The following is a 235036-nucleotide window of genomic DNA, read 5'->3' as shown; positions in this document are numbered from 1 at the left end:
AGCCCGGGATCCGGCTGGGTGGTTTCCCGGTGAGGATCCGGAGCCGTCCGCTCCAGCTTCCTTAGATCTGTGCAAAGCTGGTCGGGAGTTAGCTCCGTTCTGCAGGAGCCCAAATAAACGGGGTTTTGTGTGCAGATAGTCGGCCAGGGACACATAAGAACATTTCGGAGGGTCTTGCACCTGGCTCCGCGCACCCCCAAACTACACCCGGGCATTTCCCCGGCCATGCACTTTTTTTTTTTTTTTTAAATAAACTGAGCACTAAATATAGCTCCTTAGATGATGTGCTCTACAGGCTTTCTTGAGCACCTAATTTACACATAGAATGATTTAGGGAATAAAGCGCACTAGAATTTTAGATCCAAAAAGACAAATGCCATTATTTCGACCTTCTTAATTGAGTAAGATTGGAGGGGAGAGGCGGGCGGGGGAATCCAAGGAATCGGGAGTTACAACAAAGCATAAGGCATGACACAGATTACTAGAATTAGAAAATAACCGCCTTGTTCCCGGTTTTTCTAGTGGATTGGGACATTACTGCAATAACTTTATGACAGGCTGCATTTATAGCAGAGAACACTTTCTAAAATTGTTCAGGACAATAATTGGGCCTTCATTTCATATGGGGTAAGGGAAGAGCTTCAGGAAAATGATTTACCTTCATTGGACTAAAAATTGGAAGCGAACGATGTGAAAATAGTTAAATCAACAAATATGTACTCAATATTCACTATATTCAAAAGATTGTCCTTGTCCCAGGGGACAGAAATGCAAAAAAAAAGTGAGTACGTTAAAATAGTGTTTCTTTTAACAGTCTAAGAAGTCAAATCAGTATTGAGATAGTTCAAAGGAAGTTTTGTTTTTTTTTTTTAAGCTGGGTATTTCTAAAGGCAATCAAATGATAGTATCTTTGAATAGAGGTCATGTTCACGGTATTATTGGGCTCAAAAATTACATGTCAACTAGATTGTGTATATCTTGAGTAACAGGAATTCAGATTTTACCCTGAAGGAATTGTGGTGCTGTGAAATTACTTGAGGATACGTTTTCTTCTGTGACATAATTATCACTTAATAAAACAAAGTATTCATATGGTTACCAAATATTTATTGCACACGTTTGGTGATGGGTATTGGAGATACAGCCATAAACAAAGTTCCTGCCCTGGTGGAATTTGTAGAGGATGGTACAGGCATTGAGCTTCATAATTATGCAAGTCATAACTCAGAGGCATTTTTACGTATATTATTGTTCATCAAACAGTCCTAGGAGATAGATAGTTTCCAATTCTCCAGGTTGATTCTTTTTTCTCATAGTCAGTCCTGCAGTCCACCAAATTTGTAGACCTTAAATAAATATTTTGGTCCATCAAGTCATCATAGAAACATAATTTTCTCATTTCTTTTATATTCAGCTTTTGATACTTTAAAAATAGCAGAAACCTGGGGGATAGGAAATTATTAATAACATACGTTTGGTTTTAAAAATGTAGAAAAGCCCAAAGAAGAAAAGCACAGTCTTTTATATGTATGAGATGACCCTACACACTTTTTTACCCCATTTAACCAAATATTGAGCACATTGTTTGTTTATACTGAACATTACCCTAAATATTTTAATATTTATAGCATATGAATGCTGGTTTTCCAGAAACCATAGAATATCAAAGCTCCTTAATATGAAATTGATATACTGAATCATTTGTCAAATCATTTTCCGTATTACTTATTCATCAAAAACCTGAAGAAATGCACATAATCTTTTTGATCAAGGATATATTATTATTAAGAGGGTACATTAAAGGCATTCGGATTTCTAAGAAAAAATTTAATAATGGCCAAGAGACTTATAGAACCAGCAAGAACAAGGAGAAGGGAAGGGCACTGTTCTTGCTGACATAATTATTACCTGTCTAGAAGCACATAAATGTGTCCAGGTAAGCAGTATTACAGTGATTTCATGAGATAAACTTGTCTCCATAACACCAGTTTTTATTCAGTCGCTCTCTCATTCAAGAAACATGTGTGCAGCACCTAATATACAGCTGACATTATGATAAATGCTAGCGATACAGCCAAGGAGGAGTTACAAGCACATCCTTTTCTATCTCTCTTCCCTGTTCTGTTTTTCTCCATGGTGCTTTCCCCATCTAGCAACACGAATTTTGATTCTTTTGGTTTTTGTTGTCTTATCTCCCTCGGTAGAATGCAAACTGCACGAGGTCAGGAACTTTTGCTGTTTCATTCACCTCTGTGTCCCCAGAAATGATGACATGGCCTGCCTGGCACATGTAGGTTTCCACCACATACTTGTTTGAGTGCATACATTTAATTCTCACATTTTGCATAGTGGGTTTTATATTCATTTTCCAAGGTAGGTAAAAACCTCAACTCAGTGAGGTTAAATAATATATCCAAATTCTCATACTAATAAAGTGTGGCCAATATGGGAAGACAGACCTGCCCAGCTCCAAAGGCAGGGTTCTTTCCCCACTACCTCTCATAGAATAGAGAACTAATTTAGAAGCTTGTACCATTTACTTCTTAAAATTTACATGCTGAGGGCAACTGTCCTCCACAAAGAGCAGGGGTAGGTAGCAAGAACTAAAGATTCTTAGAACCAGGGCAGGATACAAGAGTGGTCAGAACTGGTCCACGGCAGTAGGGGAATAAAAAATGACTCCTAATGTATACAAATATCCATAGCACCTTTTTTCACAATAGCTCCAAACTACAGACAACCATAAGATCCATCACCTGGTAAAAAGATAAACAAATGGTGGTACAACCACGTAATGAAATACTGCTTAGCAATAAAAAATAAAAACAGAACAAAACAGATAAGTCTCCAACGGTATGCTGAAAGACACCTGACTCAAAAGACTAATCATTTAATGATTTCATTTATATAAAGCTCTAAAAAGTTCAAATTTAGCATATCATGACAGAAAGCAGTTGCTTAGGCCTGGGGTGGGGGGAATTTACCAGGATAAGTATAAGGGGTGTTGGAAATCCACTATATCTTGACCATTGTGGAAGTTAAACAAGGGTATCCATTTGTCAAAACTTACCAAAACATATACTTAAAACAGGTATGTGTCAATGTATGAGAATTATACTTCAATAAAGTTGATTTTTAAAACAAGGACTCTGGGACACCTCGGTGGCTCAGCGGTTGAGTATCTGCCTTTGGCTCAAGGGTCCCAGGATCGAGTCCCACATCGGGCTTCCTGCATGGAGCCTGCTTCTCCCTCTGTCGGTGTCTCTGCCTCTCTCTCCATGTGTCTCTCATGAATAAATAAAATCTCAAAAAATAAAATAAAACAAAGACTCTGATGAAAGTTGACTCAGAAAGGAGCATTGAGTCCAAAATGTAGACAGAAAAATTAAAAATCAATCTGTCTTAGTGAGGATGCAGATAATCCATATATGTATCCAAAAGCCCAAAATAATGATAGCTTAAAAACAAAAGGGTTAATTATCTTTCTTGTAACATATTTTGTTGATTCTGAAACACATTTTATTTTTTTACAATTTAACATTTCTGAAATCAAAATGACTTCAGTACTGATGCAGTAAGAAATCATTGCATCAGTTTGATTGACAATGGGCTTTAAATAATACAAAGAATAATAATGCACCTTAAGAGTTAATGGAATATGGTTAAAAAAATTAAAGTTAGATTGCCCCAAACAGATATAACAGCTCCACAAGATCATGAAGGATCTTGTGCTTTCTATTATTCTCTTCTGCCATTCTCAGCCCCCATGTCCATTCTCAGAGCAACCTTATAGTCCCAGATGGCTGCTGGAACTCCAGCCACTGTATCCACATCCCAAGCAGCAGATAGGAAAAGGACACAAGACCTTTAAGTCTCTCCTCCTTTCCTGAAGTCCCTGTCTACAATTCTACAACTTGTTCCTATGAATATACCTAGTTGCAAGAGAGACTAGCAAAGACAACTGAAGTTGATCACGTTGTCACCTCCAATAATACAGGGATATTTAGGAATAATATCAGATCACTTAGAAAGAAAGGGAGAATAGATGTCCATTAGGCAATGGTTTCCACCAGTTCCCAAAGCAAAATGCCTGCAATCAGAGCTGCTAAATGTAGCACACTGGTGGTGATGGGGTGGGGGTGGGGGGTGGGGGAGAGAGGACAGGGTGTCAAAAATCAGCTAAAAGAGATTTTTTTTAAAACTACATTTCCTTCTCAACCTCTGGGACTGTATCTAGGGGTGTTGAAAATGATGAACACATTGATGCAAATGTAAGAATTAAGTGAAATGGATAAAAGTGGTGTTTTCAGAACACTAAGCTCATAAGTCTTTACTAAAGAAGTGTATCCAGAAATATTGGTCAGAAATTACAACACTTGATAAACTATCCCAACATTCTGATACATTTCATATGAAATGTGAATATCATTGCACTTCTTGGGATCACTGGTGTTACATTTCTATTGTAATATCAGTTCTATTTCTTCAGTTAAGCATCATGTGTAAGAACATATGAAATTTATATTAGTCATGATGAGGTTAGGTTAGGAAGCAGTAACAACCCCCAAATCAATGATTTAAGATTTAAAAAAAAAAAAAAAAAGTTTATTTCTATCTCACACAGTCTGTTGCAAGTACAGGTAACTTTCCAGAGCACTTATCTTCCATGTTGTATCTATATTCCATGCTTTGATCTTATGTCACTTTGACAACACTTCTACAATTGCTGCCACAGGGTAATACACATACATCCCTTCCATCCATAATCCATTGTCAAGGATGAATCACACAGCTCTGCCCGACAGCAAAAGAATCAGGAAATATAAATTCTCATGTGCTCAGAGAGGAGATTTGTGCATGGATGAATATTAAAGCCCTATACTACCAAAGTCACATCAAAAATTTTTAAATGGCACCAGTAAATAAGACTATGTCTCATTTGAGATGTGTCACCCTTCAGGCATTGATCCTAACAACCAGGGTCTAGTTTCTAGTTGCTATAATCGGTATTTGTTAGTTCCCTATTTGGTTTCTATCCCACAATTTCGTTTTCTTAACATTTTCCTAATTTTCATGCTGATATCTATCTAGCCCTTCACCCACTTATCTGCTCTGAGTGAATCCACTGCTTCCTCCATGCCCCAAAGTAGGTCCAAATTGGCTTAGGCCAATTAATGTATTTAATTTACCCTGGCGTTGTCATTTGTTCAAAGGTGGCCATGTGACTAAAACTAGCTCCATGAGAGTGAATTTCATCTCTTAATACCAAAATGCTGGGCAAAAGTGCATTCTTTCACTCTAGACATGAATAAGAAAACCCGTTCCATGACCATTAGAGGCGCCAGTTTTAAAACTAGGCCTACACTATAAATGACAGAACACAGAGATTGGAAAGAAACTATTAAAGTGGGTCCTTAGTGACAAAACTAAGCTGTTTGGTCATCCAGTTTTGAGTCTGTGCTATCTCTGAGCTTTCCAGTTTAATGAGCCCTCCCTTCATTTTTTTAAAGTCAATTTGATTTGGGTTTTCTGTTTCTTGTAGCAGTGAACATTCTACCAACATTCTACCAATATAATTTTCAATGTAAAATGGAGCATAACCTCTCTTGGGATACTTTAAGATAAACTTCTGCTGAGTTTAGATTTAAGGAAAAGATTGAAGAAAATGTACAATTTTTACTAATAAAAATATATTAAGGATGGATTTTGTTAAACAGAAGGTAAAATTAGAAAAAAAAAACAAATAAATTTGGTAGTACTCTGAAACTAGAAAAATCTCACTAAAACAAACTAGAGATATTTGCAAAAATGGCTGAATTCAGCTCTAAGACAGAATTTGTACATGACAGATACAGGAAATTTTGTGGTTCCAGAGAGCAAGGCCACTATCAGAAATAACAGGGTCATATCAAAATATTTCAGCATTACATGATGTTTGGTATTTGTTTTAAAATAATCCTTGATGATCCTCAACTCTATGGTCAACTAAACTTTGACAAAGCAGGAAAGAATATCCAATGGAAAAAGACAGTGTCTTCAACAAATGGTGTTGGGAAAATTGGACAGCCACATGTACAAGAATGAAAATGGACCACTTTCTTAAACCATATACAAAGATAAACTCAAAATGGATGAGAAACCTAAATGTGAGACAGAAATCCATCAGAATTCAAGAAGAGAATACAGGCAGCAACTTCTTTGACCTTGGCCACAGCAACTCCTGGCAAGACATGTCTTTAACAGCAAGGGAAACAAAGGCAAAAAATGAGCTATTGGGATTTCGTCAAGATAAAAACCTTTTGCACAGTGAAGGAAACAGTTGACAAAACCCAAAGGCAAACTACAGAATGGGAGAAAATATTTGCAAATGTTTTATCAGATAAAGGGTTAATGTCCAAAATCTGTAAAGAAGCTTTCAAACTCAATAGCCAAAGAACAAATAATCCAATCAAGAAATAGGCAGAAGACATGAACAGACATTTCTCCAAAGAAGACACACAAATGGCAACAGACACATGAAAAAACGCTCAACGTCACTCGGCATCAGGGAAATACAAATCAAAACCACAATGAGATAATACGTCACACCAGTCAGAATGGCTAAAATTAATAAGTCAGGAAAGGACAAATGTTGGCGAGGATGCAGAGAAAGGGGAGCCCTCTTGCATTGCTGGTGGGGATGCAAGCTGGTGCAGCCACTCTGTAAAACAATGTAGAGGTTTCTCAAAAAGTTAAAAATAGAGCTACCCTATGACCCAGCAATTGCCCTACTGGGTATTTACCCCAAAGATAAAAATGTAGTGGTCTGAAGGAGCACCCCAATGTTTATAGCAACAATGTCTACAATAGCCAAACTATGGAAAGAGCCCAGATGTCTATCAACAGATGAATAAAGAATATAAAAAAAAATTTGCAATTTGCAAAGACATGGATGGAACTAGAGAGTATTATGCTAAGTGAAGTAAGTCAATCAGAGAAAGACAATTATCATAGGATTTCATTCATTTGTGGAACTTAAGAAACAAAACAAAGGAGCATAGAGAAGGGGAGGGAAAAATAAAACAAGATGAAATCAGACGGAAACAAATCATAAGAGATTCTTAACCATAGGAAACAAACTGAAAAATGCTTGGAGGGGAGGGTGTTAGGGGATGGGGTAACTGGGTGATAGGCATTAAGGAGGACACATGTTGTAATGAGCACCGGGTATTATATATAACTGATGAATCACTGAACTTTACCTCTGAAATTAATAATACACTATATGTTAATTAATTTAATTTAAATAAAATAACTTTTAAAAAATAAAACAAAATAATCCATGACATGGGATGCCTGGGTAGCTCAGTTCGTTGGATGGCCAACTCTTGATTTTGGCTCAGGTTATGATCTTAGGGTCCTGGGATAGAAATCTGTGTTGGGTGCTGTGCTCAGTGGGGAGTCTGCTGATATATTCTTTCTCTCCCCACCCCCCTCTGCCCCTCCCAACACTCATGCACAGTCTCTCTACATAAAATAATAAATATTTAAAAAATAATTTTAAAAATAATCCATGACAGGGGAAGGCATATAGTGTTAAAGATGACTAAAGATTAGTCATGAGTTGATAATTCTCAAACCTGAGTGATAATATACATGGTGGTTCATTATACTATTTTCTGTAGTTTTATGTTTGACATTTTTTATTTAAAAAAAGAAAAAATTGGAACAAACTTGTAGGAAATCTTACTGGCCTAACATGAAACAATTCACACATCAAAAAGAATAATGACTATAATTAACTAAAATACATCAATATTTCCCAAATCCATGAGTTCTTATCAATCAGACGTTCTTGGGGATCCCTGGGTGGCGCAGCGGTTTAGCGCCTCCCTTTGGCCCAGGGCGCGATCCTGGAGACCCGGGATCGAATCCCACGTCTGGCTCCCGGTGCATGGAGCCTGCTTCTCCCTCTGCCTGTGTCTCTGCCTCTCTCTCTCTCTCTCTGTGACTATCATAAAAAAAAAAAAAAAAAATCAGACGTTCTTAGGATACCCACTCATTACTCTAAAAACTGGTAAATGGAAAACAAAAATAAACAATTTACTTTGCATTTATTTGCAAATTCTATTTCAGGATGTGGCAGCCATGGAGGTGCAACTCATCTCCTTTCAAGAAAGAACTTCCCACTTTGCTGTAGGGAACACAGTTAACTTAGCCTCTAGCTATTAGCCCCTATAGGATCCACATTAGCTTTTGAGCTAAGGCCACCCTCATCCCAGGCAGTCCTTAGACAGTGACTGATCAGGGCAGAAGAACCAGGAGTTGACCATTTAAGACAAATGTGGGACTCTTCTAGTGGGAAGTCTTTACTCCAGAGTTCCTCACTGAACTCTGCAAGACTTTGTCAGATTTGCTTCATGGTCTAAGGCCTTGCCCAATGACATCCATTTGTCCAATGACTTCCTTCCATTTTCATCTATCACAGATGTTATTTCTCAAAACTTCAACTTCTATGTCTCTACTTCTGATTCCTAGAAGACACAAAGTACACACAAACTGACCAAAAAGTTGATGAAAGTTCTTTATGAAAGTTAATCCACGCAAAAGGAGTTAAAAATTACAAAATCATCCTTTACAACTCCAAATGAAATCATGAATTTTATAAATAATTATCAGTAGACAATTATTAGGTAAAATGTTGACAGGGAATTTTATGGAAGTATCAGACTAATAATATCTGAATCTACTGATCAATCTCAGTATTTCTAAAAGCGAGACAATTACATATTTTATGTTCCTAGCACAATGCAATGAAATATTCACAGCACCATTTACGTTTTCTGGGCCAAAGTATTGGGCCTGAATCTAATCAAATCTTTTGCTCTATCAGTTTACAGGAAACATGGGGAATAAAATAATAAATTAAAATCACCATGGAAGATCAATCAGGCATATCAATAATGGTGGATATTCCACAAAACAAATGACAAAGTTTTTTCTAACAAATCAATAGCATGGAGGAAAAAGAAATAATTCCCAACTCATTTTTCAAGATTAGCATTACTTTAATAACAAAGCAGGAAAAGAGAGTTCAAGAAGAAAAATTACATTTAAATGTTCCTTATGAAGATAGATGCAAAAATTCCCAGTAAATTATATTAATAGAATCAATATTTAAATATCATAACACAGAATGACCATATGGGGTTTATTGCAGAAATGCAAGGTTGGTTCAATTTTCAAAATACAATCAATGTAATCCACAATATTAATACTCTAAAGAAGAAAAATCATATGATTATATCCATTGACACTGAAAAGCATTTAACAGAATTCAACATCCATTAATGGTAAAAACTCTAATCAAATTAGGAACACAGTAGAACCACTTAAACCTGGTCAATGGCATCTACTAAAAATCTACTTAAAACCTGTATTTAATGTGAAAGTTATAATGCTTTCCCCCTAAGATCAGAAATAAACAAGAAGGTCCATTTTCACAATTCCTATGCTAATATTGTAGTGGAAGTCCTATAATAAGAAAAAAAGAAAATAAAGAATGAAATGGAGGGAGACAAAGAAAAGAAGGCAGAGAAAAAAAGAAGAAAGAAAGAAAAAATAATAAAAGACATACAGGTTAAAAAGAAATAAACTATCCCTATTCGTGGATGACATTATTGTCTATCTAGAAAAACCCAGGGAATCTAAAGGAAAAAAAAAAAAAAACCAAACAACAAAAAACCCCCAGAAAAGCCCCTAGAATTTATAGATAGGATGCAAGGTCAACAAACAAGAATCAATTATATTGGCAACAGAAACCTGTAAGCCAGAGTGCCTGGGTAGCTCAGTCATTTATGTACCAACTCTTGGTTTCAGCTCAGGTCATGATCTCAGGGTTGTAAGATTGAGCCCTGAGTCAGGCTCCATGCCTAGCTGAAGATCCTCCCTCTCCCTCTGCCGTTGTGCTCCCTCTCTCCTTAAAACAAAAACAAACCTATAAGTCATAACTAAACATCAATACAATTTACAGTAGCTATTCCCCTAAAAAAAAAAAGGAAAAAAGAAATTGTAAGCATAATGAACACATATAGAATTTCTATGCTGAAAACTACAAAATGCTGAAGAAATAAAGATCTAAATAAATTGAGTCATTCCCATTCACGAATTGGAAGATTAAACATAGTAAAAATGGCAAATTCCTTCAGAATGATTAACAGACTTACTGTAATTCCAATCAAAACCCTAGCAGGATATATTGTGAACATAAAGTTGAATCACAAAACCAAAACAATTTTGAAAAAGAAGAATAAAATTAGAGGAATCGCATTCTTATTCTAAGATCTTCCATAAAACCACTCCAAGACAAAGAAGGAGATGTATAGATCAATGAAACAGAACATAGTCCAGAAATAAACCCACACGAATATGGTCAATTGAATTTTCACAAAAGTTTAAAAGAAAGTCGATGAAAACAAGCATGCTCTTTTCAACAAGTGGCGCTAGCAGAATTATACATCAGTAAAAAAATATGCACCTTGACATAAATCTTTTTTTTTAATAAATTAATTTTTTATTGGTGTTCAATTTACCAACATACAGAATAACACCCAGTGCTCATCCCGTCAAGTGTCCCCCTCAGTGCCCGTCACCCATTCACCCCCACCCCCCGCCCTCCTCCCCTTCCTCCACCCCTAGTTGGTTTCCCAGAGTTAGGAGTCTTTATGTTCTGTCTCCCTTTCTGATATTTCCCACACATTTCTTCTCCCTTCCCTTATATTCCCTTTCACTATTATTTATATTCCCCAAATGAATGAGAACATACACTGTTTGTCCTTCTCCGATTGACTTACTGCACTCAGCATAATACCCTCCAGGTCCATCCACGTTGAAGCAAATGGTGGGTATTTGTCGTTTCTAATGGCTGAGGAATATTCCATTGTATACATAAACTTTATGTGCTATAAAAATTACTAAATGGAATATAGATCTAAATGGTTTTTTGTTTGTTTGTTTGTTTATGTAGAGCCCAATGTAGGCTAGAATTTACAATCCTGAGTTCAAGACCTGAGCTGAGATCAAGAGTTGGACCCTTAACTGAGTGAGCCACCTAGGAACCCCTAATTGAAAAATGTAAAATACAAAATACTTGGAAGAAAACATATGAGAAAAATTTAATGACTTGAGTTTGAGCAAAAAGTTCTTAGATATGATACAAATTCACAAGAAAACATTTATAAATTTGAATTCATCAAAGTTAAAATTTTTGTTCTATGAAACCCATCTCAGAACTAGCTACAGATAGGGAGAAAATATTTACAAGTCACATATATGACAAAAGACTTGTATCTATTGAGGAAGAGCCAGAGCCTGATGACTTTACATGTTGCCACATGGGCCATCTGGGCAAGGCTTGAATAGCAGCTGAATCTTGACAGAATGCCTTGTGGTCCCCCTGGAACATGAGAGCATGGGAGATCTGAGAGGTGCTGCTATAAGGCTACTTCTCTCTGGCTTCCCTATTAACCCTGGAGAGTGTCCTGAGATAGCACTCATAATTTCAGGGTTCTTATGGGTTATGTGGCTTTTCTGCCTTGCTAGCATTAAGGCACATGTACAGCTATAAAAGTGATGAGCAGCACCATGGAATGGAATCCTCAGCAATAGAGCATCCTATCATTCCTACTATAGTCATCTGGACTCTTATGGCTTCTTTTGTTTCAGTGTCATCCCACACAAAGGCCACAGAGAGCTGATACTTTTAAGCTACTTGTCTTTTCACTCAATGTAAATAGTAAACTGAGTCAAAAAAGGGCTCATGTTTCTTTACTAGCTGAATCTGGAAGACTGGCTTTGCCTTGTGCTTCACAGTATCAGAATATATAAAGAACTCTTAAAGCCTGATATTTAGAACAAGCAACCCAACTAAAAAATGGGCAAAATATCTGGATAGAAAATCCACCAAAGGGCAGCCCCGGTGGCTCAGTGGTTTAGCTTCTGCCTTCGGCCCAGGGCGTGATCCTGGAGTCCCAGGATCCGGTCCCGCATCAGGTTCCCTGAGTGGAGCCTGCTTCTCCTTCTGCCTGTATCTCTGCCTCTGTGTGTGTGTGTGTGTCTTTCATGAATAAATAAATAAAATCTTAAAAAAAAAAAAAGAAAGAAAATCCACCAAAGAAGATATGTGGAAGGTAAAATAAGCACATGAAAAGCTGTTCAATATCATTAGGCATTAGGGAAATGCAAATTAAAGCCACAATGCAATACCACTACATACATATTAGAACGACTAAAATTTAAAAAATACAGTACTAGAAAAGATGCAGAGCAATTGGAATGCTTGCATGGCTGGTGGAAAGCCAAATGATTCGAGGATTCTGGAAAAACAGTTTGGCATTTCTTAGAATGTTCAACATGCATTTATCTTTATGACCTAACAATTCATTTCCTGGGTATTTAATCTCAGCAACCAAAATGTCCCTACGCAGATGAATGAATGAACAAATGGCAGTATATCCATACCGTGACATACTATCTAGCACTGAAACAAGAAACACCCTATTCACACAACATGAATAAATCTTAAATGCACTTTGCTAAGAGAATGAAGCCATTCTCAAGGAGTTACATACTCTATAATGCCATAGGACAGTCTTGAAATGACAAATCTGTAATAACAGAGAACAGATCGTTGGTATTGGGGGTAGAGGTGCAGAGAGGGTGTGACTACAAAGGGAACAAGGTATTTTGGGGGGGTAATGGAACTGTTCTGTATCTTGATTGTGGTAGGGATTGCATGAATCTATTTACATGCTAAATTTAGAGAACCAAAAAAGGCAGTTTCACTATATCTCTCTCAAAAACAGGCAAGTTTGCTGTATGTTAATTTAAAAATAAAATTTAAAAAGAAAGAAAAAAGAAGGGAGAACAATGATAAAAGGCTTAAGAGACAACTAAAAAAAATTGCAATTTTTGGACTTTGTTTGGATTCTGATTTGAACAAGCCAACTACAAGAGGCATTCTTGATAGAACCAAGAAAACTTTAAGGTTTATTTGGAAGTATAAGTTAAATTTAAGCTTTTTAATTATGATGATGGCCTTGTAGTAATGTAGAAGAAATCTTCATCAGTTAGGTATGTATTCTGAAACACACATGTATGAGTGAAATAGGATTAAGTCTCGGATTTAGCTTTAAAAATAAGTTAGGAAAGAAGTGAGAGAGATACATCGACAAATGTTGAAGCTAGTGGTTCATTATATGATCTTTACTATTTTTGAGTATATTTGAAGTTTTCTGTAATTTTTCTTAAAAATGGAAAACAGGTTTCAAAAACTGAGAACTTCCTTTCCACATTTATTATAAGGCAGTAGACACTATAGGCCTACAGTTGGTTTCCATCTCAATGTCAAACCTTTCCAATGATTCCAAATAATAAATGCTGTGTATGCCAAAAATAATACTGACATATGGAAAAAAAAAACTAGTCTCCTAGAAATCTTACACCTTGAGCAATAAACTCCTAAAATTACTAGATTAGTAATGATTTGCAGTTAGATTTTAAAATAGCATATCAAAACAGCTTCTTTTATATATTACCATTTTCAATGACACTATCAAAGAAATAAAGGGTGAAGATTTTACAGCAATAATTGTGATTCTAAAAACCTCAGCTAAAAAACAAAATTACTCAGGCTTTTTGTTTCTCATTAATTATTTACACAGTGTGGCTCTCTTGCTGTGTTGGTCCAGTCTGTTCTTTTGAGTATTATTATTATTTATTGTTTTCTTGAGCACTTAGCACAGCATGATATACATGATGACAAATTCCCTCCCCAGGGGCAACAATCAAAGCCACACAAGCAAAACACAAAGATTAGCTATTTAAGAAATAAAATCCAAATTAAAGGTTAAGAAACACATTCTGAATTCTCTCTGTTTTCTTTTGCTTTTAGCTTTAAGCCCACGATACAACATATGCTTCTTTTAGGAGCCCAAAAGAAGAGTGACGTTGGCAAGACAAACCAAAAACAAAACCAACGGGTGTAGGAGATAGAAAACATCCTAGATATTATTCTAAGAAGACATCCTGTCTTAGAAACCCTTTCATTCTCTGAGATATCTAAATTACTAAAACCTACTCCTAGCTCCAGTGGACTGTAATAGCTTTGTGTGTGTATGATTTGGGTTTTCCCAACAGACTTCTCTGTTCTTTTTTTCTTTTTTTTTTTTATAATACCACTCTTGCTTCAGTTACTGACTCCCCCAGTCTGTGTATTCCTGATGAGACTGTCAATCATAATGCACCTTTCCCCTACCTAATAATGACATTGTGCTGAAGGCTATAGGCCTGGAAAAGCCCAAGGTCATTTTTACAGACTGTGCAATGAAATTTCTCTGCAGGTTCCATTAGGTCCATTTGCAAGAAAAAAAAAAAAAAGAAAGAAATAGTTATAGTTTAAGTGCTGGCAGTTCTAAGCCCCAAATCGAGCCTCTGAGACCCTAGTTCCTATAGTCCTTTAGGTCATTAGAGCTACTCCACAATCCTTTTATCTTTATTTATTTACTTTTGGGAAGGAGAGGTAGAAAGAGAATCTTAAGCAGGCTCCATGTTCAAAGCGGACATAGGGCTCCGTCTCATGACCTTGAGATCATGACCTGAGACAAAATCAAGAGTCAGGCACTTAACTGAGCCACCCAGCTGCTCCTTCACAATTCTTTTAAGCTAGCACATCCAAGTTTGGGGTTACAGTAGTATGAATTAGGTTTCTTTTGTCATTTGCACCCAAAAGAATCCTGAGAAGTTAAAAGAAGTTGCCCAAGATCCAAAGGCTCTTAAAAGGTAGAGTCATTATTCAAACCCAGGTCTCTCCACCTCCACATAGTAGACTTTTCCTACTATGCCAACTTACTTTTTATGTTACAGATGTTCCTAAAATCTAGTTTCCTTAAGATTGAGAAAGGAATGAAAAGGGGCTGAAAGGGAGTGGGTCAGTTTATCTAATCCTATATTGGTGTCTTGGTAATAGGCGGAAGGTAAAAACTACAAATACCATAATCTAATAAAATTTTATCTTAATCCATTTTGCACAGTATTTAATGCATATGAACAAGAACTCCAGGAAGCAATCATACAAACTTCTACCTACGAGCAAATCAAAGGTGTGGAATTCTAGGAAAGAATGGTATCGAAGTATTTTCTCTTCCCTCTACTCTACCCAGTTGTAATGGTTGCATTAAAAAATAATGTTTAATACCAACTGCACCAAATAAAAGCTTTAAGTTTTTGAAGTTTATAGAGAATACCTCTATTTGTTTCAAGTGTCTTTTTTTTCACTCTCTCACCAATCTATGCAAGGAAAAAAAAGTACTGAAATGATTCTAGCAGATTACAAATTAAATTAATGGCTTGTTCTTTGATAGCAATTACTTTTAAACATCAAATAAAATGTTTCCTCACTTTCTTATCCTATTTATTCACCTCTGAAAGATTTTATTTTTAAGTACTCTCCACACCCAACGTGGGCTTAAACTCACAACCTCAAAATCAAGAGTTGCATGTTCTACCAACTGAGCCAGCCAGGTGTCCCCTCACTTTTCTATTTTAAATGATTACTTTGTTAATTTTTTAAAAATTTATTCATGAGAGACACAGAGAGAGGCAGAGGCATAGGCAGAGGGAGAAGCAGGTTCCTTGCAGGAAACCCAATGTGGCAATCGATCCCAGGACCACAGAACCATAACCTTAGCCAGAGGCAGCCGCTACACCGCTGAGCCACCCAGACGTCCCACTTTTGTTAACTTTTAAAAGTACTCTGTTCCAAACTAAAAGTCACTGTTTTTAAATTTTTATTTATTTGAGAGAGACAGAGCGTAGGCAGGGTGAGTGGCAGCGGGAGAGGGTAAAGCAGACTCCCAAGAGCAGGGAGCCTGACACAGGGCTGGATCCCAGAACTCTGATCCTGGGACTCTGATTCCAGGACTCTGGGATCATGACCTGAGCCAAAGGCAGATGCTTAACCAACTGAGCTGCCCAAGTGCTCCTAAAAGTCACTGTTTTGAAACCTATGAAATATCCCATTATATTGAAACTAAAGGATGATAAATTATTTCATATTCTCCTATGAATGAAAGTGGCATGAAATCTGTTGCAAGCCCAGGTGTCAGTAGATGAGAGAAGCTACCACATTCTTTGGACAGATACTCAACTTGAGTCCCTGTGGTTCCAAGGCAGTAAGGCAGAAAGGCTTCCTGCTTCTACTAAGGCAGCTCTTCATGCATCAGTATTTCACAAAGACTGTGCAGAAGCTTTTGTTTGAAGAAATAATTCCACTGCCTAAAAATAGAGGCTTAGGATAGGGTGGTAGAAATCATTTGCATTGTATATTATATTTGTTTTTCCCTTTCAAAATCAATGTGCTGTAATTTTTATTAATGTTTTTATAGTATACCATTGATGTAGGTATCAAAACAGTGACTTTTTTTTTTTTTTTGGAACAGTGTACTTTTAAAAATTAACAAATACTTTGTGTCTTCTATAAGCCGAACTTAAAATATGAGGGCAAATGAAACAAAACTATTGCTGCCTCAATTTGAAAGAAATTATGCTTTTTTTTAGAGTTTTAGGGAAAACCAAATGGCAAGGTTCTAGAATCAGAACATTTTTGCCTTTTAGCTATGTAAAAACTTAAAAGTTAAACCTTGCACTGGAAAAATTTAGAATCTTTGAGTTCAAAGTTTCTCCTACCACTGTATTAATCTTGTCTTTGATTTCTCTTTCTATAGAGAGAGCATATAAAAACATGTTTAGCATTTCCTCCTATTCCAGGTTGCATTTTATCTTGAGTAGATTTAAAACCAGATTAGTTGTAATAGGATTCCAGGATGTGGGCAGATGTCTACTTGTCATGGACGATCTCTCTTGCAATCAGCTCCTTCATTATTTCGTTGGTACCACCATAGATTGGCTGAGCTCGGGCATCCACATAAGCTCTAAATAAATCAGAAGATGATTGAATGAGTAAATAAAAGATATTGGAAATTACAAATTTTGTCTTACCGGGTAACTATTAGTTACTTTTAAGTATTTATTTAATGAAATCTGAACATTTAAAGCTCTTTATAAATTACTTTTTTTCACTATAGTGTTCATTTTAGATTTATATAATTATAAAATTCTATTAAGATACTGATCATCTGTATAGCTTTGTCCTAGTTTGCTTAATGAGATTACATTTTTAAAAAGATTTTATTTATTTATTTGACAGAGAGAAAGAAAGAACAGGTGCACAGAACACAAGCAGGGGGAGTGGCGGGCAGAGGGAGAAGTAGAAGCTGGCTCCCCAGGAGCCTGACGAAGGACCCTGGGATCATGACCTGAGCCACAGGCAGATACCCAACAGACTGAGCCACCCAGGTGCCCCAAAATCACAATTTCAAAATAACATTTATTAGTATGTTTCATTTGATTTAATTTTGTTAAATTCAGCTCACATAATAGCATTCTTAAAAAGGCTATTTCAGGCTTAGAATGGACAGAAAGTCTTAATTTCTTGTTATTTTTAATGTATCCTTAAGAAAGTTGAAATCCACTGGTTTTATAGGAAACAAAAGAGAAAACAAAGTATCTATTTTCTAACATCCCTTTTGATTGCCACCACCATTGCTGTCCTCAGGAGTATAAATTGATGCTTTAAAAAAATATTACTTCCCACAAAGTTAACAAGTAACTTATTTTTTGGAAATCGTTAATAGTCATTCCAGTAATGTATGACATTAAAATACTGAGTGCCTGAGTCTACTGCCACAAAAAAAAAAAAAAAAAAGTTACCAGGAATTCTCATTTGGTAGCAATGATAGCAACCATGAAACTTTATAGTTGTTTTTACCTTTTCTCATCTCATTTTATCCTCTCAGCTCTGGCATCAGGAAGGATAAATATTATTATTGTTTTGTAGGTAAAGGAACTCAGGTGCAGAGCAGTTACCACATGTACTAATTAATGGTTGCTATTTAATGGTCACATAACAGATAATTAATTGGCAGGCTGGAATGAGAAAGTAGGTATCTCACCACTTTAGCAAGTATCTTTTTTATTATATCACAATATTTTAATTGGTCTAGGCATGCAAGACTAGTTATTGAGCTTTGGACTTTACTAGTAGACAAATGCAAAGGCATTTTTTTCAAGCAGTTTTTTTTTTCTTTTTTTAAATTTCACATTTGAGAAAAATTAAATATGCCAGCTCTCTAGGAACATGATCAATTCTGGACTCTCCATATTTATCATGGGACTTTGCAAAAAGTAAGCACTTAGTAAATATTTATTGATTTAGGGTATTATAAAGGAATTTTTGAGTCTCAATATAACTTTTTGATGGAACTTGAAATATGAAGACATTTGCATTTTCAAATATATTTTTTCTTTTGAACAGAATCCATTGTTACCCACAAAATCTAACAAACACTTACATATAGACAATCTACCTGGCATTTCAGCCTACTTCAGCAATTTCAACACTTCTTTAGAAATTTTTGGACTGGGCTGGGTTTTTTTTTTTTTTTTCCTTCACATTAAAGAAGTTCCAATGGAGTAGGTAATGACAGAGATCAGTAGGCCTTTTATAAGTTACTAATTAAATTCAGTCACCAACTAAAATTAACAGAGAAAGGCAGCACAAGGAATGTTTAACCACATAGTTATGAAGCTCTGTATCTCAGGCTGTTCTTCCTAACATGGCAGAGAAGTCTTGAAATGGCAAAGCTTAATAAACCTCACTTCTCACAGGCAGCAAGCCTAATGAGTAAGACTGAACCAAATTCACATGCATAAGACCAATTATTTAAAAACAAATAAAAAACAAATAAAATGCAACTAAACAAAAAAGCAAACACAAAACAAATCCCCAAAACATACACAAATAATACAGCTTGATCTGAAGATATAAGAAACACAATTAGAATGATTTTCTTCCATAGAAAGTCTGCACTGCAACCACATACTGTCTAATGTGTCTAATCAGCCTTTTGATATTATCTACTATTCCCTCTCTTGCTAACCTATGAAAAGTTCTTTCCTCATGTCTTTGGAGAAGAGAAATAGCAGTCTAGTTTAAAAGTTCATGCAATCTTTGAACTAACAAACCAGCCAAGAAGGGGATTATTATTCCTAAAAGGAAATATAAGTCTCTCAAATTGAAACCAGGCATTTCAATAAGCCATCAAACTGCAATATTTGCTTGCTACTGACCTGAAGGAATGGCCTCTAAGAAAACAGAGAGCAAGACTCACTCTGCACTCTAATCTTGAGCCATGTGGATGGGTGATGCCTCTTCACCTCACAGGCCTTTCTTGGAACCTGAACTAGACCTACACAGACACTGAGCCACTGCATGTCTACATTTCCAGCAGCGGTTGTAATGGCACAGTCAAGTAGAAGAATATAGATATTCATTATGAGTTTACTTTCTTAGCATTGTGAATATTGTGAATAAGGTGGATTAATATTGTAAATAAAACATGAAAATGCACAGAAAAAATTCCAGTGATGATTTACTTTGTGCTAGTATAACTCAATGTTTATGTCTGATTTCATGACTATACAAAGATAAAAAAAATAAATCTGCTTTTGATTAAAGTTCATTTGAAGTAGATCTGAAAGGATATACCAAAATCCAAGTCCAAAGATTATCTCTCCCACAAAAAAAATATATATATTTATCATTTAGTTACTTCATGTCTACATTCCCAAACATGGGAAAAGCCCTAGTTGCTGCTGAGTTTTTATAAAAGGTTATAAATTACACACACTCTGTGATTAAAGCTTTCTGAACTGCCCCAATGGCTACAGAAAATTAGTAGATTATATCTATGCTGGAGCTTCTGTTCTTAATGTAACTTAACTAAAATGTTTAATTTTCCTCATTAGAGACCATAAGTAGTATATAAAATGTTTTCAATTATGTCTGCCAAAATGATAAATTTGAAAGTCAGTCTGAATACTAGTTTAATATTTTTTCCCTTCAGATAGTCTGTGTTTAGATTAAAATTAGAATAGAAAAAGTTTTTAGAAGCCCACAGCATTCACATTCTCAAATGCAGAACTCAACTGGACTTCTCTCCATATAGTAAAACTTCCTTGAGTAGGTTTTATAAACTGAAAATATTGCTAAATCAGAGGAAAAGTGTATTTTCTAGAGTAATGAGGAGAAATGCCGTCAGGAGATGACTAAGGCAAAAGACTATGGGAAGAGAGAAAGAAGAAATGGATGGAGGAAGAAATATGGAAGAGGACGCTGCCGACTGACAAACTAGTACTGCTCCAGATAACAAGAATATTCTTCAGTAAGAGGTGTGTGGGTGGCGCAGTGGATTGAGCAGCTGACTCTTGGTTTCAGCTTGGGTTGTGATCTCGGGGTCATGGGATCAGGCCCCACATCAGGCTCTGTGCTGGGCCCAGTCTGTTTGGGTTTCCTTCTCCCTCTCTCTCTGCCCCTTCCCCCTGTACAAGCTCTCTCTCTAAAATAAAAAATAAATCTTCAGAAAAATACTTATATGTAAGAGTAAAAAAAAAAGGCCTGTTTTATCTCTTTCGAAGGAAATAAAAATTCTCTTTAAAAAAATTAATACTTTGGACTGTTTTCAAGAGCAAAATGAATAATTAAATAGCTAAGATATGACAACCTTGATCCTTTTCATATTTAAATTTTTTCTGAAATGCCAATTTTTTAAAATTTTTACTTTTAAACAGTGATATTTTAGGGGTGCCTGGGTGGCTCAGTCAGTTGTGACTCACTCTTGGTTTCAGCTCAGGTCATGATTTCAGGTCCTGGAATTAAGCCCTGCATTGGGCTCCCTGCTCAGTGAGGAAACCTGCTTCTTCCTCTGCCTCTTCTGCATCTCCCCCCACCCCTCTACCCCCCACTGCTCCTGTTCTCTCTCAAATAAATATATAAAATCCTTTTTAAAAAATAAAAATAAAAAGTGATATTTTAAAAGAAGACATAGAAATGATGAACAGATATATGAAAAAATGCTCATTGTCATTCAGAAGAATGTGGAGAAACTGAAACTTCTCAACGCTATTGGGGGAAACATAAAATGGGGAAGCTACTATGGAAAACAGTATGGAGGTTCCTCAAAAAATTGGAAAGAATTACTCTATGATCTTAAAATCCCACTTCCAGGTATTTATTGCAAAGAATTGAAACCAGGATTTCCAAGCAATATTAGCACTTGCATGTTCACTGCAATATCATTCAAAATAGACAAGATATATGGAAATAACCTAGATGTCCATGCACAGATGAATGGATTAAGAAAATGGAATGGGATACTGTTCAACCTTAAAACAGAAGGAAATTCTGCAATGTGTGACAACTTGGATGGATTTGACCATTCTGCTAAATGAAATAAGCCAGTCACAGAAAGACAACTACTATATGATTCCACCCTACGTGAGGTATCTAAAATAGCCAAACTCATAGAACCAAAGAGAAATGGGAGTTGCCAGGAACAAAGGAAAGGGATAATGGGGAGTTATTACTTAATGGGCATAAAGTTTCAGTTAAGCAAGACGAACAGGCTTTAGAGATCTGCCGTACAATATTGTACCTATAGTTAACAATAGAGTATGGAACACTTAAAAACGTTTGAAGAGGGTAGATCTCATGTTAAATGTTCTTACTACAGGAAAATAAAATACTTAATAGTCAATGCAAACTAAAGGGAGAATAATAATCTATCTTCTACCCATTATATTCATACAAGGTTCAAAAAGCAAGACCATTCATTATTTAGGAGGATAAACTATCCTCAAATGTTTTTTCATTTGAGTATGAGTTGCTATTAACTAGGGAAAATAATCTGGCAAAGTATTAAAATGTAAAATATGCATACTTTTGAACCAGCAATACTACTTTTGGAACTCTGTCCTGTAGTAATAGAAAACACATGTATCTAAGACAAACATTTAAAAGGTGTTTTGTTGCAGTATTTATTGTCACAATAAAAGAGTCGAAATAACCTGTGTAATTATGGTTAACCAATAAAATACAATATCATTCAACTATAAAAAAAAGTGATATTAATCTTCCTGTATAGTCATTCTTATAAAGGCAAACTTTATTATATTGGTCTCTTCATTTTCTTTAAAAATGATAAAATCCTAGTTACAAGCTGATAACATGAAGCTGTTTCATCTGCTTGAACACTCTCTGTAGAGAGATGATAAATACAAAAATTTTGCATCTTTTTCCTCTACACGCAATGTACAGAGTACAGAAATTTTCCTTTTTCTCCACATCATCTGGAAGAATGTAACACAACAACCATACTCACTTTGCAATTGGGTACTCCCACATGTACCCCCAACCTCCATGGAGCTGGACACAGTCATAAGCAATGCGGTTTTGTAACTCAGATGTCCTAGATGACCAAAATAAAAAGCAAAAAGGAACATTTCAAATGGATTTTTATGAGGTGCTTCACAATCAGAAAACAGATTATTTCTATTTAAATACATAAATTTATCAAATAATTACAATTAGACATTAGCCAACCAAAGATTATCATAAGTTACATATGAAATTAATCTCTGGACCATTTTCACATAATGAATACTTTCTTCATCATTTAGTTCTGGCTGGGTTTTGTTAAGGCTAGAAATAAAATGTAGAAAACATAGACTATTAGGTTTTGGCTACTTCAGGCCTGAAAAGGACAAAGTAAAAATCTGAATTTGGTCTAATTTATTTAGATTCTTTGCATGATCTAAATTAACTATATAGTTAAACAGCCATCTATTTCCTTCTCTCTTATAATATCTCTTTTCCTCCAAAGATGTCACTTCTACCTGAAGCAATTCGGAATTTCAGTAACTGTGAAAAAAAAGCTTCTTTAGGGATTTTCAGAAATAAACTGAAAGTAAAAGTAAAAGCCTAAAAGGGTAGATAGACTACTATTATGGTACATACCATTATATAGGAAACTTGTTAAATATGATTTGGTTATTATTATTCTCAAAGTATATGAAATACTTGAGAAATATTCTTGACTGATCTTATCACAGTAATTTTAACTATCATTAAAATTAATAAGATAACTGGTAGAGATTTTATTCATCTTAATATAGAAACGTAAGTTCAAAATGCTTTTCAACATTACCCCCCCTTTTTTAAAGTAACCTCTGCCCACAATGTAGGTCTTGAACTCACGATCCTGAGATCAAGAGTCACATGCTCTACTGACTGAGCCCAATAGGTACCCCTGGATCTATTTTCCAATAGTGGGAAACAAAGCAAAAGTAAGCATATCCACATTTTCCTATTTTAAATATTTTTTAACTCAAGCCATAGGATAGGTGAGGATATTCCTAATAATCACAGTAACAATATAATGATTAACAGATAAGACTCAGGGGAGCAACAATATTTGGGATTCTATACATTTTTGTATTTGGCAAATATTTTAGTGAAATATTTACTGGGCTACAACTAGTTACTTTCTCTGCCTCAATGTGAAGTAACAATATGTCTATAAACAGTGTTTTCAAACAACAATAAGGTCAATAGCTATCTGAATATCTCTTCTTCTAAAAATATCTTACCTAAAAAATTTTTACGCCTTTTCCAACTAGTTAAAGAACTTGCTATAAAATAAATGTAAAATATCTCCCCCGAAGTAGAAGTTCCTAGCAATTCCACATCAATTTCAGCCTGCCAGTTTTATTATTTTGGAATCATTACATAAAGAACTATTCTGTATATTTCCCCATTCTATTTCTGATTGAACCAAACACAAGTTAATGAATAATGACAGGAATTTTTTCTAGGTTATTTTTGGGCTAATGAGATGTGAGAATGTTTGTTTTTAAAGCAAAGGAAACCAAACCCATTTCCAGAATCTGATTTAAACTGTGTTCTTACATCTTAAAATACACAAAAGCCTTATAGGAGTCTCTTTTCAATTAGCTCATCTTTAATACGAATGAAAAGTCTTTCAAGCTTAATAGGACATTTTCCCTTTCATTTAGTAGAACATGTGCAACTTTTGATTGGACATTCAATTTTTCAAATTTTTTTTTTTAGATTTGGATAACATTTTAGATAGAAAAATACAGTCCAATCTACTCACATCACAGATATCAAAATGCTGGCCCAGAGAGAATTAAATTTAATTACAGTTATTAATGAAAGAATTGGGATTCCATCTCAGGACTCCAAGTCTTACTGTTCTGTTTTGTCTTATTATAGCACCACTCATCAGATAATTTGATATTAAACCACTGCTTGAATGAACTCATCAGTCACCCTACTTCAGTATCTTAATATCTTATTTTCAATTGCAAGCTAAAAGTTAAATCAACTTGACTAATTTTTGGCAGATTATAAATAGGCTTAATGGGACCTTTCAGCATTTTTTTTAAAAAGTTGGTTCTTACTGTTAGTTTTCATTTTTACAGCCTTCTTCCTTTAAGACCCTCAAGGCGGAGTTTAAAGTTGGAAGAATTCCGTAATAGTCTGTGCAAACACCACATTTTAATTACTGAAGCACGCATACCAATATTTCACCATGGAGGCAGTGGTGGAGTCCAGACGTTTCTTTTCATGCAGCTGGAGACAGCTGTCTACAAAAGCTCTGGTCACACAAATCTGTGTTTTTAATTCAGCTAGCTTATGCTGCACTGTCTTGAGTTTAAAGGACATGAAAGGAAAAAGAGAGCACATTTTTAGTCACCTAGCATATCAGAAATTATATAACAGAAGATCTTTATAGCAAAACAAAAGTGGAATTACCAGATTTTTTTTCTTCCTTTTAAAGAGGTATATGTTAACTAAATAGCTTCAATTTAAAGCCCACCCTATTAATTGCTATGGAAATTTGTACTAAAAGATGAAAAAAGAGATAAATACATAAATAACATCTCATGTTTTAGATTAAAACATTTAGACCACGTAATGAAATTGCTTGAGAAACAGCACAGCTGGGGCACCTGGGTGGCTCAGCCAGTTAAGTGTCTCCTTCAGCTCAGATTATGATCTTGGGGTCCTGAGATCAAGTCCTGATCAAGTTCCCTGCTCAGCGAGGAGGAGTCGGCTTCCCCTTTACTCTCTCTCTCTCTCTCTGTCTCTCAAATAAATACATAAAATCTTTGAGGAAAAAAAGAAAGAAAAACAGCATGGCTTTAATAGGTGAGCACCATCTGGTGGTACAGTCCTTTAAGTACAGCTGTTGAAAACACCTATTTATCTCCAGAATCTAAATCCACGAATAAGTCTCCTTCCCCACCCCCCGCCCTTTTTTTTTTTTTTAATAATTTGTCTCTATTAATGAAATTAAATATACACATTTCTCTATTCTGCTTCTTTGTCTTGGAGTAAAATAACAAGCTGGAGACAGCATTAAAAATATTTATTAGATATTATTTTATGTTACAAAGTATTTTTAAAGATTTATTTATTTTTTAAATGTTTTATTTCATTTATTCATGAAAGACACAGAGAGAGAGGCAAAGACATAGGGAGAGGGAGAAGCAGGCTCCCCATGGGGAGCCCGATGGGGGACCTGATCCCAGTACCCCAGGGTCACGACCTGAGCCAAAGGCAGTTGCTTGTTCAACCACTGAGCCATGAAATCCCTATATTACAAAGTATTTAATCTAGATCTATAGAATGTAGTAGAATAACAGCATCAGAGCACTCAAGAGATCAAAGTCCAGTAACCTCCAACCTCTTTCATCTCTCTTTGCCCTCCCTCTTATTCCTCTCAATAGCTAGCCTCTACCTTGAACTGAATAATCTGGAATGGCCAATGTTAATATTTTATACTTTTTCCTGCTGGCCGTAGACAACCTATTACTAGCCTTCAAGATCAATCTCTATTCTTAAATGTTTTTTACTGTTTTCATTTTAATCAAAGTTCTTACATTCCAGATTTTTGGCTCTTAACCTGGAATTCCGAGTTTTTATCTGGTCTCTTTGGTACCAACTCTTGAACCTCCTTCAGGAAACTGGCTTGGATTTGATATACTAGTCTTCCAACTTTGGGTAACCCCCTGAAATACACCCCATTCTAGTTGGCCTCTTAGGTTCAAGGCCCAGTTATGGTCAACTGGCTGTCTTCCTTGTGGAAACATGCCAGATAAAGGCATGGAAGTTAGTGACAAAGATGGCACTGTTTAATTCAAACTAGAAATTAATGTCCTGCCTATACACTGGCGAGTTCAAAGCCATGAGTGAGTCCCCAAGAGGAACGCTCTAGGGACCAGATTCTCAAGAGGATGCTGGCCCTGCCATTCCTACTGGTATAGCTCAAATCACAAAATTTAACCTTTTAGCATCACTGTGGTGGGAACAGTTTGGGTACTTTCCATTTCTAGAAAAGAGAAGAAAAAGAATATAATAGGACCCAGGACCAGGCAAGACCTGAGTGCCAGGAGGAGTAGGAGCTCTGAAGGGACAGATTCCTCAGAGATGTATCAATATAACTACTATGCCAATGAAAAACCCAACTTACTGCCTTTCCCTTGGCTTTATTCCATCCTGTTCTAGAAACAAACAATATGACTGGTACCTGATGGTTCCCAAACCAAGCAGTAGGAAGGTTAGCACCACACTTTTTCCACCTCTGTATCCTGGCCTCTAATCCAGAACATGCTGGGTCACATCAAAACCTTCTTCCCCTCTCACTCTTTCCCTTATGTGATCTATCTCCCTTTCTAGTCATTTGTATTTAATTAAGCCAAATCTCTACCATCTCATCAGCACCAAGTTTCCCACTGCCACCCTACATATCCAAGATTACTCACAGAAAATTGAAAGATGGATGAAGAAATGAAAGAAAATGGGGAAATACTGTTTTATACACTGAAAACAGATGATTATATATTCATATTCCTCTAAGCTTATTTCTGGTTTAGTTCAATGACACTATAACACTTCATTTGGAAAATAAGGGAGAATCTGACAACTCTTTTTTTAAAAAATTATTTTCATTTGAGAGAGAGAGACAGAAAGAGAGAGAGCATGCAGTGGAGGGGTAGAGGGAGAGGGAGAGAATCCCAAGCAAACTCCTCACTGGGAGCAAAGTCCAATGCAGGGCTTGATCCCAAGACCCTGAGATCATGACCCAAGCTGAAATCAAGTGTCAGATACCCAACCAACTGGGCTACCCAGGCACCACGAGAATCTGACAATTCTTAAGATAATTTTGCCTTCTCCCCACTCTGATGGCACACTTGAGACCTTATACACTATTTACATTGTGAGAGAATCAAGATCTCTAAGCCCAATTCTCTCACATGACAGCTATTTCTCTAGGAATGCTGGGAAGTTCCAGAAGCTGAAGTTAAATTTTAGACCAGGATGGGCTCATTTAGAATTCTTGCTGAAATACATTTAGTGAGGTCTACAGGTTTAAAGAAATTAATGGCTCCAAGAATACATAATTTACTCTCTAGGGATAAAGAGATTAAATATTTACATATTCTTGGAATCACATTGGGTGCTACTATACAGATTATGTCTTGGCTCTTCACTGCAGATATTGCCTCATGCTTTCAGAAATTATTCTGTAATGGATGGTGGCGAATAATTGTACAACACATTATTAACAAAGTGCTTTTTGTGAATGATCAACACACTTATAGTAGTATTTTTAAAATATTCATTAATAGTCATTAATAGACAATATTGCAGATAGCATTTTTTTAAAAGATTTTATTTATTTATTAATGAAAGAGAGAGATAGAGAGCAGCAGAGACACAGACAGAGGGAGAAGCAGATTCCATGCAGGGAGCCAAAGTGGGACTCGATCCCGGGTCTCCAAGATCAGGCCCTGGGCTGAAGGCAGCACTAAACCACTGAGCCACCCGGGCTGCCCTGCAGATAGCATTTTAAAAATATCCTCAAAACTTACTGAGTGAATCAGATAGAGTATCTTTCAGAGTTCTGAATGACATAACTCTTTGAATCACATAATTATGGAATTGGAATATACTTTGGAGAGGTCATCTGGCCCATATTCCATTTAAACAACACCATTAATTATACTCTAATACTTTATGACTCAAATATGAAATATAATATCTTAGGTTTGCCATTTAATTTTATAGATAATTAACCCCACATTCAAGGTCTTAAGAACTGGGTAATTACTTTTTGTAGGGATGTAAAGAAGAAGTGCTATTTTTTCCCCTCTCCTATTCCTTTTTGTAATATTCTGTGCTCTTAGAATCAAGAGTGTACCCATAGGAAATAACTAAAAGCTTGTCTTATAAAAGAACATTGAATTTTTACTTCATTGCCCATGGGTGAAGGAAGTGAGGAAAGAAAAAAATCTATTGACTTTAAATTTCTGGGTAGTAAAACGAGTGTTATGAGTTAAGAGTATAGGTTCTGGAGTTACAATATCTGTGTTATCTTGGAAAATTGCTTAACCTCCTCATGCCTCAATCCCCTTATCTGTAAAATGAGGGTAAATATAATTCTTGTTATATAGAGAGTTGTGAAGAAAAAAAATGAGATGATTCATTTAGCACAGTGTCTGGCACAAGGAAACAATGCAATAAATGAGTCATTATCATTATTTAATATCTGAATTTTACCATTTTACTAACCTTTGGAAAAATCATAAGATTTTATATCAAATATAGAGAGTATGAATGAAAAGAGATGAAAACCCTATAATAATTACTACTTAAGTATGATTGGTCTCCCTCCAAAAAAGAGTAGGTTTTTTTTGTTTTGTTTTGTTTTGTTTTTTTTTTTGGTGAAATGCATCCAAGTGGTCAGAAAGGCCCCAAATATTCAAAATTCAAGGATGACAAAAAAGGAAGCAAACTGAATAAATGATCAGAAAATGGCATCTGGCTAAGTATGATATGACATTTAAATGTCCTCTATTTCATTTTAATAACTGGAACGATAGTATACCCAGCTCTAGAATAGGAGGTGTAAGCAGTGTATTGGTTGTTATTCTTCCTTGAATACATTCCTAGATCGAATATGAAAATATTATTCAAAGATACTTATTTCAATAAAACAGAAAGATTAGAAGAAATATCTCAGAAATCTGAAAATATACATATTTACTCGGAAAATCATAGTAGACAGGTATCAGGAATATACTAGTGGAAGCAATGCTACTGCCACCTAGTGAGATTTTGGTAAACTATCTTTGAAAGAAGGCCATACTTGCTTTGAAAAGGATTAAAACTGTCTCCTCTCTTTTTGCTATCAAAATATATGTATTTATTTAGTATACATATTAGTAAAAGAAAATATAGGTTTACAAGGATATAGAAAATATGCTTGACTCACTTTTTATTTTGTAATTTAAAAAAATTTATTTATTTATTTGAGAGAGAGAAAGAGCATATGCACCTCTTTGGGGTGGGGAGGGCCAGAGAGAGTCTTAAGGAGACTCTATGTTGAACATAGAGCCTGACGTGGGGCTTGATCTAATGACCCTGAGATCATGACCTGAGCCAAATCCAAGAGTCAGACACTTAACCAACTGTGCCACCCAGGTGCCCCAATGTTCACTTTTTTCATAATAGGGCTAAAGGCATGAAACTTGTGGTGGTTGGATTTCAGAAGCAAAAGCTATCACAGGAATACCTTGTTTTCTTGCTCTTTGCTTTATTGCACTTTGCAGATGTTGCATTTTTTTTTACATATTGAAGGTTTATGGTGACGCTGTATTGACCAAGTCTAGAGGTGCCATCTGTCCAACAGCATTTGCTCACTTTGTGTCTCTGTGTCATATTTTGGTAATTCTCTATTTCAAAATTTTTCAATATTATTATATTTGTTACGGTTATCAGCAAACTTTGATGTTATTATCCTTCTTGTTTTGAGCTACCACGAACCACACCCATGTAAGATGGTCAACTTAATCGATAAATGTGTCACTCCATTGACCAGTCATTCCCCCATATATCTCTCTCTCCTTGAGCCTCCTTATTCCCTAAGATGCAAAAATACTGTAATAAGACCAACTAATAACCCTACAATGGTCTCTAAATGTCCAAGTGAAAGGAGTCACATGCCTCTCATTTTAAATCAAAAGCTAGAAATGATTAAGCTTATTGAGGAAGGTATGTCAAAAGCCAAGATAGGCTGAAAGTTACAGTTCTTATGCCAGTTAGCCAAGCTAAGAATACAAAAGTAAAGTTCTTGAAGGAAATTAAAAGTGCTCCTCCAGGGAACATGTGAGTGATAAAAAAAAGTGAAACAGCCTTATTGCTGATACAGAAAAGTTTCAGTGGTTTGGATAGAAGATCAAACCAGCCACATTTCCTTATGACAAAACCAAATCCAGGGGAAGGCCCTAACTCTCCTTAATTCTATGAAAACTGAGAGCAGTGAGAAATTCAAAGAAGTATGAAGTTGGCAGAGGTTGCGTCATGAGGTTTAAGGAAAGAAGCCATCTCCATAACGTAAAGTTGCAAGGTGAAGCAGCAAGTGCTGATGCAGAAGCTGCAATAGGTTATCCAGAAATTCCAGCTAAGATAATGAACAAAGACTAATCACACTAACCAACAGATTTTCATAGTAGATGAGCCAGCCTTACATTGCAAGAAGATGCCTCTATGACCCTCACAGCTAGAAAGGAGAAGTCAATGCCTGGCTTCAAAGCTTTGAAGGACAGGTTGACTTACTTGCTGGGGGTTAATGCAGCTGGTAATTTTAAGTTGGAGCTAATGCTCACTGGACATTCTGAAAATCCTAGGGTCCTTGAATTGTGCTAAATCTACTCTGCCTATGTTCTAGAACTGGAACAACTAAGCCTGGATAACAGCACATCTGTTTAAAACATCAATGATTTATCAAATATGTTAAGCCCACTGCTGAAATCTAGCGCTCAGGAAAAAAAATCCCTTTCAAATATTACTGCTCGTTGACAATGTACCTGATCACCTGAGTTCTCACTGAGATGGACAATGAGAATAATGCTGTTTTCATGCCTGCTAACACATCTATTCTGCAGCCTGTGGATTAAGGAGTAATTTTGACTTTCAAGTTGTAAGATTTAAGAAACACATATCGTAAGGCTATAGCTGCCATAGATAGTGGAACATTCATGATTCATAGAAAAAGGTTTAAATATCAACATTAATGGGAGTTTTAGAAGAAGCTGATTCCAGCTCTCACAGATAACTTTGAGGGAGTCAAGACTTCAGTGGAGAAAGTAACTGAGGATGTGGTAGGAATAGAGAACTAGAATCAGAAGTAGACCCTGAAGATGGGATTAAATTGCTGCAATTTTATAATGAACTTTAACAGAGGAGGAGTTGCTTCTTACAGATGAACAAAAAAGTGGTTTTCTAGAGATGGAATCTACTGGCAAAGATTGTGGAAATGACAACAAAAGATTCAGAATATTACATAAACTTAGTTGATAAAGCAGCAGCAGGATTTGAGAGGATTGTTTCCAATTTTGAAAGAAGTTCTACAGTGGATAAAATTCTATCAAACAGCATTGCATGCTATAGAGAAATTGTTTGTTGAAGGAAGAGTCAACGGATGTGGCAAAGTTCATCGTTGTCTTAAAAAAAAAGGCACAGCCACCCAACCTTTAGCAACCACCACCCTGATCAGTCAGCAGCCATCAACACTGAGGCAAGACCATTCATCATCAAAAAGATTACCACTCCCTTAAGGCTAGATGATGGCTAGCATTTTTAGCAATACAGTATTTTTTAATAAAAGTATGCACACCTTTTAGGTTTTTTTAAAATTTATTTATTTGAGAGAGAGACAGTGTGCATGCCCAGGGGAAGGGGTAGAGGGAGAGGGAGAAAGAGTCTTAGGTAGACCCTACACTGAGTGCAGAGCCCCAGCAGGGCTCGATCTCATGACCCTGAGATCAGACCTGAGCAGAAACCAAGAGTCAGATGCTTAACTAACTGCACCACCCAGGTGTCCCTTATGTATGTATACTTTTTAGACATAATACTGTTGCACACTTAATAGACTACAGTATAGTGAAAACCTAACTTTTATATGCACTGGGAAAGCAAAAAATTCATTAGACTTGCTTTATTGCAATATTCTGGAACAGAATCAGCAATATCTTCTAAGTATGCCTATAATGCACTTTGGGTAAAGTTCAGAAAGTCACAGAATAATACCACTTCATATTGCTAGGAGCCTACAGTGTATTTTCAGAATCACACCTATCAAATGACATTTCAGCATACAACCTTTAGAAGGCAATCAATACATATTTGCTCAGTGAGACCAAAAGGAATAAATTATGTATATCACTATTTCTCAAAGGGAGAATATCAGCATTTTGAGTGAGACAATTGGTTGCTACACAAAACTATCTGTGAAGTATTGCACATTTAACAAACCTGGCTTCCAGAGCACTAAATACCAACTATACCCCCCTATTGGTATGTACCCCACTTCCTGACAATTCTAAATGCCTGAGGGGAAGAAGGCATTCACTGAGAATCACTGTGATGTATAAATTAATGATATGCAAATGAAAAGGAATATAAAATATAAAACCCTTACTCTAAAGGAAATCACAATTTAGGCAAGTCAAATCATGCCATTTAAAAAAAATATTTTCTAAAGTGTATGCCTCATTTTAGATTGAGATTCAGAACAACTACTTTTAGATCTGTATGCCAATAAGAAAGTTAGGATATAAAGAAGTTTTTTTTTCAGAATGGAAAAAGTTAACACTTTTTAACATACAGGTAGCACATAATTCTCAAAACGGCCTGGGATAGGTCCAGACCAGGAGCAAGAAGTGGATAAAAAAGTTCTCTTCACTGGAACAAAATGCAGGAAGACATTATGTAAAGGAAAAAATAGCAAACTTCAGGGAATGGTTACTTTGTCAGGCAATATTCTGAGCACTCTGAATGTATCATCTAATCCTTAGAGCAATTCTACAAGGTAGCTACAGATATTATTCACACCTTGCAAATGAGAAAATGCTTCTGAGTTAGTTCATACAACCTGACTAGAGCATGGAGATACAAGTAGCTGAGCTAGGGCTTAGCCATGCCTGAAGTTAATTTATGTAAGGCTGGTCCTAAAAAGCTACCAAAGTGTGTCATCTCTGCCATGTCCTTTATATAGGCCATCATCTAATAGGTCATTCCACTTCAGACTGTTCAAGAAGATTTCCAACTCCAGGTTTTTTGCTGGTAAAATGTTTAACCAATTTTATGACTGCTTTGTTTATAAACCGTTCATTTAAGAAGAAACTAGATTCTAATATTTGATTGGCATGGTTAGTGATTATGGCCACTATGTGCTGAGTTCTTTGGCAAATACCTTAAACTTCCTTGCAAAACGCAACCTTAAATGTGCTTGATCATCTACCTTCTATGTGCTTGATCCTGGATAGCTAAACTCTTCTAGTAAATCTAATATACAAAAAAAGCAGAAGATACTACTATAAACCAATGATCATAACCTCAGCTGAGTCCTCAATACTGCTAGCAGCCTTACTGTATTTTCCAAGTTGGTTCAGTCTCAGTTTGCAGGGGTATTTCAAATCTTCCTCTCCTTGGGCACCTCCGTGACCCTTTGACTCACCTGTTTTTCAAGCACTGAGTCTCCCTATATTATGTAAGGGAAATGGAAGCCTTCATAAAAGAGCTTTTGCAATTTTCTACCAACAGAGCTAAATATCTGACTGAACCCATACCCAACCTTTCCTCTTTTCTTCCTGTTACAATAGAGGAAACATCTCTGCTGTAAGGGTGGGAAGGCCTGTCTTACCTGCGCTTTGGTACCCACATCCTAACACTTTCTCAAATATCATATGTGCATAGTTGATTACCTTCTTCATATCTACAATCCTTCCCTCTTAACCAAATCCTTTCTCTGGGTATTAAAATATGGTTCCAGCATTCTCATCCAAATAATAATAACAAAAACTTAGTAATCTCCAAATATGCCATTTGACCCCAAATTCTGCCCCTGCCCTGCATCCTCTTCCTACCCCCTCGTAATCATCTTTCTCTTAACTATCATTCACAGCCAAACTCGGGGAAGAGTTGCCTGCTATTAGTATCTTTCCTTCCCCCCATTTCCATTTACTCCTCTCCCCACTCTGGTCTGGCACCACTCCACTCTAATCCATTAATGGCTCCCAAGAAATAACCTATCACTATGCCCAGTGGGCTCTCTTGACCTTCATTTTGGTTTCTCTCTAAGTGTCGCTGGCCCCACTCCTGCCTACTTGAAACCATTTTTCCTCTTGGCTTCTGTGACACTACTTGCTTGATTTGTTTTTTTCTTTCTAGCCATTCATTCTCTGTTATCTTTGTAGGTTCTTCCCCTCCTACTCCACTTTTAAATCCTGCATTTTTCTCAGGACTCTGTCATAGGATCTCTTCTTGTCTTACTCTCTACCTTTTCTCTTCAACAGTGTCACCCACTTTCATGGATCCTAATACTACCTCTATGACAATTACTCCATATTAATATTTAGGTTGATGCCACTTAATACTAAACTATGACAACAAGCTTACCTGCATATGTGCAACTTTTTTCCCAAAAACATTTCTCTCTTTAACGTAATTCCTGGTTTCTTCAAACATGAATTCACTGCCTGAAATTCCCAACTCAGCAATCAGTAGCCTTTCCTATAACCCAGAATTAGGTGTTAAGCATCATTCTAATTCCACAAGTGATTTTCACATGTCTTCAATGATAACAAATTTCATAAATAATCTTTATGAAACTCCTAAAAAATTAATTTATTTCTTAATTCTATAAGAAAATGCTCCTATAGAGATTTCTAAGAATATTTTGACATATCCATAACAATTCTCTAAAACACATCCTTTATTTTTATAAATGATTGTCTTTACTACATATAGACATATACATAATTTATTTAATCCTTTCTTCTCATCATTCATCTATGAGAAAAGAAATGTTCATTTCTATTTACTGATTTCTGCACAATACATATCCTAATAGGCCTGTGGAAATCAACACTTGAAAAGGTAAATTCTATTAGTGCAAAAGAACCCACAGTCAGTTTAAATTCATCTGCTGGTGATTTCTGTATTCTATTTCTGTGGCAGTGTTCCCAGCCTTGTCCCCAATTTCATGTTTAACCCAGGCTGTGGCAGTCACTGGGCAAGTGCACCTATCCTCATATTCTGGCATGTGAGGCTCAATGATTGTTCAGCTAGCACACTCCAAAAACAGAGATGTGAAGGCTGACCTCATGGTCTATGAACTCAACAACTTTCCCCTTTGATTCTCAGGTATAAAAAAGTCCTGCCAAATGTTTTGGCTGACAGTTCCTTATAAGGAGCTAAGAATTCTTGACTTGTAGTTAAGAAGCTAAAATCATCCTAAAAAGGTATTACAACCCTGACTCCCTAATTTCCCTACTCACTTATAAGCTTTGATTGGATATCCCTGAGTTTAGTTATTTACTTATCTAGCCTACAAACTCAGGTTTTGTTTTGTTTTACAATTTTAGTTATACTCAAATGATTGGCTATATCAGCAGTTTTATATACATGAATTTATATAGTTCTATGTTATTTTATTCCACTTCATTTGCTAATTAAAAGATGGAATCTTTAATAATTCTGACCTGTGGAAGCTCTTGCATGAGGTAATAGAAACCTCTATTCTCTTCTCCAAGTAGGGCACTAGCTGGCAACCGTACATCTTCAAAGAATAATTCTGAAGTATCCTAAGGGATCATACAATTAAATATAGAATTATTTCATTAAATCTCCCAAAAAACCAACAAGGCAATTATTATTTCCACTTAAGAAAACAAAAACAAGAACAAAACAAACTGGAAGCCAAGTCGGAGTGGTTAATGACTACAATGAGTAGGTGGTAAACCAGGGATTCAAACCCAGATTCATCTGGTTCCAAAAACTTGTGGCTTTCTTACTGCAATACACTGTCATTCTTTTCTTTTTTAAAGATATATATTTTTTATTAGAGACACACACACACACAGAAAGAGAGAGAGAGAGAGGCAGAGGGAGAAGCAGGCTCCATGCTGGGAGCCTGACATGGGACTTGATCCTGGGTCTCCAGGATCACACCGTGGGCTGAAGGCGGCGCTAAACCGCTGAGCCACCAGGGCTGCCCATACACTGTCATTCTAACTCCAATCTTGTTCAATCTTGTCCAGTACTGTATATACCTAGAGTTAAGGGTTTCTAATGCATATGAAGTAAAACATGTTTTTCTTTTTGGTAATGAAAAAACTACCAGATAATTATCAAGTAATAGAAAAATATTTTCTGCTCTTATTTCATAATTTTCTGCAACCAATTTCATAGAAAGTCTATTAGCATACAATTAATTGTCATTTCTGAAGCAGAAATTCAAAATACCCTAAAATACCTACTTCTGTTACTGAATGGAAAGAGATAAAGCTAGATAAATGGAACAAATATCTCTTACCATTTCTGAAAAGCATATTTTAGGAATCTGATGTAAGAAAGTATGACTTGATATACACATATCAAACCTATAGAACTGCATAATTCTATAAGGCATAATTTAGTAAACTCAATTATTTATAATTAATAATTTATATTGTGACTTACCTGGGCTTTTAGTCCCATTTTTTGTAGCTTTTTTCCCTTGATAAATCCTTTCATTCCATTTTCCACCAGAAAAAGGCTAATGCCATGGGCAAGAGAGCGAGCTTCACGATTTGTGACTGCCACTACAATCACAACGTCACATAGCCACCCATTGGTTATGAATACCTGTAAACCCCAAATATACTGTGATACTCCACAATAAATCAGGTCTATGCATAAGTCATGATTGGAGGAAAGTATACTCAAGAAGACTAAACCAGACAAGACATGCTTTATGCCTCTCTTTGTATTCTACTCAAGTCTCTGCAGTGTTAATAGCCTACATGAAGTTGTTAAAGAGTACAGGAAAAACAACACAATGCTTCAAAGAATGAACCCAGTACATTTTAATTCCACAATTAATACTATAAATAATAATGAACAAAGCTTATTATGTCCTTAATAATCTCAATATCTCTCCGTACAAGGAGCTGCTGCTCCTATTCATATACCTACCATCAGTGCCTAGAATAGGGTTTGGCATATAGAAGGCCATCCAGGATGTTTGTTGAATAAATGAGAAAAATCTATTCCTGAAAGAAAAATTCTATACATCATGGCAAACATAGTTTTTCTGTAATGTTGTTCCATTACACCACTTGCTCAAAAACCTTCCAGGTCTCCCAGTTTTATACTTTTCTAAGATAATAATGACCATCTGTGTAGGTGCCACAGCTGAATTGCCAAAATAGTGCTGTTTTGTTTGTTTTGAATCATGTGTCCAGGGATTAGTGCCTATATGCTCTAAATCCTTGGCCTCAGACATATGTAAACATAGGTCTTTTATTATTACAGATAAAAGACAAGGGAAGGAGGGAACTGTTCAGAGAGCAAAAACTGTTCACTTTAACACTGACTTCAATTTGTTTAAATCGAATGGAGTTCTCCAATGGCTTTTCTTGGACATAATTACAGGAAACGGTTAAAAGAATCTGAACTATTTCTGCAATAGTCTGACAGAGGTTGGTATTTGCAGCATGACCAATCTCACTTTTTTTAAATAAAATTATAACAGAATTTCCTTTGTAAGGGCTTTATCAATTTCTTTTCTAATCAACAGTCAAAAATTTTAATAGGGTTGGGATTATCCCAACTGTGGGCCATCATTTTTTATTTTTTGGTATTGAATGCTCTTAACATAAGCTCATTGTACATGTTACATAGATGGTATATTGTGATAAAGAAAAAGGAAAAAAAGTCCTCCATGAGTCATTCATATAGAGAGCATTACGAATTTCCTTTCTGGTCTTTTTTCTCTTAACACAGTTGAAATCTATATGCATTTTCATTTAAATGTTAATATGATCTCTTCAGTTAAAATAATTATTTTCTATACCACTAAAAACTTTATATTGATGCCTTGAGGGGTGCACATTAGGTCTTCTTACTGAGGTCCAATATTTACTTATTTCTTTACTTTTGCTTCCTTTCAATTTTTTGTTATGTCTAATAGAGATTTGGAAGCAGTCAGTGGTACTTTCCTGGGTGTTTCACACAGAAGACCTGCTTAGGAAGCTGGAGTCATAGGACAATGGGTTCTCATTTCACTTTTGACCAAATGGCCTAGTCTATGGCCCTCTGTGGTCAGAGGTAGAGAAAGTGATTATATACTGGAATCAGTACATATTTATTATTATCCTTAGGATGAATAATTTAGACTAAAATTTCTTAAAGTATGTTTGGAAAAACACCAGTGACTCAAGAAAATCTATGAAGAGGACTTCCTAGAGCATAAGACATACTGTATCCAACTTTTAGAACTTCACAATGTATATCGGCATATCAAAGAGTGAGAAGTTGCACACATTTTCCAAATTTATTTGACACCACAGATACTGTTTTTCAGTATAAGAACTAAGAAACTAGATTGTGAAATGGTCTTTAGAATTGGGCTGCACAAAATGTGCATCAGTGTCAGCCCACAAAATGCTAGAACATTTGCCCTATAGGTGAGGGGAACATGCAAAATGCAACATAGTAGAGACACAGATCTCATGTAATACAAATGTTGCAAAATTCTTATATAACAAAACAAGTAAGTAAACTCAATTCTTCCCATCAGTCTATAGATCTGAGGGAATCAATAATAAGTAGGCTCTGAGACACTGTTACTCATGGCATGACTCAGGAGACAAGGGCTGTGGAAGCCCCTCTTTACACACCTTGCTTCCATTGAGAATCCAGTCACTTCCATCCTTTTTGGCGTTTGTTTTTATTCCTTGCAAATCACTATAATTGAAGAAAAGTAAAGAATAATGAAAAGAAATTCATTGGTTGGTTAAAAACTGAATTATCAAAAAGTTCTTACATAAGTATGTCCATAATGTGATAATCCAAACTATTTATACCATGATAAGTACTTTCAGTACTAGAAATGTTTTCACAAATGCACTGAAAAATCATGTCTGATGTATCACATTCTCTAAACCATTTATACAAATGTATACGATTAAGATTACATAAACTAGCCAGCTTTTATAGAGCATAAAAATTCCAAGTAGCATCCAAGACCTCCAAATTAGGCTCAGATGACCTCTCAAAGTCCATTATATTTGAGATTATTTGTCACCTTGTATATAACTGCCTCCATTCACTTTGGTTCCCTCCTCTATCTCTATTGATCAAAACTTAGCCATTTAAAATCTCACTCCAAGATCAAGTCACAAGCTCTTCTGACTAAGCCAGACAGGTACCCCATGCTAGAAAAATAGTCAAATCTGTTAGCCAAATGGCCAGATTGGAAAGTATTACCCATACTCAGCTTCAGAGGCTATTTGTTTATTTATTTGCATTTTTATGTATTATTATCATTACTATTATTCTTAAGATTTTATTTTTTTAAAGTAATCTCTATACTCAATCAAAGGCTCGAACCCACCACCCCAGGATCAAGAATGGTGCATTCCACGGACATAGGCAGCCAGACGTCCCATGGGATGCTGTGCTTTATCCTGAGAACTTACTCATCTTCTAGTTACAAGTTTATACCCTTGTTCAACATCTCTGAAATTGTTAATCTATAATGGTGAGATAAAAGTTATTACATTTAGATTACAATTACGTGTTTTAATATTTGTTATTCAGAGGAAGGGAACTATGAGCGATGACCAAATATCATTAATAAACAATCTTCTTAATGTCCAAAAAAAAAAAAAAAAAAAAAAAGCTACATCTCAAATGCTTCCTCTAACCCTGCTGTAAAAGTGGAATAGCTTATTTTTCTAAATATAAAATAAACAAATATTCACAATTAAAATAGGAAAAATATAGACAATATTCCACACAAAGAAAAAAATATTGAAAACAATTTTACCTCCTGGAATAAACATGTCTAAAATACATCTTTCTAGCATTTTTCAATGGAAACAGATACACACATATATGTATTTTTATAAAACTGGAACCATACATATGATTTTGACCTCTAAACAATATCTAATGCTTTCCTATAAGGTTGCTTTTATCATCAGCATAGATTTATTATGATTTTTTTAAAACCATCTTTTTTTAAAATTTTTATTTATTTATTCATGAGAGACACACACAGAGAGAGAGACAGAGAGAGAGAGAGAGAGAGAGGCAGAGACACAGGCAGAGGGAGAAGCAGGCTCCATGCGGGGAGCCCAATGTAGGACTGGATTTCGGGTCTCTGGGATCAGGCCCTGGGCTAAAGGCGGCACTAAACCACTGAGCCACCCCGGCTGCCCTTAAAACCATCTCTTGTTAAACACTTAGGCAGTTTCCTATTTTTGTAAATATCCTACAAGTACCATCATGTATAAAGAGTCTGTGTCATTTATTGTTGTGAAATTTTTCTGATTCTCCTTCTTTCATATGGTCTTTATATTCTATATCCCATGGCACTTTGTTTACTGCTCTTTGTATCATGCTGATTAATGACCCCTGAAGATAATAGATCCTAATCCTTAGACCCTGTTAAGTGTTACTTTATGCAGAAAAAAGGGTCTTGCAGATGCGATTAATTTAAAGATCTTGAGATTGGGAGACTATTTTGGATTAGCTGATGGGTGGACCTTAAATGCAAATGTCCTTGTGAAAGACAGGCAGACGGAGATTACCCAGACAAAAGAGTAGGGGCAATGTGACCACAGAGGCAGGTTGGAATGGTAAGACCACAAGGCAAGGAATGGTGTCAGCCACCAGGAAATGGAAGACACAAGGAATGGGTTCTGCCTTAGAATGTCTGGAGGGAGTGCAGCCCTGCTGATAAGTTGATTTGGGCTGATTAATACTGATTTTGGACTTCTGGCCTTCAGAACTATGAGAGAATAAATTTCTGTCTTTTTTAAGCCAGCAAGTTTGTGGTAATTTGTTACAGAAACCATAGGAAAATAACATACTCTCTTAGAGCATTTACCTTGAATCTCAGTTTCCTTAAGTACATACAACTAACCACAGATGAGGGCAGAAAATTTAAATAAACAAAAATCAAACAAGCCTTTGTTTGCATGTGTAAACTGGGGATAAATTAGGATCTCTCATTTATTGTTTCCTCTATGTGAGAACTAACATGCCGTGGCCTGGGACAGAAACACAGTATCACGTAGCTAACACAACTGCAATCAGAATATTGGTCAGTCACCCAGTTGCCTTAGAAAAATGATCTTAAAAGCAAAGGAAGATTATATTCGTATTTCTTTTCGACCACGTTTTTAGGTGAAAGAAGTAAACAAAAACCTTTTATCTTTGGCAAAACTAAGTATCATTATTGGCCTGTAATTATAGGTTTATATTCAGTAAGCATAAATACAATTTAAGCATATTGCCAAGTGACACCATGGAATCTGAACCTTGAAAAATAAACAGCACCGTCAATAAAGAAAATTTAAAACATTAGGGCCTGATCTTTGCAGGAACAAGCCTTGGGTTTCCGATGACTGCCTCTGGCACATCATCTGGTTGCTCCTCTGCACTGCCTGTTTCCTGTTGTTGGTCTCCCTTCTGAAGTAACTTCTACCCCTACCTTCTACTTGAAATGACAAAAGATCATCAGTGACCTGCCTCAACCCTTTCCTCAGTCCTCAACATCTTTGTCACCTTGACGTTACTAACTTCTCACGCCAGTCCTGTCACCTTTTCAAACTCGCTTTCCCTGGTGCTTATGACAGAGCACTTGTCTAGATTTCCTTCAAACTGTATCCTGCCCTCTCTGTCGCTGCTCTGTCTTTGGTATAGTTCCAAAGGAAGCATAATGCCCAAGGTTTCCTCCTTGCTCTCCTTTTCATCCTTGAAGGTCTGGTACCACCATGTGGAAGCCCCTCTGTTCTTTCATAATTGTTCTGTCTCTATTTATTACATTCCAGCTTATTATTTTTTAAATGTAGTAATATAAGTGTTTTTTATTTTTTTAATTTTCTAATTTAAATTCCAATATAGTTAAACATACAGTGCTATATTAGTTTTAGGTGTACAATGTAAACATTCAACAATTCTACACATTACTCAGTGCTCACCATAAATGCACTCCTTAATCCCCATCACTTATTTCACCCATCTCCTCTCTGGTAACCCGCCTTGTTCTCTGTAGTTAAGAGTATGTTTCTTGGTTTGTCTTTTTTTCTTCATTCTTTTGTTTCTTAAATGCCACATATGAGTGAAATTATATAGTATTTGCCTTTAACTGACTTATTTTACTTAGCATTATACTCTCCAGCTCTATCCAGGTTGTTACAAATGGCAAGATTTCATTTTTATGGTTGAATAATATTCCATTATATGTGTACTTCTTTACCCATTCATCTATTGATGGACACTTGGGCTGCTTTCATAATTTGGCTATTGTAATTAATGCTGTACTAAACAGAGGTATATGCATTTCTTTGAATTAGTCTGTTTGTATTTTTCAGATAATTACCCAGTAGTGCAATTACTGGATAGTACTATTTTAAAAATTTTAAGGAATCTCTATTCTGTTTTCCACGGTGGCTGCACCAGTTTGCATTCTCACCAACAGGGCATGAGGGATCTTCTTTCTCCACATCCTTCAACACTTGTTTCTTGTGTTTTGATTTTAGCCATTCTGACAAGTGTGAGGTGTTATCTCAGTGTGGTTTTGATTTATATTTGATGATGACTGATGTTGAGCATCTTGTCTTATGTCTGTTGGCCATCTGTATGCCTTCTTTAAAAAAATGTCTGTTCATGTCTCCTTTTGCCCATCTTTTAACTGGATTATTTGGTTTTTGGATGTTGAATTATATAAGTTCTTTATATATTTTGGATACTAACTTTTTATTGGATATGTCATTTGCAAATATCTTCTCCCATTTAGTAGGTTGTCTTTTATTTTTGTTGATTGTTTCCTTTGCTGTTCAGAAGCTTTTAATTTTGAGGTAGTCCAAAGAGTTTATTTTTGCATTTATTTCCCATGCCTCAGGAGACATCTAGAAAAATGATGCTATGGCTGCCTGTGCTCTCTCCTAGGATTTTTACAGTGTCAGGTCTCACATTTAGGTCTTTAATACATTTTGAGTTTATTTTTATATATAGGGTAAAATGGTCCAGTTTTATTCTTTTGCATGTAGCTCCCCAGCTTCCCAACACCATTTGTTGAAGAGACTTTTCTCATTGCATATTCTTTCCTCCTTTGCCAAAGATTAATTGACCATATAATTGTGGGTTTATTTCTGGGATTTTTATTCTGTTCCATTGATCTATGTGTCTATTTTTATGCCAGTACCATACTGTTTGATTATTACAGCTTTGCAATATGGCTTGCAATATAACTGAAACATTCTCCAGAATAGATCGCATATTAGGCCATAAAACAAGTGTCAACAAATTCAAAAAGATCAAAGTCAGACCATGCATCTTTTTTGACCACATCACTATAAAACTGGAAATCAACCACAAGAAAAAAATCTAAAAAGAGGCAAATATATGGAGGTTAAATAACATGCTACTAACAATGAATGGATCAATCAAGAAATCAAGGAAGAATCCAAAAAATACATGGAAACAAATGAAAATGAATACCCAACACTCCAAAATTTTTGGAATGCAGTGAAAGTGGTTCTAAGAGGGAAGTTTATAGCAGTACATATGATCTACCTCAGGAAGCAAGAAAAATCTCAAATAAACAACCTAACCTTACAACTAAAGGAGGTAGAAAAAGAACAAACAAAACCCCAAATGCACAAAAGGAAGGAAATAATATAGCAGAAATAAATGATACAGAAACTAAAAAAACAAAACAACACAACAGGTAAATAAAACCAGGAGCTGATTCTTAGAAAAGAAAAAAAAATAAAACCTGATAAACCTCTAGTCAGACTCATCCAAAAAAAAAAAAAAAAAGAGAGAGAGAGAGAGAGAGAGAGAGACAAACCAAATAAACAAAATCACAAATGAAAAGTAACCCAACAGAAATACCATTATAAGAGAATATTATGAAAAATTATATACCAATAAATTAGATAATCTAGAAGAAATGGATAAATTCCTAGAAACACATAACCTACCAAAACTGAAGCAGGAAAATATAGAAAATTGAACAGACCAATTACCAGTAATGAAATTGAATCAATAATAATTTAAAAAAAAACTCCCAAGAAAAAACTTTAAGACCAGTCAGCTTCACAGACAAATTCTAACAAACATTTAAAAAAGAGTTAAAAACTATTCTACTTAAAGTATTCCAAAAAATGAAAGAGGAAGGAACACTTCCAAATTCATTCTATGAAGCCAGTATTACCTCAATACCAAAACTAGATAGATTCCCCACAAAAAAAGAGAAAGACCTACAGGCCAATATCTCTGATGGACATAGATGTAAAAATACTAGCAAAACAAATTCAACAGGGGCACCTGGGTGGCTCAGGTGGTTAAGTGTCTGCCTTTGGCTCAGGTCATGATCTCCAGGTCCTGAGATCTGGCTCCCTGTTCAGTGGGGGGGTCTGTTTCTCCTTCCCCCTCTCCCCCCTGTTCGTGTTCTCCCTCTCTCTCTCTCAAATGAATAAATAAAATATTAAAAAAAAAAACCAACAATACATTAAAACAATCATTCACCCTATGATCAAGTGGGATTTATTCTCAGGATGCAAGGGTGGTTCAATATTCACAAATCAAGCAATGTGATATGTCACATCAGTAAGAGAAAGGATAAAAACCATATGATCATTTCAATAGATGCAGAAAAACCTTTTGAAAAATTGCATACATTCATGATAAAAATTGTCAACAAAATAGGTCTAGAGGGATTACACCTCCACATAATAAAGGCCTTATATGAAAAACCTACAGTGAACCTTAAACTCAATGGGGGAAAACAGAGCTTTTCAAACCCTAGGTCAGGAAAAACACATGGTTGTCCACTATCACCACTTTTATTCAACATAGTACTCCAAGTCCTAGCCACAGCCATTAGACAACAAAAAGAAATAAAAGGCATCCAAATTGGCAAAGAGGATACTATGTATCTTTCAGAAAACCTGAAAGACTCCACCAAAAATCTATTCAAACTGATAAATGAATTTAGTAAAGTTCCAAGATACAAAATCAATGTACAGAAATCTGCTGCATTCCTATACACTAATAATGAAGCAGCAAAAAGTGAAATTAAGAAAATCCCATTTACAACTGCAGCAAGAATAATAAAGTATCTAGGAATAAACTTAACCAAAGAAGTGAAAGACCTCTCTGAAGAAAGAAATTCAAGACAACACAAAGGAAATGGAAAGATATTCCATGCTCATGGGCTGAAAGAACAAACACTGTAAAAATGTCTATACCCAAAGCAATCTACAGATTTAATGCAATCCCTATCAAAACACCAATAGCACAGCACCTGTGTGACTCAGTTGGTTAAGTGTCTGCCTTCAGCTGGGATCCTGGTATCCAGCCTGCTTCTCCTTCTCCCTCTGCCACCCACCAGCTTTTGTGCCTCTCTTTCTCTCTCTCAAATAAACAAAATCTTTAAAAAAAAAATACCAAAAGCATTTTTCACAGAACTAGAACAAAATCCTAAAATTTGTACAGAATCACAAAAGACCCTGAATAGCCAAAGCAATCTTGAAAAAGAAAAACAAACCTGGAAGTATCACAATTCCAGACATCAAGTTACATTACAAAGTTATCACATCTCAGTTTACATGTAACCATTTTTTATAAGCCTTCCCTAGTACTCATAACTAAATTCATTCCCTTTCCCACCAAACACACATGCACCATTAGTATGTATTTCTTCATAGTACTTATCATAATTTATAATTAAGGATACATTTATTTATGTGCTTTTTGTCATTCTCCTCAATAAGCACAAAGAACACTGTCTTTTGTTCAGCACGTGTAACTGGCAGTTGGTAAGTAACCTTCACATGACTGAATAAATAATCTTCTTCATTCCCCTTGCTCCAATTCTTGCCACCCAAGCCTTCAGAGTTCCAAATCCCTATTTCTAATAGCCTGCTAGACATTTCCCCGTGCATGTCTCATCACATCCAACATTCGTTATGCTCCAAATTCAAGTCATATCCCACCATTTTACTTGCATCATCCCATGCTAATATCTCAAAATGGCATATATTATGTTTTATTGTTATTTATATGTGATAAGGACTCATTTTCCTACTGGAGTTTGAAGTTACTCAAGATTGTAAATTATGCACAGCAAAGGATACAGTCAACAAAACTAAAAGACAACCTACAGAATGGGAGAAGATATTTGCAAATGACATATCAGATAAAGGGCTAGTTTCCAAAATCTATAAAGAACTTATTAAACTCAACACCAAAGAAACAAACAATCCAATCATGAAATGGGCAAAAGACATGAAGAGAAATCTCACAGAGGAAGACATGGACATGGCCAACACGCACATGAGAAAATGCTCCGCATCACTTGCCATCAGGGAAATACAAATCAAAACCACAATGAGATACCACCTCACACGAGTGAGAATGGGGAAAATTAACAAGGCAGGAAACAACAAATGTTGGAGAGGATGCGGAGAAAAGGGAACCCTCTTACACTGTTGGTGGGAATGTGAACTGGTGCAGCCACTCTGGAAAACTGTGTGGAGGTTCCTCAAAGAGTTAAAAATAGACCTGCCCTACGACCCAGCAATTGCACTGTTGGGGATTTACCCCAAAGATTCAGATGCAATGAAACGTCGGGACACCTGCACCCCGATGTTTCTATCAGCAACGGCCACAATAGACAAACTGTGGAAGGAACCTCGGTGTCCATCGAAAGGTGAATGGATAAAGAAGATGTGGTCTATGTATACAATGGAATATTACTCAGCCATTAGAAACGACAAATACCCACCATTTGCTTCAACATGGATGGAACTGGAGGGTATTATGCTGAGTGAAATAAGTCAATCGGAGAAGGACAAACAGTGTATGTTCTCATTCATTTGGGGAATATGAATAATAGTGAAAGGGAATATAAAGGAAGGGAAAAGAAATGTTGGGAAATATCAGGAAGGGAGACAGAACATAAAGACTCCTAACTCAGGGAAACGAACTAGGGGTGGTGGAAGGGGAGGAGGGCGGGGGGTGGAGGGGAATGGGTGAGGGCACTGAGGTGGACACTTGACGGGATGAGCACTGGGTGTTTTTCTGTATGTTGGTAAATTGAACACCAATAAAAATTAATTAAAAAAAAAAGATTGTAAATTATGCTTGTGTTCATCTTTTTTTTTTTTTAAGATTTTATTTATTTATTCATGAGAGACACAGATAGGGAAGCAGAGACATAGGCAGAGGGAGAAGCAGGCTCCCTGCGCGGAGCCCCATGTGGGACTCGATCCTGAGACTCCAGGATCATGTCCTGGGCCGAAGGCAGGCACTAAACGGCTGAGCCACCCAGGTGTCCCCCTGTGTTCATCTTTGTACCCCTCCTTGCATATTGTTCAAAGGTCTATGAAGTGAGTACTAAGAAAATAAATGCTGTTGGTTACTGCTTCCAAAAATTCAAAACCAAATGAATGTTGATTTACCTTCCAGCCCCAGGCTCTGTCATCGCTATGGCACCAATACATTTCCCACTGACCATCTGGGGGATGAAGTGCTTAATTTGTTCTTCTGAGCCATAGTTTGCAATATAGGGCATGACAATATCTGAATGAAGATTAAATCCTGGGCCTGAACAATTTGAATATGCTCTTAAAAAGAAAAAAAGAAGATAATTTAAAGCACAACATATTTTTTCTATTTTTTATTTCTTTGATTTTCAGTTAAACAACAATCCATTATTAAGTCTTAGCACATTGTGTGATAATAGCCTGTCTCCCCACAAATGTAGGAAGTTCTTGAAGATTTTCTCTCTTAATTTTTATTAATCTTTTAATTCCTGTCACTAGCGCAATTAATGGTACTCTAACAGAGCTCCATGAATACTTACCTAATAAATTAAAAGATAAAATATTTTAAAGTATTAATCACCTACAGTTGTCTTATTATAACATAGCAACTATTTTCATTTTGGCAAAGTACTTTTGCCATAAGAATATATTCTAATATAGTGGAATTTATACCTAACTATTTTTTAAAATTATGTGACATGAAAAAGTCCTTTTTTTATATATAGCTGTCACAACAAATATCTGAAATAGCTGTAAAATATTCCAAATGGTTTATGTAATACAATTTACTCATTCATCCTCACTACCAGTCATTTAGATTGCTTCTATATTTGGAGGATTATGATCTAACATGACAATGATTTTTGTACATAGATCCTCTTTTTTCTATCAAATTATTATCTCATAATAAATTCCCCAAAGTGGCATCCTAGATCAAAAAGCAGAAATATTTTCATTTTTTATATATGTCATTTTTAATCCCCAAAGTATTTATTGTCCTAATATATAATGCCATTAATAGTATGAGTATCTCATTTTCACTGCAACTGTGTCAGCAATGGGTATTATGATTTTTTCACTGATTTTTTCCAAATACTCAAAATGATACCTCCAGGTTAATTTAACTTGCATTTGATCAATAGTAAGGATGAACTTTTTTTCATCTAAAAGAACCTATTTGAATTTTGTTTTGATGAACCATTGGTTCAAATCTTTTGCCAGTTCACAAAATGAAATCTTTATTTCTTCTCATACATTAAGCTTTAAGTATATTTGATAGAAATATATTTCCAATGGTTTTTTCAATAGCTTTTTTTAAAAGAAGAAAAAAAACATGAAGCAACTAAAAATGACGAGATCTCTTTAATTTTCAACAGCACCTATTTTAATAATTTAAAAGGACATTTTCCTATCTTTCCACATTAAAAAAAATGTACAAGAGTTATAAGGGGTTTACTCATTCACATTTTACACTGAGTTTTCAATATTATTAAGATTAAAAAGCATAATTCATTGTCTTCTCAGAAAAGTGAGCAGCATGCTTACCAACCAAGATTCCACTTCAAATGTCTACATACTTACTGTTCTTCCCAAATAATAGCTGCCGAATACAAGTCCCCACCAATACCACCATGATGTTTTGCAATATTAACACCAAGCAGTCCTTCTTTTCCAGCTTTTTCCCAAATCTCCCTACTCACTTCACCAGCTTTCTCCCATCTGCAAACAGTAAACATTTTAAAATCAGAAAAACTTTTTTCATATTATTTGAATGGTCATAATTTGAATTTATGAAAGATACTGCATAGGAATGTTCCTTTAATTTAAGGTAATTATTGCTGACATGGGCCATAACTTAAAAAAATTTTTTTTTAAAGATTTTATTTATGTATTTGAGAGAGAGAGAAAGAGAGTATGTGCGAGGGAGAAGGAGATGCTTCTGGGACTCGGGGCTCCGTCCTGGGACTCTGGGATCATGGCCTGACCCAAACAAAGGCAGATGCTTAACCAAGCACCCCTTTCTATTTACATCTAACTCTTTTATCATTTGTCCTCCTTCTTCTTCTCTTCTTTATTTCTTCAACTTGCCACTTTTCTCCTCCCTTGACTATTTATTGGACCTGCAAATTACATCCACTAATATTCATGGGTACAGTTTCTCAGCTGGTACTCTTAGGATACAACTTTAAATGTGCCATATAGTCATGGGAGTTTCTCCAAACCTATCCTCTAAAGATAACTGCCACTGTATATTTCCTTAAAGTGCTAAACTTATAGGGATGAGCATGCATAAAAGGTGAGAAGAGCAGGCAATCTGAAGATTAAGTGGGAAAGAAGAACAGAAGCATCTTGCAGCTGAGCTGTCAAAGGAACTTCTGAAAAGATTAGATATTTGCATAAGATTGTGCAACCTCTGCTTTTCTTCTTTAAAAATGAGAATAGCATAAAATAAACAAATAAAAAAATAAAAATAAAAATGAGAGCAGCATAATGAGGAAAGAGATCAAGAATCTGAGAACTTTTGTTTTATTTTTTAAAGTGGTAGTTAGATATAGTTAGTAAATAAGTATATTATTGAAGATACGGATTAAAAGTAAACACAGATACCTCAAGAAATTTTAAAAGAAAGAGTTTAATTATCATGTATATTTTGATGTAATTATTGCCTAAAGTAGCTTTGGAAGTATTTTTATCATTAACCTAAAATTTGTCAACTTTTATTATTTTTACTTCTAATCTTCACCAACAATTTTTCTGGAGCAAAGTTTCAAATAAATAAAGCAATAAACAAAGAAAGATCCTCCTAGAGTGAACCTTTCTCTCTCTCCCTTTCTTTCTTAAAATTTTTATTCATTCAGGGAAAAAGAGAGCATGCACACGTGAGGCAGGGAGGGGCAAAGGAAGAGGGAGAGAGAATCTTAAGCAGGCTTCATCCTCAGCAGGCAGCCTGACATGGGGCTTGATCCAATGACTCTGAGATCATGACCTGAGCAGAAATCAGGAGTCTGAGGCTTAACTGACTGAGCTACCCAGGCACTCTCCTTTGGTTTTGTTTTTTTTTTTTTTTAATTTTTTTTCTCCTTTGGTTTTTTAAGAAATAGTTGCTTTTCACTAAAAACTAGTCATGGCATTAGTTTAGCTAATTTTGGTCATTTTTACTGAAAAAGCATTAATAAAATCTTAATGAAAGGTGTTTTTTTTTAAGATTTTATTTATTTACTCATGAGAGACAGAGAGAGAGAGAGAGAGAGAGAGGCAGAGACACAGGCAGAGGGAGAAGCAGGCTCCACGCAGGAAGCCTGATGTGGGACTCGATCCCAAGACTCCAGGATCACTCCCTAAGTCAAAGGCAGGAGTTTAACCGCTGAGCCACCCAAGCATCCCAATGAGAGGTATTTAAAAATTTTTTTAAAGGAGGGAGAGCAAACAAGCTGGAGGGGGGTGGGTATAAGAGAGAGAGAGGGAGAGAGAATCTTAAGCATGTTCCAAGCTCAGTGCAGAGCTCAATGGGGGCAGGGGGAGGTGCATGTGTGAGAGGGGCTTGATCCTGAGATCAAGACATGAGCAGTTATCAAGAGTGGGATGCTCAACCAAATGAGACACCTAGGTGACCCCAAAACATTTTAAAAATATTTTAATCGTAGTAAAGTATTAGCAATGAGTAAATTTTGGAAATACAGTAAAATCCTATTTTCATAGAAATGACAGTTTTTCGGGCAACAAAGTAGGTAATCAGTAATTAATCAGTTAATCAATAAATATCTCATCCAGTAGTAAAAATACTTTAAGGGGTATCCCTGGGTGGCTCAGCGGTTTGGCGCCTGCATTGGGCCCAGGGTGTGATCCTGGTGTCCCAGGATTGAGTCCCACCCACATCAGTCTCCCTACGTGGAGCCTGCTCCGCCTGTGTCTCTGCCTCTCTTTCTCAATCTATCATGAATAAATAAAATCTTAAAAAAAAAAAAATACTTTAAGGTGGCCAATTGCCAACCAAGATTTGCATTATGCTGTCCTGTTGAGCCTTTATGTATTTTAATTCACTCATGAAGTAGAAAAAAAAATGTGTAATTAATTACTTAACTATTTGTCACTTGACCAGAATATTCAAATTACTACTCGAGTTGCAAATCTTCAAATTTTCTTATTTTTCATTGTATATTTTAAAATTTATTTAAATAGCATTGTTTCCCTATGTGTATTACTTTAAAGGAAAATGTCCTACTTACTCTGCATGGTAAGGAACCACTTCTACTTGAAAAAACTTCCTTACACTTTCCCGGAAAATGTCATGTTCTGACGAAAAGATTCTTCTAATTCCTATATCTGTTAATTTTTTAGCAGATGGAGTCTCTAGACGTTCCTTCCCTCTGGAATGAGAACATCTGAAAAATATGCATATACATTAAGAAAATTAAGTGAGTTGTTACTCTTCATAATCCAAGTCAATGCCACTGAACAGGATGGAAGGTTAATTATATTGAACAACATGGAAAAACACTGATTTTTCCCCCCACCGACACACTACAGAGGTGGGTAGAGGGTCTGAAACCTGACCTGTTCAGATTTGAGCATTACCACTTTTGACAGGATCTGCCTCACCTGGATGAGATCAAGTAGTTTGTCCTTTTATCCAACTCACTCTTCACTTCCAAAGCCATAAAGAGGACATCATGCTTATGACTAACCACATGTCTGAGCTTAGGTAAAACAGTGTTGTCACATGATGTAAATTATATTATGTAAAATTCAAATACCACCATAGAATAATATTGATAAGTTTTCATGTCATGATGATGTTTAAGATTAATACTAACAATTTTTCCATAATCCAAATTAATATTTAATTTAGAATCATACAATTTGAAATGGCAGGTGTGTAAGAGAGAAACAATGAGGATGCTATTGACATATTAGAGGCAATCTGGGTGTAACTAAAAAAAACTGTGGATGAATCTCTATAAAGATTAGCACAGAATTAATTGTTCAAGATCTTCAGAAACTGACCCTTCCTTCTCCTTTTCCCCCCATATTAACCTAAGATTGCTCTGTAGTTCCTTTAGTTCAGTGATTTTCAGGTTTATTTCCCTCTTGGGGCACCGCTAAAAAGATTTTGAAAATCTGTGTACCACTTTGAATATTTTCAACCTCATATCTAAAAAACTTTATCATATATCCAAATATTGGCAAAGGTTGTTTTTCTGTTTTGCATGAAACTCCATTTGGGGTTTCTCTCTTCCTTAGATGGACTCTGCTTTTTTTTTTTTTTTTCTTTTCTCTTTCCTCTCCCCTTCCTCTTTTTCTTAGTGTTTTTGTTTAAAATATGGTTTTGTTTATTGGCAATGGGGTTGTGTCAACTTTTCTATCCCCCCCCATGAAATGAATTATTGTGTTTTAGTTTATGTATTTTTATTTGATGCTATGAACTGAATTATGTAACTCCCAAATTCATGTTGAAGCTCTAACTCCCATTGTGATTGTATTTGGAGATAGGGCCTGGAGGATGAAATTACTTAAATGAGGTCTTAGGGTGGGGTCCTAATGTAGGAAGATTTGTGGCCTTACAAAAGGGAGAGTTATCAATACTTTGATCTTGGATTATCCAGCCTTTAGAATTAGGAGAAATAAATTTCTGTTATTCAAGTCATCCAGTCTATGCTATTTTGTAATGACAGCATGGACTAAGAAGTGCATTTAACATGCATTTTTTGTCATTTTGTTTTTTAGGTTTATCTTTTATATGCAACTTTTAGTGGAGTTCATTAATATAATTTGAGATGCCTTTTAAATGGTAATCTTTGGCTATGAACATGTAATACTACAGTTTTTATACTTCCATCTGCCTTTTGCCTTCAGAATTAATACTCAGTCATTCAAATCATTGTTTTTAATAGCTTATTCATTCATTTGGTCAACATATACTTTCTGAGTGCCCATTATGTACCAGGCACTGTTCAGGTATCTTGAGCTATAGGAGTGCAAAAGTAAGATCCCTATCTTCAAGCTCACATTTCTAGAAGGGGATATTGAATAATGATAAATAATACAGTAAAGAAGCAAATTATAGAATAAAGGAGAAAGTGATAAATTCTATGGAAAAGAAAAGTGGAGCAAAGATCAGAATGTGTGGGACAAGGCAGGGGCAATGGCTGCAGTACAGAATAGTGCAATCAAGGTAGGTTAAGTTAGAAAAATGAGATTTGGGAAAATACCTCAAAGTGACAGCCAAGCAGATTTTTGGAGTAGAAGAATTGTAGGACAAGAAAACAATTAGAGCAAAGAGTGGCAGGCAGGATGATATCTGATGTGTTCTAGAAAGAGCAAGGAGGCCAAATGTGGATTGAATAAAAACGGGAGAAGATGAAGTCAGAGGTAACAGGACCAGGATGTGCAGGGGTCTTGCATACCACTATAATTTTACATCAAATAGACCAAAATTCACTTTATCGCTTAATTGAAATTGATGAAGTATAGGTGGAAGAAAGGCAAGCAAGGACAAGGAGGCCGCACCCTAAGAGGAAACCATAGAGGACTTTATACCACCCTGGAAAGAGCCATCCACCCTTTCCCAAATGACAAAAACTTGTTCGGATGACAAGTGTATGGAAGGTTAATCAGACCAAAACAGCCTGCCAACAAGCTCATACAACCCCCTAGACTTACGAACTCTCATGGCAACCCTCTAGGATCCCCTCCCTCTCTGGGAGCTTTGCACAATCACTCAATAAACTTTACTATCGCTCAATAAACTTTGCTGCCCACCACTCTCTGGCCTGGTCTACCTCTTCATTCTTTGAAGTGGGGTGACCAAGAACAGTGAACATTAAAGGAAAAGAAATCCTGTAACAATATGATTGGTTCCAATTTCCTGCTAGTAGAAATACAACTATAATGCACACATTTGTCCATTTAGGTTTTTCACACTTAGAATTTTTCCTTAGGAAAAAAAATGTGCTGAGACTAGGAAGCTGATGCTCTGAAACACTGAGTCGTTTGTCAACATAATTAGCAAGTAAGAGTGGGATTTATAGTCCAGTCTTCCTGTATCTTAACATTTTATAGTCCATATTACCTTAAGGAAACCTTTGGAATATTTCTAAGTAAAATACACCAAGACACTCGAAAGTGAAAGAGGTGACAGAAAGAATAAAGATTTTTCAGGTTAGTCAAAAGTGTTCAAGAGAGACTATGCAGAAAAAAATCAAAACACTTGGCGCCAAGTATGTTGGAGCATTCATTTCTTGAAAACGAAGAAAATTTTAATAAATAAATTGGCCATTTTTCTCCCTATAAAAACCAGGAAATCTAAACTGAACAAAAATCAACTTCTATTAATTTAATAGGCTAGGCTCTATTATTTAAAATACATCCACCAGCATCTTCAACAATGCTAGGGAATTGGTTACAAATACACAATCTCATACCTCACCCCAGATCTACTGAATCAGAATCTGTATTTTAACAAATTCCCTGAATGATTCATATGCACATTAAGAAGCCTGCTATAATAAGACTTCAGGCCCTGACCTATTCAGAGGGTCGCTCAGTTCCTCCTTTTTCCAAAATTCTCTTAGATTTTTTTCTATACTTCCAACCAAAATAACTTATCCCAATAGATGTAATGCAGAAACAGATATGAAAATTGAGATGTATTCTGCTAAGCCAGACATTAAAGGATCTGTAAAAATGTAAAAGTTGTCTCTTTTTTGAAAAATCTACTTTTCATAGAAATGTTATTTATGTTGACACGGTAATGGGTTTGCTACTGTTACTTTTACTTATTATTCAGCTATAATTGCCAAATAACATGTGTTTCAGATGTACATGGTTCAATATTTGTATATATTATGAAATAATCAACACGAGTCTAGTTAACATCCATCACCACACATAATTTTTTTGTTTTGACAATCCTTAAGGTCTGCTCTTTTACCAAATTTGAAATATACATACAGTATCAACTAAAGTCACCCCGCTGGGGGAGCCCTGGTGGCTCAGCCGTTTAGCGCTTCCTTCAGCCTGGGCGTGATCCTGGAGACCCAGGATCGAATCCCATGTCGGGCTCCCTGCATGGAGCCTGCTTCTCCCTCTGCCTGTGTGTGTGTCTCTCTCTCTCCGCCCCCACTCTGTGTTTCTCATGAATAAATAAATAAAGTCTTTAAAAAAAAAAAAAAGTCACCATGCTGTGTATTACACTCCCATGACTTACTTTAGAGCTGGAAGTTTGTACCTTTTGACTTTCTCCACCCATTCCTACACCCACGCCCCCCAACCAGAAATCTGTTCTCTGTATCTATGCGTTTGTTTTTAAGGTTCCATCTATAAATGAGATCATACATGTCTTACTTCTCTTACCATAATCTCTGTTGCTACTTTTAGTGAACTAAATATTCGTAAAATTTATTTTGTGGTTATCTCTTGATATCCATATGCATACAACCCTCATCAATCAATCAATCAATCAATCAATCAATCAAAAAATTAAAAAAAAACATTTTCTGGGGGGGGGGGGGTCCTCTAACTTAAAGGGAATAATGAAAGAGCCCTGATAAAAATTTGAGGATCACAGTGCTAGGAAGTTCTGGGGGGAAGAGCTCAGAAAAGTATGTGCACCCCCCCAAAGTCAAGGTGCACCCACTCCTCAGTCAAGTCTCCCCCACGGCCCTCAGGAGGAACAGATCTTTTCGGCTCCCGCAGCATCTCAGATTCCACCAGCGCTGTCACGAGCTACATGATGGTTCCGTCATCCTCCCCACACGTAGTGGGTGATCCTGAGGCCTCCAGCTCCTCCGATGAACGGACTTTAAGCTTTTATCTAAAGCTCCTGATCCTACCAACGCTACCTTCACAGGCACGGAGCCACTTAGAAACTATTTTCTCTTCCGAGTTTAATCAATTCAAAAGGATTTGTTAAATACATCTCGAGGCCCTTGTGTGATGGGGCGGGCTGCTTTCTGGGGGGCCCTCTCGGGGGGGGGGGGGCGCTGTGAGGCCGAGGCCGCCCCCGCTCCGGATCTCGCGGCCGCGCCCCCAGGAGGCCGCGTCCCAGGGCCCAGGAGAGCGCGCCCCGGAGCGCCCAGGACCTGACCCCGAGCCTTTGGCGAACCCCGCTTCGGGCTTTCCCGCGCCTGCGGGGGACCCCGCGAGGCCCCCATCCCCCCCCAGCGGGTCGGGTCCAGGCTCCGGGAGGCGCAGGGCCAGGCCCAGCCCCAGCCCGGGGCTCCCCGCTCCCCGCTCGGCCCGGCTCCGCCCAGGTGGCCGCCCCCGCGCTGCTGAGCTCCGCGGGCCAAGGGGCAGTGTCACCGCGCCCGGCCCCGGGGAGCAGGGTGGGGGGTCATCGCCCGCCGCGGCCCCGCAGCCCCCAGCAGGGTCGGGGTGTCACCGCCCCCCGCAGCCCCCAGCAGGGTCGGGGTGTCACCGCCCCCCGCAGCCCCCAGCAGGGTCGGGGTGTCACCGCCCCCCGCAGCCCCCCAGCAGGGTCGGGGTGTCACCGCCCCCCGCAGCCCCCCAGCAGGGTCGGGGTGTCACCGCCCCCCGCAGCCCCCCAGCAGGGTCGGGGTGTCACCCCCCGCGGCCCCGCAGCCCCCAGCAGGGTCCGGCGGCCCAGGGGAGCCCGCGGGCGCTCACCTGGCGGCGGGCGGCGAAGGCGGGGCGCAGGGGCCGAGGCCCCGGCAGAGCCCGGGGCGCACCCAGGCGCCGAGGGCCGGGCGCAGGCGGCGGAAGGCGCGCGCAGCCATGGCGGGGCCGGGCGGGCTGGGGCTCGGCGCCGAGCGGCCTACGGGGCGGGCGGGCGGGCGCGCTGGGGCCTGGGCCGCGTCCGGGCTCGGGTTTCGCGCGGCGGCCGCGGGCGCTCAGGGGCGGCTCTGCGCGGCGGGGCGGGGGCGGGGGCGGGGGCGGGGGCGGGAGCCCGAGGAGGCGGGAGCAGCCCCGGGACGAAGGTGCGCGCGCCCGGGAGGCCTCTTCAAAGGGGACCCCAGTGCCCCGCGGACAGTGCTCGGTGGGCGGGCGCGCAGGGGCCCAGGCGGACCTGCCTAAAGCCGGGCCTCGCTGCCTGGGGCTCGGGCCCCCACTTGGGGGCCGCGCCGGGGTATTTATTAGCTTTACTGGGCCAGACGCTTGGTTTCCTCAAGGCGGTAATCGGCCGGCCCGGTTGCCTCCCAGTGTGGGGCAATAAGAGACCTGCACAATCTTGCTGAGCCTCTGCAAAATGACCATAACTAAGTATCACCTCGGGGTGCACTGAGGACACCTGCAGCAGCAGTGACATTTGATGGTGAGGCCCAGTTAACACATCTCACAGGTGATTCCTTTTTTTTTTTTTTTTTTTTACAGGCTTCATTAATTCAGTTTACTCTCCTTGTATAAAAACACTGTGTTGGCAACAGCTGGAGCCTGGATCCTCTTCATGGAGACTCTGCTGTGGGTCTTTACTAGGTCAATGAACTGCTGATAGGGAAATGCAGCGAACAGGGTTTCTTCCTGGAGGCGTCTTGGTGAGATAGCTGCAGATCTCAGAGCCCGAATGACAGGTGGCCTTGGCCAAGTTGCCTGGGGTGGCAGTGCAGCCTTGGAGGCCTAGCGGTTGTCTGCATCAGTTATCCTCAGAAGCATCTTGGGCCCAGATAATGCTCTTGCTTCCGGGGGCAGGGATGGGGCATACCGGCGTTGACACAGTGGCCTGTTATCTTTCAGGGAGTGTGGAAGGTGCTGGTCTTGATCTCTTGGTAAGCTCATGCCCTTTGTCTATAGAGAGGTGAGCCAGGACCATGGCCCTGCATGTGGCAGAGGCTGCCTCCTGGGAGCACATTCAGAACCAACTTGGCTATTCTGGTTCTGGATGGTGACAGATGCCTTGGATTCAATCCACTGGGCAGTGCAGGTCTCCTTTTGGTTGGGACTAATCTTTATTTATTTATTTTTTTAATTTTTTTTTTATTATTTATTTATGATAGTCACAGAGAGAGAGAGAGAGAGAGGCAGAGACACAGGCAGAGGGAGAAGCAGGCTCCATGCACCAGGAGCCCGACGTGGGATTCGATCCTGGGTCTCCAGGATCGCGCCCTGGGCCAAAGGCAGGCGCCAAACCGCTGTGCCACCCAGGGATCCCTGGGACTAATCTTTAAAGAGAGATATCCAGAAAAAAAAAAAAAAAAAGTTGATGATCTCAGACTCCGTAATAGGCAGGGAGAAGAGATATAATTTCTCCAAGAACTTTATTCTTTTTTTTTTTTTTTTTAAGATTTTATTTATTTATTTGCGACAGAGAGAGAGAACCTGAGCAGAGGGAGAGGGGCAGAGGGAGAGGAAGAATGAGAAGCCGACTCCTCGCTAAGCAGGGAGCCCTATGAAAGGCTCTATCCCAGGACCCTGGGATCATGACCTGAGCTGAAGGCAGATGCTTCACCGTCTCAGCCATCCAGACACCCCAAGAACTTTATCTTCATGTCCTTGACCAGGAAGCCCAGTTAGTGATGAGCCTGGGCTTATCCTCAGCCTTGCCTTGGCAAGTTCTGCAGCCTCCAACCCACCTGGACTACATCTGAGAGTAGAGGAGGACGGCGTTGCTGAAGCCTGTGCAAGTGACTCTCTGTAAGTGTTCGCTGTTTTTATTCTCCTCTACTTACATACTCACGTTTTCAGGTGATGGGTGACTTTTAATAATGGCCTTTGATAATCAGTTTCACGAAAATTAGTTTTTTTTTTCTAATTCAAATAATTGGCTCTAATAGTGAAATTTCAGATCAAGAAGATTTGAAAAAGACAAAAATTCATTTACCTACCAAGAGGACATGGCAGTGCCAGGGCAGAACCGGGAGGGAGCTATCTGAAGCAAGCAGGCCGTTGTGACACTCCTCAAAGAGTGTGCCTGCCTATGTTTCTAGTCTCTGAGCAGGGCCAGAAGTGCCCGTGTAGATGACAAAGGTAGTATTTCCCAACTTTTAGAATTATTGCCAAAATCCCTCGGAAATACAATAATGTAAGAAACCCCAAGACTCTTAAGTTTAGAGGGAGTGATTAGGGATGTATGTAGAGATGGGTTTCATTATAAATATCCATTTTGCAGAAAGACATTTCATGAAATACAACACTTAAATGACACATAAGCCATTTTCAGATGTGAAGATACTAAACAATTGTTTTGGATACTTGCCATACCTCCTTGAATTGTAAGCTTTGATTGCCCCTTTGACATGTAATTCTGTTATTTTACACAGTTAGCTCTTTTCCTTGGTGAATTTGTTTTCTTTGTTTTATTTTTTCGGAATTAAGTTTCTTTGAGCACTTTGGGTCATCTAATTTTTCATCAAAATTGCTTTAGTTTTTTATTCAGAAAAAATGTAAAACTACAGAAAAGTCGCAAATATAGTATAGTTAACTCCCATATAGCCTTTACTTAGATTCTCCCATTGGGGACATTTTGCCCATTTGCCACATATGTGTATTTTTTGGGGGGGGTGATTTGAGGATAAATTGGATACATTATGCCCCTGCACTCCTAGTGTGTATTTCCTAAGAGCAAAGGGAGTTCTCATAATAATTATAGCACAGCTATCCAATGTAGAATTTTAATCCTGATACAATATTTTGTTTATTTATATTATTATTATTATTATTATTATTATTAGCTGAGAATTGGGAGAGCATTCTAATTATTATTATTTTTTAAAGTAAGCTCTACTCCCACTGTGAGACTTGAACTCACAATCCCAAGATCAAGTTACATGCTCTATCAACTGAGCCAGCCAGGTACCTCAAACCCTGATATAATATTCTTAAATAATCTACAATCCATATTCTAATTTCAACAAATGTCCTAATAATATCCTTTCATTACAATTAAATCTGATAAAAAATGGAGATCTGCCCTACAAATTGCCTGAGCAGACAAAACCAATTCCATCACAAACCTGAATGGGAAATAAAGGCAAAAGAAAAAAATTACAACCCTTTGACAAGTGTTTAAAACAGGTAGAGTGACCTTCCTCTGGGAGTTCAGCTGCTCTGATGTTAATACTTTGTTAAGGGTGTATTCACTTCTGCAGCCCATGTTTTGTTAAAGTTGGAATGATACAGAGATTAGTGTGGCCTCTATGCAAGGATGACACACAAGTTTGTGAAGTGTTTCATTAAAAACAAAAGCAAAAAAACAAATTTGCCAAGGACAAAAGGCAGTCTTAGCTTTACATTATTCCAACCCCCCTGGATCCTGTAAGTTTTCTTTTAGCATATTAAAAATTTCTTTGGAAACTTCCTTTACCTCTGGCACCCAAGATGCATATTAGCAATCATCCTTGAAGCATATGGCCCACTGATAGGGGTCTGAAGGGTCTCATGACTGAGAGTTTACTAAACAATGATAAATGACCTTTCCCTAATGATTACTGGCCTCCCAGAAATCTTGCTCCCTAAATTCCTTAGGGACTTACACTATCCCTAATTCCTTCTCAAAATGAGAGTGTATGATCAGTCACCTCTCATAACTCCAGTGCAGCTCTTTCGTTTTCTTTCTTTCCTTCTTTTCTTTCTTTTCTTTCTTTCTTTCTTTCTTTCTTTCTTTCTTTCTTTCTTTCTTTCTTTCTACCTTCCTTCCTTTCTTTTTCTTTCTTTTTTTTTTTTTTGCAGCTCTTTCTGCCCACAGGTTCTGTTCCCATGCTTTAATAAAACTACCTTTTGACACCAGACAAGAATTCTTTGTTAATCATCTGATCTGAACCCTAACATTTTGCATCACAATTTAGTTTATTTTGCAATACTAACTTGACCTGGGTCATTTTTAACTTATGCCTCCGGGAAATCATTGTCAAAACTTGAACTATTTCCCCAACATTGATATGAAGACCAATTCCCTCTCATTTAAGGAAATTCTAATAATATAATAATTAATTACTGTGGAGGATAGTCACTGTCTTTGTCACCACACAGTAGTCTCTTAATAACCTCCTTATCTGCTGGGGATATGTTCCAAGACCTGACTTCCCCCGCTACCCTCTCCATCCAATGGATGCCTGAAACCATGGAAGCACCAAACCCTGTATGATGAAGTTTTGGAATTATGGGTGAGGTCCGGAACCGACAACCAAGGAAGAATTCTTGAGATGCCTTTGGTGCAAAATCATGGTTTTGTTTGTTTTTTAAGATTTTATTTATTTATTCATGAGAGACACACAGAGAGAGAGAGAGAGAGAGAGAGAGAGGCAGAGACACAGGCAGAGGGAGGAGAAGCAGGCTCCATGCAAGGAGCCTGATGTGGGACTCTATCCCAGGAATTGGGATCAGGCCCTGAGCCAAAGGCAGACATTCAACTGCTGAGCCACTCAGGCGGTCCCAAAATCATGGTTTTATTAAAGCACGGGGACAGGACCCATGGGCAGGAAGAGTGGCTGTCCCAGGCCTGTGACCTGGGTGTTGGGAGGGGTTTGAGGATAGTGTACTCTCTAAGGAATTTTGGAGGCAAGGTTTCCAGGACCTTGAGGGGGCTAGCTATTGTTGGGAAAAGGTCACTTATTACCGTCTAATAAAATCTTAATCATGAGACCCCTCAGATGTATATCCGTGGGCCATATGCTTGGGGGATGATTGCCAACACTGGTCTTGGGGGTTTAGAGATAAAGGAAATTTCTAAAGGAATTTTTTTTTTTTCTAAAGGAATTTTTATATGTTATGTCAGGTTTAGTCAAAAGTACCCCCGGGGGGCATTGAGCCTGGTGGTGAGAAGAGAGAGGCTCCCCACCAGCGTGGGGCCTTGATCTCCTCCTGGGTTTCGGCACCAAATGTCAAGTTTAATCCCATCGGTAGTGAAATGGAAGAGAGTCAGGCAAAAGTTGGTTGAAACAGGCTTTCAATTGGACGGGCTCTCCTGCGAGATTCAGGGTCCGCAGGGGAGGGAGAGAGCAGGGAAATAGAGGGTGGGGGAAGTCACGTGCTGGGGAGGGCAAGCAGGCTTTTTAAGTGGGGAGGGGTAAGGGGTTGTGTCTCTGCAAGGGGTGATAGGTTTTAGGCTTGTTCCTGGTGAAATCAGCCTGGGGCAATAACTGCCCATGGCCTTATATGCGGTCTGGGTAAGCACGGTTCAGGTTTCCTGCATAGGTCCAGGCTCCCCCTGATGACAGGTCCTCGCGGTCTGCAGGTGATGGGAAAGTTCTGAGGTGGAGGCCACAGGTCTCCACAGGTCTGTTGCTATTTTGTTGGTGCCTCCCGATCTCCCTTGATCCCGCTGGCCCAACAAGTAAAAGTAGACTTACAGGATCCTGGGGGTTGGGCTAAGATTGCCTTTTGCCCTTAACAAAGTATTAACATCGAGGCAGTTTGAGTCCAAAGGGTAATGTCCCTTTGCCTCTTTCTAGGACTTGCCAGTGTGTTGCCCCAGGCTCGTGCTTCGTCCTCAGCTAGCCCTGTGTTCCCTCATCACTGTAAACACTATGTTTTTGTTTGCTTTGTTTTTTTGCTAGAAATACTGTTGTACCAAGAGTGCATGGGTGTAAGGGGTGTAAGAGTGCATGGGTGTAAGGGGGTGTAACCCTTCAGGGGCCCAAACAGACCAGGTTCAGCCACTTACTGCTGGCAAACTTCAAAGGCAGAGAAACCAGTGTTGGTGGAACAAAAAAGTAATTTATTTCAGTAAGGCCAATTCCAGGAACGCCACAGACTAACGTCTTAAAAATTGTCTCCAAAGTGCTGAAAATACTTTCCGAGTTTGTATTAGGAATGTATGGGGCAAATGTGGGTGGGTACTTGCAGGTAGCCAGTGTAAGTTAGAAAGTCAAAACAGAGGCAGTTGTAGTCCTCTTTCGCTATGATAAAGCTTAATTTATAAATTAGGCATAGTTACAGATTACAAACAATACCAGAGTAATTATAACAATATACTATAAAAAAGTAATGAGAATGTGATCTCTCAGAATGTTTTATTGTACTGTACTCACCTGGCTTGTGATAATGTGGGATGATAAATTCCTATGTAATGAGATGAGGTGAAGTCAATGACAGGAGGTACTGTGCTGTAGTTAGGCTGCTACTGACCTGACCATGTGTCAGAAGGAGGATCATCTGCTTCTAGACCTCAGGGATGACCGCAGGGAGCTGAAACTGTGGAAAGAGGAACTGGATGGGGGGGGGGGGGTGGCCTACTGTTCTAGTGATATACCCCTGGGCTCTTTCCACGTTGTGGTTTGAGTGCTTTCCATTTGTGAATTGTCTTTTTCCTGTGTGCAGAAGAAACTTTTACTACTTCTTCAGTGATTCACTGGTTTTGCTTTGGCTATTTCTGAACTTTTGACAAGTCCAATGCAGAATATTTCATTATCTTGTCCCTCTAATACCCTTTCACCTGGCACAGCTCCTTTTTCCAATAATTCAGGACATTGGTGTTTTTTGAAGATTAAAAACCAGGTATTTTTAGAAATAACTTAGTTTGATTCTTTTGAGGTTTCCTCATGGCAGAGTGGGATGTCCTTCTTAGTATATTGCATCAGAACATCCCTAATCCTGGTTTGTCCCGTTCTTGGTGAGGTTAACCTGAACCACCTTAATTTTAATACCTTAACTTGCTTAAGATGGTGTCCACCAGGTTTCTCAATTGTAAAGTTAAGATGTTTCGTAAAGTAAATACATTTAATTTTGTGAAATAAGAATGCAGAGGTAATTTAGTCAGACTGCCCAATGTTTCATGAACGCTTTGAGTCATTTATATCTCCCTGGCAGGAATAAGACACATTTTTACTTTAGAGCTCAGCTTGGCATGCTTTCATTAATTGAAATGTAAATTAGGGCCTGAGTAATCAGGGAATGTTCCAGTTAGTGGAGATGCCTTGAATTGAGAAGTCTGGGAGTGAAAAGAAGGGAAAGAAAGATCAGGGCACTAGAGGAGCTGGGAACAAAATTGGGAAGGCTTCTAGAAAGGAAGGACAGTAATGAAACTAGGCTTAAGTGGAGGATATATATTGAGAAGAAGTGGGAATTCCAGTTCAGCAGATAGGTAGTAGCTGGGAGGCATCCTGGGATAGAGGGCTGACTGTGTAGATTTAGGCATGAGACAACCTGGGTTTAATCCTAAATCTCTGTTCTTTGTCTGTCTGTTGTCATTGTGGACACAAAATGTTCTGGTGTAATGTAAAGGGCATTGCACAGAAGTTGGCTGCATTGTAACCATTCAGTTTTGTTACTGTTGTCCAGTTCAGTTCCTGTTGGCCAATATTTTTATTGTCACTAAGTATCACACCAAGGAATTTAGATTTAATGTGGCAGGAGATAGATACAAGGCCTGGGAGAGCAAAGTTTATTCATTCATTCTTTCTTTTATTCACTAAATACTTGTTGAATTCTTCCTAATGTTGAGGGTACAACATTGTACAAGATAAAATATCTGCTTTCAGAGATCTTCGATACAGTTATGAAACTGGTATAAGATGATTTAAAATACAAGAGGAGTATGAGGAATATAGGAGTAAGGTGATAGTCCAGAGTAGGGAGCTGACACTGTGGGTGGCCTACTTGTTTGCTTCTTTTTCCCCACTCTATTTTTATGGGATAGTGGAAAAATTGTGGGCATATAGCATTCCACAGATCAAGACCGAAGTTGGAAATCTCTCTCTGAGTTAATCTCTTCATGTCTCTGTTTCCTTATTTGTAAAGTGGAGATATTAATAGTGTCTACCTCACAGGGTTGTTGTGAGGCTAAGGCAAGGCAAAATATGGGAAGCATCCAATTGGCAGCAATAGAAACCCAGTTCATAGCAACATCATTGTTTTTACTTACCTTAACACTTAGGAGAGGCCACGTTCTTCCCAAGTTGCTAGGAAAACAAAACCCACAGAAAGTGACCCTTCCTACTAATTTGGTTAGCTGTCATTCATTTGGAAAGCTGTTCTTTCTAGTTTCCAGTATTTAGGCCAATATCTTTATTGGCCACTCTAGACAATGCTTGTCTTGTGGCCAGACTCCAGAGTGAGCAAGAGTGACCAGTGTTAGCTTGAAGTCTCTACTGTGTTCATTTCTTTTTTATTTTATTTTATTTTATTTTATTTTATTATTTTTTATTTTTTTTTGTTCATTTCTTTCAATAGCTTGTTCTTCCCCTTTTAGAGAAAGCAAGAGAGAGAAGAGCAGCCCCGCCCCCATTACTAATACCATTTGACAAAAATCCTTTATCCTATCTTATCCTTTATCCCAGAGTTTGTAATCAGCACTAGGAGTTTTAGAGCTAAGACAAATATAAGCTAAGGTGCAAAAGAGTTTCATTTGTCCAGATTCTAAAACTGAGCAATAATTCTGGCTCTATGTTCCAGTCTGGTATATACAACCACTCAGAATGTTAGGCTTTAAACTTTCTTCACCTTTAGAAGAAGAGTCTTCATATTTTAAAGGAGAACACAAGATTCCAGACCATGAAAGGATAGATGGATTGTCTAACACTCAGGAAGCTTTCAAATTCATTTAACCATTGCAATGAATACAGCAATGTCACAGGATCACATGTCAGATAGCAGTAAGTCCAGGAAGTGGAACAAAGAATAGGCCAAAGTTAAGAGATTATCTCATGATTAAGGCAGAAGTGAGGGGAAATGTGGTAAGGACAGAGCTCAGCTGGAATCTGACAAGTGTTGGGAATCCTCTCTGGCTTGAATATTCTGAAGACTCCTTTGTCCATGGGCTGATTGATACAGGTCGCCTCCTTGGTGGCATGGACTTAGTAGGTATAGCGTAAATTCTCTGAACCTCCATTTACTCACATGTAAATGAAGAATAACAGTACCCATATCATGGAGCTGCTGGGTGACTTTTCAGAAAACAAGGATGAAGTGGTTCGAACAATGACAATAAAAAAGAAAAAGAACAATGACAGGTTTATGATAAGCACTCAATAATTGGCAACTGTTGTCATCCTTAAGAAATCCATATTGTATAGTACAAAAAAACCAGAAACTCCTAAAAACATTTAAAAAAACCCCAATAGGGGCAGCCCCGGTGGCGCAGCAGTTTAGCGCTGCCTGAAGCCCGGGGCGTGATCCTGGAGACCCTGGATCGAGTCCCACATCAGGCTCCCTGCATGGAGCCTGCTTCTTCCTCTGCCTGTGTCTCTGCCTCTCTCTCTCTGTCTCTATGAATAAATAAATAAAAATATTTAAAAAAAACCCAATAACACAAAACTACATTTAAAAAAGAAGAAAAATTACCCCTAGTTGTCCAGTTGAAATATAAAAATCTTTAACCCTTTGGAGTACATGAAGGAAAAAAAGAGCTCCTGTCTTTAGCTCTCCCTCTCTTTTAGTGTTTATTTGATATTATGCAAAGATACACTATCTTGTATGTTTAAAAACTGGGTATGCAGTGTCTCTTAATTAGGAGGTAAGTGTTTGAGGAATAGGGACTACTTATGTTTCTGTCCTGATACCTATTATTATATATCAGGTCCACATGTTCCTCTTCTGGACTGAGGAAAATGTCAGCTTCTCTAACTTCAATCACTAGTGGTTTGTTTATAAATGCATACAAATGGAGTGATTAAGAGCATTTTATTATTTTATATTTGATCTGAAGAATATCTTGATGACACTTTAAGAAAACTGAATCTACCACACAGAACACTTGTATATTGTTTGCCTGAGGTTCATGCTGCAGTAACGGAAGGTATTTAATTGCATATACAGGTGTTTGCTGGATATATTCACTGTAAATTTTATTTAATCTGATTTTTTTGCTTGGGCTTTTTGGGGGGCTTTGATTTTATTTTTAAATATAAAATCTGGCTAACTGAATTTAAATAAAAATAAATAAATAGATAATCTAAAACAAAACTGATTCTGGAATTTAAAAAAAAAAAAGATGTATTTATTTGAGAAACAGCACACTTGCCTGAGTGGGGGGAAGGGCAGAGAGAGAGAATCTCAAGCAGACTCCCTGAGACGCCCCATATGGGGCTCCATCTCCAAACCCATGAGACCGTGACCTGAGCCAAAACCCAGAGCCAGGAGGTTAACTGACTGAGCCACCCAGGTGCCCTGGACTTTGTTTTCTAAATTTGTCTGAGATATATGTATTTTTTCTCGTACGGAGGGAAAAACTAGTTGGCTGTTTTATATTTTGGAACATTTTCTTCTAAAAAAAAAGTGATTTAAATATCTTCAGCCAATACAATTTTTACAGAAAATGTAATTGTCAGGATTAAGAATGGATTTGTTTAAACTTCAAGCTTGGAAATCTAAATTTTCCCCCTCTGGGCCACATCTATAATAGCCATATTAGTGGTACACATTGTAAACACTAAATCATTGCTCAATGTGAAAAAGATTATAAAATTTATATTCTAGAGCTGCTCTGTTCTTTATTTTATAGAGAGCTCATTAGAAGAGATGAGTATGTCGTCTGATTAAAAGAAAAACTGATCTAATCATATAAAGAAGGTTTATACATCTTTTAATGCATTACAGTCTTAGACTAAAGAAATCTAATGTGTAATGCCATTATATGAATCCTGGACAGTATCAGAAGGATGACTGTTAAACCACTTTGCTTTTGTAATATGGAGTTATTCTCTAGCATAGATGATTTTTATTCAGAGTAAGATAAGCTTTTATGGTACGATTTCTCTAAGAATATACGTCTTTTTTTTTTTTTTTTAAAGAATATATATCCTTTGTGAAAAACAGGAGTGGGGAAGGGTTAAGATGGCAGAGTGGTAGGGGAACCGGAGCTTACCTCATCCCTCGAATGCAGCTAGATCAACATCAAATCTGAATGCAGCTAGATCAACATCAAATCTGAATGCAGCTAGATCAACATCAAATCCGAATGCAGCTAGATCAACATCAAATCTGAATGCAGCTAGATCAACATCAAATCCGAATGCAGCTAGATCAACATCAAATCGTTTCAAACAACTAGGAAATTCAACTAAGGGTTAGGAAAACAGTCTGCACAATTGGAAGGAGATAACTTGGCAGATGCGAAGGTTCAGAGCTGTGAATTGGAGGAGAGGAAAGCCACAGTGCTATGAAAGGGAGAAGCCCTTTTTGCAGTCAAGTCTGGGAGAAAGAGAGAGCGTGCAGGAGAGAGAACAGTATGTAGAATTTGAACAATAGGCTGTGGTGAGGGGATCCACTGGTTTGCACTGGGAGACAGCACTCCCTTTCCTGGAGTTCACCTGGAAAAGTTTATTTTGCCTCTCCAAGGACGAAAGGGCTGTTGGGAGCCATTGAGTGGTCTTTCAACCGCAGGGGACAGAGACATGGACAGAGGGCAGGTAACCTGGTCAGAGCTTTTCCATGTGTGTCACAGTGGAATTCAGCCACCTTATGCACACCACATGACTGCGTTTCTGGGACAGAATGGTGCTGGGTGCTGGGGTGCGCTGTAAGGCTCTCCTCTGGGAAGAGAAGTGGGTCTGCACCTTGCCAGGCCCTCAAATTATGGAGTTTTGAATCCCATCCTCTGGCCAGAGATAAAACACAGGAGAACTGTGGTGCTGGGTATGCCACCAGCCAGGCACAGACAAGTTGAGGGCAGGGATCTGGTAAGAGCTTGGGACAGGAGAGGAGATTGTTTGCTTTTCTGTGAGGGCCTCCTGAACAGCAGCAGCTGTGAGTTCCTCTCCCTGGGGACAAGAGGGTGAGGTGACAGTATCTTCCACCTGCTGCCCACCAGCATGGTCGGACTTCAGAGAGAAACACAGCACTTAGAGTGGAGGCTGGAGTAATCATCTTCTTCTTCTTAAAGATTTTATTTATTAGACAGAGCATAAGCAGGGGAAGGGGCAGAAGGAGAGGGAGAAGCAGACTTCCTGCTAGGTAGTGAGCCCTATGTGGTGCTTCATCCCAGAATCCCAGGATCATGAGCTGAGGTGAAGGCAGATGCCCAACCGACTGAGCCACCCAGGTGCCCTAAGGTTGGAATTTTTTACAGCAAACTCAACCCCCCTGTGCTCAGCAGGGATACCTTTATGAGGGCAGGTCTGACTGAGTAAGTGCAGCAGGCCTTTCCCTCAGAAGACCAACACAGGACCCCCACATGTACCAGTTCTACAGATCATTGAGTGCTCTAAAGTGTAAGCATTCTATTGGAAATAAGCTTTATTTGTTTAAAATTTTTAATTTTTATATTTTTATTTTATCTTCTTTTTTTTCCCCTTTATCAGGCTTATAATTGGTTGGTTTGTTTCCTTTTATCATTTTTTTTGGATCAATCTTTTTTTTTTTCTTTTTTTCTTATTCTTTGGAATCAGGCTTATAGGTCTTTGTTTGCTTATTTTGTTCCTTTTCCTTGGATCAAGCCTTCTGCCTCCACCTTCCAGGCTTATCTTAACAAGCAAAGCACACCTACTTAAAAGTCCAAACAATCCCCACTGCAAGCAAGGAGGAACTCTGTAGAGGACTGAAGGAATGACCTATGGGAAAGAGGAGCCAAAAGACAAAGCAAAGTGCACACAGCATACACCAGAAACACTTCCTAAAATGCCAGGGCCTGGACAGTATATGACTCCTTCTTAATATATTATTACTCTCGGGAACAGAAAATATATTAAGCTTTCATAATACTCAAAGGACAGAAACCTAAACATAATGACAACATGGAGGAATTTTTTTTCCAAAAGAAGATCAAGAAGAAATCACAGCCAGGGATTTGCTCAAAACAGATATAAGCAATATATCTGAATAAAAAATTTAGAACAAAGTCATAAGAATACTGGCTAGTCTTGAAAGAAGCATAGAAGACACCAGAGAAACCCTGCTACAGAGATAAAAACTAGAAATAAAAAATGCTATAACTGAGAAGCAAAACTGATGGGATGTAGTAATCACAACAAAGATAGAAGCAGCAGAGGATCAAATAGGTGATACACAAGATAAAAATTATGGAAAATAATGAAGCTGAAAAGAAGAGGGAAAGAAAACTTTTGGATCATGAATACGGACTTAGGGAACTCAGTGATTCTATAAAGCCCAATAATGTCGGGATCCCTGAGTGGCGCAGCGGTTTGGCGCCTGCCTTTGGCCCAGGGCGCGATCCTGGAGACCTGGGATCGAATCCCACGTCAGGCTCCCGGTGCATGGAGCCTGCTTCTCCCTCTGCCTGTGTCTCTGCCTCTCTCTCTCCTTCTCTCTGTGTGTGTGACTATCATAAATAAATAAAAAAATTAAAAAAAAAAAAGCCCAATAATGTCCTTATCATAGGAGTCCCAGAAGAAGACCAAGAAAAAGGGGCAGAAGGTTTATTTCAGTAAATTATAGCTGAGAACTTCCCTAATCTGGAGGAGGAAACAGGCATTAAACTCTAAGAGGCACAGAGAACTCCACTCAAAATCAACAAAAATAGGTAAACACCAAGACATATCACAGTAAAACTTAAAAAATACAAAGATAAAAGAGAGAATTCTGAAAACAGCCAGAGACAAAAGGTCATTACCCTGTAAGGGTAGACACATAAGATCAGCAGCAGATCTGTCACAGAAACTTGGCTGGCCAGAGAGAAGTGGCATGATATATTTAACATCTTTATTGGAAAAAATCTGCAGCCAACATTACTTTATCCAGCAAGGCTGTCATTCAAAATAGAAGAAGAGATAAAGAGTTTCCAAGACAAGCAAAAACTAAAGGAGCTTGTGAACACTAAGCCAGCTCTGTAAGAAATACTAAAGCAGGAAAGACAGACCAAAAGCAACAAAGACTAGAAGGGAATAGATACAAAATCCACAGGAACAGACACTTTATAGGCTAAATTCATTGCTATGAATGTAAATGGACTGAATGCTCCAATCAAAAGACATAGGATATTAGAATGAATAATAAAAAAAAAAGACTCACTAATTTGCTGTTATATGATACTCATTTTAGACCCAATGATACATCAGATTGAAAGTGAAGGGATGAGGGGCTCCCTAATGGCTCAGGTGGCCAAGTGTCCAACACTTGGTTTTAGTCCAGGGCTTGAGATAGAGCCCTATGGTGGGCTCCTCACTGAGTATAGAGCCTGCTTCAGATTCTTTCTACTTCTGTCCTTCCCACTCCCTGCAGGCTCTCTCTCTCTCTCTCTAAAAAAAAAAAAAAAAAAAAAATCCTACTAACAAATGAATGGGTTAATCAGGAAATTAAATAAGGAATAAAAAATACATGGAAGCAAATGAAAATGAAAACATGACAGTCTAAATAAAACCTGTGAGATGCAGCAAAGACGGTCCTAAGAGGGAAGTATATAGCAATATAGATCTTCCTCAAGAAGCAAGAAAAGTCTTAAATATACAACTTAACCTTACACCTAAAGAAGCTGGAAAAAGAGCAGCAAATAAAGCCTAACACCAGCAGAAGAAGGTAAATAATAAAGATTAGAGGGTCAGCAGAAGGGAATTAACAAGTATTAGAGCAGAAATAAAAGATATTGAAATTAAAAAAAAAAAGGTAGAACGGATTAACAAAACTAGTCGCTTGAAGGCATTAATAAAGTTGATAAATCCCTAGCCAAACCTATCAAGAGGAAAAGAGAAAGGACCCAAATAAATAAAATCATGAATGAAGAGGAAAGATCACAACCAACCTTGCAGAAATACAAACAATTATAAAAGAATATTATGAGCAATTATATGCCAAGAAATTGGGCAACCTGGAAAAAAAAAAAAAACAGATAAAATCCTAGAAACAGTAATGCCTGGGTGGGTCAGTGGTTGAGTGTCTGCCTTTGGCTCAGGTTGTGATCCCTGGGGCCTGGGATCGACTCCTGCATTGGGCTCCCTGCAGGGAGTGTGCTTCTCCCTCTGCCTGTGTCTCTGCCTCTCTCTCTCTCTCTGTGTCTCTCGTGAATAAATAAATAAATCTTAAAAAAATTCTAGATACATATAAACTAACAAAACTGAAACAGGAAGAAATAGAAAACCTAACAGACCCATAACCAGCAAAGAAATTGAAGAAGTAATCAAAAATCTCCCAATGAGAGCCCAGGACCAGAACCCTTCGCAGGGGAATTCTACCAAACATTTAAAGAAGAATTAATACCTATTATTCTGAAGCTGTTCCAAAAAATAGAAATGGAAAGAAAACTTGCAAACTCATTCTATGAGGCCAGCATTATCTTGATCCCAAAACCAGATCAGGACCCCCCCTAAAAAGGAGAATTACAGACCAATATCTCTGGCGAACATGGATGCAAAAATTCTCAACAAGATTCTAGCTAATTGGATTCAACAATACATTAAAAGGATTATTCACCATGATCAAGTGGGACTTATTCATGGGCTTCAGGGGTGGTTCAATCTTTGCAAATCAATCAATGTGATATACAACCTATTAAAGAAAGGATAAGAACCATATGATCTTACCAGTAGATACAGAAAAAGCATTTAACAAAATACAGCATCCTTTCTTGATAAAAACCCTCAAGAAAGTTGGGATAGAAGGAACATACCTCAACATCATAAACGCCACATATGAAAAACCCACAGCTAATATCATCCTCAATGGGGAAAAACTGAGAGCTTTTCTCCTAAGGTCAGGAATATGACAGGGATGTCAACTTTCATCACTGTTGTTCAACATAGTACTGGAAGTCCTAGCCTCAGCAATTAGACATCAAGAAGAAATAAAAACCGTCCAAATTGGCAAGGAAGAAGTCAAAAATTCACTATTGGCAGATGACCTGATACTTTATATAGAAAACCTGCAAGAATCCACCAAAAAAATTGCTAGAACTGATACATGAACCCAGCAGAGTCACAGGATATAAAATCAATGTACAGAAATCTGTTGCATTTCTATACATCAATAATGAAGCAGCAGAAAGAGAAATCAAGTAATTGATCCCGTTTACAATTGCATCAAAAACCATAAGATACCTAGGAATAAACCTAACCAAAGAGGTAATCTGTACTCTGAAAACTATAGAACACTTCTGAAAAACTGAAAAAGACACAAAGAAATGGAAAAACATTCCACACGCATGGATTGGAAGAACAAATGTTTTTAAAATACCTATACTACCAAAGCAATCTACATATTCAATGCAGTCCTGATCAAAACAACACCAGCATTTCTCACAGAGCTGCAACAAACAATTCTAAAATTTGAATGGAACCAGAAAAGACCTGAATAGCCAAAGGGTTGTTGAGAAAGGAAAGCAAAGCTGGTGGCATCCCAGTTCCATACTCCAAGCTCTATTACAAAGTTGTAATCAACATGACAGCATGGTCCTGGCACAAAAACAGACACATAGACCAATGAAACAGAACAGAGAACCCAGAAAATGGACACACAGCTGTATGGCCAACTAATCTTTGATAAAGCAGGAGAGAATATCCAATGGGAAAAAGACAGTCTCTTCAACAAATGGTGTTGGGAAAGCCAGATAGTGATATGCAGAAGAAACAAACTGGACCACTTTCTTACACGATACACAAAATAAATTCAAAATGGTTCAAAGACCTAAATGTTAGACAAGAAGCCATCAAAATCCTAGAGGAGTAATCTGGTAGCAACCTCTTTGACCTTGGCAGGAACTTCTTACTAGACAGGGCTCTGGAGGCAAGGGAAACAAAAGCATAATGAACTATTGGGGATCTCATCAAGATAAAAATTTTCTGCATAGTGAAGGAAACAATGAGCAAAACTAAAAGTCATCCAATGGAATGGGAGAAGATATTTGCAAATGACATATCTGATAAAGGGCTAGTATCAGCCCTTATAGCTTTTCCTTACAGTATCGAAGAGAAAATAGGAGGTTAAAGAAATTATCAAACTTGGGCCCCTGGGTGGATCAGTCAGTTAAGCGTTCAGCTCTTGATTTCAGCTTGGGTCATGATTTCATGATCCTGGGATTGAGCCCTGCCTCAGTCTCAGTGAGAAGTCTGCTTGACGATTCTAATTTTTAACTGTGCTCTAAAAAAACTGGAAGATCTGCAATTGCATGAGCATTCTTGCATGGTCACAATGGGATAGCCCAGAGTGGAGGTGATCTCTTTGGATGGGGCATGATTTCTAGTTTGCCTTAATCCTGACCACATCTTCCCATATGATCCATTTTACATACAAAATTATTCTCTGTTTAATATATTAAAATATACAAATACACATGATATATATAATTCAACTGTATCCATTTTAACTCTAGTATAGTATTCGATTGTAGTACTATGAGTTTATATATTCTTACATTATTTTTTTACATTATCTATAGATGATCCTACACTAATGAATATTTGGATACTTCAATTTTTCCACTATTATAAAGAATTCTGCAATAAACATTCTTGTAGATGTCACGTTTTGGGCACATGTGATTTTTTTTCTAGGGGAGTGGATCTTAAATTTTAGTATTTAACAGAATCACATAGAGAGCTGGTTAAAACACTGTTGGTAGGCCCTGGCCCCAGCATGTTTTCCATTTCAGAAGGTCAGTGGTGGGAATGTAAAATTAGCAATTCTGGGGCACCTTGCTGGCTTGGTCGGTTGAACATGCAACTCTCAATCCCAAGACTGTGAGTTTCAGCCCCTCATTGGGCATGGAGCCTACATACAAAAAGTAATACGTAAATGAAATGAAATAAAATTAGCAATTCTAACAAGTTCCCACATGACACTGCTGCTGCTGGTTTAGGGACACACCTTGAGAACCACCCCACTAGGATGTACACTGAGGAGTGGAAACACTGGCTCACATTCAAGATAAATGCATCTTGAACTTGATCAAGTATTACCATATTGCACTTCCAAAAACAGTAAAAGAATTGATAATCCCACTATAAGAACTGATTATCTCACTATCAGTTTTAATAAATTCTCTGTTCAACATTTTGTATTGTCAATTTGCCAGATTTAAAATGATATCCCATTATATTATATTGTCATTTATATTTGTCAATTTGCTAGATTTAAAATGGTATCCCATTATATATTTGATTAGTTTTCTGATTACTGATCTGCTTGACATCTTTTCACATATTTACTGGTCATTTGGTTTTTCTCTCTCTTGCCTATTCATACCCATTGTTTATTTTGGGGAGGATTTTTGACCATTTTCTTAGCGATTTATAGAAGTATTTTTTATATTTTGGATATTAATCAAGTATGTCTGTAATCCACAGAATATTTCAATTTTAACAAATGTATTAATCTCTTCCTTTAAAATTTTCATAAGTGTTTTAAGTGAATCTACTTTGAGACCACAAAGATAACCTCCTATTTTCTCTTTGAAATGTTTTATAGCTTTTCCTTATATCTAAAACTGACTTTGAGATATGGTATAAGCTAAGAACTTATTTTATCTTTCCATATGGATAAGGAATGTCCCACCACAGTTTATAGAACAATTCACCTATTCACAATTTTTTTTTTCTTTCTTGTGATGAAACTTTTAAGATCTACTCTTTTAGCAATGACAGGTATTTCCTTTGCCTTTTCACTTAGTATGTAGCCCTTTGAGGATTCCACTTAAATGCAGGATCTAAGTTTCTACTTCCCTTCTACTTTTAGATAGATACTTAAATTCAAGCCTTTAATTATGAAGGTTAGGGAAACTCTCTTCCGGCCTCCAAAGGCAATACATTTTCAACTCCCACTTAACTATGCCATGGGCATAGTTGATGACTGGGCTCTCCTGGACTTTCTTGTAGTTTAACTATGAATTTAATTTACATTTTTGAAATATAATATATTGATATAGCATAAAAAATGTTAAATAAGCCATGAAAACTCTCTTACCCCAGTCCATCATCCGCCCAGTTCCCACCACTACCCTTCCCCACAAATAACCCCACAAATAACCACCACTGCTTCTTATATATCTTTCAAGATGTTCTTTGTACTTGTCAAATAAAGGTACCATACCATACACAATGTCCTTGCTTTTTTTTCTCACTTAACAACATATCTTGAGAGATCTTTTCACATTTATACATATAATGCTTCCTCATTTTTATACAGACATGTCATGTTGCATGACAGAGCATAATTCAGCTGATTAGTTTCCTACATTTGTAATATTTACATTTCCCCATATTATAAACTATGTTGCAAAGAATAATTTATATATAGATCATTTACCGCGTATAGCTCTAGGATAAATTCCCCAAAATTGCATTACAGGGTCAAAAGGTATAGACAGGCATTTGCAATTTTGACAGTTACTACTAACCTGTCTTCCTTACAAGTTGTAACGTTTGCATTTCCCACCAACAATGCACAATCCTCTTGGTGGTACTGTTGCTTACTTAGCACAAGTCCCTGGTAGAAAACTGGACAGGAACAATTAGCTCTGAGTTTGGGCTCCTACAGATGCTGATGCTCTATACCAGCTGGTGTACAGCCACTAAAAGTCCAGTTGACTTCTCCTTGTCCTAGGAGACTTCTCTGCTCACCTGTCTTCCAAGGCAACTGTCCCTGGGACAGGAAACAGCTGCAAGTGTCTCTGATGTATCCTCCAGCTCCTCTGTGGCTCACCACTTTCTCAAGTTCAGTTTACTCAGTCTTCTTTATGTCCAAGCTTCTTCAAAATACAAATTAGATTGCTTTTTGCTTGTTTAACCAGGTTTCCTCATTAGACATGAAACAAGGATCTTGCCCTCACATCCCTTATTTGAAGACTTTCTTGTTGTCTTCTCCTTTCTTTTTTTAGGTTTTATATATTTATTGGAGAGAGCTTGTGTGCTTGAGCGGGGGGTGGAGGAGCAGTGGAGGAGCAAGAGAATTTCAAGCAGACCCAGCACTTCAGAGTTCCAAGTGGAGCTCAATCCCATGACCCTGAGATCATGACCTAAGCAGAAATGAAGAGACAGGCACCTAACTGACTAAGCCACTCAGGCTCCTTTCTTGTCTTCTTTTTGAAATGAAATGAAATACGTCTAGTGCTTCCCAGTAATCATGATGCTGGTTTGGGGACTATGATAGGAATTTGAAGGAATATCCATCAATCCCTACTTTATTGAGAATTTTTTTATTCACCAATGTTTGTTCATTTTGTAAAAGACTTTTTGTATACATAGAGAAAGTAAAAAGAAAAATTTTGGAAAACCTTAAGCATTCTTACACCAGAGTGAGTCAAGACAGGGATGAGGCTCAGGACTTAATTATAAGGGTGTCAAAGCTACAGAGGAGATTACATCCTCAATCCTGGTAAATCTAATGATTCCCTGATTAGAAAGGCCTGAGACCCTGAAGCATGAGATAAGAACTTTGGTGTGATGCACTCAAAAATACTGAATCCCTTAGGGTGCCTTGGTGGCTCAGTCGGTTAAGCGTGTACCTTCAGCTCAGGTCATGATCCCAGGGTTCTGGGACTGAGCCTTATGTTGGGCTCCCTGCTCAATAGGGAGCCTGCTTCGCCCTCTGCCCCTCCTACCTGCTCATACTTTCTCTCTTTCTCAAATAAATAAAAATCTTTTTTAAAAATTCAAAAAATAATACTGAATCCCAGGGAGCCTGAGTAGCTCAGCTGGTTGAGTATTGCACTCTTGGTTTTTGCTCAGGTCATGGTTTCATGGGTTGTGGAAATGAGCCCTGTGTCAGGCTCTGTGGTTAGTGGAAGGGTCTGAAAGATTATCTCCCTCTGCCCCTCCCCCTTGCTCTCTCTCTCTCTCTCTCTTTCTCTCTCTATCTCCCTCAAAAAATGGACAAATCTTTAAAAAAACAAGAAACTGAATCACAAATTCTACCAAATCCTTTGGGCCCACAGAAGTGGCTCACTCTTTAGTTAGACTCTAATACTTAATGAAAAAGAGGTACTTAAGTAGGCCTGACTCATCAGCCTCCAGCTCATCTACTCTTTCTTTACCTTTTCTCCCTCCTTACTTCACCCTTTATGGCTTCCAGCCCTACATTAAATCAGTGCGGAGTTTACAACACAAAAGAATGATTTTCTTCCTGTGTGAAGAGAAGTTACTAATCCCAGTGACTATGTTTAAATAATGTCACAAGTTATTTAAGAGTAGAATGATTAATTGAACCAGTCTCACAGACTTAAAATCCACAGCAGAGAAAATCTTACTGGTTCAAGGCAGAAGTGACAAGAAATGCCAGATTTTTCTATAAACTAGTTCATGGCTATTTCATGATTCTAAAGTGACCATACTTCCAACCACTTAATGAGCCATATCGCCTATCAGTATTCAAGTGAAATGTTACTCTGCATCTAATCTGTTGATGCTGTGGTCTGAATGTTTGTGGCCTCCTAGCTCCATAGAATTCATATGTTGAAATCCCAACCCAACGTGACAGTATTAGGAGATGGGGCCTTTAGGTCATAAGGGTGGAACTCTCCTAAATGAGACTTGTGCCTTTATTAAGGAGGCTCCAGAGGATCTCTTGTCCCTTACGCCATGCCATGTAAGGATACAATGAGAAGTCTGTAACCTGGAGGAGAAACCTCACCTGACTGTACTGGCACTCCCATCTTGGCCTTCCAATCTCCAGAACCGTGAGGAAATAAATTTCTGCTGTTTATTACTACCTAGCCCATGGTATTTTGCTATGGCAGCCTGAACAGACTAAGACAGTTGGCAAACCCTGTCAATTCTATATCAAAAAAATACATATTGAGAATCCATTCATTTCCTTCCATCTCCACTACATCTGTTTCCAGTTGACCATCATCTCTCACCTAAAAGAACACAGTAACCTAGTAACTGGGATCCATAGAACCACTCACCAATCCCTTCACAAATGTAAATAATCATTCCACTCCCCTCCTTAAAATCCCTCCCTGGCCTCTTTTTGATGCTAAAATAAAATCTCAAATCCTAATCCTGGATTCCAATGTTCTTCATCACTTGGCCACAGATTCTTATGGCCATGTCTCACACCACCCTCCCACTCATTCATTACACTAGGTTCCAAACATGCCAAATCTTCCAGCTCTTCTCCCTCTGGAATTTGTACCTGTTCTTCTCTCTACCTGCAAGACAGAGATGACCCACAATGAAAAACATCTGCTATTCTATTTTGTGACTTCATATATTTTTTTTTACTTTAACCAAGAAATAGTGTATATATTGAGAATCCACTCTTCAAAACTAATGGGATAGGTAAGAAGGAAAAATGGAGGCAGGACAGGAGTAATGGAGACAGTACTGTATCCCAGCATGCTAATGAGCATGTATTTATTTAGCATCGATTGGCAAGGAGTAAGAAAATAAGCCCCTCCCCCCCCAGCCTCTTGATTTTCTGCATTTGAGAGAGACTTAAAAGCCATGAACAACACGGAATTTCTCTTCAGGCTAATGTGCTAGCCAATCCATGACTGTGCTCCCTCATTTATAAATTTACACATTTTAAAGTTATCATAATTAATGTCATTTTCCTGCTAAACTCAAGAATTAGGGACTCCTGTGTGCTCAGCGGTTGGGCACCTGTCTTGGCTCAGGTTGTGATCCAGGATCTGGGTTTGAGTCCCACACCAGGCTCCCTGTGAGGAGCCTACTTTGCCCTCTGCCTATGTCTATGCCTCTCTCAGTCTGTGTCTCTCGTGAATAAATAAATAAATCTTAAAATAAAAAAAGAACCTCAATAATTAGACCATTGGTAAAGAAAAATATTAGACCACTGATAGGTATAACCACAATTCTAGATGACGCAGGAAGCTGAATTAAGCATGAACAGGTTTATTCATAAGCATCGACCCACCTGGTATTATGTTTCAGGGAAATGCATTACTTAACCCTAATTATTGGGTCTTTATAATTCTGACAGCTTTCTTTTTATTTATTTATTTTTTATTGGTGTTCAATTTGCCAACATATAGAATAACACCCAGTGCTCATCCCATCAACTGCCCCCCTCAGTGCCCGTCACCCAGTCACCCCCACCCCCCCCCACCTCCCCTTCTACCCCCACTAGTTCGTTTCCCAGAGTTAGGAGTCTCTCATGTTCTGTCTCCCTTTCTGATATTTCCCCACTCATTTTTTCTCCTTTCCCCTTTATTCCCTTTCACTATTTTTTATTTTCCCCAAATGACTAACTTTGAACTAAAAAAGAAAAAAGAATATTGGTCCTTTGACATAGTGACTGGACCTAGTCTCAATTTGACAATTTTTAAAAGCTTTATTTGAGTAGATAAATCTGACAAAATTCCCTTAGCAATATCAAGACTATCTCTGCTAAAGCCTCATCTTAAACTGGGAAGTTTGCTTTTGTAGCACACACTTCTTAGGTGATAGGAATCTTAATATAAAATATTAAGTCAAATTAATCTGTCATTATAAACTAATATTATTGAGTGTCAGCTCATGGGCTGAAACCATGTGTAACATGAATTATATTTTTAATTCAAGAGCTTTATTTATTTATTTAAAGATTTTATTTGAGAGAGTGACTGAGCACAAGCAGTGGGAGGGGTAAAGGGCAAGGGACAAGCTGGTTCCCTGCTCAGTTGGCTCCCTGCTGAGCAGGGAGCCCTACATGGGGCTAGATCCCAGGCCCCTGGGATCATGACCTGAGCCAAAGGCAGACGCTTAACTGACTGAGCCACCCAGGCATCCCTCAGGTGCATATATTTTAATAAAATTGGCAGCCCTGCACTTAACCTCCATCTTCGGGGATTCCTTCAACTTCCCACGTCCCTTCTTAAATTTATTGTGATGCCCATTCATTTTTCCCTTCTACCTAAGAGAGGCATCTGTTCTTCTGTTCAAGAAATTATCACCCCTTTCTCAAGTTTTTACTTATCTGCTGACCCCCACTCCCTTTACTCTAGGCACACATACATATGTAAACATATACACATTTCCAACAGCAGAGTATAATGCCATTTTATTACCTGGCAAAGAACTGCAATGTCTTAAAGGAATAGAAAAGAGTTTCTCAATCTGTAACCACAGAAAATTTCTTCCATAGTTTTCATTAGAATTTTTATAGATTCATTTTCTTCATATATATGAATCTTTGATCTCTCTGAAATGTATTTTGGCATAATGATGCATTTTTTTCTCAGATGACTAAACATTTTCATAGTACCATTTTTCCAATAAACATCTTTTCTACCGATGCCACCTCTATCATTTGCATTTCCTTATATATTTGGCTATATTTCTAGACTTTCTGTTCCATTCATCTGCTTGTCCATTCATTTATTCATTCAACAGTACTTATTGGGATTCTTATGTGTACCAGGATTCTTAAGAGTACCAGGTACTCTTCCAGGTGCTCTAGACAAAAATGAATAAATCATGTGTCTTAACCCCGTGGAGCTTGTCTGCAGAGGTAAGCAATAAACCAGGTGCTGATAAGTACAATGGAGATTAAGTCCTGTGTCTGTTCATGAGGTAATTTCCTACTGTTTTAATTATTTTGAACTTTGATTTTGAAAAGGAGATTGGGGACCTTAAAGGGAAGACAGAGGAGAGAGAGATGGAGAATATGTTAAAGTAAAGTAAAGTAAAGAGAAACCATAGAAGAATTCATGGGCTCTTCTACTCTAGCAAATACTATCTGTAGAACCCTGGGCATGTTGCTTATCCCAGATCTCAGCTTTCTCAACTGTGAAATAGGAAGGCTGCAGAGGTTTGCTGGAGAAGCTAAATGAAATGTTTGTAAATCATCTGGGTCATAGTAACCACTATTATCCTTAAAACATTTTCTTCTTCACCCTCTCATTTTGGGGGTAGCCAAAGCCTCCTAACATTCAACTGTCTTTCAAAATGGAATTTTTAGAACCTGTGGCCTGGGTTGAGGCTGGGGCTTGGACTGTTGAGTGGATGAAGAAGACTTCATTACTGTGGGGAAAACTGTGAAAAAAAAGTTCACCCCTGACTGAAAATCCAAGCCCAGGCCTTCCTTGTTCCAGGGATGCTAGAGTTCCTACTGTTGAAGAAAGAAGGAAAGAAGATGTGAAGGACTTTGATACTAGCCAGTGGCACAGAGAAAGAAATATGGATAAAGAACATCTTCTAGGAGCTTGCTGCTGTGATTTAAGTGGTAAATCCTGGCATCCGAGGAGAAATCATTAGCGGTGCTCATGAGGAAAACCAGCCCCAAAGCTTGCATAAGCCACAGAAGATACCCTCTGCTTGTCAGCTAATGCAAGGTTTTGCCAGCTTCCTGAACTCTGACTAGTTGTTTGAGGTCTGTAGTTTGCTGTTGACTCAGTACAATCTGCAGATCAATGGTAAATATTGTGTTGGCTGCTAGGCCTAGCTGAAAGGGAGAAAACAGCAAGAAGAAATCCCAGGGATTTTTCTTTGATTATCTAGTGGGTAAACATGGTTTGTTTTTATTATCCAGAAAGAAAGAGACACTAAATAACATTTGCAGTGTGAATTTTTACCCAGCTACTTCTGGTGAAATAGAAGTCGTCTATTGTAGGATAGACGTGTTTGCAGGTAATGAAAATTCTAGCACATTACCTGACAGTCGGTCAAAAAAAATGATAAATGTTGTTCCAGTTTCTCAATTTAAAGGTATTTACCTTTGGGGATATTTAGCAAAGTGTCTTTATGATCTATAGAGTAAACCATAAATAGGAACGTAATTACATTTGAAGGTTCACTCAAATAAGATCTATCTATGTATCTCAACATCTATGTAAAGTACATAAGATATACATACCTTCATCCAAAGCTGTATAAAATTGGTTTAGAGGTCACCTTTCTCCTAGTGTACAATTGCAAAATTAGAGCTGTATTAAAAAAAATCCCTAGAGCTTTGTTTTTAAAAGATGTAGTTTATTAACTTATTTGAGAGAGAGAGAGATCGAGAGAGCAGCAGCAGTAGGAGAGGGAGAAGCAGGATCAATCCCAGGACCCTGGAAATCATGACCTGAGTCAAAGGCAGACCTTTAACCAACTGAGCCACCCAGACACCCCTAGTTCTTTCTTCTTTAATACCTTTGAGCTTTCTTCCTATTATGGAGGGCAATTTTCCTGGTCCCTGGGAGTTTTATAAGAACTTATTATTCCATTAAGGTCATACTCCATTCTTATGATCCTAGATTTTAGAATTTAAACAAGACTGCAGTCAAGGGATGAATTTAGTCATATATATTTTTTACCTGGTTCTTAAAAGCTAAAATAATTTGTACTACTGGTTGTACTAAACTTTGATCACAAATAATATATTTAAATTGCTGGCATGTAAAGTCCCTTTTAAAATTACAATAGCAGCAAATATTGGCTCACCATCTAAAATTAATATTATTGAGGGGTACTAAACATGGTCTCTTATGACTTTTAAACTAGAAACTAATTGCTTATACTTTATTTCAAAAGATATTTACTCAGTGCAACTACTGTTGCATAATAGACTTTAATCTGTTTAGCCACATACAACCCTTTTTGTCAGATTACAGTAACCATGTGTAAGTTTGAGGCTTGTAAACGTTGTCTATTTCCTCACACTTTGGTGACGGGTTATAATAAAAGCAAGTCTTAGACAAAATTTTAGCACTTATACAGACATTTATTAAACACGTATTTGTAAGCAAGCACAAAACAGTTCATACTACGAAATAAAAAACCTAGCTCTTTGCTAAGTGTGGGAAGCATTTCTGATATATTTCAGCCAATAAGGATCTTGAACACCACTAATTTTCCCAGTGATACCTAATTAATGATTATGATGATGATTATGATAATCATTAATTTTACCAATGAAAATATTTTTCTTATATTGACTTTGCTGATTAGTAATGGCAACTCAGTTTGATATCCCTTTGGTGAGACATGAAAGGCAGAAGTACTTTGATACAATTGGGGCACAGAAAGATTAAGTGATTCCCCTAAAGTCATGTAGCTAGCAAGTGGCCCAGCTTATCTGATTCTGCATCCCACAATGATGGGCCCATGTTCTTCCTCTTAATCTCTCTGAACTACCTGTATTGGTGAATTCTTTAGAAGCAAGTTGATCTGCTTTGAGTGTAGAACTAAAAAGAATAGGCTGAATTGTACCTGCAGAAGAGATAAAAGAAAATCTGGCACAAGAAACTGCTCAGGGTCTTAAGTATGGAATGTAGAAAGCTATCCTAACTCAGGACATCTGTTTTTGAAAAGGATATCAGACCACTGCTTATCTTGATAGGCATAGGGTAGAGATGTTCTGGTTAAAAAAAAAATCCTGAATAATAGGGATATTTATTATTATTTCTCATTTAAAGGGAATCAGAGGTTAACAAAATAAACATGACATGAACAGTGAATTGAATTGACTATTTTCTTATTGATATCCTGAAAACATCACACGATATTAGGCTCTTCAAGATATAATACTGGTGGAACATAATTGTTCTTGTTAATAGAAACAAAATACTAATTATTTTTCTAGAAACTCACCTTCTAAGATACCAGAATATATCTTTGGAATCAAAGTGATGAGTATGATGAAGAGTTGGCTATACAGACGTGAGATGAAATTTAGAGTACAACTTCTGAAAATTCTGGACTCAAAGAAAAATGTTTATACTTCAGACTCAGCTAGATGAACATCTGCATTTATCCTCCTTCCACTTTAGTTTTCTTTTTCTTTGCCAATCTATACACTATGTTTAAAACCAAATTTACCATTTCCTTCAGTCCCTTTGCCCTGCAACATTCCCAAGTCTGATGTGCCATGTTCTCTGGCCTACTTATGCTTGAATCCATGGGCCAGTTTCTCTCACTTCTAAATATAGTCATCAAATACTAATAATTTTACTTCTAACATTTTTTCAGACATTAATTTCTTTACATTCCTATTATCAAAACTCTGTATTAGTTTGTATTTTATTTCTACTGGAAACTTTATAATATCTGTAGTGGGTTGAATTGTAGTTTCCAAAAAGATATGTCCAAATTCTAACCCTTGGTACCTCTGAATGTGACCTTATTTGGAAAAAGAGTCTTTGCAGATAAGATTAAGAATTCTCAGATGACATCATTCTGGATTAAGTATATGGGCCCTGAATCTGATGAAAAGTGCCTAAATTAAAAACAATGAGATACCACTACATACGTATTAGAATGACTAAAATAGAAAACACTCATGTCATTAAATGATGAATGGGCTATGGAACAACAGGAACTTTAATTCATTGCTGGTGGGAATACAAAATAGTACAGCTACTTTGGAAGACAGTTTTGACAGTTTCTTACAAAATTTAACATATTCTAACCATGTAATCCAACAATTATGCTTCTTGGTATTTATCCTCAAAGGAGCTGAAAGTTTATGCCCACAAAAAAAAAAAAAAAAAAACCTGCAAATGAACGTCCTCAGTTTTACTTATAGTTTCTGAAGCTTGAGAGCAACCAAGATGTCCTTCAGTAGGTGAATAAATAAGTAAACCAGAGTACATGCAGACAATAGGATAGTATTTAGTGCTAAAAAGAAATGAGCTATAAAGCATGAAAAAAACATGGAGGATCCTTAAATGCATATTACTAAGTTAAATAAGCCAATATGCAAAGGCCATATACTGTACAATTCCAACTATATGACATTCTGGAAATAGAAATACTATGGAGGAAATAAAAGATCAGTGGTTGCCCAGGAGGGGGGCAGGGAAATAAAGGGTAAGTAGATGGAGTGCAGAAGATCCCTAGAGTACTGCAAATACTTTGTATGATACTACGATGATGGATATATGGCATTATACATGCAAACCCATAGAATATATAACATCAAGAATGAACCCTAATGTAAACCAATTTGGTTAATTATACCACATCAGTGTAGGTTTGTTAAATGTACCCACTTTGGTGTGGAATGTTGACACTAAGAGAGGCTAGGCATGTGGGGGGCGGCAGGGTATATATGGGAAGTCTCTGTCCCTTCCTCTCAATTTTGGTGTGAAACTACTCTAAAAAGACAAAGTTTTAGTGTGTCTACATAACTCAGTTGGTTAAGCATCTGCCTTCAGCTCAGGTCATGATCCCAGAGTCCTCATATCAAGCCCCGTGTGAGGCTCCTTGCTCAGTGGGGAGTCTGCTTCTCCTTCTCCCTCTGCCACTCACCCTTGCTCACTCTCTCTTTCTCATAAATAAATAAATAAGTAAATAAATAAATAAATAAAATCTTTAAAAAAATACATAACCTACAAAAGTAGAAACATTAGTTTCTGCCAGAAGACCTATCCACAGACACCTGGCAGGCCAGAAAGGACTGGCATGATATACTCAGGGTGCTAAATGAGAAAAAGATGCAGCCAAGAATACTTTTCCAGCTAGGATGTCAATCAGAATAGAAGGAGAGATAAAAAGCTTCCGGAACAAACAGAAACAAAGAATTTGTGATAATTAAATCAGCCCTACAAGAAATATTAAAAGGGATCCTTTAAGTGAAGAGAGAGCCCAAAAGTAACAGACCAGAAAGGAACAGAGACAATATACAGAAACAGTATATTGTATACCTTTACAGGTAATACAATGGCACTAAATTCATATCTTTCAGTAGTTACTCTGAATGTAAATGGGCTAAACGTCCCAATCAAAGGACACAAGGCATCAGATTGGATAAAAAAGCAAGACCCATTGATATGCTGTCTGCTAGAGACTCATCTTGGCCCCACAGACAAGTGGGACAGAAAGTGAGGGAGGTAGAAAACCATTTATCATGCTTATGGAAAGCTGTGGCAATCCTTCTATCAGACAACTTAGGTTTTAAACCAAAGGTTGTAATAAGAGATGAGGAAGGACGCAAATTCATAATTAAAGAGTCTATCCAACAGGAAGATCTAATGATTGTAAATATTTATGCCCCTAACATGGGAGCAGCCAATTATATAAACCAATTAATAACAAAATTAAACACATCAATAGTAATAAAATAACAGTAGGGGACATTAGCACCTCTCTCACTGCAATGGGCAGGTCAATAAGGAAACAAGGGCTTTGAATGACACACTAGCCCAGATGGACTTCAGAGATATATCCAGAGCATTCCATTGTAAAACAATAGAATACACATTCTCTAATGCAATTAACATTCTCCAGAAGAGACCACATCTACACTGGATCACAAATCAGGTCTCAATCAGTACCAAAATACTGGGATCATTCTCTGCATATTTTCAGACCACAATGCTTTGAAACTGGAATTCAATCAGAGGAAATTTAGAAAGAACTCAAATACATGGAGGCTAAAGAGCATCCTACTGGAAAATGAATGAGTCAAGCAGGAAATTAAAGAAGAATTTTTAAAAATTCATAGAAACAAGTTAAAATGAAAACACAACTTTTTAAAACCCTTAAAATGAAAACACAACTTTTTAAAACCCTTGGGATGCAGCAAAGTTAGTCCAAAGAGGGAAATATATAGCAACAAGCCTTTCTCAAGAAACGAGAAAGGTGTCAGATACACAACCTAACCTTACACCTAGAGGATCTGGAGAAAGAACAGCAAATAAAGCCTAGCAGAAGAAGGGAAAGAATTAATTAAGATTAGAACAGAAATCAGTGATAAAGAGATTAAAAAAAATTGTAGACCATCAACCAGATGAGGAGCTGGTTCTTTGAAAGAATTAATAAGATTGATAAGCCCCTGGCCAGACCCTGGCAGGGATGACCACCTTCACCACCATTGTTCAACATAATATTTGAAGTCTTAGCCTTAGCAATCAGACAACAAAAAGAAAGAAAAGGCATCTGAATGGGCAAAGAAGAAGTCAAACTCTCAGTCTTCTTTGATGATATGATTCTCTATGTGGAAAACCCAAATGATTTGACCTAAAAATGGCTAGAACTCATACAGGAATTCAGCAAAATGGCAGGATGTAAAATCAATGCACAGAAATTAGTTGCATTTCTGTACACTAAACATAAGACAGAAGAAAGAGGAATTAAGGAGTCAATCCCATTTAAAATTGTACCAACACCCATTAGATATGTAGGAATAAACCTAATCAAAGAGGCAAAGTCTCTGTACTCAGAAAATTATAGAACACTTATGAAAGAAATTGAGGAATACACAAAAAAATGGAAAACAAACATTCCATGCTCATGGATCGGAAGAACAAATATTGTTAAAATGTTTATGCTACCTAGAGGAATCTGTACATTCAATGCAATCCCTATCAAAATACCATCAACTTTTTTTTTTCACAGAGCTTTAACAAATCCTAAAGTTTGTATGGAACCAGAAAAGACTCTTAATAGCCAAAGAATGTTGAAAAAGGAAACCAAAGCTGGTAGCATCACAATGCCAGACTTCAAGATCTATTACAAAGCTATCATCATCAAGACAGTATGGTACTGGCACAAAAACAGACACATAGACTAATGGAACAGAATAAAGAACCCAGAAAATGGACCACAACTGTATGGCCAATTAATCTTTGACAAAGCAGAAGAGAATATTCAATGGAAAAAGTCTCTTCAACAAATGGTGCTGGGAAAATTGGACATCCACATGTAGAAGAATGAATCTGGACCATTTTCTTACAGGATACACAAAAATAAATCCAAAGTGGATGAAAGACCTATCTGTGAGACAGGAATCCATCAAAATCCTCAAGAAGACACAGGCAGCAATCTCTGTGGCCACAGCAAATTCTGGCTAGACACATCTCCAAAGGCAAGGGAAACAAAGGCAAAAATAAACTATTGGAATTTCATCAAGATAAAAAGCTTTTGCACAACAAAGGAAACAACAAAACCAAGACAACCAATAGAATGGGAAAAGATATTTGCAAATGTATTATCAGATAAAGGACTACTATCCAAAATCTACAAAAAACTTCTCAAACTCAACAACTAAAGAACAAATAATCCAATCAAGAAATAGGCAGAAGACTTGGACAGTTTTTCCAAAGAAGACATACAAATGGCAACAGGCACATGAAAAAATGTTCAACATCACTCAGCATCAGGGAAATACAAATCAAAACCAAAATGAGATACCACCTCACACCAGTCAGAATGGCTAAAATGAACAAGTCAGACTTGACAGATGTTGGTGAGGATGCAGAGGAAGGGGAACCCTCTCACACTGCTGTGGGAATGCAAGCTGGTTGGTGTAGCCACTCTGGAAAATATGGAGGTTCCTCAAAAAGTTGAAAATAGAGTTACCCTATGACCCAGCAATTGCTCTACTGGGTATTTACTGCAAAAATACAAATGTAGTGATCCAAAAGAGTGCCTGCACCCCAGTGTTTATAGCAGCAATGTCCACAATAGCCAAGCAGCAATGTCCGCAATAGCCAAACTATCAAAAGAGCCCAGATATCCGTCGAAAGATGAATGGATAAAGAAGATGTGGCATATGTATACAATGGAATACTACTCACCCATCAAAAAGAATGAAATCTTGTCATTTGCAATGATGTGGTTGGAACTACAGGGTATTATGCTAAGTGAAATAAGTCAATCAGAGAAAGATAATTATCATATGATCTCACTTATATGTTGAATTTAAGAAACAAAACAGAGGATCATAGGGGAAGAGAGGAAAAAAATAAAATAAGATGAAATCAGAGAGGAGACAAACCATAAGAGAGTCTTAATCATAGGAAAGAAACTGAGGGTTGCTGGAGGGAAGGGGAGTTGGGGGGTGGGATAACTGCGTGATGGACATTAAGGAGGGCATGTGATGTGATGAGCACCAGGTGTTATATAAGACTGATGAATCACTGACCTCTACCTCTGAAACTAATAATACATTATATATTAGTTAATTTATTTTTTTAAGTTTTTTTTAGTTAATTTAAATAAAAAAGTTTTAAAAAATTTGTTTCTTTTTATTATTTAATTTTAGGTAGGCTACGTGCCCAACACGGGGCTTGAACTCATGGGAGTAAACCAGTGAGGTGTCCCCCACCCATTTATATAAAGTTATTTTTTTAAGTGTCTCTATAAGAAAAAGAAAAGACATACAGAGCAAAAGGTCCTGTGAAGACAGAAGCAGGCATTGGAGTTTTGTAGCCCCGTGCCAAGGAATGCCACAAGCCACCAGAAACTGGAAGAGGCAAATATTGGGTTATTTCCAGAGCCTGTGGAGGAAACATTGCCCTGCTGAGACCTTGACCTTTAGACTGCTGGCCTTCAGAACTATAAGAGAAGAAATTTCTGTTGTTTTAAGTCACCCAATTTGTAGCAGTTTGTTACAGCAGCCTTAGGAACCTAATACCATATCTATTTTCATACACTCTGCTTTCTACCATAATATGTCAGCCAGAAGTAGCCATCTGTTAACTTTGCTAACCAGAATAAATCCACTGTTAATTGCATTCACGTTTTCCTTGCAATACCATCTCTCTACCCCTCTGCCCATGGGCTATTCATGAGTGTGGTAGATTGTTTGCATCAGTGGTCCAGTCCTTCATACTTCTTTGTATTACAACGTTTAGTATGTAACTTTGGGGTTTCTCCTATAAAGTTGACATTTATTTCCCCAACCTATGTGATTTTCTTTTGCCAATAGCATTATGTGAAAGTGAATCAAAGCTTCAAGAAGTCTTGCATGTTGCATGTTTCTGATTCCTCTTTTGCACTACTGCTGTGCCATGGAAGCCCTTGAACCAGAACCTTCCTACAGCCAACCCTTGTCAGACCCCAGGCATGTGAGCAATAATGCTTATCACGGTAGTGTTTGAAGCTCTGTAGTTGTTTGTTACACAGCATTAATGCTGCAATAAGCAATGGATATAATAGGGTTGTGGTGGGGTTCAGGGCAGGCTGCCCCAAAATATGCTTTGGCATATTGATTATTTTGAGTTAAAGTTACTTAAATGACTGATACCAGAAGGACACCTTGACTGTCCTTTGTACCCCTGAAAGCAGAAAATAACTTTCTCATGTGAAAGCTACCCTCCCTGCACCCGGAAGGTACTTTCTTCCCAGAAAGCATCCTTAATGTCAGAAATAGGAAATTCAGGTCTGAGAAGGTTGTATAAACAAGTCTTGTCACTGGTTCATTCATGTGCTTGTGATTCTTCACAAGGTTATTGTTTCTTTGTCTAAAAGGTATAAAAGCTGCCTGCTTTGGCTACTTATTTGAGTCTCATTTTTATGAGCTTTCATATGTATAAAATTAAATTTGTTTTTCTCCTGTTGGTCTGTCTTATTTCAGTTTAATTATTAGATCAGCCAAAGAACATAGAAAGGAAAAAAAGAACTTTTTCTCCTCAAGAGTTTCTATTCTCTTGCAGCCAAGAGCATGTAATCTGGACCCTGAGCACGGGGATTGTTTTGAGCTGCACATGTTAATCATGCTCTCTAAAAATAAACTTCTGAGTTGGGAAGAAGAATCTTGTTCTGTTGGACTTGGTGTCAATAGAAAGTAAGATTGCAGTTGCTGGGAAACATCATGTCTTGCAAATAAAACCATTATGGGGGAAAGCTGACTGATTCGTAGACAGACAGAGTCAGAGTCCTGTTGAGCCCCTCAATCCAACTATGTCTAACTTTTTAGCTATGAGAATCAGTAAATTTTCTTTTCTGATAATCTAACTTGAGTTGTGATTTTATCCCATCAAAAGAACTTAGAGTTTTCTCCAGATTGCACTGCAGTCCAGCTATACTTCCTAAAATAGTATTTTGATTGTGTCACTTTTAGAAAATTACTGCTCTTCATTTTCTTTCAGATTAGTTCATCAATCAAAGCCCTCCTGGCATCGGACTCTAACTTTTCCATTAGGTTGATTTCTTCTGACTCTTTTCTTTTTTATACTATGCAACCACTTGATGTCTTTTCCTATCATTCTGCTTTTGTTTCTATGGCTCCCTTTGCCTTGAAAGCCATCCTCTTCTGTGTTAGCCAAAGCCTAAACTACCATAATAAACAATCCCAACATTTCAAGAGCTCAATACAATAAAAATTTAATGTTTACTTATAGCACAATTCTTAGTGAAAACAGTAGGGAAGGAGGCAGTTGACTACATGTAGACATGTAGGTACCCAAATCTCTCCGGTTTATAAAACCAGTGTCTTTGATTTGTGACTTCTAGGGTTGTTGAGAAAAAAAAGAAGAAAAGGGGAACAGAAAATCTAAGTGGAGACTGACTTTAGGGGCTGAGCCTGAGAGTAGCCTACACTCCTTTGTCTCATGTCCCATTGGCCATAACTAATCACATGATCCCACATGGCCTCATTTGGACCCATCAACATTGAGAAGGCTGGAAAATTCTGTTTTTTCTTTGTGTTCAGATGGGGGGAAAAAAAAACGGATAGTGACCTTATAGCTCTGCTCTGTCATATCTGCCATCTCCATCTGGTAAAATCCTCCCAATAGAATATGATTTTCCATATTCTCTTTGATTTGTAGAGTGGATTTTTTGTGTTTACCTTAGTCTCCTTTTAGTTTCATTCCGTCAATCAGGAACATATATAAGCACACATTTATTGAATTCCATAGATATAAAGATGAATATGACCTGCTCCCTGCCCACAAGAGCTGTCTTGGGAGAGACACAGACGTAAACAATTGTAATCTCATGTAAAAGGTGCAGCTATAACCGTATTTACAGATTGTTGATGAATAATACAGGAAGTAGGTTTCTTGATGGTAAGGACTAGATATTATTTGTCTGTTTATTTCCACAAGTACAAAGAGTGTGTAGAGGGGAGTCTTGCACGTCCTAAACACTCAATGATTTCATTGAGTCCAAGTAAGGAAGTGAGCTAATAAAGGAAAATGAATGGATTCATAAGAACTGAGATACACGGAGGTGGAGTATAGAGGGACATATACAGATAAAGAGATATTTTTTGGTATTTAACTTTCATGATTAAACATCAACAAAATTTATAAAAAGATTAAATAGTTTTAGACATGTACAAAAGATAAAATGCAGTAAAGTCTTAAAGAAAACAGGTTTCCCCTACTATTCCAAAATAGCATATTCCTATGAATAGAAGCAGTAACTATTCATTTATATGCAAAATACTTCCCTAGCCCCCCAAATAACCTCTCTTAAGGCTTTTCTGATACCTTAGGACACATCTTGCTAAAGGATGCACAAAATAGATTGTGATAAAGCATAGATGCTCACGGACACAGTTCAAATCTACAGCTGCTTGATGGTGAGCTGCTGTGTAGTCCCTGCGGAAGGAGCTTGGGGGGCTCTCTAACTGTGTGGGGTGTGTGCCTGCTAAATCACAGCTTGCTGCAAAACAAACAATGCTATTTTCACTTTTCATCATAAAAGTGAAAACCCTTTTCAGATGTCTTTCAGTTAGTAAAAACAGGGATCCCTGGGTGGCGCAGCGGTTTGGCGCCTGCCTTTGGCCCAGGGCGCGATCCTGGAGACCCGGGATCGAATCCCACATCGGGCTCCCGGTGCATGGAGCCTGCTTCTCCCTCTGCCTGTGTCTCTGCCTCTCTCTCTCTCACTGTGTGCCTATCATAAATAAATAAAAATTAAAAAAAAAAACAGTTAGTAAAAACAAGTAGTAATGTAGGTCTTTTATAAAAGCCAAGGGGCCTAATGCAAACCCCAAAAGTGGGGGAAACCTGTATTGACAAAGTGCCTCCCTCTATGATCTGTGAAGAGGTAAATCTTCAAGGAGGTAAAAACCTCTTCGTAAAATAGTACTTTTTATGATTTTGACTACCTTCAATATACTCAGAATGTTTAATATCAGTTGGTAGGGGGTATAACAACTTAGGAGAGTCACAAATAATCACCAGGACAGAGGAGGGATGTGGTTTTTGCCTGGAAGTTCTATGTCCTTCATGACATTTTAAGAGAGAGTGCTGAGCTCTCATTTACCTACCAAAAGCTTTTATTCAAGTGTGAGTGAATATTGGAGGTACTTGAGGAATATTTTAAAAATAACCTGCTCCCATATAAGATTTCATGAATCAATCACTGGAAGGTAGAGCCCTGATTGAGAACCAGCGATTTACTGCACTCACCTCCCCAAATTTCTGTCTTCCTATATTAGTTTCCTTTTGCTGGTATAACAAATTATCACAAATTTATTGGCTTAAAACAAATGTATTACCTTATCCTTCTGGATCTCCGACAGATAAGTTTCACTGGACTAAAATCAAGGGCATTGGCAGGCATATGTTTCCCTTGGGGCCTCTAGAGAGGGATGTCTTTCCTTGCCTTCATTTCTTGGTTCCTGGCCTCTTCAACCACTCCACTCTGCTTCTGTCTTCACATCTACTAATAGTTGGGTCTTCCTCCCTCCTTGTAAGGAAGGACCTTTGTGATCACACTGGGTTCACCTGGAATCCAGAATCCACTATTCTTTTTTTAAAAGGTTTTATTTATTTATTCATGAGACGCACGCACACACACACACACAAACACACACACACACACACACACACACACACACAGAGGCAGAGACACAGGCGGAGACACAGGCAGAGGAGCAGGCTCCCTGAAGGGATCCTCCAGGATCAGGCCCTGGGCTGAAGGCAGCACTAAACTGCTGAGCCACCCAGGCTGCCCAGAATCCACTATTCTTAATCATTTCTACAGGGTCTCATTTCACCACATAAATTACCATATGCACAGGTTCTGTGGATTAGGACAGAGACATCTTTGGGAAGCCATTATTCAGCCTACTGCATTTCCTTCATATGTAATCTTTAAAATATGAGGATTAATTTACATTTGTAAAGAGTAAATGAGAAATGCATGTGAATAAAACATTTATCATAGGAGCTGATGCGTAATCAGTAGCAAAGAAATGTTAGCTATTATACTTTTAAAATATCTTTTTTAATAGAATTCTGATGAGAGCAGCACTGTCTTATTCACTGCCACATTTATCTTGTATATGGTAAGTGTTCAATGAATACTACGTGAATGAATAAATGCTGAATATCTGCAGTGGGTATATATCAGCTTTTCCTTATATTCAATTGTTTCCTTCTATCCCATAATCACATGAGATATGGATTATATATACAAGTGTTTCTGTTTCTCTGGAGAACCTGCTTAATATATACTGAAAATGTAAAATTCTGTTAGAATCCGGTGGTCCTTGCCTCATTTATTTTCAGTGGGAATTCAATGAGCTGGCCAGACTTGAAGTGTGCCCTCTTATTTCATACTCCTCACTTGTATGATCTTTCTTTTGACTTGAATCAAGAGTAATACAACAATTACAGTTGTAGAAAGTAAATAATGCAGATTTTGTTTCTCAATATGAAGCTAGAGAATTCTTGTTTTGAGAGCTGTCAGACGTGGATGGAGCTGGAGGGTATTATGCTGAGTGAAATAAGTCAATCGGAGAAGGACAAACATTATATGGTCTCATTCATTTGGGGAATATAAAAAAATAGTGAAAGGGAATAAAGGGGAAAGGAGAAAAAATGAGTGGGAAATATCAGAAAGGGAGACAGAACATGAGAGACTCCTAACTCTGGGAAACGAACTAGTGGGGGTAGAAGGGGAGGTGGGCGGGGGTGGAGGTGACTGGGTGACGGGCACTGAGGGGGGCACTTGATGGGATGAGCACTGAGTGTTATTCTATACGTTGGCAAATTGAACACCAATAAAAAATAAAAAAAATAAAAAGAAAGCTGTCAGAATGATAAAGATCCAATAATTAGGGTTAAGTAATGCATTTCCATGAAACATGGTTCTAGGTGGCTGGATGCTTATGAATAAACCTGTTCATGCTTAATTCAGCTTTCTGCTTCATCTAGAATTGTGGTTATACCTATCAGTGGTCTAATTTTTTTTCTTTACCAATGGTCTAATTATTGAGGTTCTTTTTTTCTTTTAAGATTTATTTATTTATTCACGAGAGACACAGACTGAGAGAGGCATAGACATAGGCAGAGGGCAAAGTAGTCTCCTCACAGGGAGCCTGATGTGGGACTTGAACCCAGATCCCGGGATCACAACCTGAGCCAAAGACAGGTGCCCAGCCGCTGAGCACCCAGGAGTCCCTAATTCTTGAGTTTAGCAAGAAGATGACATTAATTATGATAGCTTTAAAATGTGTAAATTTATAAATGAGGGAGCACAGTCATGGGTTGGCTAGCACATTAGCCTGAAGAGAAATTCTGTGTTGTTCATGGCTTTTAAGTCTCTCTCAAATGCAGAAAATCAAGAGGCTGGGGGGGTAGGGGCTTATTTTCTTACTCCTTGCCAATCGATGCTAAATAAATACATGCTCATTAGCATGCTGTGAAACAGTACTGTCTCCATTACTCCTGTCCTGCCTCCCATTTTTTCTTCTTACCTATCCCATTAGTTTTGAAGAGTGGATTCTCAATATATACACTATTTCTTGGTTAAAGTAAAAAAAAATATATGAAGTCACAAAATAGAATAGCAGATGTTTTTTCATTGTGGGTCATCTCTGTCCGGCAGGTAGAGAGAAGAACAGGTACAAATTCCAGAGGGAGAACAGCTTGAAGATTTGGCATGTTTGGAACCTAGTGTAATGAATGAGTGGGAGGGTGGTGTGAGATATGGCCTTAAGAATCTGTGGCCAAGTGATGAAGAACATTGGAATCCAGGATTAGGATTTGAGATTTTATTTTAGCATCAAAAAGAGGCCAGGGAGGGATTTTAAGGAGGGGAGTGGAATGATTATTTACATTTGTGAAGGGATTGGTGAGTGGTTCTATGGATCCCAGTTACTAGGTTACTGTGTTCTTTTAGGTGAGAGATGATGGTCAACTGGAAACAGATGTAGTGGAGATGGAAGGAAATGAATGGATTCTCAATATGTATTTTTTTGATATAGAATTGACAGGGTTTGCCAACTGTCTTAGTCTGTTCAGGCTGCCATAGCAAAATACCATGGGCTAGGTAGTAATAAACAGCAGAAATTTATTTCCTCACGGTTCTGGAGATTGGAAGGCCAAGATGGGAGTGCCAGTACAGTCAGGTGAGGTTTCTCTTCCAGGTTACAGACTTCTCATTGTATCCTTACATGGCATGGCGTAAGGGACAAGAGATCCTCTGGAGCCTCCTTAATAAAGGCACAAGTCTCATTTAGGAGAGTTCCACCCTTATGACCTAAAGGCCCTAATACTAATATGACCTAATACTGTCACGTTGGGTTGGGATTTCAACATATGAATTCTATGGAGCTAGGAGGCCACAAACATTCAGACCACAGCATCAACAGATTAGATGTAGAAGTAACATTTCACTTGAATACTGATAGGCGATATGGCTCATTAAGTGGTTGGAAGTATGGTCACTTTAGAATCATGAAATAGCCATGAACTAGTTTATAGAAAAATCTGGCATTTCTTGTCACTTCTGCCTTGAACCAGTAAGATTTTCTCTGCTGTGGATTTTAAGTCTGTAAGACTGGTTCAATTAATCATTCTACTCTTAAATAACTTGTGACATTATTTAAACATAGTCACTGGGATTAGTACCTTCTCTTCACACAGGAAGAAAATCATTCTTTTGTGTTGTAAACTCCGCACTGATTTAATGTAGGGCTGGAAGCCATAAAGGGTGAAGTAAGGAGGGAGAAAGGGTAAAGAAAGAGTAGATGAGCTGGAGGCTGATGAGTCAGGCCTACTTAAGTACCTCTTTTTCATTAAGTATTAGAGTCTAACTAAAGAGTGAGCCACTTCTGTGGGCCCAAAGGATTTGGTAGGATTTGTGATTCAGTTTCTTGTTTTTTTAAAGATTTGTCCATTTATATGAGGGGGAGAGAGAGAGAAAGAGAGAGAGAGAGAGAGAGAGAGAGAGAGAGCAAGGGGGAGGGGCAGAGGGAGATAATCTTTCAAACCCTTCCACTAACCACAGAGCCTGACACAGGGCTCATTTCCACAACCCATGAAACCATGACCTGAGCAAAAACCAAGAGTGCAATACTCAACCAGCTGAGCTACTCAGGCTCCCTGGGATTCAGTATTATTTTTTGAATTTTTAAAAAAGATTTTTATTTATTTATTTGAGAAAGCATGAGCAGGTAGGAGGGGCAGAGGGCAAAGCAGGCTCCCTACTGAGCAGGGAGCCCAACATAAGGCTCAATCCCAGAACCCTGGGATCATGACCTGAGCTGAAGGAAGACGCTTAACCGACTGAGCCACCAAGGCACCCTAAGGGATTCAGTATTTTTGAGTGCATCACACCAAAGTTCTTATCTCATGCTTCAGGGTCTCAGGCCTTTCTAATCAGGGAATCATTAGATTTACCAGGATTGAGGATGTAATCTCCTCTGTAGCTTTGACACCCTTATAATTAAGTCCTGAGCCTCATCCTTGTCTTGACTCACTCTGATGTAAGAATGCTTAAGGTTTTCCAAAATTTTTCTTTTTACTTTCTCTATGTATACAAAAAGTCTTTTACAAAATGAACAAACATTGGTGAATAAAAAAATTCTCAATAAAGTAGGGATTGATGGATATTCCTTCAAATTATAAACTATTCTATCATAGTCCCCAAACCAGCATCATGATTACTGGGAAGCACTAGACGTATTTCATTTCATTTCAAAAAGAAGACAAGAAAGGAGCCTGAGTGGCTTAGTCAGTTAGGTGCCTGTCTCTTCATTTCTGCTTAGGTCATGATCTCAGGGTCATGGGATTGAGCTCCACTTGGAACTCTGAAGTGCTGGGTCTGCTTGAAATTCTCTTGCTCATCCACTGCTCCTCCACCCCCTGCTCAAGCACACAAGCTCTCTCCAATAAATATATAAAATCTAAAAAAGAAGAAAAAAGAAGACAACAAGAAAGTCTTCAAATAAGGGATGTGAGGGCAAGATCCTTGTTTCATGTCTAATGAGGAAACCTGGTTAAACAAGCAAAAAGCAATCTAATTTGTATTTTGAAGAAGCTTGGACATAAAGAAGACTGAGTAAATTGAACTTGAGAAAGTGGTGAGCCACAGAGGAGCTGGAGGATACATCAGAGACAGGGACAGTTGCCTTGGAAGACAGGTGAGCAGAGAAGTCTCCTAGGACAAGGAGAAGTCAACTGGACTTTTAGTGGCTGTACACAAGCTGGTATAGAGCATCAGCATCTGTAGGAGCCCAAACTCAGAGCTAATTGCTCCTGTCCGGTTTTCCACCAGGGACTTGTGCCAAGTAAGCAACAGTACCACCAAGAGGATTGTGCATTGTTGGTGGGAAATGCAAACGTTACAACTTGTAAGGAAGACAGGTTAGTAGTAACTGTCAAAATTGCAAATGCCTGTCTATACCTTTTGACCCTGTAATGCAATTTTGGGGAATTTATCCTAGAGCTATACGCGGTAAATGATCTATATATAAATTATTCTTTGCAACATAGTTTATAATATGGGGAAATGTAAATATTACAAATGTAGGAAACTAATCAGCTGAATTACGTTCTGTCATGCAACATGACATGTCTGTATAAAAATGAGGAAGCATTATATGTATAAATGTGAAAAGATCTCTCAAGATATGTTGTTAAGTGAGAAAAAAAAAGCAAGGACATTGTGTATGGTATGGTACCTTTATTTGCACAAGTACAAAGAACATCTTGAAAGATATATAAGAAGCAGTGGTGGTTATTTGTGGGGTTATTTGTGGGGAAGGGTAGTGGTGGGAACTGGGTGGATGATGGACTGGGGTAAGAGAGTTTTCATGGCTTATTTAACATTTGTTATGCTATATCAATATATTATATTTCAAAAATTTAAATTAAATTCATAGTTAAACTACAAGAAAGTCCAGGAGAGCCCAGTCATCAACTATGCTCATGGCATAGTTAAGTGGGAGTTGAAAATGTATTGCCTTTGGAGGCCGGAAGAGAGTTTCCCTAACCTTCATAATTAAAGGCTTGAATTTAAGTATCTATCTAAAAGTAGAAGGGAAGTAGAAACTTAGATCCTGCATTTAAGTGGAATCCTCAAAGGGCTACATGCTAAGTGAAAAGGCAAAGGAAATACCTGTCATTGCTAAAAGAGTAGATCTCAAAAGTTTCATCACAAGAAAGAAAAAAAAATTGTGAATAGGTGAATTGTTCTATAAACTGTGGTGGGACATTCCTTATCCATATGGAAAGATAAAATAAGTTCTTAGCTTATACCATATCTCAAAGTCAGTTTTAGATATAAGGAAAAGCTATAAAACATTTCGAAGAGAAAATAGGAGGTTATCTTTGTGGTCTCAAAGTAGATTCACTTAAAACGCTTATGAAAATTTTAAAGGAAGAGATTAATACATTTGTTAAAATTGAAATATTCTGTGGATTACAGACATACTTGATTAATATCCAAAATATAAAAAATACTTCTATAAATCGCTAAGAAAATGGTCAAAAATCCTCCCCAAAATAAACAATGGGTATGAATAGGCAAGAGAGAGAAAAACCAAATGACCAGTAAATATGTGAAAAGATGATCAAGCAGATCAGTAATCAGAAAACCAATCAAATCTATAATGGGATACCATTTTAAATGTGGCAAATTGACAAATATAAATATGACAATACAAAATGTTGAACAGAGAATTTATTAAAACTGATAGTGAGATAATCAGTTCTTAGAGTGGGATTATCAATTCTTTTACTGTTTTTGGAAGTGCAATATGGTAATACTTGATCAAGTTCAAAATGCATTCATCTTGAATGTGAGCCAGTGTTTCCACTCCTCAGTGTACATCCTAGTGGGGTGGTTCTCAAGGTGTGTCCCTAAACCAGCAGCAGCAGTGTCATGTGGGAACTTGTTAGAATTGCTAATTTTATTTCATTTCATTTACGTATTACTTTTTGTATGTAGGCTCCATGCCCAATGAGGGGCTGAAACTCACAGTCTTGGGATTGAGAGTTGCATGTTCAACCGACCAAGCCAGCAAAGTGCCCCAGAATTGCTAATTTTACATTCCCACCACTGACCTTCTGAAATGGAAAACATGCTGGGGCCAGGGCCTACCAACAGTGTTTTAGAGGGCCAGCTCTCTATGTGATTCTGTTAAATACTAAAATTTAAGATCCACTCCCCTAGAAAAAAAATCACATGTGCCCAAAACGTGACATCTACAAGAATGTTTATTGCAGAATTCTTTATAATAGTGGAAAAATTGGAAGTATCCAAATATTCATTAGTGTAGGATCATCTATAGATAATGTAAAAAAATAATGTAAGAATATGTAAACTCATAGTACTACAATCGAATACTATACTAGAGTTAAAATGGATACAGTTGAATTATATATATCATGTGTATTTGTATATTTTAATGTATTAAACAGAGAATAATTTTTTATGTAAAATGGATCATATGGGAAGATGTGGTCAGGATTTAGGCAAACTTGAAATCATGCCCCATCCAAAGAGATCATCTCCACTCTGGGCTATCCCATTGTGACCATGCAAGAATGCTCATGCAATTGCAGATCTTCCAGTTTTTTAGAGCACAGTTAAAAGTTAGAATTTAATATAAAATACACAGATATTTAAGTACTTGTAAGTAATTAAAAAGAAATCCACTTTGCAGAGCTAGTAGTGGGACTGTAGATAGTTTCCATTAGCAAGTCATTAATTTGTTTATTCCTTTATAGTATAGGTAATGTCAACTCTAAGATATTAAAAAGTTTGGGATAATTCCATTTGATTTCAGATTTGTCTTGTCCTATAGATATATCTGAGTTCATTGGGTCACATTATAGCTATAGTGTTTTAAATGTGCTAATGAATGACATTCTCCAGCTTGTGTGCAGTTGACTACAATGTGTCTGGGCATTGGGTTTAAAGGGCAGAATGGTGGGGTGAAGAGTAGAAGGGTGTAGACAAGGGTTAGATACTATTTTCTTGTATTGCTTTATATGTCTATTCAAATGGTGCTAAGTAACTGCTTTATAAACATTAAATAATACATGTAACTGGATGATGATAAATTCTGGCTGCCATTTATTTATGAATCTTGGGTGGCTTAGAATAAGGCTTTGACTTTTCTTAAAGGTCTAGTTTTTCATGATGGAATGACTTTGGCTATTCTATCACAAGCACTCAGCTCCATTCCAGATTCATTAAAATTTGTTTAATTAATAAATGTGTGAACACATAAATAAAGGTGGAGACTCATATATAAGGTGGAGAGTGTAGTTTAAAGCCGTATGTTGCTGCAACAACTGTTGCAGAATTTACATTCTGCAATATATAATTCTTGTCTATCTGCACTAGATTAACATTTATGAAATGCATTTTAGAATAAAACCAGAAGATGGCAATAGAGTTACATAAATCTAAACAGTAGAGACATTTTATGTAGTTTTATATAGCCTTTGTCTTTCAATATGCTTGTATTGACTACTTCTCCAACCTTTGTCTCAAAATTCCTGCAAATAGCTTGTTATGCAAGTGGACTGAAATGCATTCTTTTTTAAAATAAGATTTTATTTATTTATTCATGAGAGAGAGAGAGAGAGCAGAGCTGGGAGCCTGATGTGGAACTTGAACCCAGGATCCCGGGATCATGACCTGAACTGAAGGCAGACCTTAACTGACTGAGCCACCCAGGTGCCCTGAAATGCATTCTTTAAAAAAAAAAAATCTAAAAAATAGAAAGAAAAAAGAAAGTCAGTGATAACAAAACCTTATGTAGTATCAGCATCTTCTTCTTCTTTGCAAAAGAATATCCAAGACTCTTTCTTAGGCAGGCAAGTTTTAATTTCAAAAAGTTTGTAAGAACACAAGAGTAGTGAAGACTATCTGGAGAAAGCACATTGGAAAGCAAATCAAGAGATTTGCATGTGATTGCTTTCACTTTATTTCCTGATGTGTAATATAACAATCATGATGTATTTGGGCTCGCCAAAAGATTTGAGTTCCATCCTGACTTTACCATCTATGGGCTCTGTGATTATGGGCAAGTTTTTCTTTCTGAAACTTAATTTTCTCTTCTGTAAAATAGAAGTAATAATAGCTATTATCTTGTGTGATGATATTTTAAGGATTAGATGAAATAACATTTAGCTCAGTGCCTGGCATGTGATAGGAAGCTAAAAAAATGTTAACTATTATTCTTCCCACCTAATTTGGGTGGAAGAAACTCGCTTTATGCAGTTGACCCTTGATCAACATAGGTTGGAACTACACAGGTCCACTTTATGTGGATTTTTTCCAATAAATACAGGACAGTATTGTAAGTGTATTTTCCTTATGATTTTCTTTTCTCTAGCTTACTTTATTATTTCTCTAGCTTACAGTAGATAATACACATAACATTTTATATTATTATTATTTTATATAAATATGTGTTAGTTAACTGTTTATGTTATTGGTAAGGTTTCCAGTCAATAGAAAGCTATTAGTAATTAAGTTTTGGGGGAGTCAAAAGTTATATGCAGATTTTTGCCAGCATGGGGGGCAGGGTCAGTGCCTCTAACCCTCACACTGTTCAAGGGTCAACTGCAGTTTTGAAAAAAATACTAGCCATTAGACTGTGCCAGACATTCTTTGTTGCTTATTAAGTATATAATTGAAAAAAAAAAAAGAAATAACAATTTCTAGGAACAGGTTGCATGTTTCTATTTATGGTGGACATTAACTACTCCCATTATGTCAGAACTAGGTAAAGTCTGGTGTTTTACTTAGAGTGTTTTCCTTTCTTTGCCAGATATAATATCCTTAACCCGGTGCATTCAATCTCCTCTAATCAGTTTGTCAAGTAAATGCAGGCTCATTTCCACTCATTGATGATGTGATTATAGCTTTATAGAGCAGGACTGTGTGAAGAGATCTTATTTGTGTTAGTGACGGTAGTAAAAATATCAATAAACTGTGATCTTCCCGTTGCTGGACCTGAGCTATCTGGTAGTCTATAGGAATATGTTAAGTTTTGCATTTTAATATGCATGAAATAATAAACTGCATTCAGACCAGCAGAGGGGCTCCAACCTCTGAAAGAGAGAGAGACAGAGAGAGAGAGACATACAGAGACAAATACCATTAAGGATGACTTGCCTTCACAACTGTCTATGCGTCTGTAGAGAGAAATCACCATTATTGATCATTTCTTTCATAACAGAGAGTCTGAACTGTAGAATGTCGAATTATCCCATTCACTGTCTTTATAGACATGTTACCTGTATTGTCTTTTTTTTTCTCTTTTTAAAATACAGACAATACCAATAATTGATGCTCAGTGCTTTCCATTTAAATACCAAAGTTCTACCAAGCCTTTGGTTTTCATCTTTGGCTGCACATTAGTGATACTTAAGAGTTTTAAAAATGCCAGTCTTATATCCAGATTTCTTAAATTAGAATTTCTGCAGGCAGGATAATAAATTATTTTTTTAAAAAGTGTTTCTAGGTGGGGGATCCCTGGGTGGCTCAGCAGTTTAGCGCCTGCCTTCGGCCGAGGCCTGATCCTGGAGTCCCGGGATCGAGTCCCACGTTGGGCTCCCTGTGTGGAGCCTGCTCCTCCCTCTGCCTGTGTCTGCCTCTCTCTCTCTCTCTCTCTCTCTCTGTCTCTCATGAATAAATAAATAAAAATCTTTAAAAGAAAAAAGTGTTTCTAGGTGATTCTGATATGTATTCAGGATTGAGAACGACTGAGCTAAGTGTTATGAGTATTAGTGTGACCAGCACTTCTAGCTTGGTCCTTTATTAACTCTCCTCCCATTTTCTCTAGCATTTGTGCAGATGGGTTCCATTCTCCACTTTCTCCCTTATACTTTGAGGCAGACCATCCTACTTAACCAGATCATGTTCATCTGTTGAGATTTCCTCAGTTTCCCTCCTGTATTCTCCATTGTACCTTTATTTCACAGATCCAGTTCTCTCCCCTTGTCTCAAAGGCAGACGTGTCCTTTTTTCCTCTCCTGAGACTTTCCCCTCCATTTCAAACTCTCCTACTTCCTTCAGAACTATGTTCCTTCAATGATCCTCTTGTATCTTGAATTTTCAGTTCAAGCCCTACAAACTTGAGTGTCCCCTAGGTGCCGGGAGCTAGAGCTGCAAAGGAAAATGAGATAATCGAGGAGTGCAGTCAAGAAGGAAAGACAAAAATACAGAATTATACTGTGGTGTGATTTGGACAACAAAGGAAATATGCAAAGAGCACAAATAGCTAAAAGGAAGGTGGCTGCCACTTTTTCTGTATGTAATTCCTTCTATGCTGGAAAAAGTCAGTTTTGCCTGATTCTAAATGACAATTACTTTTCCTTGATTTTTAAATTAATTGTCCTTTTCTTCCATGTCTTTTCTCTCATTGCCAAGTTTCTTAAAAGGGTAACCTACATTCTGTGTCTTTAGTTTCTTAACCTTCTTCTTCTAGCATCCATTTTTATTGCTAACGTGTTCTGGCTCACCAATAACCTGCTTTTCAATAAGCTGCGTTCTCAATAGTATCACACACATTGAAACTTTCATTTTGCTGACTTCTGTGACATTATGTTCCCTTCATTCTCCTCCTAACTTCTCTGAAAAGTCTTTGTCTATTTCTTAACCTTTTACCCATTAAATAGGTGCTCTTAAATCTTCTGATCTAAAACTTCTGTCTTGGGTGTCTGGATGCCTCAGTCAGTAGAATATACAACTTTTGATGTTGGAGTCATGAGTTTGAGCCCCAAGTTGGGTGTAGAGCTTATAAAAGAAAATCTTTTATTTTTTTAAGATTTTATTTATTTATTCATGAGACACAGAGAGAGATAGAGACACAGGCAGAGGGAGAAGCAGGCTCCATGCAGGGAGCCTGATGTGGGACTCGATCCCAGGACCCCGGGATCATGACCTGAGCCGAAGGCAGATGCTCAACCACTGAGCCACCCAGGCATCCCACAAAAAAGAAGAAATCTTCAAAAAAATAAATAAAAAATAAAACTTCATTCTTTTTTCTGTGCATTCTTTTCCTTTCTGTTCATTCTAATCATCAAATGATTACTCTTATCTAGAAAAACGATCTAAAATTTGGCTTTCTAGTCCAATAAAATGTTAACACATTGGAGGTGGGAACAGTGTCTTATTTCTTTCAATCTCTAGAGCAAAGTATATTTAAAAACATCTAATAAGTTTTAGATCAATTCAGCTTGACAAACTCCCAAGATTCAGTTCTAATTATTTGGTGGTTATTTCTACCTGCTCTCAAAAATTTATTTTGACCTACTTGGATCTTTTAATTTATTCTCCTAAATTAATCTGTTTACCTTTTGAACATATAGAGACTGAATGTTCACTAGGAACCGTATATACTAGCCACAAGGACTACATACATTGCTGAACAAAGATGATGTGCTCTCCTCTCTCATTAGGAGTACCGTCTAAGGGGGTTCCTGATTTATCATAATACTGTTAATCAGTTTTTAGATATCTAGGCCTAAGAGGTTAAAATAATGACTGATTTCTTCTCATGAATTTGATCCAGTCTTTAATTCTTTGCCTTTCCAATGGCTCTGTTATAAGAGGATCATTGTGATACTCTCTGAACTGCCTTTCAATGTCTTCTTGTTCTAAAAATATTCCTAGAACCCCACTCTGAGCACTTCATGTTTCTGTTTGAACACATTCAGTGGTTTTCATTTCACTTCTCTGCTCAAATACTTTCAATGGGTTCAGAACCCATGGGCCAATAGGCAGAGTCTTTTTCAGTTAGGCCCTGTCTCCCTCACCAGGTATTTCTTGTGCTGTTCCCTTTCAGTACCCAGTACACACCTGTTCCAGTCAGAAGTGGTTTCTTTGCTTCTCCCTGAGCATGTGTTTCACAATTTTCTTTGTTTGTTTGTTTGTTTTTTGTTTTGTTTTTACCTCTGGGCCCTTGCTCTTGCCTGTTCTGTGAGATGTGGCCTCCTCTCCTCTTCTTGTTTATTGGAACCCAAGCCACTCAGTTCAGCTCAAATACTTTCTTCTTTCTGATCCCCATTACCTCTTTACAACATAATCTCGTCCACTTGGAAATTGCTATAAGGGTTGCTGTTATCATGGTTTTTTTTTCTTTTCCTGGAACTTTGTGGTCACCCCCTATTGCATCCAAAATATAATATCTATTTTTCTGGTAGCAGTGAAAATATATAAGATCAACAGCTCCAATTCAAGTTTTTTTCTACAGGACATGTCCTTTTATTGCTCAAGCTCACTAAATTATTTCATATTATTAGGTATTTCTATACTTTTTAATAAGAGGAATAAAGTGAAGAACATACATTACTTGTGAATAAACTGATCACAATAACTCAATATATATGTTATTTTAATAACATGAATTTATAAAGTTAGAAAGAACTTTGAGCTTATAATGTTCCATGTTAGTAAGTTATTCATATTTTAGTTCACTTATTATTTCCATTAGAAATTAGTAGGTATTAAGAAGCCAGTATGTCCATTAAAGTGTTTAGGAATAAAGGAGTATGATATCTGCATTTTAGTCCCTTGTGTGTGTGCATGAGAATCATAAAGTAAATGTGGAAAAATGTTAATGATTACAAATACAGTGAAATATACATGAGAATTCTTTGTACTATTTTTGCAACTTTCTTGTAAGCTTGAAATTGTGTCATAATTAATTTTAAAATTAATCTGGGATATAAATATCTTTCTTCTGTAGTTCTTTGTGTTGAGGATAATGCCCAAATAAATTACCTTGATGTCAATAAATACAATTTTAAAATCTTATGATTTTTTTTTCTGAAAGATTTTATTTATTTGAGAGAGAAAGAGCATGTGTAAGGACTCGGATGGGAGTGGCAGAGGGAGAGGGAGAAGCAGACTCCTCGCTGAGCAGGGAGGCCCCATGCAGGACTGATCACAGGACCATGGGATCATGATCTGAGCCAAAGGCAGATGCTTAACTAACTGAGCTACCCGAGCACTCCAAAAATCCTATAACTTTTAACCCTTAAAATTTCTTTAAAATTTTTTTAAAACTCAAATTCTAATTCAAAAGAGCAATAAAACACATTTCTTTTATATTTAAAGATAACTTGAATAGTTATTCTATGTTTTATATCATAAATAAAGATTTTTCAGTAAATAGTGACCATCTACTTTGTGCTGGGCACTGTTCAAGGTGCTAAACACAATCTCTGCCTTTATGAAACTTAAATTCTGGGGGAGAAAAGTGCTGAAACAATAAATAAACACATGATGGTATATCTAAAGATGATAATATCTAAAGGGATAAATGAACCAAAACAAGAAGGATAGATGGTCAAGGTCAGTGATAGGGTTCATCTGAGCAGAGATACAGAGGAAGTAAGGTAGTGAGCCAAGAGAATAGCCAGTGAAGAGCTGTCCAGGTAGGGAAATATCAGATGTAAAGACCCTATGTGCTTACCACATTCAGGAACAGCATGGGGACTGGAATAGCAAGAAGAGAATGTGAAAAAAGGAAAATGATTAGGGATGAAGTGAGAGATGTAGTTAGACACAGATAATGTAAGGCTTTATGAGATATTGTAAGCTCATTGACTGTTATTCCAAGTTAGCTGGAAATGGATTGGACAGTTTTAAGCAGGAGATGAGATAATTTCACATATTTTTTAAAAGAATAATTGTGGCTGTATTGTGTAGAACAGATTGTAAGTTGGGTAAGAATGGAAGTCGGTAGATGAATTCAGAGGCTATTGCTATAATCCAGTTGAGTTATGGTAGCTTGGAAACCAGGGTGCTAGCACTAGAGGTAGCATGAGGAGAGGTCAGAATTTGAGTCTATTCTGAAGGTAGAGTTGACAAGATTTGTTAATAGACTGGATGCAGCATGTGAGAGGAAAAGACCAATCAAGGATGATTCCAAGGTTTTTTTTACCGAAATGGGGAAAACTGTGCAAGGGAGAGGCTTTGGAGCAGGAAATCAGAATTTTATTTTTGGATATGTCATGCTTGAGGTAACTGTGAAATAGCCACATGGAGAAGTTGACCAGAACTTAGATATATGAGCGTAAAGTTTAGGGAAAAGAACTGGCTTAGAGAATCAGTTTGGGAGTAATTAGCATATAGATGGTAGATAAAGTTATGGGACTGGATGTAATCCCCTAAGAAGTGAGTGAAGAAAAACCAATGACTGAGGTTATGAAAACATGTGAACATCCAGGAGATACTTTCAGAGAAGTTTTGGTGGGGTGGTGGAGTAAGAGCCTAGTGGGTTCAAAAGGGAGAGTTAAAGGTGAAAAATTAAAAACAGTGAGTGGAGACAATGCTTTATGAGTTTCTCTGCATAGGGCAGCAGAGAATGGAGGAAGACCTGTAGGGAAGAGTGGGATCATGAGGGTTTTTTTAAAACAATGGAGATATTACAAATATGTATATTGATAGAATGATCAAGTAGAGAGTGAATATTAATGCCGGTTGTGGAGGGATTGTAGAAGCTATGTCCTTGAGCCAAGAGGGAATGGAATCCACACACAAGTGAATAAGGGGGCCACAGCCATTTTTCCATGGTAACTGGAGAGAAGGCTGAGTGTATGGGCACAGAGGCATGTAGGCTGGTAGAAAGGTGGGGAGACCTTATGGAAGCTCTCTTCTGGTTTGGTCTGTCCCATCAGTGAACAGGCAGGAAGGGCATCCTCTGAGAGTGAGATGACTTAGGAAGTATTCCAGATTTGAGAGGAAAGGAAAAACCATGAAATAATCATCCAGAAGAGTGAGAAAGTAAATGTCTGAGGGAAATGTAATAGTTTTACTAAACCAAGGGCATGTGAGGTATGAATTTAATTGTCACCAGCACTGTTTTTTCCAGCCACTCTCAATTGTGTAAGGTGTCACAAAGTAGTAGGCTGAGTGATGTATGCTCTGTAAGTACTACAGACAACAAGAAGAATCAGGAAATTGAAGAGGTGCTCAGGGGTGTAATTATAATCATAAATCAGAGAGGGGCACCTGGGTGGCTCAGTTAGTTGAGTGTCTGACTCTTGATTTGGGCTTGGGTCATGATCTCAGGGTCCTGAGATTGAGCCCTATGTTGAGCTCTGTGCTCAGTTCAGACTTGAGGATTCTCTCTGGCCCTTTCCCTCATCCCCACCTGCCAATGCTCTTCTTGTGCATGTGCTCTCTTTGTCTAAAATAAGTAAATAAATCTTTTAAAAAAAAATCGTAGATCATGGAAGCTAAACTAGATAAAGTGTGAAGTGAGGAATGAAAGGGTGACAGACAATGGAAAAATCACATGGAGATATGATTTGTGGATTGTGGAGTTGTTGGCGTCAAGCTACCAAAGAGGGTAAGATAGAAAGTTAGGGAGTGCTAGGACTCCCTAGCTAGTGCTAGTCCTAGTGCTAGGACTCTCAAAGTTGGACTTTGAGATTTTGAAGGTTGTGCAGTGATTGGTAATGCCTGAGGGCGTGATCACATGAGTAGGTGACTGAGACAGGGTGAGAAGACAAGATCATTCACATGGAAAGGACCATGGTACTGTGAGGTCAAAATGTTAGAAGGATCATTTGAATGGATATTTGAATCCTCAGTACTTGTGAGAGGGAGTAACCTACAGCAAGGAGTAACCTACAGCAATGACATGGCTTGAAGCAAGAACTTAAAAGCTGGAGTGTTCTAGGGCGGAGGGAGAATGTACTGGAGTGGCTCACCTCGTCTCTAGACTGGTATATGTGATTCAACGTGGAAAGAACATAGGTACTACTTGCCAGGAAATAGAGTTCTCAGGGAAAGTCAAATTTTGGTTAGAGTAAGGAGATGAAGGGAACTTAAAGAGATTAAGGATATGCTTTCTTACTCCCTCTCTTTCTAAACTGTTCAGTGTATTTTCTTTTAAGAGATTAACAGTTGCTCATTCTACCACAGACTTTTTAAAGAACGTTGCTGTCCATCATTGCTGCATTAACCTCAGATGAAATGTTTATGAAATAATCTATAGTTTCCTTATGAAGCACAGATTCTTGGCAATAGAAAGTTTAGTTGACTACTCTAATGAATCGTAATGTATGACATTGAATCAATCTAGAAAGCTTATGAAAGAATAATATTTTTTTGCAGATCATCAGATGTTCTGAGCATAATTATATGGATAGATAAAGAACAATATTACTTAAAATAAGACAGGAATAATAGGGTCATGTCTGATAAATAGTTTCCTCATCTAAAAGGAAAGTTTTTTCCTACCAAATGAGGATAAATATTTATAATTACGTGGACTGACTTTCAGAGGAGACATCTGAAAAATGATGACTTCATTTGGATTTTAATCTCAATTTCATATACATAACAACTGGATGGACCTCAAGGAAATTATTTTGAGTGAAAAGAGCCGATCTTGTATGATTCCATTTTTAAGACATTCTTGAAATAACGCAATTATAGAGATTGAGGGTTGGAGATTTGGGGGGAAGAGTGAGTGGTTAAAAAGGAATAATAAGAGGAAGTTTTGTGGTTATGAAATAGTTTTATATTTTGATTATGGTGGTAGTTATATAAAGCTACACATGTGATAAAATTGCATAAAACCACACACATACTGGGACGCCTGAGTAGCTCAGCATTTGAGCATCTGCCTTTGGCCCAGGGTGTGATCCTGGTCCTGGGATCGAGTCATACATGGGGCTCCCTGCGAGGAGCCTACTTCTCCCTCTGCCTGTGTCTCTGCTTCTCTCTCTCTGTGCTCTCATGAATAAATAAATCTTAAAAAAACCCACACACACACATATATGCACATACACAAATGAGTACATGTGTAACTGGTGACATCTGAATAAGTTCTGTGAAACGTGCTAATGTCAATTTCCTGATTTTGTTATTGTATAGTAGGTATGCAAGATGTCAATATTGGAGGAGGAAGAATGAAGGGTTTATGGCATTTCCCTGTATATTTATTTGCAACTTCAGCTGAATCTACAAAAATAAAAAGTTTACAAAAGTCCTGCTAAGTCTCTGAAGAAACACACAAACAAATAAAAATATCATAGGCATCAATGGATGCATAACATAGAAATGAATAGTGGGTTATGGGAGAATAGTATTCAGTTGAAAAGTAACACATCATGATCTCAGGGTTGTGAGGTAGAGCCCCAAGTCCAGCTCCGTGTGAGGCTCTATCCTCAGCACCTTCTGCTGGAGATTCTCTCCCTCTTCCTCTGTCTTCCCCTCTGCTCCTCCCCTGCTCGCGTGCTCTCTCTCTAAAAAATAAGTAAATAAAATCTTAAAAAATAGATTTATTTATTCACTTTTGCTCTTGTATGTAAATCTTTTTGTATTTCTTATGTCTTAGCTCTGAATTTCCATAAGAGACAAGGCAAAATGAAAAGTGGGCTGCATCACTATCATCGCCTACTAAAAGGAAGCATTAACAATTCTTCTTATAGACACAGTATAGTTTATGAAACCCATTTCCAAGGAAAGTTTTGTCAAGAATGTAGAAAAAAAAGCCAGATAATGATAAGCTAATAGGACAAACCTGTGCGAAGTGTTAAAAATAATTTCCTAGTCTGTTAAATGTTGGAAAGTCAATTGGAGTATCAGTTAATTGTTCATGTTAAACGAGGTATGAAAATAGAAAAGAGCATATCCTTAATCTCTTTAAGTTCCCTTCATCTTCCTACTCTAACCAAAATTTGACTTTCCCTGAGAACTCTATTTCCTGGCAAGTAGTACCTATGTTCTTTCCACGCTGAATCACATATACCAGTCTAGAGATGAGGTGAGCCACTCCCGTACATTCTCCCTCCACCCTAGAACATTCCAGCTTTTAAGTTCTTGCTTCAAGCCATGTCATTGCTGTCTCTCCTTGCTGTAGGTTACTCCCTCTCACAAGTACTGAGGATTCAAATATCCATTCAAATGATCCTTCTAACATTTTGACCTCACAGTACCATGGTCCTTTCCATGTGAATGATCTTGTCCTCTCACCCTGTCTCAGTCACCTACTCACGTATCAGAGGACTGATACATATTATGGGCAGGACAACACAAACCCAAGATGAATGTGGGCCCTGGAAGTGTCGTTTATTATATCTGCAATATTTATTATTTATTCTTACTTTTTAAAAATAATTTTTATGCTTATTATTTTCTTTTTTTAAGATTTTTTTATTTATTCATGAGAGACACAGAGAGAGAGACAGAGACGCAGGCAATGGGAGGAGCAGACTCCATGCAGGGAGCCCGATATGGGACTTGATCCCAGGATTCTGGGATCACGCTCTGAGCCAAAGACAGAAGCTCAACTGCTGAACCACCCAGGCATCCCTATTTATTCTCACTTCAATTTATGGATCAAGGTATTATTCAAACTATGAAATATTTCATAAATGATTTCATGAAAAGATCCATCAAGCATTAAGACTATACATAGGACTATTAAATGACAGTAGGATTGTGGCTTCTATCTAAGGAATACTAACCTATGTCTGATATCTGGTAAATTAGATGAAAGGACTTTCCAGAAGCTCCTTTGCACAAGGACCCAAGAGCCTTTCTTGGATTAGTCATGGAAGAAAACTGGGAGTCATGCACAATGCATTTGATTAAGCAGGAAGGCCATGATTCTTGGTTCTGAGAAGGTGGAGGGAAGAGTGATTCTGAAATTGCCTGGTGTCTGTCATTTGGCTTGGTTCCTTGCCCCATCTCCACTATAAATAGATGCATGTGCCCTAAGCTGCTGCTAGCCCTTGTAGCACTGTTGTAAAAACTTGGAAAAGGAACCTCCTTTGGTCAGATGTAGCCCCAGGGGTACAAGGCTCATTGGCTCAGCAAGATAATGTAGCCTTTGTGGGAAGAAAAAGGCTCCTCATCCTCCAAGGAGAGGCAGCCCCTCACCAATAGCTTGGTCAGAAGTGTCTGCATTAATGTTCCCTACTGACTCTTTCATTTGGGCACGAAATATATACTCTTATACAGTTCCCCATACAGGCCCTATTTGGGGAGGTAAAAAATCATACCTTAATAAGAACTAAGCTCATTTACTATAAAATATTGACCATATCAGCAGCAATGTACAGGGACCCTTAAATAGAACTTAACATAAGGGGAGAGTGACATTGTCTCCTATTTTAAAAACTTTAAAAAGAAAACTTCATTGCTTTGACAATTTAAGAGACTTCAGTGACTCAGTGGAGGCAAGGGATAGTGGTGCCCAGCAGACATGGCCAAATGCAGCAGAGGCACAGTGGCAAATTGTAGATGTCCAACAGACATGCTGGTGCCTGATCGGTACCTGTGGAAAATAGCAAGTTACACAACAGATTTGGTAGTATTTAGCAGGTGCCACCAAGCTAAGGAGCCTGGTGGTTTGTGCTACTTGCTCAGTAAGGCAGTGGTGAAGCTCAGCAGGAGGGACTTGCATGCATATCTGTGAAAAAGACCTGGGAACTTCCAGAAGCACTTGCTGGGGGCAGAGTGAGGTAGTACCATGTAGGTACTGGAGTTGAGGAAGGAAATATTAGTGAAATCTGGGTTTTTGCTACCTCTGTATGCCCATCTGTTCCCACAATCTGGTGGGAAGCCTGGAGTAACTCAGGTTACACAAATAAAACATTAGAGATACATGCCTTAATGCAGCTCATCCTTAATATTTTGCTTGAGATCAGACATTAGAGGATTTTTAGAAAAAAATATGTGGCCCAGTTTCATTCCTACAGGAATATTATATTTTTCTTTTCTGGGAAAGAAATTTTGATAGGCTTGGTATTTTTGTACAAGCCACATCCAAATAATCCTATAATTAATTCTTAATATAAGAAGGAATGATCCTCCACACCCCATAAATAACTTTAATAAAAGCAAGCTAGCTGAACAGGTGCAAATTGACAAGGAGCTGATGGTGGGGGTAGGGGGAGATCATTGCATAAGTGATGCATGAATAATAGGCTTTAGAATTTAACTGACTGGTCAAATTCATCGAAGAGGAAAATGACTTTTTGGGAGGTGAGAAAATCACTTAGAAAAGTTATTTTGGTATTTGGTTTAGTAATTAAGTTTGCAGAGAGATGGCATGATGCAGTACAAAGGCGGTGGCAGAGCTACACAGCCATCATCGTCTTTTTCTGTAAAAGAGGTAGGATAACAAGGAATTAGAGGCCAAAAATAACCATGCTTTTGAGTGGGCTGGCGTTGATGCAGTGCAGGCGGGAGACAGCTTCATTCAGCCTCACTATTCTTGAATTTCTGTTGAATAGCTTCCCTCCTAGATCAAAGCCTCCATTTGTGATAGATTTTCCAGTCACCCTTATGCAATGAAAACACTTTCAGTCCATATATTAAAGCATTTCATAAAAGCATATATAATAATACTCTTCCCAAGAAAAATCCTACTAAATATAGTTTTTTTTTCCCATCTCATTATATAAAACAGGAGTGGTATAGTTAAATGAACAAGGAAATTGAAAGTTGTGAAAAATGATCCTCTCAATTGTTGACTTTGTCCCCTGTCTGATGGAATGTGCACTGGATGAGAGGAGTCTTCCTAACAGAGAGTGTCTCCAGTTATAAATTATTTAATGGTAGCCCTGTTCCGAAATAGCATTATTAAAAGAGAACCACCAATGCATTTGCTTTACATAATTAAAGCTTGCAAGGTGAGATAATAAGTGTCAGTAATTAAGTAAATTGGGACTTTTTCCTTGGAGGAGGAGAGCTTTTATCCTACTTTTTGAAACATGCTAATCCCACTTCCACTCTCCTCCACTTCAAAGGCTTGGGTCACTGCAATGACATTATCAGAGAGTTGCCTGCTGCTCTTTCTGCAAGCTCAGCTGGCTCTGTTGCTATATACCGCGCGGAGTCACTACATACCAACTTGAATTCTTCCTGTTTTCAGACAGGCCATTGTAATGCCTTTATAGGTATTTGTTAAGAGGCCAATTCTTAGATTTTCCTTTCCAAAATCATTTATCCTTGTCAGTAGAGTAACATGTATCTTCAGGGTGACAGACAACCAGGTGACTCCCTAAATGTGGGTAATTAAGGTAAAAGCCACAAGAGTTCATGCCCTAAAATATTTTATATTCATTTCCAAAGAGAGCTTTTGGAGAGAATTCATCACAAATATTTAAAGAAAAGTTCACCAGAGAAATTAGAGATGGTTGCAGTGATATATGTTGGTCTCTATTATGTTTATATGATATGATATTATGTACATATATAATATATATGTATTACCTGAAGCAAAACTTACAACATAGAGCCATAAGCTGCACATGGTCACCAGAATAACAGCTGACACTTACAGAGTAATCACTGTATATGCCAAATGTAGGTAAGATCATGGAATCCTCACCATTCCTGGGAAGGTAGTTTTATCCCTGTTTTTATAGAAAAGGAAACAGAAATTCGGCAAGATTAAATGGCTTGCCTAAAGTTTCGATCTAAATTTTTCTGACTTTTTAACCCATAGCCTTCTAACACAACAGCCTACCCAGAGAGCAAAACAAATGCAAATAACTTGCTTAGTGCTTTATAAAATGGTAAGCAAGCCATCATTTATTCAATAAATATTCAATTTATAATTGTATATTCTTTTTCACTCCAGAAAGGATGAGGAAGCTTATTAAAGCAAATATAGCAAACTGAACAGGCTATCGAAGAAAAAAAAACACACTAGGTACAGAGAAAATAAAACCAAAACAGGTGAATCAAAAGAGATAAAGTTATTATAAAGTGTGTACAAAAGCTGTATTTCAAGTGTGGACCCAAAAAGTCACATAGTAAAAGGAATGTTCCTTGCCTTTTAGTCACAGTATTTGCAGTATACTAGTTTGCAGTATTTCAACATGTTCTTTTACTTTATAGTCAAATATCTAGTCAACCAACACATGAGTATGGAACTGGGGCTGATTTGCTACTTTGGTGAGCTACCCATTTTTATCTTTGTTGATTTGTCTTAAATTTATGGAGCCTATGCTTTTTATCAATATCATAAACACATTCAGTTTTCAGTTTTGAACTCATTTCTATAGAATGTGTACAAAATACAATAAATATTGTAATATTTTCAGATAATTCCAGAAAGACAGAGGTGTAGGCAGCCCACTGCCGGTGCTACTGGCCAAGGGTAAACTGTTAGTTGGTAGGACATGACACAGAAAAACAGGTGGAAATAGACATTTGACTAGTGGCCCAAAACCAAACTAAACAAAACCCTCCTGTTAATTTAGCATATGAGAAGGGGTTAAAGAATGTCCCTAAAATAGTGTTTAAAGCAATAAGTTGTACAAAAGCCCAACCTCAAAGACTCATACACAGAAAGTCTCTTCATAGAGTCCTTCTGGCACAGTTGCTGAAAGTGGGTTGCAAATGTGTCCTATAGATTGTAGAAGAGAGAAAAAAAATCAGTTATAGGTTATACCAGTGTCATGAAATTAGAAAAAAAATCCATTGTCCAGGAATATATGGATCCTTAATCTCTCTCCCTTTAGAGAGTAAGAGGATGCCATGTTGGAAAGACATCTTCAATGGGTGTAATTGTTTCTTGCTCTCTAATAAAGTACAGAAATTCGTCAAATGACAAGATTGACTTCTAAGCCTACCTTAGAGTCTGGGAACAAGTGTGTATTGTAAGGTGTATTGAACACCTGTGTATCAGGTACAGATTTTTTATTTGTATTCAAGCTTAGCATAGTTCAAGAGAGAAATAACACACATGAGGAGGTGATGGTGCCACAATCAAGGAAAGATGGCATGGGGTTTTAATTTCAATCCTGATTACATATAGGTTATTATGAAGGGACTTCCAAGTGCCAGTTTGGTTTCTGAAGTAAGGGCACCCACAGTAAGAGAGTCCATTTTATTGTCATTATTGCTCTCTTGGGGGTCTTCAGATTTTCCATTATATTATTGTGACGCTTGTCAATTTTGATTTTTTTTTCAGTTGGGACAAGAAAAAATTAGAATTTTGGTAGTTTAGAGAACTTTAGCTAATACTCTTTTTACCTGGGTTTAGCAAACTCAGCAAATAATATGTGTTAAACTCATAGCCTACAGCCATGTGAATTTCAAGGGAAATTAAATCTGTTTCTGATTTAGTTATACATTACTCATTGAAATATTATTTGGTGGAAAAAGCTTGATGTCCAGAAACCTTATGAGCCATTTTATCATCTTTTTATTTGATCCAGGAAGTTGATTTTCATGGATAGTAAATAAAGTTTATATCTGGAAAGATGAAACCATGAAGTCTATCAATATGGTTATTATAGTTTATGCCACCAATCTTTACAAACAGATTGATATGGCTTAAAATAAAAGCACTTTCAAAAGGGCAGTTAAAAATAAAGGTAAAAGTTGAGATAAAAAGGTGTAAAGAAGAGAAAAATATAGTTTATATGGGGAGAATTATAAAATATATTGAGTTTTTTCTGAGCTTCCTGACCGCCAAGGCAAAAAGCAAAATCAAATGGATTTGCATAAAAGCAGTCTGACAAAAAAAAAAAAAAGCAGTCTGACACTTTACTTTCATCTTGTAAAGTGCACGCATGATGTTATGAGAGCAAAAAATAAGCAAAGAAACCAGCAAACCTTGATTAGCAATAGTTCTCAAAATAAGTGAAAAACTTCAGTCTTCTTGCAAAGTATTTCTTAACAGGAATACCTCCCTCCTTGTCTTTTGAAATCATGGGATAAAATTGCTGCTGTTGTTGTTGTTTTTTTTAATCATAAACAACTAAAAAATGAAAACTGCATAATTTAATAGTTACTTGGAAATTTTCATTAAATATTTAATTTTTATATAGGTACCCATTCCTTTTAAAACTTAAACTTCCTTGCAATCTTTTTTTTTTTTCTTGTTTTTTTTTCTTGCAATCTTTTTTGCCTTTTAAAAATGTTTTTGTTACTTGTCTTCCTTTGACATTAGTTCTACTACCATTATGTGATTTCAAAATTAAAAGAAACATTTATTTTGTTTTTAATTACTAAACACAAAAGCAATACACTCCTGCTATGAAAAGACAAGAATGCCTATGTAGAATGAAGATAACATGCAAACAAAGATCTCATTATTATACCTGTTTACATAACCATTTATAGCACCTTGATATCTTTCTTAACCTTTGAGTGTGCCTGTATATTTTGTAGTATAAAGTGTTACTGTGTTTTACTTGGTAAAACTTACAGAACTTGAATTTGAAATATTGAGACAAAAAACTGCAGAGATGCACTAATTTCACTGGATTAAATACTGGTAGATTTTATTTGGCATGTGATGTTCAGGAGCAACAGCACAAGGAATTTGATAAATTCTGAACTCATATATTGGCAAGGAAAAATGCAGAAGTAATTTGGATAACTTGTCAATGGAGAAGAAACCCTTTTTGAAATGAAAAACATGAAATCATTGGGTTAACCTACTCTGAGTTTTTCCTCAGCCCTCTCTGGTCTTCCCTGATCTTTGTGTCTCTAGCCTCCTCTTTTCTTTGTGTTCCCTTCCCTCTTCCCTACTTTAGATTTTTCTGTATCATTATAGCCTTCTAACTTCCTATATTATTTATTTATATATTTGATTATCTATTTTTTCCACCAACAGAATGTAAATCCATGAGGACTGCTGTATTTTTATGTTTTGTTCATGGATGTGCCTACATAGAACAAGGCCCAAATGAATAATTTTAAAATATGATCATTTCAGTATTGACCTCCTTATATTTGACATAATTGAAATGGACTGACTTGTTGAAGAAAACTCCCTACTCTCAGGAGCAGCAAATTCATGGCATTCATGCCGCTACTTACCCATCCTATTTTACAGCAGATTTCACAACAATTCTTTTGATGCTAATCAATCACAGCATTCTTTCCTATTGAACTTGGGCACAGCTACATAATCCTGGTTAAAAAAGTATCCCAGGCAAACATCACCAGTTGAAAAGAGTTTGAACCCATTTGCTATCTGGTTCTAGGAGGTGATTATTATACTTCAGGGTTATCTTAGCTATAATTGTAGGGATTTTTAATTACTAATACATTCTTGCGTTCGTCAATTTGTTAATACATTCACTGAACTTTTAGTGAATTGAGTACTCATTTACTTTTATAACTTACCTAAACATTCAGGATACAAATGTCAATAGGACATGATTTTTACCTTCAAGATTAAGGGAATGGAAGACATTAGAGATAGTTTCATTCGTCTATTTATTCATACATTAAAAATACTTTTTTAGTGCCAACCATGTGTCAGGCATTGTTCTACACTCTGGGGATAGAGATACGTTGTGATGCAAACAAATAATTATGCTATATTATATATATGATAATAGATACGAGGTGCTATAGGCTATATATTGGTGGGTGTTTGTGGGTGGGCAAAGTGAGAAAAGATTAATGGAAGAGGTGATAACTGATCAAAGTCTTAGATAATATAAAATAATTTTTCTAAATAGGAACTTTCGTAACAGTTTCAAGAGGTGATGATTATAATAACCACAATTTCATTTATTTAGTTTTTACAATAAATGGTTGTTAATGTCGGCACTCCATGTTGCCTCATTTAATTCATACTTCCTATATATTCTATTTTATGTATGATATAGTCAAACCCATCTAGGATGTGACAGAAAAGATTGAAACCTATGTCTGAACTCTTATTCACTATACCATTCCATATGATTGGGAGGAAGAGTAATTAAGAAGAAATACCAGGAGACAAAACTGGAAAAGTTCTTAAAAGTTCTTGTGTGTCGGGCAGCCCGGGTGGCTCAGCAGGTTTAGTGCCTGCCTTCAGCCCAGGGCATGATCCTGGAGACCCGGGACTGAGTCCCACGTCGGGCTCCCTGCATGGAGCCTGCTTCTTCCTCTGCCTGTGTCTCTGCCTCTCTCTCTCTCTCTCTCTCTGTGTCTCTCATGAGTAAATAAATAAAATCTTAAAAAAAAAAAGTTCTTGTGTGTCTTGATAATCTTGGAATTTTATCCTGTAGGCAATGGGGAGTTATTAAACATTTAACCCAATACTTCATATAAACCCAAGGGACAGTCTAAGGAAACCAAGAAGAAAAATACTCAAGTGCTTGCCACATGCCAAATAATTCACATTCTTAACTTATTTTAATTCACAAAACAATCCTCTTAAAAGGTATTTTGTGGAAGATAAACTTGAGACTTGCAAAGGTTAAGTAAATTGTCCCATGGTCACATAGTTACTTCTGCTATAGAAGTAATAGCCATAGGATTCAGACCAGAGCCTTGATTCTAAAGCATCTGCCCTTTAAGGCATGCTTGAATTCTTCCTAAGAACATCCAACTGTTATAGGTGGAAAAGTAAGCAAGAGTAGGTAAATGTTTGCTCTTTGGACATTTCTGCTGAATTATAGTTCAGATGAACCTCATCAATTGTCATCAAATGACTACCATTAAGTACACTTATACAAGCTATGGGTTAAGTCTTTAATATGTATTTTTTAACTATAAAAATATTTTCCCCCAATATATTTTACTTATCACTTTTAAATTCACTTTTTTGTTGTTGTACCACCAGGTGTTGTTGATTAACTATTATTACTGTTGTAACAGTGTTTGCCTACACAATGAATGTTATGAGATGAGTTGATTTTTTCTTTCACAGGTTGGAGGAAGACACTAGGAAAGGATAATCTATGTCTTTTTGAAGATAGAAAGAAAAGCCCAATTTATTTGTTGCTGGAATCTCTCTTTGCCACCCATGTGATTACTGACAAAGGAATTTAACTGTTGTTTTTTGGAAAGTTCAAAAGGAGTATTTCTAGTATTTTTGGGGGGTAGTTCTGAGCAGTTTCAAGGTCTGTCCCTGAAAAGTCTGAGCTTTGTGCCTTTTCAGCAAGTCCACCTCTATGTGCCCAGGGCTCACTCATCAAATGGTAAAATTGAGATCATTGCTTGAATTACTCCATCGTTTTCTTCTTCCTTAGTTTCAGTTTCCTTGTTAATTTAAGGGGGCATAACTCTAGTCTGGGCTCTAGATACTTGCTGTTTAATCTCCTCTTTTCGTTTTAGGATATAGATGTGGTCTGCTAAATAAATCTATAGATTAATGGTTTTCACTAGATTTAGAATTTAAAGGAAGATATTCTTTCTTCATTCTCTTAAGTTCCAGGTTATATTTACAAGTAGAGAAAAAGATATGTAAATATAGTTAGAAAAAGATATATTAAGAGTTCTTTTTGATATAATGTTTCTTGAGAAGTATTACCATGAAGTCTAAAAAATCTAAAAACAGTAAATTTTTATTTCCCTGATTTAATAATCATTGTTTATTCTATTCATAGAGGAGAATAAATTAAGTCTTTGTGTGTTAAGTTTCAAATATACTTTGGAGACCAAAATGTATAATATTACATTTTTTTCAGGAAGGTAACTTGAAGGTAGTTAAAAAAACCAACTTGAAAATATTTGCTTATGCAGCTAGGCTTTTGAAAGTTATTTTTAAAGACTGAGGAATTAAGCACCTGTCGTTTTTGCCAGCTGGTGTAGATGTTAAAAATTACTGTCACTCTTCCGCCCGCTACTCTATTTTGCACCTGCTACTACTTGAGTTATGGACATTTCACACGTGGTAATTTAATAAGGTTAAGTCCCAGGATAGTGTACAAGATGTTATTCCACTAGGAGTTAAAGCAGTTTTATAAGGTCTTGAGGGAAAAGCATTAAAGCTGAAGCTTGAGACTAAAAAGTTAGTACCTTGTAGATATCACATTTTTCTAATTGAAAAATGTTAAAGAAATGTAGATGATGGAAAATTTAGTTACACAATCTAAAACAAAAATGAGCCTTCTATGATTGGACTATTTATACCTGTCAACTTCTCTACATGGTGATATTTGTCATTTTTAAAAAACATTTTTTATTGCCTGATGTGACAACCAAATATAAATATATATTGAAACTTAATGCTGTTCAATACAGTATTCATGAGCCATGTACAGCTACTGAAATCATTTAAAAATTTAATTTCACAGTCACACTAGCCACATTTCAAGTGCTCAGTAGCCACATGTGGCTAGTGGTTACCAAATAGGACAATGTACATAAACATTTCTGGTTTTGCTGGAAGTTCTGTTGGACAGTGCCATGCGAAATTTCTAAATCCTGACCTTAGGCAAAGATGGCCTTATGGATCTTGAGGCCATGGTGAGTTTTCCTTAAAAGAGGGATTGTAATGTCTCAACATCATCTTGGTTACAAAGGCATAGGTCAAATTTGAAGCTGTTGGCTACTGGAATCTGAGCAATCTTCACTAAAGATGGAAGAAGCATGTTGGCCTGAAGCACCCAACATCAGGAAAAAGTCCCATCTTCCAAAAATATATAGGCAAGCAGGTCCTTTTCAGAGACTTTATATCCCTATTTATTACAGTTATCTTTTCAGAGAGTGGGAGAACTTTGTCACTTTATCTCTTCTGCATAGTTGACTATGCAAATTCTGTCTCTGTTCTAAAGAAGAAGGGATACATGATAGCATTATGAGATGGTAAAGGAAGTTTACACCAAACTTTCCTATCCATTGGTCTTACCATTTAGGACATGTATTAAGAGATTGAACTAAGATCCGGGGACATGCACATGCAAAGTAGAGAGGATTGTCACAGGAGGGGAGAATATTAATACACTGGATCTTGAGTTCCTGAGTAATAATCTTGTCTAGAGAAGTTTTTTAAAGTAACTGCTGAAAGGTCACATTCAATTTTATCCTTAAGGACATTTTATCCTTAAGGACACTGTGAGAAGAAACAATAGCTTAGTAGGCCTTTTTCTTATGAATAGGCCAGATTGTCACTAGAAGCGATAGGTGAAGCCATTACACGATGATTGACACAAAACTGAGAAAACCCACTTTAATCTTAAATTACCTGGATAGTTTATATTAAGACACCTCTGATCCTATCATCTGAATTTTCTCAGTTGTCTATTTCACTTTTCAGTAACATGATGGTGATGATGATTCAGTTTGTTATTGCTATGTTCTGCAGTGGTTTTTATCTTTAAAAGTTTACAATTCATCCATATTCTGTACAGTAACAAAATAATTGAAAATTTAAAAATTACTTTCTCTAAGCAAGAAGATAAAAACACAATGCAACTTGGACTTTCCAGACTGACCAAAATTATTTATTGATTTAGTATTTTAAGGATGTCCATTGACTCCTGGTGGAAAATGAAAAGTGGTGCTTGAATTTGAGGTTGTCGGTATTTTATCCTTTTTGTCTAGAGCAGGAGACACTTGATTTGTGTGGTATGAATACAATTCAGAGAGGAACATGAAGTATATAAAAATTCAGGGAGTCCTTCAGTCTAGAACGGTCCATGTTGTTTTACTGTCTGAATGATGGTAAGCAGGTCTGGACGGTGAGTCATGGGTGTTACTGCAATAACTTTCCAGCCAGTCTTCATAAATAATGCTTGATCTAGAAGGGAAACTGAGTTAAATATTCATTGCATTTTTTCAGAAAGAAAGATGGGGAGGAAATAACGTGAAGTGCAAAAGAAGAAAAAAGCACACAATGAACCAGCGCTTCAAAGGTAAGTCATTTATTTGTGATAACCTAGTTGCAAGTGCTTAAGTTTGAACTGTGATAACTGGGTTTTCTAGAGCAGTAATTGTTTAAAACTACATTAATTATTCAAAGAACTTAGGCTCACACTTTTATTAGTATGATGTTCCAGCCAAATTAATTAACTAGTCTTGGGCTTGTTGAATCTCCAATGCGTAATTACAGTAAAATCAAAGGTAGGGTTTTCAGCTGGAATCAAAGATCTCAGAAATTTTTGCTTCTACACTTACACAAAAACAGTCTATTTCCAAATAACCCATTTCAGGAGTTGAAATGGGTTGAAAGGAGTTGAAGTTTTCTGGTTAATATAAATAAATCTTAATTAAGAAATAATACTAATTATATGCACAGCACACAAAATGAAGTTGTTGAATTTTTTAAAGACACAATATCAAGAAACCCTTATATAATAAAGAGCAAATGGGTATTTACCTTGAGAGCTCCACTTAGTTGGACATGATATGCTTAACAAAAGCTGTGGACAGAATACAGACAGTTTAGAGTTAGAAGACTGTCAAGTGTAAGGAAAGAGAGGTTTAGCAAGTTAGTTCAATATTATTATTATTTTTTAACAATAACAGTAGCATTTATTTTTTTAAGCTTGGTGCAGTCCATTATTCTTCATCCTGGATTCATGGCCTTTCCCCTGACTTTGTAAATTTAATTTTTGAAATAAGTAGTATATCCACATGGTTAAAAGTTTTCCTTAGAATATGAACGAGCTTGTAAAAAATTGAAATGTTCTTCACCACTGTGTCCCACCTATCTAGTTTGTCTTTACCACAAAGTTGGGGGAACTATTATGCATGTATAATAAAATACAAATACCTGTTTCTAAAAGATTTTTACCCTAATGGTGGCATACTCTACAAACTCCTTTGCATTTGCTTTTTTCCACTGTAGAGAAGAAAATCCTTTTAATTTGGGGGGCACTGTAGGGAAATTCATTGTGTAGATATACCAGAATCTCTTTGATATATCCTACATTGTTGGACATTAAGTTGTTCAAATATTTACCAACAGTACAACAATGAATAACCACATATCACTCATTTCACTTGAGTGCAAGTATATCTAAAAACTACATCCCATGATGTAGATTTGCTAGAATTATTAGTACTATATCACCATATCAGGGTTTTAATGATTGACATTCCCAACAGGAATGTATTGACATTGGCTGTTTGTACACACTCTCTCAACCCAAAGTGTTATCAAACTTTCAATCTTTGAAAATTATCTTATTGAAAAATAGTATCTTGGGACACCTGGGTGGTTTAGTAATATTAGCCTTCGGCCCAGGTCATCATCCCAGGTTCCAGGATCTAGTCCTGCATCAGGGTCCCTGCATGGAGCCTGCTTCTCCTTCTGCCTATGTCTCTGCCTCTCTTTTTGTATCTCTTATGAATAAATAAATCTTAAAAAAAAGAAAAATGGTATCTCCATGTAATGTTAATCTGCATTTCTTTTATTATTAGTGAACCTTTGCATATTATATTATAGATATTTTTATTTCTTTTTCTGTGAATTGTTTATGTACTTGTTAATTTTTCTATCAGGATGTCTCTATTAATTTGAAATAGTGTTTTTTTTTAATTAGGAAGATGAGCTTTTGCTGATACTGATTACTTTTTTTTTATTGTTTTTGCTATTTGTCTTTTGACTTTGCTTCTGGTGAATTTTGCCATATGGAGTTAAAAAAATTATGTGGTTGAATTTATCAAGACTTGTAATGCCTTCTGGGTTTTTATCAATGTTAGAAATACCTTTTCACTCCAAAAGTTATACAATAATTTATCCACAGTTTTTATGCTTTCAGCTTTTACATTTAAATTTTTGAACCATTTGAAATTTATCCTGGTATGACATCCAGATCTGACTTTATTTTCTAGATGACTATTCACTCCTCCAAACAATATTTATTGAATGATTCTTCTTTTATGTAATCTTTTTATGGCAATAACCAAATGTAAAACTTTGTTTATAGGGGGAAAAAAGTGTAGTTTAATCAAGATTATCAGTGAAAATGTGTTTGGCTGACTTCTTTTCTTTTGTCCTCTCTTCTCCACTTCTTTCCTCTCCCTCCTTTCCTTCCTTCTTCCCTCTGCTTTTCTTACTTTTTCACAAATCATTAGACCTCAGAAGTCTACATTTACATCAAAGCTGTAAGCATAGCTTTATAGAAGAGTAGCCAGTTCGTCTTTTAGGGGGGATAAATGAGTTTCTCATTTTATTGCAAAATGTTAAATTTACAAATTATATCATGTAGTTTTATTTTGCACCTTTATTTTGTGGGATGTGCTGTTTTTCAGACCCTCTAGGTGAAGCTGCTGTAAATTGGTAGCAGGTCATAGATAGTCGCCATGAGATGACTTTGATTTAAGCAAGAACACTAGACAAGGAGAAGAACTAAATTTTAGCACCAGCCCTTCCATTAATGATGTGACCCTCACTCAGTAACTAGACCTCTTTAGCCCTCAGCTTCCTCATTTTCATAATTGCTTGTTGTAAAGGATTTTGAGATCTCTCCAACTTTAATATCCTATTAAGCTTATTCTGATACAAACCATGTCTATCTTACAGATATTTTATAAAGATCTAGCAAGAAAAAAATACATGTGAAAACAGATTTTAATCTGTATAACAATACATAGGAGTGTCAAAACCCACTGGAATAAAAATCTTATGTGTATAGTCAGATTCTTCTTAGAGTTACCGTGTAATTGATTGTAATAAAAAAACATGTAATTTCAATAAGAGAGGCAGAGACAAAGAGGTTATTTTAACCAACCCAATCAGTTGAGAGTTGCTATAACCACCGAGCACAAGAGATTGTACCTTCATAGTTGATGCAGCCATTGGAGTCTTCCTGACCTGCCATCAGGGCTTCCACTTCCTCCTCTTTCATTTTTTCACCTGATGAAACAAAACACTTTGCTCAGAAAGAAAGCCAGAAGATATTTTCTAAATTCCATCATAAGTGATCAGTTTTGGGCTCCTGGAGACTGTGATTAAGCTCTTGGAGGACAAGAATCAAGCCCATCCTGTTCCTCTGGCACTTAGTACATTGTTAATGAATTGTTTTTAAGTGAATGAATTAAATACGTATTATCCTGATCATCCAAACTCTATCCTATAAGAACTACAATGCTTTACTTATTCATTACTAACTTACCTTTTCCACAAAACAAACCCCACTGACACTGAAGCCAATAGAAATAGTCATTAATTTTTTACTATTCTTTTTCACCTTGTAGCTTTTCCCTTTAACTAATTTATTATGACTTGATTCCCCCAAGTCACGCTCTTTCCTATATATTCTGTGCTATTAAGTCCGCTGAAATAAATTTTTCTTACCCAATGTGGCTAAAACATGACGGAGTTCAGCACCCATGACTGTGCCGTTGCCTTCCTTGTCAAAGACACGCAGACCCTCAACAAAGTCTTCATAAGTGCCCTGGTCCTTGTTGTTGGAAATAGCTTGCATCATGGGCAGAAATTGTTCAAACTCAATTTTCTTGGCATTCATCTCTGGAAGAAATTGCAATTTGGAAAGTTATTAGCTACCATAAAATGTCATTCTGAATCACAAATTAAAGTTGAAAGTTCATTTCAGATGATCTAAAATATCTTCATACAGCTAAAATTTCTGTTGGTGAATTGCTGATGACAAAGAAATTGGTAATAGATAATAGCATGAGCTCTGGGGTCCTAGTGCTTAAGCTGTTATCTCTGATCCATCATTTATAGCTATGTAATCATGGGCAACTTTCTTAACCCTTTTGCACCTAAACTGTTTCATCTGTAAAATAGAGATTCCTCATAGTGTGTGAGTGCTAAATGAGACAATACATGCAAAATTTATTACAATAACCTGAATAACCTGAAACAAATGGAGTGCCAAGTAAGTGCTAGCTACTTTTTATTAGTATTATCAATTTAATATTTTCTATAAATACCAGAGAAGCAATGTAAAAATAAACTGATACAACACATCTATTATAGCATATAAATACAGTAAAACTTAGCTCAACTGTAACATGTAAATGCTTCCTTTGTCCTGAGCTTTTGTAGAATGTCAATGTCTTCAAATTTTAAGTGAATTTAAAAAGAAGACTATGGGGCACCTGGGTGGCTCAGTCAGTTAAGCGACTGCCTTTGGCTTAGGTCATGATTCTGGGGCCCTTGGATCAAGCCCCACATTGGGCTCCCTGCTCAGTAGGAAGTCTGCTTCTCCCTTTGCTCCCCCCTTTTGCTCATGTACTCTTACTTGTATTCTCTCTCTCTCTCTAGAATGAATGAATGAATAAATAAATAAATAAGTAAATAAATAAATAACTGACTATGAGGAGAGTGTGTATGTCAAATACCTTGTGATCTCCTGACTTTTTTGCAGTTTAGAGGTCTGGGGATGGTAAGATTTTCTCAGTATCTCCTAACAAGGTAAATTGTGCTCGCAATAAAAGTATCTAACAGACTATCCAGTTGGATGTGAATGGATTAAGTTATGTAACACTAAAATCAAAATTCCCTTTTACTAGATTTTCCTCATAGAATAAAAATGAAATAGTATTAAAAATATCAAGTTTGAATGCTGAATAAAATGAACATTTACTGAAATTCTTAAAAAGATGGGTGTTTAGTAAGTTAGAAAGTGGCATCAACAAAGTAAGATCTAGCTTATTGTTCTCTTACTTTTTCTCATGTTCTCAGCTACCTTTTGTGTGATTTACCTGGACATTTTTCTCTAAAGAAAATGATGTTTAAGAAAAATTCCAACAGACCGATTTAGAGGTAGGTTTGCTTGAAATCAAATCCCCTCCCACTCTGGTAACAAAGGAAGATGGTCTTTTCAGTTATCAAGGGTAAAATGAGAGGAGTTGCTTTTTGCTAGATTATTTGCTTTTTGCTTTCCCCTGGTTTTTTTTTTCCCTCATGGCAAAACTAAATAGGCCAAATATCTATTTGAAAAAATTTCAGGGGTATCCCTGGGTGGCTCAGCCGTTTAGCGCCTCCCTTTGGTCCAGGGTGTGATTCTAGAGTCCCAGGATCAAGTCCCGCATCAGGCGCCCTGCATGGAGCCTGCTTCTCCCTCTGCGTCTCTCTCTTTCTCTCTCTGTGTGTGTCTCTCATGAATACATACATAAAATATTAAGAAAAAGAAATAAAAAGCTTTGCATATACATTAGAAAATTTAAATTTTTTTTTCAGTTTTGTCTCATCTTTTTTGTTCAGGGTGGTATTATCCAAGAGACTATTTCACTTTGCCATGAACCATTGGGATCAAAAGGTTTTTTTCTTGTTCCAGACTAACTGGATTAGTGTATTGAGCAAACTTCTACAATGTTGCCACTTACATATCTCGCTGTCTTTTGTCCCAGGATTTACTTGGGGGGACTGAGTGTAGATTTTGGCTTAGATTTTTAAGTCTTCTTATAAGCCTTTGGAAATAGGAAATACTCTTATTATGATGCCATTCTGTCGATTCTTAATTAGGATAGCTGAGTTGCTTTTAAGATGGTCACAGAAGCAGGGTGTCAAAGGACAGAGCACTGAGCAAAGTCAGCAGGTATTTTCAACCTCCTGAAAGCCCTGAGATTTTAATTCCGCAGCTTCTGTCCATGTGCCATTGTAATCTACTGAGTTGTTTACAAAGTGTATTGTGTTTTAGCCATATTTAACGTTCTTGCAAAATGAGTTTTTGCCTTTCAAGGTTTGAAGAAAGTGTACAAATTTGGATATTATTTCATTCATTAACCTTTAAATTCTGAGCATTAGGTAGGATGATGATGATAATGATGTTAGCTTTAGATCTTATTTCATTAGCATGCAATTTTATCATGCTTGCAAATTCTCGAAGGAAGGTTAACTTATTTTATGAGGAAACAACTGGTTCTAGACAGCTAAGAAGCACACTTACCATCAAGGGCAAATTAAATTCTATTCTATGGACCTTATTTCTTAATAACTTCTCTTTTTCTTACATTCTCTCTCTCTCTCTCTCTCTCTCTCTCTCTTTCATGTGTGTGTGAGAGCTGGCTTCCCAGCTTCTTGGAGAAACTTGGTTACCTTCATTGCTGGGGTTTCCCAGCACCTTCTTGACCTCCGCATTGGTGGGATTTGTGCCCAGAGCCCGAAGGACATCGCCAACCTGGCTTAAGGTGATCTTACTGTCACCTGTTCTGTCAAACAGGAGAAATGCCTCCTTGAATTCTGCAAGAAGCAAGAAATATTAGAGTGCTTTTTTACTTCTTCAGATCTATAAATTACTCCTAACTTCATCAAGGATCCAGTTCACACTCTCCTCTGTTTTTCAACTTTTGTAACCACTAAGTTATCTTTGGACTCTCCTTTTTCCTAGCTCAAACAGCCATTGACAACCCTTTGCGACTTTTCTTTTTGGATCTACTCCAAGACAGCATTTCCAACTTCAAATCATATATTATTATTATTAATCAGATATGGAAATTGAAGCTTCTTGTCATATTTATTCATATTTCCTTCGTCTGCCTGGCAAGCAGACTAGGTTAAAAAATTCTGAGGTCTTGAGAAAGCTTAAGAACTCCTCATAATTAAGAAAGTTAATAAAATTTCAAGAAAACAATTTTTCCATCAGGATTGTGTTATATAAGGTTAACCCAGATTTCTCAAATTATTTAGAAAAACCTCCTCTTGGAGTACAAATTTCCTAGACTCTTCCTTGACTGGTTATTTTCAGGAGCAACTTCATTTTTCAGGAAAAAAAAATTAGAAAAGTGAAACAAATCTCTAAATTCTATGGTGTCATTTAACCACTTCAGTATATGACTTTAATAGGCTCCTCCTATAATCAGTCTGGAAGGAGAATATTTGTTTGCCTCTATCACTATGATAATCTCCTTAAACCTTACTCTTTCTCAGTTAATACATTTGACAACATGTTGCTATATTAGCTTTAGAATTTAAGTATACATTTTTATATATATACTTAAATTCATTTTTAATGTATACATTAGTTCATTACATTTTACATTACATTTACATGTAATTCAATACATTTTTTAATGTATACTTAAATTCACATGCAATTTTAAGGAAAAATACAGAGAGATCTCTTAATTAAATACTCTAGTTTCCCCCAGTAGTAACATTTTGCAAAGTTATAGTATACTATCACAACCAGGATGTTCATATTGATAGACATCAATTTTATTCAGATTTTTCTAGCTTTATTTGTACTTACATGTATGTACATATAAGTACATATTTTTCAAGTGTTGTCTCTTTTTATCACAATCACTCTATTGCTAACTTTCCCTAAACTTTGTCATTCTCTGTTGATGGGACTATTTTGGCCTTTCAGAAATTATGTTAACAAAGAATTAAGAAGTATATACCAAAAAGACAGAAAAGGGTACTACTATGAATTAAGGGACAGGAAACAACAATTTAATTGAAACTTCTAAACTTAACTAAAATAAATTTTCTGGAGAACCAAAAGTACTGACGGCAACTTGTTGGAATTAATCCCAGCAACACTCAAAAAACCATTTGTGAATGAACTGGTGAGCTGAAAGCAGTGTATTTAGGCCATTAGTAGCCTCAGATCAAAAGATGCCACCTAGATAGATTACTCAGCAAAATACCCCGTTTTATCATCCCTCCATCCCTTGATCTAAGGTTGCACCAGACATTATGTTTACAACCAACTTAGATCATGTCGCCATTGTTTGCTAAAATTTCCCCTTTAGATTCTATGCAATTTATCACTAACAAATCATTCCCCTAAACTAAAAAGCATGCTCTAGGCACGGTGGGGTCATTAGTCAAATATTATTTTTCATCTTTCTAAGGGACATGTGAAACTGAACTATTCTTGTTACTGGCTCCAGGCTTTCATGCAGATTGCTCAGAGGGCTCACTATTACTCTGGTCAGATGCTGATATAGAAATAGGATTTTATGGGCTGTAATAGAATCTCTCTGACATTAACCCTTTGTTGATTTAAACAAGAAAGATATTGCTCTTCCTACCTCAGATTTTTAAGATTTATTCTCTTGAAGAGTCTAGAATAATGGAATATTATTATTATAAACTACTACCTAGAGACTGGCCACCTGTTTTGTAAATAAAGTTTGATTGGAATACAGCCCATTCATTTATGTATTGTTTATGGTTATTTTTAAACCTCAGTGATGGAGGTGAGTTGTTTTCACAAAGACTCCCAATAAAGCCTAACATACTGACAGTTTGGCCCTTTAAGAAAAAAAATTGACAGCCCCTGGGCTAGACCAATACTGTTCTAGACCTTTTTATGACAATCAAAATGTTCTATATCTGGGCTTCCCCCAAAAAAGCCTGTGGCTCTTGAGCACTAAAATGTGACTAGTGCAACTGAGAAAATAGATTCTTAAATGTATTTATTTTTAATTAATTGAAATTTTAGTTTAAATAACCACATGTGGCCAAGTGACAACTCTACTGGACAGCACAGGACTTTAGAATGTGATAATTTTCCTTTTTATTTTTTTATTTTTTTTATTTTTATTTTTTATTTTTTTTTAATTTTATTTTTTTATAATTTTCCTTTTTAAAAAATTCCTTGCAACCTGTGATACATTCAAATAGAGCTGCCATGACCAAAACTCTTTAATCATTGAACAAGAAAGGAAACAAAGTTTTCATTCATTCCTGAAAGCATTGTGTTTCCATTTAAATTTTAAATGCTTACATTTGTTTTCCTGGCATAACAGAAAACCAGTCCACCACACCAATGTTTCCTGAACCTCTATATCTAAGACCTATTTCATTTATGTAGTTATAGGTTAATGGTCAACAGTAAATCCTTCTGTCCCTGCAAGGGTTTTTTTTAAGTCTTCTATTGCTCTGTCCCACCATAGTTTGGCAGTCAAAATGACACTGTAAATTAGATATTTGAGAGGACTAGTTTGCAGTTGCTGATAATATGGCAGTATCAGTAGTTAAAAATTCATTAAAAATCAAATAATTTCTAGTAGAATTACCACTGTTTTCAATTTAAAGAAAAAAATGGTCCTTTGTAGTATAATTTCAAATGCTCTTGAGTTCTGAGCCATCAAATCTTCTAATCTCTCAACATGAGGCCATCAGCCATGCTGTAGATACATGTGACTTTTTACTAAAGCAAATATCCTTTTTTTTCTTAATTGATGTCCAAATATGAAATATCCTAGACATTGAAATAGACTGAAAATGTGGAATTTTTTAGGTAGAAAAGCAAATATTTGCATAAGTTCTTATTAAACACCTATAATTATAATCACTTATATATTACATATCATAACATATATACATGCTAATTTTTGACCATATCCTAATTTATATGTTATCATTTAACTAAATTTTTTCTTCCCCTCCCTTCTATTGATGTATTTCTGTTTCAGTTTCTTTGAACTTGGGACACTTTCACTCCATAAAACATTCTCCCCTACACTTTGAGAGAAGTAACACATCCTGTGGAGTATGGGATCTCTTGGATCCAAAGGCCCAGAGGAGAAAAAAGTGGAAGTGTTAGGAAACTTACTCAAATTTTCTTGAATCTTAAGAGTTTAAAGTCTTCTAGTTAGTAACTGCTTTTATGAAAATTTCTCATTAGTTTAAGCTAATGCCAGATTTTGATCCTGTTACTTTGGGTCCTTGAGCAAGTCCTATCATCAATTTGAGAGCCTGTCTTCTACCTCTAAAGATGAACCAGGAGATGTTTAATGCTCCTTGCAGTTTTATGATAGACTACTCCTCTTTCTTTGTTTCTGAATTCACTTGTATTCTATATCCACTTCACCTACTTCTCTCAAGTCACTCTGATGCCCATTGAAATTATGTAGGTTTGGTAACTGGGCAGTTTCACAATCAATGCCATTTTCTAAATAGAACAATTCAGACCTGCCAAGTCTTTCTTTAGGGATTTGATGAACAGATTAGCAATTCAAAATCTACAACCTTTCTTGGGGTAATATATATGGTATTGGCTACTGTATCAAAATGGTATTACTTAGAAATCAGTGAATACAAGGACCTATTTTATGGTATCTGTCTTTTGTTTGCTTAAACCTTTGACAACTGATTATAGGCAAGGGGTTCAAGTTGAGAAAACTTATATTTAGAGTGATTGAGAGCATTTATATTTAGAGTGGAAACACCAATGAGGATAATTAGGAAGAGCTAATCTCATCCCAAAGGAGTCAATTTTCTCACATGCCATCTTTATGAGTGTGCACATATTAACAACTGTATCTTTCGAACTTACCATCCTGCTGTTCCTTAGAGAACTCGATCTGTTAGAAAGAAATTAACCACAAAGAATATTTTAAGCAAACAAAGATGCCCTGATTTTTTAAGTGTATCCAAGCTCATTCCCTGAATCATCATCAAAGTAAAGCTCCAAGAGTAAGCCGACTTTTCAGAGTTCAGGCATAGCTTGGACACTAACAGTTTGAGCCACGCAGTAACATGCCTTAGAGGTAAGAGAGATTTCAGAAACTAGGCAGTACTCTGCCTCCATGTGGAGTAGAGAAGCTCACTTCACTTACCAGCAATCTGCTCAGCGCTGAAGGACTGCAGTGGCAAGAGAGAGGGAGAAAGAAAGAAACAACTAGTACTCTTTCAAATGCATTGACAGAAGGATGAGTGCTCTCTGTTCTGAGATTTTTAGGAGGACATGTAGGTGTCATAGAGTAAGAAGGTTGCCTTAGGATACTTTCGAATCTAGGAAAAATAAGCTATTGCAAAAGATAGTTAGGGAACATCTCTCTGTTTCTCAGTCAATGAACCAATGATTTAACAAATGCTAAGTTAAATGACTTCCTGGAATTCTATAGTAATCTGTGATATATTTAAGATATGTCTAATACAGATACACTGCATTCAGAAATACAGATACACTGAATTAAAAAGATCTCCTTAAGTCTTTTTTCTACTTAACCGGTAGGTTTTTGCTCTATGTGTCATGTCAGAAGTAGTTTATTTAATTTTAGCCATCTTCATCAGACTGTTTTTAAAGGTATAATATTTTGCTATACTAGTAGTTTCCACCCCCACCCCACGGTTAGGTATAATAAATCTTATGTGATATAGCAAAAGTTAGTGAAGCATATAAAGTACTGCTTTGGGGAAAAAGATGTATTTTTTTTCAATTAGCATAATAGCTCAAATTAATCTCTTCTATCCTACCCCACCTCAACAAAAAGCAAAGGTAGATTCTGTAGACTTCTACTGAATATGTTCTCCCCTCAATTCTGTTCCTTGTCTGCCTTTCTACTCAATCAGGTCATATGCACGATTATATCCTCCTATAAAGGACAAACCGTTTTCTCCTAGGACCCACCATGGCAGAGGCTCTGGGCTGCGGAACAGTGGCAAAGCTGAAGAGTGAGTTGAGGGCCGCTCCAGTCCCTGAGTGGGGCCTCCTTTGCTGAGGCTGCCTTTTATTGTGGGGGGAAGCTGTGACCTCACAGCTAGCATCAGGTTTCAGAGAGAAGTGGCCACTCCCCTTAGAGAGTTCTTTAGCTTTCTTAGGGCAAAGGGAAGGAGGGCTCTGTACCCTGAGGGCTATTTTTAGGAAGCCAGAACCTATGAGTAGACAGCCATAATGAGACGAAGCCTGTCAGTACTTTTATGGTCTTTATCCCTGAGGTGTTCTCTTGGAGTCTCTTCCTTTAAGAAGCTTCTTACTTGCTCAGTGGCAGAGGAGCTTAGAATTTCTCTAACATTCAGGCTGACCCCTTCTCTTGATGAATTATGGACTTTGCAAACTTCGAGTCAGCAAGTTTTGGTATTTAATGGAAGTTTTTGGATGGACTGGTTTGAGGTTTCAAATGGCACTTGCTATAGAAGGAACATCCTCTGGAGCTCTGTCCCTTGTGGTCAGGTTCAGAAGACTTGAAGAGGCCATGAGTATTCTCCATGTTTCTTAGGGTTCACCCAAGTGACAATGCTGTCAGTTCTTGAAATATCTAACTAAAGACCACTCTTCTGCAAATTGTATTCTGAGACATACAGAGTTTATCTAAGCCAGGGATGATTTTGAGCTCATTAGTTTTCTTACATTAGGGGTGGATATTTTCTTCCATCCTCAGTCTCCAGAAAGACCCAAAGCAGGGACTATAGAATGCTAATTTATACTTTAGGATTTTAAAGATGTCTAAGGGATTGACTGGTAATGGATTTTCATGGGAGCTTACCTGAAAATGGGAGGTAACTCCCTTCCTAGAATGGTACTGTGAAAAGTGGTACTAGGAAGGAGTAGTCCTAGAATGCCCACGAATGTTCAGACAACATGTTGTTTTTTTTAAAGATTTTATTTATTTATTTATTTATTTATTTATTTATTTATTTATGAGAGACAGAGAGAGAGAGAGAGACACACACACACACAGACATAGGCAGAGAGAGAAGCAGGCTCCATGCAGGGAGCCTGACGTGGGACTCGATCCCGGGTCTCCAGGATCACACCCTGGACTGAAGGCGGCACTAAATCGCTGAGCCACTCAGGCTGCCCTTGACAATATGTTTATCAGTTTTCTACATACTTAAAGCAGTTTATAGGTATAAAGGATGTTGGAGATCAATTTTGATTTAAGTACTGTGTCAGCAATTGTTTTTAAAGGAATGATCACCAAAAGCACGAAGTTTCCCCCTGCTAGACAGATGAATACTTCGCAACTTTCCCTCAAGCCATTTAGGAAAAAATCAATATTTAAATGCACATCACTTTCTTTTTTCCATATCACTTTTTGTCCAAAGTTTGCAAGTAATGAAAAAGATCTCATAGGGCCAAAATGATGATTAAAAACATAATTTAAAAAATATTACTACCCAGGAAAATGTATTTTCATAAATAGATATTTTGAGAGTTTATGAGAAATGGAAGTTAGTAGAAAAATTTAAGTGCTTTAAATTATTAGGAAGAATGGAAGGGAAGGACAAAAGTGGAAATTTGTAACCTTTGATAACTGTGTAATTTAGAGTCTCATGATTTTTATTTAAATGCAAGTTAGTTAACATATATGCTAAAATTGCTTTCAGGTATAGAATCTAGTGATTCATCACTTACATATAATACTCATCACGAGAGCCCTCCTTAAGGCCCTTCACCCATTTAGCCCATCCCCTGCCCACCTCAACCATGGAGTCTCATGATTTTTGATGCCCAAATTAAAGCCATGAGAGCAGAACATGTTTCCGTATGTTCTCTTTAGTCTTGTAATTATATTTATGTATCGTGTCATTAAATTTGAATTGCTCTATGAGTAATATTGAGAGCTAGTATGTATCTTTAGTAGAATTAATAACTACAAATAATACAAAATAAATCCATCAAAATTGCCCTACATTATGCCCTATGTAATGCTCATTTTCTTTTCTTTCTTTTTTTTTGAATATAAAAATGTGTCCTTGAGTTTTTATAAAATATGGTGAATTTTTGTAAAATCTGTAAACTGGAAAGTCATTTTAAAAATTATATTTATGCTATAGATAAGCTATTGGATATTATGTAAAGGTTTTCTATTATTAAAACAGAAGTGGCAGGCAGTTGTCAAACTATTTCACTCTACTTCCTCTGTATATCTTTAGCACATAGAAGATCAGAATTTAGATTTTTTTGTACCTATTAAAAATCAAAGTAAACATGTAAGCGAGTTATTGACAACAATAAAAAAGGCTACAGTGTAGTCCAGTCTAGAGAATAAACTATAGTTTAAAAGTGAAAAGACCTGAATGCTGTGCTCATAGAATAAATGGGAAATGTTACTTTATCTCTGGTACACTAACAAATGATGAAAAGTTTCTCTTGCCTCTCTTCCTTGGTGTTGTAATGATGAAGTAATCAGCTCTTTAAACAAAGGCATGATATAAATACAAAATGTCAGCTGATTTAGGACTCAGTTTGCTGTATCATCATTTGGTTTGTTTTAAAAATTAGACTTAAGTCTCTTCTATCTGGAATGCTCTCCTCTCATCTTTGTTTCTTAGAAATTAACTACTCAAAGTCCTGATAAAATCTCCCCCTCTTGAAAGAAACTTTTCTCTCTACTTAGCTCCTTTCTTCCAACTGAAAGATGTTTAACCTTCCTGGTAGTAAGCTTCTGGAAAGCTCAGGCCATTACTGAAAGCCATTTACCTTTGTCCGTGATGCACACTGAACATAGGCCCACTCCAATTTCTTCCTGCTATATAGAGTGCTGTCCCTGCCTTCTTCTTTTTTTTTTTTTTTAAGATTTTATTTATTTATTCATAGAGACACACAGAGAGAGAGACACAGAGAGAGGCAGAGACACAGGCAGAGGGAGAAGCAGGCTCCACGCAGAGAGCCTGACGCGGGACTCGATCCATGGTCTCCAGGATCACGCCCTGGACTGCAGGCGGTGCTAAACTGCTGTGCCACCAGGGCTGCCCCCCCTGCCTTATTCTTATATTTTATTCCTCATAGCTCTAGAAAATATCTTGCCTATATTAGTTCAACAGATTTGCAAAAACTAACATCATTAGAACACATGTAGAGTAAATTTCTCCTTCAAATATGAGCTTCTCCTCTAGAATATTTTATTGCCCGAGGGAAGAGACTTCATCATCTCCTTTAAAGAGCTTACATTCTGCAGAAGGGGCATATGTTCTCCCTCAGTGCTACACATCCAGCACCTGGAACTGCAAAGCATATACTAGGCATGCTCATTGCTCATTTTGAATTATTGATATACGTGCCTTTATATTTCCAGAGCCTTTCCTTAGATTTTATATAAATGTTTATTTTTAAAAATGATTTTATTTATTTATTCATGAGAGATGCAGAGAGAGTGGTGGAGACATAGGTAGAGGGAGAAGCAGGCTCCCTGTGGGGAGCATGATGTGGGACAATGTGGGACTCAATCCTAGGACCCTGGGGTCATGACCTGAGCCAAAGGCAGACACTCAACCACTGAGCCACCTGGGCATCCCTATATAAATGTTTATGATCAGGAATTCTAATTTGCCAACGCTTGATTTTTTTAAAGATTTTATTTATTTATATGACACACAGAGAGAAAGGGTACACATAAGCAGAGGGAGCAACAGAGGTAGAGGGAGAAGCAGGCTCTCCTGTAAGTAGGGAGCCTGACATGGGGCTTGATCCCAGGACCCTGAGATCATGACCTGAGCTGAAAGCAGACACTTAACCAACTAAGCTACCCAGGGCCTTGATTTGCTTTTTTACAGGGCTTTTCCATCTTAACCTAATACCTCTGTTAGACTGTTAGTATAATAACTACATTCTACTTTTTTGTGACTCATGTGCTCTCTGGTATTGGATTTAGTAAGTAGCAGTTTACAAGTTACTTGTACTGAAAAAGGTTTTTTATTGCAATGTTTACAGATCTTTTCTCACTTTGAGGAGCATTTTTCTATTAGTAATCATGATGTTTGGTTAACTGATTAAAGACAAGATAAAGCTTCTGGTATATAGAAGGAATTAATTTATAGGGAAAATATGAGAACAAATTTAATCAAACAGGTCTTGAAATTGCTGTATGTTAAGCTTTAGTTTAACAAGAAGAGCTATAATTAAGGACTATCTGGGAGATCCATGACATTGAATACTGAGTGAAAATGCCCCAGGAAGGGACACAGACTATAGTCTTTAAACAATTTCATCTTCCCTGCAAGACGTAATGAGGCTAATTCCTGGTAAGGCTCAGTTAAAGAAGTTAATCTCACCAGGGCTGGGATTCAAGCAAGAAAACATTGCTGCATGTTCTCTAATTTAATGCCGGGCAGAGAGGCCTCTAAAGACTTAGGATGTATGCAAACCCTAAGGAAAACTTAGATGATTAATTTTCACTCTAATCACACAGAGTGACCAGGACTCACCATAAAAGGCCTGCAGAAATACTTGTTTTGAAAATAAAGAATTTTGTGCCTCAGAATAATTCGCTTCATTTAAAGGATATACCTATTTTTTCATAGCATTTTTTTTTATCTCAACAAAGATATACTTAGGCTGGTGACTATAATATGATATAAAGAGGAGACATTAAGAACAACGAGAATACAATACCAGCCCAGGCTGTCTAATATAAGAGAGATGGCTGTATTGGATGCATTGATCTGAGCAGAAGGGGAAATGAGTAATTCTGTGCTCAGAAAGTGTGGACTAGTCAAATAAAGCAAAGGCTGAATTATTAACATAACACAATTCACACTATAAGAATTAATGAGAAGCCTAACTGAATTTTAACAAAAATTTTAAGATGTGACCTTAGTTTATACTTTAGAATTTTTATTAGCTTTCCTTTGGTTAATAATTGATAGATTTGAGAGTTGTACCTTCTCTGTTTTATACATTTATTTGCATGTAGTTTATTAAAAACAAGTTGTGTTTTGTTTCTTCTTTCCTCTTTTTATTTTCATAATGGGGCATTAGAACATTTCTTGGTGTGTGTGTTTTAAAAAATTTAAAGTGTCTGCTTTTTCCTACTTATTTGGAATGAAATTTCCTCTTGTGACCACAGCAATATGTGAATATTGGCATTACCATTTTAGAGATTTCAGGTCTTTTCATATGCTGGAAAGAAAACTAGACAGGGATTGAAGTACATGGAATTTGTTCTGTTATAACAAAGTGTGTGTGTTTTGATTAAATAACTTCTCTTATCTGGGTCAAGGCTTCCTCAGATATGGAATATTATACTGTGTGATTCCTAGGGTTGCTATGGTTCTGCAATGTTGTGAGTTTTCCATGCTTTTGTTAATAGAATCTACCTCAACTCACTCTTTTTAAAAAGACTTTTTTTAAAAGAAGATTTTATTTATTTATTTGACAGAGAGAGAGAGAGAGAGCACAGCACAAGCAGGGCGAGTAGAAGGGGGAGAGGGAAAGAAAGAAGCTGACTCCCCATGAAGCAGGGAACCCAATGTGGGGCTCCTTCCCAGGACCCTGGGATCATGAGCTGAGCTGAAAGCAGACACTTAACCAACTGAGCCACCCAGGTGCCCCTCAAGTCACTTTTTTAATGGAAAAGGACATGGTACTTAACAACTCAATAAGTAACATTATTTTGAAGTAATTTAGATAAAGAGGAGTCAAAATATAATTTCATAACACTGTATTCAAGTGAATCAGGTGTTTTATGAACAAGAGACATTGTACCATTGGGCACTTACTAGGTACAAAGACTTTACTTGTCACAGTGGTAGGAAGAATATAAAGTTGAACAAGATATGGTCTTATCTTTAGGATATATCTTTTTTCTCTGGCTTCAGTTCACTACCATTAATTTTTGACCAGAATGGCAAGGATTTATCATCCATATGGTTTACATTTTAAACTAGTATAATTAAAGCCGTTGCTACTTGTATATTGCAATTTTTTTGCCCTCCAAATTCTGATTTGGAGTGAGAAACAAACTGTAGAAGTTGATGTAGAAACAAACTGTAGAAGATCTTATTTTCATACAAAAAGTATTTCAGTATGAGGAGAAGCAGAAGAAAGTGTAAGATCAGCAGACTAAATATAATCCCTTCCATAATTTCCATGAGTCAGATGGTGCTTAATGCTGGGTAATTATGGAAGGACTGCTAAAGACAACTTGCCAGGGGGTTCATTCGCAGCATTAAAATGTCAAGAGTCTAAATTTGGCACTGTCACTTTGTGGTCTCCTTGTCTTGCAAAGATTTCATTATCTTTAAAATCAAAAGGGCTATTCACTATTAACTGGTGAACATATCTATTCCTTTCCCAACTGCATTTTACTTTGCAAAGGCATTATCCAGTTACATATAATTCAAAATATAATTTTAGAGACTTACAGAATGCCCTTTAGTATTTTCCCACTCCATTCCACCTGTTCTCTTCTTGTACAGCATAGATGTTTGAGAGTGGAAACTTGATATCGATACCTAGTGGTAGTCTCAAATAATTTTTTATTTGCTCCTAAGGTAATATTCCCACTGCAAACAGACTGATATTGCCATTTGTTCTATTATAGTTACATTAAAAATTAATTCATATTATTGAAAGGCCAGGGTAAAAAAAAAAACCACATTTTTTTAAAAGTAGGCTACATACCCAGCATAGAGTCCAGTGCAGGGTTTGAGGTCAAGACCCTGAGATCAAGCCCTGAACTGAGATCAAGAGTTGGACGCTTAACTGACTGAGTCACCCAGGTGCCTCAAAAAAAGACACTCTTAAAATTACATAAAGAAAACTTAGAGACAACTTATAAATGTTTTCACCCATTCCTTTTAATCAGAAATGGACTTTTTCTAGTTCTTTTCCTCAAGCTAGTTAAGGTTAAGATTTAATCGTGATATATGTAGTATTATATTTCTACACATCACTTAAAAGAATATATGGTTGATATTTCTTTCCAGTTTCAAACATGCTATCTATTTGTTAACAAAATGAGATCTCATACCTTTGTTAGAATATTAGCCTAATGCCAAAATTTGGAGGTCAGTTTTGGTATATATGTATATTTCATTTAAAAAAACCAAAATTATTTTACTTTATTTTTAAGATTTTATTTATTTTTTTGAGAGAGAGAGCATGAAAGAGAGAGAGAGAGAGAGAGAGAGAGAGAGAGCAGGAGCAGAAGGAGAGAAGCAGACTCCCTGCTGAACAGGAGACTGATGCAGGGCTCAATCCCAGGAACCTGGGATTATGACCTGAGCCAAAGGCAGGCACCCAACCAACTGAGCCACCCATATGCCCCACCAAAATTATTTTAAAAATTCAATCCATTTCATTACTTTGAAGAGCATTTCAAAAATACTTTGGTACAGTTTATTTTCTTCAGCTGTATTGGGATATAATTGATGTAATGTAGTGTAAATTTAGGGTGTACAATGTGATTTGATATGTGATAATTTTGATATTATGAGGCTGTGATTGTATAGTGGTTAGTACTCTGTGATGTGATATTGTGAGATGATTACCACAATAAAGATATTTGATACATCCATCACATCACATTGTTTTTTAAAATTAAAAAAAGTGTGTGTGTGTGTGTGTGTGTATGTGTGTGTGTGGTGAGGACTTTTAAGATCTACACTCTTAGCAACTTAAAGTATACAATATGGTATCATTAACTATAGTCGCTATGCTGTACATTGGATTCCAGAACCTATTCATCTTATAACTGGAAGTTTGTACCCTCTGACCGTGTTCACTCATTTACCCCACCCCCAGCTCCATCATTGGCAGCTACTAATTTATTCTCATAACAACTTTAAAAAAAAAAATCCATGTTCCATTTACAACTCTTTGTAAGAGTTGTAACTCTTATATAAGTGACTAGGAATCTTTCTAGGTTCCTAATCTTCCCATCTTCCAACTGTACAAGAGAGCACTCAACCTATCAGCAACAGGTGCTAAGATAGAGGAAAGCTGTGGAGAACAGAAGTGTACTGCCAAGGTCGAAAGTCTAGGTGAGTTTGCTCTAACGTGGGCCTGTCACTCCCTCCTCTGGCTACACAGGATTGTGCAGGGCAATATGAGATCCACTCTGTCTCACACTGCTAAGAATTTAAAAAGTCTTTATGTACTTTTTTTTTTTTTTTTTTTTTTTTTTTTTTTTTTTTGAGGAGAGAGAGAGAAACGCAAGCAGGCTTCATGCCTAGTGTGGAGCCTGACATGGGGCTTAATCTCACAACCCTGAAATCATAACCTGAGTCGAAATCAAGAGTCAAGCACTCAAACAACTGAGCCACCCAAGTATCACTTCTTCACACATTCTTAACAGCAACTTACTCTTTATAAACAGGAGGCAGTCTAGGACATGATTACCACAGTTGGCTCTGGATTTGGCCTGGGAGGTTAAATCCTAGCTCCATCACCTACCAGTTATTTGATCATGGACATAGCACTGAATCTCATTAGGCTCAGTTTCTTTTCTTGCAAAATCAGGCTAAAAACAACCTCAATATAATGTTTTGAGGATTAAATAAGATAATAGGGCACAGAATTAATTCTCAATGAATATTTATTATTATATTACAAAGAACTTTATAATTTTCAAAGCCTTTCATGGGCCCTGACCTCATTTGATTTTCCCAAGAATTCTTCAAAGGGAGACTAGGTTTGTATTAGCCTTGTTAGAGCTGTGAAAAAAGAATTTGTAGATTAACGCAGACAATCCTATATCTGGACCGGATCAAGTCAGGTGTTGCAATTTATGTATAAATGTATACATAATATTTGCCACCACTGAATACCCATCAGTAAATAGATGAATTTATTGGGAATGCTGTATTTCCAAATTACTCATTAAATTGGCATTTTAAATCTCCCCAAGTGTATGGTAAATTGTTGAGATTTGTTATTGGATGAGTTCTGTCAATGCATTCTATACTTTTACCACTTTTTGCAATATCGCTTGTAGTATCTAGTCAGAGGTGACCTGATTGAATTACAGTGAATACGGTAAGAATCCAAACTTCAGCAGCACAAGGAAAGACATGATTCAAAGTCTCATTGCCACATAGCAATCCTGACTTATCAGCTAAGGCATGCATCATGCAAAAAAATTTACTTACACATTGAAGATCTTTTAAAATCTAGGCACATAGTCATCTCATTACTTATTTTCTTTCATTATTTCAACCCTTGGCTGAAGTGTTGGGCAGCAGGTGTTAATTCTTGTGTTTGCACCTGCAGCTATACTCATGGTGGGTTTTAATTCCTACACTTGAGATTCTTTCAGGCGGTGTTTTTAGTCTGGACATCATTGTTGGAAGTGTCAGCTCTCTGAAAGCAAACAGTGCTTAGGACCACCCAGGACAGTAACTTTAATGTTCAAATGTCAACAGTCTTTGGGTTTTTGAAAAGGATACTCAGAAAACCCGTTAGCATAGGATGTCAGGTAAGCATTCCCTTGATGAATATCAAAGGTTTAATGCAGAACAACTGAACAAATGTTCTAAATAATCAACAAACTAGGAAATCAGGTTGGAAAGCACACTATCATAAATTGATAAAGATTGAACAATCTTTAACAATATTAAAGATTGTTCAGAGTTTATGGGGAATTAAATATATGGCTATTAAACATGGTATATTATAAAGTGGAACATAGATATTAGCTGGGAATAGTAGTGAGGAATTAAATATTACTATTGCTATGCCTGTAGTCCTACACAGAGATAGTTACACTTACACTTTAACATTACTCAAAGTTTAAAGGACAGCCAAATTTCTAATCTTATATGATTTATGAAAGAAAGTTTAAAATCCAATTAAGTTTTGTTCTTTACCGAGTTTTCAGAAAGTTAATGAACACATAGAACAGCTCTATTAATTTCCTTAGAGTTCATTTTCTCTGCTTGAAAAAAGTTTATAACTTATATGAGGTAATATATCTAGAAACATCATTAAGTGATTAAAAGCATCATAATATGAAATGTTTTAATGTACATTTTAATTAGCCTTGTTACCTACTGGGATGAAATTAAATTTTATATAGTTCTCAAGTTGTACCACATTCCCTGGCTATACTACCTATAAATGTGCACTGATTTCATATTGATGAATGCAAATCATTGAAGGCATTTAAAATTCCTTTAAAAAATATGTTCGTTTTGATTCGGTTCCTTTCATTTTCTCCTTATTAGGAGTAGGCAGGCTCTCTGAATGAAAAATAAAGGTTAAATTCCTCCTACTTCTAGAGTCTTTTGATGGCTCCTTTTTGGTTTGCATACCTTATCAGGTTCCATCCCATCCCTTGTTCTGTAATGAACTGGTGAAGACATAGCATACCTCACCACTAGAGATGCTCTAAGGGTATTTTCTTCTTTTGTGTAGTTGTGCTAGCTACATTAGCCATGCTAGCATTAATTCAACATAAAGACAAAGGACAAACTAATTTTTCAAGATTTAAAAGAGTATGACTTTCCTGCTGACTGTGAGCAACTAATCAGTTTAATCTCTGGGTTTAAAAAAGTGGTATTTTGCCTTTTTTCAGAGACTTCTTACTGTCAAACTGAATATTTATTTATATATTTAGTTCATATTTCTTCAGGGGAGAAAAATTAATGCCTGTATTCCTTAGTAGGGTATTTTCTTTTTCTTCTTAAGAAGGCATATTCCCCCCCCTCCCAGATGTTTGTAATCCTAGGTGCAAAGAGGTAATATTGTCTTATAAGTCACAATAAATATAGAGAAATAGCTTTGACACTGATTCATATCTCTAATCTTAGGATACAGTGGAAAGTCAAATGATACAGATGATTGGAATTATTGTCGTGGCCATAATCATGTTCATTGTATAATGTAGTCAGTGTGCATCTATAAAGATACATTGACTAGAATTGCTGGAGATGAAAAATTTGGCTTCCTCTTAATGAATTATATGCAGTCCTTTAGGTAGAAAACCATTTATTAGAAGATCTGACATGCATTTCTCCTCCTAAGTAGATATTCATTAAGAATAGTTCCTAACCAACATTAGATTCTCTGACCAGCTTTTTCAAATATGACTTTAGGTACCTACAAATTCAATATAAAATATTTGATAATCCACTCCTGCTTTGGAACATAAATTTTATATTTAACTAGAATGTTATAAAAATTATGAATATATTTAATGTCATCACGTATATCTAAAGGTGATCCGATTCAATATTTATGTCAGGAGTATTTTTTTAAAAAATCCATGATTATACTAAAATACTCAATGAAATGTTTGTTTATAGGTCAGTTTTATCATTGCAAGTAAACAGTATTAATTTAGCAAAATTTACATTTATTATGTACAGAACTTTTGGCTTAAGAGACACGATCACCTAACAGGCCCTTTTGCTCATTAGTTTTCCATATAAAGCAGAGTTCATTAGATAAAGATTTTCAAACTGTCATTCAGAACAAGTCCCAGTTAAGGAGGAGAAGGTGCATGTTTGATGGATTACATCACTGAGAGGGGAACAGGCACATCCGCTGTGCCATTTTCCCAAAAGCAGATCATCTTTTGGCAGTTGAGAACTTTGATCACAGCAAAATGTTGACACAAAAATCAATCACATTCTCTTTAGTTAAAGATCAGTATACAAGAGCTCAAAGACATAAGCTAAAAGCCGTATAACCAAGTTTTATAGTATTTGGAGTGTTAGTTTCATTTAGAAGCAGTTTACAATTCTGAATTAAATACTGTATATAAATAAACAAGATGACAGTTATAGTCACTGAAACACTTGAGTGCATAATTGTCTGTACTGAGATCTAATTTAGTGTTGTATCAAATTTTATTAAGCAAAGCTGAAGGAATTATCTAGAATTGCAAAAATCTCTTTTTCAGATGAAATAAGGCAGCTGTCAAATAAATACAGCCAGGACAACTGGGTCATCAGCTGTTTTTAAACTTTTGGAAAAAAGTAGGGGCAAAAAATTTCTTCTAGGTGTAGCATCAAGGTAAGGGATCCAGTTTCTGCAGAGATTTTATTTAAAACAAAACAAAATGAAGCAAAACCAAAACAAAATAAGACATTGGCTTAACTATTGGCAAAACACCTTCGCACTTATATACTTTGCCCCCAAATTGCACTCTGACCCATTAGGGAAAAAAGAAAACCAGAGATCAAAAAATGGAACAAATGGAGGTTCTGCAATAATATCATATTCCTAGTAATTTTACTGAAACCATACGTTAGAGTTTATTTATTTTCTGATCAAGATTCTTTTCTCCCCCAAATCTACCAGTTCATGCAGGAACACTCTCTCTCTCAGTGAAAAAAAGATACCACTTTGCAAGTTCCTAGAGTTTCCTACTGTTGAAAGATGTTTCAGTGACCAAACAGTTCACCCCCTTAGTTACCTTAATGGCAGAGAGGTCAATTTTTTCTTCTTTGGGTTTGGCTGGGGCAGGGGCAGGTGCAGGTGCTGGGGCAGGGGCTGGGGCAGCGGCAGCAGCAGGTTTCTTCACATCCTTCTTTGGTGCCATTTTGCTTAAAACGATGGGTTAAAAAAAAAAGGTAAAGGAGCACCTCCAAAAGAACCTGTCAAAATGATTCTTGGAAGAGGAGTGGTGCTTCAGTTGACCCACAGCCCAGTGTTTTGAGGGTGGACCCAGAGTGTTACATGGTATAAGGGCATGCATATATATTTCACTTAGTGCCTAATAGAATCTTGACACATGCGGCTGGATTGGACAGTTCGCTAGTCAAGGGGGATGGCATTCAGGCTCAGACTATAAATGGAATCTAAAGGGTCAGGGCTTCATCAATTTTTTTTAAAACTCCTCTTGCCTTTTTTTTTTTCCCCACTTCCATACATAAAGGAGAAAGAAGTATGACAAAGCCAGCTTCAGATCCTTTGGTGACAGTAAAGTAGATTGACTGATACTTTTTCTTGATAGAATTACAGTTCTGCTGAAGTTGTAAATCTTTTTTTTTTTTTTTCATGCCTAAGAAACTTTACTGAAGGATTTGATTTCAACTTGGAATTTTGGCAGGGAGTGTCACCAACTTTCACTCATCTCCTTTGGTCATGCTCCTCCCCCCCTTGCCATAATTTGCAAGAAGTTGTTGGTCAGCAAAGAGGTCATGGTGTTTAAAAATAAAAAGCAGACGTATAAGGAAAGCTCATCTAATATTAAAGTGCTTTCCCTTCTAGGGAACACAAACTCTGCCTCTCTCCTCTTTCACTTTTTAATTATAATTATAATTATGCTAAAGAAAAATAATTCAAAACTACTTCCTATAACTTAATTTTCTTTCTATAATGAAAAATATTAAATGGGATGGAATGAACAGCAAGATTTACCTTCTTGCAAAACAGCTTTCCTAACAGTAAAATAACTGTCAATCAAAGTAGATACTTATCCATTTTACTTCCTAAATGGCATAAAGCCTAATTACCTATCTCTCGAATGCTTTTTTTTCCATACCAGGGAGGGAAGATATATTTTTTATCTAAGTGGCCGGAGAAATAAAGAGAGAAAAGGACTTTAATTATCAATATGATGTGAATTTTAGTGGGTAACTTGAAAAATTTTCCTTTTCTGTCTTTGGGTTTCTCAGTTTGCAGAGCTAGATTCTCATATTAAGAAGCATGATTAACCAATGTACCATCTTCACTTCTGTTCTTTTAACTTGTGAGGTATTTAATTAATGAGTACTTATTAATTTTAAAAAAGCCCAAATACAAAATAAATCAAAACAAAACTTCCCTGAAAATTCAGTAGCTAGCTTGGGTTTTTAAAAAGCACATTTATACATTAGATAATTAGACATATGAGTGTGTGTGTATGTATATAAATATATATGCATTTATATATGTAAGTACATATGGGTAAATGCACACATTTATATTCTAAGTGTTAAATATTGTTGTGTTTAAAGATATAGATTTATTATCCATCTTTTTGGTCTGATATAAAAGCATTCCCCAATTTGGGAAAGGTCGCTATTCCTGTCCATATATTACAACTAAGAGACATTTTGACTCTCATATTAGCAATAATTCCCACTTAAGTCACATCTGGCCTGTGGTATCCAGTCTCCTTATCACTTGGGGTGGGCTGCTCTACTGAATTATATTATCTACATAGGTTCAGAAGAAGTGTTTTTATTAGCTCTTTCCTTTGCTGCCCCACACCAAGGACTCAATCATTACCTACATTAGCTGTTGGTATTCATTTCTGACATAAAGGATGGTCAGGAGAGTCTGAACACATTTTACTTCGGTATATTGTGTGTCTTAAATATAAATACTTAGAATAGAGTTTTTAAAAGAATGTTGTGTTTTATAATAGAAACACTATTTTTTTAAAAATAGCAGAAATGTATCTACCAATTTGTTTTCCTTTAGGCTATCAAAGGATAACTTGGGTTTTTCTGCAATTACTGAGTGATGGATAAACTCTTACTTTAATTCACTGCCTATCTTAATACTTTGCTCCATGTGTAGAAATCCTTTAAAATCTATGACAGGCTTACATGTGAAAGGGTTTTTTGTCCTCTGAGAAAAAAAATTGAAATAAGAACACTTTATTTCATGTTAAGGAGGGAAATAGCTTGATCTCACTATATATCTAAATTCCTTTGTGTTACCAGTTACATATGTTGGATTTCTGAATTCTTAGAAGTAAATATGTTGGAATAGAACTTTGTACTTGAAGAGTAGAGCTCACAAGTGTACAGGTGCCATTTATATCATACCAAGGGTATACGATATGGACATGATATTACTATTAATATTAACCTCGATCATGTTGTTGAGGCAGTGTTTGTCAGGTTCCTCCTCAAAACCCAATACCTAATCTAATCATGAGAAGAATATCAATAAAGTCCAAACTGAGGAACATTCTACAAAATTTCTGACAAGTATTTTTAATAATTGTCAAGATTATGGAAACCAAGGAAAAACTGAGAAACGTTGACAGACTAGAGGGGCCTAAGGGACATGATGGGTGAATGTAATTCAGTGTCCTAGATGGAAGCCTGGAATAAAAAAAGAACATTAGGTAGAAACTAAGGAAATATGAATAAAGCATTGACTTTTCTTTTTGCTACTAATTGTGTATCAATATTGGTTCATTGTGACAAATGTACCATACTTCAGTAAGATGTTAATATTAAAAAAATTGGGTGTGGAGCGCATGGGAACTTTCCTCAACTTTTCTGTAAGTCTAGAACTATTCTAAAATTAAAAAAAAAAATAATGAAAAAAAAGTCTAAAAAATGTAAAAGCAATTCACCCTGAAACATCAAATAAAAGAGATGTAAAGTCTCCTTCCCATTTAGTCAATATTCCTTGTGTTTTAGTCAGGTATAATATAGAAGGAAAATCTAGATGTATTCACAGTTTACAACACTGAGGACTTTTAAAAAACCGTTAGTCCTACTCGACATAATGCATATGTTGCTTGGCTAGGTGTTACTTCTTATATAGAAATTATATGTGGAAAAGAAGAATCTAGAGGCTTTCTGCAACTATGATCCTGAGCAATTTAATATGGTAGTCAGAATCAAAGGGAAATTGCTGTCTTGACCCCTCCTTTTTATAGGACTTACTTATAGGGAGAAAGAAAGGGAACAGCTGAGGAATCATGCTCTCAGTGACAGCTGATGACCTCTGCACCCACATCTTATAAGTGTTCCTCATGCTTAACTGTACCATTTGCTGTATAAGATTTTTTAGGTGTTTACCAAAGTGCAGGGGAATAGCAGAGAAGGCACAAGTTTATTGCTAAAGGTGGCTTGTTATATTCTACCTTCTAATTTCTTTGTGTTTTTTTCTTTTAACCACATGGTAAAGATTTGTCACACGTTAGATCTGTTTCTTGTTTGATAGTGTAGGTTTGTGGGTTCTTTTGGCTAAGGTAAAATACTTGTTTTATGTTAACTATACTGTAATTAAAGTTAACTTAAATAATAAATAAATAAATAAATAAATAAATAAATAAATAAATAAATAACTTGTATTTTATTTGGAGAGGCTAGATCTGGTGAATGAGAACAACCAGTATTTTTCCTTCGTTTTACTGGTCCTTTCACAGTCTAACATGGTTAACCACTGACCAGGTAACCACAGGGCCTGATTTATTCCACACATATTGACAATCTATTATATTCTAGGTCCTGTTATGATAGGCTTTAGGATTATCAGATAAACAAAACAGATTGGGTTCCTGTTCTCTTGGAGATCAGGGGCCGTAAAAGACAACAATCAACTACATGAAATGTTTGCGAATTGTCACAAGGACAGACATACTCATTTTATTGCACACTTTGCTTTACTGTGCTTCATAGATATTGTGTGTGTGTTTTCTTTATACAAATTGAAGGTTTATGGTAATCCTGTGTCAAGCAAGTCTACTGGTGCCACGTTTTCCAACAGAATTTACTCACTGAATGTCTCTGTGTCATGTTTTCATGATTCTCATAATATTTTTAACGTTTTCATTATTATTATTTTATTTATTATGGTGATCTGTGTTCAGTGATTTTTTAGCAATACAGTATTTTCCAATTACTTTCCAACAAAGTATTTCTCAATTTTTAAAAACTTAATAGACTGCAGTAGAGCATAAAGATAACTTTCATATGCACCAGGAGACAAAAAAAAAAAAAAACCCATTTGACTCACTTTGTAGTGATGTTTGCTTTATTTTGGTGGTCTGGAACCAAACCAGCAACATCTCTGAGCTATGCCTTTAATACAAAGAAAATAAACACAGTGCTGTGAAAGTAATAACTTGAGGTAGAGTTTACTCACTTTATATAGGCATTTCAGAGGAGGTCCCATTTCAGCTTAGAAAGAGACTCTTTCCTGGTATTTGGCTTATCCTTTCAGATTTCCTGAGAACTTTACTTAGAGCGGAAGTAATGATGTTACATAATTTGCAATTGTATGTAATTTAAATGTTAACAAATGCATTCAAAATGTATAATGAAAGAAAAGTAAAATGTATATACCCTTCAAGTCAGCAATTCCAATTCTTCATAATTAGTAATATTTCTTCACCTTGGTTGCATATTAAAATTACTTGGGGAGATTTTATTAAATACTCATGCCTGGGCCCTACTCCCAGATTCTGGTATAACTTGTCTAGTGGAGGGAAGGGCTAGGGAGCATAGGTAGCAGTATTTTTGAAAGCTCTTCAGATGATTTTAATGTAAAGCCAGATTTGAGAAACACTAACCATAAATACTCACACCTATGAACCAGGAGTCTGAACAAGAATGGTACTACAGTGTTATTTCTCATAGGAAGATCACAACATGAATGCTTGTCAGTAAAAGTTGGTTAAATTGGACATGGTATGCATGTTTTTTTAATATACATATACATACATATACATATAATTCTATGGAATAATGAAGTAGCCGAATATATCCCAGTATGGAAAGATCTGTAAGACATGAAAATAGCAAGTTGCAGAATATTATGTATAGTTTGATCCACATGTTTAAATATACTCACAAAAATCCATGTAATTCTATACGCATATATGATGCATGTCTGTGTTGGCTACTCTTCAGATACTTGAGAAAGGAGTTATGGGAACTTCAGAAAGACCCAAGCAGAGTGTAGATTTAGGGTCAGTCGGGAAAGACTAGGAAGACTAACTCCTATTATTCCCTATTATTCCTTGGAACCATGAAGCATGATGTCAAGATTTAGGTTATGAATTTGAAAATGATGTCACTATGTTTCCGAAAATGTTCATGGCTAAGTGTGTTGCAGTGGAAAGGTGATATCTGAAAATGGCTTGGGATCTGGAAGGAGAAGGTACAGGGACTCACTTTCACAATCTTGCTCATTGTTATGCTCTTCCTTTAATAGTACTGTCCCTTCCTTTCCACTTTTTCTCAGTTATGCCCAATTTGTGGATTTCCAGGATACATACTTCACACACACACACACACACACACACACACACACACACACCCTACGAGGACTCACAGGCTCACTGACACACACACACCTTGCAGAGAAACACAGACTCAATGACACACATACACACACACACACCCGACAAAGACTCGCAGGCTCACTGACACACATGCAAGATTCACAGACTCGTTGGCATGTACCTGCATAGTGCACACACACACACACACACACACACATCTACATCTTTCTTTGACAACCAAATATAGCGCTGGAGAATTAGATTGTGATAACAGCTTCTTATTTATCAAAGGAGATGAGTTTTGAATGTGATTGTGATGTGAAAAATAGTAATCTATGTAGATTCACAGCATCTTTCCACAGCATTTGTCAATTTGATGAAAGAGAAAATTTTCTGTGCAGTTTCTGTGAGGAATGCAGTTAAACAACCATGCTGCTCAGGGATTAGTAGGAAGGAAAGTGAGAGCTTTGGGGAGATCACTGTGGGGGACAGAGGTGCTGATGGAGAACCAAGATCATAGGACAGATTTAGAAGCTTCCAGGAGTAAATAGAGAAATTGAGGACTTGGGCATTTTGAAGTACTATAGAGTAAGAGATGGCAGGAAATTGTGATAAAAGTCGTAGTGGACTAAATTCTTGGGGATTTCCTAAATGTTTTGGAGAGAGAGAGAGAGAGAGAGAGAGAGAGAGAGAGGTGAATAAAATGTAATCTGCTCTTTGTGCTGGATTTCTTTAATTTTGATAACACACAGGGTTGTGGCTGACACATATTCGATGCTCATGGTTTATGATGAATAGATAATTTTGGACAATAACATGTAATTATTTAAATGAAATGAGTTTTATCTGAAACCACAAGGAAAAGCAAAATGATTTAAATAAAAATATCAATTAGCAAGTGAATAACTGGCAACAACTTTTAGTAGAAGTTGTGGATTTTTATCTTAATATCAGGGCCATGAGCTGACTTGGAAATCCTATTTCTCAGGTATAGGATGTATCATTGCTGGACTCAGAGTCAGATCTTTCCATAAGCCATGGACAGAGTGTATGGACTGACTCTATGCTCCTATTTTGGTGATAATGCCGTATACAGAGCCTATTGTAATGTATCGCTATGTTTAGAGCAAGATGTTTTTGTTAAAGATGGATTACGTACTTTAGATATGGGATGGGTGAAAAAATATATAGGAATATATATGATTCTTGAAACAAATATATCAATGCAAATGTGTAGTAAAATTCCCAAGTGACTACTCATCAAATGCCAAGCATTTAGCAGATACTAACACCTACCTTGGGTAGAGCCCTGCATACAGATCAGGACTATAACTAAATTAGGTTAAAAAATATTTTTTTTAAAGAGATGGAGAGGGGTGCCTGGGTGACTCAGTGGCTTAAGCATCTAACCCTTGATTTCGGCTCAGGTCATGATCTCAGGGTTGTGAGATTGAGCCCCACATCAGGCTCACCCTGGGCATGAAAACTGCTTAAGATTCTCTCTCTCCCTCTCCCTCTGCTGTTCTCCCTTATACACTCTTGTGCACACTTGTACGCATTCTCTCTTTAAAAAAAGAGAGAGCGAGAGATGAAATAGCATCCCTGGCCTTAGTGAATTTTAATCAACAAGCAATTATTATCTAGCATGTTCTACACACTTTGCTGAGCATTGCAGATGCAGTTGTGAGCAAAAACTTGAGCTTATTGTCTGGAAAGGAAAAAACACTGGTAAAACATTGTCCAAATAAATCCAAATTATAGCTGAGATGAGTGTTTGAGAGAGTATATAAATATGGCTATGAAAACACAGAGTTGGAAAAAACTTGTAGGCATCAGCAAAGTCTTCCCTAAGGAAAGGGTGTTTGGTTGTGAATAGGAAGAGAGAGGTTAATAGTTGAGGGGGGAGGGGAGAGGATCCTAGGAAAGGGAACAGCAGTGCACAAGCCATCCTGATAGGGGTTACCATATACAATAAAAACAAATATTTATGTAAAAATATTAAATTAGAAGATACTTCAATGAGAATACAATTTAAAAGTAGATTGGAAGTGGCTGCATCAATTGTCTTTCCCAGCAAATCAAAAGGACATTTAAAATTTAAAAACTTGACTTCTTAGCTGAGTCTCTGTCTGCAAAATAACTTAGAAATCCCATCTGTCCAGCAGAGTTTAAGCAAATTCAAAAAAATCTTGAGAATACAATGTGCATAATAGACTTTGCCTGCCTGTCTTCTCATGAGGAAAGGGGAACACAGGTAATATTTCATTTCACAAGGAAGACTTTGAAAAAGAAGAGTATTGGGGGATCCCTGGGTGGCTCAGCGGTTTGGCGCCTGCCTTTGGCCCAGGGCGCGATCCTGGGGTCCCCGGATCGAGTCCCACGTCGGGCTCCCTGCATGGAGCCTGCTTCTCCCTCTGCCTGTGTCTCTGCCTCTCTCTCTCTCTATATATATGTCTATCATGAATAAATAAATAAATAAATCCTAAAAAATAAAAAAAAGAAGAGTATTGACCTCATGAGAACCAGAAAATCAGTGAGTGTTCCTCACCACCTACCAACCATTTTGCCCAAGTAACTGAATTTGTTGTGTGTGTTCCTTGCAGATATCATTTCTCAAAAGCATAGACACTTGTTTTGTGTTTCCTAAAATATTAGACTATGACAGGTGTTTAGTAAAATTTTGTTAATGAGAATAGAATTTGTTGTCATAAATCCCTTATACAGTCCTTTTTTTAAAAAAATATTTTTTATTTATTTTTTAAATTATTTATTTATTTATGATAGTCACAGAGAGAGAGAGAGGCAGAGACATAGGCAGAGGGAGAAGCAGGCTCCATGCACCGGGAGCCCGACGTGGGATTCGATCCCGGGTCTCCAGGATCGCGCCCTGGGCCAAAGGCAGGCGCCAAACCGCTGCGCCACCCAGGGATCCCCCCCTTATACAGTCCTAAAGAAAAGGGATTGTTGGCTACTTAAGTGGGTTACTACCGGTAAACAATGATTGAAAAATTTGAAGTTCTTCATATGAAATGTTTTTTTCTTTTGTGATAATCACTTTTCAGTATAATAATCAGTTTAAAAGTTTGTGTCAAATTCCTTTGATATATGTCTCTAGATAAAATAAGAATTAACTTGGATATGTGAAGAATTTGTGTGTGTGTGTGTGTGTGTGTTTATAGATGGCAAGGTGTTAATAATAGTTATTTTTGAGTGGTAGAATTATAAATGAATTTCTTTTTGCTTATTTATATTTCCTATTTTTCTTCTGTGATTGCAGTTTACTTACCTAATAAATAAGCAAAAAATAAAATAATTTTTTAAAAAATAATTTAAAAATACAGTATGCAGAGTTCATGTAAAAACCTACTTGTTAAGCTTGCACTTCAGGTTTAGTTTTTTTTTCCCCTCATCACACTTACACAGCTCAGTTCATGTCTGTGTGATAACTATGTGAAAACTTGCCAAAGACAGGCACTTGAAATAAGTGGGTTTTGTATAATTCTGTGCCAGAACAGCTACTTCTCTAGATTTTGGCCCTGAGTTGACATATCCACTATGCTCAATAATTTGCTTACCAAAGCTCTTCTATAACCTGCAATTTTTCTTGTCAGAGCTCTGTCTATGAATTACAATCCACATTTGGTGGATGCGCTCTATATAAAAAGTATATCTTCTTATTGACTTTTTCCATTTAACAAATCGAATAAAAAGTAGAATTCATGGTTCTGAATCTTTCAAGTCCTAAAAAAATAGCATTTAATAAACCACACACTATCCCAATCACAATTCGCCCTGTCAGGTATCAGAATGTCTTTGTGATTTATTCAAGTAATGATTACATTGTTCATAAAGCCTAATCTCAGAGCTAAAGCAAGTGGTGAATAGCTGAATTATTCTTCCTTTAGACTATTGACTAGGGAGATTTGGTGAACTTTTGACTAACTATGTGATCATTGACAATTAATTTAGCTTCGGAGAGGCTTAAACACAAAATGAGAACAGTAAATGGAGTAATATTTAACTTCTCTTTTTACTACAAAGTTCTATGGTTTTTGCTTTTTGAATAATATTAGTATTATTAACGGCCATCTCTTGAGGGTTAACATGTATTATCTCTAACTCTGAGGTAGGTATATAATTTCCATTTTACAGATTAAAAAAAAACCTCAGGAAGGTAAAGTAATATGCTAGTTACACGCAGTAAAAGTGTCAAAAAAACAGAAATAGGACCTGGTTTTGATGCATCTAGAGCCTAAACTCTTAACTATGGCTTTCTATTGCCCAAGCATAAGAAAATTACATATGAAAAACTAAATGTATTATGTCTCAGCTCTTCAGGTATGATTTAATTAAATCTTAGCTTGTAAAAAACGATACAGTTGAAGGTTATGTTTCAGAAAAAGAGAGGCTTTAAGATAGAAAAGGTGGCTAGCAGTGCCGATGGCAGAGACACCTTGGGAATCCAGGGAACCACAAAGTGGAGAAGCGCATACAATAGTGACAGGATCATACTCTTGGATTTATTATTCCAGAGAACAACTTACACATATGATCATTCACCAATGGAATCAGTACCTGTGGACTCGCAAGATGAACTCCTAATGACAGCTAACAAGTCTGGATTTGGTCTGATTCCCACCTGCATCCCCAGCCTCCCTACACTCCTCCTTTCCTTTTGCAGATCATGCTGGAGCCTCAGTGACTTTCCCTACACAGGGCCTATCATTGCTGTATCCTCTGCACAGAAACCTTTTTCATACACTGTTCCATGGCATCTCCTAAGATCATTTAGATTTCCATCCAAATGTAACCTCTTCAGAAAGACCTTCTTCAATCATGCAATTTCAAGTAGCCCCTATCCTGGTCATTCTTTCGGCCAGCGTTTGGCTTTAGTGTCCTCATAGCCTTTATAAGTTGTGTGTTTTTACTTTGTTTTTCAATACATTTAGGAAGTGAGCTCCATGAGACGAGGGACTCATCTGTCTGGTGCTATAATGAATCTCAAGCTTATTAATAGTAAGCTTAAAACAATTATCTAGTTATTGAATGGCTGAATGAACAAATGAAAGAATGTTATGGCTTTTGATGTTGGCCAATTATAATTAAATGACCCAAGACACTTTGGAACTTCAAAATTTGATTTTGGAGTATGGCAATGCGTAGGGAATTGACTGTTAGAACCCATTCTGAAAAGATGAATGCTTCGGTGTAATTTAGTCAGAGGAAGAAAAAGCACTGGCTTAAAAGCAATCTTAATTATGTGAAGTATCATAGTAAGAGAATAGTCATCAGCTATTCTTAATATGAGACTAATAGGGATGAGTGAAAGGATTTCTAGTTACAAATATATAACTTACCAACTGAACTGGAGATTATGAGCTACTCGAAAAGTATTCTGAAATGTTGTAAACTATTTCATCTTTAGAATAGATAGGTGTTTTTTTTTTTTTTTTGATAGGTGTTTAAGTGCAAGCTTGCTAAAGGACTAGAAGTGGATAATAAAGATAATTTTTAAAATATTTATACTCCTTTCATCACTAAGTTTTTACCCAGCATTATTTCTTTAACACTTAATAAATCCCATCCTTGTGTAAGTAGGAGACGGGTATTATTTTTCTCCTTCTGCTCTTAGAGTTACCTTGTTAGAGGTCACTCCACTTCCAGGGCGAGCCAGGGCCAGTGCTTAGGAATCCTGTCTTCTGAGAGAGAAGGTGAGCCATTTGGAAGTGGAGTCAGCGTGACTCTTTACATGGTTAGTTAGCATGCTGCTTCCCTTGTAGGGGCGGGGGTGTAGGGTTTCTCAAGGAAAGACATTTATAGTGATTAAAATTGCTCAGAGCTTACTTCATTGTGTAATTTTGATACTGTAGTATGTGATTCTGGCAAGAGAGGGGTATGAAAGGGACAGAAAATCCCAGAGGGTGGCACGGTAGGGCATACGGTATTGGTGTTACCTCAAGAAAAGGGGCTGTGGCAGGAAGAGAATGCTCTCGGATTGGTCAGACTTGTTCAGGAATGCTTCTAGGTCACTTCCTGAGAAGGAGGGCTGCGAGCACAGATGCCCAAGGGCAATGACTGTCCGTCCGGTAGCCCACTATCATTCCATGATATAGAGCAGAGCTCCAAGAACAAAGTGGCAGAAGAGGCTCTGAGAGTTGATATTTTCCTGGGAAAGAAAGTGCAAAGGATCTTCTAGGATAAAAGCATTGAGAACAATTTCAAACTGTGTACATACTTTAAAAAGATAGTAATCCCACTCCTAGGTGTACGCCCTACAAGAATATCTGTATATGCATAAGGATAAACCTCCTTAGTACTGTTATTCATAATAGCACAAAAGTGGAAACGACTCAGCTGTCCATCAGCAGTAGAGAGGATAACTGAAGTATGATATATTCAGGCGACAATATATCACACAGCAATAAGAATGGACAAGATACAGGTACATGCAACAAGATGGGATCAATCGCATGTGGTATTGAGTTATAGATCTCGGATCCAAAGACAGGATGTATATGATTCCATTCACATGAAGCTCAAAATCAAGTGAGACTAACTGATGGCATCACCCCTGAGAGGAGGGTGGGCTGGAGATGGAGGGTGAAGGGCCCAGTATTTACGTGAAGGTGTTCACTTTGTGATATTCCAGCAAGCTGCACACTTAAGTTTTTTGCACCTTTCCAATACAAGATTCAGTAAGATGTAATACTGCCCTCCAAAGTAGAATGAATGACATTAAATGGAATCAAAAGGTCAGAGGGGACGCGGTTTTAAGCTTGTTTGAGGCACCCCGGATAGCACGAGTGTAGCTGTCTCCAACTTTGAGGATGGGCAGCAACTGGAGGGACAAGAATAGCCCGGGGCTGACGCTGCATTTGCTTCTTCTAGTCCTGGTCAAGGTTTTCTAATTCAGGCGCAGGAGAGGATCTGTGTCTCCAGGAAGCCACACTGTGGCACGCTAGGCATTCTCTGGGGACCAGCAGTCTTGGTCAGTGCGTTTGGAGGAGTCCTAGGGGCAGGGACAGAACAGAGGACATGTCTGTCCTGCTGTAAATCAGCACCAGGACTTAGAAAATGCAAGACACCTGTTCCCCTGTAATCATATATCTCAACGTGAGATTTCTAGCTTTTGGATTGCCCTGTACATTCTTTTATATCAAATAATTGTGGGCTTTTCTGACATGGAGAGAGTTGGGACCATTACAGCTGGGAAGAAAGCACATGGAGTGGCAATAGCCCTTTTCTCAGCTTGTAATGAACTATTTGTAGTCAAGACCAACTACACGTATCGATTCTCATCAAGTGGGATTCTTTACAGAGTGAAAACACTGTCTGCCCGGGAGGCGGGCCCCATGGGACTGTTCCTGCCATTCTCTTTCAAATGCACAGATTAGACCTCTCATAAAATGCATCCTCTGACACATCCACACTGTATATATTGAAATCCCCTTGGTGCCTTTTCGACAGTTAGGAGTCTCGTAGCTTTGGCGGACCACAGCCTGTGTGCTGGCTGGCAAGGTGATTTTTTTCCTTCCCTGGAAACTGTAAAGGAAGAAGTCGATTGCTGTTTGTTGAAATAGGCTATATATTTCACAAGTTCCATCTCAATAATCTTCTGGAGGCAAGAATGAATTTGGGATTGGAAAGGGCATTACAACATGACTAAATAAATAGCATAAGGTCCCTCAACACCTGGCCAACCAGCAATGTTACAGTGTGATTTTGAGACTTTACATTCCGGTTTCTTTCCTCCGCAAACAGAGTCTGAAAGGTCTTACACAGAGACAGAATTTTAAGTCTGAACACCGAGGGAAACTCGGTCTTTAAACTCGAGAGCAGTCACACAATCCCTCTGAGAAGTGCCAGAAACGTTCCAGCTAAACTTTATTGTCTCGGATAATTGTTAAATCCAATATGCTTTAGGTGTTCCCTACGATTTAGCTTTTCGAGATGTATTCATATTCCTGTATGTTTACCCAGATTTAAGACTAGACTCTGCCACCATGGGTCCATAAAGAAACTATAGCGCTGTGCATCAATATTAGAAGTCTAGAATTCTAAGAGATCTTGGGAAAAAGAGAAAGACGTTTGGTTGAAGCTTCGAGGAGTGAGGAACCAGCAGGTTCTGAGTGCTCGAGTTTGATGTTTGGTTTAAACTCATTTCCTCTATCAAATTGTAAATGTTTCTTTCAGTGTGAAGAAGAACTATCTGAAGCAGGCCTTGTATGTGAGTCAAATTATTTTTATAGTCTCCTCACAATGATGTGTTTTTCCTAGAATTTTGAAAACACATGGATGACCTCCTACCTCAACTCATGGTACTCTCTTCCGCACACATTGGATTCTTGTCAGTCTGGCCTTCTTCAGTCCATTCATTGTATGGAAGTATCTTTGCACCTCAAGGCCTTTGGATGCACTATTTTCTCTCCCTGGATTGCCCTTGCCACCTTTCTTTCCATGATGGTTTTCTTTCTGTCCTTCAAAGCTTAGCTTAGATGTCATCTCCGTGAAGACGCCTTACGTCTCATACTATCCAAAGTAGATTCTACTTCTCCTATAACATATTGCAATAATTTATTTACTGGACTCATGGCATTTATAAGAATTTGAAGTATTCATTTACTTGATCCTTGTACCTTTTGCTTATTACACTGTAAATGCCATGAGGCAGCATTCATGGCTCTCTTGCTTGCTGTTGTAGTTATCTAACTTAACACAGCATCTGACATACAGTAGGCTCAGTAAGTATTTGTTGAATAAGTGAATTAATAAACTCTTTTATGGTGACATATTTTTCTTTTTACCATACTAGATTTTTCTTGAAGGTGGTATTTTAGAAGTCCCCCACCCCTACGGGGTCTTTATTTTTTTTTTTAATTTTATTTTTAATTTAATTTATTTTTTTAAAGATTTTAATTTATTTATTCATGAGAGACACACAGAGGCAGAGACATAGGCAGAAGGAGAAGCAGGCTCCCTGCAGGAACCCAAGGCGGGACTCAATTCCAGGACCCTGGGATCATGACCTGAGCTGAAGGCAGATGCTCAACCACTGAGCCACCGGGGTAACTCCCCCCCCCGCCCCCCGCCGGCCCATGCACCAGGTCTTTAAATAAATGATACAACAGAAGTATTGCTCTCTTGAGTCACCCCCACGCAGCCTTGGTTCAGCGTCGTAGCCGGGCGCAGCCCCTGCCCGCCGTGGTCTGTAGTGCATGCAGCTCTTCTCCTTTAAGATGCCTGAGGAAGTGCACTATGGAGAGGAGGAGGTGGAGACTTTTGCCTTCCAGGCAGAAATTGCCCAGCTCATGTCCCTCATCATCAATACCTTCTATTCTAACAAGGAAATTTTTCTTCGAGAGTTGATCAGTGATGCTTCTGATGCCTTGGACAAGATTCGCTATGAAAGCCTGACAGACCCTTCCAAGTTGGACAGTGGTAAAGAGCTGAAAATTGACATCATCCCTAACCCCCAGGAACGCACCCTGACTCTGGTGGACACAGGCATTGGTATGACCAAAGCTGATCTCATAAATAACTTGGGAACCATTGCCAAGTCTGGCACTAAAGCATTCATGGAGGCTGGTGCAGACATCTCCACGATTGGACAGTTTGGTGTTGGCTTTTATTCTGCTTATCTGGTGGCAGAGAAAGTGGTTGTTATCACAAAGCACAATGATGATGAGCAGTATGCGTGGGAGTCTTCTGCTGGGGGCTCTTTCACTGTACGTGCAGACCATGGTGAGCCCATTGGCCGGGGTACCAAAGTGATCCTCCATCTTAAAGAAGACCAAACAGAATATTTAGAGGAGAGACGTGTCAAAGAAGTGGTGAAGAAGCACTCCCAGTTCATAGGTTATCCCATCACTCTTTATTTGGAGAAGGAACAAGAGAAGGAAATTAGTGATGATGAGGCAGAGGAGGAGAAAGGGGAGAAAGAGGAAGAAGATAAAGATGATGAGGAGAAACCCAAGATGGAAGATGTGGGTTCAGATGAGGAGGATGATAGTGGGAAGGACAAGAAAAAAAAGACCAAGAAGATTAAGGAAAAATACATTGATCAAAAAGAACTGAACAAGACCAAGCCCATTTGGACCAGAAACCCTGATGACATCACCCAGGAGGAATATGGAGAGTTTTACAAGAGCCTTACTAATGACTGGGAAGATCACCTGGCAGTCAAGCACTTCTCTGTAGAAGGTCAGCTGGAATTTAGGGCATTGCTGTTCATCCCTCGTCGGGCTCCTTTTGACCTCTTTTAGAACAAGAAGAAAAAGAACAATATCAAACTGTATGTCTGCCGTGTGTTTATCATGGACAGCTGTGATGAATTGATACCAGAGTATCTCAACTTCATCCGTGGTGTGGTTGACTCCAAGGACCTGCCCTTGAACATCTCCCGAGAAATGCTCCAGCAGAGCAAAATCTTGAAGGTCATTCGCAAAAATATTGTGAAGAAGTGCCTTGAGCTCTTCTCTGAATTGGCAGAAGACAAGGAGAACTATAAGAAATTCTATGAGGCGTTCTCTAAAAACCTAAAGCTTGGAATCCATGAAGATTCCACTAACCGGTGCCGCCTTTCTGAGCTGCTGCATTACCACACTTCCCAATCTGGAGATGAGATGACTTCTCTTTCAGAGCATGTGTCCCTTATGAAGGAGACTCAGAAGTCCATCTATTACATCACTGGTGAGAGCAAAGAGCAAGTTGCCAACTCCGCTTTTGTGGAGCGAGTGCGGAAACGGGGCTTCGAGGTAGTGTATATGACAGAGCCTATCGACGAGTACTGCGTGCAACAGCTCAAGGAGTTTGATGGGAAGAGTCTGGTCTCAGTTACCAAGGAGGGCCTGGAGTTGCCTGAAGATGAAGAGGAGAAGAAGAAAATGGAGGAGAGCAAGGCCAAGTTCGAGAATCTCTGCAAACTCATGAAGGAAATCTTGGATAAGAAGGTTGAAAAGGTGACCATCTCCAACAGGCTGGTGTCTTCACCCTGCTGCATCGTGACTAGCACTTATGGCTGGACTGCCAACATGGAGCGGATCATGAAAGCCCAGGCACTCCGGGACAACTCTAAAATGGGCTATATGATGGCCAAAAAGCATCTGGAGATCAACCCTGACCACCCCATTGTGGAGACTCTGCGGCAGAAGGCAGAGGCAGACAAGAACGACAAGGCTGTCAAGGACCTGGTGGTGCTACTGTTTGAAACAGCTCTACTCTCCTCCGGCTTCTCACTGGAGGATCCCCAGACTCACTCCAACTGCATTTACCGCATGATCAAGCTAGGCCTGGGCATCGATGAAGATGAAGTGGCAGTGGAGGAACCCAGTGCTGCTGTTCCTGATGAGATCCCTCCACTTGAGGGTGATGAAGATGCCTCTCGCATGGAAGAAGTCGATTAATTTCTCCTTGCAGACCTGTGCCCTCTGTATAGTGTCCCCATGGCTCCCCAGCAGCCCTGAGTGGCCCCAGTTCACCTGGTTCCCTCTGCTGATGTCTAGTGGATTTTTTTTTCCCCTCCTGTCTTTGTTAGAGGCAGGATAGAAGGGCCTTAAGCCCTAGCCCTCATGACATTTGACAAGGGGTTTGGATGTGTATTGTGGTGTTTATTTTGTTCTGAGATTAAAGTATGCAAAATAAAGGAGATATAGTTTTATACAAAAAAAAACCACAACAACAACAGAAGTATTCATTACAGTTTTGGAGAAAGGAAGAAAGAGAGTTGCTCTTATTTCCTGTTTCTAACCCTGTATTTGTTATCTATTGCTGCATAACAAATCACCTGAAAACTTAACAGCCTAAAACAACAATAAGCATTTATTATTTCACACAGTTTCTAGGAGTCAGGAACTCAGGACCAGCTTAAATGTATGATTCTTGCTCAGGGACTGTCATCGGGTTGTAAAGATGTCAGTGAGAGTTGCAGTCACCTGTAGACCTGGCTGGAGCTGGAGGATCCATTTCCAATGTGCTCCACTCCCCTAGCTGGCTTGTAGGGGCTAGTTTTTGACAGGAGGGTTCAATTTCTTGCCAAATGTGAAATACTGACATAATTAATCCTCAATTTATTGACAGGAGGGCTCATAATTCATATTTTTTTCTGTATGACCACTTGAAGGTCTTCACAAAATGGCAGCTGTCTTCCTTTAGAGCAAGTGATCCAAGAGAACAAGCTCAAGCCGCAACATTTTAGAAGATCTACCTTTGAGAGTCATGAATTTTCATTCTCCATGTATATTTGTTTTTCATGTCAACGCATTCAGTGTGGGAGGGGACTTCATAAAGGTGTGAGTACCAGGAGGCAAGAATCATTGGGGGCCATTTAGAAGCTGGCTTTCACAAGCCTCTTCACAGTTGTGTCCTTTGGTTTCTGGGGTTTTTCATCTTGTTTCTTTTCCTTGGTCAGCCAATAGCCACATCAACCCTCTAATAAAGAGATAGCTCAGGATACAGAGACATTGTAATAGATATCAGCATGCAAGAAAACAATATTGTTTGTGCTTATCAATATCAATTTCTATATGCACAGAGATCTCCTTAGGCCCATCACTGTGCCTGCATAAGTAACAATATATAGAAGGCTCTTCACAAATACAATTTTTTTGTTTGAATAGAATGAAAAAGCAAACAAAAGGATTGATTTTTTTCCCCTCATGAACCTGAGGGCTGGTTTTGAGCTGTGACTTAGGTATACAATTGCCAGTCTTCAGAAATACACATCAATTTTAATCAAAAAGAATTAAACATGCTATTAACTTTTAACTTTCATTGTCTGAGTAGATGCCTATCAGACTCGAAACCCACTCAACACAAACCAGGCGATTTTTTCACTTTTACTCATGGGTAGTTTTATCCCTTTTTTTCCCCTGAGTTAAAAAAAAAAAAAAAAAAAAAAAAAAAGAAGTATTTGCATTTGGTGGAGTTCATTCCAATCATTAAATTTAATGCTGAATACACAGAATGGGTATTTCTAATCCTGTATCTACTTGCCTTAGTCATAATTCATCACCAAAAACTATTCTATAAATGTCATCCCTATGGACACAGCTACTTTAAATTTATATCCTACTTATTTGTAAAATGCTTTGGGGTTTTTAAAAATATCCACACTTGAACCTTTCCTTAAAGGTTCAGAGACTGTAGGATCCAAATTTAGCAGTGGAGCATCAAGTGATATTTTATATCATGAAAATAGCATTCAGGGGATCCCTGGGTGGCTCAGCGGTTTGGCACCTGCCTTTAGCCCAGGATGCGATCCTGGAGTCCCGGGATTGAGTCCTGCATCGGGCTCCCGGCATGGAGCCTGCTTCTCCCTCTGCCTGTGTCTCTGCCTCTCTCTCTCTCTCTCTCTCTCTCTCTCTCTCTCTTTCTCTATCATAAATAAATAAATAAAATCTTTTTAAAAAATAGCATTCATTGTGATTCTCATTTAAGTGATTTGGTATTTAGGCTTTGCTGAAGAGAATTTCCCATTTAATATCCCATTTATGGGATAACTACTTTGTAGATCAATTTACCAATATCTAGTGGAGTTGAAGTTGTATATATCCTGTGGCCCAGTAATTCCAGTCCTGGATGCATATATTAGGTATATTCAACTACATAGCACAAAAGTGTGCACGGAGCATTGGTATAGTGAAAAATTTGGAAAGTGGAAAAGGTAAAAACACAAATGGATGGCAACACAAACCATTAAAAGTGTGAAATACTGACATAGTTAATCCAATAGAATATTCCCTAGAAACAAAAATGAATAAAATAGTACATATATCGACATAGATGAATCTCACAAACATTACAGTGAAAGCTAAAAAGCAAATTGTAGAAGCTATACATAACATATTCCATTTGTATAGCTTAAAATGTGCAAATCAGAATTACATATTGTTTATGGCTTGAACAGAATAAAAGTATAATAGTAATGAAAGTGACAAACCCCAGATTTAAGATAGAAATTTTCTTTGTAAGAGGAGAGAGGATGAATTGAACCTGGAGTAGGTAAAGGGATATAATTATAGTTGTAATGTGTTATTTCTTGTGCTAGATGATGAATCTGTGAGTTTTATTATTTATACTTTGTAGAATATCTTATAATTAGAAATCCAAATGAAGTGCTGAAATCCCCTGACAACTATAAGCTTGGTTACTTGATGGTAAAAATCAAGATAGAGTTCTAACAACGCTCAACTTGTGTGGAAACAACATTTTATGTGATATTTTTTTACTGGAGTTTCTCTATCTTCTTCTATAGACCTCTGCTGCTTGCAACATTGACTTCACGTTTTACCCAGGTGATTATTTTGTATAAAATCAAATGTACTCCTCCTTCATTTTCATATCTAAAAGCAAGTTGGTTACATTAGGTCATTTTTGGCCTGATGTATTTAGCTGTAATGTTTGATTTAGGTATAAACATTTAGCTTTCAAAAATAAAGACCCTAAGAAATAAATATAGGTTCATTAAAGGAAGAAGTAGTCTTTCAAGGATTTCTAAACTGCTTCCCTCACATTTTCTAAATAATCTTTAAAATACGGCATTCGACAATTATTTGCTCTTCTGCTCTTTCAGTTTGCCTTTTTGGTGTTGCAAGAGAGTTCAGGAAAAGGAAGAGAGGAAGAGATGAAGGAAGGATGACACCGAGGGTGGCTAACTTCTTTCTGTACGTGATGTGGTTGCTATACTTTTATTCCTAGATAAGTGCTTAGGAGGTTTGCAGGTTAAATTTCTATAAATGCTTTGGAATTTCTCTCATACAGTCTTGGAGCATCAGTCTTCTCCCTTAGTTGGAGAAATACAGGTCTTGAAGCTTGGCACTTGCTAGCGTGGAGTGGCTGTGTAAGTTCCAATAATTATATCTAAATATCTGTGAAATTTAGAAAATGACACCTCCATATTCAGAGTGAAATTTCCAGCAGCCTAGCCTTCAGAAATAAGCAAACAAACAAACAAACAGAAACCTAGGAAATAAGAAAAAACAAATCCCAGATGCAAAGACAGAGTTGTCCCAAGTTTTATTAAAGCACTGGTTCTCAACCTGCATATTGGAATCACCTGGGAAGTTGTAAGCAAACAAACAAACAAACAAAAAACAAAACAGAACGCTGATGCCTGGTCTCCTTCCCAGAAATTCTGACTTATGTGACGTGGATGCAGCCCGAGTGTCAAGATTTTAAAGAAACTTCCAGGTGATTCTCGTGTACAGTGAAGTTGATGAACCACTGCATTAAATTATTTGATGTTCTTTTCTGTATCAGGGGAACTGGAAGTGTGATTCAAAATTTACTGAGTCTTGATTCACATATAGTCCTCACCGCTATTGAATCAGTTTATGCAGATTAAAGGTAACTGGTTAAAGTCTGATTTTATTCAAAGCCAGGCTGGATGCAGACAGTAATGAGAGCTGGCAGCTAGAGGAGGAGTAATGTCCATCCTTTCCTCTTGTGTGAGTAGAAGCAGAAGCCTGTTAACCGTGTTCCTGGATGTTAAGCATCTGAGAAATGGTGTCATGGGTACTGAGCAGTGCTTTGGACATAGTGAGCATTTAATACATATTCATGGGGGGGGGGAAAGGATGATTAAATGAATAAAAGAAGGAAATGTTGACGGAACACTCAGGAAAGATGTGTGCGTGGGAGAATGAAAACCACCCAGCAATCCTGCGACACTTCTGAAAGAAAGGGGGTGAAAGTTTCATATCTGTCTCCTGTTTATTCCCTGGGGCATTTTCTGCAGAAAGGAACTATAGCTCTGGAATGTTGACTCTCCCCTAATCCTAAACAGGAGTGGAGCTTGCTGCTCATCCCCGTCCTGGTTTGAGTTCACTCATCATTAGTTCCCTCCCAGGGAGCTAGAAAAGGAAAGCTCTTTCTTCACAGCTGTCCTAAGATCAAGAGGTTCCCAAAATAAAATTAAACGTGAACATTCAAGGACATTTCAAGATGAGCTATGCTCCCTTTTATTTTTTTTTACTTTCTCAGCAGTACCTTAAGTATCGAAAAGAACATTTGATGCATGTTAGTTCTGGGGCAATTTTTAATTTCCTAACCAGCTGGGGAGGCATGTTCCAGCTCCCACTCCCTGGGGCTTGCTGGGCCTCTGCCCTCTGCCCCGAACCGCTGTGAACACACAAGATGTGCCTTCACTTTGAGACAGTCGTTGGCGCCCTTACATCAATTCTGTTAACGGGGCTTCATCTCAGGATATTTACACCACTTCAGGTTGAATTAAGTTCTCCTTAACCTTCCCAGGGGAGCCAGGGAAATATTGAAGTGCTGGCCTCCTTCATCCCTTTGCTAAATCAATACTGCACTTGACCGCCTTCCACCTGACTCCTTCTGTGCAGTATTCAAGAATTTTTTTCCTGGCTAACATTGAAGAGGATAGAACCAAAAAATGAAGCACCCAAGTATGTCAGACTAACGAGGACAGGAAAATAAAAAGCGGGAAACAATTTTGTCTATTTTTGCCTTGTATGAGTCTTGGTGTCACGATACAAGGTTGCTGTTTCCTTTGGGTCTGATACAGAAAGAAGAAAGAAAGGCATCGGATGTGCTTGGTTTTTCGCTTTAAAAATAGAAGTACTGCCACTCATTTATTTTAGGAAAAGTCTTTTTTTTTATTCTAAACAAAAGTAAAATTTTTAGCATGAAAACAAATATGGGCAAAAGTTTCGATGACGTAACTTCTTGGGTTAATTTATTTAAAAAATATTTTTTTTCTGCTTAATAAGCTGACTGCTCATTGTAGAAACCTTTAAATACTGCAGAATTCCATAATTTAGGAAAGGTAAATTTTCCATAATTCTAATCCCAGCAATAATAGTTTGGCTATATTCTTAGAGGTTTTTTTTTTTTTTCTATCTGTAACCTAACAGATATAATAATTTGTCACTTTTAAAATAAAAACAAAATTGTATTTTACATATTGCTCTGCAACTTTATTTTTGTTCCGCATGCATACTCTTTATCTTTTCATCTACTCTAGAGTGTGTCGCATTGCTCATTCTGGATCACTTAATACAAAGAAATGTGTGTCAAATTTTCATGTCTCAGTTGGATTCAAAAACTTACCCTCAGGCAATTGCCTGAGAAAGGATTTCGTTATGTGATTGTTTATTTGCATTCATAGAAATAGTAGCCTAGCTCCATTTGGAAAGGTAACACGAGCATTCATTGATCACATACTATACGCTATGTGTAGGGGTGACATAAAAATGAATGGATTGTGGTTCAGCCCATGATCTAGTGTAGGTGGCAGACGGGGGAGTAAGAACAGTCTAAAGCCATAAAGTTTAATTTCCACAGTAGTGATCTAAGTTTGAACTAGCTTGGTAGAACAGAGGAGGGAGAGACTGAGTCTGACCCAGGAGAATGAGTGACACATTGAAAAGGAAGTGCATTTTGCGTTAGACCTCAAAGGTAGGGTTGGATTTTGACAAGTGGATAAAGAGAAATAGTTTGCACACAGCTCAGTTACAGAACATAATATGTGTTGTGATTGTTTGCTTATGTGGTTTGTAAATGCCCCCCCCCCCCCCAACACACACAAACAAAACAAAAAACCTGAGCTCTTTTGGAATAAGAGATCATTTCTTATTCATCTTAACAGTAAGCATTGAAGAACTGCTCGGTTGGTTTCTATAAGTTATTGAGTAACTACTGTGAGCCAGGTAGGTTCTCACACATGCTATTTCAGTTACTCTTGCAAGATGAATTTTATTATCCTCCTTTAAGAAATGAGGAGATGGAGCTGCCAGCAGTTATGCAGTTGGCTTGGAGTCGCATAGCTAGAGGGCTACAGTTCAAATTCAGGTCTGTTAGGAGGCCAAGTCCTGTTTTTTGCTGTTTTTTTTTTTCTCTGCTCTTATTTCCTAATAGAACTTGCCATGCTTAGAGTGAATCTCTGAGTTAGGAGAGTACCTTTCTGTTAGGATACCTTTATAGTAGAAAATTGCTTAGCTGAAATTCCACCTTACTTAAGAGGCCCATATTTTTATTGGCTGAATCTTGCAGCCTTACTTATGTACAGTTGGCCTTCTCCAGTTGGTCCAGCTGATTACCTTCTTTTCCTTCCCTCTTGCTTTTTCTTTCACACCTGCAAATGCAGCCTCTTACAGATTAGTTGTACCAACAAGTGCCATGACTCAATGCGCAGGGTTTTTTAGATTTAAAGGAAGGTGATAGAGACCCTCTCATGATGTGTATGCTTTTCATGCTGTCAGACCTCAATGTCTTTGGGAAAAGAGATGGCGACTCTGTTTCGCGTTGTTTTTAAAAACCTAAGCACATGTAACGTGAATGCCTTCTCAGGAAATTGTGGTTAACAGAAGACCCATCCTGAACTTTGAGTTACCTTGTGCTTAAAATAGCTACTGTGAGGCATGCCTAAAAGGGAAACCATTTGCTTGCTTCCTATACTCATAGTGAACGTTTTCAGTCTTCTTTTTTGGCCTATAAAATTATAAAGTATTTTGTGCATCTAAAAATATAGGGACTCATAATAGGCTATAGACTTCTTCATTTTGCTTTATGTATTCAGCATTATTTTTGAGATTTATTCACGTTAGTCCACGCTGCTATAATTTGTTCATTTTTCATGACTGTACAATTTGACTCTGCAAATACACCATAATTTATTTATCCATTCTCCTGTTGATACTGAAATGATTATTCCTGTATAGATGTCCTTATATACCTGTAAGAGTTTCTTTAAGGTATATAGAACAGACTGGCTAGTCCAGGGTATAGACATCTTCAACTTTGCCAGATACTGCTGGATTGAACTCCAAAGGTAGACCTCAGTTGTACATTCCTGTTGTGGATGAGAGTTCTTGTTGCAAATTCTCACTCCAAACTGAAAAAGTCAGTCTTTGAAAATATATGTCAATTTAAATGGGTATAAATTAATATATTCTAATTTTAATTAGCATTTTAATTTTTAATGAAGTTGAGCATTGCTAGTTAATATGCTTATTGGCCATTCAGATTTACCTTTTGTGAATTGTCTGTATGTAGCCTTTGCCCATTTTGTGCCTGGTTTTTTTGTCTTTTTCTAATTTTTTGTGGGAGCTCTTTATGTATTCTGAATATAAATAATTTTTACATGGCTTGTAAATGTCTTCCCCAAATCTGTGGTATATCTTTTCCTTCATGTGTTGTTGTATCTGAGTTTTTAATTTTAAAGTTGTCAAATTTATTTTTGCTTGGTTTGTACTTTTTGTTTAGGAATTATTTTTAAGAAATTTTCCCAAACCCAAGTTCTTTAAGATATCTTCCTGTCTTCTACATTTCTATTATTTTTGACTATGACATGATATGGGGATAATTTTTTACAAATTAATAATAAAATGCCTCAAGATTAGATATTGAACAGTGATTTTTTCCCCTCCTGATTTGTAATAACACTTCCAAGAAATGACATGTGTCCATATATCTGAGAATCTCCTTCTTGAGTTTCTGCTGTGCTCCTTTGATCTATTTCTGTGTCTCGACTAAAATCTCAAGGGCAAGTCACTATGGTTGTATAAAAACCATGCTATACAGAAGGATAATTTTTCCAGTGATGCCACTTTGGAGAAATATAAATATTCATAATATTTATAATATAACATAAATAAATAAAATAAATATTTATTTATATTTATAAATATATTTATAAAATATATAATTTTTATATAATATATAAAATATATAATTATTTATATTTATAAATATAAATAAATATAATATTCAAGTGTATTGATAGTTATTATTAAATTAAGATACATTTGGTAGAAAATGTATGACCCATAGAACAGACCAAACACCTCGGTATTCCCTCCAGTTTCCTCATTTATGTATTGTAAAGAGGAATTTAGACTCTTGGCTATAAGATCTCTTTCTCTAAATTCAAGCTTTGCAAAGAGTACATAGCATGCTTGAAGGTCACTGCTGATGAACAACTTGGAATCAGGCTATTAATATTCACGGAACATGCCTATGCTAAGTGACATGATTGTAAAATATTCTGGAAGCCAACCTTGTAGTACTTTCTGGTAGTGTTAAGTGTTTCCAATAAAACCCTATTAAAGATGGGAGATTAGTATCACTAGTAACAACTTTATATATTTCATCTGGCTATAATTTTATCAAGAATGAATCTAATGTTCATAAACCTTTCTGTCTTTGAGAATTGATCACATTTACTTGTTTAATTTCTTCCTTTTTTGCTAGTTACTTAGAAGCTTTACACCTATTTTGGATAAATTTAAGGATAGTTACAAATATATTTCACTAAGAATTTCAACAATTAAGCAGTTTCTACTGTCTTCCCCTTGAGAAAGCTGAACATTTAAGTATATAGTACATTTACCTTCTTCTCATTTCCTAGAATTTGTTGATGTAATCTGGAATTTTGGATTCAGATCATTATATTTTTCATTATGCATCTTATTAGAAAGCCATTTCTTAACATTGACGATAATTATTTGCATAATTCCCAAATTTATTTTAAATTTTATACGTTCTTCTTCCTTAAGTTTTTTATTCTGATTTGGATGGCTCACATCCTTGAATGAAAATTTAAAACAAGATTTCTAGCAATGTTACCTAACCATACAGCCTATGCACATGGGTTGTAGGAAATTTGTGAATCCCCTTTCGATGTAGACTCTATTGATACGGAGATTCGGACAAGATTGGGATTCTTCCCACAGTGATTTTCCCATCCCTTTCTCATCTCCACTTCATCTTCTGAATGAGAGGATTTTCCTGGGAATGCAGAGACAGATAATATATTTTGTGTTCTAGTTGGCTTCCCCTCTGCCTGTAATATACAGTGATTAGCCTTGCTTCCTTACTACATTTTTTTTTCTTAGCTGCTGTATTTCCTGAAGAATTTCCTCAAAATGTCATGGTTTTGGTGTGACTCAGTTTCCCTCAGAGGTAGTTAGGGTCATTCATCTACTCAGGAGATGCCTTAAGGCATTGTCAAACTGAATTGTGGGTGTTAGATTTGGATAGACCTAGCAGTAGTGCTTAATAAATATTTGTAGAATAAATAATGCATGAGTTTCAATTAAAGTAGAGGCAGAAAGCTATACTGTCCTGGGTTTTCCTACACTGAGAAAATGCTGGCTCATGAGAAATGCCTCAATTCATCTTTGCCACTTACTTCTCTTGATAGATTTCTGAGAAAAAATGATTAATATTTCCTAATTAATTTTACTATGATTCTATATCCAAAAGTTGCACTATTTTTTATTGAAATAAATTTTATTTAGTAAAATGTTACTAATCCATGTAGGTATCTTTTAATAAGAATCCATAGGCACGTGTAACTACTCAAATATTTAAAAAATACCCATAAAGTGCTTTTAGCTACTAAATTTAACAACAAACATTTGTGAAGTTCTCTTTGAAAGCATTAATATTTAATGTGTAGCATGGAATTTCTGGACATGCACATTCTCTTTCCAACTGGAGCTTTTGAGGCAGTGCAAAGCTCTCTTTCAAATATAGTGCCATTGCGCTTAATTGAAGGCTATTGGAGAATACAATGGGTCTTAAAGTGGTATTTGTATAATTAGTTCTAAATGCATCTTGTTGATTGTGTGAAAGATTCAAAGGGAAAAGAACAAGGCTTCAGCTATGGTATTAAAGTGAATGCCAGCAGAATATTTTTGAACTCTCTTTCTGAGCCTATTCTCTGTTCTCAGAGATTATGTGAACAATATTCTTTTCTCCTAAGCAGATCAGAATAAAATGAATGGAGGGACTAGTCCAAGAAAATGATTCTGGGGAATGCTCATAGTAATGACATCTGGAATCAGGAGGACTTTTCTACTAGAAATCTAGATGGCTCAAAAATACAGTGCTTTATCTCTTAAGTACACTTGAGTGTGGAGGCTATTAATGCATGATTAGAGGAATGTCTTCTGGAAGCTGCTATTACCTATCTAATCATTGTTTTAACAAATACAATGGTGATACAATCGTAGGATTTATACCATTTTGTACTTGCCCTGACAAGTATGAGTTTTATCAGCAGTTATACGAATTTATATTTTTTCTTTGTTCTTTGTCCTAACTCTTGCTCAAATTTTAAATGACAAGAATGATTAATCATTGACAGGAATGAGTGTCTAAAGTCTCTGTGGTGCAACACGAGGTTACAGGTGCAAACTCAGATTTGACAACCTCTGTGTGGTCATCCTTGTTAGAATTCTGAAGAATTCTCCAGACATATGTACAACTTTTTATTCTCTAGACATCTGACTCTGAACCCCTCCTGGCCATTTACCTTACTTTCCTTTCTCAGATCAATGTGAATTTTGTTGCATTGTTTTCCTCTTTTACCTTAAGGTTTAGATTTAATGCAGTTGAAAAAGACTTGCTCCTATTTCACTTTTGTGAAGATCTTAATGAGACTCCCAAGCTTAATTTTAATTTTTAGAGAAGGAGGTAAGGTAAAGTACAGAAAAAAAAAAACTAGAGAGGCATCCTTAATTCCCCAGAAAGAACTATCTTGACTCTCTGTTTCGCTTCATCTGGTTCTATTCAGATCTCATTTGACATCCAAAAGGGAGTGGGAAATACCTCTGTGTCCCATTTATCACACCAAACGATTGCAAGGGAGAAAGGGGAGAGTCGTAGAGAGAACACCATGTAAGGGAGAATTCTGAGAGGAACAGAGTTCTAGAAACTGTTTGCCCTCGTCCCTTCCCACTGTATCTTTCTTTATGACCTAGCATAAAAGTTCATATATATGTTTAAGACTCCATTTTGCGTGAGACTTGTCTGTCTGAGCTTCTGCTCCTGGGGAGAAATGTGGAGGACGGGAGAGATGGAGTTCAGTGTTGACCCTTTGAAAGTTAGTTTTACTGTTGTTTCAATGGTCCAGGCTGAGTAATTGAGTATGTAATGCAGAACACATATCAAGTATATCGTCTGTAATTTAATTGTAATGGACACCCAACAATGAGATTGTTCTTTCTTTCTTTTTCTTTTTTTTAAGTAGGCTCCACACCCAGTGTGGAACCCAGTGCACGGCTTAAACTAAGACCTGAGATGAGATGAGGTTAAGATGAACACTTAACCAACTGAACCATCCAGGAGCCTCTGTAATTTAATTCTAAATACTTTAAAACATCAGCAATATTATATATATGTATATGGTTTAATGCAGTATATACCCAAGGAGCAGGGGCACATCAATGGTTCTTTGGTGTTTGAAAACCCTCTTTTGGAGTCTGTACTCCAGAGACAATAAGTATTTCAAATGTTGCTCTCTCAACCTACATCAGGGAGTTCATTACCTAGCATGAGGGAAGTTAGAAATGCTTTTTTAATGGTTAATTGAATGGTGTTAAAGATACATGGATTGGCTATAAATATAGAACAGGCACTTCTACAGGATTGATAAGTATGGAGAAATCAAAAATAACCTTTGAAAAGTGTTCTAGTCCCAGGACTCATTTGTTTCTGATCCCTACAACTTAACCAGGAATTGAGTTGGCTTCCCTGGACCAGAAAGCTGATGATCCTGCCATTAATGCACCATCATATCTGCCTTGGGACACCATTTTGTGCAAAGTGCTCATTCCAGGGCCTGACGAACAATGAGCTGGACTTCACAGAGCTTCCCAGAACAGGCTGTATGCCTGGATAGATGCTTTTGTGACTGCAGGTCACGTGATGTTTGTACAAATGACAGAACTCTTGTCTTTAGATTTCCTTTTCTGGATGATATGCCAACATGGCAGCCAGATTACAAGGAGATATGGATTTTAATGTTGGAGGCTACTAGCATCTGCCAAAAGGATAGAATGACAGTGAGGATCAAATTGGCATCGGTCACTTTGCAATTCCAGGAAAGTATTGATAAAAATAAGGCCTAACAAACATTGACTCTTCTTGATGGGCTAGTTATATAGTTTATTTTCCAAACTGAGACACTTTTGATAGTGAAAAGGATGTGATTAATAATTAAGCCAGAAACCATAGGGATATATCAGGTCACTCCCAAGATGTGTGGCCATCCAAGTTCTTGAGACCCTGTACACCTGCCATTGTGCTAAGTCCTAAGGACGAAAAGTGAATATGTTTGCCTTTATAGGTGACAGGGCTTGGTGAGAGTCCTGGGTGAAGCAGACCAGCAGAGCATAATTCCACTGTGTTCCCCTCCAAAATTCCCATTTTCTCTACTAGATATTTTTATATCTAAATAGAAGAATGAGAAGCACTATTTTCCTGGGGCCTGCCCTATTTTCATCCCAATGGAGTCTTTATTAATCTTTGTCCCAATTCATTTAAAGATTTTTACCTCATTAATAAATGGCGACTAGATTTAGAATCTAGGATTCCTAAAACAAATCCATTTCTTCAGTAACTAAAAAATGAGAAGATAGTTTCTTAGTAAATAAAGTTATTTTTCTAATTTTCTTTTTTATTGAGATGCAACTTATATAAAGTAAAAAGTGAATTTTTATTACCACTTACATCAAGACATAGAAAACTCTCCGCATCTTGGAAGGTCACCTTATGCCTTCTTGGGACGCCATTTTGATGATTTTCAGGTGAAGTTAATATTCAAATTATCCTCTTTGTGGTCAAAATTATATTTGGTCTCAAACCCTTTGAATCCAAAGGCTCAGGAAACTGCTCTAGCAGCAGGGATTGATTGGCAATTTTTTTGCTAGGACTCCAAGGAAAGTAGGAAAGGAGTAGCAAGGTAAGGAAGGTAAGGAAGCAAAGTGCAAGAGAATAGGTTAAGCAAAGAAACACTCCCCAGCTTTTCTTCCTCCTCCCTCCTTCCAGAAGTGATAAACAACTGGTTGCATCTTTAACACCCTGCTGTAAAAAAAAAAAAAAAAAAAAAAAAAAAAAGGTATAATTTATTGAGTACTCACTAGGAACCTGGGAGCCATGTGTCATGCTAGATGCTTTTTGTACTTTATGTATGTTATCCTGTGGAACGCTCACAACCACTCTGTGCAGAGAAGAAGAGAACAAAAATGCAGAGAAGGCTCATGGCCTTCATTTTACCCTTAGGAGAATCTAAAGTCCCAGAGATGTTAAGGAATTGGCCCCAAGTCACACAACTTCTAAGCACAGGAGCCAGGATTCAAGTCTTTTCTGCTGTAATACCAGTTTCTGCCAGAAACATAAATGCTATTCCAATGCAAACGTTTCATCTATAAAATAAAAGATGGACTTATCATTGGTGAAATATCATGACTGGTGTGGATTTTCTCCAGACAACACTCATTTGAGGTTTACAGCTAGTTGGGCAGGTACGGAAAGGGGAGGATAAAGCTAATAGCATTTGGCACTGCCTTCTTTACTCCTTAATCATTTGCCTATATGTTGTTTATAGTTTTTGTTGGTAATATATGAACTAGCAAAGGAGCTGCTGTTTCATGTAACTATAGCTATGGGAGAAGAGTGCTAGTGATGCCAGAGCAATGCCATCGCGTAATGCCAAGTTATTGTTGTTATAGAATTTCTTTTGCTCTTAGGAATCCCAAGAGCTATCTACACAGAGAAGTACAAAGAGAGAGCTGAACCAATTAGCTGGAGATATAACTAAATATTTATGTGAACCATATGAAACTGCAGTTTTGTAGGTCAAAAAACAGTAGAATATCAGCAAGGTTATGATGCAACTATTACTGCAGTGGAAGAAAATTTGTGGTTTGAATACTAGCTCCCTTCAAAGATGAAATTAAGTACTATTCCTTAACTCTACACCTTAGGCTGTCTCAAGAAACAGAGTCTATTGGCCCCGTTTTTAATCCTCGTCTTGAGAAACACCCTTTTAACTCTAAAAAAAATCACCTCATGTACTCTCTTAGGAGGACTTCATTACTTAATTTTGAAGGGAGGTGATTTTAAGCATGTCAAGACAAGGAGACGGTCTCTGTGGTGTTGTGGAACAGCTGTACAACTGGAGTGCTGGACACCGGGTTTGCAGGATGGAGATGGCATGTGGTGCTTCTACTTGAGGAAACTTCCCTCAGTGATAAGGCAGTATGGGCTTCACCAGTGAGACAGTGCCAGGCCTCAAAATGGGAGCAAAGGGACTTGGGGACTAAAATAAAACTAAACCAAATGGTGGAAACATGCTCAACTCCTTAATTTATCTGATTAGAGCCAACAGGCGCCGCAGTGTAGAACATTTGCTCCCAAATGCCATTAAGGAGCAGTGAACTATTTCTAGGCTTGGCTCCAGATTGATGAGGGATGAACTAACAGTGGATTTGGTTTCAGCCTGGAGTCACTGAGAAATGGTGACAGACTGCAGTGACTGCAAAAGTCTGTAGGCATCAAGTGTTCCCAAGAACACATACTGCCTGGAAGAGATTTGCCCGCCCCTAAGAAATATTCCTCTGACCCCATCCCAGCCCAACCCCAACTCTTGCCTTATATTTCTCTGCTTTATTCTTTTAATACAGACACATGGTTGCTAGACGTAAGAGTCTTGAGCGGAGCTTGTTAATGTGTACGAGGCTGGCCTAATACAGTAGTTAAACATTGCCTACTAAAATTGCACTATGTTACTGTAGAAGTTACGAAACAAGGCAAAACTGTCTTTTGCTGTTCTGGGAAAAATAGTTACCAGTGAGAAAAAAAAAATAGAACACTTTGTTTTAGAGCAGTGTATAGAAATCCCACCAACGCTCCCCGGACCCACCCCCAAATCAGTAGGCCTATGCCTGTCCCTCTCCTCTCCCCCCACATCAATCTGCTGCTAGCTGTGTGTCCTTGAATTACTTAACCTCTTTGGGACTGACTGTTCACTCATTTAGAAAAGGTTTGAAGATCTCTTGGGGTTTTGAAAGTGCTAACAGGTAAACGCTACGAGTGTAAATGAAAAAGTAGCTTTAAAAAGATTAAAAGTGAGAGAACTATTACATAAAAATCTTCCCAACTCTGTTGTTAGGTGACTGATCAATATTATTAATTCTGTTTTACAGAAGTGGATATGATTTTTCTAATCATTTAACTGAAATGCTTATTGAGCTCCTGTGCTAAGTACAAAAGTGGATCCAGGTTTGTCGGTACTGAATCTTACATGATTTGGGAGAACCTTTTTACAAAAAGGCAATCACAAGTACAACCTCAGATGCAAAAGTGAGTATTTATTTGGAAAGAAAAGCAAACATAACAAGGTAACTGAGGCTTACTGATTTAAGTTCCTTTCTCTTGAACGGTCTTTAGCCAATTTATCAGAATTGCCTACTTAGAAATGTGTCTGATTGAAACCCAGCTTCATTTCCTCACCTAGATAGAATATTCTACAGCTCCCAGCAGCTTCTAGTGCTCAGTGGAGCCCATGCAAGTGAACATCCCCAAAGTATAAGCTTCAAGAAGCTTTAGGGTAAATCTGCTTCTAAGTTCCCTAGGTTCTTTAGGAAATCAAGACACATAAGGCAGGGTTCCCAGCCTCAAGAAAATTACCGTGGATCATTGCCCTTAGAACTCTCCCAAAAAAGAGCTGCCTGGTAGTGTTAATTTACTTGGAAAATTCCACAGGCCAGCAAAAGGATTCAAGCAATGACAGTTAACTTTATTTAAAATTTGATTTTGAAATAAATTTAGATTTCCAGAAAGATAACAAAAATAAAATGTAGAGTGGCCACATATCCCTCACCTATCTTCCCTTCATGTTAACACCTTACAATGTATAATTATTGACACCAGGACATTCTTATAATACTATTAATTAAATTATGGATTTCCTGTAGATTTGACCAGTTTTTCTCCACTGGCATATAATGTTTTAGGATCTACTTCGGGACACCACATTGTGCTGAGTTGTCCCGTCTCCTTAGTCCCTCTTACTTGTGACAATCCTTTAGTATCTTTCCTAACCTTGACACCTCTGAAGAGTCTGCTCAGGTACTTCGTAGGATGTTCCTCAATATGTTTAGTTGTCTGATGTTTTCTCGTGACTAGATTGAGGTTATGTACTTTTTGCAAGAGTACCACACAAGTGATGTGTTCCTGGGCCATGATCCAAACTATTATTTATTTTCTTGCTAATAATTGTTTCTTGCTAAATTGTTTTCTCGCTAATCGTTATCAGCTGTTAGGAGCTGCTTAGATTGTCTCTTGTGTCATTTCCACATTCACTCCTCCTTTTAGGAAGTATTTCTTTACTTCGTGGCACCAAAAGATGTTCCAGACTCATCTTAAAATTCCTCTTCTCCAGCCCTGGAATCAATCACTTCTGCAAGAAATCCAATATCAGGTCTTTTTGATTAGTGTGTTCTTCTCTTTGTCCTTAAAAGCTTGGGTCTTGGACAGGTTCTCTCCTAAAACAACTCAAATACGTGCATGGTCCATCACTAACTTCTACTTCACTAACCATCACTAACCATCTACTTCCCTTTTAAGTTGCACTTGTAAAGAGCCCAGCAGGTGAGTTCTGGCCACACAATCACAGGCCAGGTGCGCTACAAGGACTTCCAAGCAACTTTTTCAAGGCAGTCACTAAAGAAATAGGTCATCGTTGACATTTTCCTCTCCTCACCCACGTCCACCTGGCCCCCACCTGTCAATCATCACAAGGCTATCTCCTCTGTTCATCTTCACTGTCACCTCTTGGGTTCTGATCTTTCCCGGGCTTCCTGGGACATTGTACAGCCTGCGAACGGCCTTCCTGCCCTTTTCTTTCTTCCAGTTCATCTTCTATGGGAATAAGTAAGTAATCTTTCCATTTGCAAATCTAGCCTTGTGATTTACTCTGCTGACGATAGAAGAGATTGCTTTTTTCTCATATGTTTTGGTGGTTTTTTGGAACCTATCATTAGTGCTATGCCTCCCTAATGTGGACAGTAGTGATTCTCAAGCTTTATTGTAAATCAGAATTGGCTGGAGGGCTTGTTAAAACACAGATGAGTAGGTTCCACCCTCAGATTTCAGAGTCAGTAGGTCTGAGATGGGGTCTGAGAATGTACATTTCCAACAAGCTCCCAAGCGATGCTGATGATGCTGGTTCAGATAACACCAGGCAACAAGGTAAAGTCCAAACTGCTTAACAAGAAACCTAAGACCCTGTCAGTTATGTCCTTGTGCTTACCACCCACTCCTCTCCACCCTTTCCTCAAACATCCCTTCACTTTTCACAATTTTGTATGAACCCCGAATGTACTAATTAATCCCCGACTGGTCTTCCCATTCCTCCTCATCACCCACTTTTTTGTACATGTTGCAGGCAACTGTCCTGGCATCCCTTCTGCAGTCTTCATTTTCCTGCAGCCTCAGAAAGAATGTCTCTCTTCTGTGGTCCAGTACTACGTGGTAGCACTGACCATGAGAACTACAACTTGGTAGGGATTTCATTGTTTACTCATTTGATTCGCCCAGGAATTTATGAATCAAATTTTACTCATCTTTGGCTCCTCAGCACCCAGCCCCTAGGTCATTGGCATCAGATGGGCATTGGATAATTGTTGTTGAATGAAACATGACCTTTTCATGGAAGGCACTGTGCTCTTTACACTAAGGAAAGTAATAAAGAGTTTATGAGAATGCTTTAAGACTTATTACTGTTACATTACAGGAGAAAAGGATATTTTAAGTAAGAGAGTACAGTAAGATACAGAATTAGGCAAATGAGTTGGGGCTCTGATGAGTTCTTTAAACCAGGTAATTATAATCAGTGTCCTCTCAGAGGTCTGGGATGGGCCTATGTGGTCTGGAAACGTGGCCTGAAGTGAAGTAGAGATTTGGCAATTCTGTGACCGAGAAGGGTAGTTCAGCCCTCATATCTGTCAGGCTGTTAATTAGCTAACTAAGGAATTGCCAGTCCCCCTTTGTATTCCTTGCCAGCCGCGAGGGACCCCCCCCCCCCCCCGCCTTAGTCCTAATGGCATTGTAGGTATCTGCTTAACCATAAAACCAGAGTTGAACCGGAGCTGGAACCAGAGTTTCAGAACCAAGCAGCTGTGAAAATAGATTCAGTGATCTGCAAACATGGATGAAAAACAATCACATATTAATTTTGACCAGGTTTTAACTGAAATTAAACATTTCCCTCAGTTATTAATGTAGATAATGGACACAGTTGTGTTTGCACCACCTGAGACTTTATCATTGCTGGGATTCACTCATATTTTTATCACATGCTAGCAGTAATTTCTATCCCATTAGAAATTACCCCAAATTAATAATACATACATTTTATTAGATGTGCTAATAAAGAAGCACATGTACTCTATCATATTTAAAGCTACTTTGGCATCTAGATTTCAATACAGTTTATTCCCTTTGTGTTATTACACATTAAAACATTATTTACATACTGAAAACAAGAATTCTAGGTATTTTGTATGTTGAAAACACTCTTCTGAGAAGGGATCCATCACTTGCCCAGATTGTTAAAAGGGTCCATGACACCAGAAGGTTAAGCATCCTCATTGTAGAAGGGAACGTTTAATTTTGTTCACATTTATTTTGTAGCATAAATCTGGCAGGAGAATTTTTAAAAAGTAGTACAAAAAAATGCAAGTTCACTCTGGGCGCTCAAGTTTCCATTTAAAGAGTTCATAAAACGATAGAACAGTTGAGTTCTAGCAGGACATTTTCTCCTATTATTGTGTACAAACTGCAAGTGAAACATTCTTTGGTGTCTTGGGCTGCATGCTCACAGCGCAGTAATAGTTAAATTAATTTCTAGTGTGTCTCATTATAGATCTATGCAATGGTCTCTTTCAATTTTAAATTGAGCTTCAGGGAAGATTAAATACTTAGGTATTCCAGTTTGTATAAAATTTCTAGATCCATACAAATTAAACTTCCTCTGTCTAAATGACCCTAATCATTCTAATTTAACTAGATGGAGCCTATTTCCTTTTGACAGAGCTTGTCATGTTGAATCTTATCCATGGAGATGAACAGCGTGCCAAATGGGTAATAAGTATTCCAGATGTTGCCTTGCCACTTTCCAGCAAAGTTATTAATAAAAGTCAGTTGCTTCTTGTCTTTTTTTATCCTCTAATGTTGCTGAGAATATAAACTTCCTTTCTCCCCATTAAGATATGGTAATTTAAAAAGTACAGTAAATGGGCTGCCTCAGAGGAAAGTGATTTTATAAAAGTAGCTATCTGTCGTGAATTGTACCCCGGGGACTCGGGGTGGTGTGAGGCCTGCTGGGACTGTGGATGGGAGCAGTAAAGAGGATATGAAAAAAGACTGAGGTTGAGATCGCGTGTGTGTGTGTGTGTGTGTGTGTGTGTGTGTGTGTGTGTGTTGCTGGAGGGGACTGAGCTCCAAAGAGCCATTTCATTTACTTTTGCCTGGGAATAAGCCAATAAAAGGGAAGTAGCTACTCGGGTTAGCAAGGACCTGCCTTGGCTGGAGCCTGGCAGGATGCTAAAGGCCTCTCAATCCACCTCTATCCACATCTCCCTCCCTGCCTTAGCCCCGGGGCAGTGTGAGAACCTCAAATCTGTGACCTCTGAGGTGCGAATTCAGGAATCTGTCCTCAAGGCAATCAGAGGAAGGTGTGGTTACTGTAGAGAAGGGCGAGTCAGAGGCCAAAGGACACAGGGCTTGATTCTAGGACACTGTTAGGTAGATGCGTCCTTTACAGTTTATCAGAAAGATCTGACTTCTCCAAGGTATAAAGAAATTAGACATTCAGAGTTAGGAAAAGCCTAATGATACTAATAGTAATTATAATATTTCCAGTGTGATGGCTTCATCAGTCTCTTTAAACACTGCGGGTTTGGTGAATTTGAAGTGAATTTTCCTTCAATAAAACACACACACACACACACACACACACACAGCACCTTGGGCTCCCTTTTACTTTGCCTCTTGAACTTTTAAATGTAAAGCCTTGGAAAGGCCATGTTGTTTCTTAAGTATAAAAGAATCGTTTAATATTACTCTCTGGAAAGAAGTTCAAATAGTTTGTGCAATGCAATAGTTGGTCTTCAGAAAACAGGCTCGACCAGCATCATAATCCATGTTTGATAATGTCATGTATACAGCCTTGCACTCCTTTCATCTCTCACGATTTTGGCTTTAGTTAGCAATAACCTGATATCCAGTTAAAAATACTTGGAATTTTGAAGCAGAAGAACTTTACTACTAAGGCCACGTTTGTTTTTGAAGTCAATACTTGCAGAGTCTCCAATATGCTTGTGCTGTTGTAAGGAGTTTTTTTTTTTTTTTAAAGATTTTATTTATTTATTCATGAGCAACACAGAGAGAGAGAGAGAGAGACGCAGAGACACAGGCATAGGGAGAAGCAGGCTCCATGCGGGGAGCCTGATGTGGGACTCGATCCTAGGTCCCCAAGATCACACCCTGGGCTGCAGGCAGCACTAAACCGCTGCACCACCAGGGCTGCCCTGTAAGGAGTGTTTGATGTAGACGCCATCTCTTAAATGTCAACAGAGAAATGCCGCTCCGGCTGCAAGTATTTTCCCTCTCATCATCTCTATTAATTTTTCAAGTTCGTTAACAATTGAAATTATTAAACTGAGCTCTACTGACATCTGCTGGACAAAACCTGTTTTTCATTGTTATCAACTCGTTGCTATTGTTACCAATCAGTAACATTCAGGTTTACTAACTAGATGGTTACTATTTTTTTTTTTAAAGATTTTATTTATTTATTCATGAGAGACAGACAGAGAGAGAGAGAGAGAGAGAAGGAGAGACACAGGCAGAAGCAGGCTCCATGCAGGGATCCCGACGTGGGACTCGATCCCGGGTCTCCAGGATCACACCCTGGGCTGAAGGCAGCGCTAAACCCCTGAGCCCCCGCCCCCCCCCCCCCCACCCCCGGGCTGCCCTGGATGGTTACTATTAATTCAACCAACGGAGCAAAGCTGTAATTAACATATAAAATAGAAATAAGTGAAACATAAGATCATTAATCAGCTGTAATAAATCGAAGTAAAGGTCCACTTACTAAGTCCATTCTAAGGCCATTTCTTTAGCTGGACAAACCATATTTAAGTTGTGTTTATTTACTTATTTATTTATTTATTTATTTATTTATTTATTTATTTTATTATAAATTTATTTTTCAGTTGTGTTTAACACACATTTTCTCAGTGCTGTGTACGCAGCACGCTATATATACACGGTGAGTCCAGAACTTGAAAGAAGTGAGGGGAGGTCTGGTGAGGGAAGACATGTATCTAAACAGATTATTTCAGAAAATATTTTATCCACATGCCTCCTCTCTTAGCAACAAGATGATTGCACTGTACCTATTGTTCCCAGAACATCTTTATGGCAGTAATAAAACCAGAATAGCATCATTTTGTCCATTAGGCAATACATAGTGCCTTGGACCTAGGAATATTTCATGGGCCTACAAAAATGTGTGTGTGTGCTAAAATACAACATGAAAACAGCAGATTGAAAACTCGAAATTGTAAATTAAATGTCTATAAAACATGTAATGTTAACCTATTTTTACACTTAATGGTTCTCAAACTTGACTGTGATCAGAAATCCTGGGGGCTATTAAGTTAAGGCAGATGGCTGGGTCCCCTCACTAGAGGTCCTGACATAATAGGTCTTGGTTGGACCCTGGAATGTGCATTTCCAACAGGTTTCAGGTAACACTACTTAACCCTGCTTGTCCGGAGATTGCATTTTGAGAACCAACAATCTGAGAATGTTATTTACCTTTTTTGGCTTAACCATCCAGGTAACACCATTGACTGAATTAGGATATTCAACTGAAAGGGCAACTTGAAGGAGTGAGAGGTAAAAAGATGATAAATTTGGCCTTTTCAAGGAAACAGGAAAAGGCCATCAAAGCCTACAGAGACTCTTTTAATATATTTCAAAAAAAATTGAATGCAACTCAACTTTAATTGGGCAGGTGAGAACTTGTAAGACATAAACATTTTCTGTAGTAAGTGGTAGAAAATGCACTTGTGATGTGAGTTATCTGAACTTGGATCAGTGCCTAGCATAGAACGCCCAGGAAACCCCCAGAAAGTTTGTAAGAACAGGGGTATATGACCATGCTCACTCGCACCAGCTTTTCAGTTTAGGAGTTGAGAACTAATGTGTATTTCTGATTTCTAATGAAGTTTCCAAGCTTCCTGGATCAGCCCTCTTCTTGAAGTGTTCCTGGATAAATGGCCCTTGCGGCACTATAGACTCATATCATTTTATGAAATTCTCATTTAGGAAACATGGCAAATGACAGATGATGGCGAATAAAGGCAAATGATGCCTCTAGTGTACATTTACTACTCAGAACACGCTCAGGAAAAAAAAAAAACATGGAAACAGGAATGTGAAGATCTGCTTTTGAATTTCAAACACCTTCAGAAAGTTGGCTGGCTAATATATAGATTATATATTATAAATTATAAATTTATAAATTCTTATAAATATAAATTATTTAATAATTCTTATAAATCCTTGTAAATTCTCAACAAAGGGCAGAGGAGTCTCATTTTCCTCATTCAAGCCTTGATTCCAGATGATTGAAATTAATTCTTTAGTATAGATGTCTTCCATATGACTCTCATATTACCAGAAGGCTATGACTCTCTTTGGATTGAAAAGACACCACATCTTTGACCATTTTCCCAGTAAAATTATAAACACATATTTGGTCCAAGTCTGCTTCTTTCACTTGCTACAATAACCAGCACAGGAAATTAATCACCTCCAGACCTTATTGCCTGGACATTATGTGGAATCGTGTCACACAGGAAATCAGACTCCAGTCAGTCCAGTTCCTTCATGCTCTTGGACTAGTGCTTCTGCTCTTTGGCACACATTAATCAGTTCTTTCCACTCATCGGCCAACTCTTGAGCTTCCTTACTTCTTCTCTACTGAGTCAGGATTCCACGCTGGATGGTCTGGGTCCGTGGACGGCAAGCAGTATGATACTGTCTCAGAGCTTGTTAAAACTGTAGAACCTCAGGCCCCATCAGATGGGCATTTTGAAATCATTTTAAAAAGATCCCCAGGTGATCTACATGCATATGTGGTTAAAATGTCCTGACCTAGATTTTTTTTTTTTAAAAAACAAGTTTCCTTGACTCTCCTATATTTCTGTCTTCTCTCCAATACTCACTGAAAGCCAGTCTTGGTGAGATTGCTCATCATGTTGCAATTACTGCTTTATATTTATCTCCAGATTTAAATACTCTTGTGAGCGGTATCATCTTATCTTCCTAATCCTAGCTAGACGCTGTGCCTAGCATGTGCTATTAGTATAATTGAAGTTCTGCAGATTAATTGCTATAGAGGTCATGAAACTAGGTACTAAGGGACTCATGACTAATAGTAGGTTAATGAACTACCGTTTTGAAAACTTTTGCATTTTAACTGGATCCTGGAAGGAAAAGGATTTAACCTAAATCATCAATAAATGTGCTGGGAGTTTTTGAGAAGTCAGCCAACTGAATGAAAGTAATTTTGGGGGCAAGTGACTTTATGTGCTCCAATTTCCCTCCACTTCACCCATCATCTGGGTGATTCAAAGGAAAGAACTCTGAGTGCTTCTGGACTGGCTTTTAAGTGTCTTCCTCCCAGCGGGATTATAAAAACTCCAATATCTCCAGATATAGCCAGACACATGGTTCACACAGAAGACCGAGGCATTCTTGAAATTTGTGGAACAAGGAAGAGAAAGTTGGGGGTGAACAGGAATATTCAAATGCATTGCCTTGTAATTGCTTATCTCATCACTGGTCTTCCTCACCAGACTGAGTCACCGGAGTAGAGATGTCTAGCCTATGCACACAGAACACCCCTGCCAGGCACCTTGCAGGTAAACATACCCATTTAATGAATTTGGGGGATAAAACGGTGTTAAAGCATTGCTCGTGGGAGGTTTAAATGAAATGGCATGTTGGCAACGTATCAGCAGCACTGCCGTTTGGATTATACCAGCAAGGGGCTGCCCATGTTAATCCCTAAATGCTGAATCCTGAGAGATCAATATTAACCATCAACTTTCACAGAGAGCCGCATCAGTACTTTTGGGGCTACAGATGCCTTTCTTAATGTCCCAGCTCCATCAGAGAAAGAAATTAGACAACTGTGACACTACTTGATAAACTGATTTATCAGGAGTCCTGCCTTCCCCTGCATAATGACTGAGTGCCTCACAAATGCTTTCTCTAACACTTGTTTGTAGAGTGACATAACATTGGCTGCAGATTTAATGTCACCATGGCTGTCATTTGCATGTGCATCAGAAACGAACATGGTGTTGAAATGGGAAATTAAACTGGGGGACTATGAGCAGTGGTCCTGCTAAGATCCATCTCTCCATCCTCATTATTTCACCTGTTGGTTTATTGTTTGCTTTCTCCCATCACTCACGAAATTGTCAAGTCCCTGAGGATGCACAAGCCCAGGACTTCTGGAAAATAGTGTTTCAATAGTTTACATAATGGGACCAGTGAAGCCAGTATGTTCTCCATTGTGAAAAAGCCAATGTTCTCTTGCTTTGTTAATTGACCCTCAGCTTTAGAAGGAAAAGGGTGACTTCAGAGGGGAATGGAATAAGAAAGCAAATGATCAGGGGACTGACTTGTAGGTCTTTCTCAGTTTCAGTGATACTTATAGAGAATACATGAAATTTTTAATGACACTGAATCCATAGTGGGAACGATCTAGAGAAAAAGAAATGACATACAAAATATTCTTATTCTATTCAGAGGATAGGAGGAGGGAGGCAAAGTTCTTTTCTAATGCAAAGTTAGAAAAAAATAAATCAAACTACTGTGGGTAAGTCACAGAGATGAATTAGTTCCTCAAGTTTTGTTTGTTCATGAGCTTACCATTGTGGTGCAATTTAGTGTGCTTGTCATTGTTCTCCTCCCATTCGGAGGATGAGCCAGGAGTGGTAAATGGGAGAACAGTGTGGACTGGCCTTATGCAGCACAATGTCATCTTGTGGAGAGTTAGGGGTAATGCTCCTAATGCCCCACTCTGGAGTCACTGAGTGGCCTCTGTGAGGCACTGTCCTCTTCCTGCATCACTGCCTGCATCTCAAGATGTGATTATCACCATCTATCCTTTCATTTATTCATTCAAAGGAGTGAAATAAACATAAACCGTGCATTTATCCTTACTATTATGAGTCATTCAAACACTAGGGCAGGGGTATGAAGGACATTTTAATCATATGGACCAGAGGACAAAATCTAATTCAGGGATGAAAATGAGTATTTTAGAATTTGGCAAATCTCTGTTGTGCACACTACACACCTGTGGCATGAAAATAATGGTACAAAGTCCTGCCAGGTGATTCAACCTTTTCAACCTCTGAATATATATTTTCTAATTAGGCCTCATTTAATCTCTTCCTCTATTCAAAGTTCCTTTCAGAATTGGTCAGGAGGGAAATCAATTTCTAGAATGAGGCCTTTGGTTATTAACCACAGGGTGGATTCTCGTATGTATGAGATGGTTTAACACATTGCTCTGCTTGGATCCTAGTAGATTACTCCTAATTCCATAATAATCATATTTAAAAATATTTCCCTCTAAATCCATTTTCAAACATTACTGCAAATCTTGTTTGACAAAACAATGAACAAAAAGTCAGGAACAAACTGTAGGGAATGTGTGTATAGAGAAAAAGCCCTCATTTACCATATAAGGAAAAGATTTCTTAAGTTTAAACCAAAGCAAACGGAAAGCACATGACACATGTTAGTCCTAATAAAATTTTATTGAGAACCAGTATATGAAATTCTTTACAGAACACAGAAATACTTATGATCCCAACCTTTCCCAGAGAATGGCAATATATCATTAGGGTGGGTTCCCTGAATATCCCACACACTCTGCTTTATACCTATAGGAGAGAAACAGTTCTACAGCTCAGCAATAGACAAATGGGATGCTCTGACCTATTTAGAAGAAGCAGAAGTAGAATCGGGATTCAGTATGAGTAAGAAAGGACTGCAGATGAGTTCTAGTAGCCAAAGGAGTAGATGAATAAATGTTCACTCTTCACATTCTGTATTTCGAATCAGCTAGTAGAAGGCAGGGCACCATAAGATCAGATACAAATTAACCCAAGGACATGTCTCTCAATTAGTTCTGTAGGAAGTGGCAATAAGAAGACAGTGGTCTTGGATCCACTTTTACCTAAAACTCTTCCTACCATGAAGGCTTTTGATGACAAATAATCAGAACTGACATCAAAGATGAAAAGGAAACCAATGACTCTAAGGATGAAAGACCAACAACAACTCAGAGGAAGCCAAAGCCCAATGGGATACATGGAAATGGCTGCGATAACTAACGTTCACATATTTTACATGATGAAAAGTTAACCACTGTAATTTCTCCTTACCACAGGAACAGAAACACATGGTGGGATAAGTGAACACTGCTCAACACGCTTTGAAGGTTTTACTCCCTAGTCTTTGCATGGAGAGAGAAGAGGTACTGTGGATTTTTGGGGGAAGCAACTTTTGGGAAGGCATTTTTTAATCAAAAAAAGGTAAAAAAGAAGAAGAAATCTGAGAAATATCTGAGGGAAAATGATATAATAGAAATAGAACTACAGTGCTGCCTTTTCCTTTTAAAATGAAGAAGCTGGTATAAAAGTTTCTTAGTTTCCACTACGGTGTTAGGATACTGGTCTTCGTTTTACAGCTTTTGCTTGAGTTTAAAATCTTATCAAATTTTCTTACTTCTTAACCATAAATAAAACAACAGCATGAAGAGAAAATCCTGACAGTTAAACAAATTCTAAAAAGCTAAGGGAAAAAAAATGAAACTTGATTTGTGTTTGTACTGATGAATTCCTTAACGGATGACAGTAGTTAAAATGCAATCTAAATATTAACAAGAATCTTATTCAAAATGTTCTTCTCCCTGCCCTGAAGTTTTCCCAGGGTTAAATTAATCAAGGCGTTTGGAGATGAACTGTGATTAAGGTTCCTCTGGCTAAGAGAAAGTGTGTTTTGCTCTCTTTCCCTTGGTTAGTAATTACAGTAGCTGGAAGTACAGGCACAGTATAGTGAGATATCTAACTATGCTAAATGGGTTTTGTTCTTTCAAGCTGGACACCCAGCCAAAGGCAAATTAGCTTTACTATGAATCCCAACATTGCTCATCAGAAACGAGCAACTCATTTGCTAACCAGAAGCACTGGAGAAAGGCACAGCTAACCAGCAGCACTTCAGACCACAGAGGGGATAAGGTTTTCCCAAATAGCATGAGGAATAAGCTAATTCTAGGAACTAAGCAGTGGGCTATTTTTTTACTCCTTCTGTTAGTAGCCTTTAAAGGGTCAGACAATTTCCAATATAAGATATTTTGGTGCTGAATGTGAAGTAACAGAGGACTTCTAGCCATAGGAACCAACATATACCCACAGATTTGATTCAAAGTTAAAAATAGCATGCTTTTGTGATGGAGAAAGCCATGAAATAGGCACATTTAAAGTTTTTCGACCCTGTTTTTTTAAAGCTGCAAAATATTCTAAAATCACTTGAAACATACAGAAAAGATGAAATGAGCCTGGGAAAGGCAGCGAAGGAAGGAGGAGAAGGAAAAGCTGATGAGTTGGAAAATTTATACAGAATGTGAAGCACCAGAGGTCCTTCATCTACCAAATGAATACAGGACCTCAGGGGCTCAGAAATTGATGAATGTTAAGCTTAGGATACGCAAAGAGGATCAAGCTGTTCTAAACATTTTCATTGGATAATACCTCCTAAATAACAGTATTTTTATGAAAAGCTTAGTGTTTTTGTTCATGTTATTGGCTACATAGCACTCCTCGACCCTTTTTAAAGAGATGCAGCATACTGTACTATTTAGTGAAAAGACAAACATCCCGATAGATTGAAAGGAAGGAAAATATCTTATGGCTTGTAACAAACAGCGAGCGCTAAAGCATAGTCATTGCCAAGTAGAAGTAGAACACAAGTCAAAGTTTAGGAGGTCAGTTGGACAGGGTGGACTCAAATCCTGTCACAGCATATTCACATACAGAAAATTTGTTTCTTGATCTTATACTAATACCAAAGAACAAACACATTTAAATAAATAGTTCAAAAATACACTTGCTTATTTTAGAAAAGCAATAAGCTTTTTGTTAGCTTATCTTGAATTAACCTTCAAATCAGAAATTTCAAAATCACATTGCATTTTAGAACTTTTTGATAACAATGTTGATTTCTAGAGACTGGATGCTGTACTACCAAGCAGCAGCAAATCTGAAAGTATCTTTCTCTCTAGTAATACTGCAATGTGAATTTGAAAAATGATAGTTAGGTCCTTAAACCAGTTTGCAAATCTTGCAACTTCTGTCTCAGAAGCATATACTTAATATTTTTGTCCCCCTTCATAATCAACCACTTAAAGAAAAACAAAGTCATAAAACTATCTGCCCTAGTAGAGGAAAATACTATAAAGATAAAGGGTAATATCCACCAATAACCATATATTTATCTTTATCTACATTTAGTTTCCTTTAAACATGTTTTAGAACAGCAAAAGATGGTTATAAAGCTTTAAATAAGAGTAAGATTTCCTCCAAGTTCTGAAAATATATAGATACCTATGCCCTCAAAACACTGTACATATCACTCATCCTTCCTTTAGGAAGAAACTGAGGTTAAAGATAAAAGATTTCCTTGGGTATTTTTAAGTAAATGTAAATGACAAACAAAAGAAGCTAAAGACTCTATGTTTCCTTGAAAAGCAATGAAAGCACTTAGTCCAGTTTGATATACAGAAAGGGTCATGCAGTGAGTTGCAGGGGGTAGGCTTTCCTTTTATAGTTCAAATGCAGGGAACCTGGCTTTTGTGGGCACTAGGAGGTCAGCCAGGAAATAGATTGTTCCAGCCATTCCTGAAGGAAGAAAGAGGAAGAAGTTATCACACCAAATGACTCCGTTCTATGCAGTGGCTGCATTCTGTATCATCAACATTAAGACACTAATGGCAAGGGCTTCAATGAAATGGGCATCTGCCTGTAATTATAAATGTTGCAGGTCAGTACCAGAGGAGATCGCTAGTAAGGTACTCAGTCCCTTCATCCGGGTGGAAAACAGGAAGGAGTGTTGAGCCAGAGAAGTTCAAGGCACAGCCCTGCCATTTATCACAGGTCAGCTCCTTCACATGGCACCACGGGCCACTTACCTGTCTGAGCTTCAGTGTTCTCACTGTGACATGAGGAGAATATGCCTGTATGTTTTTGGAGATGATTTATGATGGCATCTGCAAAATGCCAAGCGTGTGCATGACTTTCTAGATGGCAGTCACCATTATGACTACTAGTCTTAGGTCTGAGAGAGTCCATGTACAATCTGATTTTTAATACTGAGTTTTCATATTAGGATGTAAGAAGTAGTTCAAGGAATGACTATAAAATTAATTTGCTGATAAAGCTCAAATTCAAATACATTAATCACCAAGCAGAGAAGGAGATGCTGACATTATAAAGCAACTAAGTAACGTGTGGAAAATACCTTCGAAGAGGGAGAAAGGGGTGTCCGGTGTTCTGCAACCGTGTTCTCCGTAATCTAAACACCACTCAGCAAACTGAAAATGAGACAAGGTTAAATTACTGTAGTGACTTCTTCAGGGGCCCCCAAAAGTTGATAAAGATTATCCATAAGAATTACTCTGAAAAGTCAAAAACTATCTTCAAGGCAGAAAAAACGGGTTGATACAGAGACAGGTGGTCTGAAAGAGCATATGAAGCATGGGAGGGAGGAATTTTATGAGCTATGAACCACTATCTCCGAGGTTATCAGAAAACTACTTTCTTCTCTCCCCCCATAAATGCTGTTAAGTAGAACTGGGTCCTTATATAAGAAAGTGAATTCAACTGAATGGCTTTTGAAGGTTTTTTTCCTTAAGTAACTGGGTTTGTTCTTCAGACTCATGGTTTAAAAGATAAATGAATTAAATCAGATTAACCAGAGCCCCTTCTACAATCTCCTGGAGGCAGGTGTTTTCCTTGTGACAGTTCTGGCACCTACCTTACAGGCCCGATACAGGTACTTCATGTCCTGTGTGAGGTTGTACAGTGTCAGGAAGGCGTAGGCATTCCCCGCAGTGCCATGGCACAGCCCGTACCCCTTCCTCAGCAATCCGTACCGCCAGATCACATCAGCACACTGATGGGCGTCATTGAGATAATGTTCTCCTCTGAATGCCTGTAGAGGCAAGGCAAAGTCTTACTAGAAGGGATAGAAAAGAAACTTCTATTGACATTCCTTCTTAATTGGAAAGGCGGAGGGGAGTGGGAGGTGAGATGGAGGTGGCTTGGCAAGAAAAAGGGTAAAAGGATTTAGAGCCAGAGAAACGTGTCTCATTGGTGGGGGACAAATTACAAAAGTTTACTAGTTTTGTTTTTGCTTTTAGATAACTGCACATGACCTTGCCTGTACACTCTGTGCTTACGGATGTGGGCGTTACTGGAGAAGGAGCATTATCTGACTTGTGACTTGCTATTATTATTAGTTACTTTCCAAAGGACCACATACTATCTTCTCTGGTTAACAAAATGCCTTTCACTATTAGGAGATTTCTTTGCACAATGGAGAAGAAACTGTTTAGAAAACTGATTACAAAAGACAGATTTGATTATAAAATGCTATACTTTGTCAGAAAAATAGAGATATACCTTTACAATCTTTTGTGGCATCCTATATATTGATCAAAGATTCAGGAAGTACTCTGAGTAGACATTTCTAATATCTCATTGCAAACTAAGTGTTCTTAAAAGTAGAATACGGCAGTTTAAAAAGCTTTTCCATGATATCTAACTTCCTGCAAGTAAAATTTGATACACTAAAAGCTTATTTAGGGTATGGGATGCCAATGCTTGTTTATAGTTCATAGATTTGTAATTTGTAGATGTGGCATCAATGGACACAGATATCTTGATTTACTTCTATTTTTTTTTTCTTTCAAATAAAGCTCTTTTTTTTTTTTTTTTTTTTTTTATTCTGGCCCTGCGATAGCATGCTTTATAGAAGTAGTATTTGTGTTTTTATTATAGTAAAATAAAGAAAATGTAAAAATTACAGTTCTAATCATTGGAAGTATACAATTGAAATGCAGTAATTACCTTCACAATGTTGTATAATCATTACCACTATTGCCAAAACTTTTCATCACCCTAAACATACTGTGTACCCATTAAGTAATAATGCACTCCCACCGCAGCACCAGTCCCTGGTAACTTCTATTCTACTTTCTTTCTGTATGACTTTGCCTATTCTAGATACCTCATATTAACCATCACATCATATAAAAGGAATCATGCAGTATTTGTACTTTAGTATCTGGCTTATTTCACTTACCATAATGTTTCCAAGGTTCATGCATATTGTAGTATGGATCAGAAGTTCATTCCTTCATATGGCTGAATAATATTCCATTGTGTGCATAAATACCACATTTTGTCTATCCATTCATCTGCTGATGGACACTTGAACTCTTTCTACCTTTTGGCTACTGTGAATAATGCTGCTGTGGAACATTTGTGTACAAGTATTGATATGAATCCTTGTGTTAGTTTTTTGGGTATATATGCCTAGGAGTTGAATTGCTGAATCATGTATTAATTCTATGTTTAATTTTTTGAGGAACTACCACAGTCTCTTCTGTGGCAGCTGTACCATTTTACAGCAATGCACAAGGAAGATTCTATCTTTTTTAAAGATATATTTATTTATTTGAGAGAGGGAGCATGTGGCAGGGAGGAGCAGAGGGAGAGGAAGAGAGAAACTTAAGCAGATTCTGCGCCGAGGGCGGAGACCAATGTGGGGTTCAATCTCATGACACCAAGATCACAACTTGAGCCTAAACCAAGTTAGACACTTAACTGACTGCACCACTCAGGTGCACCCCTTTTTTTTTCATAAAGAGAGGAAGAGAGGGCCAGGGGCAGAATGTTAAGCAGGCTGCATGCCCTGTGTGGAGCCCAATGCAGGGCTCAGTCTCATAACCCTGAAATCATGACCAGAGCCAAAATCCAGAGTTGGACATTTAACCAAATGAACCAACCAGGCACCAAAGAAAGATTCTATTTTTAATTGAACTTCTGGGATACTTATCTTGGTTCTGCCACTGATCCTATAACTTGGCTATTCTATCAATGAAGCAGTCTCCTTATCTATGAGATAGTGTCTGCTCTGATATAGATGGGTACTGTGAGAAGGAATTATAATTCATTTAGCAAAGTGATTATAGGTCCAACAAGTTATTTATCCATTGCTCCTTTAAAGATTATGCATGAAACAATAAGAAGTTATAGAATTTTATCTTACAGTTTCCAATTTATTTTGAAAATGAGAAAATTCACAGTACCTTATAGGCCTGAATGAGCATGTAGATCACTCCAGGTGAACCGTGACACCAATGGACTAGAAGATCTCGATTGTCATCCACACAAGGAGGATAATTGCCGGAAGGAAATTTCAGCTGGCAGACATAATCTACACTGGGCTTGACCAAATTATGTAACTTCACATGGCTCACTTGAAGACTGGGCTAAAAATAAGAAAGGGAATTATTAGTTCTGCTAAAGCAAACAGGTCTTCCTAAATCTCAGGGATAAGTGGCTAAGTGTGTGTGTGTGTGTCTGTGTGCTTAGTGAGGGAGACAGAGAGGGAGTAGGAAGGGCAGAAGGAGAGGGACAGAAAAAATCCTAAGCAAACTCCACACCCAGTGCGGAGCCCAAAGTGGGGCTTGACTCACAACCCTGAGATCATGACCTGAGCTGAAATCAGGAATTGGATGCTAACCAACTGAGCCACCCAGGTGCCCCTGGGATTAGTTTTAAACTAGAAAGAAAATATGACCAGAAAGAACTAGAAGTTATTAAGAGGTTTTGGATTCCATTCCAATTTTTTTTACCTATTAGAACCACCTAAAATTAGGCTACCAGTTACCTCTTGGGACTTTATGTACATACTATTTTTCAATATTTATTGTGTATACATACATATAAATATTTTCCTAAGTCAATGCATGAGCATAAGAGATGTTTCCTAAGGTTTTAATACCTTAAGCATACTTTATTTTTTTTAATTTTTATTTTCAGTAGGTTTCACACCTAGCATGGAGCCCAATGCAGGGCTTGAACTCATGATCAAAACCTGAGCTGAGATCAAGAGTCAGATGTTTAACCAACTGAGCCAGCAAGATACCCCCATATCTTAAAAGCCACAAAGAAGATGCATTAGACAACATAAGTGGAATTTTCATTATTGCATTTAGAGAAGCAGTAGATGTTTCCAATAGAAGAGGAAGCTAACAAGTCAGGAGACCTAGAATCTAGATCCTAAACTGCTGTGTGACTCTAGATTAAGTCTTTCTGCAGAGGATTTGGGACTAGTATTTATGTAGGATTATTATGATACAATGATGTACAAACTTGTAGGATGCACTAACATAAGGCATATGAGCCTCTTTTTTTTTTTTTTTAACGATTTGGCCTTCTCTCTCTCTCTTTTTTTTAAGATGTATTTATTTATTTTAGAGAGTGAGAGAGAGAGAGCACATGGGGGGAGGGCAGCAGGAGAGGGAAAGAGAGAATCTAAAGCAGACTCCCCACTGAGCACAGAACCTGACTTAGGTCTCAATCTCACGACCCTGAGATCATGACCTGAGTGGAAAGCAAGAGCCAGACATTCAACCAACTGAGCCACCCAGATGCCCCAAGCCTCCATTTTTGATATTATTTTTTAGTTTCTCTTTTTGGTCCTATTTTAAGTCATGCACTGAATTAGATGCATACATTAATTAAATGCACTGCTCACTTTTTCAAATAAGAAGTGACTGTCCTCTCCTCATCAGGCGAGGGTGGGCATGTGGGTAAGGGGATAGGCAGTTGTGTAAAAAAAAGCACAGGTACTGAATCTGCACTAAGTTCTTTAGGGGCATATATGGATTTTGCTTTATCAGAAGAATACTGTTCAAGCTCAGTTTAAAATGCCACAGTAGTAGGGGCACCTGGGTGGCTCAGTTAGTTAAGTGTCTGCCTTTGGCTCAGGTCATGATCCCAGGGTCCTGGTATCAAGCCCCGAGTTGGGCTCCTTGCTCAGTGGGGAGCCTGCTTCTCGCTCTCCCTTTATCTGCCCCTCCCCCTGCTTGTGTTCTTTCTCTCTGTCATATAAATAAATAAAATCTTAAAAATAAAATGCTACAATAGAATGAGTAGATTTTCCTCAAATTTGCAGGAATTATCCAAAATGACTACAAATAATATTTTGTCTTATGTTGATACATAAGTACGTACTGGAATGGACTTTTAGTATTAAAAGTTAAATCATTTCAATTAGATAATAATCTGCCAATGGAAAACTCAGAACACAGATTTCTAGGTTTTTCACTGCCACCAAAAGGAAGCAGATTGAAGTAAGATGACTCCTAATGATCTGCTTCAAAGAAAGGTCATGAGGCTGTCCAGTCACTGACATATATGATTCTAACTCACCTTGAAACTTCAGAATACATGAACTCTCCTTTCCTGAAAACTTAATATATATTTACTTCTGGAAATACAGAGCCAGTGGAGGTTTATACCAGAAAAATAAAAGAGTCTAAGTCTGAATTGTCAAAACCCCTCATTATAAAGCTCTTAATTGAGAAGTGCAGAACAAATATGAAAGTTGGTCTCTTACTGCCACTAACACTCAAAGTGTGACTTTGCATTCAAAAGCAATAATAACCTTGAGTTTTTCAGCTTCGTTGTCATTGTTTAGTTGTAGGGAGACACAAGGTCTGACATTGATTCTGCATTATTGCAGCCAGCTACTCAACCAGCTAATAGTATGTATATCCGAGCACTCATGTTGAACATATTAATGAAACACTTTTCTTTATGCTGCATTGTACTTTGGGAAGGTGAGGGGGGCACCTTTGCTGCCATTAAAAATCAATTTTCTTTTGCTATGAATTCTTATTCACAGTGCCAATTTCTCTTTAAAGAGAGCTAAATAAGCCCCCGGAAATGATGCTCTCAGGAGAAGTCTTCTTCTGACCTCCCCTTCCAGGTTATGCTTGCTACAGTAAATCCTATTTGTCCTTAGTCTGTTTGACTTTGGCTGATGTTTCCCCAATAGTATTAGGTCCAAAGAACTGCTGGGCATATAGCGCATTCAGGTATTTTTCAGGTAAGTTATACAAAATCCATTGAAAAGGCTCTATGGCTTTGCTCTCGAAGTGAGCCTTAGGCAACATATGCATTTGTTTTCTATTGATTTTGTTCTTACTTTTGGAATTTGTTTCAGTGGGTTGTATCTAATAATATGCAATAATATTAATTCAAGGCTTTTGCTGAAAGAGAAGAGCAGAGCAGAAGGCACTTCATATAGAAGTATAGGTCAAAACCCTTCAGTCTACAAAGTGGCACTAGGCATGCAAGTACGGTCACCTACAAATCAAACGCCATCCCACAGCACAATGCTTTTTATGTTTATACACTTTAAAATGCACTGTGGCAAACACTGTCCTTGTTTGTCAAGGCCAGGTGATTACAGGGAGAGTGATGCAGCGGTCGACAGAATGACAAAACGGAGGGGAGCCCCGGTCTTCTCACCCTGGCCAGGGCAATGAGCAAGCACATTTTTGAGTTTCACCAGCTTCACCTCTTACCTGCATCAGCAAATAATAAATTCCTGCCAGGCCGTGAGCAGCCCCCACGTAATATTCTTGGTACCATTCATACATCAGTGGAGTCTTTGCTGTGAAGTTTCTCTTTTGGGCTAGGTTTTCTCCAGAGGTTAAAACTGCTTCACAAATCTACAGGGAGAAAACAGATTGAAATAATGAGAGAATCAGAGAATCAGAATAAAAATCTTCCCGGCGGAGATAAGGAACTTTTCGCTAAGAGAGGTATGGAGAACATGGTGAATCAGACCCAGTCTTATGGCCATGGGCGGGCAGTTTAGTTCTGTGCTCAGAAAGCAGGGGGGACTGCATTCTGCCTAAAAGAGGGAGAGATGGCAATCCTTAACTCTCTTTACTGGAGCTTACAAGAATTCACTTGACCAGGAAAGCTTGAATTCCTTCAGGCACGAAAGGAGACGCCTGCACCTGGGAGGTGAAATCTGGCCCTCATCTTCTGAAGGGCCTCGACACTCCAACAGAGTGGGCTGGACTTCCCACTCTTAGAAATCTCTAAGTGTTTCCAAAAGCACTCAGCGTGACACTGTCAGCTCTCTGATCCCACCTGACCTTCAGAAGCCAACTGACACTTTCCTTCTACCTGGGGTATGCTAACTGGAGAAACAAAACCAAAGTTCACATAGATAACAACTGGGATCCTAACAAGACTCCAAAAAGCACAAAAATGTGGTACCTGCTGAATATGGCTTTGAGGAATCTTTTCCACTCCAAAGTTCTTATTCACAAAGAGAAGAGCATAGACGTAGCCCATTCGTCCATAGAGCATTTCATTTGGAGCATGGCGGTCAATTTTATTTAGGTGAATTAGTCTGGGAATAAAAATACATGCCGAAGATGACTTGAAAGGGATCGGGTAGTGGCATATACCTAAAGATGATACATTTAAAAAATACATACAAATATACATCTAAGTATTATAAATTACTGTTATAGTTATTTTATTTTTAAAAAGATTTTATTTCAAAGATTTTATTTCTTTATTTGAGAGAGAGACATAGTGAGAGAGAGTATCAGTAGGGGGTGGGCGCTGGGAACTTGGGGGGAGGGGCAGAGGGAGAGGGAGTCCTACAACCACGACCTGAGCCAAAGGCAGGTGCTTAACCAACTGAGCCACCCACATGCCCCACTAATATAGTTATTTTAAACATTTAAAATATATTAAAATTAATTTAATATATAAAAGGTAAATATTTTCACATATTTATATTATAAATTATATTATTATACATTAAGTGGGCTGAGCTGGATTACAAAGGGTAGTCAGGATTTAAAAATTAACCCTCAACTAAATTTTTCTTCAGTTCACGATGGAACTGACAAATTCAAAGAATTAGAGAATACGCATGTGAGGCAGAAGCTACCTGGAGCCTCCCGGGTTCCTCCTGGAGCCTCCCGGGTTCCTCCTGGAGCTATGCCCTGAAACCAGCAGCTGGGAAGGTTAAGAGAAGCTAAGGACTACTGCCCAGTATGGCATTTAGTCTGGAGAAAGGCCTCAGTCAGTGCTCAGAGGGTAACCTATTTCCATAAAATGAAAGCCTGCTGCACCCCCCCGTTACCTCCTCCTGTGGTTTGTTTCTTAACATGTCATCAGGTCAGGCTTACCTGAGGTGTCTGTATGGCAGCCTGATCTACCGTAATCGATAAAAATGCACAAACGTTAACAGTCAGCCTCCCTGTCTTCCCAGGCTCCCCCTTCCAGCCGTTCTTTTCAGAAATAGCCATGATTACCAAATTCTTAGATATTCCTAGAAGTACTTTATGCACATATAAGCAACTGTAAATATGCTTCTCCCTAAATGTTCTGTGGCTTGCTTTGACAATACATTTCCACATATATTCTCGATCAGTCTCATTCCTTATCATAGTTGCCTAATATTCCATGGAATGGCTATATTATAATATATTAACTCTCTGTTGATAGACTCAGTTCAGCTTCTCAGAAAAAGTTATTTTTGGTTTTGGCTTCAGGTAAGATGGAGTAGACACGCCCCACCCTGACTCTCCCAGTAGATGCAGCTCCAAGACCTGGAGAGAGGGCACAAAGCGGCATTTGAGGGCTCCAAACAGTAAACATTAGCAGGCAGAGTGGGGAAGACCAGAATTTGAAGTACCACCAAACCAATGGTGAGTCTGCCATATTTTCGTCTATGGTATTCCCCTGGCTTGAATTCAGGACAGCCTCAAACCTGGAAATTGGTAAAAAGAGCTGAAAGAGAGACTCCTGGAAGAAGCCCTTTAGTTCTGTCTCAAGAAAGAATGGGTAAGGGAACTCCTAGTATCAGAGAGAGTAGGTCAAGCCCCTCAGTTTTGTTTCCTTGCATTCGCTCTGTTTATCCACACCCGAGGCCACAAGCAGTCTTGTGGTGGCAGCAGAAATGAAGGCAGGAGTAGTCCACAGAAGCCAAGTCTCTGAGGGAAGGACCCTTCCTCATAGGTTGGAGGAGCTGTGGCCCCATGAGGGTGAGGTAAGCCCCCATCGCTTTACTAATCTTTCTCACCTCCCCATCATTTGGCCCCAGATACCGGCCCAGTCATGGGAATACTTGGTAGGGCAGGGTAACAGAAGCCCCAGATTTCTTTCCAGAGAACATGGGGAGTCCTAGGAAACCAGAAAGCAGGTGACAGTCACAGGAAATGAGCTTAGGAGAGCAACCATATTTGCAGTCTAAACTCAGAGAATGAATTTTCCTTCTTTTTGAGGGGCATAAGGGATGTGTGGAGGGTATAGGAAAGCAAATATCATAGGTAGGGAAAGTGTCTTTATTATTTGGATTTTATTACATGAAATTTTGAAAGCACATCTCAATATCTTTAAATTATCCTATATATTCAAAGTAACACCATTTAAGTCATTAAAACAATATAATTTTTGGTGGTGAAGATGGGTGGAAGGTTTGGGAGGTGCTACAGGTTCTACTACTGTTTGATAAATAAGATCTACTAAGATTGTCTGGGGACAATGTGGTTTTTCTCTGAGCCGTAAGAATAGGGCAGGAGACTACTCGTGTGTATGTGTGTACATCTTCCTAATCAATGTTTGTACACTTGGTTTATTTGGCAGAATTTGGTCCACTGCTTGTGCTTTCATTTTAACATACTTAGTTATGATTATAGCTGAGGGGGTATATAGCTCCTAATAGCTACAAAAAAAAAACAAAAAACAAAAAAAAAAAAACCAAAAACACACAACAACAAACCAAAAAACAAAAAACCCTAAAAAGTGCTGCTACCAGGCTATAACCACCAGATACAGCAAAGTGTGTCTGGGCTCCCAAGAGGGGGTACTTGTGAAAGAGCAGACAGTTGCCGTCTCCCAACCCTACCTTCCCCTTCCATAACCCTGTGGGGTAAGGGGAGAGAAACACAGTTTGAAATTAAAAAGCCATGTTTAAATAAATAAATAAATAGCCATGTTTTAATAACCAGAATGAGGTACTTTTCGTGACTGAGAGGGGCTAACAGTTATAAACAAACTGAAAAAAAGTTATAAAACTATCCACTCCTCATCAGGAAAGAAGGGTATGAAAAAGCATGGCGGGCTGCATAACTGACAAAGTTATGTTATAACTCAACAAATGAAGGCATCTCAATAAATTGGTTACACATGCATGGTTTTTCTTCTGTAAATATAGCCATTAAACTCATAGTGGAATAGTGGTTATCTTAGGATTAGGGACATGGTGGCCAAAGGTTACTTTCCATTTTCTTGTATACTTTGAAATTTTTCCCCCAATATCAACAGGGCTGTTTGGATGGTAGAATTATGGGCCATTTTGTTTTCTACTTCAATATCATACATGGACATACACACACACACACACTCCTAATATTTTTAAGAACTTAAAAACATTTATTAAGAGAAATTCTATTTTTTTCTCATGCCAAAACTGGAGGTTCAGTAATGTTGAAATCTTAAGAAAATAAAATCTTTTTACTAGATACAAATGCAACTGTTGTAGTAAACAGAAGGAACATCTCAGAGTTTTGATTTAAAAGTTTATTATCAAGTTTTAACAAAGTATGTCAAATTGTATAGAATTTAAATATAACTACTTTTGTAAGGGAAATTTAATTCAAAAGGAAAATTACTGTGAATTTTTTAAGCAAATAGCTCCGTGGGAATTATTTGGAACAATTATTGCATTAGTTCCAATGATGTTCTCACACCTAAATGTGTTTGAACACATTTCCTCTATTTGCCAACGTTAGGGATCACATTACCCCTAGGTGGCGATATATAATTAGCATTCCAATTATTTTGCAGCCAAACTCATTTGCATTTGGGATGTTTAAAGTTGATAGCAAAAACCTTTCAAATACCTGAAAGTGAAGTATTGCTTAGAGTATCCTGATAAAATTATATTTCATAATTTAGGGTAAGAAAGGAAGTATTCCTTTTTTTTTCTGGATTTGGCTTCAAGTCATTAAAACTCATGAGCTAGGTCTGATGATCAGTAAAGGTAGGACTTTTAACTACATGTTTTACATGCTATAGTCTCAAAGTGAAGAAATGATAGCATTTATAAATCATAAAGATTATTTTATGTGTTTTCAAAAACTCTCAAACCCAGAGGCACATCATTGCAGCTCCATTTGTTTTGCTATGTTGATATTAATAGCAACCAATCTTCAGAAGAGACACGTCACTGAAATGTCACTGAAGGGAGAATAGACAACATATAAAACGGGGGCAGTTCTGTTCCACTCCTAGCAATATTTCCCCAGGGTTTTACTGGGAAGAGTTTTGACCTTGTATCATCTAACTTTTTAACAAAAGAAATTCTTTTCTTACTCATCACACTACAAAAAAAAAGTATACACTTTCTGACCAGAAAGCCGAAATTGTTCATCCTTCTGAGTTCTGGCCCCAAAGCACTGGACCTGTCAGGTTAGTCACTTAATTGGGTACTGTAAATAGGCAACTCTCTCTCTTTGTGTAGTGGCACCAACTATCTGTGTGGAAGGAAGGTGAAAACGAACACGATACAAATCAAACAGCAGGAAAAATCAGTGCTGTTTATTCTCTTCCTTGCCACCTGCCCCAGCCAACTGTAGGACATTCTGCACATGAACAGATATACATATGAACACACACTCCTTTTGGGGGAGTCACAGACTCCTCCAAAAAAGCATAAGTGTTCTCTCCATGCTAAACACGATTTGGGGATTTTATATGTACCTTTGGAAGCCCTAAGATTCTCAGGGCCCCAAAGTTAAGAATCCCTGCCTTAGGGAAACATTGACTTCTTTGATCTCTAAAACTCAAAATTATGATTCTGAAAGGCTATTATATTAAGAAACCATAGGAAAGGTAATCCAAAAAATGACGGTAGTGGAGGACAACACAGATACCACATAGAGAACTTGAGTGTCTCTGGTATTGCCAAAGGGCTGTGTGATATGAGAAAGAAGGTTCAGTAAAAAATAAAACAAGTAGGTTTATTAAATACCTGATGACATCAAATTATTTCAATTGAATTACAGAGACTTACAGATTTTTTTTCCCTTAAAAGAGAGGAGATGTGAAAGCAATTACAAATAATTCCTTTTTTCTTCCTGTTCTTGCTATGAACTCTAAAAATCTGAAAAATCAAAACGGTGGCCATAAATGGCCTATTTTCCTATCATTATGCTCATTCTATATATTTTTTTAAAATTTTTATTTATTTATGATAGTCACACACAGAGAGAGAGAGAGAGAGAGAGGCAGAGACACAGGCAGAGGGAGAAGCAGGCTCCATGCACTGGGAGCCCGATGTGGGATTCGATCCCGGGTCTCCAGGATCACGCCCTGGGCCAAAGGCAGGCGCTAAACCGCTGCGCCACCCAGGAATCCCTCATTCTATATATTTAAACTTAAAAAATCTACTGGCTATATATAAAATATTGTTGAACCATTGTAAAAGTTTTTAAAATGATATAAATAACAAAGACATCTTTTTTTAAATCAAGGTATCAAAAAATTTTTTAGTTTACTTTTAAGAGTGTTAATAAACCAATATTAATATATAGTACTATTCCTCAAAGAGTGTTTGTTAAAACAGTACACCCTAAAATGTCATGAGGAAAAGGGTTGTCTACTTGACAAGTTTGGCAAATTCCACTCCCTAGTCTCTGGAGTTTCCTCCATGTAGCAAAAGTTACTCAAGACTCTACTCTGAGCAGCTGGTAGAGGTGTATATTTAACTTTGCTTAATTAGTGTTTCCCCAATCTGAATGCACAAATCTTGTTTTCATTTTTCACACAGCATACCATAACTACCTGGCTGTACGTAAACTGAGAAAGGCTGGCATTACATAAAAAATAACAGGACCCCTATGGCTTATTTTTATGATACTTAAGAGTGATTCTCTGAATGAGACTTCCTTCTCAGCATATGTGTGGCTAATGGCTTTAAACTAGCTGTGCAAAGAAACAGAAAGGTCGTGTCTGTGTTGCAAATTTAGATAGTATATGCATTTGTCAAAACTCAACAAATATATATAAAACTTGGGCAGCTCGTTGTGTGTTAACTATATGCCAAAAGAAGAAAACTAAATGGGTATTGAACGCTGGTAAATGATATATGTGCTTTAGTATTTAGAAGGAAGGATACTGATGCCTGCAATTCACTCTGAAGTGCATCCTCCACCCCTAAAAGGATTAATAGTGGATAGGGGAATGGACTGATGGATTAGATACGTGATAAAGCGAGTATAAAAAAATGTTAATGGTAGAATCTATGTAGTTAGATATACAGCTACTCACTGTTGTTTCAACATTTCTGTATGTTTGAAATTTTTCAATAAGATTTTGAGGAGAAAAAACTGTAGTTATTAGAATTTTAGGCCAAAAGCCTGTTAACGAAATACACTACTGCACAGTGTAAAATTAACCAAAGATCTTCTACAAATGAAATCAGTGATGTTGCTGGACCTAATTAAAAACATGGCTAAAGACCTTAACAGACACTTCACCAAAGAAGCAATGTTAATGGCAAGTAAGCATATAAAAAGATGCTCTGCATCATACGTTGTCAGGGAGTTGCAAATTAAAACATCGAGATACCACTACATATCTACTAGAATGGCCAAAATCTGGAACTCTGGCAAGGATGTAGCGCACCAGGGACTTTCATTCATCACTAGTAGGAATGCAAAATGGTACAGCCACTTTGGAAGATAGTTTGGAAATTCTTACAAAACTAAACACACCCTTACAATATGATCCAGCAACTGTGCTCCCTGATGTTTACCCAAAGGAGCTGTAAACTTATATCTGCACAAAACCCTGCACAATTGGATGTTTACATTAGCTTTATTCATAACTGCCAATACTTGAAAGCAACCAAGGTGCCCTTCAGTTAGGTGAATGGATAAACTGTGGTCCATCCAGACAATGGAATGTTATTCGGTGCTAAAAAGAACTGAGCTATGAAGCTTTTCAGGCCATGAAAAGATATGGAGGAACCTTAAATACATATTTTGAAGTGAAAGAAGCCAATTTGAGAAGACTACATATTGTAATGTTTCCAACTATGACATTCTGGAAAAGACAAAACTATGGAGACAGTAAAATGATCAGAAGTTGCTAGGAGCCAGAGAGCAGGAAGGGGGATTAGCAAGCATAGCACAGTGGATTTTCAGGAAGGGAAAGTACTCTACGTGATAATAGAATGATGGATCCATGCAGAATGCACACCACCAAGATGTAACGAATATAAACTATGGACTTTGGCTGGTAATGACATGTCCGGGTACATCCATCCATTGTACCAAGTGTACCACTCCAGTGGAGAATGTTGATACTGGGGGAGGCCATGTATATGATGGGGAACAGTAGGTATATGAGAAATCTCTGTACCTTCCTCTCACTTTCTCTGTGAACTGAAAATTGCTCTAAAAAGTAAAGTCTATTAAACAACACAACACAACCAAAAAGCTCTGCTGGAATTGCAACTCTCTGTGTGTTAACATGCTCAGTGGGAGCCTAACAGCACTACGTGCAGAGCTGCATGGCAGCCAGATTTCTTCATAGAAATCTCTGTGCTCCATAAAACCTAGTAAAATAATATTTGTAGTTTATAAGTACACAAGTTTAGTAATTCTTCATAATTCACAAGCTTCTAGTAGGCTTCCCTGATCTATATTAAAAAAAAAAAAATCTAGATTTGCATGCTTATTTGCTCCTAAGAAAAGCAATTCTGAATCAGTTTGTAGTTCAAGAGGAGGCCTCCCCCAGCCCACCAGAGGAGATGAACCATATTTTTCAAATTACTGATCTTGGATAGCACCCTGGATTTAATAATCACATGATTAGGCTTTTTTTTTTTTTTTTTTTTGTTATTAAACTGGTGTTTGATCTGGTGTGTGTCAGTGTCACTACATCTTACAATAAAATAGGGACTATAAGAGTTGTTCCTTAACTACATTGGAATGATGTGAGACGTGATCAAACGACAGTAATAAGATTTATTGCGGAGAGAAAAGTAACTTTACTAAAACGTTCTTTTGCTAATGCACACAGAATCAATATGTAAATACGTCTAGATAATAATCCTCAAAAAAAAAAATCCAAGATTACCGAGTGATGCAGTCTTCTGCTTGCTTCTCATTGTTCATCTTGTGATACACTACAGCGCCTATGGCCAGGGGGCCTGCATCCCCGCAGAGGAAGGTGATGGAACGCTTAGTCAAACTGTTCAGACTTTGCTTTACATAGCCATGTGCCATCTGTAGGTAAGCAGGGTCCCCAAACACATCATAGAGATGTAAGTAGAGCAGAGCGATACCTGAGAAGCAATAAGAAAATAATGTAAAGATAAGGAATGGCCTGTTGGCTGTATTATTTTGGTTTGTTGCCAACAGACAGACACTTCACCAAAAAGCAGTTGGACTGTTGACAAGCCATAACACATACGTAAATTATCCGAAAGTTCGGATGCCCTTAGTTCTAGACTCAGCTTCATTACCAAGCAGCTCTAAGAATCAGACACAGGCACTTGTTCTGTTTCTTCATCATGGCAACTGTAAATACAAGGCACTCTAAGACCCTCAAAGAATGCTAACTGAAGTTTATTATTAATCCTTGTCTCACTCAGACTGTGTGTTAATGTGTTATTCTTGATGATTAAATGACAGGTTATTGAAACTCCGGTTCCAAATAGTCACCTGTTTAACAAATAATCAATAAACAAGTAACATTTGTTCTTGTGAGCTAAAGAAATTCAAAGACTAGGGAGTGAAAAACTCAATTTTTCTTTATATAGAAGATAGTTTTTTTGAGTGAGAAGGTAGGTAGAGTAACCAAATTCCCTACTCCAGTATCATTCCAGGCCGGGATTATAAGAAAACTATTAAGTTATGTAAGATCTGAGAAAATAAAGTCAATTCCTCCTTAATTTTGTTTTCTCTGTGAAGGACTCAGCCACTTTAGGAATTATACTGTAAAAACTGCCAATGACTTTTGCTTTGGGCTGTACTCGATTTGCTTCTTACCCTGCTCTTGAAGCCTGCTATATATATAAAATTGAGGCGTTGTCTGAATGTCCTTATTCCAAATGCTTGTCACAGTAGATAGAGCTTCTGTCTGAAGCTGACTGGTCTCAGGGCAGACTCAAAGATGTGGAGTAGGGGACCTGCCTGCCTGCAGCATTTCTAGAAAGTCATCTCTCCCCTTAAAGTACATTTTCCAACTCATTTACCATTTTTTAGAAGATATAGAGCCTCTGTTTAAATCTAAATTAATAGAGCCCATCTCTTCATGGATTTCAGTGTAGTAAAAATGCAGTCTGCAAAATTACTTTTCACTGTACTGAGGACAATTTTAAATTTAGATAGTTTTCTCATTTTGCATGGGTAATCTCCAAAGCTTTGTGCTACAGACAATTCAATTTCACATGTATATTAAGGCCAAATTTTCATTTCCTGCCAAAGTTAATAACCTTGTCTGCTCTTTCAAAGTGGCTTGGTGTAGTAATTCCACAAGCTGATGATCAGACATACCAATGCTGAAGGTCTGTAGACATAAGTGTACAAAACCACGTATGTAAGGCGAAAAAAAAAATCTCCTTTTCACAAATGATCAGTGTCAAGAGCTTCTTCTACAATTAGGTTCTTAAATGGCTTCATCTCCATCCACACTAGGCATCTGCCGGCGATCCGTTTAAATTGTTACCCTTTCATTTTGGCCTCCTATTCCCCTTGCTGCCTGAACTCCCCTAATTAAGTTCTGTAAGCACCACAGCCAGATAATGACATGACTGAAGTCTGAGAAAATACAAAGTGATTAAATACAAGCCCAATGATTGTTTTCCTTTTCAGACCTTTGTCTCTCATTATAAACAATTCCTCTTGGCCTAAATCTTTAACAAACAAAACCCATTGAAGTTTGCAACTGTAAGGTCGGATGCATTTCTCAGACAAACAGGTAGTCATTTCTCCAGTCCACAGTATTTCATTCATTTGAAAACCTTTTTCGTTTTCATCAGCAGGATGATCTTTCTGGCTTCTGGGATTCTACAACCTCAGGTTCTGTTTCTCTCCTTTCTCTCATACTGGGCCTCCGTGTCCATATATTTTGAATAAGCAATCTGCTGCACCTTGCAGTTTGCAGCAACACCCCCCCCCCCCTTTAACAAAAACACCCATGAATGAAACGGTTTAAAGTAAGGAGTGCTGCTGCCAATTCGAGAAAGTTTCCTGGACAAGCCTACTAGAAAACAATCTAGGTCTAAGGTATAAGACAAAATGTAGAAGTCAAAGACATGTAATGCCCCAATATTCTGTACCCCAGATGCCCTAATCTAATAGACAAATGGAGGAACTGTGTATAGCTAAATGTCTTGAACTTGATCCTTATGATCTTCCAACAATATTCACACACATGACATCACCTTATCATAAATACCAAATGCTGAGAGGTAACTAGCAAGGTGGGAAATAAAGACACAGCCCTTAGGGCCCGGCAGAGAAAACTCACCCAGTCCCCTTACATATACAGTTATGCTTGTATCCATTCATAAACTCACCCCCAAGTAGGATTCCATTCTCCAAAGGACACTGAACATCTTGAGAAAGAACACCGTAACTGACTACTAGGATAACAACCATCAAAACTGCTCATGAGACTCAACACAGGATGATATATGGAATTTAATCTTTTTAATGTTTCCTTTCTCTTTTTGTCACAGGATATGTTATTTAATCAGAGTGTCTGGAGCTTAAATTTGAATAGTGGATAAAATTTCCTTCTATATTATTTGCAAAAGGTAGGATAAAGGAGATTTGCTTCCTTCTTCTCTTTCACCTTTTCTTCCAGAACAGAAAAGACTGAAGTGAGATTTAAATTTTGATTGCTTTTAATTGTAAAAATATGCTCCAAATCATTTTAGATTTTATTATAAGAAAAAAAGAAACCCACTCCCCTCCCTTTTAAATCTGGAGGGATTTTGACATTTTCATTGATGTAAAATTGATGTTAAATATTGTTTCTTAGATGGTCCACTCTACGATAACTATTGTTATTAAGCTATGAAAACTAATGCTTTTTTGGTCTGAATTTTATGGTCTTTTTAGATTTAGTCATATATATGACTTAAATTTATTGACATATTCTAAATGGGAAAATATTCCACATGAAGAGAGATACAATGAGAAAGGAATAAAGCAAAATCTAATCCATTATTTGCCCATTAATACCAAACTTATTAAAGATGACCAATAAAGCATTTGGGATAACTAATTCTGTTAGGTAATGAGTCCTCTCCTTCAGGAATTGGACGTTATTCCCACTCTGGTTGGTCATACTTCATTTCCTAAAGGGTATAGGAAAGTTGTAATAGGGATGCCACTTCTATTTTACATGAAATCCAGACAAATTTAATATCAGTAAAAAACCAATCAAGTACCTTTTAGAATTAGGCATGTGAAATCAGTAAGCGTTTTAGAAATGCCATGTTCATTCTTTATTCACAGCTCTGGAGACTGGCTTAGTGGAGAAAGAATTGACAGAGGTGGACAGAGTATCCCCTCCATCTCTGGGAAAAAAAACAATACAATCAAGGAGAAGGAAGTATGTATGGAATGTGGACCAAAAGGGGAAGGCTGAGAATGAGCCAGTGCATAGTACTCCCAGCAAGTGGAATTACCTTAAAAGTTCATGTGGATGGGAAGGCTAGGGGATGACATGGTTAATAGAGATAGACTCCTTGGGGGTTCAAATTATCAAAAAATCAGACACAGGTTTGATGCTAATCTATGGATGGTTTATATAAAGGAGTAGTATTTCCCTCTAAAACCATTTTTTTTTTTTTTAAAGTAGGCTCCACACCCAAGCATGGAGCCCAGTGTGGGACCTGAACACACAACCCTGAGACCGAGACCTGAACAGAAATCAAGAGTTGAACGCTTAACCAACTGAGCCAGGCATCCCAAAAAGGATTGTTCAAAGATAACCCTATGGGTCAATCCAGATGCGACTGAATATGCAGGACTTTATTAGGGAATTGGATCTTAGTCATGTACCACATGAAGAGTGCTACAGGGCATCACACCAGCTATTACATGCTTTGGCTTGGAAGCCATACATGCCACTTCCAACTGCAGCCCCTGGACTAGAAGAGGTCACCTCACCTAATTACACTGAAGTTGAGAGGTTTAACCCTCCTGGGAGTCCAGAAAGAGGGGGACACCAGATATAGGTGAGCACGAGACATATCTAACACAGGGCCTGGCAGTGGGGAAGAGGCAGAGACAATGAGCCAAATCTTTTACAGTTCAGGTTTGAGATGTTCATCAGACATCCAAGTGGAGAAGTCAAGTAGGCAGTTGGATGTGTCTTTTCTTAGGGAAGAGAGTCTGGACAAATGTCCTTAAAAGGTGTGGGGAATCACTGACTACTAGAACAGTCAGTGATTCTCTGATGCACTTCAGGAGCAAGTGGGCTAGAAGATTCATCAATCCAGTGTAGGTAGGGGTTGTTTTTAATAAAAACAAAAGCAAAATACTCTTCTTTTTGGTCTGAGGCTAGAAGAAACCCAGACATATATTACTTTGCTCTTACAACTCCTAGAGCTTGTTTGGTTGCTTACAACTGTGGTGTCCAATTTGAGAGCTTATAACCATAAGTGTCTAGAAAGTTAATTAAAAGTAACCAAAATTTAAAATTCAATTTCTCAGTCACACTAGCCATATTTCAAATGCTCAATAGCTACATGTGGCTAGTGGCTGCTGTAATGGACAACAAAATAACATTTCTATCACTGCAGAACATTCTAAGGACAGCACTGCTCTGAACACCAAAGATAGATGTCATTGTGCATAAGAAGTTCAGGAAGTCTGGCACTGCCCTCATATCCTAGAAATCAGTTTTTGGAATGTTGACAATTAACTTACTTGAAAGAAAAAAAATAATGACATAAGGACCGAAGAAACTTTGCTGTAATAGGAATCTGTCCTGGTTCTTAGTAATGGAAGCTCTGAACTAGATTTTTCTACTGTTTCCTTCTGTAGCTATTACTCTGGGGAGGGTAAACTGCTTAGGGATACTTCTAAATCTGCAATTTCCTTACTCAGCTACTTATTCCCAGTAGTACTATAAATATAGCCAGCTGTTGAGAAGTAATTAATACTAAGCCTTCAAATTTCTGAGGGATCATTAGTCCTATTCATCTTGACCAATCAAGACCTTCGTGCGTCTCAAATGTATGTGGACATGATAAAAATCTCCACAGATGTATGAACTCTCAAAAACACTTGTCTGTAATCCTGCATTTTAGAGATTATCTCTTAACATTATTCATTTATTTTATAACCAGTCTGCACTGATGTGAGAACCTTTGGCGTGGTACTTCCCCTCCGTAAGGTATATCCTTGTAGGTGAGGTCTTTTAAAGATTCTCTTCATGTACTCTGGTAGGAAAAGTCATGCTTAGATTCAAATACTGCTGAAGTCACTAGAGGGACCCAGCTAACACCCAAAGAACAGGTGTCAATAGTTTTGAGTGTTACTGAAACAGAAACTCCCTAGAAGGGTAATGGGTTAATCTGAGTTTCAAATAAACTGTTCCCTAATCAAAACTTTGAAAGCTCATCAATTACCATGGTTTTTTCCCTTTCAGCTTTATGAAAATGTGACAGTTTTCTCTCATTAACTCCATACAGGGTATGATCACCTGTCTTTCTACATCAGGTTGGTACTTTCTGATACTGTTTTGAACTGTTTCTAAGTTTTGTGAAGGTGTCTAAGTGCATTTTTATTTTTTCAACAAAATTACAGTTGTCTAGGGTTGCCTGCGTGGTTCAGACCACTAAGCATCTGACCCTTGATTTCGGCTCAGGTCACGGTATCCGGGGTAGTGAGATCAAGCCCTGCATCAGGCTTTGCGCTCAGTGGGGAGTCTGTTTGGAATTCTCTTTCTTTCCCTCTGCCCCTCCCCATCTCTTTCTCCCTTCCTACCTTATTAAAAAAAAAAAAAAAATTATGGTTGTCTTTAGGGCAGGATTTCCATTCCCAGTCACTGTCATTACTGTGTACAGTGCTCTCCACAGAGCCTGTATATCAACACTGCCTCGACCTAGTTTATCTGCTCAACTGTCAGCTTAAAGTCAAGCGTCACAAGCTGCTGTCCACTGAGAGCTGCTCTTCTCCAAATGTTTGAGTACAAGTAATATGGCAAAACCAGTTGTGACTGTGTACCACTAACTAAATAGTATTATCCCAAACAAAGTAGTAAAGAAATGAGGGCAAAGATGTGCACTCAGAAGATGTGGTTTTTCTCTTTTTGTATTTCTAGAGCTGATTGTCTAATAGGAAAATTCGATTTTTAAAAAAGGAGACCTCATACTTTCCTCTTCCTTCCCTCAGTGCCCTGCCTCCTATCAAAAGTGTCCCTAGTCTTTTATTCAGGCTGCCATTAACAGGTGATCAATCTTTCAACAGAGTAGTCATTAAGAGTGCAGGCTCAGGAATCAATGTCTGGGATTGAAGCTGCCAGTTACTCACTGTATTTTACCTCATTTACTAAACCTGTCTATGCCTAAGCATGTTTATCCATAAAATGGAAATAACAGTAGCTACTCCATTGTTACTGTGATTCATGCTGAACATTGCAAGTCTTTAGCACATAGTAACCACTCAATAAATGCCCAACCCCATTAGACTGCGAGCTTCAATGAGTGTTGAATCAGTCACTTTGTCTCATCTCTGATGCCTGATTGAAAAGGACAGAAAGTACAGAGGGAAGCAAACTCTTCTTCCCATGTTCCTGCCTCTCTCCACCCTTACTGGCTCCTCGGACTAGAAAAATGTTTCTTGTATTTGTGCCATCTGGCCCCTCTCTTGAGCTTTCTGGGAGTCTTATCTGTCTCCAGGCATTCCCTCTTCTCTCTCCTTTTTCTCATACAGTAATCCATATTTGGACTATCCAGATGCTTGGTTTGAGTTTAAGGAGGTAAATTCAAGTCAGGCAGCAAAAAAAACACCCCCTCTATATCCAGGGCTAAACAATAGGCTCTCTCTCCAGCTTTACAAAGTATAGAACAGATACTATGAGCTCTAATTTCTTAGTTCATTTCTCAATTGGACCAAAAGCCAAGGGAAAGAGATGTGATCGACTCTTCTACATCCTAAGAGATATGAAATAAGTCGAATTCCACTCTTTCCCCATTCCTAGTTTGGTTTAAGTTATTGTTTTTAGTTTGTATAGGTGGTAGCTTGAATAGTAATGGCAGGACACTCTCCATTTGTTTGTTCATTCATTCAATACATATTTATTAAGCACCAACCTTGGACCTGGCATTGTGTTAAATGCTTAAGTTACTGGAATAAAAATGACAAAACACTTCCCCAGTCTCCTCGCTGTTGTCTCTAAAAGGCAAGTTGCTTAGATAGGTCTTCTTTATTTCCCTCCTGTCATTTCTTCTAATCTATCAACATATTTTTCCTGCTTTCGGTGTTTCATCCAAGCACACTGGTAACATTTAAATCCTATAGCTGTTTCAAGCCTATATCTCAGCCACTTAAGATAACCTATGTACAATGACATCAGCACTGCAGAAAATGCAGTCTGAAAGGAAGCAAGTTGCAATGACACTCTGGCAGTTCTCTATCTAGTAGTCACTGCAAAGGGCTGTAATTAATCCAGCAGAGATCCACGCCCTTTATTCCTTCTGCTTGCCCAGACAGCTCTGGCTGGGAGGCATAGGTGCTTCTCATGAAGGTGAAGGACATCTGCGTAGATCTCACATTAGACACTGAAATGCTGGCTCTGACTGAAGAGCTATATAATAAAAAGATCAAATTGCAAAGAAAAGATACCTGGCCAGAGTGATTCCTTTCAAATAAGTCTGGTATCAGCAGAAACTAAGCCCCAAATGCTGAAGCTGGAGCTCAAAGGCTATACATTTGGCAGATCAGAGGAACAGCATCTTGAAACACTTTAATGACTTGCATTTAGAGCGCAAGTTAATATTACTCCAGGGATTATGCTGCATATCCTCTTATTTAAAATGTTATCTAATACTTGAAAAGAGGAAATATATGCTGATCTTAGCCTCATTAACTTTGTGAGTTGGTTATAGAAGATTGGGTTATGTCTTTTAGAACTAAAGCCCCTAAGAGTCCTGTGTGTATTTTTTTTTTTTTTTAAGCGCGAGCTGATCATCATTTCCCTTAGGAATCATCAGCGTTAAGAGTGGGAAAAAAAAATGAAATTAAATGAGGGCTGGCACTTTCTCTCATTCTCTCTTAAAGACACTGGTGAGATCAGCTATCCCTTGGGTTTACTTACCTCTTCTACTATGTTATCTGCAAGGGAAGTAATCTTTTCTCCTAAACGCTTATTTCTAACACAAGAATATTTCATCTGCTCATTTAATTCTCTATAATAACAATTCCTCACTAGTGTTCCATAATTTCTACTTTATAAGGCACTTTAGAATCTCTTCCTCCCTGAAACCTACACCTATCTGGAACAAAACTCAGAGCAGCCCAAACATAGATGCTGTTAGACCCTCTGGTGAGTCCCAAGAGATTCCTGGACACCACTTTGGACCCCTTGACAGCTGGCCATGGGATTCATCTTAAGGGCCCTGCATGCCTATTCTTTGTCTCTATTGTCTGCTGCTGTGTGCATAGGCATAAAGAACACTTCTTGATGCAGCATATAAAGAACCGGAATGTTTGCCTTGCTTCCCAAGCTGGGAGTGCATTCTGTAAAGAACTCTTAGGTAAATCTACCAGGAAAGGATTATGGCTAAGAACAAACAATTCAGTGCTTATTGCTGGCATATTTTATACAATAATATAATGATGCATTATAATTCAATGTACTAAATTTTATAAAGGACGACTCCAGTGAAAAGAACTATTTCAAGGGCAGCCCAAGTGGCCTAGCAGTTTAGCGCTGCCTTCAGCCCAGGGTGTGATCCTGGAGACCCAGGATCGAGTCCCGCATCAGGCTTTCTGCATGGAGCCTGCTTCTCCCTCTGCCTGTGTCTCTGCCTCTCTTTCTCTGTGCCTCTCGTGAATAAATAAAATCTTTAAAAAATTTTTTTTAAAAAAAGAACTATTTCAAATATCACTTATTAACAGCTATAAGAGCTACTGATTGTTTTCAGACTATGGGTGATACTTCATGTGAGAAGATCCTCAACGAGTCTTTTCAAATACAAGCAATTATGAGGAAATGCTTCTGTTTTGGCCCAGTTAATTTTCTATCCTGAAACCATATCCTAATTCAGGATTCAGAAGTACAGAAGCAACTTTGGTAGCAAAATGCTGGAGATAACATTGTTCTGGCTACAAATGCCCAAAAATCCTTCTAGGTTTACTTTATGTCCAGTCCTAAACAACTTCTTCCTGGAGACTATTTAATAGTAATGATTTCTGCCTAACTCATGTTTCCCTCCTTCTTTCTAAATTCCTTTCATGTTCTATCTACTCTAATTTTTTCCTAAAACACTTAAGACTGACTAGTCATTAGCCACTTCTAAAATGTTTGCACAGCATGAGTATCATCATGTTACCACTGCTCGAATTACTCCATCTTACAAATTATGTGTAGACCTTCTTCACTTACAAAATATATGGAGTGAACCCAAATATAGAAGTGGAGAGTAAATACACAGACAAGGGCACACACTGTCATGGGGTAAAGACCAGGTTTCTAAAGCCAGACTCACTGCGTTGAATCCTCACTGGCCATGTGACCTTGAATAGGTACTCAGCCTGGTTTTGCTTCAGTTTTCTCATCTGTGAAACAGGGATACATATAGTATCCATACCATAGAGTGGTTCTGAGGTTTAGGTTAGTCATTCAATGCAAAGCACTCAGAATGGTGCCTGGCATATGACATTAGTTACAGGCATATGTGCACACACACTCTGGCTCCTGTCATTCAAATGTCGATCCTAACAATATTTTATTAATAGCAATCACTTTTAATCTTTACTTTTGTCCTTTAACAGTAAAATGATCATGAAACTGCATATTGGGGCAGCCCCAGTGGCGCAGTGGTTTGGCGCCGCCTGCAGCCTGGGGTGTGATCCTGGAGACCTGGGATCAAGTCCCACATCAGGCTCCCTGCATGGAGCCTGCTTCTCCCTCTCCCTCTGCCTGTGTCTCTGCCTCTCTCTCTGTCTATGAATAAAATAAATAAAATCTTTAAAAAAAAAAAAAGGAAAAAAAGAAACTGCATATTGATGATCCTCATTCCCTTGGAAACTAAAATTTACTGAATATATTTATTATTAAATTACTGAATTCTTGTTTCTGAACATCAGTAATAATTTTTTTAACTCTCAACTACTGTCCGCAAAATTGATTATTCACAATACTTCATTTCTGGATAAGCATGAGACCCCAGAGCAATATACTGCCATAACTGCCTCATTGGCCAATATGAGACAGCTGCAAGGTTTGAAAATTTCTCCCTTCTTTTCTTTCCAAGGGTCAAGGCATTTTCTCTCTCTGTTATGAGTAAAAAAGGGTAAAAGTCAGGAATACAGGTTATAAAACTGCACTGTGGCAACCCATAGGAGTAAATATGTAGGCTTTAGTGAAAATGATGTCTGAATCCTATTAAAAGCCTATGTTAACTGTTCTCACCACTGTGTTATATCCTCTGCTCCCATTTTACAATAAAACCAAGATAATTTCAGTTGTCAAATAGTTTGTAAAGTGAATGTACTTTTTTTTTTTAATTTTTTTTTTGTGAATGTACTTTCTATAGCAATGATTCGCTTCTTCTTTTTATTTAAACCTGTACATATCACTCTTACCAATAAAGCATTATGCACACAGTGTTTTCTAAAACATCTAACATAGAGGTACAGAAATTCTACTAAGTACCTTGTCACTGTTAGTTTCAATTTTTTCTTAAAAAGACGTAAAATGGGAAAAAAAATGATGGAAGTCCAATTTTTCTGTTTTAAGTACATACGGAATATTAAAAACACACAGTAGTTCATCTCTTCACTAAAACTCACTTTCAAGATCAAGTGAGCAACTGAGGCAAATACAGTCATAGCATGAATGTGGTATTATGAAGCTGGGCAGCCTAGCTCTGTTGCTTTTTTTTACTGTCATGAAGCAGAAACACAATCACATGACTATGGGTTTACTATGGATTGATGCATGGTACAAACAAATTAAGGACTTTATAACCTGTGACAAGCAAACAAGAGTTTGAGGGGAAGTGGAAAGGAGAGGCAGAGAACTGTTTAGTCAAGCTGAGAAAATGTGAACATTTCATAGTATTAAAGTTTAGAACCAGTTGTAGTCCCTTTCTTGATATAAGTTACACTTAACTCTAGGAAAATTATTATGATTTGGCATTCCTACAATACGTCCTTCCGATGGCAGGCTTTATGAAAGACTAATACTTATTAAAAAAAATTAAAATGAGTAAATTTTGAAAAATTTGTATATTGAAACGAATTCCATATGTTAAGTCTCCCTAGAAACACAGAACGGGCAAAATATTACTTAAGAAATTTCAAAATATAGACAAAAACTCCTCCCAAATGGACAGACATTAGATATCTTTTTGCAGATGGAAAAAATGAAGGCTCATTGTCTAAAGGAGAATAAGAAAAATGATCTCTCTTCTTCTCATACAGGACTTATGGCAGAGATTGTTAGGTCTTATCCCCACATGCACTTAACTCCAGCTAACAGACTACATTTACTATTCCTCCTTGCTAACAGGTGTGACCATGTGACTATGTTCCAGCCAATGAGAAGCAAGCAAAATTGAAATGTTGAATGGGGCTTCCAAGAAGTCTTTTAAAAGGGGGAGAATGCATTCTTTTTTCCCCACCGCTTTTTCCTTTCTGCAGCCTGAGAAGTTGATGTAATCCGTGAATCTTCAGCAGCTATCTGGCCAAGAGGTAGGAGCCAGTGGCTGAGGGATGATGAGGTAGAAAGAAGGGAATCTGGGATCTTATTGACATCCTGAGGCCTTTATATCAACTTTGGACTGCACTGGCCTTCTTTTACATAAGAGAAAAAATAAACTTTTACTTAAGTCACTTTATTTTTTAATTTATTTTATTTTATTTTTTTTATTATTTAAGTCACTTTGATTTTGATTCTTTTGGGTATATGCAGCAGAATCTAATCCTATTCTAAATCCTAATTCTTTCTGAATGAGCATTAACTATCAGATCATACTTCTATTGGGGAATGAAACTTAACAAAATAGGTGGTAATTTAAAGTTCTACTTAATAATAATCTTGAAGTTTTCTCAAAGTACATAATGATAACTTTTAAAAGCTTTCATTGTAGACTGACAACAAATGCTCAGTAAGTACCAATGCTCTAGAAGGTGATCAAGTTTTAAACGTTTTCTACAATAGTGTTTCCCAAAGTAATTTGATTTTGGACATGTTAGCAACAAGAGCAAACAACAAATTAATATTTACAATTATATGACACTAAATTTGGTGACCAAAGTTAAATTTGGTGAACAAAATTAAAGAGAATCCTTATTTTCCAAAAGGTATCACTCCTTGGAAGACAATATGGGGAACACACGAAGCAACATACAAATCTACACATCATTATGTAAACACTGCTTAGACACACAACAGCAAATATTTTTGTGTCAAAATGTTTATGAATGCATTTTTTGGTGATAAAATTGCAATAATAAAGAGCTCATACTTAGTAAGATACAATAATGGGAAGAGAAGGCATCGACATGATTTTATGTGTTGAATTAGCTTTAGTTTGTTATGCAATTCGGTTTCATGCTATCTAGATTGACTGAACACTAGCAGGGAAGAAAAGCATTTTATTTACGGTAACACTGAAGGAGACAGTCTATTTTATGTGGGAATAATGGCTTTTTAACAGTGCTCAATTAAGAGACATTTAGGACCCCTGCCTCAAAAGCCATTAGCAAATTTATCTGGAAGATTTTATGCTATATCATAAAACGGCCTAAACTGCCTAGTATACCAATTTGCCTAAAGACTCTTGCCACATAAGCTGCTTTCAGGAGCCAGCAATAAGTATCATAAATACTTAAATATAAAAAGTTGAAGGATATTGGCATTCAAAGGAGATGACACTGTTAACTCATACTGCCAAAAATTTAAACACAATTGCATTTTGCTTTGGTGTGAAATTTTTCTATTTCCATTTCTATTTAACCTTTAGTTTTTCAAATAGCCCTGGCAGTAGAGGGCCTGATTGATGGTTTTTCTTAACATTGTCAACTATTAATTCAAAATCGAACTCAAGCTCCATCGTGAGGCCCAGAAATCTGTGTGTTGGTGACAAGCACCAATGCATTAAAGTCAAATTCAAATTCCTTAAGCTGAACACTGTTCCTCTTTATCTCCTTTTCAGTGTAACTGGAACACACGGAGTCTCTCAACTGTGCATCCTTGAGATTACAAAGCTATCTTTCGGTCTGTCTACATTAGCGAACTAACTGAAGTTCTTCAACATTCCCTCTTTGGGAATGTCTCTCACCTCTTTGACACCTATCTACTATTTCTTCTCAAACTTTCTTCAGCCTCTCAATGACTAGAAAACAGTAAATGCAAACCAACCAGCAATGACTATTCAGAAGGATAATTCACAGAATCTCCGGTTTACTCTATGTTGATGTATGGATATGTATTAGGTGAGAACTTCCTTTTTTTTTTTTAAAGAGACATCTGGGTGCATTTTATTTTCTGTGGATAAATTCTCCTTACTTCTGTTTCACACACTGTATTCTGGGACTCTTCCCAACTCTTCCCACTGTAATTCCATCTCCAAATTATGTAATGCTAAACAGCAATTTTTCTTTCTACAAGCAGCCATCCAAATTTGTGGCAGGTATGAATTCCATGAATATGCTTACCTTGCCCTAAATTCAGAGCACTGTTAAAAATCCAGATACTGAGGCCCCTAGCTAGGCTGAGAGCACAGCATTCTCCCAGAAGCAACAATTCATATACAGACACAGGAAGCATTTAAGGGTGTCCCATTCGGTCAGCTCAAAAGGTAACACTTTGGCTCTTGTCTACAATACTTATGCCAACTCAAGGTGAGCACTTCATACCTGCCCAGCCAGTGTAAACAGTGCTATCCCGAGGGTCTGCTGACTTTAGGCCCCTCTCCATTTGCTGAAGAAGCTCTCGAATCTTATTGTTTAAGCGTTGTGAGAACTCAGGAGTCAGCTGTAGATATTAAAGGGAAAACAAATATCAAAAAATATGGACCACTCAACTTGCTGGACTACAGGCTATCAAAAATAGGAGAGCACTTCCTTTCCACTTAAATCAATTCTTCTGCCTGGGGAAACTGGACAGATTAATAAAACCTAAAAGGGCTATGACATTTTCCTACTCAATGCAAGAAATGTTCTTTAACTTAAATGTTCTACATAAGATTTATAATTAAATACTAAAATAGACTGCTGATGAAAAGGTGGCATGCAATAATTCCCATCTAATAAGGAGCATCTCTTATTTAAATCGATATTTTTTATTATAATAAAAGTCATCTTAATAAATTCAGCACAAATCACAAGATGTTCGCTGTTTTCCAGCCATTCAAGAGGCAGCAATGAGAATTCCCTAAGGAAACACTCTCATTGCTTTAGTTATTTAAAAAAATGAGGGTCAACGTTCCTAAAAATCCATTTGCAAAACATGGATAAACAAATTTTAAAAATTGTACAAGTAGCAGAAGAAAGTCAAAATAAATTCATGGATATCAGGGGCCGTGGGCAGAGTGGAGAGAACATCAGACCTAGCATCAAGAAACCCAGGCCTGCACAATGCCTAGCCAAGTGAGGGGCTTCATCAATACTGCCCAATGAATGAAGCTGAGTGCTCTTAGCTCTCAGCACCTGCTATTAGCTGAGTGCTCTCGCTCTACTCATAACTTCTTTATGCTTCAGTTACCTTTATAAAGTCAGGATAATAACACCTGCCCCACCAACGTCAAAAGGTACTCTGAGGATCAAATGAGATCATTTACATCCGGAGACGTAACTGTTAGTACTGTTACAATTTTTAAGCAGTCCAGGGGTCTATAACAAGTAATAATTTGGATATGGATTAAAAAGCCTATGAAGGTTGGGGCTGTGACATCCATACGGAGGCCCACCAACGCACTGTTATGCATCCTAAAGGCTACTGAAAAATATTTTGCAAGTTCTGTATACCCTGAATCATGAAGTGTCTTAAAAGGTCACTTTAATGTATCCCTCAACAATTTTAGGAACCTGCTATAATTCCCAGACTTGGATTTTACAAAGCAGTAAAATTTCAAAACAGTGTTGGGGAATATTACATGGGCACAAACATTTTATTTTATTTCACCCTGCAAGGATTATAAAAACAAACCTAACTACTACCTGTTAACAAGGTTAAAAAAGGGTTAACATAATCTCATTTTTTAAAAAGGGCATCTTAAGCCTGAAAAAAGAAAGCAGGTTGTGTCAGAATTATTATAAAAGATATTAAATTTTACTTCTGAAGAGCATCTCTGATAAGGCAAATCAAACTATCAACCAAATCTGGACTGATTCTGAAGCACCACTATCATCCCTTATTTCACACTCTGAAGAAGAAACCAGACTGTCTGACGGACACACTCCCATTATTTAACAATTTCTGCCAAGAGGTGAAGGTTTCAATAAGTCTTGAAAATACATTTAGGAAGATAAAACGTACTTCAATATTAATATAAAAGGTCTATGAATCTCAACTAGATAGAAGAGTACATCTACATGAGAACATGTCTTCTTCTGTTCATATAGATCATGGATAATTTATCATCTTGCCGGGGCCTTACTCTGAGACCCAGAATGAGAACACCTCAGCCTCAGGAACAGAAGTTACTATTTATTACTATTTATTTGTCACATAATTGCATTTAATAAAGGTGACCTGCCTGAGAATACTGATTGCTTGTGGCAGACCACAAAATTATTCAAACTCTAGCAGTAATTTGCAGAGTCTCCAAAAGCCCCCCCTTTTTTTTTAATGATAGATGCCAGAAAACACTCCTTACTCAACGTCTGTGTTAACAAATTAAGGAGGACAGATCTCTAGGGTCTGAACCTTGATGTTCAACACTAAACAATTTTAGAACTGGTATGCTAGTTTCTTTCTGGAATTGGTCCAAAACCATGTGTCAGGTAATAAATTACTTTGTTATTTTTGGAACAGAGTTTAAATTCTTGAATATCTTTTTTTCTCCCTTGGAAATGGTTAAATTTGTAAAAGCATTTAATTTATAAACAGCCTGAATAGTGAGCTTATTTTATTGAAGGCATCTGTCATTAGGATAAACCCTCAGGCATGCTCTCTTTGCCAAGTTAGCATGAAACAGCAGGTCTCCCTCCAACAAGACCGGACAAAATACTTCAGCTTTAGGATCTGCAGAGCTGGACAGAACACAGGGCCAAATGGCCAAAAGGAAGCCATATGACATCAAGATCATTCTAAGAAGCTTTGCTTGGGTGGTTCAAGTTTGGTCTTTAAAAAAAAAAAAAAAAAAAATCAGGGGCACCTGGGTGTCTCAGTAAGTTAAGCATCCAGCTGTTTCCGCCAGGTCATGATCTTCTGGTTGTGGGACTGAGCCCTAAGTCTGTGCTCTGTGTGGAGTCTGCTTCAGATTCTCTCTCAAATAAATAAATAAATAAATAAAATCTCTAAAAAAAAAAAAAAAAAATCAGACTGACTATAGATTCACATACACTTTGGCACCCTTCTATCCTACAACTCTTCTCCATCTCTTTCATCCTCCTACTTGCATTACTGATGTAAAATGAATCCATTGTGACAAATGTTTCAAGGGAAGAACCAAAAGAGCCACACATCAAGTTAACTTGGCAGGTAGGAGAGCTCTGAGGCCATTTAGGGCTCACGAGAAATGCTTTTCGTATGGCGAGTCTAGTAGATATAAACTGGTAGAACTAAAAAAAATAAAATTGAAAAAAAAGGGGGGGGCACTTCAAAGAGATCACTCTTCTGACCTATCACACTCTAGAATTTCTCAGCAGGGTATTCTTAGAAAGAACTGCATCTCCTCTTGATCAGGTTCACTCAAAGATGCATGAGAAAACACAGGCCTGGGGGATGTTACAATCAGCTTCTCTATTGCTCAGTGCTTTACAAATAACATGATTAAAATAAAATAAAATAAAATAAAATAAAATAAAAATAAATGAATTAAAAATTAAAAAATTACAAAATAAATATAAAAAATTAAATAAAAATAAAATAAAAAATTGAAGTAAAATGAATAAAAAATAAATAAAACAAAAAATAAAACAAAAAATAAAATAAATAATTAAATTAAATTAAAAAATAAAATAAAAAAAATTTAAAAATTAAAATAAAATAAAAAATTAAATTGAATTAAAAATTAATAATAACGTAAATAATAAAATAAAAAATTAAATTAAAATAAAAAATAAAAAATAAATAAATTTAAAAATTTAAATAAAATAAAAAAATTAAATTGAATTAAAAAATTAAAATAAAAATAAAATAAAAAAAATAAAATAAAAAATAAATAAATTTAAAAATTTAAATAAAATAAAAAATTAAATTGAATTAAAAAATTAAAATAAATAAAAAATAAAATAAAAAATTAAATTAAAAAATAAAAATAAATAAATTTAAAAATCTAAATAAAATTAAAAAATTAAATTGAATTAAAAAATTAAAATAAAATAAAAAATAAAATAAAAAATAAATTAAATCAAATTAAAAAATAAAAAAAATTTAAAAATTTAAATAAAATAAAAAATTAAATTGAATTAAAAAATCAAAAAATAAAAATAATAAAATAAATAAAACAAAAAAATTAAAAAAGTAAAATAAAATAAAATAACAGTTACTGCCCCCGCCCCCCCAGCTGTGGGGACGTCCTGCAAACAGTGGCAACACTAGCGCGATTTTCAGGCCTGGGTCCCCACACTAACTCAGCACTTCGAGCTTAACGCTGCCTGTACCGCGCATCCCAGCGTCTTGCGGTCCTCCTTTACCTGCCCAGGTTCCTACACACCTAAGGCAGGAACATGGCACATGGGACATCCCACCGGGACTCCTCTCCTCTCTTTCAACTGATCAAAAAACACACACACACAATTGCATAGAAAGAAAAAAAAGACACATTCGCCAATTTTTAGGATCTAAACGATCAACGACGGAGCCCACGTCACTGAGGACGACGCTCGAGTTGCAGAGCCGGGGCCGCGGCCGACGGCGGCATCTCGCGATAACACGCGTCCTGCGGGGGACGCGCCCCCCTTCCTCCTCTCCACGCTGGGCCCCGGGGGCAGGGATGCGGGCGCGGGTATCCCACACTCACCCGCCCGGCACAATCAAAGTAGCTTTCGGCCAGGGATTTGTTAAAGTCGGCGTACGGGTTCGGGAAGGCCCTTTGAGCCATGACGCCGGAGGCGAGCCTGCAGAGCGGAGGGAAGGAAGCGGCGGGGCAGAGGCCGGGGCCTCGGCGGAGCAGCGCGCGGGCGGGGAGGCGCGGACCCAGGGCCCACGGCGGCGCGGCTGCCGGGAAGCTGCACCTCCGCGACCAGGCCGCCGGGGCCCAGCGCGCGCCGCGGCACAGGGAGCCCGTGCGGCGCCCCCGGCTCTGCTCCCCGGACGCGGAGCAACGAACCGCTCGCGCGCCCGGCCACGCCTCGGCCTCTCACGCAGCGACCTCGGGCGCGGCAGCCGCGACGCTTTCACCGCCCACTTCCTGCCAGCCGGACCAATCAGGAGCGTCCACACCCGGGAGCCCCGCCCCCTCCTCGTGTACAGTTTGTTAAAGAGACAGTAGCGTGAGGTCGAAAGGGCTGGCCCGGGTGCTTCCTCCCGGGGGCGGGGATGGGCGTCCCTGCCAAGTATTCCCGTGCCTTTCTTCTCTTTTAATTCTTTTTTTATTTTGTAAAAAAAGAAAAACTAATTCATGTGCAGACGATTCATTTTATTAAAAAAAAAAAAACTGATTCAAGTGCAGATGATTCATAAGAATTAGGAATTTATCTGGAGAGCAACAACAACAAAAAAGGCTGCTTTGGGGTCTGAAGATATGCCTATTTCTACTGCTCGGACTGAATAAAATCGGGGAGGATGATGTGTCTGCAGAGACCTTCCAGACTTTGGCTTTTGCTTCCGAAAAAGCAAAAGGGAAGAAAATAAAACACCGTTGCCACCATTAGCAGCTTGGAGGACAAAAAACAAAAACAAAAACAGTATATTGAAGAGCTGCATCCTGGGTCCCTTGGAGACAGTGATGACAATTCGCCCTCCAGGGCCCGGAGGCCGAGCTGTGAATGGCCAAGGGACCAGCTATCAAAGGGCAACCCAAACTTCAGGGAAAATGCATGAAAACACAAGACTCAAGAAGTCGGATCTGCTCCTTGGCCTCAGGTGGACCCTGATGCTGTGTCTACCTGAATCCTTGGCTACCTGAACACGGACCTGGAGTGACCAAGTCCAACAGAGCAGGATATCCGCAGCATTGAAGTTCAATGTTTAACAGTCTCCAGTATCTGAAAATCGGTCCTTTCCTTAACAATTAAATCCCACCAGGTACTTATTAATCCCAGTCTGTGGCTGAGAGAATCCTGGAATGCAGTTAAAAAAGAGTCACTGTCTCTACTCTTTTTCCTTCCTCTTGTTTCAGTGAAGGACTCGGGGCATCGAACATGGTTGGTTAAGCATCTGCCTTTGGCCTAGGTCATGACCTCAGGGTCCTGGGATGGAGGCCCAGGTAGGCCTTCCGGCTCAGCCGGACCCGCTTCCCCACTCCTGCTGTCTCTGTCACTATTTCTATCTCTCTCTCAAATAAATAAGTGAAATCTTAAAACAACAAAAACAACAACAAAAAAACCCCATTCGAGTGGTGAAGCTCAATCCCCACCTCCACCGCTACCTTGGCCTGAAATTGTCCCTTTGTGGCTGCCCTCTCACAGTCTACATCTGCCTCCCCCCCTTTGCTTTTTTTCTAAGCTATTGCCTTCTACGACATTTGTTAGCGCTTTCACCCAATTCATGAAGATTTAGTAGAGGCCCTCAGTGAATCTCCGATTGGTACTCTTCCCATTTTGATAGATGGATGTGTGGTAGAGCAACTCATAAGAAAGAAGAGGAAAAGGACTGAGAGGCATTTTATCAATTAATTTTCTTTAATTATTAATGGCTTACTATCAGTTTATCTCGTTCACAGTCTTTATGAGCAATTAGCATCAGTGCGGCATTTAAGTAGATTAATGACTACTAGAGGGAGAGAGGCAACCAAGACAGTAGATTGTGCTTGAGCAGAAATAAAAGACGAATGGAAGGGGGAGGATGGAAAGGGAGTAAGTAGAAGAGTAACATGGAAAGAAGAAAGGGGCATCTTGAAAGAAAGGAGCATTCTTTTTTTTTTTTTAATTTTTTAATGATAGTCACTCAGAGAGAGAGAGGCAGAGACAGAAGCAGGCTCCATGCACTGGGAGCCCGACGTGGGATTCGATCCCGAGTCTCCAGGATTCCACCCTGGGCCAAAGGCAGGTGCTAAGCCGCTGCGCCACCCAGGGATCCCGGAAAGGAGCATTCTTTGATCTTCGGTCAGCTTGCAGGGCAGCCTCCCAAGGATCTTAGAAGGTAAATGGAAAATGCAGTGAAAAAGTGTAAGGGTTTTCGCTCTCAGCACTATTGATAGTTGGAAAGGGATGTTTCTTTGCTGGGGGAGCCCATTCCGTCCATTAGAGTGTGTGTAGCAGCATCCCCGGCCCCTGCCCACTGGGTGCCAGTAGCACCCAACTCCCATGTGGTGATGACCAAAGATGTTTGCAGATGTTGCCAAATGCCAAATATCCCTTGGGGGGAGGAGGACGGCAACAAATTGCCCCTGGCTTGTGAACATTGAGATAGCGTGACCAACAACTTTTAGTAAGATTAGGCAACTGTCTAATTCATTCCAGTGTCCTCCTTGTTGAAGATTTGGCTTGCTCGAATAATGTGCAGAAAGAAATTCAGGAGGAACCTAGGGAAGGAGGCTTATGTTGTATGGGCGTCTGTATTTAAATCTCAGGTGCAGAAATGAACCAATTATACTCCCTGGTTTTTCGTATAACATTATCGGTGTATGCAAGACCTTAGTCTATTTTAATTTTTCTCTTAATGCCCAGTTCCCACCCAGTCTTCTCCTCCAGAAGGCAATCACCACAATATGTTTAATTTATAGATCTTTGGAAAATATATCATGAATACTTGTAGTAAGTGGAATAGTGCTACAAATACTCCACAGCTTGTGACCTAGATCTGTGTTGCTCTGCGTACAGTTGGTTGTTCTAGATAATGTGTAATATTTTCATAGTAGACCTCCATCTCATTTTACTTATCCTTCCCCCCGAGGATGGGCATTGTTTCTCACTTCCACATCACAAATAACCGGCCAGGTATAGCCAGGCACATGTTTTCAGAAGGATCTGGATGTGAGTATTCCTGAGATGAACACTGCAGGCCGCCCTCATCTGCCGTGTGGCTTTCCGCACTTTCAGTTCCCCCGTAGTCAGCCTTGCTCTGGACGCAGAGGGTCCTCCTTGTGAGGAATCATCAGAAGGTCATTAATAGCCTAACTCTACCTCACGATGTCTGCATCATTCTCACCTCATCTCACCACGTGGGCCTTTTGTCATCTCACATCATCACAAGAAGAGGGAGCATCAGTACAATATAATACAAGAAAATATTTTGACGTAGAGAAACCACATTCACATAACTTTGATTATTATATTTTTATAACTCCTCTATTATTAGTTACTGCTGTTAACCTCTTACTGTGCTTAAGTTATAAATGAAACTTGATCCTAGGTATATATGCCTAGGGAAAAAAATATGTAATATATGTAGGATTCGGAGCTACCTGGATCCCCACCAGGGATCTTGGAACGAATCTTCCACAGGTAAGGGTGGACTATTGTACACAAAAGTAGATTGCTGGATCAAAGGGCATCTTATCTTTGGTTTCCCTTGTCCCTTTAGAATACTTTCCAGAACTATTGGACTAGTTTATTTTCCCTCCAATAGTATCTAATCATTTCTGTCATTCCCATGTCCTCTCCAACCCTGGTTATTATCTAATGTTCTATTTTTCGCAGTTCTAATGGGCAACGTGGAAATATCATTGATGGTTAAACTTTCAGTATTTTTGTTGCTGAGGATGTTGAGCTTTGCTTGTTAGACATCTGGCCTTTCTCTGAGATTTACTGGCTCATATCCTTTGGCCATTTTTCTATCAGGTATTGCGTTATTTTCTTGTTGATTTGCAGGAGTTGTTTTTGTTTTTTGTCTGTGCGTGGGGGGAGCAAGTTATTATAGATATTAATCTTTTTCTGCTTTATATGTTGCAGAATCTCTTCTGGTCTGTTAGCTTATTCGAGGGTATCCTTCCTCGTACCGTAATTCTTCATTTTAATGCAGTTAAACTCATCCAACTTTGCCATTGTCATTTGAGGATTTAGCTTCATGTCCAAAAAGTCTTTATCTACTCCTAGGCTGCAAAGATGGCTTTCTGCATTTTATTTTATCATCTTTTTAAGTTTACATTTAGGTCTGTAGCCTCTTTGGAGTTTGAATATAGCATAAGGCATGGATCCAGACTTATTTTGGGGAGGGTACAGAATTGTTTTGAAGGTTCAGATATAGTCAAAGTATGAGCAAGTTCTCTCTTTGTTAGTCAGAAGAACCCATAGATCTGAAATACTAGAAATCATGTAGAACCCATTTCTTTTGTTTTGTTTCGTTTTGTTAGAGAAGCAACCCAAAGAATTTCTCCTTAGTTCTGCCTCAAAAGAAAAATACTTGACGTAGACATACTTGTATTAGTCTTCTAGGGCTGTCATAACAAAGGATCGCCAGATTGGGTGGCTTAAACGACAGAAGTTGATTGTCTCACAGTTCTGGAGGTTGGATATCTGAGATACAGGTGCTGGCAGGGTTGATTTCTTCTTCTTCTTTTTAGGTTTTATTTATTTTTTCATGAGAGACACAGAGAAAGAAGCAGAGACATATGCAGAGGGAGAAGCAAGCTCCTTGCAGGGAGCCCGACGTGGGACTCGATCCCCAGACCTCGGGATCATGCCCTGGGCCGAAGGCAAACACTCAACTGCTGAGCCATCCAGACTTATTAGGGTTGATTTCTTCTGAAGCCTGTCTCTTTAGCTTGCACATGGCTGTCTTCTCCCTGTGTCTTTGCGTGATCTCTGTGTGTCTGTTTCCTAATCTCTTCTTGTAAGGACACCAGTCATAATGGATTAGTACCCACCAGAATGACCTCATTTCACCTTAACTACATTCTTGAAGAACCCATATCTCCAAGTACAGCCACACGCTGAGGTACTGGCAGTTAGGCCTTCAACATATGCATGTATGTGAGGGGGGCACAGTTCTGCCCATAACAGTACTATTTTCATCTGTGGCTATGGTGGCTGAACACATTTCTGTTTCAAGTCCCATTCCATTTTTTAAAATAAATTTAGAATAATTTTTTTGGGGGAAAAATATTAGAGTTTTACTTCTTTCATTTTGTAAATGTACCTTGTGTAAACTCTCAGGAAATACTCATTGTATTATTGCTTTTAAAACAGAATACCTCTAGAAATCTGGTAAGGTCTATGTTAAACTGAGAAAATGGGTATGATCTGAGAGCCCTTTAGTTTTGTTCTGATATCTTAGTTTCAAAATGTTACAGTGTATACTAATTACAAAGAAGGTCAAAAGCATAATCAGTGAAATATGTTTATTTTTCTCTTCATTTCATCTTATTGTTTTTCCCTCCCTCAGTGTGTTATCCTTGTCTGTAAGATCCTCATTGGTCATGGCACATCTGTATTCCAGCTTGTGGGAAGGTCGGTTAAACACAGGGGTGCACTTGCCTTCAGCCCCAGGCCTGGGAGTGGAAACCATCACTTCTACATTATTCCACTGATGAGGATTTAGTCACTTTGGCACGCCTAGGTGTCCAGAAGGCTGTGAAATCAAGTCTTTTGCTGAGCTGCTGAGTGTCCAGCCACAAAGAAAGAAGGAGGACTGATTTTGGTGGCCAGTTGGTGGCTCCAGTGCATAATGGCAGTTGTAGTAACTGCTACTATGTGTCTGCTATCAAAGGGGCAACAGCTTATCTTTCTGTTGATGTTACCTTTCCCTCTGACCTCCTTCTGTTTCCTCCCACAATTTTCCTAGAGCTTTCTTGGCAACTAGGTCATTGAGAGAGAAGGTCTCTCTTTTTTCTATTATCTATAGTCTTTTTTTGATAGTCTGTTTTTTTCTATAGTCTCTCTCTTTTTACTCTTCTTTTTTTTAAGATTTTATTTATTTATTCATGAAAGACATAGAGAGAGGCAGAGACATAGGCAGAGGGAGAAGCAGGCCCCCCACTGCAGCAAGCCCGATGCAGAACTTGATCCCAGGACCCTGGAATCATGACCTGAGCCAAAGTGAGATGCTTAACCACTGAGCCACCCAGATGCCCCTCTGTCTCTTTTTTCTAGAAAATTCTCCCCCTTCACAAAGCAAAACATACACACAAAATTAGGCATATAGCTGTTACTTTTTTCCACTTTTCTCCTTAGTATTGCATGTGTTGTGGAGAGTACCCTATTTCCTTTCCAGCCCGAAGAAGCATAAAGCAAGAGTTATCTAAGCTTGAGTTTAAAAGCACCATGCTGTTGGTTTAACATCCAGCTGGGACTTTTTAATACTGAAGCAATTTTCTATTTCATTCATAGTGGAGAATTCATGGATTGACAGGAGCTATTGCCAGTGAAGGAAACAAGAGCATAAACACACACACACACACACACACACACACACCCTACACACTACGGTACACTTTTAATTTTCCAGAGATAGTATTTCCTATGGTGCTGGCAACATTTCCTCCCTCCCTTGTCAGGACCGTTATTAGTGTGCTGACAGATTCTTTTCTCTAAATGTACCTGCTGGGTGAGAGCCGCTTTCATGTGAAACACAGGTATGCTGGGGTTTTCTTAGGAGATTAAAGACTGTGAGCACAGAAAGTTGGTAAAAAGTGTACAGACATTTAAACTGTCTTTTCCTCTCTGTACTTAATGTTTCAGAAGG

General features: G+C 37.6%; 4 protein-coding genes, 1 long non-coding RNA gene and 1 other non-coding gene across 17 annotated transcripts; 3 read left to right on the top strand and 3 right to left on the bottom strand.

Moving 5' to 3' along the window:
• Positions 1–9026: 9026 nt before the first annotated feature.
• ACADL (acyl-CoA dehydrogenase long chain) lies at positions 9027–57239 on the bottom strand. Its single transcript, XM_072741952.1, has 11 exons — positions 57037–57239; positions 51639–51794; positions 48994–49131; positions 47548–47712; positions 38746–38812; positions 36545–36709; positions 35566–35667; positions 34481–34594; positions 24534–24661; positions 22314–22400; positions 9027–16967 (listed from the first exon to the last, which is right to left on the bottom strand). The coding sequence occupies exons 1-11, from the start codon at positions 57144–57146 to the stop codon at positions 16874–16876; spliced, it is 1326 nt and encodes a 441-aa protein (XP_072598053.1). The 5' UTR covers positions 57147–57239; the 3' UTR covers positions 9027–16873.
• Positions 57240–57320: 81 nt separating this feature from the next.
• LOC112922593 (uncharacterized) lies at positions 57321–225886 on the top strand. 7 transcript variants are annotated; one of them, XR_011997906.1, is made up of 7 exons: positions 57321–57709; positions 58649–58998; positions 124414–124486; positions 212634–212711; positions 213761–214142; positions 215604–215631; positions 221651–221973. It is a non-coding gene; the product is annotated as an uncharacterized lncRNA (long non-coding RNA). The 7 variants fall into 7 exon arrangements; XR_011997905.1 differs by lacking the exons at positions 215604–215631; positions 221651–221973 and adding an exon at positions 213418–213514 and having other exon boundaries at positions 213761–215519; XR_011997909.1 differs by lacking the exons at positions 212634–212711; positions 213761–214142; positions 215604–215631 and adding an exon at positions 223299–225886 and having other exon boundaries at positions 221651–221832.
• On the top strand, positions 60442–60543 carry LOC112922620 (U6 spliceosomal RNA). Its single transcript, XR_003235501.1, has one exon. It is a non-coding gene; the product is annotated as a U6 spliceosomal RNA (small nuclear RNA).
• MYL1 (myosin light chain 1) lies at positions 124054–148700 on the bottom strand. Of its 6 annotated transcripts, none has more exons than XM_072741954.1 (8): positions 135860–136011; positions 135066–135090; positions 134783–134810; positions 130588–130731; positions 127876–128049; positions 127357–127434; positions 124951–124993; positions 124054–124383 (listed from the first exon to the last, which is right to left on the bottom strand). In XM_072741954.1, exons 1-7 carry the CDS (start codon positions 135994–135996, stop codon positions 124965–124967), a joined length of 615 nt encoding a protein of 204 aa, XP_072598055.1. In that variant the 5' UTR covers positions 135997–136011; the 3' UTR covers positions 124054–124383; positions 124951–124964. The 6 variants fall into 6 exon arrangements, with proteins under 6 accessions (XP_072598055.1, XP_072598054.1, XP_072598057.1 ...); XM_072741953.1 differs by having other exon boundaries at positions 124054–124371; XM_072741956.1 differs by lacking the exons at positions 135066–135090; positions 135860–136011 and adding an exon at positions 148314–148700 and having other exon boundaries at positions 124054–124371.
• On the top strand, positions 163023–165406 carry LOC112922590 (heat shock protein HSP 90-beta-like). The gene is given in 1 exon segment (XM_072743020.1): positions 163023–165406. A coding segment is annotated over 1 exon segment (2187 nt). The 5' UTR covers positions 163023–163072; the 3' UTR covers positions 165260–165406.
• On the bottom strand, positions 191503–228635 carry LANCL1 (LanC like glutathione S-transferase 1). Its single transcript, XM_026002214.2, has 9 exons — positions 228273–228635; positions 224002–224119; positions 210026–210233; positions 202136–202271; positions 201430–201576; positions 198139–198321; positions 195801–195977; positions 195285–195357; positions 191503–194665 (listed from the first exon to the last, which is right to left on the bottom strand). The coding sequence occupies exons 1-9, from the start codon at positions 228351–228353 to the stop codon at positions 194589–194591; spliced, it is 1200 nt and encodes a 399-aa protein (XP_025857999.1). The 5' UTR covers positions 228354–228635; the 3' UTR covers positions 191503–194588.
• Between the last annotated feature and the right edge of the window lie 6401 nt (positions 228636–235036).

Source organism: Vulpes vulpes, chromosome 16, assembly GCF_048418805.1.
Source record: "Vulpes vulpes isolate BD-2025 chromosome 16, VulVul3, whole genome shotgun sequence".
Lineage (NCBI taxonomy): Eukaryota > Metazoa > Chordata > Mammalia > Carnivora > Canidae > Vulpes > Vulpes vulpes.
This window is presented reverse-complemented; position numbering and strand designations above follow the sequence as displayed.

What these genes read in the sequence shown, in the direction of transcription:
- MYL1 (XM_072741954.1), bottom strand. Translation starts at nt 135,996, where the DNA reads ATGCTAGCTGTGAGGTCACAGCTTCCCCCCACAATAAAAGGCAGCCTC. An exon ending in CTCTAAGGAACAGCAGGATG is followed by an intron (nt 130,732 to 134,782) that starts GTAAGTTCGAAA and finishes TGCTTCTTGCAG; the next exon opens with AATTCAAGGAGGCATTTCTC. An exon ending in TCATGTTTTAGCCACATTGG is followed by an intron (nt 127,435 to 127,875) that starts GTAAGAAAAATT and finishes TTGTTTCATCAG; the next exon opens with GTGAAAAAATGAAAGAGGAG.
- LANCL1 (XM_026002214.2), bottom strand. Translation starts at nt 228,353, where the DNA reads ATGGCTCAAAGGGCCTTCCCGAACCCGTACGCCGACTTTAACAAATCC. An exon ending in ACTTTGATTGTGCCGGGCGG is followed by an intron (nt 224,120 to 228,272) that starts GTGAGTGTGGGA and finishes TAATATCTACAG; the next exon opens with CTGACTCCTGAGTTCTCACA. An exon ending in TGTTTACACTGGCTGGGCAG is followed by an intron (nt 210,234 to 224,001) that starts GTATGAAGTGCT and finishes ATTGCTTCTCAG; the next exon opens with GTATCGCTCTGCTCTACTTA.
- ACADL (XM_072741952.1), bottom strand. Translation starts at nt 57,146, where the DNA reads ATGGCTGCGCGCGCCTTCCGCCGCCTGCGCCCGGCCCTCGGCGCCTGG. An exon ending in GTGGTTCCTTACCATGCAGA is followed by an intron (nt 49,132 to 51,638) that starts GTAAGTAGGACA and finishes TACTGTTTGCAG; the next exon opens with ATGGGAGAAAGCTGGTGAAG. An exon ending in TGGGAGTACCCAATTGCAAA is followed by an intron (nt 16,968 to 22,313) that starts GTGAGTATGGTT and finishes TGATTTATTTAG; the next exon opens with AGCTTATGTGGATGCCCGAG.